Raw genomic sequence first — 248,017 nt, forward strand, 5'->3', positions numbered from 1 at the left:
CCACCTTGCGGCTCAGGTTCCTCCCCTGACAAATGTGGTGAACAGTGGCTGCCTAAGCATCAGTTGGAACCGTCTGGGCAAAGTGTCTGTCTTTCTCTTTTCACTAACTCTTAGATGAAGCTTGAGTGACCACCTGTCATTGGCCCAGACAGAGGAGTAGCTTTAACTTTCTGGTTGGTGGTCTCCTGAGAGACCTCAGTTGAATTTGGCTGCTGCTCAATCCCTTTTCCCTCTGCTCAATGCAAGACCCATCCCCCTTGTAAACTCCCAGGCCTTGAATTGTGCCACTGATGTATGTGCTGCCCTGTCATCAACAGGGAGCAGCTTATATTTGTAAAGAGTTTTGGAAGTCACAAATCTGATCTTCATCTCCACAGCACTGGTAACATCAATCACAGAAGTCTTCCATTGAACAGATGAGAAAACCAAGGTTCCCAGAACCCACAGTGTGAACTACGTGTAGACAACTACGGGTGCGCCAAGATCCTGCTTGGACTCACTAGCATTTTGACGAGAAAGTGTTAGTCACTCACGTCTGACTCTTTTGTGACCCCATGGGCTGTAGCCTGCCAGACTCCTCTGTCTATGGGATTCCCCAGGCAAGAATACTGGAGTGGGTAGCCATTCCCTTCGCCAGGGGATCTTCCCGACCCAGGGATCGAACCTGGGTCTCCTGCACTGCAGACAGATTCTTTACCGTCTGAGCCACCAGGGAAGTCCAAAGTATTCTGACCCAAAGGAAAGCCCCAAGTATTAGGTTGGCCAAAAAGTTCATTCAGGTTTTTCCATAAGACGTTACAGAAAAACCCAAACAAAACTTTTGGCTAACCCAATAAACAGAACGATTCGTTAATGGTGTGATTTGAGGCCAAGAAGGTGGGAGAGGAAATTGAGGGATAGCGAGGGGGCTTTTCCAGGCTTTTGAAACCCGATCCCACAGGTGGTCACCCCCTCTACCCACAGTTAGACCTGGAAAAGTAAACACACATCTCACCCTTGCTGCCTCCCTGGCCCTGGGAGGATGCAGAGAGAAATTTGGCCCTGGCTCTGTACCAAGCTGGCTCTCCACCCTTCGTTTTTATAAGTTCAGGCAGGAGAAGAGGCTGGGAGAAAAATCTGCTACTAATAAGGAAATCAGTTAGTTGGTGTGCGTGTCACAAAAAACTTCAATAAAGATCTGCCTTTCGGGGATTTTTTTCCTTACTCTTTTTTTCCCCCCAAAGAGACCTGGCTGAGGCCAGAATGTGTTTCCAGCACCCTCCCATCAGAGGGCGGCGACGCTGCTGCGCCTGGAGTTGATTACAGGAGGGATACACTTGCTGCCCAGCTGGCATTATGGGCGCCTATGGGGTCCCCTCCTGTGCCTGGCTGGACCACACCCATGGGCGGTCAGGGAGCAGAGGTCGTGTCCACCCTGTCTGCTGATCAACTAGGCTGAGAAGAGGCTTCATGGCCCTCCAACACACACAATGACATACACACAATCCACATAAACACATAATCTCTCACAGTAACATACAGACAGCCCAAATTGCACACAGACCCACATATCACAACACACATATAAGCACACATACAATTACACACATCCACTCACCCCCAAGCACATATCTACATATTCTCAATCACCCTTCTCCATATACGCTAGTGGTAAAGAACCCATCTGCCAATGCAGGAGGCATAAGAGACGTGGGTTCGATCCCTGGGCTGGAAAGATCCCCCAGAGAAGGAAATGACAACCCCCTCCAGTATTCTTGTCTGGAAAATGTCATGGACAGAGAAGCCTGGCAGACTATAGTCCATACGGTCACAAAGAGTCGGACACAACTGAAGCAACTTAGATGATGATACACACATATAATCACACACACACACTCTGCTCATCAACACACACACTCTGCTCATCGACACCCACACACACAATCATCCCCACATAATCCACCCACTTTCACATGTGCAGTTATTCCTACCTACTCACCATCCCCCACATCCAATCACACACTAACTACACAGTCGTTCATGTAATTACACACACACACCTAATTGCCTACAATCGTGCACAGAATCACACACATATGCTTGATGTGAGAATCCAAGAATATCTGAGCTAGGACTGAACTCGCAAGTTCTCATCTCCAACCTTCCCTCACATTACTAGTGGAGAAGCTGAGGCCCAGAGAGAAAGCATGAATTGCACAAATGGTGCTTCTCTATCCTTCCCCACCTGGTGAAAGATGTCTTGGGATGAGAAATGTTGAGTAGGGATCCAAGGCTGAGAGAAGGCAAGAGAGAGAAACTCATCAGGAGCCCAGCCCCCTAAGAAGATGAGCCAAATTTTCTAATAAGGGAAGGTAAAAATAACAATCAGGAAGCATTCTACATCATTCCCCCAATCCCTACCCACCCATGAGAAGAACACCATCTAAGTGCCAAGACTGGGCTCACTGGGGAGACAGGCCAGGGTACCTGAAACTTGGCTCTGCCGTTCATTTGCTGGGTGACCTAGAGTAAGGTAATTCACCTCCCTGAGCCTCAGTTTTCTCAGGTATAAAATGAGACTAAAAGTGACCTCGCTGAGCTGGAGGGAGGGATAACGCTCATGTCTCCAGAGCACCTAGTACTGTGCCTCGCAGGTAGCAGGCACCATCCATCCGGCCTCCTTTGCCTTCAGTCCCTCACTCAGACCGCAGTTTTGCCATGTGATCTGGTGAGTCCCTTCCCTTTTTAGGCTCCAGCTTCCCCATCGAATGCTTCCCTGGTAGCTCAGAAGGTAAAGAATCTACCTGCAATGTGGTTTGATCCCTGGGTCGGGAAGATTCCCCTGGAGAAGGGAATGGCTACCCACTCCAGTGTTCTTTTGCTGGGGAATCCCACGGACAGAGGAGCCTGGCAGGCTGCAGTCCATGAGGCTGCAAAGAGTCGGACACAACTAAGTGACTTTCACTTTCACACTTTTTCCCCATCTAAAGGGATCTCTAAGGCCAAATAGTAATGAGCTCCTCTGCTAAACAGAGTGGACCTAGGGGGTAACCAAGGCAATGGTCTGGAACTCGCCCCTGAAACCCCAGGCCTTCAGGTTAGAGGGGAGCAGGGTTACTGCCCCTCAGAGCGAAGGCTCTGAGAGGAACTCAGCCTTTGTCAGACCCTGCCTGGTGAGGCTGGTATTTGAAATATTCTTCTGAACAGTTGAGAGACACTGGGAGGTCTCAGGGCAAGCGGGGAGGAGGGACCTGGTTGCCTAGGAAACCATGTGTTTTCACTTTTCTAAGAGAGGGGGTGCCTGAAGAGGAAGGCCTGGGGTGCACCCAGTGGAGGGGAATGGGGGCAAGCTGAGGGGATAGGGAGGAAGCCAGTGAGAGGCTTGAGGGAAACAGTAAAAATAGGCCCCAAATGCCTGTGGGCAAATGGCAGACCCAGAACCACCAAAATGCTCCCCAAAAATACAGAGTCCTAGGCCCTGCCCAGGACTCACTAAGTGGGAAGGCAGGAAGTTGGACAGGGAGATGAAAGTCTGCCTTATTCACCAGCTCCTGGCCTGGGAAATTAGGGAGAGTCAAATCAGGAAGAAGGACATCGAGGCTAAGCCTGGCCCTCTAGGACTTTGGTGTTCTCATTCATAAAAATAGGGCGAGAGGAGGGAGGGACAAAGAGAAGCCAAGGCCTCCCCACAACTCCTACTCTGGAGGCTCCAGCAGGAAGGCAGCAGCCTGGGCTTCTATGACAGGATGATCTGGGCTCAAATTCCAGATCTCCCAGTTACTGATGTGGTTGTGGCCAAGTCATTTGCCCGAGCTGCAGTTTCCTTGACTATAAGATGGGTATAAACCTATTATTATCATTATTATCATCTTTTTTTTAGTGTGGTGAACTAAGAGTCGTGTAATATGAAAGCTGCTCTTCTGTTCTTGCCTTGGGGTGTAAGAACCTTCTCAATCTGGCCCCTGTGCATCCTTTCATCACCTCCTCCCCCAAAGCCCCTCCATCCTTCCATCGCTGGGCCTCCAGGCTTTGCCTGTGCTGGGCCCTCGGCCTTCTTCCTCTTTTCTTCCTTTTATCCACCCCAGACCAGTTCAAATATCCCCTCCTGAGTAATCCCTGGCTTCACTCCTACCCTAGAACACCACAATGCCTGCTCTATCCCTGCCGGAGCTCCTCATTACTGCCTCTCAGCTCTTCATTCCCCATGGCATTGGCAGTGGGCAGGGGAGGGTCTGTTGTTGGCTGTACATAATCTGTACTCAGACTCACCCTCAGCTGTCCCCTGCAGGACTGACCTCCCTTACAACCCCAGAGAGCAGGTTAGATCACTTGCCCCCATCCCAAGCGTCTTTACCTGTGACCTCCTGGATTGCTAAAAAAACAGACGCCTGCAGCAGGGAGGGGACTGAGAGGTGCCTCCTTGTCCTTCTTTCGTGTATAAGATTCCAGTCCCACCACTACCTACAGGCAAAGGTGGTCTTGGGTGGCACCTTAGAGAGAGGAGGGTTCCTGTAATCTAAGATGAAGAGGGCATTCTAAGCAGAAGGAGCAACCAGAGCAAGGGGGAGGCGTGCTGAGAACAGGGACCCACTAGGCGGGACTCAGCTGTCTCTCTCCCCACTGCTGGAGGAACCCAGCCATTTCTGCTGCTGGGGCCTGGGCCCCCACAGACCACACTGGAGGTTGGCACCCTGACGGGCTCAGCCGGCCCAGCCTCTTGCCTCGGGCACCCAGCCACTGAGAAACAATGCCTCTCTAGACCCCGGATGGGGAAGGTCCTGACAGGGGTCGGGGAGTGGCTCTGGCCCGTTGCATTCTTCCCTGGGCCCCAAGTATCTCTTCTATAAAATGGGGATGGGGCAATCTCCCAAAAAAAAAAAAAACGCCCTTGCGGCAGTTCCAAGTTGGCCAGCTCCTCCCACACCAGCAGCCAAGGCGGGTGGGGGGCGGTTTAGGGCTCCCTGCCCTCTCAGAGGCCCCTCCACCCGCCAGCAGCCCCATCTCCCACACCCTCCCCAGACCTCAGGGGGACACGCGGGGAGGGGCGGCGCTGGGAGAAGTGCAGCTCTGCTCTGCGGGACACCCCCACCCCAGCTTTGCCCTCAGGGAGCCCAGAGGGACCAGCCCGCCAGTGTGGAGCCAGGAGCCGGAGCCGGTTAGGGGGGAAGGCTGGCCAGCCCCGGGCTGGCGGCAGGAGACAGCGCGGAGACAGGGCGCGATAAGGCGGCGGCTCAGCGGGTGGCCCCTCCCCAGCCCCACCGGGTCAAGAAAACCGAACTCCAGCATCCGGTGGCGGGCAGGCGCGGGGAGGGCCGGCAGGGCGGGAGGCTGGGGCGCGAATGGTGAGCATGGGACTCCTTCCCTGGGCTTACCCCCTTAGGACCCTGCCTCTGCCTCCCAGAGGCTGGGGGTGCACCCCTACCCAGTGGGGGTCCATCCCACTGGGACAAGCCTAGGAAAGGGGTCTCAATCTTGGGGGCTCCGTGGTCCAGGAACTAGGGCAGGCAGGGGTTGCTAAGAACTTTGAATGGAGGGGCCTGAAGCCAGGACGCCCTAACACCCCACTGCCAGCTGGCTGTCCTCAACTGGGGGAAAGAGGTGTTGAGCTCGAAAGAACAGTTGCATTGGGGTGGTGGTCAGGAATAGAGGCTTCCTGCCCTGAGGGACGCCCCATCCTGAAAGGATGCTCTGTGGGGCCTCAATGGAGTGGAATAGGGGTGCAGTTTAAGACTCCAGAGGTTGGCAAAGGTCTGCTTACCGGCACTGACTGACCACACACTGTGCCCAACAATTTTTACTATTATTCTTTGAAACAGACTCAGAGACAGGCTTGAGGAAGGCCTCTGTTCCCTCCAAGGATCACACTCCGTCTTTCTACAGCTTCTTGCTCAATAGACCACCCTTGCTCCGTATACTCCTTTTCATCCTATTGTATGTGTTTTTCTTCACTAATACACATTCATGCAAATTTACTAGGCACTTACTCCATGCCAGGCACCGTGCCTGGCACTGAAGTTCATGGAGGACACAGCAGAACTGGCCCGGCCCCCCGCAGTATTTCACATTCTAAAGAGAAAGACAGATAACAAACACAATTAAAACCTTATTCGCAGCTCTGAGGAGTGCTTTGCAGCGGGGTACAGTGCATATGAAACAAGAGAACTGCCCTACTTTGGACTAGGGTGGCGGGTTCAGGGACACTTCCTTTAGAAGGTAGTTTATATATATTTGTTTATCTGGCTGGGTCAGGGCTTAGTTTCGGCACATGGGATCCTCGTTTTGTCACGAAGGATCTTTTATTGCAGGACACTTGTTGCAGGCACACAGACTCTCTAGTTGTGGCTCCATGGCATGTGCAATCTTAGTTCCCCAACCAGGGATCACCCTGTGTTCCCTGCATCGCAAGGCAGATTCTTAACCACTGGACCACCAGGAAGTCCCCTTTAGAAGGCCGTTTGCCCAGAGATCCAAAGGCTGGGCAGACTAAGGAGAAAAGAACAAGGTCCGGGCCATGAGGATATCCCGTGTGAAGATGTTGAAGCTGGGATAGGGCACCCCCAGAGGTCAGAGAAGCTTGAAACAGGCCCCATTTTCAGGACAGGGACCCTGAACAAGAATGGGGAGTGGGTAGAGTCCAAAAGGCATCAAAGACTGGTGGTCTATGGTAGGGAAGGTGATGAGATGGCACAGAACATTAGAAATCTGGGAGTGCCGTGACCTGGGTGTATTTAAGAGTCCTTTGGCCCCTGTGTGGTGAATGGACTCGAAGGGGTTGGGACAGAGTAGGGACCAGACAGGGGGCTGTTGAGGTGCCCATGAAAGAGATGCCAGGGCATCAGTTGGACCATTTGGCTTCTGCCTCATCTCTCCACTGAATTGGTTTTGACAGGTTCATAGGGGACCTCTGTGTGGCCAAACCCCACATGATCCTCTCTGCTTGCCTTTCCCTTCCTGAATGCCCACTCTGTGCCCAGCATCGTGCTGGCTTCAGGCTCACTTCCCTGCCTGCACCCCCCGCCGCCCCCCCCCCCCCCCACACACACACTGTCCAGACAGTTTCACCCATGGTCACAGACTCAACCACCCCTGTACACAAATGACTCTCAAATATTTTCACCCTCAGTCCAAATACCTTTGTCTACTGCACAGTGAACATTCCACCTGGCTTTTCTTGGTTTCCCTGAAGGCATCCTGCCCCCAGGACCTGTTTAGATCCTGCACCCTCCACCCTCAGCCAGAAACTTGTGTCTGCCTTGACCTCTCCTGCTCTCTCACAATCACCTGACTCCACCCATCCCCCACCCATCTCAAACTCATCAGCTCTTCTCCCTTCCCGTACCAACTGCTTCTCTAAAACACCGATCTGTCTTCTGCTCTCCATTCCGTGCTGGTTCTCTGATTCCTGATCAGCCTCAGAACAAGCCCAGGTTTCCTGGCACAGCTTCCATGCCTTCTGAGGTCCAGGACTTACAGTCTCATCTCCCACCAGCCCTCCCCAGCCCTCACACTGCTATTCTCTAGACACGTGTTTGCACAGGCTCTTTCTTCTGCCTAGTGATCGCCAGACTCTGCTCAGAGACCTCCTCTGGGAAGCCTCCCTTGACTCCTGGCTCTGCTTGCTCTCTGTATTTCTCCAGTTGGTGTTGGTGATAGATAGGAAAGACAGAACTTTGCCTTTCCTATATGGTCAGGACTACAGTCCACGGGGTCACAGAGAGTCAGACACGACTGGAGCGACTTCGCACTCACACAGGTACCATGTGAAAGAGGGAGTCGTGGCCACAGAAAGATGGGACAGACAGAGGGTAATAGCACAGCCCTAGGCTAGACCAGCAGGGCGACTGCAGTGGAAGCCTGTTTAAAGATGGAGACATCAGCACTGGCCAGACCCCTTCATGCCAGCCAGACTGGCTGACACAGAGGGGCTACGGGAGGCCCCAGGAAGACATCCTGCAGTGCCTGTCCCTCATTCTGAAAATCCCCTTAGATCTCCTCTACCTTCTGATAAGCATTGTCCTCTTATCTTTCCTGATCAACTGCAAATCCTCCAAGAAGGGATACATACATGAAACAGCCCTTTGCGCTAGATCCCCCTTAGAGATCAACCCCTGAGACACAGCATCCAAGCCTGATAAGCTGGTGAGCGGTCTAAGGCTGCACCACAGGAGGGTTTCATCCTCTGTGCACACAAAGCAGAACCCTGATGAACTGTGCGTTCACAGACTCACGTTAAAGGGATTACCCAGTGGGCTGTTTCCCAGAATGGGTGGCCTGCTTTACTCTGCAGATAGCTTGGCGGGTAAAATTATTTGAGACTGGGAAAACTCAAGGTGCCTAACTCTCTGTGGTTGACAGAACATTTCTCAAACAGGACTGTGAGGGCATGTAGGGTCCTCAGAGCTCATCTGGCACAACCTGTCTTTGACTAATGGAGAAACTGAGGCCCAGAGCGGGATAAGGGCTTGCTTGGGAGCAGGGTGATAGGCCAGACCTCAGGATCCTGGGTCCCCAGGCCAGTGTTTTCCCTAGAGCCTCAGCATCTGGGTGTGGAAACTTTTCAGGATTAAGTGTATTTTTAAAAGGCACCAGTGGCTTTACAGTTAGTTAAGTTGTAGGGAGGGAAGACTAAAGGCTTGAATAACTTTTGAAAGGGAGCTGCTGCTTAAAAAATAATACAGTGGGCTTGGAGGGGGTGTTCAGAGATGCCTGCAGACACTCAGAACTGCAGAGATTCCCCGATACTAGTTTAGAATCACTGAAATACACACATACGTACAACTAATGTTTTCATTTAGCTGAATACTATACAAAGATTTTATAGTCACTCAAGACAAATTAGAAAATAGAAATCAGCAAGAATCAAGTGATGTAGTTCAGCCACAAGTCCACCTTGAGCAACAGGAGCCCATATTGCCAAATGGTCAAGGGTACAAGCACATGAATCCTCCTAGATCTGAATTCAGTCCTGATTGTACGGCTCAGCCGCTCTGCGACCTTCAGCAGGTTGCTTAACTTCTCTGAGCCCCAGTGTCCTCACTTACAAAATGGGCTCTATTTTAGAAGTGGGGCACTTAGCCTCATGCCTATCGTATAACAACCACTAAAGGCAGTTATCAGAGAAGGCAATGGCACCCCACTCCAGTACTCTTGCCTGGAAAATCCCATGGACAGAGGAGCCTGGTAGGCTGCAGTCCATGGGGTCGCTAAGAGTAAGGCACGACTGAGCGACTTCACTTTCGCTTTTCACTTTCATGCACTGGAAAAGGAAATGGCAACCCACTCCAGTGTTCTTGCCTGGAGAATCCCAGAGACAGTGGGGCCCTGTCTATGGGGTCGCACAAAGTCGGACATGACTAAAGCGACTTAGCAGCAGCAGCAGCAGCAGCAGCAAAGGTAGTTATGGCGATACTCAACTGGTATGTGGTTTTCCAGACCATCCCCATTTTTTAAAGACAAATGTTGAGAAAAAGAATTCATAGAATTGGACCAAGTAAACTTTGAGATCCTGTGCCACTCGGCTTCTATGATTCCAGCCTGTTGATGGGTTCTGGGGCAGAGGCCTTCTTGACTCTATGCCTCAGTTTCCCTGTCTGTATTCTAAGCTCAGGGCTGAAGCAGTTGCTTCAGAGTCATCTCTGTCGGCTGGCGAGGTTTGATGGCTTCCAGCATCAGCCGGGCAATCTCTGTGCCTGCTGTCCCCCCACCCCCCTCCGAGATGGGCTTGATGGCCAGGAGGTCAGCTGGGCTTGCTGGTTACCCAGGCAGTTGAGTGCAGTCAGAATCTCTAGACCGGGGCAGGCCTTTCCCATCCCACTTCCCCAGGCGCCCGTGAGCTTTTCTAGACTAAGGCAGCATTGTGCGCCACGGCAGGCCAGCCAAGCCAAATAAACGGGTGCACCCAGCCCTCCCAGCTGAACCACATCAAATACCAGCTGTAGGCCAATGACACCAAGATGCCGAGAGACACAGGCAACGGGCAAGGCTCCAGGCCACAGACCCTTAAGGGGTTGAGGAAGGAGGTACGTACACATCCATCAAAGCCTACCCCCAGTGCCCCCTCCTCTCTTCATTGGACAAGTTTGCCACCATACCAGCCTGCCCACAGGCTTTGTACTTCCTTCAGTCTGGGCTATACATTGCCCTGCCATTTGCCCTGTTTGTTGAGAGCTGGAACCAGGGTCATTGCCTCCTTGCACCCTGCTCTAAGGTGTACCTTTGTGACCTCAGGCCAAGGTCAAATGGATGAATGCATGGACCAATGAATGAGTTCTCAGTGTTAAAACTTGAGCGATCCCACTGTTTATTCTCAGCAGTTTCTGAGAAAATGAGCATAACCTGGCCCCTGATGTTACTGTAAAGCCCGTGCTGGCCAGAACCAGCGAGAGAAGAGAGGGTGAGACTGAGCAGAGGCACAGACTAACTCAGCAGCAGTGCTTTCCCACCTGTCTCATTGCCAACCCCTGCCCTCTAGGCGACTCTGTAGACAGTTTTTCCCACTCTCTTCCCACTAAAAGCTCTGATACCCCAGATATACTGTACGTCTAAGCACTGTATGTATATCCATGATTCAAGATTCTTTTCATACCCTCTTCCTGAAACAGTTTTTGCCCCCTGGAGGGCAATATGGTCCCTATGGAAATGCCTGCTCTAGGGTGGGCAGTCATCTGTATTATTGCCTATAGCCTTCAAAACAGCCTGTGGGGCCCATACCACTGTCCCCATTGTATAGACTTGCCAACTGAGGCAAAGCACAGGTGTTCGTTGTGAGTGGCAGGGCTGGGATGCACAGCCAGGACTCTCAGGACACAGATCCCTTGACTTTCCTGTTGCCTAGAAGGAGAAGACAGGCAGCTGCGTGCTGGTAGGAGCCTTGAGCTAGGAGCCAGGCCCTCCAGGCACTTCGGGCTCCTGGGCCTCAGTTTTCTCTTTCCTAAAGTAAGGAGGGGGGCCATCTCTGAGTCTTCTAGTCTGAAAAGGAGGCTTTGGAAGTCAAGGACCCCCAGTGGCTTCCATGCTGGGAGAGGGGCTATCTGCCAGGCGGGTGCTGGCGGGGTCAGGTAGAGGGGGCTGATGGCTGAGCTGCCTGCCCCAGAGACGGAGCTGTCTGCTGTGCTCCCGGCTGGCGGCTTCCCAGGGTGCTCGGCTGGGAGTCTGACTGGCCCCGGCTTTCCCCAGGGCCTGATAAACCAGAAAAAAAGAAAGCACGCTGTGAAGGGAAGGAAGCACCAGCAGACAAAGGAGGGAAGGGCACGCTGATTTCCATCGGCTCCAAACCCTCAGCCACCCCGGCGGGCTGGGCAGGGCAGGACGTGCAGACAGGAGGCCTGGGGAGCTGGCGGCAGGCTGCTGGGAGCTGGCTGCCCAGTGATCACTGTGCCCGCCTGTCCGAGTGTCTGAGCTGGCTGGGGCAGGAATAGGCCCCAGCGCACGGGCCCTTCCGTCTCACTGGAGCTTCTCCACAATTATCCCAAGCTCAAGTGGTATCTTGGAGCCTCTGACAGGGCCAGAGTCCCGCCACCAGCCAGAGGAAAGCCAGGCTGGGAGCTGGTTTTCTGCTCTAAGCTCCAGGGTCTCTCCCTCCCCATTCCTCACCCAAGTCTGCCAAAACCTGATGCGGTCATCTGAGGAGGCAGGGATCCACTCAGAACACCGAAATCCAGTAGACCCGGCTCACGATGTCCCAGGCCAATTTTCTATGTTATCTGACTTAGTCTTCCCAGGCCCTCTGAGATGGGCTTGGCTATATCATTCCTCCTTTATTGATGAGGAAACGGAAACCTAGGAGGTTAAGTAACAAGTCCATGCTCCTAACAGCTGGGCCTCTGCAAGGCCCTTAGGGAGCCAGCTGTCCCTTTGTCCATGGCTCCAGGGCTGTGGGGTGGGGGTGGGAAGCCTCCTAGACCCCTGCCCCTTAGCTTTGCAGCCTTCTCTAAGGGCTCAAAGAGGAAGGGCTGAGAGATGAAGAAGGAGAGCTAGCTGCTGTTTTTTTCTAAAGTCAATAACCAGAAAAGATATTCTAAACCTGCCAACAAAAGGAGAAAAGGGGTACAGCCTGGCTCAGGTCTGGTACTTCCTCGGGGAGCCAATGGGATGCATGACACCTGGGTGGACAGGCAATCTGCCCCTTACATCCAGCTGCCCCGTCCACCTGGCAGGGCAATGCAGCCCGAGCTTGCCAGGGAGAAGAGGCGCAGAGAGAATCTGGCCAGAGGCCCTGTGCAGGACCAGGCTCCATCTTGAGACTCCAGCTCGGACAGCTGGGTTTAGTCTGAGGTTTCAGCCTGGGGTAACACTGACCACCACTCGCACACTGACTGCGATCCCTGGGGACCTTCCTCAAGGACTCTGGCCTTTCTCAGCTGCATCCCAAAGTCAGAAATGAGGTGCCAGGATGAGTGAAACGAAGGAGGAAGGAGAGTCAAGTGAAGGGGCATCAGCAAGCTAGTCAAACTGAGGGTAACTAGACTCTGCCCTGTTGGGACTCTCAGAGGGCAGAAGGCAGCTCAGGTTGGAAGGGGAATATTATCCACTTATTCTCATCACCTGGGGTCAAAGGCAAGCGAGGCCATGACTTTATAGCTGTGCAGAGCTGGTTGCCCTGGCAGGAGCTGGAATACAGAGGTAAGCCAAGCGGGTGTGAGGTGGGACTCGAGAGGTGCCTGACGCCATGTCCCCTAAGGCACCCCCTGTCTCACTCAGTGGTCCCTGGGCCAAGGGGATACAAGCACGCCTGCCCTCTAGGAATTCACAGCTCCTCACCTACACTCTCCACCAGGAGGTGATGACAACCAGACCCACCACTCACAGTCTCTCCCGTGCGCTGGGAGCCATCAGCAGCCTTACAAGAAAGACGTCATCTCCATTTGATGAAGATGTGCACCTCTGAGGCTGGGGAGGTTACAAGCCTTCCCACAGTCTCACTCCAAGCCTGAAGCCTTCCCGATGTTGCCGGTGGGGGTGGGGGCAGCGGAGTACTGGAGAGCCTTAGAGAAGGAAGTCTGCCTGGAGGAGGTGGTGCTGGGTCTGTTCCTTGGAGACCATGCACACCTCACCCCCTGACAGCTCTCTGTGCCCTGTGTCTTCCCACAATCATGCCGCATGGAGTCCCTAGGAGCATGGGATGAACCCCTAAAATATCACAGCTCATCAGGCTGGGAGGCCCACAGGGGCCGGCTGGCTCAAGTCCTCAGCCACCTTCCTGTGACAAAGCTGAGGTCCAGAGAGAAGTTGGTGTGCCCAACCTCACACAGCAGACAGTGGAAAGCCATAGTGGCAACCCAGGGCTCCCTTCCATACAGGTAGCACAGGCCGTGTTCCCCAGGCCCCTGTCTCCACTCTCAGGAGTAGAGTTCCTCAGTGCACCTCACATCCATACCCTTTTTCCTTGTTCTGTGGCTGAATCTCCTTCCCTGGGAGGTGCTGGGCTCCAAGCAGAATGTTGCAGAGACACTCGGCATGGGCTAGGGTACGGGAGGGGCCGCGGGTGAGAAGAGGGCACTGGGGCAGGAAAAACCGACCCTGCTTGTTACAGCCAGGGAACAAGTGACAGGCTCCTTCCTCCTCCCTGCCACTCCAGTGCCCCCAGCTAGGGCATCGGGCAGAGGACCCCTCACTCACTGGGGCCCTGGGGCCCTGAAAATGGGGTTGGTGACCTAAAGTGCCAGAGACAGGGGCTGAGGGAGAATCCAAAACACAAAACAAACACACAACCACCCCCAAAGGAAAAGTCCAGAGTCTGAATTTTAAACAGGAAGAACTAGGCGTCAGACTCAGAGGAAGATAACAGGGCCTGGCTGAGCAAAGAAACAACAGAGAAGGGCCGAGGAAAGCTGGGGGAGGACATTCCAGCCCCAAGCGGGGCCTTCCCAGCTCTCCCTTGTCCCCAGGGTGCAGGGGGCTGGGGTCCCCTTCCACCCAGTGACAGGGCCCGGGCCCACCCGGGGTGCTGTGGGAGGCCTTCATGGAGAAGCACTAGGGTGTGCAGCAAAGAATGTGGGGTGTGCAATAAAGACCAAGCAGGAATCCTTGGGCAGGTGCCTTTCTGAGCTTCCGTTTCTCCTTTTGAGAAATGGGACTAAGAATACCTACCTTGGAGGTCTAGACTGGCGAAGACAGAAATGGCCAGGGCTATTCTTTATCACCCCAGAGATCCCAGGGCCCATGGCCCAACAACAAAGGACTCTCTCCTCTTTTGGGAGCATCGGGGCTCCTGGTCCTCACCTTCTACAGGTCCTGGCAACCTGGTATATCAAAGACAGACAGTACTTATGGGGCTAGACAGACAACCTCTAACCCATTCATTTGCTGGAACTACCATAATAAACAACCACAGACAAGGTGTTTTAAAAAGCAGAAATTTGTTTAAGCCTCTCACACTTCTGGAGGCTAGAAGTCCAAGATCAAGGTGTCACCGGGGCTGGTCTCTTCCTCTGAGACCTCCCTCCTTGTCCTGCCTTCTCCCTCTGTCTTCTTGTGATCTTCTATGGGGGTCTGTCCTACAGAAGCTCTTCTCAGAAGGACACCAGTCACATCACATTAGGGCCCACCCTCATGGCCTTATTTTAGCCTAATTACTTCTTTGAAAAAATATTCCTTATTTTTAAATTTGGTTGTGGTGGGTCTTAGTTGTAGCACTTGGGATCTTTAGCTATGGCATGCAGGATCTGGTTCCCTGACCAGGGATGGATCCTGGGCACCTGCATTGGCAGCACAGAGTCAGCTACTGGACCACCAGGAGAGTCCCCCTAATTACCTTTTTAGAGGCCCTATCTGTAAATGCGGTCATAGTCTGAGGCAGTAGGGGTTAGGACTTCAATATATGAATGGGGGTGGGGAGCACAGTTCAGCCCACAATACTCACAACTTCCCATCTGCCAAGCCACCCCGTTCTGGGAGGCATCTCAGAACCCTCCACCTGGTCCTGGAAGGAGCTGTCACTGTCCTGAAGTCCAGCTGTTTCTCCAGAGAGGGTAAATGGTTATCCCAGGTGATATAGTGAAGAAAAGCATCCATAACACACAGGCTCCTGCAGGACACACCCAGGGAGAAGGCAATGGAGACAGGGCCATCTCCAGTCCCTCAGCCGAGGGCACCCTCTGGCGATGTCATCACACGGCTGTGTTCTGCCGGCTCAGGAAATTAGGGGAAGCAAGACTTTGGTGAGGCAGGGAGGGGGCCATACATTGGCCTACATCTTCTCCAGGGAACTGGAAAGCAAATAGCCTGTGTTGATGTGCTCTTCCTGTGTGTGTGCGCTGCTCAAAGCGCTTCACGTGGGTTGACTGGTTTAAGCCTCACGGCAGTCCTATGGAGTATGTAACAACTCTTACAAGCATGTGTAGGAAACTGAGGCCCAGAGAAGTTAAGTAACTGGCCTGCAGTCACACAGCCGACAGTGAGTGTGCCCAGGGAGTCAGTCCCAGGCAGTCTGCCTGCAGGGACCGTGATGGTGGCGGCGAGGCTCTACCGTGGGGAGATGGCGTGAAATGACCCTGGATGGTCATCTGGCCTGGCACTTCCATCACTTGCCAGAGGCCTTGGGACTCACTGTCACCAGCTATCACAGGACAGGTGAGATCGGATGCTGTGAGGCCCACGCAGACTACCGCCATCCCTCTTCCCTGCCCCTTCGAGGCCATCTGCAGGTCCCGAAGAGTAGTCTCGGACCTCGCTGCCGTGGAACAAAGTCTCCTCTCAGGGACTCGTGGTCTAGACGGCAGAGCAGGAAGTGAGGCCAGCCGTAGCTACCGGCGCTGCCCTGCACCCTCCACACTGTGTGGCCCACAGCCAGGTAGCCCCCAGCAGGAGGGCAGCACTCTGTGGGCTCTGCAAAGTGGTAAAGTCTCTGGGGCGAAAGCCATCCCCAGAGCATGGGGCAGAGGCCCCGTGAGCTGGCAGAGGAGGGCTTGGGCGCAGCTTCTCCCCTCGGCACCGTCCAAGTGCCACCCCAAGCCAGCATTGTCGCCTCACCTCCAGAAGGCCTCCTAGGCCTCTGGCTCCATCCCCAGCCTCCCAGCCAGGGAAGAAGCCTGGGGGTAGGAACCTCGGGGTGTTACACTCTCTGTCACTTAACCTGCTTAGACCTACAGTGGCTGCTTCACCAAACCACAGTGTCCCCTTCACCACAGATCTCCACGGCAGTGAAGGAAACAGGCACTGTCCAGAAACCCTTGCTGTCAAGGTGAAATGTTACTGTGTAAAGCAGTATATAAACTATTATTCTATAGCCTTCCGCATACGTCTACATGTAGATATTTTGAGAGACATGCACAGAGAAAAGGAGCTCCGCCGAAAGGTTAACTGTGGGTTTCCTCCATCCCTTCCTTCTTCCTTTCCCTTCTTTCCTCCCTCTCTTTCTTTCTTCCTTTTTTCTGCTTCTCTTTCCTTACATTTGTGGTAAGGCCTGTTAAGGGGCAATATAAAGAGAACTTTATAAGAAAATATGAACAACAATATTAAAAACATAGAGAGAGTTTGGGTACCTCCCATAATAACTTTGTTAGAGAAGGAAATGGCAACCCACTCTAGTATTCTTGCCTAGAGAATCCCATGGACAGAGGAGCCTGGCCGGCTAGAGTCCATGGGGTCACAAAGAGCTGGACACGACTGAGCGACTATCACTCTCTCATAATAACTTTTCTCCTTAGATGATTGTAACTAGCCTCCACCCCCTGGTTTTGTTTTGCTTTGTATAGTTCTCTTCATGAACCACACAAATGCTCTTTGCTTTATAATTTTCAAAAAAAAGTCACATCCTCTATGTCAGTCCTCAGGGGCCAGTGATGACCACTAATGCATTGTGAAGATGAGGAAACTAAGGCCCAGGAAGGCCTGTGATTTGGCCCAAAGCAGCCTGCAAGTGGGAGGCAGAGTGGGCTTCACCACTTGCTTTTAGATCCCTCTGGTCTGGGGGTACCCTCGGGGACTCAGGGTGCCTGCACCAGAGCTTTAGACGTCACAGGGCTGAGAGCAAAAGGCACTGGTGTGGACTCCTCTGGACCCAGTCAATCACTCACTTGCTCTGAAGCTCTCTGCCTCAGTCTCCCCACGTGCAGAAGCACAAGCCTGGCCTTCCCCCTCTCCGCCCCTCACCCTAAGGTGGATAGAGGGCCCCCTCCTGGCGTACAGTCCAGGCCTGAGCCACCTTCTAGTCTCCGTCCTGTCTCAGGCCTGGCTTTAGAGCCATCTCCTTGCTCCTATTCTGGTGCCCACTCCCTCCCCAGGGCCCCAGCTCCTTTGCGGATGTGCTCAGACAGTGCCCTGACTGGACAGAAAGGTGGGCTGGGGAGTGACCCAGCACTGGCCCGGGCTCCAGGAGAGCTGTGGCTCCCCTGTCCTGGCTCATGGGGTGACCCAGAGCTGCTAACCAGTTCCCTCCTCTGTAACACAGAGGGTGAGAGACGCACCTCCACAGTCCTGGAGAGTGAGCACTCGCTGAGCACAGAGCTGGATTCACAGAGACTCAAGCCAAGTCCAGGCAGCAGCAAGGCTGCACCATGGACACAGAGTCAAGTCTGGGCAGATCACCACCCGGGGCCTGGGAAAGAGCTCTTACTCTGCACCTGGAGGCTTGCTCCACTGAGCAGCAGGTGACGGTACCACTCCACTTCTCCGGGCCTCGGGTTTCCTACTATGTGAAATGGGAAGTCACTGAGAAGGCCCTAAATGGCCAGTTTTTATAAAACAACCACCACAAGAACAACAGTTTCTCTGGCTCTGCTTCTGGCCTGGGGGATGGAAAGCCTAGCCAAGAATAACAGTGGGCTTATGTGGGCTTGAATCGCTGCTCCCCCAAACCTTGCTAAAGGCTGGGTGCTTTTGGTGAACAAGATCCACAAAGGGCAAGCTCCAAGGAGGGAGGGGCAGGGCCATGCGGGAGCCTAGAGCACGTGGCCCCAGGCCAGTGTGGCCCCCAGGGACCTGGGGCTGCCCGCTGGCTCCACCGACTGGGCAATGTGGCCATAGAATAATAAGGGTGGCATTAATAACCACCACTTATGAATCACTCACCTTGTGCCAGGAATGTCAAGTGCTTTATTTGAATTAACTCATTTAAACTTCAGGCAGCCCTGTAAGGGAGGTTCTATTATTATCCCCTGGTTTGCTAATGAGGAAACCAAGGCACAGGGAGGTCAAGGCACACACCCAAGGTGAGACAGACAGCAAGGACAGAGCTGGGATTTGAATCAGGTGACCTGGTGCCAGCATTAACTCTTTAACCACTGTGCTGGAGAGAATGGTCCAGGATACATGGGACCCTTGATCCCTGTCCCAGCTGATAAGCCTTCCTGCTGTTCCTCTCCCTGTGCGTATGAAGCACTCCCAGCCCCTGACTGGGACACAACAGAGCAGGGGATACATTAATAATACAAGGTCAGGGGCTTCCCTGGTGGTCCAGGTGTTAGGACTCTGCACTTTCACTGCCATGGCCTGAGTTCAATCCCTGGTTAGGGAACTAAGATCTCAGAAGCTGTGTGGTATGTACTCCCCCCGCCAAAAAAAAAAACAAACAAACAAACAGAATACAAGTTCAGCATCTCAGTGTTAACCTCCACAAGAGGCCCCACAGTGTGGTGGCGCCATCTGTCTCCTCTCTACCCCTCTATGTGAAAGTGAAAAGTAAAAGGGAGAATCATATAGTCGTGTCCGACTCTTTGAGACCCATGGACTATACAGTCTATGGAATTCTCCAGGCCAGAATACTGGAGTGGGTAGACTTTCCCTTCTCCAGGGATCTTCCCAACCCAGGGATCAAACCCAGGTCTCCCACATTGCAGGCAGATTCTTTACCCAGTTGAGCCACAAGGGAAGCCCAAGGAACCTGGAGTGGGTAGCCTATCCCTTCTCCAGGGGATCTTCCTGACCCAGGAATCAAACCAGGGTCTCCTACACTGCAGGCAGATTCTTTACCAACTGAGCTATCAGGGGCTGCTGAATTAGGCAGTTGTCATGACATATGACGCAAAGAGCATAAACATCATGTGACCCTGCTCATGTGAAATCTAATAAATGCACACTGAGAACAGGAAGGACGCTCCCGGAGGATGGCCACCATGGCCTTCTCTGGGTGGTAGAGTTTGTCATTTTCTCCTTCTAAACTTATTACAATCCTTTGTACCATTTCTTCAAAAGGATTAAAAAAAATTTTTTATAAAGCATCTTAGAGCCAAAGCCAGGTTGGAATCCAGGTCTGCGGGTCAGCAAACCTTTACTTTTTCGCCCTTTTCAGTCACGTCTCACTGACATGCTTCCTGGAGGGCCTGGGCAGGGCATACCTTCAGGCTGAGGCTGGTGTGCTCCCAGGGAAGCGGCAGCTTCCAACATCACCAAAGCAAGGGTCAGCTGCCCTCCAGACTGCCTTCCTTTGTGGGAAGGCAGTAGCTTACACATTCAACCTAAGCAGAATAATGTGAGATACACTGAGATTATTAGGCCATCAGCCCCACTCTGACGCCTTAAATCTCACCACTAACACTTACTAGTAATAAATAATAACAATAATAATTGATGAAGGGACTACTGGTGGCTTATTCTCCTTATCTCTATATACTAATATTTTGACCATGATCATATGTTGCTTTACAGAAAGAAACTAGTTTTCAAAATTATAAAATTAACAGAATTCCAAGCTTTCATTCTTACCCTGGAACATAAAGAGTTTCTTTCTTTACACCTCCCATGTAAAGGCTCTATGCTAAATGCTATACACACTATGTGTGTGTTAGTCGCTCAGTCATGTCCGACTCTGCAATCCCATGGACTGTAGCCCACCAGGCTCCTCTGTCTGTGGAATTCTCCAGGCCAGAATACTGGAGTGGGTTGCCATTCCCTTCTCCAGGGGATCTTCCTGACCCAGGGATGGAACCCAAGTCTCCCACATTGCAGGCAGATTCTTTACCATCTGAGCCATCAGGGTAACCCACACACTGTAGTCTTCATGATATCCTTGCAAGAAAGAAGATGTCTCTATTTTGGAGTTGAGAAGCTAAGACTGAGAGGCAATAAGGCTAAGCGACTTGCCCAAGGTTACACAGCCGGGAGGTCACCAGCCTAGATTCACACTCAGGCTTGTCTGCCTCCCAAAGCAGGGGCTCTGTTCCTCTTTGCTTTCATATCACTTCACTCATCACTGCTTTTTGAGAAGGCCTTGCCCCTCCTCCCTGACTTCCCTTCCAACCTGTGAATCCATCTCCCCCACCTCCCAGCCCCAGCCAATCACCATAAGAGGAACTGGTTAGCAACCTTTTACTAGGATCCTGCAAAATATCTGGGTCCAGCTGCCCACATTCATGCTGTAATTAGAAACACAGTTCCATGGCTCAGTGATGCCTGCCCTGGACCTAGGGCTAGCATGACATTCCCCAGTGCCTGCCAGGAATGCCCACCATGTAATTTCTGCCCTGTTGATGAAAGTTGTTCTTTGTCCTTCCCAAAGCACACAAAAAGCCCTTCCAAGGGGGCAAGGGTCTAGAGTTCGAGGCCAGCCTCCTACAAATGGGAGGGATGGGCATCTGGAGAGGAGGCAGGGCTGGCAGCCCAGGACTGGGCTTGGCACCTGCAACGGAGTGCATATGGGAGCAGAGCTGTGCCCACACCTCTCCTCAGCTGGAAGCAGAGAGGGCAAGGGGGCCGAGGCCACACGCCCTGCAAGACCGGGGGGGGCCCAGCTCTCCTGACCCCGGGACAGGCCCTCCATCCCATCCCGCCTTGCGGGCAGGACTGGCAGGGATGGAGTCTTGAAGCCAGCTCTGCCACTCCCCTGCCCTGGGATCAAGAACAAACCTTCACCAGCTGGGCCTCGGCTTGCTCATCTGATAAATGAGCACAAGGTGCCCACCTCCCCATGGGCCACTGAGGACTGACTGAGAGTGTGTACCTCACAGATACAGCCCAGACCTGGTACCTAACACATCCATTTCCAGAGAAGGGGAATTTATATTTCATATGCTGAAGAACTATGTGATTATTTTACAAAGAGAATGCATCTGGGGAGATTGTTGTTGCTCAGTTGCCAAGTCATGCCTGACTCTTTGCAATCCCATGGACTGCAACACGCCAGGCTTCCCTGTTTTCACTATCTTCTGGAGTTTGCTCAAATTCATGTCCACTGAGTTGATGATGCCATCCCACGATCTCATTCTCTGCCCCTTCTCTCACCCTCAATATTTGTATAATTTTAAAACACTAAAAGTTTATCCTTTAATATCCCAGAGTGAGTCTGCAGCAGACCAACTCCCGGACCCCAGGCCTGGCTCTCTACACTCCCCCAGACCTCCCACCACAGGCTGACCCCTGGGAAAATGCCTCCACTGGTCCCCCACCCTGGGCCAGTGCTGTCCCTGGCAAAGGGCTGGGGGCCAGTTTTCCAGCAATGAGCCCAGCTCCACTGGGTGGGATGTAGTGGCAACAGCTGATAAGCTGGCCTGTTTAGTTCTGTCTACAGCTGGCCTGGGGGAAGGCCCAGGCAGCAGACATTTGGCTGTGCCCTCTTCTCCTTCCTGGGCCAGCTTGGTGCCCCTGGGACTGGGACAGCCCTTGTCAGATGGTCCTGCAGTCACTGTCTGCAGACCCCCAGCTGGAATGAGCTGGGCTTGGGGGAGGGGTGAGCACAGGCACGCGTGGTTGTTGGTTTAGATTATTTTATCTTTTGGTGTAGGTATTACATTCTCACAGTTCAAAATCTCCATAAGATTTCTAATCCTTTTCTCCAGCGCCCCCCCCACCCCCCCCACCAGTGCTCTCCCTAAAAGACAATCGTTGCATATAAGCAAATATATGCATGTACATCTCTGCCACACTGCCCCTCACATCCTCCCCGAGCACCCACGTAGGGGCCACATCCTCACTGCCTTCAGCTCTGCCCACATGCATTTGTCTGCTTGTGCACTCCCCTCTCCCACACCCCTCCTTCACTCAGTGCAACCTCTCTCATCCTCCAGGTCTCAGCTTAAATGCCCTCCTCCTTCGGGAAGCTCTCCCTGATCCCAAGCTTCACTCATCCCCAACTCAGAGCTTCCGTGACCCCCAAACTTCTCTGCCAGGCAACCTGGGATGGCCTCTTAATTATATGCATCCCCACTAGATAGTAGGGTGGCCCACCAGTCCAGCTCGCCACGGACTTTCCCTGTTTGGGCACTGATAAACCCACATCCTAGGAAAGGGCTCCAGCAAAAAGGACAGCTGGTCACCCTAGTAGATGCTGGGTTCCGTGAGGGCCTGGAAAAGCTCTGCCATATTCATCCCCATCTTCCCAGCACCCAGAGGCTCCATAAGTATTTGTGGCATTATAAAAACAATAGCCCAGTATGTAGCAACTGCTCTATGCTGGGCACTGTTCTGAGCGCCTGACACATATAAACTCATTTATTCTCATAACCACCCAAGGAACCCAACAAAGGTTCCAGAAGGTTAAGACACTTGCTCCAGGTCACAGGGCAAGTGAGGGGCAGAGCCAGGGATTCGAGGGTCTTTACCCAGGCCACTCTGGGTGCACGGCTATTCTTGGGTCTCTGAGCCTGACATGTACGGGCTCCTGCAGAGGAGGAGCTATGCAGAAAGAAACCCCCAGCTCTGCAGTCCTGTGGTGGGCATCACTGATGGGGACACAGGCTAGAGGGACCTGAGGAGAGGCCTCACTTGAGCCTTGCACTGTGGGAGCAGGGTCCTCCTGGGACCAACATGCCTGGCACCCGAGAGCTTTGCTGCAAAATTGAGAATTCTCTCTGCTGCAGAAGAGGGGAAGGCTTGGAAAGGGAAAGTTAGGGGAGCAATAATCATTGTTCCCATTTTGCAGGGGAGCTTACAGAGGGTTCATAACCTGGCTTCTGAAGATCTAGGAGCTCTGCATAGCTGCCTCTTCAACAAAGGACCCCCTTTTGCTTAAAAAAAAAAAAGAAAAAAAAATGCCTTTCCTACACACACAGCCTTTTCTCCAACATGGAGTCCTGGAGCCTCACTCTAGCTATGTATCTTTGGGCAGGTTCCTATGCCTCTCTGAGTCTCTTTCCTTATCTGTAAAGTGAGACTAATAGTAGTACCTACGTCAGAGAATTGTTCGTGGATTAAATGAATTAATACAGAGTACTTAGGATAGTGAGAGTCACTCAGTCGTCTCTGACTCTTTGGAGTGAGTAGCCTTTCTCTTCTCCAGGGGATCTTCCCAACCCAGGGATCGAACTCAGGTCCCCCATATTACAGGCAGATTCTTTGCGAACTGAGCCATAAGGGAAGCCCAAGAGCAGTCATAGGGACAGAGTATATACGGGCCTCCCAGGTGGCACTAGTGGTAAAGAACCAGCCCTGCAGATGCGAGAAGTGTAATAGACACAGGCTCAATACCTGGACTAGGAAGATCCCCTGGAGGAGGAAATGGCAATGCACTCCAGTACATGGGAGAATCCCATGCCTGGAGAATCCCATGGACAGAGTAACCTGGTGGGCTACAGTCCAGAGGGTCGCAAAGAGTCAGACACAACTGAAGCAACTTAGCATGCACGCACAGAGTATATGCAGAGTAAATGCTGGGTAGATGCTGACTGATGGTATTATTTCAAGCTTATGGTGTCCTATCTTCCTAGAATGCCCTTCCCCACAACTTGGTGAAACACTCTTCAAGGCTTTCCTGCACCTGTGGCTTCATACCTGCCCCTATGTGTCTGAGATCATGGGGCGCTCTGCACCTTAGAAACTGTAGCCTCATCTATCATTCTGGTAAAAGGACAAGGAGAACACAATCAACACTTAACCTAATCAATCACAATAAAATGGGCATTGGGAACACAATGCAATGATTGTGGAGATCTGGCTAAGTGGCTTCTGTCAGGAGGTTGGGGCGGGGGGCACCTGAGCAGAGTCCAGAACAGTGTGTGGTGATGAGAAGCATGGGATCAAGGGTTTGACTCAGTTTGGATCCCAGCTCCTGTGTAAACTTCCTGGGTGACTCTGGGCTCAAAGTCACCTGTTCCTCATCTGGAAAATGGGGGAAGAAGCACCATCCTCAGAATGCTGTTAGGAAGACACATTTCATGATTCAAAAAAGGCCCATGAGACAACAGCTGTGAAACGTCATGCAGGGTACCAGCCAGCTAAGCATCATTGTCCTCATATACAGATCTGCAGATAAGGAAATGGACTCAATAAACCTAGCTCGCATCATGCTTTAGAGCAAAGTACCTCGCCTGAAGCCTGGACAGTGGTAGAGGTTACAGAAATGGTACTTCCCTCTTCCCCGAGGAGAGCAACAGAAGTCAGCAGATCCAGGCCTTGGGTCACTCCTTAGTTGCTTTAGGCAAGTTGCTCAATTTAACTGGGCTAGAAAAAGGAAGGAAGGAGAAGGAAAGAAATAAGTGAGGGATAGGAAAGAAGGGAGGGAGGGAAGGGAGACAGAAGGCAAAGAAGGAAATGAAATATGAAAAAGAAAGCAACATTACCGCCCCTAGCCAACCAATGTGGGCTAGTGCAGGCTGAGCAGACCGAGAGAGAGAGTGGCAGATGGCTGGGTGGGCAAACAGTTAGTGGTCATCCACTCTGTCTATGCTTACCAGAGCTTCCCCAGGTGAGAATCCAATTCCATGTCCTCCCCTGGATCTTCCCAGCCTGCAAACCAGGGATAACAGTTCAAAATTTACTCGATGGAAATTTGCCACATTAAAATACAGGGGGAAAGAAAAACAAAGTTGGAGGCCTTATACATCTTGCTTTCAAAACATATTACAGAGTTACAGCAACCAAAACAATATGGTAATGGCATACAGACAGATGTTTACACCAACAGAACAGAATAGACAGCCCAGAAATAAACACTTGTGTATGGTCCAATGATCTTCAGCAAAGATGCCAAGGCTGCATAATGGGGAAATGATAGTTGGTGTTGGGGAAACTGGGTATCTACATGCAAAAGAATGAACTTAGATTATCTTATACTATATACAAAAATCAACTCAAGATGGGTCAAACACCTAAATGTAAGACCTGAAACTATAAAACTACTCATAGAAAACTGGGAAGGAAATTTAAAACATTGGAGTTGGCAATAATTTCTCAGATATGACACCAAAAGCACAGGCAACCTAAGCCAAAAATAGACACATGGGAAGACACCAAACCTTAAAATTTTCACACAGCAAAGAAAACAGAGTGAAAAGGCAACATACAGAATGGCAGGAAGTATTTGCAAATCACATATCTAATAAGGGGTTAATATCCATAACAAATCAATAGCAAATAAATACATAAATAACCCAATTTAAAAATGGACAAAGGACCTGAATAGACTTTTCTCCAAAGAAGATATATAGATGGTCAACGACATATGAAAAGATGCTCAATATCACAACCATCAGAGAAATGCAAATCAAAACACAACAAAATATCATCTCAGATCCATTAGGATGGTCACTATCAAAAAACAAACCGAAAATAACAAGTGCTGACAAAGATATGGAGAAACTGGAACTGTTGGTGGAATGCAAAGTGATATAGCTGCTGTGAAAAATAGTACGATCTTTCCTCAAAAAAATTAAAAAATAGAATTAGCATGTACATGTGTGTGTACTCAGTCAATTTAGTCGTGTCCAGCTCTTTGCATCCCTGTGGACCGTAGCCTGCCAGGTTCCTCTGACCATGGGACCCTCCAGGCAAGAATACTGGAGTGGATGATCCAGGAATTCTACTTCTTGGTATATGCCTTAGTCTACCTGGGCTGCTATCACAAAATATCATAGACTGGGTGGCTCATAAACCACAAAAAATTGTTCCTCATAGTGCTGGAGGCTGGGGATCAAAGATCAAGCTATCAGCATGGTCAGGTTCTGGTGAGAGCCCTCTTCTGGGTTGCAGAGTGCTGATTTCTCACTGTGTCCTCACACAGCAGCGAGCTAGGGAGCTCTCTGGCCTCTTCTTATAAGGATAAGGGCACTAATCCTATTCATGAGGGCTCCACCCTCATGGCCTAATTACCACCCAAAGGCTCCATCTCCAAACACCTTCACATTAGGATTAGAATTTCAACATAGGAGTTTGGAAGTATAGGAACATTCAGCCCATAGCAGTATATATCAAAAGAACTGAAAACAGGATCTTGAAGAGATATTTGCGTATCTGTGTTGACTGTAGCATTATTCATAAAACTGAAGAGGTGAAAGCTTAAATTTCCTTTGAAGAACTAAACAAAATGTAGCATATATATACAAAGGAATGTTATTTAGCCTTTAAGAAAAGAAAGAAATCTTGTCATAAGTTACAACATGGACGAACCCCAAGGATATTATGCTAAGTAAAGTAAGTCAGCCACAAAAAGACAAATACTACATGATTCCATTTATATGAGGTTTCTGAAGTAGTCAAATTCACAGAGAAAGAAAGTATTGATAGAATGTGGTTTCCACGGGCTGAGGGGAGTGGGAGATGGAAATATGTTCAGTTGGTATAGAGCCTCTGTTATGCAAGATGAAAAAGTCCTGGAGATCTGTTTTATGATAGTTAACATTACTGCACTGTACACTTAAAAATGGTTAAGATGATAATTTTAGGTTATGTGTTACTTACCACAATAAAAAAAAAATAAAAGGCACAAATCTTAAAAAAAAAAGAATAGTAGTGGGGTTGGGTCCCATCATCCAAACCCAAATTCTGGTGTTTGTTTACATTTTCTCCGTGCAATTGCAGTACAAAAACACAACAGTGTACTTCAGGAGAAAAGATACTCCATTGTTTTATCCTTGCAAAGGCAATAATGCACAGTGTAGAAAAAGGCAAACAAGAGACGTGCAAAAATAAAACCCCCTTTAGCATACCCCACTTCAGCAATCAGCCAGGTCCTCCCAGCACACCCCACTTCAGCAATCAGCCAGGTCCTCCCAGCACACCCCACTTCAGCAGTCAGCCAGGTCCTCCCAGCCCTTCCTCTACACACTCACAGACACAGGCTGTTCCTTCTCACAAAAACTCAACCAGGGATCATATTGCCTTGCAAACTCTCTTGTTTTGTTGTGTGTGATCAAATCTGTTTGTCATTTTCCCAGACTGCAACAACACATGCTGCTGCAACGAGCTGGAGGTTAGAGAGAGATGGGGCCCTGAGCAAACTCCCTCTCTCCTCCCAACACCAAGAAACCCAGAACAGGCTGGCAGGAGCCTCTCCACAGGCTCACCTGCAGGGAAGGAAGGGTTTCTAAATCTCACATTCAGAATTTCTACAAATGAAACAGAAAATGTCCAACTACACAAATGGGCAAACAGATTGGTGGTTCCCAGAAGCAGAGGGTGGGAGAAATGGGTGAAGGTGGTCAAATGCATAAACTTCTAGTTATGCTCTGGGAATATACAGCATGGTGACTATAGTTAACAAAGCTGTTTGGAAATATTCAAGGAGTAGGTCTTAAAAGTTCTCATCATGAGAAAAAAATGTTAGGTGATGGATGTTAACTAAATGTATTGCGGTGATCATATATATATGTATATGTGTGTGTATGTACAAATATATATAAAGTGTTATTGTTGTTGTTTCGCTAAGTTATGTCTGACTCTTTGCGATCCCACGGACTGTAGCTCGCCGGGCTCCTCTGTCTATGGGGTTTCCCAGGCAAAAATACTGGAGTGGGTGGCCATTTCCTGCTCTAGGGGATCTTTCTGACCCAGGGATTAAAACTATATCTCTTGCATCTCCTGCATTGCAAGCAGATTCTTTACCATAAGCGCCACCTGGGAAGCCCAGTATTGGGCTTCCCTGGTAGCTCAACTGGTAAAGAATCTGCCTGCAATGCAGAAGACCCCAGTTGGATCCCTGGGTTGGGAAGCTCCTCTGGAGGAGGGATAGGCTACCCACTCCAGTATTCTTGGGCTTCCCTGGTGGCTCAGCTGGTAAAGAATCCACCTGCAATGCGGGAGACCTGGGTTCAATCTCTGGGTTGGGAAGATGCCCTGGAGAAGGGAAAGGCTACCCACTCCAGTATTCTGGCCTGGAGAATTCTATGGAGTACGTAGTCCATGGGGTCACAAAGAGTCGGACACAACTGACCTACTCTCACTTTCATTCATTATAATGTACCCCTTAAATGTGTATAATATTATATCTCAATAAAACTGGAAAGAGAAAACTGGACAAAACCTCTTGCCCCTTTCAGTATATATACTCACTTTTCTTTAGGTTCAAGCAAACATAACCAACATTTATCCTAGTGAAGTCTTGGAGGCTTAATCTCTCTCTCTCTCTCATACACACCACACACACACTTTCTTTAAACACAAAATGGGATCATACTTTACACACTACTACACAATTGCCTTTTTATACCTAACAGAACAGACAACCATGCAGGTCACTGCACACAGATTCAACAATCGCCTTCTTAGAAGTCTACAGTATCCATTGGCATGGATGTAACCAAATTCATCCACCCATGCCCTAAGAGGTAGACACTGGGATTGTCACTATGAAGAGCACTAGAGTAAATATATATATATATATATATTTATGGATATTATTTTTTATGGATAGTTCTGAAAGTGGGATTGGTGGGGCAAAGGGCATGCCCGTTTCTATTTTAATAGTTAGTGCCTGGTGAAAAATGGTATTTTGTTTATGGTTTTATTTGCATTTCCTCAACAAATGGGGAGGAGGTCTGCCTTTCTCATGATAGCATTTCCTCTTCTGTGAAGTAATTTCATCCATTTTTCTATTGTTTGACTTTTCCCAATTAGTTTGTAGGAATTCTGCATGAGGGGTCTTGAAGGGTATGAGAAAAATGAAGCTTTTATCTACCTGTATGTAACAAACACTTTTCATCTACGATTGTCTCTAGACTTGTTTGCAGAGCCTCTGACCATGGAGACATTTAAATACCTGATATGTTCTAATCTGTCTTTTCCTTTATGCTCCTAATTTCCTGGCTTTCTTTGGAAGATCCTCCTTACTCTCAGTATTGTATAAGACTTTCCCTAAACTTATATTTTTACTTCTAATTTTTCATATTTTGGTCACTTATCCAGATAGAGGCAAGTCTTTTTTTCACTTATCATGTGCATCATTAGTTTATGTTGATTATCTCACTCTTTTTAAATGCTGCATCATATTCCACAAACGATATAATGACATTTAACTTGGAGTATTTTGGGGTATTGAATTTAGTCCTAAATACTACTTAATAATAATAATAGCCACCAGTTACTGAGTGCTTATTATATGCCAGGCACAGACCTAAACACATTCCACATACTACCTCATTTAACCCTCACAACAGTTACAGGGTAAATTCTATAATCATTTTTTAATAAATGAGGAAATATATCTTGTCAAGATTACACAGCTAGGAAGTAAGTGGAGCTAGGATTCTAGCCCAATCCAAGTTTGAAGGACTCAAAAATCCCAAGCTCTTAACGTACCCCGTGTACTTTCTCTAGTATTTACAAATGTGACCTGAAGTACTCCATATTTCCATTTCTGTAAGGATGAAGAAAGGAGGGAAATAAACACTTCTTACGTTCTTCCTCTGCCCCCAAACCCTGTACCAGATGCTTTCACAGGCTGTCTCCTGAAATGCCTACGAAAAAGTCCTCTGAGTGGTGAGGTTATCCACTTCCCAGAAACAAAAAGGGAACTTCAGTGAGGTTAAGACACTTATTTGAGGTTTGTTGATAGGCTCACGGTGGGACCATGGTGAGTACGAACCCAGTTCCATGCAATTTGTGTATTCCAACTTTTCGCTCAGAAAGATATGTTCACTAGCTTTACAAATAACACATGGATGGACCCATCCTTTTCTGCTTTTGTCTTTTTCTTTCACTGTTGTTGAACTATTTCCTTGGGATACATTCCCAGAGTGAGATTACTGAGTCAAAGTGTATGAATACTTTTATGGCTTTCTGTCTATACTGCCAAATTGCTATTACAAAGGGCTGCACCCACGCTTTCTGCCACCAGCACTACAGGAAGCTTTATGGCCTACAGATTCCAGTACTTAGGTGGGGAAGCTTCCCTTCCAAGGGGTGTCACACTTAGCACAGTAAGCCCTGAGAAGAAGCGGTTAGAGCCATCTGATGAATAAGCACTCTATCCCACCCCGCCCCTGCCCAGCCCTGATGTATAGTGGGTTTAGGGATTGACTGCTTTTGTTTTGTTTTGCCTCTCTTATGAAATCCTTTAAAACGTGACTAAAATGGGATTAACCGTAGTTAGGCTTGCCATTTAAGAAAAGGACAAATCTGACAAACACCCTTTTCTGATGCAGTGCCCCTTGGGGAATGCGCTCCCGCAGCTTGGCCCCGGAAGGGGCAGCTCTGAGAGGGACATCGGGGAGGGGGCCACCCTGGGAGGGGGTAGCTGGGTGGGTGGGTGGCTGTCCGGGAGGGGAGCGGCAGGGGCGAGGGTCAGACTCGGGCCCCAGCTCGCTGGCGGGGGCAGCCGATGATAAGGCGGGAGCAGCCCGTCGCCACGGCGGCCCCGGCCTGGCGGGAAGGCGGGAAGGGGCCCGGCCGGGCAAGAGCAGATAACGCCCGGCGCTCCGGCCGCCGAGACTCGGAGACGCCGTGGCCGCGGGAGATAGAGGCGCCCGAGCTCGGGCGCGGCTCCCGGCTCCCAGTTCCCAGCTCCCGGCCACCCCACACCGCTGCCCCCACCCCCCAACACACATACCAGCCGGGGCAAGTCCGGGGGCGGTGGGCGCGCCCACGCCCTGAGGGTCTCGGGACGTGCGAGGCACGGGACCGCTCTGCGACCTCCACGAGCTCATCGCACCAGGCCGCCACCCGGCCCCCATCAGCGCTGGGGCCCTGGCCCCCGTCCAGGTCGGCCCCGGTGACCCCCAGACAAAAAGTCTCCCCATTCCCTCCTCTGTTAAAGGAGGGCACTCAGGAATCATTAACGTCTCAACACAGGGCGGGCGGCAGGCTCTTTACAGTGTCCAAGGACTTCTCTCTGTTACCCAGCTTGGCTCTCCAAGAGCTCCAGAGCAGAGTGCTTGTTTATGGGGACTGCCTGCTTCTCACAGATGGGGGTCAAGGAACTGGCCCTGAGCATCCCCACAGATGGAGACACTCTTTGGGGACCCAGAGAGCCACTCTTCCTTAACCCACAAAGAGGGGCCTTTCCCCTCTGGAGGCTGACAAGGAAATCTCCAACAGTGGCATTTGCATTCTGCCTTTTCAAATTCCTCAGATTCCCCACATAAAACTCAGTTGGCTGCCAGACAGCCAGGGAGGAGGAGGGCTGGGAGAGGCTGCATAGGGGCAGCCAGGAGCCATAAATTGGCCCCGGCTCTCCAGCAGAGAAACAACCCTGGGGGTGGGTGGAAATTCACGCACACAGGGAACCTCCCTTTAATCACCCCACTGCCAAAATTAAACATCTCCTGACAGCAGCAAGCCGGTCCGGACTTCTCCGCCTGGCATTCAAGGCCCTGCCCATTCTGGCGTTGACCCTCCTGTCCCTGCTAGGCCTGCATAGCACCCCTTCCACTATATACAGTTTGCCTGTCACAGCGTCTCACCCTTTGGCTCCTTGGCCATCCTAAAGCCTTCCACTTTCTTCCCCACTCACCCCGAATAAGCATTTACCTCTTCTCGGTGACTTCCTAAAGGATTTTGAAGCATTTGGTCTTTATTTTTTGTTTTCTTTCATCCTTTGCCTTGTTGTTGTTCAGTGGCTCAGTAGTGTCTGACTCTTGGCCACCCCCTGGACTGCAGCACACCAGGCTTCCCTTGTCCTTCACCATCTTCCAGTCTTTGCATTAAATGACCTTAAGAACCATGCCCTGAAGTAAGATTGGACTCCTCTTTATTACAGCCACCATTGATTGCATGCCAACTATATGCCAGGCCATTTCGTATAGTACCAAATCCTGTCAACAATGCCGGTGGATAAGAGATATTCTCCCATTTTACAGATGAGGAAAACTGAGCTTGGCAAGGTCCAGGATCACAGAGCCAGGAATACTGGTTCGGCCTAACTTCAGATTCAGGCAGAACGTGAGTAAAAGGCAACTGACCAGGAGACCTTAGTTCTTCTAGGCATTTTGATACTAACTCAGCTCTTGGGCAAGTCCTTCTCTTTCTCTGGGCCTCAGTCTACCGGATTACAATGGAGATGACAGCTCCTGCTTCCCCCCGGGGCAGTTGAGGGGCTCTGCAGAAAGCCAGGCATGAAGCTGGGCCTGCAAGAACCCTTCCTCTGGGGGAAACTGCGGGTTAGGTACCCTGCTTTTCTCCCCTAGGAGAGACTCATGGAAATTGAGTATCTGACCCCACCCCAACCCAGGTAGGCCTCTCCTGAAAGTCAGTGGTCCATTTCCTTCTGCGCATGGGCAGTACTGTCAGTCCCGGGAGCCCTCAGCTTACATTCTTTGTTGCCTACCCCCAACTCCTGCCAGGTGCCTCCTCACCCCACTTCCAGGCTCTCAGGACCCCTCTCTCCTCCCCCATTCAAACTTGCTGAAGAAAAAGCCCCTCCATCAGTCTGTTACAATTGTGTATGAATGAGGTCAAGTGAGTAGCATGTTCTTCCCAAAATATGCTTGTTATCAGCCTGGGATTCTGGCAGTTACTAATTTGGGGTAATACGTCCCTCCCTCTCTCCAGGCAGGAAGGCTGGTTCTGTCCAGTGCATCTGGAGTTCCATATTTTTATATTTTTATTGGTTTTTCCCCTTGCCCTCCACATCCTGAGCTGGGGGAGAGGGTTTATAGGAGCCCACTAATTAACCAAGAACAGAAGCCTTGTTTCATAAATAAAAGCGTAGATACACTGTAGGAATAGAAATCCATCAAGTTCCCTGTAGAGTGTTCAAACCTCAAAAAAAAATCCCCCACCCCCACCCCAGGGTCTGGGCAGGCGAGCCCCAGGGGCATGGAAGACCTTGGTGGGGGCAGGGGCACTGGCTGTCCCTCAGGAGAAGGGAGGTTCCTTGGGTTCTAAACTGAGCTCTTTTGTAGCCTGGCCTTCAGCTCATGGTGGCCCACTCTGTGCCTATTCCTGCCCCAGTGGTACCAGCCCTTCCCAGCCCTGGGTCTCTGGGCAGAGTTAATGCAAGCTGTCCCCTGACCCAGGGTTAGTGGATGTGGCCTCCAGTGTGGCCAGATGGGGTGGTAAGACCTCGGCCAAGTCCACTGTTGGTCCCTGGACTTCCCTCGGTCTGAGGAATGGAAGGTACAGGTGAAATGAGCCCTAAGGCCCCCTACTCTGAAGTCCTGTGCTACAGTTTATAAAGGAAGCTGGAAGCTGAAGGAAGATCCCAGAGCTCACTCGTAGGTGGCTGCAGGCTTTAACCCTCCAATCTCTTCATATGTGGGCAGCTCTTCATCCTCATGATGATACACAACAACTTCTACTATTATGCCAATTTCAGATGTGGGAATGGAGGCTTGGTGTATGACCCGCCATCCAGACCCCATGAAGAAAGCCAGGCAGAAGGGACTTGCCCCTTTCTGCAAATGTGGAAACTGAGGTCTAGAGAAATCCAGCAGCTGTTACAGTCCCGGGCCTTGCTCAACCAGGTAGCAACTCCTGTGAAGCAGAGAGTGCGGGCCAAGAGACCGTGGAGACTTGCTTCCCTCCTGTTTCTCTGCAACCCGAAGCCAAAGGGAAGACAGTGTGGTTGCTCTCACTCCCAAGGGGAGTAGTCACATTAAAACCACCCCTGGGAACACCTACCTCTTCCCTGAGAGCGCAGTGGCCTGTGTGGAGCCATCTGGTGGCCAGGCCTCATCACTGCAGAAGCTACAGAGCCTGGGAGGCTAAGGGCCTTCAGGTCAGATTTTCCAGTTTCCAGAGACAATCTGCAAGAGAGGTTTAAGCCTGGATCATAAGGCGACCTGAAGAATTCAGAGAAGCTGGTTTGACTGCTGGAGCAGCTTCCATTCCACAGGAAGTATTTCTTCCAAGAAACTGGAGAGCTGGGCTGCGTGCAGAAGCATCTTGCTTTTCCTCCCCACCCAGCACCCCGGAGATACCAGTGCCCATATCACAGGGGGAAACAGAGGCCTAGGAACCCAACCCTTGATCACAATCATGCAGCAAATAAGCATGAGGACAGGCCCCAAGATTAGTTCAGTGCTTACTGTGTACGTCAAAGCCTAACCTGCTGTGTGACCTCGGACAAATTATATACAGTCTCTGAGCCTGTTTTGTCTGTGCAGGTCAAATGACATAATGTATGCAAGTTGCTTTGCACAAAATAATGAGCTGTGCCTATCTTTACTGTTCTGATAGATATTTCCACTGTTACTTCTCCTCACCCTCTCCTTGCTAAGGGGTCCCTGTAGCCCTACTGCACAGAGGACATAAGACCTGAACATCTTGCCCTGGAATACATTAGTAAGTGGTTGATCAGAATTCCAAACAATGGCTGTCTCAGGAAATGCACAGTGAAGGCATACGGGGCACAGAGGTGTGATGCTAGAAGCCTATTTTTACTATCTTTATATAAGTTTTAAAGGTTATGCTCCATTTACAAAATGCTAGCTATATTTGCCATGTGGTACAATATATCCTTGAGCCTATCTTACACACAATATAGTTTGTACCTCCTATTCCCCCACCCCTATATTGTGCCCCCAACCACTGATAACCATTGGTTTGTTTTCCATATCTGTCAGTCTTTTTTGGTATATTCATTCATTGTATTTTTTAGATTTCACATATCATATCATACAGTATTTGTCTTTCTCTGACTGACTTATTTCACTTAGCATATTACCTTCTAGGTCCAACCAGGTTGCTGCAAATATAAAACTTTCATTCTTTTTATGGCTGAGTAGTATTTCATTGTATAGATGTACCACATCTTTTTATCCATTACTCCGTTGATGGACACTTAGGTTGCTTCCATACCTTGGCTGTTGTAAACAATGCTGCTATGAACGTTGGCCCTGTTGATAAGGGCATGGCAACCCACTCCAGTATTCTTGTCTAGAGAATCCCATGGACGAAGAAGCCTATCAGGATATTGGGCTACGGTCCACAGGGGCGCAAAGAGTTGGACACGACTGAAGAGACTTAGAATGAACAAAAAAATGAATCCTGGAGTACATGTATTTTTTCAAATGAGTGCTTTTGCTTTCATCAGATATATATCCAAGAGTGAAATTGCTGGGTCATATAGTAGTTCTATTCTTAGTTTCTTTGAGAAACCTTATACTGTTTTCCATAATTGGAAGCCTATTTTTAGATAGTTCCAAAAAAGAAAATATAGGAGAAAAAGAATGATGAAGCAAAATGGGACAGAATATAAACAATTGATGAATCTGTCTACAGGTTATACAGGAGTTCTCTGTTCTATTTTTTTGCGACTTTTTCATGAATTTGAAATTATATTCCCCAAAAGGTTTTAAAGGCCAGTTATTTCAAAATTCTACCTAGTTTCATCTACCACCCTCCTGGGAAGCAGATGAAAGTTCCAGCCTCTCAGCGTTCCTTGCTTCTGACTGGTGGCCCCATGCCCGAGGCCTCGGAGGGGATATGATTGCTGGTAACACCCCTGCATCCCTCCATAGGAAGTCAGAGGTGCCCCTGCCCAGTGGCCAGCACCACCCCAGTCCCCTAAGCCTTCTCAGGGCCTCTCCTCAGCCTCCCTGTTTCCCAGCCCCCCCACCCCGCTCCCGCCCAGGTCCCAGCCAGGCTGTGGTGCGAGGTCGAGGTGGGGTTTATTTATAAGTTCCCGCTGATTATGAGTCACTGGAGGAACTGCCTGCAGACTGGAGACAAAAGTCTGGGGCCGCCTGGCCAGGAGGAAACACTCTTTACATTTGACTTTCCCCTTGGCACAGGCCACTCCGCGCCTGGCCTGGCCAGGATCTGCCAGCCCCTTCTGTTCTCAGAGGCAGAAGCGCATTTGCCGCCAAGTCTTGTCGGCCCGTCCGCCTTGCTGTGTAAACAGGACCCGGGGCTGGCGGCCCAGCCCCGCACTGGAAATGAGCGTGCCTTCCGCAGCCCGGCCACTTCCTCCTCACATCCGGAGACTCCTCAGAGTTCAGATGAGGGCTGGTGGGCAGGAGTGAGGAGAAGTTAGGGTTTTGCTCTGCTGGGGTCTTCATCAGCCTTGATGGAGGAACAGTGGACAAACGGAGGAGCAGAGGACTCTTAGGCTGCCGTCAAAGCCCAATATAAATGACCCCTCCTCTGGGAAATCACCTCACTCAGGGTCTGCCCCCCCACCCCCATCATAGTTTGTAGTTTTGTTACCTTCAGTTAACACATATTCAGCACCTACTATGGGACTTCCCAGGTGGCTCAGTGGGTAAAGAATCCACTAGCAATGCAGGGGATGCAAGAGATACAGGTTCTATCCCTGGGTTGGGAAAGCATGGCAACTTATTCCAGTGCCCTTGCCTGGAGAATCCCACGGACAGAGGAGGACTACAGCCCATGGGATTGCAAAGAGTCAGACACAGCTGAAGTGACTGAGCATGCACACACATGTACCAGGTTCTGTGCAAGGCGCCTGTTGGGGTTACATGGAGATATCCTATTCATGTCATCATTACTTCTTTTGATTCTTAAGGGCAGACAGAGTTCATGTCTGATTCATGATCCCCCTCATCCTACAGAGTGCCTTGCATGGTTCCTGAACACAGTAGAAGCTCAAAATTTTTCATTGCATTGACCTAGATTAAACTGGGGCAGGCAAACTAGAAGGAGCCCAAGTTCCAACCCACTCGCCTTTTGGGTCCTCTGTCCCCATCCTGCCTTAGTATTCTTGCCCTGGGAGCGATACTCCTTGGAGAAACTGGTTTCTCTTTATGAATATCTGAACCAGCTTTTATATCTGAGTAACTTATAATGTAAGGGATTTGATTTCAGAAAGTGCTAGAAACCCTCCTCCAAACCTCACTCAGAAACATCTCCCCCCCTCCTCTGAGATGTCACCAACTTTGAGACATTCTTCTTAGTTAAGCATACATTCTCCACCTCCAGATGAAAGAAGGGAGTTCCCTCTGTGTGGTTGACCTTATATCCCCATTTTACAGATGAGCAAACTGCAGCTCAGAGAAGTAACGTACTTGATCAGGGCTGGTACAAAGGAGAGACAGGTTTTGACTGTTTGTTTTGTTTGGCCCGGTGGCATGTGGGATCTTAGTTCCCCGATCAGGGATCAAACTGGTGCCCCCTCCACAGAATCATGGAGTCTTAACCACTGGACCACCAGGCAGTTCCCTAGAGATGGATTTGAAGCTCAGCTATCTGCAGCTAACGCCTAGGATTCTTCACAAGGACTCAAACTGCCTCCCCTTTATCTGATGCCATCTCTCAGCAGAAGAAAAAGAGAAGGGAGAAGTCCCCAGAAAGAGGGAAGCATGGAAGTCAACTTTAGAAGCTTGCTGTGCCAGCCATTCCAGGTTATGCCCACTGCAACCTTCCAGTTACAGCACTCATTAATAAACCTGTTCAACAGATGGCAAAACTGAGGCCTGGAGAGACATGATGGGCTCAAGGTCATCAAGCTAATGGTGGCAGCCAAGACCCTCGTCAGGGCCCCAGCACCTGTAGACAGCCCCAGGTTGGTGAGTTCCACAGAAAAGCCAGGTTATCAGCCCAAGTGAGGCTGTGAGAACTGCAGGCAGAGGTTTTTAGGGTTTTAGGGTAGATGGGATGAAGGCCTTTCTGGAGGGTGCAGGAGAGGGACAAACATCTGCAGGGATTTTTATTCTGGTGGCTTCTGTTTCACCTGCCTCAAGGTTTTTGCAAGAGTTCTGCACAGTTGTAAAAAGCAAGACTTTCTCCTTTTCTCTGTTGAGGACCTTCCCCCTCCCTTGCCTGGCTCTGGAAGTCTCCACAGAGGAGTCAGGGTTACTAGCAGAGACTAAAATCCCACTTGCCTACTAACTCAGGGGCCTCAAGTAAACCTGACCAAGTGTCAGATTCCTCATTTGCCCATCTGCAAAATGGGGATAATATTAGCAATTCAGAGCCTCTGTGAAATGACTGAAGACATGAAATATCGTCATGAAGGGAAATGGGAGCGGAAAAGGTCATTATGGTGGCTTGTGCTGGTCTCATTATTTCATACAGAATGGTCCTTCCTCACCCCCCAAGATCCTCAAACTCCTGAGGGAGGAGAGGAAGGGGACAGAGCCACAGCGTACTGTTCTTCATCTGTGCCTTCTCCTCTCATTCCTCCCATCTGTCCCTGCCCATACGTCGAACAAACTGGGATGTACTCGTCAATTCTGGCTGATGACTCAGAGCAATTAGACCTGGAGGCAGAGGAAGGGGTTGGGAGTTTTCCAAGTCCTCTGTGGCCAGAGAATTCTGAGAGGTGAAACCCCTGAATGATGAGGTCTCCTAAAGCCACTTGCCTCAGCCAGTGAACAAGTTTCTTTTGTTTTTGTTTGTTTGTTTGTTCACATCCACTGTCCCCATTAAACTTCACAGCCCTCCTACAAATTAATCGCCCTCAGCCCCACCTGACAAATAAGAAAACCGAGGCTCAGAGAGCCCAAGCAACTTGCCCAAAGCCCTAGGTTTCCAACTGAGGGTCCAAACTGAGATCAGGGGTTCAGGGGTACTAGTTTCAGAATCTGAGGGCTTGGTACCCAGGAAAGAACCAGATCTGAATCCTGGCTGAAACCATTAAGAACTGTGTGACCTGAAGCAAGGTCACTCACCTGAGGCTATATCTCTGTAAATGAGCATGATGGCCTATTCAGTGTTGGACAAGTAAATGAGATAATAGATGCAGACCCTGCCTCCAAGCAGTGCTTGGCTACCACTGGGGCCAAATCAACTTTAACGGGTCACCTTCCTGCTGCCTCCAAGGCTGACACACCCTCCAGGATCCTGCTCATCAAGGATAACCTCAGAGTCCCAGTCCAAAGAGCATGCAAAGAGATTGGCGCTCGTTCCAGGTACAGGGGGCCCAGCTGGAAAATGTGAGCACATTGCCCTGGCTCCCAAGTCTCTGCGTGCCGGTGTCTGGCACGGTGCCTGCCCAGAGTGGGTGCTTGGTAAACAGTGATGAATGAATGGACGTTGTTTGGATGCCGAGAGGTCGGCGCTGCCGCCCGTATGCTGTTCCAGGGGACAATGGGACAGCCTCTTTGGACTGGGGGTGCTGTCCCGGAATGTCTGAGGGGTGAGGTCACTAGGCTCGTGTGCACTGCTTACAGGAAGCATGCTAGCTCAAGCACGCCTGATGCCAGCCAGCAGACATTTCCTGGCTGGCAACAGTCCCCTCCCTCCTCCTCTTCCTCCTCCTGCCCACCTCGGGCCTGTGAGCCTGCAACCTGGACTTCTCTCCTTGCCTTGGGTCCCACCCTGGGATGGTCTGCTGGGTTCTCACTGCCTTCCTCACCTCCTAAGGACCTGGGACCACCTTGTCCAGAGCAATCAGAGAAACCAGATGATGCACAAATGCTTTAGAAGAAAAACACCCCCAGCAGTCCCTCTGTATGATTGGCACAGGGGAAACTGAGGCCCAGAGAGGTTATTGCAGTTTCCCAGGGTTGCACAGCAGTCCAGACTAGGGACTCCAACCAAGAGCCGAGGTCAATTCCTGCTTCTCCAGTCTTTGGGCAAAACCCTCCTCTAGGGTCCATTTTTCCTCTGAAAAATGAGTAACCTTCTGCCCCTTCCAGGCTCTTGACTAAAAGTACATCCCTTCTGTGTGACCTGCCAAAGCCCTTCATCCCTTCTCTCCTGAGCTTTTCTTCAGTGACAGAGACTGTTTTAGCTCAGGAATGTTAATAATCCCTCACTTGCATAAACAGTACAGTTTTAAAAATCACTTTTCACAGAAAGTACTTCAATTTTCCCTACATCCTATGTTACAGATGATGGAACTGAGGCCCAGAGGGGCTTGCCCCTGGAGCTGGCCAGTGGCAGAGCTGGAGTTCAAACCTGTGCCTGAGACAGGCTATATCTGGTGCATCCTTCTTGCTCCCTTGGCCAGCCTCAGGGCCAGGCATGAATCAGCTGCCCAGGAAACCTGTTTGTGGGGCCTCACGTACTCATTTAAATGGGGCAGGGGTGTCTCCTGGAGACCAGGCCACTCTTAAGGAATGGGCTGGACCTTCAGATCCACAGCAAACCAGGAGGCACTTCAGTCCACCCATGCAGCCTGGTGGTCACCAGAGCTGGGGAGTAATCCCCTCAGTTTCCCCATCTATAAAGTAGATACCCATGTCTTAGGGAAGGTGTGAGGACCCCTGGTGCCAAGTTGCCTCCCTCTACTGGCCCCAAGCAGGGTTCTGCCAGGCTCTGGGGAAAAGACTAGGAGCTGGCCCTGAGTCACTGAGGCAGGCTGGGATCCCCACGCCCCCATTTCCCAGCTTCAGTACAGCTCACATCAAAGCCAAGCCACTCACCCTGCCCGCCAACCCAAACCTGGCTGGCCAGAGCAGCAGCAGCCAAGAAAAAGGCCAGGCCTGACAGAGCTATTTGCTCTCCGGCACTCCGTGATCGTGGTATAGTGACCGCGGTGGCCGGCAGAGTCAAAGAGGACAGTGTTCTTTGAAGCCAGGACTCCCCCAGAGTGGGAGGAGGTGGCTACCCACAGCCTGAACTCAGGCTGGCTCCAGGCCTGGCACAGGCCTCCACGCTTTACACGTGTGACCTCATTTAATCCTTACAACAACCCTGCCAAAGTGGCTTGACTGTCTGCACTGACGAACAAGCAAACCGAAGTGCAGGGAGATGAAATGACTCATCTAAGTTCCTACAATAGTGAGGGGCAAACCAGGTCCATCTGACTCCACTAAGGGTAACGAATGACTCATCACCAAGATCCGACCATTATCTGTTTCGTGGTAAACCCCCACTGAGGGCTGGACTAGATTGACTTGAGCACCTTCTATGTGCCAGGCCAACTGCTTTTGGAGTGTCATTTGACCTAAAACTGAATAACTCAGAGAAGGAGGCATCACTAGCCCCATTATACAGATGAGGAAACTGAGGCTTACCCAAGATCCACTTTAAACCCATAGGCCCAAGATACTCTTTAGTAGTTGAGTGGGGTCCCTTCACCCCCTTCTTCTGTGTTAGAAAGAGAGCAAAAGCTGGAAATTCATTAGTGGTCCAGTGGTTAGGACTCTATAGTTTCACTGCCAAGGGCCAGGGTTCAATCCCTGGTCAGGGAACTAAGATCCCACAGGTCAAATGGCATGATAAAAAGAAAAAAAAAAAAAGCAAAAGAAAAGGGCATGGGGTGATTTGGGGTAAGGAACTAAGAGGTACAAACTATTATGTATAAAATAAGCAACAAAGATATATTGTAAAGCATGGGGCATATGGCCAACATTTTATAATAACCCAATGGTATAACCTTTAGAAATTATAAATCACTTTATTATACACCTGTAACTTACATAAGTCACTGCAGATGGTGACTGTAGCCATGAAATTAGAAGATGAATACTTCTTGGCAGGAAAGCTATGACAAACCTAGACAGTGTGTTAAAAAGCAAAGACATCATTTTGTCAACAAAGGTCCTTATAGTAAAGGCTATGGTCTTTCCAGTAGTCATGTACTGTTGTGAGAGCTGGACCATAAAGAAGGCCGAGTACCTAAGAACTGATGCTTTCAACTGTGATGCTGGAGGACTCTTGAGAGTCCCTTGGACCACAAGGAGATCAAATCAGTCAACCTTAAAGGAAAGCAACCTTAAATACTCATTGGAAGGACTGATGCTGAAGCTAAAGCTCCAATACTTTGGCCACCTGATGCGAAGAGTCGACTCACTGGAAAAGAACCTGATGCTGAGAAAGACTGAAAGCAAAAGGAGAAGGTGGTGACAGAGGTTGAGATGGTTGGGTGGCATCACCGATGCAATGGACATGAACTTGGGTAAATGCCAGGAGATGGTAAGGGACAGGGAAGCCTGGCATGCTGCAGTCCATGGGGTCACAAAGAGTCAGACACAACTTGGTGAACGAACAGCTAATTATATAATATTGTACATCAACAGTACTTGAAAAAGAAGACAAATGAGAAAGGAAAGAGAGCAAAGGCACCCAATGGCATTACCCTCTCGACTCCCAAATAATGCCCTATGTGAGCTGCCCATACTGCAGAGTGTGGCTGCATCAGGGCTCCTGGTCCTTTTTGGGGTTTAGGATGACCAACTCCTGTCCTGTCCTTTCGCCTTGGCAAGATTATAAGTGTATAGTTCAATGAATTATCAAAATGCAAATATAACAATATAACCTCCAAAACCCTGCTTTTGAGAATAAGTATATTCACACAAGCAGTGCAGAAGCACTTGGGGAAGCCAGACAAAGGGCATCAGGATGAGACTGCATTGCTAAGCAGCTTCCGGGGGGATGTTGGTGCTGCCTGCCTCCTAGTGCAAGTGTGGTTCTGAACCCAGAGCATCAGCATCACCTGGAGCTCAGTGGAAATGCAGGATCTCAGGGAAACCCCAGGCATATGGAGCATTGGTCAGCTGGGAACATTAAAACTATCAAAATCCCACCTCCAGGAGTTCCAGTTTAATTTTCCTGGGGCAGGGTGGGGCTGGGCATCCATGTTTTTGACTGCTCCTCAGGTGCCACTCAGGCACAGTGAAGGTTGGAGCTCTACAAGTGAAGGCCATGGAGTCCTCAGTGCTGGAAAGGACCTTACTCGTTACCCTGTCCTACTGCGGCCTTTCATGGAGGACCAGAAATAGATCCCAAATGGGACAGCAACCTGAGGTCAAATCATGTATGAACAGATCATCAAATATGAAACCAGGAAGTGATTTTTTTTTTTTTTTTGGCCATGCCAGGGATTGAACCTGGGCCCTTGGAAGTCAAAGCACAGAGTCCTAACCGCTGGACCACCAGGAAATTCTCAACAGGAAGTGATCTTGGGGTCCAACTGATTCAACCCTCCTTGTTTTGCATCTAGAAAAACTGAGGCTGAGGGAGGACAGGAGAGCTGGGAGGAGCACTAAGGTCCAGGCTGGCTTTCCAACACAGCAAGCTGTCTCTCCTCCAAATATCAGACCTAGCAAAGGACAAGCCCTCCTTTTTCAATTGCATATGGGAAAACCCTTTCTCCCCTCAATCTCAAAATGTGGATTCAGGATCTTCTCAGACACTGGGATTATAGTATTAAAAAGGCAGCTTGGCAAGACACCAGGACTCCATGAAAGGGATGCTGATACCTGTTACTATACAGATGTTGGACCTAAACCAATAAAACATAAACAAATTAAGGAAAAAATATTTGCCAGTAATTATAACATGTCAAAGTTTCTTTTGATGATATCCTTCATATGTATAGCACTTTTACAATCAATAAGAAACAGACAACTTAAAAATGGGCAATGGATATCAGGAAAAGTATAAAAGGCCCATAAATATGAGAGGAGATGTCCAAATTCACTTACAGTTGAGAAAAAGCAAATTTTAAACACTGGGATACAACTCTCAACAATCAAATAAAGATTGGAAAGAGGTCCTGCCCATATTGTGGGGAAACAAGCAATTACACACACATTACGTTTGTGAACGTGTAAATGTACAAAAATTTCACCTTGTATATTCTTTACTCAGTAAATTCCACTTCTAGAAAGGTACCTTGCAGATAAATTCATACACCTGCACAAAGATTAGGTACAAAGTGTCATATCAGCACTGTTTGCAATAATGGAAAACTGGAAAGGGCCCAAATGTCCATTAATGTGGTGGTGCAAACAATGACAAAGTCTCACATGCTCCTGCTTGGAAGGGTCTACGTGTTGCAGAACAGTACACAGATTATGATTTTATTTGCACAAAAAAATTCTACAAATGTTCATATGCATAGTTGACGTATGCACAGAAATGTCTGGAATGATACTCTCAGCTGCTAGGGTTAGACAGTAAGAGGGAAGAGGACAGATTTCACTTAAAAAAAAAATCTCCTATAATTCCGCGATGTTCACCCCAAAGCACCTACTTCTTTGGTTATGAGTAATTTTCAATGCAATTGGGTTGTGCTTTCTATGAATTCAGGGGTTGCTAGAGGCAGTACAGTTCTGGGGCTAGGGGGGACAACACATTGGAACTTCTCACAAGGACACAAGGAATCTCATTTTAATAGTCCACTGGCCGCCAGTACAACAAAATATGTGCTCTGTTGCTGATAAAATTCATTGTTTAAATTAGACAATAAAACACAAATTATATTCCATAGACGTGTCTGTTTTGGGTTTTTTTTTTTTGCCACACTCACATATGCAACACATGGCATCTTAGTTCCCTGGCCAGGGGATCAACACCAGTCCCCTTGCCATGGAAGGGCTGAGTCTTATCCACTGACCCACCAGGGAAGTCTGCCTAGATATGTCTTTGTATCAGGCTATAGCTAAAAGTAACCATTAGCTCACTCCCAGAAGAAATTCAGGGGAGAAGACAAAGGGGAAGTAGCAGCAGATTTAGTGTTTAATGGCTTATGATAGCACAGAGCTATGTAAAAGCTCCATGGTGTCCACCCCGTGTCTTCCCAGGGTCCAGGGGCTGTGAAGGGCTCAAGGGGTGGAGGAGGGTCCCAGCCAGAGACAGATCCAGAGCTTCCAGCAGGGCAGCAGGGAGTCTTGAGTTACAGCCACAAACTGAGAAAGAAGTGCCTGTAGCTCCTCCTTTTGCTGAGCAGAGGAAGCGTCCTGCAGCAGGAAGGGCTGGGGACAGGAGCGGAAACACTTGCTCCTGTGGGTGGCAGCAGAAAGCTGCCTGTGGCCCCCAGCTGTCGAGGCTTAGATCCAATGTCACCATAGGATGGGTACCCCCTTGTCATGACCCCAGGGCAGAGCAGCCCCTTGAGATCCCTCTGCCCTCTATCAAACCCTGCCTTCAAGACACAGCAGGTTATGCTTTCCACCAATGCACAGGGCTTCAGAGCCAGACAGAGCCTGGAGACTCCCTGGGCCAATCCCTTCATTCTATAGAGAGGAAAACAGGTCCATAGAGGAGAAGGGATTTGCTCAGGGTTACCCAGAAAGTGGGTGGCAGAGCTGAAACTGGGCCTTTGAGTGAGAAAATGTTACATACAGCCTCTCCCCACACTTTTCTGGATCATGCCTGGCTGCCCCTTCCCCATGGCCCCATCTGTCACTCAACAAATACTTACTGAATACTTACTATTTGCCAGATAATGTTCAAGACCCTGAGGAGACAGCAGTGGACAAAACAAACCAAACTCCTACTCAGGTGGAGCTGACATTCTTGTTTAATCCCAATACCCACCTGTTACATTTGAGGAGCAGACACACGCTGTCCTCCTGCAACCTAGAAGGCCTAGTTAGGAAAAACCGTTCTGCCCATATCCATGCTGTGCAGGCCACAGGTTCTTTTCCCTGGAAGAAAAGAAGCATCAGTTGAGAATGGCCCAAAAGTTTCCCCAGTGCTAGCCCCCAACCCATGAGAATCCTCTCCTTTGATTCTTGGAACCACCTTACCAACCAGATACTCATATCCCCATTCTACGAGTGAGGAACTGAGGCCAAAGAAGGTGAAGATGCTGGGCAAGTAAGCATCTGGACTGGGCTTTCTCCTCCCTCCAGATCAGGGTCTGGACACCCCATGGGCAGGGGCGGGCTGGGCAAAGCAACAGGAACAGGGTGCATCTTATGCAAGCTTCCACTTTCGGGGAAGAGAGTGGGGGGTTCCACTGGCTTTTTCTCAGGGTGCTCAGAGAAATTCACCTTGCCTGCCCTGTCTAGAGGATGCCACAGGGACCAGCCTGGTCCAGGAGTCAGCGCCCTGTCCTGGGACTCTGGTACCCAGAGCAGAGTTTCTAACTATGAGTGGGTACCAGCCTTTTTTGTGATACTTAATGGAAACCTTGAACCCTCTAAGAATGTATATATATATATCCCCTACCTATGAACCCTCAAGTTGCAAACTTTCAAAGATGCAAGCGTGTATGCCATCCCCCGTATGTCAGCTGTTGTACTGTACTACTGTATTTTTCAAGGTACTGTACTGTCATATCAAAACTTTTATTTTTTATGTTTTTTATGTACATATTATCTGTGTAAAAAGCATTATAAACCTATTACAATACTATACAATAATATATATCCAACTGTGCTAGTTGGATACCTAGGCTAATTTTGCTGGACTTAAAATTGGACTTATGAACGCACTCTCAGAACAGAACTTGTTCTATGCAGGGGACTTACTGTACTCTATTTATCCCCTCATATCATTTTGCACACAAATTCCTTAAGCCCATCTTTCACCACGCCTGGTAGTGGTAGACCCTCCCGAGGAGCCTCCCTTAATGGGGTGAGGAATCACACTTTGGAGCTGAATTCAGTGGCCCCCAAGGATTCTCTCACTCCTTAGGAGAAGCACCACTTGAGGGGCCTGCAGACCAGCCCAGGCGGTGCATGAGTGCCCCCTGGGGGCAATTCATCCAAGCGTCCCAGGAAATACTGAGCCATCACTTCCCCTGGCATTTAATTAAGATTTAGTGGAAAAGAGTTGTTTAAAAACCTGTTTTTAAATTCAAATTGTCAAAGACAGGAATTACAATGCCCTAAAATGGCTGTCACTCTGCTCTAAATTTTAGGAAAAAACCTTTCAAGCTATTTCAGTTTCCTGACAACAGGGTCTTATTTGCCCTAATGTCCGGGGAGTGACCATGTAATAGTGTTGACCCCTTTTGCCAGGTTTTCTCAGCTATAAAATGGTCATCCTTGAGTTCAATCCCTTGGCTGGGAGGATTCCACATGCCACCGAGCAACTAGGCCCGCGCTCCACAACAAGAGAAGGCACCACAATGAGAAGCTCACACACCAGACCCAAGAGGAGCCCCCACTCACCACAACTGGAGAGAGTCTGCACACAGCAACGAAGACCCAGCCCAGTCAAAAAACTGATGCTTAGAACTCTACTTCCCTCCCCACAGGACCGTTGTTCAGGTTAAACATGCCAGAAGCACTCAGAATAGAGCCCAGAAGAGTCAGCCCCCAGCAGATGAAATTCTCCCTTACTATTACTCCTGTCATTGCTATTATTATGAAAAGTCTTAGGTGTTAAAGTCTGAGAACCCCTGCAGTGCCTAGCGACCACACTAAACAAAATGCCTCGGATTCACGCCCCACACCCATCAGGAACCCAGGCTCTACACATACCCTCAAGTCCCCCAGCCACTCCCCAGCTCCCTGACTGCGGGGCACCAGGACCCACACAGTGTCTCCAGCAGTTCAGAGGTGAGCCACAGCTGATCGCTACCCCCTCCATGTTTGTGGGGCCCCACCAAGTCTGAGGGGCCAAGTGCTGCTAGTTCAGGAAGCTGAGGGGTGCTGGGTAAGAGGGGCCGGGAGGAGGAGATACTCCACATGAAGAGCACTTAGTAATATGAGGGACCCTGAGCAGGGGCAAGACACCCTGGTGAGGAGGCAGGAGACCAGGCATCTAATGCCTGCTGGGTGATCATCATTTGTTGTGTTACCTTGGACAATCTACGCTCCGTCTCTGGGCCTCAGTTTGCTTCAGGCAGCGAGGTGGGTTGGACTCATGGGTTGAGTAAGAAAGGATGGGCCCTGTTGATCCATAAGCCCCTAGGACCACCTTCCATGGAGGCCAGGCTTGGCAGGCTCCAAGCATGGGGGCAGGAGGTACCAAAAACAAACTTTACTCTTTTACTCGGGGTGGGGGAGGACTGGAGCTGGACTCACCCAGCAGTCTTATCCCCTCAAATCAACTTCCAAGGCCTGTCTGCCTGGCACCATGTCCCAAGCATAGAGCACAGAAATGGAGCGCCTTTTCACCATGTCCGCCTTACCCCAAACCTCCTGCCAGTAATACCAGGCTGAGGGGAGGGAAGGGAGGGAGAGGAAAGGAATGGGAGCGGAGGGGAAAAGGCTGACAGCTCATCTCACTTTACCCAGGACTGCCCCCGCTTTAGAACCGAGAGTCCTTCATCCCAGTGACCACCCCCTCCAGTCTGGGCAAACCAGGACCGCCCTTCCCTTTCAGGGCAGCTAGATGGCCCTTCTTCCCTGGCTTGATCAGGACTTCCAGAGCAGAGCTGGGCCACCAACCCCCAGGGTCCAGGGGACGCAGTTGACTAGTGACATCAGAGCAGTGTGTGACCTGTTCCATAAGAAAGGGAATAAAGGCCACACCAACCCTCAAGGACCCTCAGAACATGCTGCCTTACCTTGTCAGTGGAGCAGTGCATGCTGGTGGTCAATTCCCAGGAGTCCAGAGGACAACCTCCCTTGCTGCTCACCCAGGCCCCAGCCCCAGGGCCACAGGGAAGAAAAACAATGGAAACAAATGGTGAGATCCAAGATGTCCTGGGAAGCTGCTAAGCACCCAGGCACTAAGGGGAACCCCTCCAGCAAGGGGATTTCTAGGGGAGCATGTCAGACAGACAGAGCTGTGAGCACCTCACAGAAGTTTTCGGGCCCCAGCAGACTCTCAGAATCAGCAGAATGATTCAGAATGATTTCTCCAGCTCCAACAGAGGCAGTAAAGTCAGGAGACTGCTGCTTGATGGAAGTGAGACCACCCCTTGCGGAAAAAGGGAAGAACTCAAACCACCTGAGAACCAAGTTTTACCACTCGCCTCCCCTACATCCGCTCCCCCACAGATGGCTTCCAATGGAGAGTAAGTAGAATCAGAGAAAAACACATTTCTGTCTCTTGTTCACTGAATCGCTAGCCTGAGACTTACTCCAGCCACACTGCCCAACTCACACCCTGAAATCCTCCCTTTCAGTCCCCAAACTCCATCAAACAAAGCCCCGAAGGAAGGACAGAAAACCTGAGAAGGTATATTTGCATCACTGTCCAGGGATTGGAATACCCGCTCGGGCACTGATCAGCCAAGAGCCTGTGACAGGCTCAGCAAGCTTCTGAGTTACAAACGTGCTAATTCCCATAGACCGACCCTCATCCAAACCCATTTCCCCCTTCCACCAGGCCCTCGTACCTGAGCAGGCTGCACCCTGAGCAGCTGGTCACGCAGGTGCTCTCTTGCTCTCTGGTCTTTCTGTATCCCCACAGGGCTCAGGAAACAGTGACCTCTGATAGAACACAATCCCGGCTTTCAGGGGGGCCCACTCAGCCCTGATTAAATCCTGCTGAAAGCGCTGGCTGGCCCTGGCCAGGCCCCGCGCCCCCCACACACCTGTCAGGAATGAATGACCCTTTATACCAGACCTGTCCTGGAGATCCCAGCCATCCACCCTGCACCCCAGACAGTTCCCAGTGCCACCCTCAGTCTCAGAGTCCCCCTTCACACACTCACACACATTTTGAGTGTCTCTGAGTGGAAGGGGCTGGTGTTTGAAGCCGCAGAGAGGTAGGTGGGGCTGCCCACCCAGTCATAAGACATGGACAGGCAGGGATGCCCTCAGGTGAGGTCAGGCCTCCGGGTGGAGGGAATCTAACATCTGCCAGCGTTTCTCGAGGGATGTCCTCCAGAGCCAGCCAGAGCCTGGGCATTCAAGGAGAAACAGGCTTCTTCCCCCTACCCCAACTCTTTTTTTCTAACTTTTAATTTTATATTGGAATATAGCCAATTAACAACATTGTGGTAGTTTCAGGTGGACAGCAAGGGGACTCCGCGATACATATACACGTATCCACTCTCCCCCAAACTCCTCTCCCATTCAGGCTGCCACATAACATTGAGCAGAGTTCCCTGTGCTGTACAGTAGGGCTTTGTTGGTTATCCATTTTAAATAGAGCAGTGTGTGCATGTTGACCTCAGAAACAGGCTTTTTCAGTGGGGCACTCACCTTCACTCTGGAGCCAGGACAGGGAGGGGACATGAGAGAGAAGAATGGAAAGAGGTGCTGACAGGAGCAGGAAGGAGCTCAGCCGCTCTTCTAGAACCATGCCCTGTGGCCCGTCAGCCACTCTTCTAGAACAATTCCCGGCTGCCCGTCACAGGGAGTCGCTGCCCTCAGCTGGGACTCCACAGGGAGGCAGAGCTTGGTTCCAAGCTGGGTTCTGCCAAGAGCCACAGCCCTGTTCTCCGGGTCATGAATGGCCCACAGAAACCCCCTCCCCTAGTGAAGCCACTTGGCTCTCTTCTGGGGACCCACGTCATAGCTTCTCCTTTTTGACCCTCTCACACAAAGTGCTGACTCTGGTCTTGCTCTCTGGTCTTGCTGGATAAGACTCGGTTGGTCCTCCCAGGGCGCAGGACTCAGATGCACATGGAGTTTCCAACAAGCATGATTCCCCTTGGCGAAGGTGACACTTCCCTCTTCTCTGAGAAATCAATGCCCAAAAGAAGCAGCTCCGTAAGTTTAACCTCCAATAGGGCCTTCTATTACCCTTACCTTGTAGTTACTTATGCAGTTTTGTGGGTTAAGAGTCAGGAGTCAGGGTTAAGTTAGGTCTGAGCTGTCCAACATGGGGGCCACCTGCCCCGTGCGGCTACTGAGAATGTAAAATGTGACCAGTCCGAACTGAGAGGTGCTGTTAGTGTAAAATGCATATGAGATCCCAAAGATATGGTAGGGAGAAAAGAATATAAAATATCTCATTAATGGGCTAAAGAAAATACATTTTTAAAGTTAATTCTACCTGCTTCATTTTACTTTTATAATTTGGCTATAAAGCAGTTAAAATGATACTTGTGGCTTAAACTATATATTTTTATTGAACAGGGGTTGGTTCAAGTATTCCCTCTCCTAGTAGGCTGTGAACGCTCTGAGGGCGTCGAGGGCAGTTTGAGTGGGAATAAAGTCTGAGACAGATCACGGAAGGTCCTGAACTCCAGGCAGAGGGGCAGCACGGAATCTGGGAAGCAGTTCTTGTAAGATCAGGTGCATACACTTGACACCCAGGACTGTCCACTCTCAGACCAACCCTGGCCCCAGGACGGAGAGGAGGTGGGATCCGAAAGGAGAGTGTTGTTCAGGAGGGACGAGGGGAACGGGGCCTCCAGGTGGAGGGAGCTGGCTGAGCAGACTCAGGAGGAGCAGAGTCAGGCCTTGTTTGGGAGGGCACCAGGAGAAGGTCAAGAGAGGAGAGGGAGAAAAAGGGTTAAGAAAAGGAGACCAGCCCCAAAACAGAGAACAGTGAGAAAAGCAACTCTCTTCAATAGAAGTTTCTTTAGACGCAGGCGTCCTGCTCATTTGAGCCCCACTCCCCAACTCGGGGGTGAGTTTTCGGAGAAAACCTCCTGACCTTCTTCCTCCCAGAAGGAAGGCCCCCGGCGACACTGCCGGCCGCCCCCACAGCAGCCCAGTCTCCCCTGCCTCTTCCCAAATCCACAGCCCCTGACCCCACCGAGCTGCCCCATCTGCACTGCCCTAGAGGCAGGCTTGGAACTGGTGGAGGACAGGAGAGGGGCAGCCTTGGCGGTCAGACTTTGCTCCTGCTTCCTACCCCAAGACGAATCCTGGACTTGGCAGGGTCAGACCCTTGAGAAGGTGTGTTTTTCATTTAAAAAGCAGCTGGGTCTTCAAAAGGCTGGACTTGTCAGGGATCAGGACTCAGGTCCTGTCTGTTGCACCTCTATTCTGGAGACAAGCATGCAGGCAGTGAGGGAGAGTTCTTAGTATCATGGCCACTGGCCTCCAGGAGGCAAGACTCAGACCAAAGAAGGCACGGGTGCCAAGGGAGCCTTTTTTTGTTATCAGGATTTAGAGGAGTCGGGTCCAGGGAGTATCAGTAAACTACAGCTTAAGACCCACACCACCTGTTTGTACAGCCAATGAGCTAAGAATGATTTACATTTTTAAATGGTTAGGGAAAAGAAATCAAAAGATGAATAATTTTATGATGTGAAAATTCTATCAAATTCAAATATCAGTGTCCCTAAATAAAGTTTTATTGGGGCGTAGCCATGCTCATTCATTTATGTATTGTCTGTGGCTGCTTTTACGACAGAGTTAAGTTAGGACAGATGCTGTGTCGCCCGCAAAGCCTAAAATATTATTTATGGAAAATATTTGCCAACCCAAAAGTTGCTGATTTTTAAATATTTATCTATTTGTGTCTGATCTTAGTTGCAGCACACAGGCTTAGCTGCCCCAAGACATGTGGGATCTTTTCTCTCCAACCAGGGAGAGAATCCACATCCCCTGCATTAGAAGGCAGATTCTTAACTACTGGACCAATAGGAAAGCCTCAAAAGTTACTGGTTTTGCGGACTTGCTGTAAATCTGGGTCCCATGTTCTGTTCAGACAGACCTGGGTTGGAATCTAGTCCTCCATTTCCTAACTGGGTAGCTTTCGAGATAATATTACAGTCAACCTTGAAGGGTTGCTGAAGGTGAGATAATGCCTATACATGCTTGAAAAATGTTAGCATTTATCCCTACTACAGTTATTATCTCTTGTAAGTGGAAGAGCCTGGAGACCCATAGATCTCCATCACCGGCCCAGATGTTGAGCTCCATCAGATATGCCAATACTTCACCTAACCAGAACTAGCCTCATGCTCTGCACCCCTAAACCTGCTCTTCCTCTTGAGCTTCCCATCTTGGCTGGTTATGTCAGGGAGATGTGGGGACAGTTGGCAAGTGCTGCATACCGTGTCTCCCAAACACCAGCAAGTCTGGGGTGGTAGCTCGCAAGTGTAAGCAGGTGAACCAGGCAGGACTGAGCAGCTGGACAGTGATATGGGAGCATTACCCTGGTGCCAGCCAACCCTGATGATCCTTAGGCGGCCAGTGGTGTTATCGCCATTTCACAGAAGAGGAAAAGAAGGCTCAGAGAAGCCAAGTAACTTGCCTGAAGTCCAGTAGCTACAAAATGCCAGGACTGGGATAGATATAATACATTTCACATATTTTGAAATTCCAAATGTATAAAAGAGTGCAATAAAAAGTCAGCCTCCCAGCCCTGGCTCCCAGCCACCTAGTTCTCTGTCCTGGAAACCTCTGGCCTTTTGTGTGCATATTCAAAGATCTTCTGTGCATATTCAAGCAAATATGAAAAAACATATACACACATTTAGATAGATACAGGTAGCTATCCTTTCCTGTTTTTGTTCTTTACCCAAATGGTAGTCAACTGTATACATTGATCTGCATCTTGTTTTTATCACTTACAATATAGTTTAGAGATCTTACCATATTAATACATAAGAGATTAAATTCATTCTTTCCCACATAGTGTTCCATTCCATAAATATATCATGATTTATTTACCCAAGCCTATATTGATGGACATTTGAGTCTATCAAATTGGGTCCATTCCAATCTTTTACCATTACAAAAATAATACTGCAGGACTTCCCTGTGATACAGTGGTTGGGAGTCTGCCTACCAATTCAGGGCACACGGGTTTGATCCCTGGTCTGGAAGAATCCCACATGCCTCATCGCAACTAGGCCTGTGTTCTGCAGCTACTGAAGCCAGCACTCCTAGAGCCCACGCTCCGCAACGAGAAGCCACTGCAATGAGATGCCTGCACACGGCAATGAAGGGCAGCCCCACTCACCACAATTAGGAAAGCCCGCGTGCAGCAATGAAGACCCAGCACAGACACAAATAAATTACTTTTAAAAATAATAATGCTGCAATGAATAGCTGCTTATATTTGTTGCTTCACACATGGGCAAGTATATCTGTAGGATAAGTTCCTACAAGTAGAATTGCTGTGTTTGTAGTTTTGAAAGATAGTGCTAAACAGTCTATGAGAGAGACTGACCCAATTTACAGTTCAACCTGTAACACTTGATCACAGACTCAGGATGTGAACTCAAGACCCTCTGGCTCCAATGCCAGGGCTTGTTCTGCTGCACCCTGACCATCACCGCTGCCTTAGTTCTTCCTAATACCTTAGGCCGCCTCCACGCCAGGCCCTCCTGCTTACTCACCTGGAAGGCCTGCCTCCTCCTTCAGGAGAGCTCAGTCCTGCCTCAGCTTCCCCACAAGCGAAGGTGAATTCTGCTTTGCCTAAAATCCTGTCTATTCATTGTTGGTTCTACCTTGTTTCCAAGCACTAGCCTGGAAGCACCAGTTTCCAAGTTAACAGCTCTCCTTGTTTCCTGGGGGCTACCCTTTCCCAGTGTGCCTTGTAACCAGGTGGGACCACAGGACTGAGATCTGGCTTCACAGGTGTAAGCCCTTGTGATGGGCCTGGCTTTCATCTGCCCTTAACAGGGAAGGGTACATCTTCTATCCTTCCCACTGCTGAGACATGATGAACAGAAAACTTCAGCTTCGAGATGGAGGCTGGGCCCTGAGAAGAGCAGAAGCACAAACTACAAGGAGCCTCAGGTGGCCTCTGCAAAGAGCAGGGCACCTGGCAGGGACACTGGAAACAGAAGCCCTCACAGCACTGCCTACCCTGCCCCAGTACCTGAGAGCCCGGCAGCCAGCGAGTGGGAATACGGCAGGAAGTGAGACCCAGTGTCTTTGAGTTTAAAAGTTTCTTGGGAGTTGACTTGGAGCTCAGCTACTGAAATGTCATTCTCCTGGGTTCCTACAACTACACACACACAATCCACCCCCTCAACGCCCCAGTCCCACCCCCACCACACACAGACACACGTGTGCTCACTCCTGGCAGCTCTCTGCTAGGAAAAAATGCAGCCTTTTCCCTTCCATCCATAATCATGCACTTTTCAGACAGGCTGCATTCCTCCTCCCTGAAGTCAGCAGCTTCTTGCTCTGCCCAGTCACAGAGAACCTACACATACTCAATGATCCATTCTACTGGGCCAGTTCTCTACTATCTAGGCTGAAGGGAAAGCAGCAGAGAAATGGTCCTCACAAGACGATCAGCACACACACAAGGTACGCATGTGTTGATACATATTTCCCCTTCGTTTATAACCAGGAATATTCACTATGGACTGCACATTTAGCTGGGTCTTACAGGACCCACAAACAGGAAGAAGCAGCAGCCCCTGCTCTCATGACCGGAGACCAGTATTGGTGACATCATGTCATTCAGAGCTCAGATCTGTGTATCACCCATCTATGTTTCACAAGCCAAGATCCCCACCTGCCAAGGCCACCTGTCCAATCCCTCGGCAAGTTCTCCTGTGTCTTAGGTTCCCAAAGCTATATCGTATGATCTCACAGGAAAGAAAAGCTAATAAACATCAGTTTTACACCCTCTCTTTTCTTTCCTTCTGTAGCTTTATAATAAGTTTTGAAAACAGGTAGTACAAATCTTCCAGCTTTGTCCTTTTTCAAAATTGTTTCTGCTTTTCTAGTTCTTTTTTTCTGTATAAATTTTAGAACCAACGTCTTCATTTCTATGGAAAAATGTCCTGCTGGATTGTAGTTTTCAGCCTATGTGTCTGGCAACTAGTATTTCATGGTTTTTGGTGCTGTTGTAGAGAGTGCTTTATAAAATTTACTTAAATTTCCAAATGTTATTGCTAGTACACAGTATTAGAATATATTTATTTTTTTGGTACAGTGATCCTATGTCCTGTGATCTTACATATTAGTACTAGTAGCTTTTCTGTAGACTTGGTGGGAATTTTCTATATAGACAATCTTATCATATGTGAATATTGCTATTTTTCCCTTTCCAGTCCATGGGCCAGTAGTCACTTATTGATGTGAGAGTTGGACTATTAAGAAAGCTGAGTGCTGAAGAATTGATGCTTTTGAACTGTGGTGTTGGAGAAGACTCTTGAGAGTCCCTTGGACTGCAAGGAGATCAAACCAGTCATCCTAAAGGAAATCAGTCCTGAATATTCATTGGAAGGACTGATGCTGACACTGAAACTCCAGTACTTTGGTCACCTGATGCGAAAAGCTGACTCATTGGAAAAGACCCTGATGCTGGGCAAGATTGAAGGCAGGAGGAGAAGGGGACGACAGAGGATAAGATGGCTGGATGGCCTCACCAACTCTATGAACATGAGTTTGAGCAAGCTCCAGAAGTTGGTGATAGACAAAGAAGCTTGGCATGCCACAGTCCGTGGAGTAACAAAAGGTCAGACATGACTGAGTGACTAAACTGAATCCATGGGCCTTTGTTTATCTTTTCTTGCCTTATTGTGCTGCCTGAAACCATGATTATAATATTGAAGAGAACAATAAGAACGGACATTGTTGCTTTAGGTCTTCCCTTTGTGCTTCGTCTCCGAATGTCTTTCCTCCCACAATTACTGTTCACATTGGTTTTTCATTGCTTGCTAGCTTGGTGATGAGGGGTGGAGGTGCTCATGTTTCTTATTCTCAGTGATCCTGTCCCTCCCAGTACAGTAAGAAATCTGTAATGATCTGGACCCACTCCTTTTTCTGTCTTTTCTCCATGGATACAGGAATCTCTATTTCCTTCCCCCCAGCTGTACTAGACCTTCCTCTGTGCCCTGAACCCTGCCTTTTTCTCCCTAAGCAGCTTATGTTTGGTAGCAGAGAAAGGGGTGAAGCATCTGGGGCAGGGCTTTGCTCCTTTCATAAAGTGGTTACTAGACGTCTACCAGAGGCCTTCCTTTTAAAAATGGTTTTCAGGACTTCCCTAGCAGTCCAGGGGATAGGACTATGCCTTCTAAATCAGGGGTGCAGGGAGCTAAGATCCTATATGCCTCTTAGCCAAAAAAAACCCCCAAAACATGAAACAGAAGCAATGTTGTAACAAATTCATTAAAACATTAAAAAAATGGTCTACACAAAAAGCTTAAAATTTTCTACCCTTTTAAGAGGGTACCCTTCTTCCATGGCCTCTGTTGGCCAGAATTAAGAAGCCCGCTGCTCCAGTGACAACCTGAGGAATTTCGTGGTGCCCAAGTGACCCCTCCCCTCTGAGAGTCAAACTTTGTCCTGGACTATGGCCCTCAGTCCAACTCCTGTCCAGGAGCCTTCTCTACCTCTTATGCAAGCAGGCCCCAGGGTCCCCTCCACAACTCTGCGTCCCACCAGATCTGCTCTCAGAGCAGCACCAGCTCACTCTAGGGCCTGCACAGCAAGGAACGTAAACGTCCCTATTTTATCCATGAGGAAGTAGGCTCAGGGGAACTTAGTGATGGCCCCACAGTCACGCAGTCAGGCAGTGCCAAAGCCAGGATTCAGGCTAGTCCTCTCCCCACAGTGCTCATCAGCCCCCATTATTCAATCAGACATCTGTGAGGTGGCAGGGAGGCAGGATTTTTTAGGACTGAGGAAATGAAGAAGGTCTTCGAGCATGGTGACAGCATGCAGCAGAATAGGACTGAGATTGAAGATTCAGGAGAGAGGGATCCCAGGGGGTGGAGGTAGATATGGAATAGGAGCTGTTTAAATTGGATCAGCAAGGGAGAAAGGGAAGATCTTGGGGCTTCCTTGGTGGCTCAGACTGTAAAGAATCTGCCTGCAAAGGAGACCCGGGTTCATTCCCTGAGTCTGGAAGATCCCTTGAAGAAGGAAATGGCAACCCACTCCAGTATTAATGCCTGAAGAATTTAATGGACAGAGGAGCCCGGTGGCCTGCAGTTCATGGGGTTGCAAAGAGTCAGACACGACTGAGTGACTTTCACTCAGAAAGGAAGAGCTTAGGGCCTTGGAATTACAACTCCAAAGCAGAGGCCTCTATCCTGACCTCCAGTTTCCTCCGTGCTAGGAGGGGGCCAAGACTGGAAATTGTAGGGCTCAATTCAGTGGCCCTACATAAAGTGACAGATTTTATTTTCTTGGCTTCCAAAATCACTGCAGATGGTGTCTGCAGCCACAAAATGAAAAGATGCTTGCTCCTTGGAAGAAAAGCAATGACAAACCTAGACACCATATTAAAAAGCAGAGATATTACTTTGCTGACAAAAGTCTGTATAGTCAAAGCTATGGTTTTTCCAGTAGTCATGTATGGATATGAAAGTTGGACCATAAAGAAGGCTGAAAGCTGAAGAATTGATGCTTTCAATCTGTGGTACTGGAGAAGACCCTTGAGAGTCCCTTGGACTGCAAGGAGAGCAAGCCAGTCCATCCTAAAGGAAATCAGTCCTGAACATTCATTGAAAGGACTGATGCTGAAACTGAAATTCCAATACTTTGGGCACCTGATGCAAAGAACTGACTCACTGGAAAAGACCCTGATGCTGGGAAAGACTGAAGGCAGGAGGAGAAGGGGATGGCAGAGGAAGAGATGGTTGGATGGCATCACTGACTCAATGGACATGAGTTTGAGCAAGCTCTGGGAGATGGTGAAGGACAGGGAAGTTTGGCGTGCTGCAGTCCATGGGTTCATAAAGAGTCCAACACAACTGAGTAACTGAACAACAGCAAATTCGGTGGTCTCTACAGGCAACTGTCCCTAGCAGCCCTCCCAGCCAGGGAACAGGAATGGAGATGATATGGACAGCCAGTGGGGTGGGGCAGAGGGATAAAGTGCTGCCAGAGAGAAGCAGGTCAGACTGTGGTTGCCCAGAGGGACAACGCCCTGCTGCAGGCAGTCTGGGAAGACTGCCTGGAGAAAGCGGATCCAGTAGAAATCAGTCAATACATATTTTTCTTAATTGTTTTAAATGTCCCAGAAAACATCTGAGGAAGAATTCTATGAATCCCTAGCTAGGGTTAATGGTGGAGACACTGCTTCTGTTGTCACTTTGCATGCCTGAGCTCGGGGGAGGCAACTGTGTCTTCCTGGTGGCAGGGAGACGTCTGCTGCTGGGCCCGGGGGAAGGCACAGGAGGCTATCTGTGTCAGGTGGTAGGAGGAAGAGAGAAGGTGAGGGCATGGAGACCAGGGGAGAGAAATGGCCTCAGCATGAGGGCCTTGCATGTCATTGTAAAGCCAGGGACTCTGTGACGCCTGCCTGAGCACAGGTGGGGAGGTCAGACGTGCTGCTGGGGCCCTTCACACACATGCCATCTTTGCCTGTCATTAGGTGCTCAACAAATACCTGTTAAGTATATGAAAATATGTAATCCTCTAATACCTTTATATCTACTGAGAAAATTAGGATCAAAAGGCATTCAGACTCAGCCCTTGTGGGAAGCAGCATTCTAAGAATGAGCCCCAGTGACTCTGACCTTGTAGGACTCCTCTTCCCTTTGAGTATTGCTGTTATCTCTGAATATGATGAAATATCATTCCCATGAGTATGTTACATAATATGACAAAAGGAAGATCACTGGATGGGCCTACTCTTACCATTCAAGCCTTTTCAAAGCAGAGTTTTCTCCAGCTGGTGGCAGAAGGGGAAATCAGACAGATTTGAAGCAGCAGAATAATTCAATGGACTGTCACTGGCGTTGAAGATGGAAGGTCACATATAAGAAGCACTGAGTTGTCCTAGGTGCTGAGATCCTAGGTCCTCCTAGGAGCCGAGAGCTACCCCAGATGACAGACAGCAAGGCAGTGGGATCTTAGTCCTATAACCACAAGGAACTGAAAACTGCCAACAACCTGAATAAGCCTGGAAGTGGATTCTTCCCTGCGACCCCCAGATAAGGGCCCAGTCACACCTTCATTTCATGCCAAAGAGTTGATGCTTTTGAACTGTGGTGTTGGAAAAGACTCTTGAGAATCCCTTGGACTGCAAGGAGATCAAACCAGTCAATCCTAAAGGAAATTAGTCCTGAATATTCATTGGAAGGACTGATGCTGAAGCTGAAACTCCTGATGCGAAGAACTGACTCGTTGGAAAAGACTCTGATGCTGAGAAAGACTGAAGGCAGGAGGAGAAGGGGACGACAGAGGATGAGATGGTTGGATGGCATCACCTACTCAATAGACATGAGTTTGAGCAAGCTCTGGGAGTTGGTGATGGACAGGGAAGCCTGGCATGCTGCAGTCCATGGGGTTGCAAAGAGTCAGACACAACTGAGTGACTGAACTGAACTGAATACCTTCATTTGGCCTTACAAGAACCTAAGCAGAGAACTCAACCATCCCCACCTGGATTCTTGACCTACATAACTGTGAGCTAATCAAAACATGTGGATTCAGCTGCTAAGTCTGTGATCATTTACTACACAGCCATGGAAAACTAATTCAGCCCTGGTCCACAACACAGAGCCCACAAGGACCAGCCCCCAAGTGCCACATCACCCATGGAGTATACGAGGTTTACACTCCATGCAAGCCACAACCACCGAGTCCACTGTGGGTCTGTCCCATCCACAGGTGCCTCAGAGCGCCCTTAACACTCACTGTGGAAAGTGTTCTGAGAAGCCTATTGGAGACGGAGGGCACTTCCTACTGCCAGGCCCTCTCCCAGCTGGGTCAAAAGTGGCCACCTTCAACCACTCAAGCTCCCCCTCTTCAGGGCACCCCTGGGAAGTGGCTGCCTCACCCCAAACTACCTTTCCCAGCTCTGCTTCCTTTCCTCGCACCCCTACACCCAGCCAACTCCCATGTGCATCTGGGCAGATCTGAGAATCTCACTCGGAAGCCAGCAACAGCCTCACGCTTCTCCCTCTGTGCAGCCTTCAGCGGCTCCCCACTGCCTTCCAAATAAAGCCCCGGCTCCCACTCAGCCCCGGCTCCCACTCAGCCCCGGCTCCCACTCAGCCCCGGCTCCCACTCAGCCCAGGCCCCTCTTCCGTCAGAGCCCCTGGGGGCCGCGGTGGTGCCCTATGCCTCACCGTTTCCCCACAGACCTCCCCACACAGGTGAAAGGTGTAAATAAAACACCTATCACAGAGGCACATTATTCTCATCGATGATGATCGTGATCAGCTGAAACAACCTTCTCTCCCTCCTCGTCTAAGTCCTAGCTGTCCTTCTAGACAACCCATTTCCCACCTCCTCTGGGGGCCTGTGAGGGCTAACTTCATGTGTCAACGTGACACAGCTAATGGATACCCAGATTGCTCATGGAATATTATTTCAGGGCGTTTCCAGAAGAGGTTAGCTTTGGAATTGGAGACTGAGTGGAGAATATGCCTCACCAATTCAGTAAGCATCATCTAACCCATTAAGGGGCAAAATAGGAAAACAAACAAACAAACAAAAACAGTTGTGGAGGAAGGTGACTTTTCTCTCTATTTAAGCCGAAACATCCATCTCCTGCCCTTGGACATAGGCGCTCCTTGTTCTCAGGCTTCAGGGTTTGGACTGGAACGTCACTACTGGATTTCCTGGGCCTCTGACTTGCAGGTGGCAGATTGTGGGACCTCTCAGCCTCCACAATTGCATCAGCCAAGAAGGAAGTGGCACACCACTCCAGTATTCTTGCCTGGAAAATCCCATGGACAGAGGAGCCTGGTAGGCTACAGTCCATGGGGTCACAAAGAGTTGGACACAACTGAGTGACTTCACTTAATCCCTTGTAATAGATCTTTCTATGTATCTATCTGTATATTCTATTGATTCTACTTCTCTGGAGAACCCTAATATAGACCCTCCCAGATGCTCCCAGCAGACATGACCCCCCCACCCCTTTCCTCTGTTCACCTTCTAGGACTTGGGTCACACAGTTCATCAACACTGCTCATTACAGGTGTCACAGCTTGGGTTCTTAGAGAAGACTCTAAGATGGAGTTTGAGGTGTTTATTAAGGAGGACCCTGGGATCAACACCTGTGGAAGGGAGAGGAAGAAGCAAGAGTGGGTAGAGGAGAAGTTGAGCTGTGGTGCAGGGCCAACGCCATGGGCCTCTGGAGCACACGTGCCCTTGAGAGGTGTCCTGAGCAGGGCTGAGGTGGCCAGGCCTTTATATTGCTGCCTCAGTAAGTCAGGCGATGCGGGAAGGAGTATAACCTTAGTGAAGCATCTCTTGGCAGCTGGAGCTGTCCCAGAAGATCTGACAGAGTTCCCAACAGCTGGGGCAACAGGTCCTTCAGAAGGAGGGTCTGGGTGCTGCATTGCCCTGACCCCACAATTTGACACAGGGCTCTCACCTGCCCCGCCTGCTCCAGGCACAGTCCCTGGAGAGAAGGAAACCTAGAGACTGAGCCAACCCTGTATCCTTTGCTTCCCTTCTCGCACCCTCAACAACCTCCAAGCGCCACCTTCAGCACACACCCCAGGGCTAGCTGAGTTCAGAGGCTGTCTATAAACTGGGGAAGCCGGGGGTCGGGGTTCCCTGCACGACCTCCTGATGCTGGCCCTCAGGGAGCAGATACTGCTTCCAGGACAGGTTCTATAGAGTTGTGGGTATGTGTGTTTGTTGTCACACTGAAGGGGTGCGGGGCACTATTAGTGGGGCACGGGGATGGTCCTGCGACAGCAAATTGCCCCAGGTCCCCAGTCAGTGGAAAACCTGTCTCTAAATCTCCAAGTTGAGAACCTAACTCTGTTTTATGTATAAACACACAGTGTTTTGTTGTACAGCTTTAAAAGCACACACTCAGTTTTCTAGGAATACACAACTACTACATAAATCGAGGGAATATACATACTTTGTTTAGTTTGGAATTTTATCAAGAAATAATTCCTCTTTCATGAAATCATGTCAGGTATTTGACTCACCAGAACAACACCCCTCTATCCACCTGTATTTTACCTGTCACGTTCTTAAAGCTACTGTTTATAGCTAAAGCCAGGGGTAATTAAACATGCCAAGGTCTTCCTAGTGTAGTGATGCTTAAACATTACAGATTGAAACACATTTTATTTTATTCTCAATAGCTTTTAATTTCTCTTTTATTTTACAATTAGAGCAATATATATATATTTTTTTTAATTATGTGTCTGGATTGGTTGTAATATCTGTGAATTTCTTTTCAAGATAATAAAAGGGGTATCCACAGTATTTTATATCAGGAGGGTGATGGGTCTGACAAGGTAAGAACCTCAAACCTGGGTGGGTGCCCTCCTCTTGGGCTTGACCTATCTCCCAAACTCACCCCATCACCTACCACCACCACCAGCATGGAGAGGTGGGCACCGGGCCCGGTGGGAGGAGGTCGCCCTCTGCAGGCTGTCAGCCTTTCTTTCCGGAAAGCTGGGCCAAAAGAAGCCCTGGATTTGATGATTCAGTCTGGGACAGAGGATTCTTATCTCGCCATGTCTGTTTCCAAAACACCCTCCAGATTCACCACCTTTGATTCTGAGCCCTCTTACCATACTAGGGACCTGGGTGGAGGTGCAGGAGGGGATGGGGGCAGAGTGAGGTGGAGCCGGCCCCATCCCCCTTCATGGGAACTTAATGGACTTTGGAGCCCAGAGGTAGGCCTGTCCCAGCCTGGGCTCCTTGATGGGGGACCATTTCCAGGTTTCATTCTCACTCCTCAAGGCCATTTCAAGGCCACTATCTCTTGCAAGTCCTCCCTGGATACTTTGGCCAGTGACGCTGGGCCCAGGGTGGGCAGGCATCTCCCCAGGCAGAGGCAGAGAGGTCAGCCCCCCACCTAACTGAGCTTACAGCATCAGTGTGTGTCTAGGGGGGTCATGAGTAGATCTGAACAACCTGGAAGGTGCCCCACTGGAAAGGGGCTACCAGTAAAACACAGAGTGCCCCGTTCATTTCTATTTCAGATAAACAGCAAATAATACTTTTAGAATAAATATGTCCTATGCAATCCGTGGAACTTACTTACACTAAAAAAGTATACATTGCTTGTATGACATTGAAATATACCTGGGTATTCTGAGTTTTTATTTGCTAATTCTGCTAACCCTCCTTAGAACACAAGTCCATGTGTCTGTGTGTGACAAAACATTGTTAGCACAATTGAGTATGGGGACACTGAGGGTGTGTCCAGGGGCCGTGCTCAAACCCTAAAGTCACCAGGAGAAGGCACACTTGGAAAATGATACTACAGTGAAGGCCAGGCCTTAGGCGTGTGCCTGTCTGTGACAGGGGATGGGTCAGTGGATCCAGCCCTGCATCCTGGGCCTCTAACCCAGAGATTTTCAGCCCTAGTGGGGCTCCAGGGTCCTCTAGAGTTCAGATTCCCAGAGCTACCCCTCTGCGCACGCACACACACACACCCACCCACCCCCCGAGGCTGGCTCCTTCAGCTGAGGCTGGAAACTGGCTCCTGTTTCTCACACATCCTTCATGACTGAAGGGCGGTGCCAGTTTTCTCATCAGAGCCAGTTAGGGCCTGGATCTGGGCCTGGAGGAGCGGGAAATGGGCAGGGGACTTCCTCAAAAATGAGTGGTGGGCTCAATCCCCCAGTGGTTGTACTGGCTGGGGCCCGGCTTACCTGCTGAAGTCGGTAGTCCAGCCTCCTGGACAAAAGTCATGCTCCACCCTCCCGGGGCCCTCCTGCCTCCCTGTGAAGAGGAAGATGCTAGTATGAATGACTCTGTTCTGATGAAGAAACTGAGGTCACAAGACAGGGCCAGGATGGGAATCCAGCACACCCGAGTCCAAGCTGATGGAAAGACCAGGCTCCAGCCTGATGCCCGCCAGTTCCAGCCTGGGTCTCCTCATCCCCTTTCCCCCTGCCCCCCAGGTTGACCAGGTCTGACGTCAAGCAACCTGCTGCGCTGTCCCTTCTCAGCCCTTGAGTTCCGAGTCCCTGACCACCCCCTCTTGCCCCCTCCCCTCTATGCTTGGTAATGTTCTGCCTACTGGCCGTCCCTGCTCTGACCTGGCAGTACCATGTCAGGATCACTGTCCAAGGCTCCTACTTCAGCTGAGGGCTTTAAGGGTCCAGACCCAGCACCCTTCACTGCTGGGTCCCTTGGCACAGTGTTCTGAGAGTGTTTGAGGAATGAACGGCGGGAACCAGTCTCATCAAATGGCCACCAGAACGGACTTCTCCAACAGTCCTCAGGTGCCCGAATATCATGAAGCACCGGAGCTGTGCACACCCTCTTCCAAGAGCTTAGGACTATCAGCTGTGGGATGCAAATGCCTTCTGGTTAGAAACAAGCAGAAACAATCACATATCCCTAAGCGCCTACATGGGCACACAGAACAGGCATTGTGTTGCGCAAACAACTGTGTAGACAACCTCTAACTCCCATTTATCCACTGACCTCACTGTTAGTCATTCAAAAGTCCTCAGCGTTCAATAGAATGGATATTTGAATATCTTAGGATCACAAAGAATTCAGAGGCCTTAGGGTTAAGTGAAAAATTCTATTTATATAGGAAGTACCCTGCATACAAACTTTCAAATTGTGAACTTTCAAAGATCTGAACTACCCAGACATCACTGGATGTTTTTTTTTCTAGATGGTAGATAGAGTAGAATCCAGCAAGAAGTAAGAACCTGTGCCTTCAACACCAGGCATGAGTGAGATCGCAGCTCGCCCTCTGTCTCCTGTTGCTGACGATCCTTCAGCTCTCCCATCTTCCACCTCCTCTTCCTTCTCCAGTCCCTAACTCTTCTTGCCTGTTCATTTGATGCCAGCGCCTGTATGCCAGCTCTTGTACTGTACTACTACTGTACATTTCAAATAACTATACTGTCAGATGAAAAATATTTTCTTTACTTTTTGTGTTTGTTTTTGATGTATTAAGTGTGTGAAAAGGGCCTTCTCAGGTGGTGCTAATGGTAAAGAATCCACCTGCCAATGCGGGAGATGCAAGAGACACAGGTTCGATTCCTGGGTAGGGAAAATCCCCCGGAGAAGAAAATGGCAACCCACTCCAGTATTCTTGCCTGAAAAATCCCATGGACAGAGGAGCCTGGCGGGCGACAGTCCATGAAGTCGCAAAGAGTTGGACACGACTGAGCACATATATTATAAACCTGTAACAGTGCAGTACTATGCAGCTGGCTGTGCTAGTCGGGTACCTAGGCTAACTTTGTTGGACTTACAAACAAATCAGACTTATGAATGTGCTCTTGGAATGGAACTTGTTCGTATGCAGGGACTTACTTTATAATGTCACTAGTTTCCTACTGCTGCTCTAACAAAGTATCACAAACTTTGTGGCTGAAAATTACACTGATTTATTATCTTGCAGTCCTGGGTAACAGAATTCCCCAGTGGGTCTCACAGGGCTAAAATCAAGGTGTTGCAGAGCTGCATTTCTGCTGAAGCCTCGAGCAGAGAATCTGCTTCCATACCTCCTCCAGCTTCTAGACACCACTCTCATTTCTTGGCTTATGGCTCCCTGCCAGCCAGCAATCACATCACTCCAACCTCTGCTTCTGTTACCCCTACTCTATCTCTGACTTTCCTGCCTCCCTCTTTCTCTTATAAGGATCTGTGATTACACTGGAGCCACCTGGATGCTGCACACTAATCTGTATTGTGCCCACCACACCCAGTTTAAGAGTCAAAATGCAATCAGGCTATGAGCCTGAGAGGGGTGCTGCACCAGAAGAACTAGGCGGTATGTGAGAAATTTGGCACCAGGGATACGGGCCACTAGACCACAACATTGATATTTTTGTAGTAAGAAGTAATCTGGGGACTTCCCTGGTGGTCCAGTGGCTAAGACTCCATGTTCCCAATGCAGGAGGCCAGGTTCACTTCCTGGTCTGGGAAGTAGATCCTAGATCCTGCAACTAAGATTTCACATGCTAAAACTGAAGATCCCACAAGCCGCAACTAAAAATCCTGCATGCTGCAATAAAGATCTGACATAGCCAAATAAAACAATTAAAAAAAGAGTAATTTTTACATGTTTGGTATTTATAATGCTTGTAATCTATTAGATAATTTGATCTTCTAGAATGACAGCCTTTAACAAATAATTGAAAGTGTAAAATTGAGTGATTTAAACTGAGGGTTTTAGGTTGAACTCTTATCAAGTTTATATACAAAACTAGAACCCATAAAAGAACTTTAAATTCACCATAGTTTTTGAAAGTGAAAGTGTTGGTTGCTCAGTCGTGTCCGACTCTTTGCGACCCCATGGACTATAGCCCACCAGGGTCCTCTGTCCATGGGATTCTCCAGGCAAAAATACTGGAGTGGGTTGTCATTTCCTTCTCCAGGGGATCTTCACTACCCAGGGATTGAACCTGGGTCTCCTGCATTGTAGGCAGATTCTTTACCATCTCAGCCACCAGGGAAGCCATTTTTACTGTTATTTTATTTAAATTTTTTATAAGTTTAACTTAATTGGTTCTAAGGATTACCTAGTAGGAAGGAAGCTCTTCTTGGTTAAGTTAGGGATAGAGTACTGAAATAGGAAGTCTCATTTTTAGACAAAGTTTAAAATATTTTAAGATATTTGAGTTTATCAACTGGACCAAACATTATTCCAAGACCTCTCAAAGGCGGTTGTTAACATTTTCTGCATATAAAGAGAAAAACAAGGTTTGCAAGCTGAACTTAAAAGTCTAGAAGCAAACCCCTAGTTTCACTGGCCCCTTGGCCCAGAGAGGAGAGGTGCGCTGGGGCAGCCACCACTAAGGAAAGACTAGAGTGAGATCCCAACGGGCTGCAGAGACCAAGTCTCATCAGAATGTGCTGGATGGATGCCTCTGGCAGCGGTTTTTAAAGTCATATTGGTACTGTTGTTTTGAACTTTTTTGGTCAGAAAAATCAAATAAGTATATATTTTAGACATTTTTTTTTCAGTATAAAAAGGGTACAGTTATAGGATCAAAAAATTAAGTAGAAAACCTATCATGTCAGAATTGAATTAGAGAGGACATTTGCTCTCCTTAAAGGCAGATTTAGATGACTCAGACCCACCTTGCTGATAAAAACAACTTAAAAAAACTGGCCACAATATTTTCAATAATCTTAAAAGCATCGAAAAGCTAACCGTCTATGAAGAAACGGCCCAGCTAGAGAGCCCGGAGTCGGGAGGCCCTCCTGCCTGGTAGAGTTGTCTGATCAGGGAGGAAGCTGAGAAGCTGCGCGGAATCTCTTGAGAGCCTTGAGGTGGGAGTCAGGGAGCAGAGCTTAGGGCAGAGAACTGGGACTGGGAAATTAAAACGCTTCGATTTAAGAGTGAGGGTAGAGGGGCTTCCCTGGTGGTCGTAGGAAAGGATCCGCCTGCCAATGCAGGAGACATGGGTCAATCTCTGGTCAGAAAGACCCCACGTGCCGCAGAGCAACTAAGCCCCCGCGCCACAGCGATTGAGCCCGGGCTCGAGCCCGGAAGCCGCAACTCCTGAAACCCGCCGGCCCAGAGCTGTGTTCCGCAACCGGAGGAGGCACCGCAGTGAGAAGCCCGAGCGCCGCAGCCAAAGAGGGGCCCCCGCGTGCCGAAGCTAGAGAAAAGCGCACGCAGAAACGAAGGCCCAGCTCAGCCAAAACCAAAAATAAATAAAAAATGTTAAAACCAATATCAAAAATTAGTTGATTCAAAATTTGATAAACTGTAACTATTAAAAAAAAAAGAGTAATGGTGGAAATTCCCTGGCTGTCTGTCCAGTAGGCTAAAGGTCCAGGTTCAATCCCTGGTTGGAGAATTCAGATTCCACAAGCCACATGGCACAGTCAGAAAAAAAGAAGAAAAGCGTAAGGGTGAACCAGAAACAAATTGGTCTTCACAAATTCCACAGGCTGGCTTTGATATCTGGGTAAGCCATGAGGTCTTCAGCCTTGAAACTGGACTAAATCATGGGATGTCCTAGATGCCTGGCAGAAGCTAACTGAAATCCTAATTGAAGGACGATGACATCATTTTAGGCCTCAAGTAATTTTTTTTTGGGGGGGGCCCTATCTAGAGGCTTGTGGGATTTTAGTACCCTGAATAAAGACTGAATCTGGGCCCTTGGCAATGAGAATGCAGAGTCCTAACCAATGGACCGCCAGGCAATTCGCTCAGGTAATTTCTAAAGGTTACCTTTCAAACATCCATCCTACTATCGAAGAAAACTAGGCAGGAAAGGTGACAAGACAATACAACCAACAACCAAATGAAACAGTAGATACTGAGACACGGTGATTGCAGCCACGAAATTAAGAGACGCTTGCTCCTTGGGAGGAAAGTGATGACCAACCTAGATAGCATATACAAAAGCAGAGACATTACTTTGCCAACAAAGGTCCATCTAGTCAAAGCTATGGTTTTTCCAGTGGTCATGTATGGATGTGAGAGTTGGATCATAAAGAAGGCTGAGTGCTGAAGAACTGATATTTTCAAACTCTGGTGCTGGAGAACATTCTTGAGAGTCCCTTGGACAGCAACGAGATCAATCCAGTCCATCCTAAAGGAAATCAGTCCTGAATATTCATTGGAAGGATTGATGCTGAAGCTCCAATACTTTGGCCACCTGATGCGAAGAGCTGACTCATTTGAAAAGACCCTGATGCTGAGAAAGATTGAAGGCAGGAGGAGAAGGGGATGACAGAGGATGAGATGGTTGGATGGCATCACTGACTCAACGGACATGAGTCTGAGTGAACTTCGGGAGACAGTGAAGGACAGGGAAGGACTGCATTCCAGGGGACTGCAAAGCCTGAACTTAGCACCTGAACAACAACAATGACACAACATGATCAGATCACACTATCAAACAAAAGTGCTTGCTGTTTTTCATCAATGGAATCATACAGTGTGTACGTGTATGTTCATAGGAGAAGGGCTAGAAGAGACCTGCACCTTGGCCTCCTGCTTGTCACATCCCCTCCATTCACAATTCACACCCTAGGTGACCCTAGGAAGTCTTGATTACACTTTCCTTCCTCTCTTTAAGCCTTTGTTCCTGCGGTTCCCTCCATCGGGGATCCCACACCCAAATAGGATGGATGCTTGCTGTGCCCCTTCCTACAGGAAAGCTTCCCTACTCCCTCCAGCTAGAACACAGCTTTTTCTCCTCTTTCATCTTCCTCTCTTAGAACCCTTTTTATCCCCTTGCCTTGTATTTTGGGTGGTTGTGTTCCTGCCTTTTTCCTCACTGGACCAAGAGCTCTTTGGGGGCTGGGCCTGAGTTGACTGCTGTTTTCACCCTACATATCCTCTGCTCAGTACTAGACACTTTGGAGGATGACCACTGAAGGACAGGGGACAGGCTCTTGAACACATTTGTCAAGGTCCTGCTACTGTCACCTTGACCTGGGTTCCAAGGCAAGGAAACCTGCAGGTACTCCCCTTCTGCCCAAGCTCTCGCATGGGTGGCACCATATGAAGACATATTCCACCAGTGTTTGCATAGTCAGTGTGTTTGCACACACTTAGGAGTGAGTATTGCTCAGCGGCTGGGGAAAGCAGGCACATAGCCCCATTTGACAGGTGGGAGACTGAGGCTTAAGGACGTGAATAAGATAGCCCAATGCTTATCAAGCCTGGATGTGCCTAGAAATCACCTGGTAACTTGTATTTATTTCTTTATTTTAAAATATTTATTTAGCTCTGCCAGGTCTTAGTTGCAGCTCTCGGGACCTTTCGTTGTAGGCTGTGCAATCTAGTTCCCTGACCAGGGATTGAATCCAGACCCCCTGCATTGGGAGTGCAGAATCTCAGCCACTGAACCATTATGGAAGACCTGAGTTTTTTAAAAAAAATTAAGTCTGAATCTCTCTGAGTAGAGCCCAGGTGATTCTAAGATATAACCAAGTTTGAGAACCATCAGACAAGTCCATGGCCCATAACTGGTTGGAAGTAGAACCAACAATTCTACATCTTAAGGAAATACTCTTTCTTTCTTCCCAAGAACTGGGGTGGTTCTTGGACCATAGGCTCTTTGGAGTCTCACAAGCTGCAAGGAAGTGCGGGGCATGTGGGCTCCACAGACAGGCTTGGCTTCTATAAGGCCAACATGCTCCCTCCGTGTCCTGCCCTGACTCCAGAACTCGGGTCCAGACAGCCAAAGCCCAGGGGACAGTGTGTGACTCAGACACTTCCTGTTTTCTTGGCTACAATGACAAGGGGGTGGAAGCAGCCCGGGCTGGGGTTTATGGCCTAAGAGAGGGGTCTTGGAGCAAGGAGGAGGTGGGAGCTGAGCGCGCCTTTCCCTGAGATGTGGAAGGGCTGGGCTGAGCAGAGCCACATGGGGTGAAGATGAGGCAGTTCATTAGGTGGCCAGGTTAGCAAAGGGAGGGAGGGTTGGGGCCCGGCTTTCCTTAAAATGTGAGGACTTTGCGAGTCCTCGGAGGTTGAAAGAGAGCCCTGTGGTTCTGTCTGAATGTTTGGTTCAGGCAAGCTGGGAGACTGAATAGGTCAGGAGATGTCCACACAGGGAGGCCAAGGACCCGGGTTGTCCTGGCCCTGGCCTGCCATGAATTACTATGTGACCCCCAGCACAGCCCTGGGCCATTCCAAGCCCCTGCTTCCTCTTCTATGAAATGCAGAGGGGCTGAACTCTGAGAAATACTGAGATGCTAAGAAAAACCCTAAACTCTCTCAGCCATCAGAGCACTGTATATGCTCCAGGGCACTTTTTATTTGCATAATTTTGATTTCAGGTCAGACAATAACCCTGAGAAGTAGGTGGGGAAAGTATTATGATTAGCTGGTGGCTGAAGATAATCAAGGAGACCAAGGTAGATGTGGCCAAGGGTGTAGGGGACTGGGGACCTGAATGCTCCTGGTGGCCCAACTGGATCACTCGCCTCCTTAGAGGACAGGAATTTGGGGGTCCCTGGTGGCTCAAACGGTAAAGAATCTGCCTCAGTGCAGGAGACCTGGGTTCAATCTCTGCATCAGGAAGATCCCCTGGATAAGAGAATGGCTACCCACTCCAGTACTCTTGCCTAGAGAATTCCATAGACCGAGGAGTCTGGCGGACTACAGTCCATGGGATTGCAAAGAGTCAGACATGACTGAGCAACTAACATGCATGAAAATTTGGACATATCTGAATCATGGCTTCAATCATCTCCCTGCTGGGATCACTCTGAGAAAGGGGTCTTAAATTCAGAAAAAGCTTATTGGTTAGGAAGATATTCACTCAAGTGGATTTATATTAATGAGAAGTTAAACATAGCCCAGACATCCAGCAATAGAAAACCGGAGACTGTAGAAAGGGCATTAGCTACCTTTGTCTGAGTAGCAAGTTACCCTCAAACTTTGTGGCTTAACTAATGAGAATTTGTAATCTCAGAGTTTCTGTGGTTCAGGAATCCAGGAACTTGGCTGGATGTCTCTGGGTCAGGGTCTCTCAGGAGGCTGTGGTCTAGGAGTGGGCTGGGCTACAGTCATCCCAAAGCTTGACTGCGAGAGGACCACTTCCAAGTTCACTCACCTGGTTGTTCAATCTCAGGTCTTTGCTGGCTCATCAGTTCCTCTTCTTGTGGGTTCCTCCATGGCATAGCTCACAACATGGCTGCAGGCTTTCCTGAGGGCAAGTAAGTGACCTGGAAGGCACTCAGTCCTCCTGTGACTTGACCCTGGGAGTGACCTCTCCTCACTTCTGCCTTATTCTCTTCCTTAGAAGTGAGTCACTAGGTCTAGGCCAGGTTCAAGGGAAAAAGATTACACAAGCATCCTGAGAATACCCAGGAACTATAGGGAAAGGAAGAATTCTCCTGACCCTCTTAGGGTCCCTGAATGAGTCAGAAAATTAAACTGACAATAAGAGGAGAAAAGCATGCCCATAGAGTTAGACTTTTATGTGACATGAGCCTGTACAAGGAAAGGAAGACCTGAAAAAAAAAGCCATGAGTGTGTTCATGTTGGGTTCCATGAAGAGTGGGCAGTTGTATAGAGATGCTGAAACCATTTACCTCAGATTGGGACTGGGCCTGGGACTTGAACTCATGTGCTGGGACTCAAACCAGCCAAAACTCTGCTTAGGACTTGAACCCACATGGTTAGGACTCAAACCCAGCTGAAACTCTGCTTGGGACTCAAACCCACGTGACTGGGACTTAAACCCAGCCAAAACCCAGACGACAGAGGATGAGATGGTTGGATGGCATCACTAACTCAATGGACATGAGTTTGAGTAAACTCTGGGAGTTGGTGATGGACAGGGGAGCTTGGCGTGTTGCAGTCCATGGGGTTGCAAAGAGTTGGATGCGACTGAGTGACTGAACTGAACTCCCCCAAATTGTTAATAATCCTCGCACTCATTAGCATATGAAATTACCCAGCTTATAAAAACTAACTACACCACACTTTTGGCCTCAGTCACCCTCTACGATGGCCCACAGTCTGTGCAGTGTGCTTCTCGCTGAATCTGAATAAATCCACTTCTTATCTATCACTTTGTCTCTCACTGAATTCTTTCTGCCATCAGACATCAAGAACCTGAGCTTCTGTAGGTCCTGAAACCAGGTACCATTAGTACCTGGTTCAGTTCAGTTCAGTTCAGTCGCTCAGTCGTATCTGACTCTGTGACCCCATGAATCGCAGCACGCCAGGCCTCCCTGTCCATCATCAACTCCCGGACTTCACCCAAACTCATGTGCATCGAGTCAGTGATGCCATCCAACCATCTCATCCTCTGTCGTCCCCTTCTCCTCCTGCCCTCAATCCCTTCCAGCATAAGTACCTGGTTAGTTAGTGTTAATTACTCAGTTGCGTCCAACTCTTTGTGACACCATGGAGTAGCTGCTTGCTCCTTGGAAGGAAAGCTATGACTAACCTAGACAACATATAAAAAAGCAGAGACATTACTTTGCCTACAAAGTTTTGTCTAGTCAAATCTATGGTTTTTCCAGTAGTCATGTATGGATGGGAGAGTTGGACTAAGATAGTTGGCAAGAATACTGGAGTGGGTTGCCATTTCCTTCTCCAAAAGAAAGCTGAGCACCAAAGAATTGATGCTTTTGAACTGTGGTGTTAGAGAAGATTCTTGAGAGTCCCTTGGACTGCAAGGAGATCAAACTAGTCCATCCTAAAGGAAATCAGTCCTAAATATTCATTGGAAGGACTGATGCTGATGCTGAAACTCCAATAGTTTGGCCACCTGATGCGAAAAACTAACATATTTGAAAAGACCCTGATGCTGGGAAAGATTGAAGGCAGGAGGAGAAGGGGACAACAGAGGATAAGATGGCTGGATGGCATTACTGATTCTATGGACATGAGTTTGAGTAAGCTCTGGGAGTTGGGAAGCTCTAGGACAGGGAAGCCTGGTGTGCTGCAGTCCATGGGGTCGCAAAGAGTCAGACGTGACTGAGCAACTGAACTGAACTGAACCAAAACTTAAGTAACTGATTTTCTGGCCCGGGGGCTGAGAGGGTGGGTAGAAAGGAGTCCAGGCCTCACATCTGTCCTTGAGCCTGTCTGGACAGTAAGAGTTGCCTTAAAACTCAACATTCAGAAATCTAAGATCATGGCATCCGGTCCTATCACTTCATGGCAAATAGATGGGAAACAATAGAAACAGTGAGAGATTTTATTTTGGGGGGCTCCAGCCATGGTGACTGCAGCCATGAAATTAAAAGACACTGGCTCCTTGGAAGACAACCAACCTAGACAGGATATTAAAAAGCAGAGATACTACTTTGCCGACAAAGGTCTGTCTGGTCAAAGCTATGGTTTTTCCAGTGGTCATGTATGGATGTGAGAGTTGGACTATAGAGAAAGCTGAGTGAGTACCAAAGAATTGATGCTTTTGAACTGTGGTCTTGGAGAAGACTCTTGAGAGTCCCTTGGACTGTAAAGAGATCCAACCAGTTGATCCTAAAGGAAATCAGTCCTGAATATTCATTGGAAGGACTGATGTTGAAGCTGAAACTCCAATACTTTGGCCATCTGGTGCAAAGAACTGACTCACTGGAAAAGACCCTGACCCTGGGAGGAGGAGAAGGGGATGACAGAGGATGAGATGGTTGGATGGCATCACCAATTCGATGGACATGAGTTTGAATAAGCTCTGGGAGTTGGTGATAGACAGGGAAGCCTGGCGTGCTGCAGTCCATGAGGTAGCAAATAGTCGGACTCAACAGAGCGACTGAACTGAACTGAACTGAGCAGTAAGATGTTATAAATTCTCCCACCCGGATAGCCTCATAGGTATTTTAGGCCAATCTGAACCACTTCTAATCTCACTGCATATTCCTGGGTTTATTGAAGCCCTAGGCATTGGGGTTGGGGGTGACTCTGAGAGAAGCAATGTTTTGGGGAGGATTTGGTATATAGGGGGTGATACGGATTGGGGAGACAGAGGTAGTGACCCAGAGGAAAAAGAGAAGGCTGTTAACACAGTGGAAAAACACCTGAGAGTTGGAGTCTTAGACCCTGGTCATGCCAGTGATTTCAGTGTGACTCTTTCAAGCCTCAGTTTTCTCATCTATAGAATGGGATGCAAATGAGTAATGTGGCCCTTCCTCATTTAATAGGAGTGAGATAGATTATGCACAGAAATGTATTTGGTAAACTGTAAAGTTGTGGATCAGTGATGGTTTCTTCAGGGATTAATTAGAGTAACTACACCCACCTCTGTTGCCACCCAACAGGAGTCAAGTCCTTCCCCAACCACAAGCAGAAGGCAGGGTTGGGTCCCCACATACTGAGCCACGGTTTCATCTCATCTCTGACTGGTTATGTTAGTTAAATGTTGGTGTAGAGTATACTTCGGTTAAAAAGGATGAGGTTACCTCTAAAGAAAGACAACTTGGCAACATCTATTGAAGGCACAATTGACTCAGCAATTCCATGTTTAGGCATAGATATACACACACGGGTATGAAATTACATGAACAGGAATATTCATTGCAGCATTCTTTGTGAGAGCAAAGCATTGGAAAGGAAAAAAATGTCCATCCACAGGGGACTGGGAAGATCAATCATGGAACATCCATAGAATGGAATGCTGGGAAGGCATTAAAATGAATGAGGCAGGGCTGGGTGCGCTGATCCAGAAAGGTCTCCAACATACATTATAAAATTAAAAAAAAAAAAAAAGTTGCCAAATGCTTACCAGTCTAGCTCCACTAATGCAGAACATCAGACAAAGCAACTTGTATATCCCCAGTTTGCATGAAAAGAGAGAGGAAATGCAGGGAGGAACAGTGGCCAGTTGTCAGAAGTGGCCACCTAGGAGAGGGATGGTGGAAGAGAGGGACAAGGGAAAGGACCTTACCCTTTTCACTCCACATATTTCAGAGACGGTTGCCATTTCTTTGAAATGTGAATATATTCATGTGTTTTCTGTATGATTTTGTAAACTTAAAAAACATACATTTAAATAAACATATAATTATATAATATATAGATTACATATGTTTATATGTATAAACACATATATGTTTGTAGGACTTCCCTGGTGGCTCAGAGAGTAAAGAATCTGCCTGCAATGCAGGAAACCCAGGTTGGATTTCTGGGCTGGGAAGATCCTCTGGAGAAGGGAAGTGGCAACCCACTCCAGTGTTCTTGCCTGGAGAATCCTAGGGATGGGGGAGCCTGGTGGGCTGCCGTCTATGGGGTCGCACAGAGTCAGACACGACTGAAGCGACGCAGCAGCAGCAGCAGCAGCAGCCTGGGGGGCAACAGTCCCTGGGGTCACAAAAAGTCAGACACAACTCAGCTACTAACACACATGTATGTTGACAGGGGGTTCCCAAGTGGCGCTGGTGGTAAAGAATCTGCCTGTCGCTGTAGGAGACAAAAGTCAGGGCTTGGATCCCTGGGTCAGGAAGATCCCCTGGAGAATCCCACGGACAGAGGAGCCTGGTGGGCTACAGTCCGTGGGGTGGAAAAGAGCTGGACGTGACTGAAGTGACTCAGCATGCACGGATGTGTTTTTATATAAGCCTCAGAACCTTTCACTGTCTTTGACATTTTGGATCCCTGGCTGTTTCAGAAAGCTTCTGCTCCCATCTCTGGTATCCGTGGGTACTTCCTCCTTGGGAGGGAGTCGCCAGCATGGTTCAGTGAGACCGCCTGTGGAGAAGGACCCAGGCTCCCCTCTTCCAAGACAGCGCCTCATCCCAGGCGAAATTCTCTGTGTAGCGCCGAGGCCTGTCAGACCGGGACCCCAGCCCCCGCCTCAGGTCTGCTTCCTGCCCTTGGACAAACCCTCGAGCTTATTCTCACACCTTCTGTGCAAGGATGAGGGAAAACAAAGCAGCCAAGAAAACCTTCATTCCTTAAATAGTAGTCAATGCTAGATAAAAACAGACAAGATTAGAGGCTAGTAAAGAGGCAGACTCTAATCAGTCTCCTAAACAGACATGAAATGAGGTCTGCCTGTTTTGTTCAGTTTAGCGGGAGGGGGTGGGGGGGGTGGGGGGGTGGATTTTTTTTTTTTAATCTCCTTTTTTGGCCACACCGCAAGGCATGCTAGTTTTCCCCACCAGGGATGGAACTGTGCCCCCTGCATTGGAAGCACGGAGCCTTAACCACTGGACCACTGGGAAGTCCCTGTCTTGCATGGTCTGGAAGATAGACCCAAAGAATGTTCTGAGGAAAGAAAAACTGAAGAGGTTTCTCCCACGCTTTCACTCAGACATCCCTCCGCCTCTCCATCCCATATTCTCACCCACGCTGCCCTCCGTGATCTGGAAGCTGAAGTCTTGTCTGGGGTTCTTCAGCAGCGGACCAGGGGCTCCCCACATGTGAAGATGAGGGAGAAAATGCAAGGCAGGACCTGGGAAATCACCGGCAGAGGAGCCCAGAGCAAAGAGCTCCGGTGGGAAAGCGCTGGTTGGCTGGGCAGCCTGGTTCCAGATGCATCACCATCATGGTTGCTTGTTCACAGGTGCCAGCTTCCAGCCATCCAAGACCGCTATTCAGACTGCCATCCCCTCCCCAGCTTCTGCCCTGCAGGGGTCCTGGGCGGCAAGGCCATTGGTGAGGGGGCTTCTTTGGTTTGGAATTGATGGTTTCACTGCCAATGCCAGTGTCTGGACAAGAAAAGAATTCTTCCTCTGTGTGTGTGTGTGTGTGTGTGTGTGTATACACATGCATACTCTACACACAGTTTCATACTCTGTGGATAGAGTGTCAATTCATTCCAGATTTACTGGAACAGCCTCAATCTCACATATTTGGCCACCACAGACTGTTGAAATATCTTGAAAATTCCACTATGATTATTTATGCAGAAATCCTTCAGTCTCGTTCCAAAAAAAGGATTTGAGAACCAGCTTGTAGAGTTGTATATACCTCAGCAGGATTTAAAAATAACAGACAAGGAAATCGGGGAGAAGGGAGAGCAAGATGACACAGAAACGCATAACTCATGTCCTGTGTACATGCTGGAGTCAGGCCATAAATGTATCTCAGAATTTCCAAGCAGCCAGAAGTAAGAAGGAAAGAAGATGACATGGATTCCTGCTTCTGAGACCCATGGGAATTTCCCCCAAAGTCCTCAGAAAGATGCAGCGTGACTCAGAGTTAGAAAGAAACAAATTCACGTTCCATATCTTAACAGTGGTTTGGTTACACGTGACTGCATGTGTCAAAACTCACAGAATAATGCATTTAAGATTTGTGCATTTCACTGCAAATTTTACCTCAAAAAGAAAAGAACCATAACATGGTTAATGATATGCCTACTGAAGAGTTTAAGGATGAAGTGACCTGATGCTCTCAGCTTACTTTTGAAATGCATCCAAAAAGGTAAGTTGAATTGCTGGGTGGAGAGAGGAAAAGAGAAGTGGACGCGTGATAAAGCAAGGATAATCTCAGCGGTGGGCACAGGGTCTAGGCAATATAATTCTTTCCACTTTACTGTGTGTTTGCACATTTTTATTAATAAAAGGTAGGGAGGGGCTCAGAGAAATGAAGTGGGCTTTAGAAGTGACCATCAACACTCAGAATATAAAAGACTTTGGGTTTTGTTAGCCAGAGTTAGCAGCAGCCTCAGAATCCCCTGGCCCCTTAGGCAACTTGCCCTCAGGTGGTGACTGGGGTTCTGGGGTGCAGAATTTTGGTCTCAGCAGACAGAGAGGCCTGACTCCTGCAGAGCCTGCAGCCCTGAGGGATTTTGGCATCTTCCAAAGCTCTCAGATCATGGAAAGCCTTTGTCAGACCATCAGGGAGCACCTCCCCTCTGAGGCTCTGTGCCTCACCAAGAGGGCCCTTGTGAGTGGTCATGGTGGACTTCAGCCTTCATGATATGATGGCATCGATGACAGATGTGGTTTGGAGATTTTGTTTCATTTTATTTCATTTTGTGCCACACCACGCGGCTTGTGCGATCTCAGTTCCAGGACAGGGGATTGAACCTGGGCCACAGCGGTGAAAGAGCCGAATCCTAAACACTAGTGTGTGTTAGCTGCTCAGTTGTGTCTGAGTCTTCATGGTGCATGGACTGCAGCCTGCCAGGCCCCTCTGTCCATGGGATTCTCCAGACAAGAATCCTGGAGTGGGTTGCCATTCGCTTCTCCAGGCAAATCTTCCCGACCCAGGGATCGAACTCAAGTCTCTTGCACTGCAGGCAGATTCTTTACATCTGAGCCAGCAGGGAACTCCCATGGAGATGATTTTTTAAGGCTTTTACCTACACCTACACCTACATCATTTCATTTAATGCTTAAAGACCCTATGAAGCAGGTACTATTGTCCTCCCCATTTGTATATGAAAAATGGCTCTGAGAAATTCAGTAACCTGTATGGAACACTCAGCTGGCAGATGCTGAGCTGAGATTCAAAGATATGTTTTACTGTAGTGTCCCTGATCCTAACCAATACTCTCTTCTGCTCCACAGGCCACTCTTCCTCCAGGGGTTTGTCACAGAGGACTTGTCTGCTCCATCCTCAGAAGAAAGCTCAGGGGGAAAGTCTGACTTGGGTGCAGAGTGCTCCTTATAAACCAAGCACCTCACTCCTGTCCCTTTACTTCCCAGATCAACTCCGCACCCCATGATGGACTTCCTTCCCCAACGGTCCCTGCAGATAGATACACATACATATAGACAGACACACACCAACCAATCCCCTGATGAGCTCAACCAAGCCCATTCTCATCCCTGCAAATTGCCCCCTCCATCTCAGCCCAGTTCCTGCAGAGACAAGACAACCTGAAAACAGCCTGTCACCCCTTTAATGAACTTCAGAGCTGGAGAAGACTGCAGACAGCTGGTAGCCAGCCTCCAGATAGAGGGTGGATGGGACCTAGAGACCCCTTTCCTCCCCAGAGAGAGAAGCATTGACTCCTAGGGTCAGGAAAGAGAATGACTGGGCCCTGGTTGTCATCAGGGTGCACCCTTAAATACTAGCTCCTGTTCCAAGTAGGGAGCCTCAGTCACCGTTACCTGATCCCACAGCTACTTCCTGGTGGCATGGAGGCAGGAATCTGATTTCCTGAATCCCTGGTGTCCTTCCCACACCTGCCCTTTGATTCCCTCTGAAGGATCCTGAGGTATAGAGCAGGTTGAGCTGAGCCTCTCCCATCCCCACACCCACTTTGACCCTGTGCCTGGGACCCATCAGTGCTCCCCAGCATGGAAGACCAGACATTTTGCTTTTACTACATCCCTTCCTGAAAGACATGGAGCTTAGGTTGTAGCCTGGGCCCTATAGAGGCTGTTGGCAGAGGGCACCCCACCTCTGCAACCCCTTGCAGGGAAGAAGGAGGGGGAAGGTACAGAGGCCCACCCATCCCCCAACACACCTCACCTTCAGCCAGGCCTGGCCTCCAGGGCCTTCAGAATACTCCCCACCCCATCTCTACCCCCCACACACGCCTGAGGAAGGGGTTCTATCATGGTTGCTTCAAGCCTCTGGCAGGGCCTGAGCAGCCCCGGATGGGATGGGGTTGGGGGCAGAAAGGGGACAGCCCTGAGGCCCAAGTCCTTCCAGCTTGGAGCCTGTGGGGAGAATGGAGATCAGACGGTGGAGACTGGGTCTGCAGACAGACCCCAAGCAGCCCGGCCGTGCCAGGATGGCCAACCCCTCCCCCAACACAAACACGAGGCCCCTGGCTCTCAGAGAAGGGGAGCATTTTTCAGAGATGACATCAGGTCTTAAAGTTCTATGTTCCCTGCCAACCTCAGCCTGAAGAGCAGGGTCCCCAGGGCCCACAGGCCTGGAGAGGCAGGCAGTGGCACTGGTGCAAAGAGCGTGCCCCCGTTTCAGACCCCCACAGCCCTCCGCCCGCAGAAGAGACGGCCGTGGGGGTGAGGTCCAACGATCTGCTCGCCTGAGGACACAGTCCTGCCTGGCCAGTGCAGGACAGATGCGAGGGGAGAGAAGGTACCAGGCTGCCAGGTCCCCAGACACGGCTCAGAGCCTTTGCTCCTGCTGTTACCTCCGTCAGTTCCCACACCCTCCCTGCTCCACACCATCCAGCAAGTGCCTCCACATCCTTCAAGTGTCTTGTCCAATGTCCCTTCCGGTGAAGCTAGCCCCACCTCCCTGAGCCTCTACAGCTCTGTCCATCCTTCCACTAGAGCCCTGATCACTAGTACAGCTTTTCTTCTCCATCTTGCCCTCTTCCCCACAAGACCCTGAATTCCTGGGGGGCTCAGACAAAGTGCCAGTTCACTCTGGCAGAAAGAAATTAATCAACCACAAAGGCGTAGGAACTGCCCAGTTATGGAGCCACAGCGGGGATTAGCTGAAGGCACGGAGGCTAGTTGTTCAGTGATATGCAGGGAGTTGGGGTGAGGGAGTGGGTAGCGAGAGCAAACGAGGGGAATGCCTAGTGACGGAAGCATGGGGCAGGGGCTTGGCAGCCTGGGTTGGGAGGAGGAGGTGTTGAGACCCCAGGGAGGGTGGGTGATTTTTTGTTTTTTTGTTTAATAGTCATTTATTTGGCTGTGTTCCTTAGAAGGAAGTTATGACCAACCTAGACAGCATATTAAAAAGCAGAGACGTTACTTTGCCAACAAAGGTCCATCTAGTCAAGGCTATAGTTTTTCCAGTAATTGTGTATGGATGTGAGTTGGACTGTGAAGAAGGCTGAGCGCCGAAGGATTGATGCTTTTGAACTGTGGTGTTGGAGAAGGTTCTTGAGAGTCCCTTGGACTGCAAGGAGATCCAACCAGTCCATCCTAAAGATCAGTCCTGGGTGTTCACTGGAGGGACTGACGTTGAAGCTGAAACTCCAATACTTTGGCCACCTGATGCAAAGAGCTGACTCGTTAGAAAAGACCCTGATGCTGAGAAAGATTGAGGGCAGAAGGAGAAGGGGATGACAGGGGATGAGATGGTTCGATGGCATCACCAACACAATGGACATGGGTTTGGGTGGGCTCCGGGAGTTGGTGATGGACAGGGAGGCCTGATGTGCTGCGGTCCATGGGGTAGCAAAGAGTCAGACACTACTGAGCAACTGAACTGAACTGAATTTGGCTGTGTTGGGTTGCGGCATGCAACTCTTAGTTGTGATATGTGGGATCTAGTTCCCTGACCAGGAACTGAAGCTGGGCCCCCTGTACTGGGGTCATAGAGTCTTAGCCAATAGATCACCAGGGAAGTCTCACCTTTTCTTTCTTTTTTTTTGTATTTTTTATTTTTTGGCCACCCCAAGAGGCTTACAGGATCTTAGTTCCCTGACCAGGGGAACTGCCATCAACCCATAGCAGTAAAAGTCCCTAACCACGGGACTGCCAGAGAATTTCTCAGGAAGTTGTGATTGAATGAGTGAGTGAGTAGAGGAATGAATGAGGGGTCCAAAGAGAGGAAGGAGAAATGGGAAAACCAAACTTACCTTCTACAGTGAACTCTGCCTGGCTGGGGAGGGGTGGGGACAGAGACAGATGCTCTCACATCATGCTCCCTCCCCAGCCACCTGGATTTTCACAGGTTAAGGTGGGCTGGACGTGATGCATCAGGTCCAGAAGGGACCAGGGGACTGGGTGGCCTCCCCTTTACCATGGGAGGGGGCTGACTGCATGCCCTGGGCCCAGGGCCAAGCTGCCGGGTGCTGACTCAGGCCCTGCTGGCCAGCTCAGCATTCCTGCCCTCCCCACTGAATTGGGGCTATTGAAGCTCTTTGTAGGGGAGTTAGGCCACTGGTCACACCCCCAACCCAGAGCCTTCGCTGCACTGAGGGCTCTGCCATCAGGAAGCGGGGCACACAGGCACTAAGGGGGTCAGTTGGAGAGTGCCCTGGACACCAGCTGCTACTCTGGGGGTGTCTGGGACCAAGGACAATCTAGGTAAGGTGACTAGGCTGGGTCAGGGAGGGGAGTCCAGGGGAAGAGAATTGCCTTCTTAGGACTGAAGATCCTGGGATGGCGGCACTTCTCATGACCCCTGGCTCTGGGAGGGGTCTGTCTCTCTGTATAGGCCGCGTTGTGTACATGGGGTGCTGCAGGGGTTCTGTGGGTTGTTCTGCCTCCCGCATCAGACTAGAGCATCCCTAAGCCAGAGTGGTTTCCCCATTGGGTTGAAGCCATCACAGAGGATAGGTTGGGTCTCCCCCATCAGGCAGGGACACGGGGTGGTTTGAAGCCTTGCCCATCAGACCCAGAGCTTCCCAAGCACAGTCGTTATCCTCCTGAGTGTCTAACTTGAGGATTGTATCTGGAGCCCAGTCTCAGCCTGTGCTGGTGTGTCCCAGCAAAAACCACGGAGAACCTGCCCCACAAGAGCCAATGCTTCATTAGATAAAGTGCCCCCACCTAGTCCCACCTCCTCCTCTCTTGTCTTTGCCCTTAAGCCAGGATCTGCACCCCCTGCCCCGAATCCTGGCTGCTCGGGCTGACACCTGTCAGATGTGCTTTCTCAGGTATGGGGGAGGGCCGGGTGCCATGAAGCCAGTGCGGGTTGTTACTCTTTGCTGGGTGCTACTGCTGGTGTCCAGGCTGGGGGCCACCAGGAAGGAATCCCCAGAAGAGGCCTCCTTCTACTATGGAAACTTCCCACTTGGTATGTCCACTCTCCAGTTGCTCTGTCTGTCTGTCCATCTGTCTGTTGGCTTGCCCACACTGGCTGACCTGTCAAGGAGTTTCGGTGTTTCAGCTTCCTTACGGGTAGCATGGTGAAAATAACTCCATGTAGTTGTTCTGAAATAAAAGTTCCTAACAGATTTTTTAAAAATTTTATTGGCGTGTAGTTGCTTTTCAGTCTGATGTTAGTTTCTGCTGTATGGCAAAATGAATTCATTGTACGTATACATATACCCCTTCTTTTTTGGATTTCCTTCCCGTTTAGGTCACCACAGAGCACTGAGTAGAGCTCCTTGTGCTATACTGAAGTTTCTCATTAGTTATCTGTTTTTTATATAGTGTTTACAGGGCCTAACATATATTTTTTAAGTTACTATATAGATAGTAAATGCCAATCAGAGCTAAAATAGTGCAGATAATGCTTTTAATGCATTATGTCTCTCCCCTCCCCCTGCCACACATGCTCCCACCCCTACCTCTAGGGAGATAGGGCAGGCTGCCAGGGAGGGGGCTTGTCCTGTGGTCCTGGAGGCACAGCCCAGGATCCCAGTCCCGGATGGGTAGTGGGAGAGGGCTCAGGGCCCAGCTTGGGGTCTCCCCCTGCAGGCTTCTCCTGGGGTGTGGGCAGTTCTGCCTTCCAGACTGAGGGCGCCTGGGACCAGCATGGGAAAGGGCCCAGCATCTGGGACACCTTCACGCACAGCGGGAAGGGGAACGTGCTCGGGGATGAGACAGCAGATGTGGCCTGCAACAGCTACTACAAGGTCCAAGTGAGTGATGGGTGTGCTTGCGCGTGACTGAGCATCACTTAGCAAGAGCTGGGAGGTGACATACAGGGAGCCCACGTGACGATGTCAGCTAGGTGCTCCACTGAGCGCCTCAACCCTGACGCAGCTGGGCAGGGAGGGGCTGGTGGTGACCAGGGCTTGGGGAGGGGGTGCCAGGATATGGGGAAGGTATGTGGAATGGAGAAGGAAAAGAAAGCAGGCTCCACCTGAGCCAGGGCCTTAGTCCAAGGGATGGGCAGCTGAAGGGCCAAGGCCTTGGCCCAAGGGCCTACAGGCCATCGTGGCCCTTGTATGGGAGTCGGCCCCATGGAGACAGTGGGACCAGCTCATCCTCTCTCTCTCTGCCCAACACCCACCCTCCTCTTTGGATTGGGGGTCCAGAACCCTTGTGGATTTCTCAGAGCACCCCCATATCCTGCCTTTTACTCTACTCCTGGCATAGCCCCGGGAGGAGGCAGGGGGAGGTGGCCTCACCCCCGCTGTGTAGATGTGGAGCGTGGCCAGGAGGCGCCCTGGCAGGGCCCAGCTGACCCAGCCCGCACCCACCCCCGTCTGCACAGGAGGACGTCGCTCTGCTGAGGGAGCTGCATGTCAGCCACTACCGCTTCTCCCTCTCCTGGCCCCGGCTCCTGCCCACGGGCGTCCGAGGTGAGCTAAGGCCACCCTCTCCCTGCCCCAGAGCGGCCTCTTTTGGTCATGTTGGCTTGGTGGGGACACCACACATCCTGGGTGGGGAGAACAGCTCACAAGCACAGTTTCCCCAGCAGCATCACGGATTCCGAAGGTAGCTGGGCTCAGAAGTCCCCAACCTTTTTGTCACCAGGGACTGGTTTTGTGGAAGAAAAATTTTCCACAGATGGTTTTGGGGGATGGTTTTGAGATGATGCAAGCACATTACATTTACTGTGTGCTTTCTATTTTTATTACATCAGCTCCATCTCAGATCATTAGGCATTAGATCCTCAAGGTTGGGGACCCCTGGCTTGACTCCCAGGAGTAGCTCTTCAACCATCTGAGACCCAAGTGCTGGTGGACTGAGTGTGCCTTCAGGCCTGCAGAAAGCTCCAGGGTCCCGGCATAGTGCACTGCAGAAAGCCAGCATCCTTTCTCATCACATCCCTTTTTATTTCCCCCTCAGCTGACGGGGTGAACAGAAAGGGAATCCAATTCTACAGTGACTTCATCGATGCCCTTCTGAAGAGCAACATAACCCCCATCGTGACCTTGCACCACTGGGATCTCCCACAGGTGAGGCTGTGCAGGTTCAGAGGCCCAAGGGGAAGCTCAGCTCAGCAGGAGGGAGCCTGCTCTGGGCACTTGGGTTGGCCAAGGTCGGGGCAAATCCTGGAGTCTGGGCTCTGGCTCAGGATAGGAAGATGGCAGGAAGTGAAGAAGAAATCTCAACTTATCCATGGCAGGGAAGTCACACTGATTTAACTGATGTTTGTAATAAGTGGTAAGGGCAGATTCTGATGTTTCCCAAAACATTTAACCGAGAAGCAACAACTCAAACTCACAAAGAAAGAAGTCTCTTTTGAGTAAGAGTTCATGGAATTTACACGTTTGTTTAGCCTTTCTTTCCCTAGTTTGTTAGAATTAGCACTGTTTGTGCCTGTACATAAGCACCCTTGGGACTTTACTGGAGGTCCAGTGGTTAAGACTCGGTGCTCCCAATGCTGGAGGCACAGGTATGATCCCTGGTCAGGGAATTAAGATCTCACATGCCAAAAATATATATATAAATTAATAAAAAATTTTACAAAAGATGAGCACCCCCACCTTCCCAAGTGATCTCTGTAAGAACCTCACTGTTAGACATCACTATTCAAGAAGTTTTCTCGTTTGTTCAACAAGGCTCCTCAGAGCCCAGCTGGCAGAGGAGTCGTCTCTGTACCTCCCTGTGACACACGGTGGTGGGAGGTCAGAGGGCAAGACATTGGCTTCAGGGAGGTGTGAGGGAGAAGATGGAGTTCCATCGACGCTTTGGAGGGTTGGGCGTGAGGTGGGAGGAAGGCCTCTGAGCTGGGGCTGGGATTGTAGGGCAGGCTTTGGGGAGGTGAACTGGAAACCATCTTCCAACTTCTTCCCTGGTTAATCACTGTCACTGCCCCTTTAGCATTCCCTCAGACCCTCCAAGACGAGTTCAGTAGGCAATCTTGACGGAGCGATGAATCTTGGGGAAATCTCGCATGATGAGCTGATGCCCTTGGGTGGGAGAGAGCCCTCCCTTGAAGGAAGCAGCACTGCTCTCATGACAGGCTTCTGGGAGGTTTCTGAGACCTGCATGGCCCTCAAAATTCTAACCAGAGTTCTCACTCCCAGCATTGTGTCTTATTTCTTCTTATAATCAAGATTCTTTTCTCATGATCAGATCTCTTTCCTCTGGCAGTTTTTCTTAAATACTCATTCCATACAGTTCTTTTTAAGCATGAGAATCTCAAACTTTCTCTGCTTCCTTCCTCTTGTTTGTATAAGGTATAATATGTCTCCATATTTCTCTACAGTTAAACACTCCAACTATCTTCCCATCTTTTCTCTCTCTCTTTACTGGGGTGTAGGCGCTTTACAAAGTTGTGATATTGTGTATGTTTCTGCTATAAATGAAGTGGATCAGCTATATATATACACATATGTTCCCTCCCTCTTGGACATCCCTCCCGCCTGACCCATTCCACCCCACTAAATCCTCAAGTTTTAATGCCTGAGACCCTGCATCTTTGCTCCCCTTTCCTCTAAACATCCTCTGTAGCTCCAATCAGCCAAGTTTCTTCCACAAACTTGGCCCATTGACCCCAAAAGTCTTTTCTGGAGACGGACCCCTGGGGCACCTGCTTCTCTCTCCATCCCTCTGTTTGCAGCTGCTCCAGGCCAAGTACGGCGGGTGGCAGAACGTGAGCATGGCCAACTACTTCAGTGATTATGCCAACCTGTGCTTTGAGGCTTTTGGGGACCGTGTGAAACACTGGGTTACTTTCAGTGATCCTCGGGTAAGCAGACCCCTGCTCCAGGTGGGAAAACCCACTTTCCAGCCAAGAGTGCACCCTGTCACTTCTAACACGTCCTGTGGTTCTCACTTGCCATCCCTGCAGACAATGGCAGAAGAGGGCTACGAGACGGGCCACCACGCACCTGGCCTGAAGCTCCAGGGCACGGGCCTGTACAAGGCGGCACATCATGTCATTAAGGTGAGGTGGGTCCTTCTGGGAGTGAAGGCCAGGGTCAAAGTGGAGCGGTGAGCGCCAGTGACAGCTAAGCCTGCCCCAGGGGCCCGAGTCTGAGCCCAGTCCTCTGCCACCTCGCGCCTTCACACCTGTGCACCATTCCCTTCCCTTCCATCTATGAGCGTCCACGAGGGAGGGTCCCATCCAGTGCTCTGCTGGACACTGTGGCTCAGATGCCAGGACGGCTCCCTAGAGCTAGCAGTCTGGAGCACATGAGTGTGAAAACTTGTCACCTACAGGTCTAAACTGCCTTGTGGGGCATGGTGACAGGAGGAAAGGGGGATGACAGTGAGCTAGGGGAGAAAATCTGTGCAGGACCAGAAGTAAGAGGAGGTTGGTGAAGGACAGCAGTAGGAAGGCGTTAGGAATGCTTGTCTGATAGCGCGGACTTCAAAGGATCTGGAGTTTTTGGAGGAGGAAGGAGAAATCATTTGGAAGCAACAACAAAGAGCAAGGCAGACACTCTCCTAAGGTATGTGGGGTGTGAGGGAAGAACAGTGGCATCTGCTGGCAAGAGTTGCAGGGGCTGCAGGGGTCTGCAGGGGCAGCCAGGCTCAGTTAGGGCGGAAGCTGAGCAGGACACGGGGGAGATGCTGATGGTGAAACCACCAGAAAGGCCTGAGAAGTGGGGAAGGGAATGGGCCCCATTCCAGGACATATATGAGGGTCCAGGTGACGGATGCAAGGCATGAGGGGGTGGCCCCCGATGGTCTCTCAACAGAAGGTGGACACTCTGATCAAGCGGGCAGGCAAGGGACCACTGGAGACATACCAGACCCTCAAATTCATATCAGCAAGAGAACTTTCTCATTCTTTCCCTATTTAGCTTAGGATTTCTTTAACTGTGAATATTTAAAGGGCAGAGCTCTGAAGACATCAGCGGGTCCCTGGGGGAGAATGTGGAGAGAAGGCAGCTTGGCACATTTTGCATTCTATTTCTCAAGACTGTTTCAGATGCTTGGTGTTTTCCTAATTTCCTGAGTACGTATGCTGAAAGCAATGCCTAGTGACAGCACAGGACAACCAAGAACAAAACAGACACGTTAGCAAAAATCTTAGAAACAATGAATAACACAAAGTGGTGGCTTATGAGTTCATGCCAGATTTAGACCAAGTTTCTTCCGTAGTACAAAGAAAATGGAAGGCAGAGGAAGCGAGACTATGGATTGGGCTAATCACTGCTGGACTCATGAAAAGGATAAAACTTAAAATGATCTCGAGTTAGAAAGGAGAGAAGGCCCACCTTGGGTTGAAAGGGAGGAGAGAAATGGATAAGGTGGGCACCTCTGATGGACTCCTTTCTCTTTCAGGCCCACGCCCAGGTCTGGCACGCCTACAACGACACGTGGCGCAGCCAGCAGCAAGGTGAGTCCTGCCACCAAGAGCACCGAGAACAGAGTGACCCGGGGAGCAGTGTCATTCTGCCTGCCACCCCCTTCTCTTTCTTTTAAGGTCTGGTGGGGATTTCATTAAACTGCGACTGGGGGGAACCTGTGGACCTCAGTAACCCCAAGGACATAGAGGCTGCCGAGAGATACCTACAGTTCTGCCTGGGCTGGTTTGCCAACCCCATTTACACCGGAGACTACCCCCAAGTCATGAAGGACCATATCGGTGAGCCATGTCACCTTTTCAGACTCCAAATAGCACAGCAAGAGTATGGAGCTTGAGTGAAGGGACGGAAAGTCAGGGGGAGAGAAGAACACACGGGGCTGGTTTGGGTGAAGCACTCAAGGGATAACCCAGCCCCCAGAGGATTGAGAACTGGTTATTTGAACTGGAAGGGTGAGGGACATCCAAACAAGTTTCCGACCTGGAAAATGAGAATATCAGAATCCAGGGGAAAAGCAGCCAGCAATTCTCGAAGCAGCTCTCTTCTGTGCTCCATTGTCCTGTCTCCTCCTCTCCACTCCACTCCACCCAGATGCAGCGAAGTAGGGGTGAGCAGTCAAAGGCACGGCCTTGGGTGGGCTCAGTCCTATTGCTGGTTCTTTTTGTCCCTTGAGGAGTACTTTCCAAGTTCTGGTGTCCACAGCGTCAGAGAAGAGAATAAAGACAATGCTATAATTCCAATGTTTTTAATTGCCACTTCATAGAAAACTGCAAATAAAATGGATTGAAAAGTAGAGGATTTATCATCTTACCTGAAATCCAGAAAAGGGTGATCCACAAGTAGTTAACTCAGCCCTCAGGGATGTCTTTGGGAACCCAGATTCATCTTTCCGCTCTGGTACTTTTAGCTAACTCATTATCTACTTTCCAAGGCCACAAGATGGCTACAGGAGCTCCAGGCATCACATCTTTGAATATCAACACTCTGAAGCAGAAAGAAAGGGAATAGCACTATCATCTGTTTTTAAGAACAAGGAAAATCTTCCTAAGAAACAGCTTCTACTTCCAGCTGACTTCCCTTTGAGCCTCAGTTCAGTTCAGCTCAGTCACTCAATCGTGTCTGACTCTTTGCAACCCCATTGACTGCAGCACGCCAAGCCTCCCTGTCCATCACCACTCCTGGAGTCCATTCAGACTCATGTCCGTCGAGTTGGTGATGCCATCCAACCATCTCATCCTCTGTCGTCTCTTTCTCCTCCTGCTTTCAATCTTTCCCAGCATCAGGGTCTTTTCAAATGAGTCAGTTCTTTGCATCAGAACTGATGCCAAAGTATTGGAGTTTCAGCTTCAGCATTAGTCCTTCCAATGAATATTCAGGACTGATTTCCTTTAGGATGGACTGGTTGGATCTCCTTGCAATCCAAGGGACTCTCAAGAGTCTTCTCCAAGACCACAGTTCAAAAGCATCAATTCTTCGGTACTCAGCTTTCTTAATAGTTCAACTCTCATATACATACATGACTATTGGAAAAACCGTAGCCTTGACTAGATGGACCTTTGTTGGCAAAGTAATGTCTCTACTTTTTAATATGCTATCTAGGTTGGTCATAACTTTTCTTCCAAGGAGTAAGCGTCTTTTAATTTCATGGCTGCAGTCACCATCTGCAGTGATTTTGGAGCCCCCCAAAAATAAAGTCTGACACTGTTTCTACTGTTTCCCCATCTATTTCCCATGAAGTGATGAGACCAGATGCCATGATCTTCGTTTTCTGAATGTTGAGCTTTAAGCCAACTTTTTCACTCTCCTCTTTCACTTTCATCAAGAGGCTCTTTAGTTCCTCTTCACTTTCTGCCATAAGGGTGGTGTCATCTGCATATTTGAGGTTATTGATATTTCTCCCAGCAATCTTGATTCCAGCTTGTGCCTCATCCAGCCCAGCTTTTCTCATGATGTACTCTGCATATAAGTTAAATAAGCAGGATGACAATATACAGCCTTGACGTACTCCTTTCCCAATTTGGAAACAGTCTGTCCAGTTCTAACTGCTGCTTCCTGACTGCATAAAGGTTTCTCAAGTGGCAAGTCAGGTGGTCCGGTATTCCCATCTCTTTCAGAATTTTCCACAGTTTGTTGTGATCCACACAGTCAAAGGCTTTGGCATAGTCAATAAAGCAGAAATAGATGTTTTTTTCTGCAACTCTCTTGCTTTTTTGATGACCCAGCCAATGTTGGCAATTTGATCTCTGCTTCCTCTGCCTTTTCTAAAACCAGCTTGAACATCTGGAAGTTTACGGTTCATGTATTGCTGAAGCCTGGCTTGGAGAATTTTGAGCAATACTCTACTAGCGTGTGAAATGAGTGCAATTGTGCGGTAGTTTGAGCATTCTTTGGCATTGACTTTCTTTGGGATTGGAATGAAAACTGACCTTTTCCAGTCCTGTGGCCACTGCTGAGTCTTCCAAATGTGCTGGCATATTGAGTGCAGCACTTTCACAGCATCATCTTTTGGGATTTGAAATAGCTCAACTGGAATTCCACCACCTCCACTAGCTTTGTTCGTAGTGATGCTTCCTAAGGCCCACTTGACTTCACATTCCAGGATGTCTGGGTCTAGGTGAGTGATCACACCACTGTGATTATCTGGGTCGTGAAGATCTGTTTTGTACAGTTCTTTGTCCCCTTTGTGCCTCAGGGGACAGAATTGTCATTAGCCCCAAGGTACCCTCTACCACCAGGACTAGAGCCTCAGAAGCTGTGGGTGGGGGGATGGGGGACTAAGACTTACAGAAAGGATGTAGCCCTCAGAAAGAGGGTGAGAACACAGAAGCAGACCAGCATGGGACTACTGGGTAGGCAACCAGCAGCGTCCAGCCAATCTAAAACATGTAACTGTGATTTGGTTTCGCCTCCCTAGAAAAAGGCAACGAGGACAGTGAAATAGATTAAAATCTCATGCATCAACATTGTTTTAATGTTTGACTAAGAATGTTTGCATCAATGTGTCAAAAATTTCCCCTTCTAAAGGGGAAATGTATCAGACCATTTATCAGACTTCTCTAGAAGAGTTGGCAGCAAGTTCTAATTCCAACTTGGTCACTAACCAGTGAGTGATTCTGGGCAAGGTGCTTCACCTTTTCCTGTCTCAGTCTCTCATCTAAAAATGAAGGGATTAGTGTCTATAAATTGTTACTGTGGCCACATTGAGAATGCAAGTTTTGCTTCCACTGTTGTTATTCTGTTGAAGTGGTGAGTGAGACTGGTAACATTCCGCTAGGCTAATGAGTAAAAATTGGATAGAACAAGACTTTTCAATATTAGAAAAGATTAAGGAATATATAGCAATGTACTTGCTATCTTTAACTTCAAGGGTCCTAAAATAAATTGTTTGAGGAAACTGGATCTCAAAGATTACAGGTGGGGAATTTTGAAGTGTGTATCTATTCCAATGGAGATCAAAGAGGCCCAACTAAAAGAACTGTGGGCTGACTGACAAGACAGCTGTGGATTGAGCAAATCTTTCTGAAAGGGCTGTATTATCTTGGAAATTATGACTGGAGGAACTAAGGTGATTGCCAGTGGAAAGAACCAGAACATGTGGAATTCCTTTAAAATGTATTGACTTAAAATAATTGTGCCTATGTTACACATTAAAAAAAAAAAAACTTTACAGTTAAAAAAAGTGAAGGGATTAGAGAAAATAATCTCTAAAAATCTTTTGACAACAACCAGTTCTGTGACACATCTGTGCATATACACTCAAAATCTTGAGAAAATCACTCCTGAAGATGTGTAAGAAAAAAGCCCTCATATGGGACAGTGCCCACGTGGAACATTCCTACACCCCATCATTCACATGCTGTGTTTGCTCTCTCAGGACCTTCAGAAGCCACTGCAGGTGCCACAGGACTGTACTAAAGAACCAAACTGATTATTTATCCTAGAGAAGTTCTTGGGCTTAAGGTCAATAAACCTAGACCCCACCAACTCCAACTCTGATAATTCAAGTAAGAACAGGGCTCAATTTTTCCTTTATACAATGTGGAAAGAAGGATCTTCTAAGTAGTTTTTTCTTTTTCTTCCTCCAGCATTATTGACTATAGTTGACAAAACAGTTAATATTTTCTTTAGTAGTGAAAGCACTCTGCCTGAAATCTCATTCGCAAATTACTTCCAGGCATCTCTGAAGCATTCATTCACAATAAATACATAAAGAAAGGTAATTCTAGACCAGTATTGTGCAACAGAACCTTTGGTGATCATGGGAATGTTCTACATGTCCTATACCTGTGCTGTTCAATATGAGAGCCTGTAGCCAGTTGTGTCTATTTAAATTCCAATCAAACAAAATTAAAAGTTCCATCCTTCAGTGACTGAGTTGAAGATGCAGTCAACATTAGCCGTATTCCAATAGCCACATATGGTGAGTGGTTATTGTAGTAGACACTACAATAGGGGTGGCAATTCCTAGTTTTTCTCAAGTTCTTAAATATAACTGAAAATAATTTTAATATTTGAATGCATTTAATAATACAATCTTTTCATTCATTTAATCTAAGCCAGTAACCTCTTTGGAAACATTTTTATGACTGCATTTTTAGTTATCAACTCATATAAAAATGTTACTTTCCTTTATACATTGACTTAAACTTTTTTTGAGTAGTTTATACAAGGACATGTTTCAAAGTATATCTTTTAAACATCTAGTTGTAGTTCCCAAAAAACAGAACGAAACAGAATGATGTAAAAACATAGATGATGGTGAGGGTCATAACAGGGAGGATGACGGCCATTTACTAAGCTTCCTATGAATAAAGTCTTAACCTGAGCACTCAATTTATATGTTTTGGAGGCAGCAAATTTCTGACCTTAATTTATGTCTTTCCTTTAAGCCTCAAACTATGGAACTTGTCTCTAAAACATTTTTTGAACATAATGGTGAACCTACCCTTACGATGGTACAAACATCAATGTTAGTGTAGAAAACTAGAAAATTTTGGGTTAAGCTTCCTTCCCTCCCCTACCTCACTGTTCCTATCCTCCCCAGAAGGAAGTACTTTCAGAGATGGATTGTGCTGATAAGCAAAAAACACTGCTGCTTGGTATGTGTACTTACGTATATACTCATAACGCTCTGCATCTTTGTTTCACTCGAGCGTCCATCTTGGCACTCATCTATGCTGGTATATGAAACACCGCCTCATTCATTCCAATGGCTGCAGAGTGTGGCACTGATGTAACACATCCCATCACTTACTAATCAGTCTCTCCTGACAGACCTTCAGGTTGCTTCCAATCTTTTGCTAATGAAGATCCTTGTACATACATCCTTTTACATGAGTAGTGTAGGATAAGTAGATTTGAATCGGTCAGTGAAAGGACATACACTTTTACAATTTTGAAAGTGAGGACACTGCCCAACACAGAGGTGGTACCAGCTACCACCACCACAGGCCTGAACATGACTGTCTCTCCCCCACTTGCCAGAGTACCACTGGCCTCCAGTTCCCTTCCAAGAGGCAGACAAAATTACCAATTTTTGATGTAAGGAATAACCTAGTTCTACTTTTTTTCCAGATAGCTGCACAATTTCCCATACACCACTTACTGAGTAATCTGTGAAAATATAACTTTTAAGCAATATGAACTGAAAAATTTTTGGCTAGCATTCCAATGAAGAAATTCCAGTTTGAAAGGCTAAGATGGTAATTTCCATGCTGATGCATTCCAAAGCCCAGGATCTGGATATTGGCTTTCATGTCAACACACCAGTATCATCGTGGTACCTGACAACAGAATGACTGTGAGAAAATAAAACTTGGTTAAGTTCTACTTTTTTCTCTCATTAGGAAGAAAGAGTGCAGAGCAAGGCCTGGAAATGTCGAGGTTGCCAGTGTTCTCACTCCAGGAGAAGAGCTACATTAAAGGCACATCTGATTTCTTGGGCTTAGGCCATTTTACGACTCGGTACATCACGGAAAGGAACTATCCTTCTGGCCAGGGGCCCAGCTACCAGAATGATCGTGACTTAGTAGAACTGGTTGACCCAAACTGGCCTGATCTGGGATCTAAATGGCTATATTCTGTGCCATGGGGATTTCGGAGGCTTCTCAACTTTGCTCAGGTGACTACATTAAGCTGAAGGACATTTTTTACCTGAATTCATGTTTTTACAGCATAAGCTCAGGTGCCTACATTTTAAAGTTAATTAAAAAACCCAGTTACACTTCAGAAGCTACTAGATACAGACTTTAAAGAAAGACTAATGTGGACTTTCTTGGTGATCCAATGGTTAAGATTCTCAACTTCCATTGCAGAGGGCACAGGTTCAATCCTTGGTCAGAGAACTAAGATCCCACATGGTACACAGCATGACCAAAAAAAGATGAATGTTTACTAATAATCATATATAGAGATCATATACATGGTTGTTATATCTTATATAAATTCATGTAATATGCATATATATCATATATAACAATATATGATATGTGATACAGATATTATATACATTTATAAATAAATTTCAAAAATACTTATTTTTCTGCTCTTCTCACCTATAATGGAATATATGGACAAAAACAAGACCTGAAGTATATTTTCTCCAAAATGATGGCTTGTCAAGAAATGAATTCTTCTGAGACTTCCCTGGTGGTTCAGTGGCTAAGGCTCCATGCTTCCAGTCCAGGGATGCAGGGGGCACAGGTTCAATTCCTGGTCAGGGAACTAAGATCCCATTTGCTTCATGGTGCGGCCAAAAATAAATATACATGCATATATATATATATAATTTTTTCCTATATGAGCTTGCCTTCTGCCTACATTCATCTCTAAATAAACATGCTAACTGGCAGCTGCTAAACACCAATTAGAATATGGCAGGCTTCAATATGTGTTGCCATGATTCCTTTCAGACTCAGTACGGCAATCCACTCATATATGTGACAGAAAATGGAGCGTCTCAAAAATTACACTGTACCCAATTGTGTGATGAGTGGAGAATTCGATATCTTAAAGGATACACAAATGAAATGCTAAAAGGTAAGATACAAACTGTCTTCACATCTCTTTTTATTCAATTTGGGCAAAATTTGATAACAATTGATTAAAACTTTCTAAATCGCATAAATGAAAATATTTAAGGTTATCTTCACAATACTATTTTTCAAAGAAAATAAAACATATTCAAAATGGAATAAAATGTCTTTGCAGCTATCAAAGATGGTGCTAATGTAAAAGGGTATACTTCCTGGTCTCTGTTGGATAAGTTTGAATGGGAGAGAGGATACTCAGATAGATATGGATTCTACTATATTGATTTCAACAAGAAAAATAGGCCGCGCTATCCAAAGGCTTCAGTTGAATATTACAAGAGGATTATCACTGCCAATGGGTTTCCCAATACGAGAGAGGTAGGAATAATTCTCGATGTTATTCTTTCTGGATTTTAGAACTAGGTAACTGGAGTACAGAGTTTAGCAAGCACCTCACAGGGGTATCTGGGAACAGGGCCCGGTGTTTTTCCCCCTCCTTGCTTATTTGCTTGGAATGGGGGTAAGGACAATGCAATCCTAGCACACAGAGCATTAAGAGCAGACTAGGGTTATTAAATTTTTTCCTTTCTCTTCCCACCAAATGGCACAGCAATACAAGTGCACTGTTTCCAAAATGAGATTAAAATAGTAAAAAATATTCTGTAAAACCTCCCATTTTCTAAAACCTACACATTTTGCTATCAGCTCTCTATTCTCTATGCTGTTGCACCCAATGGCAGGGAATGTAAGTTGTAATTTAGAGTGTCTTAATTCTTTTGAAAAAAATCTCACTTGTTCATCAACATTCTTTTAGGCTGAGCCTAGTTGGACTATAAATAGAAGCAGTGACTGATGGTTATCAGGTATTCACTATTTTTGCATTAGTAGAAAAGATAGTAATGCATTATTAGAAAAAGATAGCTAGATTATAATAAAAACTGCTCTTTAGCTCCCTCACAATGATGCATAGGCGTTCAATAAATATTAACTGATTTAAACTATAAGCAGATTCTTGGAAAAATTTTTACCCCACAGTATTCCAAAAATGATTTCAAACAGTGCAAACATAGTCTAAGACAACTTTACTTACCAAGTGGGTTTTTATTAGGTGGAAAGTTGGTACTTCAAAGCCTTGGAAATTTGCTCTATCAACAACCAGATGCTTGCTGCAGGTGAGTTTAATTCTTTGATAATTAAACCATGTAATTAACATATGTAGTGGTATTACCAAAACTCAAAATGTGGACACACCTTAAGTCAATCTTCCAAAACCACATGATTAGAAATGGACTTTTTTCCTTTACTTTGTAGCAATGTCAAATTTCTATCAGCATTTAAAATATTTTCTAAAATGTTCTTTTCATGAAAAAGAAATATTTTATCTACTCTAGTTTGATTCTGAATGATAGTGTAAATTTATAAATCTACTATTGTTATAGTGGGCTGTTGGAAGGAGGCAGAAATTCAACCATTCTACCAAATGGAATGAAGAAAAATCCACAAATACTCTAGACATTATATTCACTCACTCAGCAAGTCATTATTAAAGTCACTATTGGCTCAAGGGTGTTTTAACCCCAGGGACATAGCAATAAACAAAACAAGGTCCTTGCTCTCACAGAAGGCATTTCTAATGCAATAGGATCTAAAAGGGTCAGAGATGTTGCATAAGCAGGATAGTAAACAAGCATCAAGAAATGCCAAGCATATCATGTTTCTCTGTAGTCTGTCTTTACGTATCAGGGGCTTCCTTTGTAGCTCAGTCTGCCTGCCTGCAATCAAGGAGACCCGGGTTTGATTCCTGGATCGGGAAGATCCCCTGGAGAAGGAAATGGCACCCCACTCCAGTACTATGGCCTGCGAATCCCATGGACAGAGGAGCCTGGCAGGCTACAATCCATGGGGTCACAAGAGTCAGAGATGACTTAGCAACTAAACCACCAAATATAAGGGCAACGAGAGAAATACACTTCCTGTTTTAACAAATTTTTTTTTACTGCTATGCACATTTAAAAAATTCATCTTTAATGTGGTATCAGAGGTGGAAAATGCTAGCTCAAATCCTACCAACTCAGCTATTTTTACAGGCCAATATACCACTGTCCCTTCCCCCTCTCATCTAAATAATCAAGCAACAATAAAGATGTATATTTTATTAAATTAAAATAATAAAGAAACATGATGTAGAATTTACTACTGAGCCCATGAGCTCCATGAGAATAGGGTCTGGGCCTTACTTATCTCAGCAACCAAGGGTACCTGGCACAAAACCTAAAAGCAGGCATTTCGTAAATGTCTACTACAATATTAGTGCACATGAAATAATGTTTATCATTTAACTCTTAAAATTATTTAGCTATGGTAAGAATTACCATAAGCATTTTCAATATAGAAATTCCTATACCTCTGAACTGATACCTATTAAGATATACAATCACACCTTTCAGTTCAGGTCAGTTGCTCAGTCGTGTCCCACTCTTTGCGACCCCATGAATTACAGCATGCCAGGCCTCCCTGTCCATCACCAACTCCTGGAGTTCACTCAAACTCACATCACACCTTTGAAAGGCTGCAAATATTTCTCAAGAAATTTTTTTTTCTCCTAAATCCCTCCAATGAGTCCACGGCCATACCACCCTGAACGTACCCAATATCATCTAAATCACCCCAGTGAGAATTACAGAAGCTGAGGAATATGGCTGCTAATATTCTGAGTAAGCACAAGCATTAACATACATATAGACTTTATTATAGTACTGAAGAACCAAAAGTCAGCATTCTTTACCCATATTTTCTAAAGTATCTCACGAAGCCCTTACACAATTTTTTATACATTTAATATACCAGGTTCTCTTTTTTATAGCAAATGAGAATTAGCAAGTGTGATGATGCCATGTTCCAAGTTTTTCCGGACAGCTGAAGCTTTTCAGGATGAAGCTGCATTCGCCTTCTAATCTGCCGTGTTGGTCTCTCCCCTCCACTGCAGAGCCTTTGCTAAGTTACATGCAGATTGTGACGGAGATCGTGGTACCGACAGTCTGCACCCTCTGTATACTAATCGCTGCAGTTCTCCTGATGCTTCTCCTGCGGAGTCTGAGCTGAGACGCGGTCACCTGTTTTGCAGCCACGTCTTTCAGAGAGAACCATCAGGATCTTCCTCAGCTTCTTTCCCCTTTTTCTCCTTTAAAGGCTCAGGCACATCTCTGTTTTCAGGTTTTGTGATAATTACCTTCCATTACCTCTGTCCATTTTTTGGGGGGAGGGGGGAGTTAGAGCTAGGATTTAAGAATTAGAAAATTAAGTGTAAATGAAATAAAAATCACCTGTAATCTCACCCTTCTCAAAGTCAATGTTAGTATTTTGCTGTATATCATGCACTGATTTTTATTTTGCAGAAAGGGATCATACTGCACAAATGGTTTTATGATTTATCTCATTTTAAAATCTGTCCTGGGGACTTCCCTGGTGGTCCAGTGGTTAACACTTCCACTTTCCACTGCAGGGGGTGCAAGTTTGATCTCTGGGGGGAAGCTATCCCACATGCCTTGTGGCCAAAAAAACTCAAAAACATAAAAAATAAAAATGAAAAATAAAATCTGTCTGGAAATATTATTTTAATGTAGAAATGATTACCACATTAGGACTGTGCTACATATGACAAAGTCAGTCCTTTAGATAACAACGCTTTCAGGCCATCATGCGAAAGCACTAGACGTGGACTCAGTAAATGAGGATGTGGGCTTCTCTAGAGAAACTTTCTTATGCTAAATGAGCATCCTTTACTCACTGAAATAAGAAATGCTATATACTTAATTCGTGTATCTTCTCTGTAACTGGATAGTTTTTTAAAAGTCCATTTTATTCTTAACTATGCTAAAATGCTAAAATTAATATCCATTTATTGGGTATAAAACACAGCTTAAGGAAAACTCATTCACTATCTGATTCTATTTAGCACTGGTGAAACACAAAAACAGTTAGATCATAGAAAGGGTTATTCCATTCATTCTTTTGGTTAATACTATCTCAAGTTAAACCTTTTAAAAAGGAACTTACATCTGGGGGTTAGTCCTACATTTGGGATGAGTTACAACTCATCCCAAAGTTTCACAAAACTTTGCTTTCAATGTCAAGTCAACATGCCTGTTCAAGGTTTTTCTGTTCCATCAACGGTTTTGAAACCAAACTCTCTACTATATATACAGATTTCAGATGCAAAGACATTATCACTCAAAAAATTGTTTTTTTTCATTTCTCTGGTTTTAGGATTAAACTGTCAGTTGACTATGACAGCTTCTTTCAACTACAGAAGGTAGAAAGGAAATTAGACTTGCACAGCTAACACCTGGTAAGCCTTTTATGTGATTACTAATAATTCATATTTCAAATGTATTAAGTCAGCATTTATGTCATAGAAAGGAAAAAAGAAAAAGCATAAGGTACTTAGGACATTATCAAGTATTTTCAGAGAATAAAGAATGAACATACTACCTTACAGAGGGCCCCAGCAGCACACCTCACTTGAAATGCACCTGGCTGCAGGTAACCATGCTAGTAAAGGATAGCCTTTCTTCCAAGCTACCGTTTAATGTTAATTCAGAAAAGTCTATAACCAGAGAGAGAGAGAGATCAAAATCAATTACCAGCCAGCTTTTCTACTAAGTTACTGCTGAATTTTACAATAATCAAGAGGTGGTCTGAATGATGTGTCTTCTACCTGAACAGAACCTGCTAGACAAAAATCAGCAAAGACAATTTCTTTAAATGGTTAACCTTCTTGATGCACTGAAAACAATGACTAAACAAACTAAGAGGGCTTCCCTGGTGGCTTAGTGGTAAAGAATCCACCTGCCAATGCAGGAGACATGGGTTCAATCCCTGGTCCAGGAAGATGTCACGTGCTGTGGAGTAACTAAGTCTCTGCGACACAAGTACTGAGCCTGTGTTCTAGAGCCCGGGAGCCACAAGAGAAGCCATGACAATGAGAAACCCACCCACCACAACCAGAGGAAGGCCCCCTCTCACTGCATTTAGAGGAAAAAAGCCTGAGAGGCAATGAAGACCCAGTATAGCCAAAAATAAAAACTAAACACTAATAAAAAAAACCTAAGAGATTTTTAATTATATATTTTGGGGACTTTCCTGGCAGTCCAGTGGTTATGACTCCGTGCTTCCACTGCAGGCTGCCCAGGTATGATCCTTGGAAAGGGACTAAAATCCCACAAAATGTGTGGGGTAGTATAAAAAAAAAAAAGATGTGTTTTAAATATGACAACCTACTGCTTTAGTTTTTGTGCCTCTTTTGCTACAGTTAAACAATTTTCTTTTTCTAATCATAATATATATTTCAGAAAACATTTTCTACTTAGGATTTATAGTCTTAGAGCTAGAAACACATCCATTTTTTTTTCTCCTGAAGACTGTTGTATTTCAAAAATAAATGATACAATTAACATTTAGACAAGACCATGTCCACTTCCTTGTGGGTCAACATTTTGGTTTTTAGATTCCCACCATTACCAGCAACCATCTGCCGAGCACCCACCAGGTGGGTAGCACTCTACTGGACACTTTTTCTCCCCCATTAACTCCAAGTCATTATTCTCTCTTCCCAGGGCAGCTAAAAGTATACTTCTCTCTCTTCAGTCTTTCTGCTTTTGATGTAAATTGTCTTATTCAAGAGCACCATACCATTAGGTATCTTGAAAAGCTAGTATTTGACCTAAGTGCTCAGTCCAGTGAAACAGAAAGTCTAATTTTGTAAATGCCTATAATCTTTGGCCAAAAATAAATGATTTACTGGGCTTTAATATTTACAGCTGAAGCTTTGTGTGAATAATCTATGACTTTTACAAATGAGGTCCTCCTTCAACAGTGGGTCTTCCTTTGCGCCAAAGGTCACTGAATAATTTCTAGACAAACACATCAATAACACATGATGGGTAGAAGAAGTAATAAGGTTCAAGTCAAATGGAGTTTGAGTGTGTTTCCAATCACACAAATATATGATTTCATAAAAATTCCGTATTTTCATAAAAGAAGTCACTGGACCAATACATTAGCAAATAGATTTAACTCTCCCGTTCAAAATATCTTGCATTCTTTTTTGAAGTATCAAAGACTCTAGAAGATAGGTTCTGTATACTTCACTTACTCAGCATCATTGGAAAAGGTGTTTAATCTTGTTTAAAAGGTGTTTAATCTTATATTAATCTCCTAACAGAGGTTTAATCTTCAGGTAATAAATTTTAAAATGGCATTTTTGAAAAATATATCACATTTATTCAAGTATTTTAAACTTTTAAAATCATAAATAAAATTATAAATAAAATAATAAATCACCTTTAAGTAAAAAAAAAACAAAACTGAAACAAATGTAGATAAAATGTTTAAACTGATGATCTTTAACCTTTGTTGGCACAATGAAATCACCTGGAGAACTTTAAAAAATCTGATGTCCAACGATTGATTCACTTGGTTATTAGGGCTTTAAAGGCTCCCCCTCCAGTGTTCTTGCCTAGAGAATCCCAGGGATGGGGGAGCCTGGTGGGCTGCCGTATCTATGGGGTCACACAGAGTCGGACATGACTGAAGCGACTTCAGCAGCAGCAGCAGCAGATGATTCTAATGATCAAAGCTGAGACCCACCCCTGACCTCATCATTCCACACCTCAGGGTCAAGTTTAATCGTCTTTTCAGAGGTTCTTCTATGCTCCGGGTTTATATTTTGCTACTGTAAACAATACCACAATTAGTAATCTGGTCAAAATTTTATTTTGGTGGATACCACCCTCCACAGAAGCCATACAACTCGACATTCCAGCCAGCAGTGTGTAAGATCTCCCCAAATCCTGGCCAGCATGGTGACACCAAACCTGCTGATCTTTGCTAATCTGACAGGTGAGAGTATCTACATAATATAAATTTGCATTTCTCTTATTATATGTGAGGTTGAGCATCTTTTATTCTTAAGATTACACTTGAATTTCCTTTTTGGTAGTGGTGGTGGTTTTAGTCACTAAGTCAAGTCTGACTCTTGAGACCCCATAGCCTGTTAGCCTTGAGACCCTTGTTAGCCTGCCAGGCTCCTCCTTCCACAGGATTTTCCAAGCAAGAACACTGGAGTGGGTTGCCACAGTACATATTACTTGCTCATTTTTCTTCTTCCTGATTTGAAAGTTCTTTATATACTGGGAAATGTCACCCCTTTTCTGAAAATGAGCTACAAATTTGTTTTCCTAGTTTATCATCTGTCTGTTGTTTAACCTCTGGCATTTTTTGCCAGGCAGAAATTTACTTTTATATAGTTCATTTTTAATCTTTTATAGGCTCCAGCTTTTATATCACACTTAGAAAAGAAAAGATAGCACAATTTTAACTGATGGTTCTTAGGAAATTTCAGTTTCTTTAGGACTTTTACAGTTCAGCCATGTGAATCAAAATGTTTCTATTCTACTTTAGAGAAGTTTCCATTACATCTGAATCAAAACATATTGGGTGTGTAGGAGGGGAGAGTAAACAATTTCTGGAAATAATTTTGCAACTTATCAATCACTGTAATACAACTATTTGTGTTCCCAGCCTTTCAAATTCTTCTTGAATTCTACCGTAAAACTATCAGATTTTATTTTGGATATCTCTGTAATATTTCAATCAGCCATTTAAGACATACAAATAAGACATGACAGCCTCACACAATCCATGTGCACAGAGACAATAGTTTTTACAGGTGCTTATTGAAGGAGGAAGACTCAGTGGGGTAGCTAATTATACTAGGCACAAAGAGACATCCTTTCATGGACACACACCACCTTGGATATACAATACTAGAAATCTCAACCCTTATTTAAGATACAGAGACGGTATTAGGGCAGAAATGTCACCACTGTTTTAAACAGTACACACAAGGGTGAAGTATGAGCTAGCATTTCATTTTTTTTTCCTCAAGGTATTTCCATTTCATAACCTATTTTCACACCTATGTCCCTATTGCTTGGCCTCTTTTAATAAAATTTCCTCTAGGCAGGAAAATGAGAAAAAGCACTCTTTCATGATTTTTTTTTTTTTCCAAATAAAGAGGTTTATATCTAGAGTTCAAGAAAATTATTTAAAACTAGGCACAAGGGCTCTAATAATAATCTCTATTAGTAAAATTTAGTTTATTTTCTACTCGAATAATTTACATGAATAGACTACAAACCACTTTACCAGGTCTATGAAAATTCAGATGGTCTACAGGTGGGCTATCACTCAGTTGCCAAACTGTTTTCACCGTCTTTTGACCACTATTTATTTCGACTCTCCATTTCTGTGGCTTCTCACTAAGGAAAGAAAAAAATATCAAAGAAAAAACAATCCAATTCCTTCTTGGTATAGTTGAAGTCCTTTTGCAATAAACACTGAGGAAGAAGAGGTGGAGAGGTCACAATTTCCACCCTTAAGAAGCACAGTCAAAAGAGGTAGAGAAACAAGAATATAAACAATAACAATTTGGTGCAGCCATTACTGAAAACAGTATGGCGATTCCTTAAAAAATACTAAAAATAGTTACTAGATGACCCAGCAATCCCACTCCTGGGCATATACCCAGAAAAGACAAAACCTCTAATTTGAAAGGATACGTGCACCCCAATGTGCAGGGCAGCACTATTTACAATAGCAAGCAACCTAAGTGTCCCTCAGCAGATAACGGATAAAGAAGATGTGGTGCACACGCGCACACACACGGGCTGCTACTCAGCCACAGAAAAGAATGGAACACCATCGCAGCATTATGGACGGACCTCGAGATCATCACACTGAGTGGGGTAAGTCAGACAAAGACAAAGGTATGATATCACTTACTTGTGGAATCTAAATAACAACACAAATGAACTTATTTACCAAACAGAAATAAACACACAGACATAGAAACAAACTTGGTTACCAAAGGAGAAAGGCGTGTGGGAGGGATAAATTGGGAGTACAGAATTAACAGATACTATATATAAAAGAAATATAGGCCACTATATCTAAAAGAAATAAATAGCAAGGATCTACTATATAGCACAGGGAACTATATTCAATATCATATAATAACCTATAATGAAAAAGAATCTGAAAAAAATACGTATGTATAACTGAATTACTCTGCTAATATACCTGCAACTAATACAATACAGTTTTTATCAACTATATTCAATAAAAATAAATAATAATAATTCTGAAAAATGTTGTAATAGAGAAATATCAGATACAAGAGGGGGCCATGAACGAGAGGTAATTTGACTTAGATTGGGACTGCAGAGTTGAAAAAGAATCCTCAGAGATGGTGGCCTTTGAGCTGAGCCTGTAATGAAATTAGGAGCAGTTAGTTAGACAGAAAAGATCCAGGATGAAGAACAGACATGGGTGGAGGCACAAAACACTCTCAGGTAAGCACATGTGGTGCCTGAGGAAATGCAAGAACACAGGGCCTCTGACTCGAAGAGACATGGCACATGGAAGGTGTGGTGGCACATGGGCCGGAAAGGCCGAGGACAGGCACAGTCCACACTGAGAGATGAAACTCTATCCTGAAGGTAAGGGAGCCATTTAAACAGAAGGAAGTCATGGTGGGATCTGAATTTCAGGAAGATCACTTTGGTGGTGACACAGAGAAGGAAGTTAATGGAGGCAAACACAGCAGCTAGGAAAAAGAATTGTACTGTACTTAGTCCAGGGATGAAATGAGCAGATGTGAAATATTCAACACATGCAAAGGTGCAGAGAAAGGAACAGATTTAAGAGCTTCCAAGGAGGTCAGGACTTGGGAATCATTTCAAGGAGGGAGAAAGTGACAGCAATGAGTGGAAGATACGGCCAAGGTTTATGCTTTGGGCATTGGATGAAGACTAATGATGGCTACTTGAGAGGAAACACAGGAGGAGGAAAAGTGTTGGGAAGGGGAGTGAACAGGTGGGATTTAGAGTCTGAACCACCTACAGGACATTGAAGCTGGAGACAAAGGTTATGAATTACCATTAGCCCAGAGGAACTGAAGATTGGGATGTAAACACCATCACCTAGTGAAGACAGAAAGTAAGAAAAGAGGGCAGATGGTGGAGTTCTGGTGGACACTCACATATGAATAAAGCAAAGGACGGAGAATTTGAAAAGAGAACCACTCTCAGCCTTGGGGGTGGGCCAGAGAGGTACAGTTAAAATTAAGACAGGTGCTGCAGAGCAGCTAAGCCCATGCACCACAGCTACCGAAGCCTGAGCGACCTAGAGCCTGTGTTCCGCAACAAGGGTAGCCACAGCAATGAGAAGCCTGGATATCACAGCAAAGAGTGGCCCCCTGCTCACTGCAACAAGAGAAAGCCCGAGCACAGTGACAAGGACCCAGGGCAACCAAAAATAAAGAAATTTTAAAAATTAAGACAGAATGTGATGTCAAGAAAACAAAGGAAGGGGATGGGTTCAAGAAAGCAGTAGTGTCAAATGCCACGGAGCACTACAAACGCTTACAGGAGAAAGAACTGGTGGGCTAGCTAGTTACCTAAGGGGACAAAAACACTCTTCTCCTGGAAAGCATTGTCTGGATTTGCCAATTAGAAGGCCACTGGCAACTTCTGATTAACGATTTCAGGCAAGGGATGAGGTTTGGCTAAGAGGGAACTATACAGAGGAAGGGTATAAAGAGAGCAGTTTTAGTATGAAAGAAATTTCAAGTCTACTGTGTGCTGAGAGAAGAGTCAGGAAGACCACGATTTGAGGCAACCTCAGTGTCTGCATGGATGGCCAGTCTTAGCCTCAGTTCCATCCCTCTGAAATCCCAAATACCAAATCCTTCCCTCACTCCCACAGCCACGTCTTTGACTTGTCGTCAGTTCAGTTCAGTCGCTCAGTCGTGTCCAACTCTTTGAGACCCCATGGACTGCAGCATGCCGGGCTTCCCTGTCCATCACCAACTCTTGGAGTTTACTCAAACTCATGTCCATCAAGTCAGAGATGCCATCCAACCATCTCATCCTCTGTCATCCCCTTCCCCCACCTTCAATCTTTCTCAGCATCAGGGTCTTTTCCAATGAATCAGTTCTTCACATCAAGTGGCCAAAGTATTAGAGTTTCAGCTTCAGCATCAGTCCTTCCAATGAATATTCAGGACTGATTTCTTTTAGGATGGACTGGTTGGCTCTCCTTGCAGTCCAAGGGACTCTCAAGAATCTTCGCCAATACCACAGTTCAAAAGCATCAGTTCTTCGGTGCTCAGCTTTCTTTACGGTCCAACTCTCACATCCATATGACTACTGGAAAAACAATAGCTTTGACTAGATGGACCTTTGTCGGCAAAGTAGTCTCTGCTATTTAATATGCTGTCTAGGTTGGTCATAGCTTTTCTTCCAAGGAGCAAGTGTCTTTTAAATTCATGGCTGTAGTCACCATCTTCAGTGATTTTGGAGCCCCCCCCGCCAAAGTCTCTATTTCCATTGTTTCCTCATCTATTTGCCATGAAGTGATGATGGGAGCAGATGCCATGATCTTAGTTTTTTGAATGTTGAGTTTTAAGCCAACTTTTTCATTCTCTTTCACTTTAATCAAGAGGCTCTCTAGTTCTTCACTTCCTGCCATAAGGGTGGTGTCATCTGCATATCTGAGGTTACTGATATTTCTCCTGGCAATCTCACCCCGGCATTTCTCATGATGTACTCTGCATATGTTAAATAAGCAGGGTGACAATATACAGCCTTGACGTCTTCCTTTTCCTATTTGGAACCAGTCTGTTGTTCCATGTCCACTTCTAACTAATGCTTCTTGACCTGCATACAGATTTCTCAGGAGGCAAGTCAGCTGGTCTGGTATTCTCATCTCTTTTCAGAATTTTCCAGTTTGTTGTGATCCACACAAAGGCTTTGATGTAGTCAATAAAGCAGATGTAGATGTTTTTCTGGAACTCTCTTGCTTTTTTGATGATCCAATGGATGTTGGCAATTTGACCTCTGGTTCCTCTGCCTTTTCTAAAACTTGTCGTCACCTGATCCCTTTTTTCCCAATCTGTCACTTCCCTTCTGGCTAAAGTTTCTGCCCTGTTCTGTGAAGAAATTACAAATTCAGAGAAAAATGAACATAGCAGACCAAAAGTCTACAGAGAGCGGATCAAAGGCCTGGGAGAAGGGAGAGGTAGGAAGGACTCTATCAGACTATGTTCAGAGAATGGGAATCAGATGATTCTGGTTTCAGAGAAGAAGCAGGCCTGGGTCATGAGGTGCCATGGAACAGACAAGGAAATTGGAATCATGGCTGGTGAGGTATGATTTAATGGTTAAATTGCTTACTTTTGATATAAGTCTTTAACAGCAGTTGGTCTGACTGGCAGCTGAAAAATGTGCTGCTCATCAAGAGGATTTTGTTCATAATATTTTATGCAGGATCTAAAGAGAAAAAAAAATTCACTTTAAAAAAATGAATAGTGGACATACTGCTCATAAATATGAAATACATTTTAGTTGAGCCCAAGTAAAGGTGTAAGTGGGGAGAAAGGTATCAGAAAGATAAAGTCAGGCAAAAGAGAGACAAAGATACAGCCTCCACTGTTTTCCAAGTATGGGGAATTAAAGAGTTAACTCACCCATACTACTGATCTTTAATGGGAAGAAACACCCCCCAAACAAACAAAAAAACCTAGTAACAATTTCAAACTTTTCCCTTTACAACTAAAGCAAATTCTAATTCTGGAAAAGGCAATGGTACATTTTCTTTCACAGGGAAAAAGAATCCCAGTTCTTCCGCTCAATGGTATACTTATTTCTGGTTTGAAGCCTCAAAAAATACAAATAAGACATACAAGATCCATGTGTGAAGATTATTCCAAACTATTTTTAGCCAAACTGACAGACCCTCTAAAATTTCAGCAACACTATTGACATAGGTCTGATAAAATCTGATTCCATTCGGTCATCATATAGATGGCTGGCTAGGATTAGCTTGACTCAAATTTATAGAGATATGAAGAAAATAGAAGGAACTAGTATTTATTAAGCACCTGAGTGTCAAGTACTTTATATATATTACACTGTTTTTATAGATGAAAAACAAGATGCAGTGAAAGGAAACTTCCTTAGAGAGAAGAGCCAGATCCAAGTGTCCAGCTCGATTCCTCCTGAATCCAAAGTCTTCCCTTATGGCAGTGACTTAGAACCTTTCTGTTACTATGAAGACAAGGTGCACAGATTCTATCCTAACTGATAATAAAAAGGGCACTTATTTTGGCTGCAACTATTTCAGAAGAGAGTATATTTTTATGAAGTAAACAACAGAAATACTTACTGTGTTAGAGAAAAGAGGAGTTCATGTTGAGGTTTAATGAAAAGCATGCAACTGACTACTATTTCAAGAATATGGTGGAGTTTTTGAACACGATGAACCTGCTCCTGTGTATCTACTGATGGAGAAATGAAATATTCCTGGAATAAAAGAAAATGGACATGGGAAATAAGGAGTTAAAGAACAAGCAGCATCTCTGGAAAGAATTAACTATGCCTACTACACCTGAGTGGGGATGTTTGATTAACAGGTGGGGGCTTGGGGTTAGAGAGAAGAAGCCACTAGGTAGCTTTCCTCCTCTCAATACTATTCTTTAAACTAAACTCTTAAGTAAGTCTTCACTGAGAATGTTCTAAGCAAACCATTATGCATATTCTCTGGTAAAGGCAAATCACAGAATTGCTTCATCGAGGAGGTCCAACTAGGTAACTAGTACCATCCACCAAACTCTCCAGATGGAAAGAATGGCAAACCCACAAGATAATTCTTAACTTCAATAAGCTTGCCAGGTTGATGGGCATATTCACTTCTAAAAATAGATAGTAAACCTGAAGTACCAAGAAATAAAGTAAGTGCATTGGTAAGCTTCTACTAATATATTACTGGTAAATTGGTATGACCTTTTGGAAAAGAAAGTTGGCAAGGTTATGTCAAGCATCATAAAATGCTCAGACCTATTTCTGAGAATCAATCCTAAGGAAATAATCCATGGTAAGTGGAATTCTACAATTCTAAGATTCTCACCCCCTGGAATATACATCTTAATAATCCCTTCTCCTCAAATGAGGCCAGGATATGTAAATATGGTAGGCTGTTACTCCCATGATTAGGTTACTGACTGACTTTGAATTAATCAAAAGGGAGCTAATCTCCTGGTCATTACTTGTGACCTCGTCAGTGAGCTCTAAGCATCAGAGATGCTCTCCTGCTGGCTTTGAAGAAACAGACTGTGGCACCGTGGAGACGGCCACATGGAAGAACCCCCAAGTAACCTCATGGGGGTCCTGGGCCAACAGCTAGCAAGAAAATGGGAACCTTCATCAAAGGGTCACAAGTCAACGAATTCTGTCAACAATGTGAGGAAATCTGAAAGTGGATCTTTCCCTAATCAAGTCTCCAAATGATACCTTGATTTCAGCCTTGTGAAACCAGAGCAGAGGACCCAGCTAAAATGCTGACCCAGGATATTCCAAAATGTGAAAATAACACAAGTAGGAAAACAGTCATGGTCCCAGGAAGGGAGGACCCAAAACAGTCCCATTCACCACTGGCTACAAATTATGACATTCCTTGCAGCTGCCACCTACATTCCCAGGGGTCCCCTGACCACTCTGGGAAGTGGACCACCTAGGTCTTTTTTTTTTTCCTTTAAACAAAGAACAGATCCAGACTGTCCTTCCCCTTCGATTCTCTCTGCTCATGCTACAACCCAGGCTGGTCTACCTCTTCCCTGTCCCCAAGACCCCACACAGAGGTGATAAAGCCTGAAGTTCCTGATTACTTGGGAGGCAGTACAGCCTCAGGTCTATAATCACAAGGAATTGAATTCTGCTATCAATAATAACTCATATGAGCAGGAAATGATCTTCCCCTACAGGCAGGCTCCAGACAGGAACACAGCCTGCCAACACTGTGATTTTAGCCTAGTGAGACCCAGACTAGACTCCTGAACTATAGAACTATAAAGTAATGCATTTGTGTGTGTGTTGCTTTAAGACACTAAGTGTGTGGGGGTAATTTATTATGGCAGCAATAGAAAACTAATATTGCTGCAAACCACTGGCATCTGAATCATCTGGAGATGAGATGGTTTGTTTAAAAAAATATATTCCAGGGACTTCCCTGGTGGCCTAGTGGTTAGGATTCTGGGCTTTCATTGCCACGGCCAGGGTTCAGTTCCTGGTCAAGGAAATGAGCCACAAGCCATGTGGTACAGCCAAAAACAACAACAACACATATTCCAGAGCCCTCGACCTACTGAGTCAAGGGTCTAGAAATCAGCATTTTAACAAGTCTTCTAGAAGATTCTCAAAGTCTAAGAACTATTGTGTCAAAACTCTGAAGTCAACCCATATTTGAAAAAACAGGCATATTAAATGACTCGAGGGGAATTCATAAAAATAAGGGTACTCACATTTGAGTGATGAGATTAAGGGTATTATTGCATTATATTTTTATTTTCAAAAAGCTATTACTTTCCTAAGCTTAAGAAAATGTATTAAAAAGTTTCCACTAAAAATGTACACCTTTAATAAAATGTTTAAACTTGGAATATCAAAAATTAACCTCAATAGAATCCAGTTGAGTGTTACATTGCATAATAGATGAAGCTGGAGTTATCCTATCTTGTATTTTTATGAGACCAGATATCATTTGAAGATCTATTTTCTAAAAGAATCTTCCAACATATGTCAAAGGTCATTATGGATATTCTTTAATCTCCTTAAGTTTCTCATTCAAGATACTAGGGAAATACAAAAGCTCATAATCATGACCCTGAAACACAGAAATATTTTGTGAATCAATATGTTAAAGAGCATAGCAAATTCTTTGGAAAGTAATCTTATGTGTAAAAGAAATGGGTCAAGATACTTCTCTGTTGGTCCAGTGGCTAAGACTCCACACTTCCAATGCAGGGGGCCTGGGTTCTATCCCTGCTCAGTGAACTAGATCCCACGTGCCACAACTAAGACCAGGCCCAACCAAATAAATAAATAAAAATAAAGAAAGAAATAAAGAAATGGGTCAAAAGAATATAAAGCAAATATTCCTCTGTAGGGCTTATCAAACATAGAAAGGCATTCTCTAACCATTTTAGAAAAACGAAGAATTGTGGAAGTACACTGGGTTAAGCAGGATACAACCCTATGTCAGTATCATATGTTTACAGACAATGAGAGGTGACATTAAATGAGCTACTCTTTTGTTTATTTTACTAGACAGTGTAATTAACTGCCTGTCTTAATTTATCTGTTTCCTAGGACATAAGCTGGCACAGAATAGGCACTTAATAACTGTATGGCAGAATGACCAAATCAAAGAAAAGCCAACTTGAGAATAAAAACTCACCAAATGATTCAAAGATGCAAGCTCCTGACCTATCAAGAAAAAACAAAGAGATGCCTATAACCTTTATGTTTTATCTACTAGAAATCAAACAAGCTAAGAAAAACATTTCATAGTTCATATATAAAAGAAATGCTCAAGCTAAACAGTTTCTCACAAAATGCCAAATTTTCTTGTACATCATAAATATAAATTAATACTTATTCTAAAAATGATCAGTTTGCCCCTAATAAAAACAAGGTGATGAGTATTAAAACATCATGTCATTTTAAAAAAGGGTTTTATTTACTACATTAACCCTAAAGACTCTCAAAACATTTGAAATAAAGACAAAACCTGTAGTTATCTTTAATCTAGTATATTTATCAAACAAAAAAAATAAGGCTCAGAAAACGAAAGTGCCTGTTACATAGTGAACCAGAGGCAAAGCCAGGACTACAAATAATTAGGGACAAGTACAAAGATAAAATCTGAGCATACCTATGGCTGGCAACTATGATGTTGTTTTTAATTTTCTGAGTTGGGAAAGGGACTTACCTATGAAAAAACAGATATAATCTTTCTTCAGTTTATCCAAACCAATTTCCAAAAGCATCTGAACTGGAACAGTCCCACTGAGAGAAACCGTGTCCATGGTTCCATAGTAAGATTGATGAATGAGCTTACTCAGTAAACTGTTACTCCCACTATGAAGCTAGAAATTGGGAAAAGTTTATAAAGCCACAATTAAAACTATAAAAAGTCTAGTAAGTGAAAGAGAAGCAAACTGTATTAACTAAAAACTAAAAAATTATGAACTTACATTTTTCATCTCCTGACATTATAAATTATTTGAATGAAAGCCTCTAAGTTACAAACCTATCAGTTTCTAAAATGCCATTCCCAAAACCTCCTTATTGGCTATAATAGCCAACAGACTAACTCAATCATTTGGAAAATAAAAAGACCTATGAACTTACTAAATCTAACATGTGTTCCAAATGCTAAACAATTAAATTTAAACATACCTAAAATATTTGACATTTTCTCATTTACTGTCCTTCTGTTAACTCAAATTTCCAACACAATCCTTTGCATTTTTCTTTTTTAATACTATTTTCACTTTGCACTTGTTGCACATGGTAGGATATACTTATAAGTATCCCACAAACAGAAACTCTTGAGAAAAATTCAATGGGCAAGACTAAAATGCACAGAATGATCAAATAGAGGGAGGGTTTGCAAGCTTCTGCTCTAGAGGGTATCTCTGTTCACACCTAGGAAGTTTCTATCTTGTTATAAATTGGCAGTTGCATTATTTAAAATAATTCTACTAAATGAGGAATATTTTTGTTTCTAGCTTTTAACTTAGATTTTTTCTTCATTATAAAACTATAAATTCATTATGGAAAATCCATAAAATACAGGAATGTATAATGCAGTTGGAGAAACTTATTTGTAACCCTACCACCAGAAGGGATTGGCATATTTTAGTGTATTCGTTCACAGGTTTTCCTCTCCAAGATTTCTATCTTTCATACAGTAGTGTGTAAAGTCTTTTTACTGAACATTGTAAGCATTTCTCCACACACCACTGTAAGCATTTCTGCACATCATCTGTATCCACTATTAACATGTTCCATTATGTGGTTGTTTCATGATTTACTTAGATATCCATTAATAGTCAGGTCATTTACAATTTTTGCTACTGTCAATGAGGCCATAATGAGCATCCCAATACAATCTTTTTTTAAAAAGGTTTACTTCATTTGGCCATGGTGAGTCTTCACTGGCGCACATGGGCTCTCTAGCCGCAGCAAGTGGGGGCTGCTCTTCATCGCGGGGCCACGGTGTGGCTTCCCTTGCTGCCGAGTACAGGCTCTAGGCTTGTGGGCTTCAGCAGTTGCAGCTCTCAGGCTTAGTTGGCTCTTCTGCATATGGCCTTAGCATGGATTCACTTTGAGGATCTCAGGACATTATCATAATTGCTTTATAGTGTTCCAGTCTGTACAGTTCCAATCTCATCAGTAGTATATGAGAAGGACTGTTCACAGCAACAGTAATGACAATAGAGGTAGCTTACAAATGCTGTGCACTTAACTATGAATTAGGTCCTAAGTGCTTCACATGAACTAAGGAACCTGGCCAAGTTTATACAGGTAGAGAGTTGCAAAACGAGAATTCAAACTCAGGCAGTCTGCTCCAGAGCTTGTGCCCGTCATCAGCCTGCTCTGCTGCTGAAAAGGAGCACACACACACTGCTGAACCTACCCATGGCTGTAGAGCACCACGCTGCAGACTCTGGATGACCGATGAGAAACACTTCACCAAGTCTTGATAAGAAATCACACCTCGGAAAGCAAGTTAGTCTAACATTATTCTCATAGTTATTTCTGCAGATCAAACACGTCATTCATTTTAAGGATACACAAATGAAGAGGAAGACAAGTATCTGAACTTTATGGATGGTGAAAAGGGAGAGAAATTAAAGCCCCCCCCCCCGCAAGGGAGCATTTTTAAAGAAAGAAATTAAACTCATTGCCATAAAATAATATATTCAGTCAAATATTATGGAATATCTTTTCCTTTTCCTAATAATTATAATTTCACTAAGGTATGTTTTGGTTAATACAAATATAGCATAGAACCCATCTAAATCTTCAGGCAGGAGAAAAGAACAGGTTCTATGAATTGCCTGGCCTTAGTACAATTCTTGAGCAAAATATGCCAATGCGTTATTAGAATTGAGTTTGATAAAACAGAAACCGGATGTCCATACAAGGCTAGCAATACACATTATTATTTTCAAAAGACTTAAAATTAAACCTAAGAAATAACAGGAAAAATTTTATTGCACAATGCTGATGGATACCTACTACTGCTCATTTTGCACCACAGCTGCTCAGCAAAATCGAGATCAGCCCGTACTGTGAGAAGACACTCAACAGACCCATCAACTGCAGCAGCGTCATGCTTCACTGTCTGGAAAAGAAGTGAGTGCCAGAAAATACTCAGTTTATTTTTTAAAAAGCGCAATAGTTTAAGACCAGTAAACTTTCAAATGCTACTAAAGGTGGGATCATGAACACATATAAAAAAAAGGCATGAATGTATCTTCTACAACTTCATCCATTAATGAGGAGATACAAGTAAATAGACAGTAAAAAACAGAACTCTTAAAACTGCTTTCAAACTCTGATGCCTAAAAGCAAGCATTTGACTCTCCTCCCCTGGAAAAATATTTAATTACCTCGGTCTCCATTTTCCTACTTGTCAAATGACAACAGGTTTAGCACAATTTAATAATGCCACCGACGGCACAGTAACGTACTATCTCATAGCCTATTAACATGCTATAATAATATCACCTCATAGTATATTAACATAGTCATTTCCATTTTTCTTCAGCTAAACAATTAATAATAAATACGTCCTAGTTCTCTTTAAACATATCGATCAGTTTTTAAGGAAAGTAATCACTAGTGCTGACATCAAAGACCAACAAATAACTACCCTCAAAATGCTACCTTGGGATCTACTCAGCAATTTTCCAATTAAAAATCCATGGCAACTAGCTAAAACAAAAAAAAATGAAACAAAGGATATAATGTATACCAAGATAAATACAATTAGCCTGCTCTATGTTATTTGAAAACTGTTGAGAGTAAATCCTAGGAGTTCTCCTAACAAAAAATTTTTTCTTTTTTCTATTTAATTTTGTACCTATATGAGATGATAGATGTTCATTAAATATACTGTGATCATCATTTCATGATATATGTTAGTCAAATCATTATACCTTAAACATTAAAAAAAAAAAAATGCTACCTTGGCTGTAGCAGACCCATTTGAGATTGTATGACGTGAAAGACAACAGTACTACCCCATTTTACAAGCTCTTTCAGTGTACTTTTCTGATAACGGTCACTTACCTCGGTGTCTTTTTTTGTAGAATCACCAAATTCATTCAGCTTATTTAACTCTAGAAAGTGGCAAAAGCTTATTAAACTCTGGATTTTATTCTCCTTCTTTCCAATTATTTCCACTCTAATCCTGTTTTCAAATGGCAAATGAGGAGAGTAGAATGGTAACCAGGTATTTTAGCAATTATTTAACACTCCCATGGAGGCTGAATAGATGCCCACTAGGCAGAGGTGTGAGGATGGACTGAGATACAATGAAAGCTCCTGGCACACATGTCAAGCACATGGTAGGCGCTCTAAGGTCACTGTTCCATCCCTCCTCTTCCGCAATCTCAAATATGATGGTAGTATATAAAATGTAAACTAAATACATATTATTAATTCTTAACATCACTGAGATTTTTATCATTAGCAATTCAGAATGAAAGCTGTCCCTCTCAGCATGACAGACCTACAGCTTTAGGTATATCTACCCCCGCCCCCCCAAAAATACTAAGCCTAAAAAAACAATTTACATTTAAATATAACAAGCATAAATTCCCAATTAAGAAAAATAAACAAAAGCCAAGTGTGAGTCAGGAAAACAAACACCATTCAGAAATTCCTGCACAAGTTCAACAGCAGATTTTGCTTCCAGAGGCTCAGGCCATTCAGTTACACCAGTCCTCAAACCATCAGCCAAAACCTGTAAGAGATTTAAAAACAAACAAAAAAACCCCCCAAAACTTGTTAGCAAAATACAAAGTTATCAGTAAGATGTATTTATCAATAGTAATAACATTAGTATCTTTTTTCTTGGCTGCACCACCCATCTTGTGGGATTTTAGTTCCTGCACCAAGAATCAAACCCAGGCCTTCAGCAGTGAGCATGGAGTCCTAACCACTGGACCTCCAGGGCATTCCTAACACCTATTTTTCTTGAATGTTTAATGAGACGTCAGGAACTATTCTAAATGTTTCATATGCAGTATATTATTTAATCCTCACAAAAATCCAATGAGGCAGATACTACTACTACTACTGTCACTCACATTTTATTGAAACCAAAAGAGGTTAATTAACTTGCTTAAGGTCACACAGTTGCTAACTGACAATGCCAGGACATACATCCATCAGTTTGATGCTAAAGATGGTATTCTGAACTTTAATTATGTGTGCTACAGAGACTGAACAGAAGTTTACATAAAAATAACATGAATATGTATGCCTATATGTAGAGTATCTAAACTGAAGTAAGGAAAGAGGTCGAGGTCAAGATAGGCTGGAATAGCCAGAGGAATGATGAGAAACACTGGCTTGACTCATATGGGGGAACCATCCCAGGCAAAGAGCAGGGGCTAACATGAAGAGGGTGAGCTGTTTCCACCAGGGTGGAGTAAACACCCAGGCAACAGCAGGAAATAACATGACTAGGAGTAGGGATTAAACAGGAAGAGTGATCTTAAAGAATTTTAAAATTTCATTTGGAAGACAACAGCCACTGTTGATTTTTTGGCAGGAAAATGACATGATCAAGCAGCTGAGAATTCCCCCATCACAAATACTCAGGATAGAGTCTAAGGAAAAAAAGAAGTATGATGTTTCTCAATAGAAGTAAGATCATCCTCCACCCCCAGGGAGTCTTTGGAAAAATGTGAAGATAAATTCTGGTGTAACAGTGACTGTGGGCATTTAGTTTGGTAGGGGCCAAAGATGCTACAGATGGCGCTAGTGGTTAAAAACCCGCCTGCTAAAACAGGAGACAAAGGAGACTCCTGTTTGATTCCTGGGTTAGGAAGATCTCCTGGAGGATGGCATGGCAACCCACTCCTGCATTCTTGCCCAGAGAATCCTCTGGACAGAGGAGCCTGGCAGGCTATGTTCTGTAGGGTCACAAAGAGACACGACTAAAGCAACCTGGCATGCATGCAAGGAGACTACACATCTTCCAGTGTGTAGAATGGTCCTAAACCACAAAGCATGATTCCGCCCAAGATGCCAAGAGTGTGTGTCCCTGTGGAGAAGCAGTGAAAGATCATTAGAGTGGTCCAGAAGGGAAGTGATAGGGGCTTTATCTAAGATGGGCACAGTGAAAGAAACCTCAAAGAGGGGGAAAAAAAAGTATACTCCAGAGAAAGAGACAGATAGATGGGCAGAAATATATGAGAAATAGAAGAAAAGAAAAAAAAATCCTACCCATTTATAAAAATACAGGGGATTGAACTCGGAGAAACAATGGCAATGTGCACATCGAAGAGTCTGTGAATTTCTAAGGGAGATTACATTAATGACGTAGCTTGGACTTTCAAGTCAGATAGACATATATTTGAATGAGTTTTAAACCAGCTCTTCCATTTACCAGTTGCTGACACCCCAGCCAACATTACAGAACCATCTAGCACCACATACTGGGCACATAGTAGAATGGCAGCTTCTAGCTGTGCCAGTAACTAGATCTTACTGAACCAAAAGATAAGGTTTCTAGCCTGTGAACGGAAGGAATGGTGAAATTGCAGACAAATCAGGGGCTTATTAAAGTGATCCAGTCTGGAGATTTGATTCAAGTTTCATTTTGGACAAACTGAATTGGAGGGAAGAATGTTCCTATTAGAGTGGGAACTGAACTGATGAAAGTAGGAAAGATGGGAAGTGGAAGCAGCTTACAGACAGGAGTCTGGAGTTCCCTTATAAAGGCATTCATCAAATCACAAAATGGATAAGCCCTCTGCTGGGGTGGAGAGAGGAGGGCAGAGATAGGAGGTTAGAAGTATGACAGAAGCCCACGGGAAGGGTCCTGAAAGAGGAGCTCTCAAGGAAGAAGAAAGATGAGAAAGGTAGAAAAGGTATCAAGTTTTTCACAAACAGGGAAATCATGAGAGGAGGTAAAAGTATGAAAAATGCCTGGTACTGTGGTAGAAGTTGAAGGCACCAGGAGGTACCTGGCACTCAAGTCTAGTAGGGGAGTCAGAGGAGTAAAGAAATTACTGTTTGAGGAGTGAGTATAAAGTTCTACCGCAGCACAACCTATTCTTTGGTAAATTGTCTCAGGTGAAGATGTCACAGATAACCCAGCAAAGAGGTGGGAAAAGGGCACACTAGGCAGATCAAGACACACACACACACACACACACCAGAAAGCGATGGCGTGATGGGGCTGGAGCTATCTTCAGCAGGGAGCTCAATGCAGCAGAGGAGGATGTGAGATCAAGCTCAAGAGATAAGTGGGGGCCAATCAGAACACGAACGAAACAGGTGCGATGTCATTAGCCATCAGAGAAACGCAAATCACAACTATAATGTGGGACTTCCCTGGCGGTCCAGTGGTTAAGACTGCACTTCCACTGCAAAGGGTGTGGGTTTGACCCCTGGTCAGAGAACTAAGCTCCCAAATGCCTCACAAAGCAGCCAAAAAACACCAAGAAACAACACCATAATGAGGTATCACTTCATCCCCACTAGGATGGCTGTAATATCAATAAAAAAGATAGTATCAAGCATATGGAGGCAAGGATATGGAGAAACTGGAACCCTCATACACTGCTATGGGAATGTAAAATGATGCAGCCACTCAGTTTGGCAGTTCCTCAAAAAGTTAAACACAAAAAGGTAAAAGTTAAAAGGTAGTTAAAGAGCTACCATATGACCCAGCAACTCCACCTAAGAGTTTATATTTCACATAAAAACTTATATACTATTTTATGACAAAACCGATACAGTATTGTAAAGTTAAAAAACAAACTTATATACTATTCATGGCAGCATTATTCATGAATAGCCAAAAAGTAAGAACAACTGAAATACCCATTAACTGACAAATGGATAAACAAAAACGTACTATACCTATACACTGGTGTTACTCAGTAATAAAAGGGAAAGAAGTACTATAGAAGGTAAATTAGTGGCTGGCAGGTTTCTGCTAATGGGTATGGGATTTCTTTTTAGGGTGATGAAAATATCCTAAAATTAAATATGGTCATGGCTGTACAAACTCTGTCAGTACACTAAAAACTACTGAATTACTTAAAACAAATGTATTTTATGGGATATAATTTGTATCAATAAAGCTCTTAAAAAAAGAAAAGAAAAAAGTAACTAAGTAGTCAGTGACTGGATATAACTGTCTTTGTGTGCCAACTTAAGACATACGGAATTTCTTCTGCATTAAAATGAGCCCCCCTTGTCCGCCCCTTTGGGATTGAATTTGTAGAGAGAAGCTAAAATTACTGAAACACAAAATTTTTTAAACACGTGCTCATTGATCTTCAGGATCAAATTCCAGTTATTAACAAGCAGATTATATATGCATTTGGAATAAACTGGCAGCTGAGTCACCTGGAAAGTAGGGAATCCATATGAATAAAATCCAAATACTTCAGTAGAAAAGGCGAAAGAATTGTTATTAACTACTAAAGTGAAAGTGAAAGTGAAGTCGCTCAGTCATGTCAGACTCTTTGCGACCCCATGGACTGTAGCCTACTAGGCTCCCCCATCTATGGGATTTTCCAGGCAAGAATACTGGAGTGGGGTGCCATTTCCTTCTCCAGGAGATCTTCCCAACCCAGAGATTGAACCCAGGTCTCCCGCATTGTAGGCAGATGCTTTACCCTCTGAGCCATCAGGGCAGTCTATGTTCCCTTTAACTGCAAGGACAACTGCCTCAACTGCCAAGCATGTAACATTTGGAACAAATTTTGAAGAACACAAAATTAAATAACAATGACACTAGCAAAGATTATTATGGAAATATGAGATCTAATGCAGGTAACAAATTCCAGAAGGATACTCACAAGGAGAAATTTCAGTTCTCTGTGAAGCTGACTCAGAGGACCTCTGGGCTCTCCCGATTCCACCTTGATATTCTAAAAAATTCCCAGAGTCAGTTTTCACTGGTAATCCCATCTTTTCTCCATCAGGGTCACAGTTACTTGCATTTCAAACTACCCACACATTTAAAAATATTTCATAAAACACTAGTGAATTGAAAAAGTAGGTCAACACTTCCATTTGGTATACCTTCCCCAGAAATATAGACTCTGCCCATCTCAATACAGAAACCTCAATTCAGGCCACCACAACCCCTCTCAATACAACTGTAGCTACACAGAACACACACTCTCCTGCTTTGTGTCACTAAATTTCCAAAAGGACAAGAAGTAAAATATAAACACACTTCAAGACTCGATGACAGGGTAGGAGGTGAGAGGGAGGTTTAGGAGCTGGGGGACATATATATCCCTGTGGCTGATTCATGTTGACATATGGCAGAAACCAATACAATATTGTAAAGCAATTATCTTCCAATTAAAAATAGATTTAATTAAAAAAAAATTTAAATGACAAACTTAGCATTACCACCCACCAAAAATAACACTCTCCCTCCCCTCAATAAAACAAACAAACAAAAAAGGGTGAAGGGGGGTGAGGAGGTTTGAAAGAAAATAGTAAATGCCGTTGTATGTCAGTACCTACTGCAGGAAAAGAAAAGTGTGAAGAATATAATTGTATAATTATTTACCAGCCCACCACCCTGGGAAAAACCACTCTTAACTCTACCCAGGACTTTGTGTACATATTTTTTAAAACCATAGTTGAGATCCTACTGTACATAAATTTTGTACTTTTGGAGCTTTTTTTTTTTGCTTAATAATAAGCATTTTCTTTCATTATTAAAGATATTTTAAATCATAATTTTTAAATATGTATATAATATTTCATCAGGAAATCTATTTATTTTTCTACCGATCATTCAGGTTTTGTTTTTAATATTTTCAAAACAACAGCTGCATGACTGCACTAAATATCTTTGCCCATGTATTTTTGTTACCAATTCTGATTAATTTCTTAAGACAGAGCCTAGAAATGTAAATATAGGGTAAAAGGGATTGTTGATGTGTTCTCAATATCTGCATTCTTTTAAGAACAGCAGGGATTATAAGTCACTGTGATGATTCCATTTGGGTCTCCACTGAAAAGTCTTAAGTTACATAATTACAGCACTGTAGATAACTGATGGATCAGACCACCTGGCAAAACCTTCACTGGCTGTGCTGGTGAGACTTCAGGCTGAACCTTTCAGAGCTGTCCAGGAACTAGCAACTTCAAAGTAAACCTACACTGAGTAAACTCAACAGAAAGAAGGGCTGGCTCCTACCAGAGTTGCAGTTGAAGAGAGTGGAGGGGTCTGAAGGATCTCATCCACAGGACTCCAGGAAATATCCAAAGTGATCGTGGTTTGTGAGGTAGCAACTATATCATCCAAGGCAGTGGACTTAAAGAGCTCGTACTGGGCAAAGCCGCCAGCTGTTAACTGTAATTCAGCAGACCATCAGCAGCACTTTCACAAGGCCAAAGGCCCATTATCAAAACGACTGATTCTTTTCTCCAAAGAAGAAAAAGTGCCGTGCCAAATGGAAAAACGAGACAATTCTTTTTCATCACAAAGATTAGCTAAAAGGCATATATTTTCAGACATTAGTTGATATGAAAATAAACATTTTGATATTATAGAAAAATATCTAGTCCTATTAGGAATGAAAAAAATCCTTTACACTAGGAAGGCAGATTGACAGCAGTTAGAAGAAAATAATATGAAAGAGAAATACTTACAGTAGACAAGTGATGTCTTTTCTTGTGTGACTTTTTTAGGTCTTCAAGATTTACAGAATAATTTTTATCCACTGTAGGACATGATAAAAACAACTTTATAGGTACAGTTCAAAATTACATCATTAGAGCTAGAAAATTACAATTTAATTCACAATACTAATAACTATCAAAAGTAAATTTTAAACTACAGATGAAATGTTCTTAAAACAAGTAAAGTGTAACAAAGGTCAGTACTACTACCAAAAGTATAATTAAATGCCTATTATGACACTGGAATTATATTATCATTCTATTCAACTTTTTCATTTTCCAATGAAAATTTCAAAAAATACACACATGTAAATGAAATGAAACCCAAATAAAACAGCCATAAACTCCTATTTAGACTTTTGGAAATCTGTCTCTGAAATGTCTCCCACATGCTGCAGGTTACACACTAGAGCAGACTCGTGGTGGCTTACACAAGCTTCATTGTGTGCACTTCGCTCTTGATATATATCAAGTTTTAGTAAAAACTACGAAACAGTGATTACACAAATAAATAAATACATACACCTCCACAAAAGAGGAGTGAGCTCTCACCTTTACAGGTGACCATGTACAAGACAATTCCTGTGATGTTGCTACTGGTTGAGATAAGCTCAGCTCCCAGCCAACTGATACCTTCAGGATCTGAACCATCACACCTTACCCATAGAGGAGGAAGGGCAGTAACTGGCCGATTAATCTTCAAATGGGTCATATTAGGATTGTGAGCCATGGCATAAAATCCAATTAACTGCCTTGGAAACAAGAGAAGGAAGAATAAATTAGAGGTAGAGATCGTTGATCAGTCAGAAGCTTTCTTTTCCAAAGATATCATGAACAGTAGCTACGATGCTGACTCTGATCCCACTTCTGATCACCATCTAATATCCTGTACCAATACCAAAGTGGGGTTTTTCCCTTACACTAAGCAATTCTCTGACACTAGCTGGTACCCTACAATTCAACTCAGTTCTGACACTATTTACCCAAAGACAGCATCAGCAACCATAGGTTAAAGGCTCAGTCCTACAAGACTGCCTCACCTCCAACCTGCATTGCCAGTTCCAAGTCCAAGTTGTCATCTATGTGTCTACAGATCACAGGTTCTGACAACCCGCTCCCTAAGTTCAATTAATTTGCTCCCAGAACTCAGAGAAATAGTTTACTTGCTAGATTACTAGTTTATTACACAAGGGAAGAACTCAGGAACAGCCAGATGGAAGGGAAGCAAAGGAAAAGGTATGGGGGAAAGGGCACAGAGCTTCCATGCCCTCTCCCAGCAAGCTGCTCTCCCCGTACCTCCACGTGTTCACCAACCTAGGGCTTCTCCAAGCCGTCTCCTTTTGGGTTTTAATGGAGGTTTCATTACATAGTCACAATGGTGACTAACTGAACTTAGGGAGGGGTTGAGTCCCAACCCCTCACCAGGTGACTAAACTTAACAAACTCTGGCCCCTCTCCCTTCCAGAGGTTGGGTAGGACTCAAACTTCTAACCCCCTACTCACAGGCTTGGTTCCCCAGGCAACCAGCCCCCATCCATAATTTACTCGGGGTGGGGAGGTCCAAAAACCACTTCATTAGCATTAAAAAAGACACCTTTATTCTTCTCAACCCTTAGGAAATTCCAAAGGGTTTTAGGAGCTGGGTTCCAGGAACAGTGGACCAAGACCAAATATGCGTCTTCTTATACATCACACTATCACTGTGTCCCAGAAACAAAAATCTGGAAATTAAGTGGCAAAATACATAAGTGTTTCACCGGAGAAGAAGTGAGAGCCGGGCACACCAGACAGATCAAGATCCACACACCAAAAACTGACAAAGTATAGCTACCACAAGCAGAGAGCTCAGTATGGTGGGGCTACAGGGTCAATGGGAGTGGAAGCAGGCTCTGAGATTAAGCAAAAGAAATAACAGAATATGTCAATTACTTCTGAATAAAGCCAGGGGTGGGAGAAGGAAGAAAGAAGTCAATAAATACATAGAGAGATGCTTGAGGTCATTAGTCACGGAACACAAAAACATGAATATAGTCTGCGAATTAGATAGTATTATTTTAACAATGTTAAATTCCCAGATTTTGATAACTGTTGTGTGGTTATACTAGAGAAGGTACTAGGTTTTAGGAAATACATAGTGAGGTATTCAAGGGTAAAAGAGCACAGTGTCTCCAACATACTGTCAATATTTCATTACAAAAATGTGTGTGTGTGGTTATATAGATGGGGTGTGGACAGGAATAAGAGGAGGAGAAGAGGGGAGGAGGAATAAGCCATAGAATCACAAAGCAGAGGCAGCAAAATGTAAATTTTGGTGAAACCTGGTTAAGAGTACACAGAAGTTCTTGTACTGTTCTTCTACACTTCTCTGTAAATTTGAGAGTGCATCAGAATTAAAAGTTACCCAAAAATACTGCTTAAAATTTTTCAGAGATGAAAAATAAATTTATTACCAACATATGTTCAGAAAAGGCATTTCTAAGGGACTGTACTTCAGAAAAGAAATATAATAATCCCAGAAGGAAGGTCTGAAATGCAAGAAGAAATGGAGAGCAAAGAAATGATAAGCATATGGATGAATCCAAACAATCACTGGCTGGAGAAAACAACGTGAATAAAAAAATTCTCAAGTTGTGGGAGAGGAAAGAAAAAAAGGCCAAATATGACTTAAAATCAAGAAGCCATTAAAGAGTGATTGACTACAAAAGATTTTAAAAGTTTCTACACAGCAAAACAAAACAAAAAAACCCACTCTGAAGGAAAGTCACTTTGAATACTACTACAGTCCTTATTCTCCAGTATTTTCTTTTTTAAAGATTGTTTAGACCATTTTTAAAGTCCTTACTGAATTTGTTACAACATTGCTTCTGCTTTATGCTTTGTCTTTTCGGCCAGGAGGGACGTGGGGTCTTAGCTCCCTGACCAGGAATCAAACCCACACCCCTGCTGCGTTGGAAGGCAAAGTCCTAACCTCTGGACCACCAGGGAAGACCCCTTATTCTCTAATATATATATGACCAGATCCTAAAGGACTCCTTGATAGCAAATACTTTTGGTTTTAGAGTTGAGGGAGACCAGTCATATGGTAGGAGGTGGGAGGGTAGTGAAGCTGGCTAAGCAGACAGAGGCAGTAGGGATTCCAACAGGGGTACTTCTGGCATGTGGGTGGGATAATTCCTCACTGGACAGGACAGCCCCAGGCATTGCATAACATTTACCATCCATGGCTCAGGCCAACAGCTCCCCTGAGTCATCCTGACAATCAAAAAGTACCCTTGCATATTTCCAAATCCCTGCTGGGCACTGGACTGGAGGCTGAAGGTTCCTTTGTGTCCTATGTGTCACTCAGGAGGAATCTGGATTTTATCACGAGGCAAAAGGACCACAGAAGGCTTTTTAAACATGGAAGCAACATAATCAGGCTTTCATACAATCACTCTGGCAGGAGTGAGGAAAAAAGACTGGCAAGGAACCAGATTAGAAGTAAGGAAAACAATTATGAAGCAACAACATGAAACAGTAGAAGGAAATGGAGAACAGGCAGATCACCAAGTCATCTTGGTCACACTTGAGTTACCCATGGGACAGTCAAGTATTCAGAACTATCCTTAGAGCATTAAGTACATACATCAAGGGGGTGGGGGAAGGAGAAAGAGAGGGATCTGGGCTAAATACCTATGCTTTCCCCAATGTTTATAAGAATTTCTTGTTGTTTAGTTGCTAAACTGTGTTCAACTCTTTTGCGACTCAATGGACTGTAGCCTGCCAGGGGAATTTAAATCCTACCCTCCACCTCTACGGTAAGAAAAACTTACCTGGCTCTCCCAATTGGTAAAGCAAGCAGCCCAACATTTTCACCAGTAGAGAGATCAGAAATAGCAGTGTCTTCAGACTGTAGCTCTTCAATATGACTTGGTTCTTCCTTTTCTAAAGGCTTTAAAAACATTTAATTATTTAACCAGGTAAGAGAACACTATGGTAAAGTCAACTCTTCACTATGCTAGAACAATGTACTGATTTCCAGACCCTGAAGCGCAAAATGACTGGGTTATGACAAGAATCATAGCTAGAAACCAATGGGGTAACAATACATCTCACCACTCATCAGAAGTATTTCCACTGTCCTATAAGAAGATATTGATCTATGTTGCTACTGATAAAGGAAGTATATGACGCCATCAGAAAAGGAAGTGCTCTATCATGTACAAAATTATATACAAAACATCAAGGGAAACCCATGGGAGACTCCGATTTTGTCATTCCCCGAACTTAAAGGTTCATAGCCGTTTCTACTCATTTTCTAAGTCTCCAGGATTTGTTACAGCAGCTGACATTAGTTACCTCATTATTATAGAAATATAGGGTATATGGTTCCAGACTATATTGATTTGCTATATTATACTAATCCTATGCTATATTATATTATACTATACTATAATACTGGTACTAATAATATATTATAATCCTAATATTGTTCCCAATTTCACTATATTATAATATTAATTGCATACTATAACACTAGTACTAATACTATACTATACTAGTAATTCAGTTCAGTTGCTCAGTCGTGTCTGACTCTGCGACCCCATGGACTGCAGCACACCAGGCCTCCCTGTCCTGGTAGTATATACTAAACTACACTATACCAATACAGTTGTCTCTTGAACAACACAAGTTTGGACTAGGCAGGTGCATTTACATGTGGATTTTTTCAATGGTAAATATTAATCCTGCAGTACTACACAGCCCATGATTGGTTGAATCTGTGGATATAGAACCACAGATACAGAGGGCCAACTGTAAAGGTACACTAGGATTTTCAGCAACACAGATGGTGGGGCACCCCAAGCCCTGTGTTGTTCAGGAGTCAATGGTATATTAAGGAAGAAACCTATCTTTTAGAAAGATATTCAAATAGAATTCTTAAAATTAAAACAGCAGCAACAACTTTGGTTAGTTTTCAGGAAGACACATATCCTAAGGGTTTCCAGCAGCCAGCAGAGCCCTGCAGCCTGTGGAAGCCAAGTCAGTGCCTCGGACTCAGTATGACAGTCTCTAGGTCCAGCTATGTTGCTGCAAATGGCATTATTTCATTCTTTTTAATGCACAGCCCTTACTTCTTAAGTCTATTCCTCTTAGGACTCTCAGCTCTCATTTGTGTTTCTCATATCCACATGTTTAAGTAGTGAAATAGCTCAGTACTGCCAATAATAACAGAAATTAAACGAAATAATATTTCCTGAGCATGTACTATGTACAAGCTACTGTTCCAAGCTTTTATTCTTCATAAAAACCCTAAGAAAGATCCTATTAATAACCCTATTTTATGGACTGAAAACTGAGCTAGTGGCTGGCTGAATAGCTTATATAGAATAAGCAGCTGAGCGGCAAAACCCACATTTGAATCTAGGTAAAGTGAAAGTTGCTCAGTTGAGTCCAACTCTTTGCGACCCCATGGACTACTATACAGTCCATGGAATTCTCCAGGCCAGAATACTGGAGTGGGTAGCCTTTCCCTTCTCCAGGGGATCTTCCTAAGCTAGGGATCGAACCCAGGTGTCCCACATTGCAGGCGAATTTTTTACCAGCTGAGCCACAAGGGAAGTCTAAGAATATTGGAGTGGGTAGCCTATCCCTTCTCCAGAAGATCTCCCTGACCCAGGAATCGAACCAGGGTCTCCTACGTTACAGGTGGATTCTTTCCCACGGAGCCATCGAGGAAGCCCCTGAATCTAGGTAGTCTGACTTAAAAACTCAAGTTCCTGTCCACTAAGGTCTTCTAGCAGTGAATACTTACTAGTTATCTGACCTAGATGTATCCTCAACTTTGAATTTCTTCTGCCAGATTCCAGATTTTATTCCCTTCTAGGCCTGGGTTTCCAAATAGTTCCTAGAAGTATCCAAGAAATGTCATTTTCCCTTCCATCCTACTTTTCAGTATTATCCACCTAACTAAAACTCATGCTGTAAGCTCTATTGACCTTTGCAGAAATGAAGGCCATTTTAGTTGTTTCCCATCCAAAAATGCCAGGACCTCACTGAACTCCAGTCCTCACAACTCCAAGCTGTTTTCTCACTAGTATCTCAACCAATTTCCACAAATTCCTCTGCTCCTCTTTACCTTTCCCTAGAAACTCATTTTCATCTTTCAGCTTTTGCTCTACACACATTTTCTCTCTCCTCATAACAAAAGTCTAAATTCAGTCACATAATTCACTTATAATTATTTTCCAAGCATCTGTTCACCATAAATAAGCACCACTAATACAGAAAACAAATAAAGTAGTCCCCTCCTCAGAAAGGAGTTTTTGTGTAGTAAGTAAAACAGAGTGCTCTCTGTTCATGCATCCCAATCCCCATCCAGACAGCATGCAGGTCCTAAAGCAAACAGAGGCATTCCTTCTAAAGGAAAGTCCACTTTCCCCTGTTATATCCTGTTTCTATCTACTTCAAGAAACGATAAACCCAAAAAACGGGTCCTGGCCCCAAAGTAACTGTGTAAAATGACAGCATTATCAGCACTCAACTAAACCACTGCTACTGCTCGGCCAGAATGGTTTCCCTATTTAAAACACAAAGGTGTAAGGATGTAATTATAAAGTGATGAAAAAAATAAGAAGGTCCCGAATACACGGAAGAACTGTACAAAAAAGATCTTCACGACCCAGATAATCATGATGATGTGATCACTAATCTAGAGCCAGACATCTTGGAATGTGAAGTCAAGTGGGCCTTAGAAAGCATCACTATGAACAAAGCTAGTGGAGGTGATGGAATTCCAGTTGAGCTATTTCAAATCCTGAAAGATGATGCTGTGAAAGTGCTGCACTCAATATGCCAGCAAATTTGGAAAACTCAGCAGTGGCCACAGGACTGGAAAAGGTCAGTTTTCATTCCAATCCCAAAGAAAGGCAATGCAAAAGAATGCTCAAACTACCGCACAATTGCATTCATCTCACATGCTAGTAAAGTAATGCTCAAAATTCTCCAAGCCAGGCTTCAGCAATATGTGAACCATGAACTCCCTGATGTTCAAGCTGGTTTTAGAAAAGGCAAAGGAACCAGAGATCAAATTGCCAACATCTGCTGGATCATGGAAAAACCAAGAGAGTTCCAGAAAACATCTATTTCTGCTTTATTGACTATGCCAAAGCCTTTGACTGTGTGGATCACAATAAACTGTGGAAAATTCTGAAAGAGATGGGAATACCAGACCACCTAACCTGCCTCTTGAGAAATCTGTATGCAGGTCAGGAAGCAACAGTTAGAACTGGACATGGAACAACAGACTGGTTCCAAATAGGAAAAGGAGTACATCAAGGCTGTATATTGTCACCCTGCTTATTTAACTTATATGCAGAGTACATCATGAGAAACGCTGGACTGGAAGAAACACAAGCTGGAATCAAGATTGCCAGGAGAAATATCAATAACCTCAAATATGCAGATGACACCACCCTTACGGCAGAAAGTGAAGAGGAGCTAAAAAGCCTCTTGATGAAAGTGAAAGAGGAAAGCGAAAAAGTTGGCTTAAAGCTCAACATTCAGAAAATGAAGATCATGGCATCCAGTCCCATCACTTCATGGGAAATAGATGGGGAAACAGTGGAAACAGTGTCAGACTTTATTTTGGGGGGCTCCAAAATCACTGCAGATGGTGACTGCAGCCATGAAATTAAAAGACGCTTACTCCTTGGAAGAAAAGTTATGACCAACCTAGATAGCATATTCAAAAGCAGAGACGTTACTTTGCCGACTAAGGTCCATCTAGTCAAGGCTATGGTTTTTCCTGTGGTCATGTATGGATGTGAGAGTTGGACTGTGAAGAAGGCTGAGCGCCGAAGAATTGATGCCTTTGAACTGTGGTGTTGGAGAAGACTCTTGAGAGTCCCTTGGACTGCAAGGAGATCCAACCAGTCCATTCTGAACGAAACCAACTCTGGGATTTCTTTGGAAGGAATGATGCTAAAGCTGAAGCTCCAGTACTTTGGTCACCTCATGCGAAGAGTTGACTCATTGGAAAAGACTCTGATGCTGGGAAGGATTGGGGGCAGAAGAAGGGGACAACTGAGGATGAGATGGCTGGATGGCATCATGGACTCGATGGACGTGAGTCTGAGTGAACTCCGGGAGTTGGTGACGGACAGGGAGGCCTGGTGTGCTGCGATTCATGGGGTCGCAAAGAGTCCGACACGACTGAGAGACTGAACTGAACTCTTGTTAGATTTAACAAGAGAAAATTAAAGTAGAAATTCATGAGTCATAGTGACTTATGCTGTGTGTAACAATAGCCATCCACCAGTCACATGTGGCTTTTGAACACCTGAAATGTGGCCAGGTCAAATTGAGATTTAAGTGTAAAATCCATACCAAATTTTGAAGATGCAGTATGGGAAAAAAGAGCTTAAAATCTCGTTTTGATTTTTATATTAATTATTGAAATGATTAACATTAGATTTTAAAAAAACATTATAAACATAATTTCAGACCCAGCAATCCTATTCCTAGCTATTTACAGAAAAGAAAACTCGTGCTCACATAGGGCTTTGTACAAAAATGATATTACTTGTTTATTTAGCTCTCTGGATCAGGGATGGATCAGCAACTAAAAGAACGACTAAACACATACAACTTGAATGAATCTCAAAGGCATTATTATACTGAAAGATGCCAGACTCAAAAGTTTATACACTTTCGTATGATTCCATTCATGATACTCTTCAAAAGACCACGCTACAGTGAGGGAGAAGGAGGAATGATTTTAAAGGAATAGCACCAGGGAGTTTTCAGGGTGATGGAGCCGTTTTGTGTTCTGATTATGGTGATGACTACCAGACTGTATAAAGTGTGTTAAAATTCACACAACTAAACAAAAGAAAAAGTAAATTTTACAGTATGAAATTTAATTTCACCTTTTTGTTTTATGAGGCTACTAGAAAGTTTTTAATTACATATGTGGTTCACATTATCTATTGGACAGCACTCTACTTATTACTAAAAGATGTTAGAATCCACACTATACGCTGACGTGAAAATGTGTACATTTGAGATTATCCCTCAGAAACCAAACTTGGCTGTTAAGAATTAGCCACAAAGCCCAAGCACTACTTACCACTTTTTCCACAATAAATATGGTTTCATTTTCATGTAGAATATTTTTCAAAGGGTTTGGTTGGCCTTTGCTGATCAACTGCACTTGAATATCAGCCTATTAAAAACAGATTAAGGTTTTATGTTATATGTTATAGAGACACATATATATATGTACAAATATTTAAACACATAAAGACCAGTTCTATGCAAGTAACTGAACAAGACTTAATGTTTTAAAAATACAATTTCATTTATTCTTTGCCCATGTTGTTTTTCATGTTGAAAAAGTCTAGCTGGGGAATTCCCTAGAAGTCCAGTGGTTATGACTCCAAGCTTTCACTGCAGAGGGCAAAGGTTCAATCCCAGGTTGGAGAACTAAGATCCTTGCAAGCCTAGAGTGGTCAAAACAACAACAAAACCAAGCTATTATATTTTGTATCTGTATGCTTCAAGGCCCACCTAGAGAGCACCCTGCCTTGTAAGGCCTTTTGATTAGGACCACACTGACATCCTCTTCCCCTAATCATCCTGGATTTACTGTTAGGAACCATAAAATTAGCTCTTTACTAAACATTATTTTTTCTGACTGTTCCATGAAATTTAGAACTTTATCACTTTATAGGTACTGTGTATTTCTTCATTCCAATTACAATAAACATTTATTGTAGAAAAGTTTGAAAACAGATAGCTAACAGATAAAGCTCATCTATATTCTACTAACCAGTCGTCGTTCAGTTCCTGAGTTGTGTCCAACTCTTTGCCACCACCCCACGAAATGCAGCACACCAGGCTCCTCTGTCCTCCATGATCTCCCAGAGTTTGCTCAAATTCATGTCCACTAGGTCGATGATGCTATCCGACTATCTCATCCTCTGCTGCTCCCTTCTCCTTTTGCCTTCAATCTTTCCCAGCATTAGAGTCTTTTCCAGTGAGTCAGCTCTTCACATCAGGTGGCCAAAGTACTGGAACTTTAGCTTCAGCAACAGTCCTTCCAATGAATATTCAGGGTTGAAGTCCTTTTTCTTGGTTTGAACTCCTCACAGTCCAAGTCTTCTTCAGCACAGTTCGGAAGCATTAATTTTTTGGCCCAGTCTTCTTTCTGGTCCAGCTCTCACATCCATACATGACTACTGGAAAATCTGTAACTTTGACTATGTGGACCTTTGTCAGTGACGTGTCTGCTTTTTAATACACTGTCTAGGTTTGTCGTAGCTTTCCTTCCAAGGAGCAAACATCTTTTAATTTCATGGCTACAGTCACAGTCCTCAGTGATTTTGTAACCCCCAAAAATAAAATCTCTCACTGCTTCCACTATTTCCCCTTCTACTTAACATGAAGTGATGGGACCAGATGACATGATCTCAGACTTTTTTTTTTGTGGCTGTGCCAGGTCTTAGTTGTGGCATGCAGGATCTTCGATCTTTAGTTATGGCATGTGGAACCTAGCTCCCTGACCAGGGGTTGAACCCAGGTCCCATGCATTGGGAGCGGGGAGTTTTAGCCACTGACCACCAGGGAAGTCCCTTAGATTTTTGAATGTTGAGCTTCAAGCCAGCTTTTCCACTCTCCTCTTCACTCTCATCAAGAGGTTCTTTAGTTCCTCTTTGTTTTCAGGCATTAGAGTGATATCATCTGCATGTCTGAGGTTGCTGATATCTCTCTCAGCAATCTTGATTCCAGCTTGTGATTTCATCCAGCCTGTCATCTCACATGATGTACTCTGCATAGAAGTTAAACAAGCAGGGTGACAGTATACAGTCTTGATGTACCCCTTTCCCAATTCTGAACCAGTTAGTTGTTTCATGTCTTGTTCTAACTATGGTTTCTTGACCCACATAGCCAGAGTAGTCACTACTATTATTAGTCTTATCGGTGTATATTTTGCCTAATCTTTTCCCAGACATATAAATAAACCTACTTAAATAGAAATAGATTATTTTGATAATGCAATAGATTTTTGCTTAATAAATAAATAGAATATTCTAAGTTTTATATCATGAACTTCTTTCCATGCCATTAAACTTTTTTAGGCTGTCTAGTGCCATGGAGCTACCATCACGTAATTAATTCCGTATTATTCAACATCTGTACATTTTCAAATTATATGCTATAATAACTGATAAGGAATATTTTTTAATTACTACCTCCTCTGCACCCCACAACATGTGGAGCTCCTCCAACCAGGGATGAACCCATGCCCTCTGCAGTGGAAGCTCGGAGTCTTAACCACTGGACCAACAGGGAAGTTCCCTTTTAATTACTTTCTTAAGATGAGTATCTAAAATCACATTGATACATTTGAAAGGTCAAATTGCCTTTCAAACGTCATATTCACATATTCGCATTCTCATTTTATGTCAACACACTATTTACATTCTTTTTACCATCTCACCTAGCAAAAAATAGTATCTTGTTATTTTATAAACTTCATTTATTCGATCACTAATGACGGTCAACAGCCACTAATATGCTTATTACTGACAATCATCTCTCATTACTTGAACCTATTTAATTTCTTAGTTTGGAAACTGAAGCATTTAGATACCAAGTACAGAGGGCAAAGGATGCTTTGTTACTCTAATCTACTAAACCCTGAGTTTGATAATTTTTGGCTGCACTAGGCCTTCAGTGCTGTGCGTGGGCTTCTCACTGCAGTGGCTTCTCTCAGTGCAGAGCACAGGCTCCAGGAGGCTCAGGCTCAGTAGTTGTCCCCTCAGGTTTAACTGCTGCAGGGCATGTATGATCTTCCCAGGTCAGGAATCAAACCCGTGACTCCTACACTGGCAGGTGGATTTCCAACCACTGAACGAGCAGGGGAGCCTCGTATCTACTTCGTTTTTGATCAAATACTGTTGTGGATTGAATTATTGTTGTTCAGTCACTAAGTTGTGTCCAACTGACTCTTTGCAACCCCATGGACTGCAGCACGCCAGGCTTCCCTGTCCTTCACTATCTCCTGGAGTTTGTTCAAACTCATGTCCATTGAGTCAGGGATGCCATCCAACCTTCTCCTCCTGCCCTCAGTCTTTCCCAGCATCAGGGTTTTTTCCAATGAGACGGCTCTTCGCATTACATGGCCAAAGTACTGGAGTTTCAGCTTCAACATCAATCCTTCCAATGAATATTTAGGACTGATTTCCTTTAGGATTAACTGGTTTGATCTCCTTGCAGTCCAAGGGACTCTCAACAGTATTCTCCAACACTTATTTTTATCCTCTACCTATTCATCTATTATGATTATCTTCATTCCTTATTGGTTTTAAGAGCTTTTCATATATTTCATATACATGGATATTAACACTTATCATTTATGACACTGATGTCATAAATGATATTCTCAGCTAGTCTTTTAGACATAATTTATTTTAGTTTGTTAATTGTTTTAGAGGATTAAGTTCTATGGGAAGTTTTACCTATGGAACACTTGGCATGTTAGATGCTTAATAAATTCACGAATGTTTATAGCAGCTTTATGCAAAATTATTAAAAACTAGAAACAATCCAGTCTGAATGCTGAACGGATAACCAAACTGCATTCATACAATGGACTACTACTCAACAATAAAAAGGGATGAACTACTGATACACACAACAACACAGTCAAACCACAAATGCATTATACTCAGGACTTGAGCAGTTAAAAGTCTGTACTTCCAATGCAAGGGGTGAAGGTTCAGCTCCTGGTTGGGGAACTAAGATCCCACATGCCATGTGGCATGGCCATTAAAAAAAAAAAGAAAATAAAACAAATGCATTCTACTTATTGAGAAAAGCCAGACAGAAAAGGTATAAACCATATGGCTTTATTTATATGACATTCAGAAAAGGCCACACAAAAAAACAGATGTAAAACATCAGTAGTTGCCAGGAAACAGGGGAAAGGGTTAAGTATAAAGGGACATGAGATTTTTTGGAGATCATAGGAATGTTCTTGATTATGGAGGTGGTAATACAACTAAATGCATTTGTAAAAATTCATAGAACTGTACTCTAAAAGGGTGACATTTAATGTATGTAAATCAACTTCGATATACTCAACTTTTAAAAACAATTTTAGGATGACTGAGTTGTTTAAAAACCAAATAAATTGTTCATACCTCATAGATAAATGGATCTTTACAGATTCTTTTCTTTTTTTCATCAAATTCCCTGAAATGCAGAAACACAAGTGAAAAATAAAGCTACAGTATTTTGTCATTTAAACTCTGGAGTTATTGAGAGAAATTAAAAATTCAGAGTAGTCCTGACAGCACTAAGGCACAGTTGGGAAAAGAGAAGCAGAAAAGGAAAGAAAAAACAGAGATGTGGTAAAGATTAATAGACAGCTGCCCCTTGGGACTTCCCTGGTGGTCCAGCGGTTAAAACTATGTCCTTTCAATGCAGGGGGCACAGGTTCGATCCCTAGTTGAAAAACTAAGATCCCACATGTCCTGAAGTACAGCCAGAGAAAAAAGATAGACAGCTGCCCCAAACTGGGTACAACTGCTTCTCAGAGGCAGCAGGAAATTAGGTCACCTACCTCTATTCTTATAACTTTTAAAACACAGTACCAATTACTATTAAAATGTAATTTACAACATGACTTTTGGGAAGCAAAAATAACTGAAATCAGTGGGTAATTATGGAGAAGTTATTTAAGGGTCCCAGGCCTTGAGTTTCTATTGCTATCCTCCCTGTTTCCATGAGTTGACACCAAAAAAATTAGTGAACTGGATAACGCTAAAACATTTTTAAAATGGAAGCACAAAATGTTAAGATACATCGTAATTATCATTTTACTGAAGAAAGTTGATCCCAGGGCTTCCCTGGTGGCCCAGTGGTAAAGAATCCACCTGCAAATGCAGGGGACATGGATTCAATCTCCGATCTGGGAAGATCACACATGCCTCGGGACAACTAAGCCCATGTGCTATAGACCTTGAGCCTGGGCTCTAGAGCCCAGGAACTGACACTACTGAAGTGCCCTACAGCCTGTGCTCTGCAGCAACAGAAGTCACCACAGTGAGAAGCCTTCGCACTGCAACCAGAGTAGCCCTGCTCACCGTATCTAGAGAAAAGCCCCAGCAGCAACCAAGACCCAGCACAGCCAAAAATAAATAAGTAAAATTATATATATTTAAAAAGCTGATCCCAAAGCCTGTAAACTATAAACTATTAAGATACCAAAAATGCACATCAGCTTGATCTACACTCTAAAAGAGAAAAGAATTGTTAGAGTCCTAAAGGAACCCAACAGAACAGTTTCAGGATACCATTATTTGATCCATTCTGTAACTCACTGAAATAAAAACTAGGCCTGTGACTGATTCACTTTGGCCATTTTGGACAAGGCTGTGACTTTTCCCCCTATATTTATTTGGCTGTATCAGGTCTTAGTTGCAGCACACAGGATCTTTGTTGAGTCACATGAGATTTTTCACTGGGTCATGTGAGCTCTCTAGTTGTGACTCTCTGCGTCTGGAGTGCGTGGGCTCAGTAGGTGCGTGGCTCGAGAGACATGTGGGATCCCCCACCAGGGATCGAATCTATGTCCCCTGCATTGCAAGGTGGAATCTTAACCACTGGACCACCATGGTAAGTCCTTGAGAAAAGAAGTTTATCTCTATGCATGCGTAACTCAAGGATCATTCAATCATTCAACAATCATTTCACCAGTATGTATTTTATGGGCAGGCACTCTGTGAACAAAAAAGTGTTGCCTGTCTTTCTGATACACCACCAATACTGCCTGCCATCAGCCATCAGCCACTGCAGCTACCTTGGTGCACCCTGAGGAGAATTCAGAACTAGACAGTTAAGATACACACCAAAGGAATAATTTCAATGAGCCCAGACTCCCGCATCTTCCCCAAAGTGGAAAAGCACTATAATCATTAACTTGAGATGTCTGTTCTTGGGATTAGTAGTAAACTTTTGATGTTCAACTACATTTTTGTTTGTTATTTCCCTCAGCAAAACTGCTATATATTCTGGCTCCTCCCTTACCTTTTAGGAACAGTTCTTTAGAGCTATCTGAAGCTGACTGCCAGGCTATACTACTCAGTAAGGCCCCTGAGTAACAGTAATTTTAGGTTGTGCATTTTTTAAGTCAACAATTCTTACTAAATGTCTAAGATATAAAACAAATGCATAGTTCCTGGCTCACAGTCTTGACTGCAGCCAACAACTGCAATACAGGGTGATGAGCCTCAAAGAGGGGCGTGCAGGGTGCTGCAGTGGTGCACAGGAAGAGACTTTGCTGGAGGGCTTCAACTTTATCCTGAAAGCTAAGAGGAGCTCACTACAGGATTTTAAATGAGAAAATCTCTCTGACTTCCTGATGTGGAGAGATAAACTAGGAGGCCAGAAAATAACTAAATAATTTGCAGTACTTAAAAAAGTGATGATGGTAAACAAAGCAGTCAGGATGCAGGGAAAACAAAAGTAGCTGGTGACTAACTAGATGGGATGGAGGTGGCGGAAAATAGAACCAAGTGACAGTCTTGGACTTGGAACTCTTAACTCAGAGACAGAATCCAGGGAACTGTCACACTGCAGGGAACAGATGGACTCAGCTTCGCAGATAATGAGTTTGAGGTCTCACTTGGACATTTCCGGTAGGCAGGTGGCTACACAGGTGATATGGGGGCTTAAAGAGAAGACAGACAACTGATGCTTCAAAAGTGGAGAGAAATACTAACACTTATGAAAGAATCAGGAAAGAGTCTAAGTAAAATTTATCAACAAGGGACTGGTTAAATAGACATAAACTAGCCAAACAATGAAATATTATATAGCCACTAAAAACAGATCTATAGGCTGTCATACTGAAAGCTATCATATTGCTAATTAAAAGAAAAAGCTAGTGAGGGACTTCCCTGGTGATCCAGTGGCTAAGACTTCCGGCTCCCACTGCAGGGGGTGCCTGGTTTCAAACCTGTCAGGGAACTAGATCCCACAAGCCGCAACTAAAGATCCCACACGCCGCAACTAAAGATCCCACACGCCGCAACTAAAGATCCCACACGTGGCAATGAAGATCTCAGGGGCTGCAACTAAGATTTGGTGCAGCCAAATAAACAAATACAAATAAATGCTAAAAAAAAGCTAGTGATCTTTCTACAATGTTGAAAAAATTGACAAGCAGTACCACTTTTATAAGCAGGATAAAAAGCAATGAAGACAAATAATGAAAAAGTATGATATTTAGAAAAAGGGGTTAGATTACAGCAGTTGGTCATCAAAGTGTGGTGTCAGGCCAGCAGCATCTGCTTCACCTGAAATTGACTAGAAAGGGAAACTCTTTAGCTCGACCCAGAACCTGCTGTTGTTCAGTCCCTCAGTCTTGTCTGACTCTTTGTGACACCATGGAGTAAAGTACGCAGGCTTCCCTGTCCTTCACATCTCCCAGAGTTTGCTCAGATTCATGTCCATTGAGTCAGAGATGCTCTCTAAGCATCTCATCCCACTCCACCCAGGCCTACTAAATCAACAATTCTGGAGGTGGGCCCGGCTATCTGTTTTGGCAACTTGCCAGGTGATTCTGATTCACGCTCAAGTTTGAGAACTACTGGATTGGAGTTTTGTGTCGGTTACAGAACTGGATGGAATCCACTTTATTACTAGTACTTCACTATGTGAGGATTCCCTTGTTGGCTCAGATGGTAGAGTCTGCCTGCAACTCGGAAGACCCGGGTTGGATCCCTGGGTCGGGAAGATGCCCTAGAGAAGGAAACGACAACCGACTCCAATATTTTTGCCCAGAAAATGCCATGGATGGGGGAGCCTGGTGGGTTACAGTCCATAGGGTCGCAAAGACTCGGGCACGACCGAGCGACTTCACTTTCACTATACGAATAAAACGAAGTCCTGCTGCTGCTAAGTCACTTCAGTCGTGTCCGACTCTGTGCGACCCCATAGACGGCAGCCCACCAGGCTCCTCCGTCCCTGGGATTCGCCAGGCAAGAACACTGGAGTGGGTTGCCATTTCCTTCTAGGGCACTGTAAAACAAGTGTTTTGAAGAGCAGACACACCATCACGTTATCACTGACTGCTGCTCAAAAAACCATCTTGAATAAACTATAAAACACGTTTCACACCATCAAGGCTTTAAACAGGTGAACTATATCAACATCTAGTTTTCTGTATCCTGTTCGATGCCTCTAACATATCACAAGTTGTGTGTGCATTATCGGATTGAATAATACATCTCTCGTAAAATTCGTCACCTTCCACCGCCGGCGACAAAGTACACGTTTTCTTCTAAACGAGACTAAAAGCAACAGGGCCCACCGGGCTAACCTCACAATGGAGCAGAAAACCGGCCTCTCTGCCGCTCCCAGATCCCCGGAAAGCGAACTCAATTTACAAATTCGCGCCGGTGGAAACTGGGAAGGCGCTAATCCCCAGGTATGCGGCAAGCTTGGGGCGAAGATCGAGATACCCCCAGGAAGAAGTGCTGTCGCCAAAGTCAAGCCAAAACTAGGGACTACAACTCACTGCAGGAGACCAGCGTAAAATTCCTCAGCAGCTCGATTAGCTCCCGACCACATTGCGCCCCAGTTTGACTGAAGACCCGAAACCGCCAAGCTGAAATGCGCGCCGGACGCTGACGTACGGGGTCGTGACCTCCTTGCCGGGACTACTTTTACCCCCTCCAACAGGCTCCATTCTACAGTTAAACTACTGTTTTATAGCGCAGAGCGGTGTCTCCTGTCTCAATAGTTTCCCCTTCCCGTAAGAAAAAGTTAAAATAAATTATACTGGTTGAGGGGAAACGACACTCGTCTCGCGAGAGTTGGCCACGGCCTCTCATGGATTACTCCGCGAAAATGAGTCCCTGGGTTCTAAGAGCTCTTTTTAGCTATGGAAGTCAATAAATACCGTAATTTGACATATATGAAGAAGTAACATGCTATTTTTATTGTTTTAGCGTGGTGGAGAGATATTTTATATCCCTGAATTGATTCTGAGGCGGGGCAGGCTGGGGGACGAGCTGAAGGTTACATATGGAGTGGGAGTACTAGGCACTTCCTTTTCCTGTGGGAGCCGCCGGGGTGAGAGGAGCGTGGCCTTCTCCTCTCCCGGCCATGGTAAGCAGAACTCTTCTCCTCTGGATCTGCTTCTTTTTTCGGGGCTTGGCAGGAATGGGCTCGGGTGTTCAGAGCATGAAGTCTTCAGTAGGGGAAGCGAGGAGAAGGAGATGGGGACCAGAGGCGTGTGTTTGTGGCTAGGACGTGGGTAGTAATGCTCTACGGCAGCCATCTTGAGGCAACGTGTGCGGGCCGGCGCCGGGCGCGTCTTGAATAACACGGAGGAACCCCAGATAGTTCTTGGAGCCAGAGGGACCTTTGGGATTCTAGCTTCTCTTGGATCTTAGAAAGTATGGGTTCCGCTGAAGACTTGGAAGTTCTCAGAGCGTTAGTCTATGGCTAGGTGAGTCAATTTGGGATTTTGTGTCTGTACTCTTATTCAGTGAGGAATACTTAAGAGAGACTTCGTTAAACAAAAAACTTTTATTTCACTTATTTTTTATTATTGTGTGCTTATCTTAGCGATTGCCTCTGAAAGCGTTCTGGTCTTGCATTAAATTTTACTTGTTTTGTAGCTACTGCATAAATAGCGTTTGTAAAAGCACCATGTGCCTTGGGTAGTTCAGTGAACACAATATGCAGAAAGCACTAGTATGCTACTTTGATCGTAATTGGGTTGGTCAAGATGCATTGAAATGTTCAATGGTAGTGTTGTAGACAGGGAATTGGAGAGGAGGTGGTAATTGGACTTTATAAGCCGTGATCAGAGACACCTGAAGGAGGCTAGGTGAGGAAGGGTATGTTTAGGTAGAATACTTGTTAAATCTGAGGAAGGAGAGGGATGGCCCTGAGTGTAGGCCTGAGAATCTGGAAGAGAGTGTGGGCTGTGGGCAGCCAGGTTGAGCAGGTTCTGTAGGTCATGCTTAGGACCTTTTACTTTCAGGGGGTAAGTTTCTGGAGAAAATTGAGCAAGAAGTAACAAGGCTGTTTTTTAGTAGTAAGTTTTGGAAGATGTGTTTGGAATGGGATGACCGGAAAGGATGGATGTTTGAAGTAGAGCCCTGGTAGATAAGATTTGGTCACATTTGGGGTGAGAGTTTGGATGATGACATTAAAATGCATTTTCAGACCTTACACTATGGTTTTTGGTTTTTTTTTTTTTACTTTATTTTACTTTACTGTATTGGTTTTGCCATACATCGACATTATTTTGCTCTTTAAGGCCCGATTTGAAAGTTTAATAATAAAGCAATCTCTTTGAAAATGATGGAAATCCTGTGGCAGAACTTGAGAAATTTAGATATCTTTCAAGTACTTCTTGATGTTGATAGACCTGATGGCGTGTTGATAACTTAGTCTTTGTTTTTGGCTTAAGCGATATCTACCTCATCAAATTCTAGACCTTTCTGTAAATGGGCCTTTAATGCTTTTGTTGGTGCTTGAGAAGAGTGCTTTTGATGATGTTTCTCAATATAAATATTTTTTATTTTTTTCAGGCGTGTGCTCGTCCACTGATATCAGTGTACTCCGAAAAGGGGGAGTCATCTGGCAAAAATGTCACTTTGCCTGCTGTGTTCAAGGCTCCCATTCGACCTGATATTGTTAACTTTGTTCACACCAACTTACGCAAAAACAACAGACAGCCCTATGCTGTCAGTGAATTAGCAGGTATGGATTTAGCTGTTTCCTGGGTTGACTTTTTAAGGGGTACTTCACAGCAGTGATGAAATTCCACTCCGTTGGTCCGTGTTTCTGAACAGCATGATCTCCCTGGATGTTCTGATGCTGTTTGCTGCTGTACACAGTAGTCACAGAATGGTGTGGTAAGAAGCTAAAGCTTGTGTTTCTCAACAATTTCAGGTCATCAAACCAGTGCTGAGTCTTGGGGTACCGGCAGAGCTGTGGCTCGAATTCCCAGGGTTCGAGGTGGCGGGACTCACCGTTCTGGTCAGGGTGCTTTTGGAAATGTATCCTTTGTTGCACCGCCTAGACTGGTCAGCTGTGGCATTTGGCAGACTGAACCTGGTTTGTTTATTTTAGTAATTTGAAAATATCTGTGCTCAAGACACTGATGTCCGGGTTAAAACACTTCTCACACAGATTTGCTGTTTGGAAGCCGGCTTGGCAGCACAAGGTTTTGCTTGCAATGATGTCGTAATTTGCGTCTGACTCTGTCCTCAGCGACAGTTGCCTGCTGTCAGTGGCTGGTTCAGAAGGGTGACGAAAATTCTTACTGAGCAAGGCATAACCTGATTGTAATTGCTAAACTTGGAGAAATGTGATTCTTAACTGGGAAAATAGATGTGTCGTGGGGGCCGCATGTTTGCACCAACCAAGACCTGGCGACGTTGGCACCGCAGAGTGAATACAACGCAGAAGCGATACGCCATCTGCTCTGCACTGGCTGCCTCAGCCTTACCGGCGCTGGTCATGTCTAAAGGTTTGTGATACTTTATTTTCTAGGGGTCCTGTAAACCTTTCTTAAATCTGAACCTGATAGCATGTGTGAATTCTCTTCATCCTAGAGTGTCTGACTACATTTCCCTCTACTAAATGCTAGTTATAGCCACTTCAGTCTAACAACTCAGTGACTACTGTGTAATGAGGTAATTTTTACATCGTTTGTCGAAATGATGAGATTCCACTCAATTGGTCCGTGTTTCTGAAACACATGATCTTTGTGGTAGTTCTGATTTGGCAAATGTGCCACTTTGATTTTGTGGATTTGATTAAATTTTTCAAAGGGTTCAGAGTAACCAGGTCAGTGTTAATTGGCTTTGTCAGGTCATCGTATAGAGGAAGTTCCTGAACTTCCTTTGGTGGTGGAAGATAAAGTTGAAGGCTACAAGAAGACCAAGGAGGCTGTTTTGCTTCTGAAGAAACTTAAGGCCTGGAATGATATCAAAAAGGTAGGTTTTGTGGTTCTTCATACAAGTTCGTTGCCAAACTTTTTTACATTTCAAAAGGTTACTGAAAGACAGTATAAGTAAACCTTAGTGGATATGAGAGCAAAGACTCTGGAACCATATTCCCTGAGTTTGAAAGCTCATTGCTATGTTAAATTTAGGCAAGTCATTTGTGCCTCCAATTTCCTCATCTGTAAAACTAAAGTTTTTTTAAACTATGAAGATTTAATACAGGGATCAAATCTCAATCAGAATACCAAACTGTACTTTGTTAGGTCTATGCCTCTCAGCGAATGAGAGCCGGCAAAGGCAAAATGAGAAACCGGCGCCGCATCCAGCGCAGGGGACCCTGCATCATCTATAATGAGGACAATGGGATCATCAAGGCCTTCAGAAACATCCCTGGTAATAATCGTACTGCTTACATGTTTTAATTACTTGTGTTATGCAAGCTTACCCAGCTTTTATTATGATGAGATTCCACTTTATGGTCCGTGTTTCTGAAACACATGATTTTGTGGAACTTCTGATTCGTGGCTGAATAAGTATACGTTTGATGTTTACATTCGTGCTTAAAATATTTCTTAGGTGCTATAAACATGATCTGCATTTCACTTCCTGAAATACAGGATCCCTAATTCTCCTTTTCCCTTTACAAAGGAATTACTCTGCTTAATGTAAGCAAGCTGAACATTTTGAAACTTGCTCCTGGTGGTCATGTGGGACGTTTCTGCATTTGGACTGAAAGTGCTTTCCGAAAGTTAGATGAGCTGTATGGCACTTGGCGTAAAGCAGCCTCCCTCAAGAGTAACTACAAGTGAGTATAATTTGTATGCTGGACATAGATGTTTATGCTGTTGTTCAGTCACGAAGTCGTGTCTTACTCTTGGCACTTGAGACAGCAAGGACTTCACCACATATATGCTGTGGATATTGTTCAAAATGGATTTGCATGTTTTTTAAATAATGCATTATGTTGTCATTTCCTCGTATACACATGCAATATGTGGAAATAGTATAGTGGAAATTCTGATTAGATTCTGTAGAGCTTAAATGATTAATCTTTTGTTAAGAAATAGGAATTAAGCCTCTGTTAAATGTTTTTTCTTTCAGCCTCCCCATGCACAAGATGCTCAATACAGACCTTAGCAGAATCTTGAAAAGCCCAGAAATCCAAAGAGCACTCCGAGCACCACGGTAAAGTTTTGATATTCACAGTAATTCTTGTTCAGCTTCACACATGTATAAACTGTTTAATAATAAGTATCTGCTTTTTTATAGCAAGAAGATTCATCGCAGAGTCCTGAAGAAGAATCCACTGAAAAACCTGAGAATCATGTTGAAGCTTAACCCCTACGCAAAGACCATGCGCCGGAACACCATTCTTCGGCAGGCCAAGAATGTAAGCAGTAACTTGGGTTTTGCTGGACCTGTTGAGTTTTAGAAAGATTTGATTCTTAGATTTTCTTCCTAATTTGTTGCAGCACAAAATCCGCATGGATAAGGCAGCAGCAGCACTAGAAGCCAAATCAGATCAGAAAGGGGTTCAGGGCAAGAAGCCTGTGGTGGGAAACAAAGAAAAGAAGGCTGTTGGTGATAAGAAGCTGAAGAAGCCTGTGGTGGGAAAAAAGGCTGCAGGGACCAAGAAACCAGCAGCTGAAAAGAAGCCCACAGAAAAGAAACCCACCTCAGAGGAGAAGAAGGCTGCTGCATAAACTTAAATTTGTTTATTCCATAAACACCAAATCATTTTGGACAGCTAATTTTGAATAAAGACCTGAACAAAGAGGCAATGAGAAACATGATTGGATGTGTTGTGTGAGTTGTGGTTTTAAAGTAACTTGTCTTGAGAAACAGATGGTTTAAAGACTTATAACAGAAATACACAGAAACTCATTATTTAGCTTCCCCCCAAAACCACTTTGGAAAATGGGCCATGTTCCATAAAGATTTGACATTTGATAACCATAAGAGGGCAGATTCAGAGAACGTTTTTTAAAGGATAGCAGTAAAAAACTGATTTTCCCTTCAGAAGTGTTAGTCTTCTGTGATACAATTGGTGGAAGAGATGCTTGCCAACGTTTTAATATTTGGACCCTTTGGTATAAAAAGGGATTCCCTGGTGGCTCAGACAGTAAAGCTCAGACGCCTGCAATGGAGGAGACCTGGGTTGGGAAGATCCCCTGGAGAAGGAAATGGCAACCCACTCCAGTACTCTTGCCTAGAAAATTCCATGGATGAAGGAGCCTGGTGGGCTATACAGTCCTTGGAATCGCAGAGTTGGACACGACTGAGCGATTTCACTTTTGGTATAAAAAGTGCCAGGTGTTTTTTTCCACAGTCACTGGTGTATTTCAGGTTTAATATGCTTGTGCAGAGTATGGATGTACCCAAACGTTTTTCCAAAGCTTTTAACTCGGGTCGCTGTCTGAACACCTTGGAAGTGACCTGTGCTTCCCTGCTGTCTGAACACCTTGGAAGTGACCTGTGCTTCCCTACTCAGGGTCTTGTTTTGCCCCGCTGGCAGTCTATCCTCCCATTTATAGATCTCTGTTCCTTAGTATAAAAACACTATCCAGCTTAAAATACTTTCCTGTCCACTAATTTGCACAGTCCTGTTTGGAAACTCCTTTGCTGTAACCAGGAATCTGCGCCTGCCTGAACCTTCAACTCAATAGGGCTCTTGTACTGATGTCCCGTTTGCTGGTGACTGCATCTGCAAGTTTGGAGGAGCTAAAGTAGCCTCCACCGATGAAAGAACAGCACTGCTCAGCTGAATTAATTGACACGGTATCTGACCGTTTTTATCTCCAGGTCCCTTACATCGCCAACACCCTTTGCTTTAGGGAGTTAGCATTCCCGGAGTTTTGCGGTATTCGGTTTACAACCAGCTTTGGGTGTCCATGAGTTCACGAAGGGGACGCGCGCAGGCGCCGCTAGGGAGAGGCTGCACCGCCCCACAGTGCCGCCGGCCCCTCCCAGTCCGGTTTTCAGCTTCCGGTAGCGCGGAGGTGGCGTCATCATCGAGCGACCCGACGGGCCGCCGGCGTGACTGGTCGAGATGTTGAGCCGGCTGCAGGAGCTGCGCAAGGAGGAGGAGACGCTGCTCCGCTTAAAAGCGGCTCTTCACGACCAGCTGAATCGGCTCAAGGTGACCCCGCGCCCCCCATTTCTCCACTCAGTTGTTCCCGCGCCCCAGGCCGCCGGGCTCTACGCGGAGCCCAGGCGTCTGCGGCCGATTAGTTTCTCCTCACCTGGCCGTCGCCCCCGGACTTGAGGGCGTAGACAGGCACCAAGGGGGAATGGATTTGAGACTCTGGGTCCACCCCTCTAAGAATATTGATCTTGTAGGTTTAGGCTGAGGCTCATTCATCTGAGTTTGTCGAATACACTACTACCCCCACCGCACCACTACAGCCCCGTAAACGTGGGCGGCCCGCACCACGCGCTGAGGAAGGGCGACCTCCCGAAGCTCGCCTAGACGGCCCCTGCCTCCCCTCCCGAGCCCCTGCAGCATTTACTAGTCTCTCTTCACTACCTCGTATGGTCGCTTGATACAGCTCTGGCTCACAAAGGCAGCCCACTCGCGGATGTTCCACTGTGCAAAAGGAGACAGCAAGGCCCTGCCAGAAGAGACCCTGCCACAGTACTGGGTTTGCCAAAAAGTTCGTTCGGGTCTTCTGTAAGATGCTACAGATGAACGATGAACTTAAGATGTAAGATGAACGAACTTTTTGACCAAGCCAAATAGTTCCCGGTAGCGTTTCTGCCCGGATCTGTTACCGACTCAGCTGCTTTGTTGAGGAGTTTAGATTGAAACCCACTAGAGCCATTTCCCAGACCTGTGCGGAGGAAACCCCCTTTAGTGAGATGTTCCTCCTAATCCCTGCTGGGCACTTCGGGTTATGAAGGCCCTTTGTAAACTGAGACCTATGAAAATAGTGTGCTTTCCCTCAGGACACAGGCAGTGCCTGCACACGCCTAATGTGTGCGTGCCAGCAATGGCTAGGAAACGCTGCCATTTTCCATTCTTCTTGCCTTTGCTATCTCATTACCGGGTAGACAGACTGGGTCGTGTGAAATCAGAAGACACTTGGCTTTTTTAAGGGCATGCTTGTGTTTTCCTCCCCTGAGCTGCTAGGTCTGGGCGAGTGGAACCCTCGCCCCAGCTGGAACACCTGTTCACCCTAGGAGAAAAGGGCAGGAAGCTTTCTATGCTGTTTCCTTTAGAGGCCCAGAAGGCTTGAGGAGCCCCATCCCTTCCCTCTAGAGCTTCACAGAGGTTACATTTTTTTCAGTTCTGATGCCAGACTCTCCGAGCGTGCTCAATACATTTCACCCACATCAGTAGCCCGGTGACATCGTAAAGAAAGTGTCCTCCACTCTTTCTAGGTTGAAGAGCTGGCCCTCCAGTCGATGATTAGTTCTAGAAGAGGAGAGATGCTGCCTTCTCAGCCTGCACCTGAACCATCACATGATGTAAGCTTAATCAGTGTGGGCTTGGGGGGGGGGATGCAGCCCACTCTGCTGAGGGATCAGAAATTGTAGATAACCTTATCAAATCCAAAGAATTCTGGGGAGTGCTAATAAGAACCTTCTGGTTTAATTAACTGGCTAGTGTATATTACTCTTTTAAACAGGGAACATCTGCCAGCTGGGTACACTTCGGTTGGCCCTTCCACCTTCCTACTCTTCCATTCTCTCTAGTCACGCCAATGAACTGGGGAGAGAGTGAAGATCTTTGCAGGAATATGTCAAAATTCCTGCTGCTCTGTGAATAAGTAAGTTTAGGATTTGATAATAGACTGTAGCTTCAACCACAAAGCCTAGAACTAGAGTTCTAGTCCTCCTCATATCCTCTGACCAAGTGCCCTCAGGAAAATCATCTTCTATATAAACCACATTTGAATGTTCTCCTAGCTGTGTGTTAAGCATTTAAAACCATTTGAAAGCAGCACATCTAAGCCAGTATATAATTCTTATGTAAGAACCATGTGTGTAAATCAGGTAATCTATCAAACCTAGTGCATTTACTGAGCTCTCATTGTGGCAGTGGGGGTTGGGGGAGGGGGTCAGGGTAGAATTTGGAGAAACAGGAAAGTGGCCACACTTCTTAGTGATAGTATTGGGATTGAATATACAATTGAGATTTTATTATAAAACATTAAGAATTTCTTTTCAGGCTAATGTTCTTCCTGCTAATCCATAATGTCCTTGACTAAAGCAGATGCTGGTGCATGTAGACAATGAAGCATCAATCAACCAAACTGCACTGGAGCTGAGCACAAGGAGCCATGTGCCAGAAGAAGAGGAGGAGGAGGAAGAGGAGGAGGAAGATTCCTGAAGGGGAGAAGGGCCCGGGTTAGTCATGCAAGTTAATTTCTAAGTCTCAGAGACTTTCTCTCTTCAAAGAATTCTCATGGGCCCTATAGCCTGCTTTAAAAGGAAGCAAGAACTTAGGAGACTGTGTAGTTGTAAACATGGTTCCATCAATAACTCAGGTTTCAGAGTGCTTTAACAAAAGTTGGTGACATACAGAAAAGCAGAGATGCAGTGTTTCAGTATTGAGCAGTATGGGTGGTGCTGTTTATAGGCTGGTCAGATTGAATAATTGTATTCTAAGCAAAAAACTTCCTCTGAAATGCTATTGAGAAGGTCTGGCATCTGCAAAAAGGGCAGAGTTTAAATACAAGGCAGCCTTGCAGCCAACAATGCCTCTATTAAGAAAACCAATTAAACACTGTTTGCATGCCACTGAACCCTTGTGAGCAGAGTGAGGCTACAGTCTGGGAGAGAGGTGACAAAGAGGAGGGCAGAGGGCCCCTTGAGAGCACAGCTGCTGCCACCTCTGAGTGATGTCATAAACTGACTGCTAACATGCTGTGTGTGGCTGCCATCACACCTCGGTCCATGTGTGGCTGCCATCACACCTCGGTTGAGACATCATTATGGTAAAAATGTGCTTAGAAATAAGTCACAGATAAATAGCTGTTACGCGGCTTGCCGCTTTCCAGACAACAGACCAAAGGATCAGTTCCTCTGGGGTGAACGATACAGTAGCATGGTTTAAACCCATTTCTAGACTTCGGCATTGTGCCACTGAAGAAGGATCACGAGGCTCGGGAGATTGGATTCTGTAATAAAGAACTGACAGCAGAATAAGAGACACTTCATGTTTGAAGTTGACGCTCATTTTTGCATATTGTTCCTTTTCCAGTGAATACACAAATATGTAGTTGCTTGATTTTACAAAAGTGATTTGCCCTGCCCAGAAATAGAAAAGCCAAACAAAACACAACCTCCTCAAGCACAGCTTCTTACATAACTGTTCTAGGAGAGAGCATAGACATATTTGTTAATTGATGTTTCATTAAAGTTATGTTGAGCTACTCTTACATGAAGTAGCCAGAAGCTTAAATGAGCATATTTCTTGGAAAACACAATGTGAATATCATTTTGCAACAAAAAGCATCAAGGTATACATTTTGGAGTCTAATGTAAGATACAAGCATGGGTTTTTAAGAGCTGGAAAATTTGGGTATGAATTCTAGCTTGACGACCAGTTGGTTGCTTGCTTTTCACCTTTTTCGGAGTTCTTGCTCTTGTGTCTATAAAATGAGAGTATTCATATCTGCTCTAGCAGTTTCCGGTGTCCTCGTGAGATGCTAATGAGGTATCACTTAAAAATCTAACTATTGGTAATTCCCTAGCGGTCCAATGATGAGGATTCCCATGCTTTCACTGCTGAGGGCCCAGGTTCAGTCCCTGGCTAGGGAAGATTGTGAAAGCCATAGCCCCAAAATTAAAATATCCAAGTATTATATCTCAGTAAGGAAGTGTGAAAAAGGAGTTTGGCCTGGGGAGCTCTAAAAATATAGCATGAGCGATGTAGGAAACATCATTCTTGAGAATGAGATCATTCTTAGTGAAAATTACTAGGAAGAAATCTTTTGACTCTTAAAGTGAAGTTCCTTTGAATGTGAAGAGAGATTTAAAACACCACTCAAAAGACACTGAGCTTGAAAGTGTTCACATCCAGGTTTTAAACACCAGGTCACACCACTCCTTAGTTTATACACTTCAGTGAGACATTCTCAGAGGTGGTGACATCCTCTCTGTTAGGAAAAGACCCTGGGTGTGAGGAGGGTGTGGTTCTTAAACCTCATCTGAATGTTTGTATGTTGAAAACATGTGAGTTAGACTGTTGACTTATAGGACAGATGTTAGCCTCTCAGGGGGAAAAATGATTGGCTGAGGCAGCCTTGTATATATAGTATTGACCAGTATTTAAAATCCTGGCTGTATCTCAGGCTCTCATAGATCTGCAATGCACTACCTACTTAGGAGATTTACTGGTTTTAATTTGAAAATGAAATAAGCGTTTAAACATATATTTATTTTGGTTTTCTATCACCTGCTCTCTCAAGAAAATGAGGGAAGAGGTGCTGACTAGGCAGCCTCATATATGATCTAAATCTCAAAAGTTACTTTTCAAAGAAAGAAAGGTGGCCAGTTAGGACATGGCTTTGTGGGGTTTTTTTGCAATTTCACGGCCAGCCCACAGGCACGGAAGTCAGTGCCAAGCACCTTGCTCCTCTGCAGGGACGTGCGTCGGGTGTAACTGGTGAGCGGGGCGCCATCGCTCAGTGGAGTAAGCAGCGCGGTGCAGCCCCGGGTAGAGGCCCCAGTGCCAGCTGCCCCAGTCCAGCCCCCGCTCCTGCTTTCCTCTCGTATGAGAAGAGATGGGAGAAATCGATGGGATCTGTTCACAGGCCCACAGGAAAGGTGGCTGGAAGATTACGATGCTTGCTGAGAAGAACTGGACAAAGTCCAAAGATTAGAATTCCAGGAAGCCACACTGGTCCAAAGCACTGAACCTGTCCTTAGTGTGGTATTTCCGCCTTCCAGGCTCCTTCCTGTCTTTGCGTTTCCCCCCTCCATTAATGCCTGGCTGCTAAATCATTTGATGATTTATCCACTACAGACACTGAAAATGCCACCACAAAAGCAGAAATTGTTTTCATCCTTTGAATTTGATAGTATATTTATTGGAGTAAGAGATTAGGTTTGTTAAACATCTGCATTAAAATGGTAAAAGGATTTTCATACAGTTGTTAGGCACTATACACACTGTTGTTTACAATAGCATCAGTACTTAGGTTTGGTGAAAGGTAGATCTCATTTATTTTAATGCCTTGATCCATTTGTAACATTCAGAATAACTCCACCATTTTAGAAACACTAATCCAAACTTAAAGAGACATAGCACTAAATATCCACACGGTATATTTAAAAATAAATATAGAAATACAACCAGAAGTCTACAAACCATCACAGTAGACAGACTGGTGAAGCCCCAGCTATCATGGCAGTGAAGGGCTCTGGCTAGATTTTGATGAAAATTTGCTGAATTCTACACCAAAAGCAAGAACATGATAAAATAACATGATACACACTTTCTGATGCTCATTTTTATAGCAGCAAAGCATGCTTCACATGCACTGCCTGTGAAGGATCTTACAAGGCTCCTTCCTACTCAGTTAGAAGGTATGCCTGGCAAGAATGAAGTACCACCAAGTGTCAAAGAATCCCGAAAATAGAGGCGACCAGCCAGTTCACGGTGTGGGAAAGCAGTGCAGTTTTCAGTAAGAATGACTACCCACAGTCACCAGTTTCACTGTAATTCAACATTGCACATGTTTTCATCATCAATATACACAAAAATAGCCCCAAGCACAAAGCCAATCCACTTAGGGGAATAACAATAGTAATAAGAGTAAAGATAATATTGAAAATGACACGAATAGAATTTTGGCACATGCTGTGTTCTTCATCCTTTTGTCATAGGTGAAATGCACATCTGAACAAAGACAGGCATGGAAAGGCCGCCCAGAAGCAACATGGCATGCCCCTGGGCAGGGACTGCTGCCTCCCAACCACTTAGACGCCAGCTGCATGGGTAGGTGTGCTGGGCTGGTTAAGGCCAATGGTGGAGCAGAGCCAACCTGCAAAATCCACTTCCTCAGCATCAGATCTCTTGATAAAAGCATGAACCTGTGTGTGAGGAAATAGAAAGTGTGCTTAAAAGCCAAGAAAGAAAATTCAAGAGTCCTGGGTCTGGAGGCTGTGCTGTTCTTGGAAGGAGCTCCGGGAGCCTGCCCTTGTCCAAGTGCCTGCCTAGAGCCCTGGCTCCGCTGGTCTTACCCCTTCCCTGAGCCTGCTCTCCATGAAATGGAGACAGCAGCTCTGCCTTGCAGCTGTTGAAGGAACAAGAGAATTGATGGACTCGAAAGTGCATGTTACACTGACCAGGCGCTACATAGCATGTAAGTGCACCTAAGAGGATTCCCACTCCTCTGCTACCACACAGGAGACAGTTACTTGGTGAGGATGCTGAATACAAAATAAGCCAGTCAATACTGCAGAAAGGCCTTGTCCTCCTGTGGGGCGAGCTGGCCCTTTCTTTCCCTGGATCCCCTCTGGCTGCAGGGTTATCCCTGCTCTTCCATTAAACTGATGGGAAGACCAAGGAGACGTGTTTGGGGGTCCTGCAGGCCCCGGATCGGCTGGGCCACAGCAGTCAAGGCAGAGTCGGGTATGGGCTCAGCAAGCACTGGATGGGTGACTGACAGGAGAACAAATGAAATGCAGCAAATGACAGTGTAAGGATTTGACATAAATCACTTACCATAAGTTGCTTCAAATCTGCTCTCTCTGCGGGGTTTTTTATTAAGCTTAAAGGAAGAAAGACAGTGTGAGCTCTTGCCTGCTGCTGGTTCTAACTCAGATTACTTCATGTGTGCATGCCTGTCCTCCCCACACCCCATGGGCTCTGAGGAAGAGTACCTGAGCCTTACCCACCTTCCTGTTCTTAGCAGAGTGTCATGCCCACAGTAGGTTAATAAACACTTGTTGAATTAAATTAAGGCCCAAAGGCAATAGGGCAGTCCCTTTACAGCAGGTGCTGAGCGCAGCAGCTGTTCTGCCCCCTGCTATAGTCAGACACGTCACCTGAGTCCTAGTGTTCTGGAAGAACGGCAGCAGCTAAAGGGTGAAAGGCAAAGCTGTGCTCCCCAAGAGGGATGGGGAGCCTGACAAAACCAAAGTACTTACAGAGAACAAGGAGGTGACTTACCATTTATTCACAAAATCTTGAAATTCCAGACTGAATACTCCACTGGGCAGTTTTGGAGGAGGCTGCAAGTACACACAGAGACCTAAGAAGTGTCCTGCTCTACCCACCTCCCTTCTCCACTCCCACTTGTAGGCAGTGCCGCCCTTACCCAGTCCAGGAAAGGCAGGGCTGAGGCCAGTGGCTGCTACCGCTTACCCTGTTGGAGCGGTCAGTCTCAACCAGTCAGAACTGGGGCCAAGTCAGTGTTCTGACTACTCACCAGTCTCAATCTGACTAAAAGTGAATGGCTGAATAAATCACTTCCTTTCTGAGCCTCAGCTGACCCTTTTTAGCTGTGAGGCTCCACCACCATACATCTGGGAGTGTGGTAGGGAAACAGCCAGCAACTACTAGGAGCCGGAGTGAGGAGGATGTGCAAACCACCAGGCATAGTCCAGCCCTGACAGCACCTGTGGGTATCACAGAAGGCTGACCGATAAAATGTTTACCCCTTCTGAGCGCGGAAGGAGTGCAGAAAGGTTAGTAAAACATTAACTGGCAGAGAGCTGGGTCTGGAAGAATGTTGGGTCCCAGCAGGAAAGGATGACTTTCCTGATATAAATACAACACAGTCTAGCTTCCTTGCATCCTTACGCAGCTTAGATCAGACCTTCCACTTCCCTTCTCTGTCCCACAGTGCTTAGCACAAAGCTGAGCAGTCAGGCAGTGAAGAGCTGAAATGAGCCCAGGAACCTGTGAACCAGTGGCAGTGATTTTTTTTAAACTGCTGTGGTGAGCCAGGATTTTCCCTGTTGAATTTGTAATAACCAAAGGGACCTTTTGACCCTTTGGGGGTCTAGTTTTAGAGAGAAATGAGAAAGCATGAAAAGTTATTCCACTAGTCTCGAAGAGAATGGGGCAATGCCTGTTACCATGCTCCTCAGTGGAGTGGGGGCCTCCAGCTGCCTCCCAAACAGGCCAGAGCTCGTCCCTCTTCCTCTACCCATGCTGCTCCTGATGCCAGTAGTGCCGGCCTTACCATCTGAAATTCTGTCCTGCCCTCCAGCTCCTCTAGCCCTGCCCCACCCTCTGAGCAACCACGGTGCTAGTCCAGAGCTTCTAATTCCCCCAGGCCCATAATGATGGGTACTTGTCAGTCTCGTCCTTCCTCAATCACTTTTACATTTAAATGTACTGGCATATATATTTCACAGATAATATATCTTCTTTGTATTAAAGGGACGAGGGAGCCTGGTGGGCTGCCATCTATGGGGTTGCACAGAGTCGGACACGACTAAAGCGACTTAGCAGCAGCAGCAATTTAATCACCTGTAATTTCATCACTATGAGATAACCACTGTCATATTACTTTCCAGACTTTATGTGCACATAATATGCATACACAGACTTTTTTAAAGGATCAATCATAGTATACATACTCTTCTACAATCTACTTTTTCCATACAATTTATAATGAATATTTCCCATATCTTTCTACACTGTCACCTGTTATGCTCATTGCTTTATATAGAGAAAATGCATGTGTCTGCCTTGCTTTCCCTACCCAATCTAAGACCTGAGACTTGTTTTTCCATCTCTGCCTGGATCCCCACCTTGTTCCTACCACCACCCCAAGGTGCTTATTAGCACATAGTAACTGCATAATGCTTGGTGGAAAAAAAGAAATGCCTGGTGAATGAAGGATGAGAATGCATTCAATGGGCAGGTGGAGGCTCCTGAATCAGAGAGGATGAGGGACTCAGAGCTATGTGAAGATGCTCCTGGGGAAGGACAGCCCATGCTGTGGGAACAATTGAGAGGTTTCCCAGACAGATCAATTATGAGTGTTTTCCTTAAAAGCAAATAAATTCCAAGGTCACAGAAGCCAAGCAGTACCTTACCTCATTGACTATGTAATCCAACAACTCAAAAATTGCCATTGGAGGTCGGCTGTCCATTCCATAAGCTGTAAATTTTATGAAAAGAAAAAAGAAAACTTCTCAGAAACAGAAGATTAACTGCCAGTTCGAGGCTAGGGGTGGGCATGGATCTTAGGGACTAGAACAAAGTCGTGGAGGATAGAGACAGAAGAGCCACAGGTAAGGCCTTAACAAGAGGGGGCCAGCCACAGCCACAGCCACAGCTGGCCAGGGTCTGAGTCTGGGTTCTGCCACACCTAAGACTTGTGACCAGCCCCCTCTGGCGACCCACCACCGGCTACTCTTGCCCGCTCTGTTTCTCCCCCATACACGCCCTCGTGTGGGCCTCAGACAGCAGTGTCCTGGCAGGGACAGCGTCCAAAGATAATGGCAGGGCCAGGATCTTACTTTAGTCCAGAGAGGCGGGCAGTGCTTCACAATGCTAACCTCAGAGTCAGACTTGGCCACTTAAGTGTACATGGCGAGTCAAGCACCCTGTGCCTCAATTTCCTCATAGCTAAAATGGAAATTATAACAGTGCTCACACACAACTGCTATTAAAATTAGACAATGCTAGGCAAATCTATGGAGACAGAATAGCCTGGTGACGGCTAGGGTGTCAGGTAAGGGGGCTGTGACTGACTCCTAATGGAAATGGCTTCTTGTGGAGATGATGGAAACGTTCTTGAATTACAGAGTGGTGATGACTGCATGATATGGAGAAGTATACTAAAAACCACTGGACCGTACACTTTTAAAATGTGCATTTTATGTTATGTGAATTTTACCTCAATTAAAAAAAATCTACCTAAAGTCATGATTTTTTAAATTAGATAATACATATAAAATACTATGTGCAGTGCCAGGAACACAGTGGGCACTTAACAAATGGTAGGAAGGAAGATGTTTCAATGATAATAATCTCCTACACTGGACCCCATGCTCTGCTTCCCCCTTGCCCCAGCCTGGCAGCCAGAGACAGGAATCAGCCTTCCAGAAACCCCTGATGGAAAGGACCACCCACAGTCCAAGCTGGGGCCACAATGGGCCACTCACAGCTGAGGGGCCTCCCGGGGGTCCTTGGCCTGGGCGGGGTCTCAGCCGCATCTCCCTCCACCTGGCAACCAAACATCAGCTCCAGCTCCTTGGCATCTGGAGGAGGGATGGGATACCTCCCGACCGCCATCTCAACCAGAGAGAGCCCCATGCTCCAGATGTCCGACTGCACGGAGTAATGGGTCCCCTGGAGTCGCTCTGGCTGCAGGAGAGACAGACACAGTTATCACCCGTGAGCTAGCCTGGCCCACGCAGAGAGGGATGGGTGAGTCCTCATGAATGCCTGGGACTTCCTGCCCTGTGGAGGCCTGTCTACAGTGCAGGAGTGCTGGGCTACCCTGCCTGGTCCCAGCCTTGGCTCTACTGATGCATTTTATCTTCTGCCCCTTAGCAGAGCTCACATCCTGTTTCAGGACCTCCATTAACCTCTTTAATTTGGCTCCCCTTCTGCCCCCAAATAATCTATTTACCAAATCCTAGCTGGCCTTCATAGCTCTGACCCCTAACTGATGTCTCCCCCCAACCTACCCTGAACTAACAGCATCCAACCCAGCTGGACCCTGGCTGAGCCTCAGCTGTGGTTCCAGCTCTGCCCATCCTGGTCTTGCATGTGCAGGATAGCCTATCCAAAGCCCAGCATGAGAGACTCATCTTGAGTCCTGAATCCAAAATATGAAGTTTCTGGAACATGGGTCACAAATGAGGTATCAGTGGGTAGAAAGAACACTGGCCTTGCAAGTAAGAAGAGCTGAGTTCTAAGACCAGCTCTGCCACTATCTCTGTTCTGGACAACATGGAAAACTAGAAAAGGCAAAGGATCTGGGGTCAGGAGATCTAGGTTCAAGTCCCAAGCTGGGACTTAAAAGCTAGGTGAGCCTGTTTCCTCAGCTGTAAAATGGGGCTAATGATGCCAGTAACAACAAAACAAAATACCTACTCTGCTACCTAGGGCACTGAGAAGGTCAAACCAGATGAAAATGTATGTTAGATGCTGCAAAATGTTATGCAAATATGAGTTGTTATTGGTGGAAATAGTGGGAGAGAAGTACATAGTGCTTATTTTTATTGAGCATTAATGACATAAAACATGTATTTCAAGAACCCTATCAAAAAATCTTTATTCTGACCATCATACACTTAGGTGGTTAGTCACTCAATCATGTCCAACTCCTGGCTCCTCTGTCCATGGGGATTCTCCAGGCAAGAATACTGGAGTGGGTTGCCATGCCCTCCTCTAGGGGATCTTCCTGACCCAGGGATAGAACCCAGGTCTCCCATATTACAGGTGGATTCTTTACCCTCTGAGCCACCAGGGACGCCCTCATACACTTATACAGGCATCAAATTCATTTCTCCCATAGGGTTCTGTACCAACTCCAACACTGAACTATTTTGGAACTGACCATGTAACCACAAAAACCCAAACCACTAAACCCAGGATCAATATAATTTCCAGGGCCTATTAAATGATTTTAAACCCAAAGAGTTAGCAGTTGAGTAGCCCAGGGTGCTAGCTGCTCAGTTTTTAGACATTCAGGGAAGAAGCTGAAGGGCCCACGGGTTTCATGTCTTTTAGCCACTGGAATGGGGGGGATGCAGATGTGGGTCAGCGCCTGGTGAGTCATGTTGCCAGTGGCTGGAATCACTTGTGGGCAGGGGACAGGCAAGCAGGAAAAGGACGGGAGCAGGACCTGCCACATGGGGGCCAGGAGCAGCTGCCAAACTGTACCGAAGAGCAAGTGAGGGCCTGCAGTGCAAGGGTCACCTCACCTCCCTGAGTCTAGATTTCCTCATCTCTAAAACGGAACAACCATACGGTTCAAATGGGATCGTCACTGCAGGATGTGAAAGTGCTTGAAAGACTGCACACAAATCACAACGTGCTAAGACACCCTGAGCCCCTGTGCCAACCCCTCTTTTCACCTCCGAAGACCCCCACTCACTTCAAGTAAGGCTCCTCTACTGGGGCCCAGTCAGCCCTCACCCAAAGCCACGTTTCCCCTTTCTGAATCGTTCTTAGGAGCGTTAGCCATGTTCCCGCCCATTTGTCAACCACACGTTCACCCACTTGGCCAAGCACCTGAGCACCGACCATGGCCCAGGCCCCAAACTGGACCCTCAGGACAACAGAGGCACCCGCAGGCTTATCCCTGCCCCTCAGGGAGCTGGCTGTGTGGGGGAAGCAAGGGAACACAGCCATGCTGCTGAGGGCGCAGGTGGGGGTGGGTGGGGGGAGCCAGAGTAGCTGGAAGCAGGTGGGGGGACTCGGGGACCTCAGGCTGGCGGCTGAACCAGATGCCAGGGGACCAGGAAGTTGTACTGTGGTGGGAGAGGGGCAGGTAACTGGGAGACATGCAGCAAGGCGGGAGAGAAGAGACTGCACAGGGAAAGACAATTCTGAAGAGACTCACAGGACAGGAATCGGGGTCACTAGGTGCTGGAAGGACGGGGAGATGGGCAGAGAGGCTGAAGGCTGATGCTCAGATTTCTACCCTGGGAGACTAAGGAGACAGTGATGCCATTTACTGCTAATGGGAAAAGCGGGGCCATCTGGGGTGGGAGCATTTCTGGGCATGTCATTCTGAGGGTCTAAAGACAGCAGGCAGAGGTCCTGAGGGTGGAGCTCCATGTCTGCACAATGAAAGCCACGCTCTGGAAACATCCAAGCGCCGGTTTGAGCTGAAGCTGTGATCCACTGTCTCTTCCAGTGAATCAAGGTCCCAGTGCCCCGACTATGCTCCAAGGCCTGTGAAAGGCCAAGCCCGTCTCCCCTGAGACTGTGATCTCCTCAGGGAGGGACCACAAGGCGCAGCCCTTGTTTCTTTTTCCCCCACCCCCATCACCCAAGCACAAGGGTCTGGCTCCACATGGGAAGACACCCACTTGGCTCCTATTCCTGATCAGACAAGAACCTCGAGAAATGGAACGAGGTGCTCATACCGACATGTAGGACCTGGTGCCCACGAAAGAGTTGGCCATGGAGTCGATGAGCTGCCCGCTGACCCCAAAGTCACAGAGCTTGATCTCCCCACGGCTGTTCACTAGGATGTTGGACGGCTTGACATCTGTAGGGGAAAGAAAACAGGAAAGTAGAGAACTGACAGTAGACTGGGAAGCGCTGCCCAGCCAGACTAGCCCTGACCATGGATGCCCCCCTCACAGAGCCAGCCCTTGGCTCATGGACACAGGACATCACGGCCCCTATGCCCCCTGGCTCAGGGCTCGGGGAAGACCTGTCGGCAGAGGAGTGACAAGCTGCTACAGAAGCAAGACAGAAAGCCAGTGTTTTCCACTCAGAATCCAGTCTTGGCCAAATGACCTACAGGAAGGAATCAGTTACCATGAGTAATCAAGGCTGAAAGGTCTGTTGCTTCAGCCGCCTCTGTTGGCAAGACACAGTGCCTATCACCGGATCACAGGGAGGAAGGAATAGTAAGGCCTGTATGCTTGCTGAGGCTACAGACCAAAGACTAAAGGAGGGTGGGACAGAGGCGGGTACTGCTATTCTTGACCCGACAAGCACAGAAGATGGGGGTTTCAAAAATGTGTGTGCCAGGGGATGGGAGCCAACTTCCGATTCTTTTTCACTGAAGTCACTTCTCTAAGAGCCTGCACAGTTGCGTCTACCTGTTAGTTAAGGAGAGTCTCTCGTTGTCGGGGCCCGAGAACTAGGGAGGCCTGAAAGCTGCTTCTTGGGGTCAGGAGTGTCCCCAGCACTGGCCCCATTTCCCTTCGCTGCACTCGAGCCAGCCCCACGGCCACCCTGGTGCCCACCACCAGTATTAGTCCGCTGGCCCTTCCCTTTGCCAAGAGGTGGATTTCTCAACATTTTCCTTTTACCATCTCCTCTGATTCAAACAACTGTCCCATGAAGCAGGCAGAGCAGAGGCCGGGACTTGGTAAAGGGGCCCCAGGCACCAGGTTTGTGGACAGACATTGGCAAACAAGCAGACCCACTCGAGAGCAGGCCAAACCCCAAAGCAAAATCATAAACCCTGACAGGGAATCTCTGACGGGTGTAATACAAACACAGGGCATCTGGAGAACCAGAGGCAAGAGTGAAACCCTCATAATCCCAACCTACCAGAGCTACTATTAAGATTTTATTATGCTCCCCTTCAGTACCCACGAGAATGCATTTATTAATTCTTACACAGATTCTAACAGATCCATTGAAGTATCTTTCCAAGGGTAAACAAACAAACAAAAAAATCCCTCTCTCATATCCCAGGAAGTCCTCGCCTGCCCACCTCCACCTAGCCCCTCCTCATCCCCAGCCTGGGTCAGGTCCTAACCACAGCCACGCCAGCTCCAGCCTCTCTCCACCCACCACCGGCTCCACCAGGGCAGGGACGCTGGCAGTTTGCCTCACTCCTTTAACTGCAGATACAGAACAATACCTGGCAGGACAATACAGGAAGTACTCCTCAAGGCCTGTGCATGAATGGGGCTCAACTCACCGGGGACACACACACACTTCGCACCATGGGTACTGTCTTTCTAAGACCCAGCCATCTACGTGTCACAGGACACAGCAGCACAGAATTCGAGACCTTTCCAAACCCACTGGCATGCCCCCATGTCTCCCATATAGACACAGGTGTCAGAAGTAGCCTGAGAAGGCATCTGGCTCCTCCCCTTCATGGTGGAGATGAAAAGCCTAAGGCCCAAAGGGGTCCAGGGACTTGACTGAGGTCACACAGCAAAAACTGATAAAGTGGGAACCAGAATTCAGACCTTGTGATGCCTGGACCTGTTTTCTCCCCACTCACCCTGTTCATACATCACTCATACCGAGTGACTGACCACAAAGCCCCGAGCGCCCTCACCTTCCAATGTTCCCATGGCCTGTTCAGAAATGACCTATTAGGTCTTCTTATAAAAGCAAAAGAGCGGCACTAGCTACAGAGACAGGAGACCTGTATTCGCCTCCTGGCCCTGCCACATGTTCCACAGGCAGCCTTGAGCGAGCCCTTGGCTTCTGTAGTCTGTGGTCTGCGGATCGGTAAAGTGGTGATAACCACCACAGCTCTCGTAGCCTCACCAGATGGAGACCAGGATCTGCCGGATGAACTGTGGGCATTTAAAGAGCACACACGTGACAGGATCACAAAGAAGGATTCTTTCACGGTTGCACTCCAAGACCGGCAGCTCACGGCTCCAGACACCCGCTCCCTCACTTGCCCCTGCTGCTCAGACACCACTCCCCAGGCCACAGCCGCTGCTCGGGAGAGGCTGCACTGCCTCTGTGGCTCTCCTTGTATCTGATTTCTGTTCACATGGCAAGCCAGCCTCCTTTTTTTGCAAACTTATATAATGCCACTTTCCTCCCTCTCTGGCTGTCAGCTCCCACTTCCCCCACTCGCCCCAGGAACACTGCCTGGGAGGCTGAAACACCCATGCAGATGGAGCGGGGACGGGGTGTTTCCCGTTGTGGTCCCCCGCTTGGACCACATTCATCCTGGAAGCCAAATGCACACACAGGGCCCCTCAAGGTGACCCTGAAGGCCTGACAAGAAGCTGTTTGGAGACATCCTAACTTCTTCCACTCCAGGACATGTGGCTGGAGCTGTCAGGACAGGACATGCTCCACCCCGGCACCCTAGTGAAGTCGGGCTCTTTTCTGGGGACAGAAAAGAGGTCAGATAAGGCCTGAGAGGCTGTTTCCTCCCACTAGCAGCTTCCTGGATTTGCTTCCCACAGTCCCCGCCCCTCCTTCCTCTGCTCCCGTCCCCAGCAGCTTCCTCTTCCAGCCGGTCTTACGCAGTGACCTGTGCGCCTCCAGGGGGACCGCCCCTGCACAGAGCCTGCAGCGGCTCCCATCTGCCTCTCAGCACAGGCCAGGCCCCTCGGCCTGCCTTTCCAAGCCTACCGTCCTGCTCACTTCTCCAACTTCTTGCTGCAGCATGTCTCCATGTCCGGCTCGCCTGCCTAACTGACCCCTGCACCTAAAACATCCTCCTCTCCCACCTGCCTTCTCACTTCTTCATCTGGTAGAAGCCTGGTTCTTTTGAGGGCTTTTCCCAACATGGAATACTGCCCTGCTCTGGAGCTCTGGGAGGTTTAGTCAGGCTTCTTCCCTCATCTTCCCTTGCAGCCGCCTCAAACACTGTTCGCGTTACAGGCCCAGGTGGTCCCTCTCTACTTCCCGAGGCCTCTCCAGGCCTTGGGTTCTCTTTCCAACCCTCCAATATCAGGACAGTGAAGCTGGAAGGAGCCCCAGCAAGTGATGGGCCATGCTGCATTTCACAGGAAGTATCCACTAGCCTCTAAGCTCCCAAGCTTCCTTAGGAAACCTATTAAAGATGCTAAAGTCTGAAACCCAGATCCTGCCCAGCCTCTGCAACAATGAAAAAGAAGAGGGGTTTATCCCCTCTTCTTCATAAACGAATAAGAAGGTGTTATGAAAAAACTAAGTGGAAGACAGAATTTTCTTTTCTGCTATTTTCTGCACCAGAAATAACCACTGTTCAAAGCTTCTTGATTTCCCCCCCGCCATGAGCACATGACTTCAACTTGATTTCTGAGCATTTTCTACCCCTCTGTGGATTAAAGAATTCACTTGTTTATTCTTTATAACCACTAATAAAGTGCCTGCACTGAGCTGTGAGTAGAAAGGACCAGTTCCTGTCCAGGCTGCCGCCACCACAGGAGACGGAACTCAACAAATAAGAACGAGCCAACGGAGGAAGACATCACAACAGCTCTGGTTCACTGAACACCTACTATGCCAGGCCTTTTAAATACACTGTCATCTTTAACCCTCACAACCGTGCTGTGAAGTAAGCATTATTAACCCCTGTGCACACTGCAGCCATGAAATTAAAAGACGCCTACTCCTTGGAAGGAAAGTTATGACCAACCTAGACAGCATATTGAAAAGCCGAGACATTACTTTGCTAACAAAGGTCCATCTAGTCAAGGCTATGGTTTTTCCAATGGTCATGTATGGATGTGAGAGTTGGACTGTAAAGAAAGCTGAGCACTGCAGAATTGATGCTTTTGAACTGTGGTGTTGGAGAAGACTCTTGAGAGTCCCTTGGACTGCAAGGAGACCCAAGCAGTCTATCCCTAAAGGAGATCAGTCCTGGGTATTCATTGGAAGGACTGATGTTGAAGCTGAAACTCCAAATACTTTGGCTACCTGATGCAAAGAGCTGACTCATTTGAAAAGACTCTGATGCTGGGAGGGATTGGGGGCAGGAAGAGAAGGGGACGACAGAGGATGAGATGGTTGGATGGCATCACCGACTCAATGGACATGGGTTTGGGTGAATTCCGGGAGTTGGTGATAGACAGGGAGGCATAGTGTGCTGCAGTTCATGGGGTCACAAAGATTTGGACACGACTGAGCAACTCAACTGAACAGACAAGAAACACCGAGGCCCAGAGTCTGGGAGTTACCTGTCAAGGGGGTAACCAATAAAACAAGCTTTATCTGGGAATAGGAGCTGACTTGGGGTAGGCTGAAATCCTTAAAGTTTGGCTGTGAGAGATTATAATTCTGTGCTCTGGGTTAGTGAGCAAGCACTTCCTTCTCAGCTTCAGCTCATTACCCTCCTGGGCAAGTTTAACTCCAGGAGACGTGCTGACAGTGGGAACTAGAGCCTCCTGATTAACAAGTGAGTTCACACAGTTAGCCTTTGGAGCATGTGTGCCAAGTCCTAACCAGCGGCTATTTTTATCTCTCTGCTTTCAAGAGTTTTGCAACCAAGTCCAGCAACTGCATTTTAATTTTTACTTCCCTCTCATGATTCATTAGTTCTGAATTGCTTTCATTCTTTACCTTTGTGTGCCCCTCTCTGCAAATGCAGTGCTCATCCCTGACCCAAAAGGCACGCAAATGCTGACAACACAAGATGATGTTGCATTAAGCCATGACTTGGTTTTCATCAGCACACGCCATTCCAAGAAATGGTCAGAATCTGAAATCAGGTAGTTATAACAGCCTCAGCAGAAGGTAAAGGGGTTAAACCAGAGAGAGAGGGAGAGAAGCGAGAGAGAGAGAAAGAAAAAGGGGGAAAGGGAGTAGTCAAGGCATGAGTTTATGGGTCCTGGACTCCCTGATCCCTCATTCCAAATGACCTCATAATAACATACGGCAGAGCAGCCCCATATTATAGATATGAAAATTAAGGTTCAAGTAGAAGCCCCTTGCTAAAGACCACAGAGTAACCTGCCCATTAAGAGAACCTGCCTTAGGGACTTCGCTGGGAGTCTAGTGGTTAAGACTCCATCATGCTTCCAATGCAGGATGGCACAGGTTTGACCCCTGGTTGGGAAATTAAGATGCCACATGCCACATGGCATGGCCAAAACAAACCCAAGAAGAACCTGCCTTAGAGCAGTATACTTCACCTTCCAGACTAAGTGACTTCCGAAGACAAGCAGATATGCAATCTATCACAAAGCAAATCAACCACCGGTGGACAGGAAAACAACGCTGGCTACTTGGACATTATTATCTGTACTTCAAGAAAGAGAAATCAGCTAAAAACCTGGTTTGATCTGCTGAAAGTGAATTTAGCTCAGCAGGAGGAAAGAGGGGGAAAAAAAGATGCCAAAAGGAAAGGCAGAGTTAGACTGGAAATCTGTTTGGTTTTAAATGGGAAGTGGGATAGAATTTCTAATAATATCACCATAGCTATGGGGACCTAAGCTGCACCCAAGTAAGGCATTACCCTTGATGCCTGGGTCACAGTCAGCATGATTCACTCGTGAAGTCAAGTTCACTCATCAGTCATTCCTAGCTTAGCCTGAGACAGGTCCTGAAGAAAAACACCGAGGACAGTCTGTCAGGTAAGGACAAACCTAAGCTAAACGGAGCTGGCATTCCGTGCGTCATCTACTGAGAAGAGAAGGACCCTCCCCCCGCACATACACTAACTTTGGGAAAGGTGTGCCTCCCTGACTCCAGCCAGCTGCTTTGGATGGAGACTGACCATCAGACCTCTGTCCCCAGGCCACAGGGCAGGCCCCTGATGCAGGATGGGCCACCAACCTCCTGGTGACCCGGTGGGTTCTGGGTACAAGACCAGTATTAGTTCAATTAGAGCGTTCTTCGGGATTTTCTGTCAGAGGCTGGGAAAAGCTCTTGCCTCTCTCATAATGAGACTAAAGCCAGAGGCAATGGTTCCCATGTGATAGAGACAGCTGGCCTGAGAGAAAAAAGCCAACTTCAGAAGAGAAACAAATGAGCGAGAATTAACAGGTTCCAGGACACCACCCCACCCCACCCCCAACCCCCACCTCCATGGATACCAAAATCTGCAGATGCTCAAGACCCTTATATAAAATGATGGAGTATTTGCACATAACCTACACACATCCTCTTGTATACTTTAAATCACTTCCAGATTACTTATAATACTTAATACAATGTAAATAGTTATAAACACAATGAAAATGCAATGTAAATCAAATTTTGCTTTTTGGAACTTTTTCCCAAATATTTTCCATCTGTAGGTTGGCTGAATCCAAGGATGCAGGTATAGAGAACCGACCGCACATCTTAACTGAAGTATAACAGCTAATGGTATTTGAGTCCCTAGACACAATCTTCCCAAAGGCCGGGCTACATTCTTACTCTTCTTGGGGTTTGGTTAGTTAAGCCAAACAAACAACCTCTTTTACTGCTTGAACTAATTTGTGTTCACTAACAACCAAGAATCCTAACATCCACTGACTCTTACTATTAACTGGCATCAAAAATTACCGTAAGTAGGCATGTACTGTGGTGTGGAAATGGGAGCACCAGCTTTGGAGTCAGGCAGATCTGGATTTGAATCCTAGCTCTACCAGCATAGGCTGTGTGAGCCTAGCCAAAATCACGAGCCTCCTGTAGCCGGATTCCTTGGCTGGCAGGTGAGAGCAGTAATTCCTACTTGATGGCAGGTACTAAGGGCTCAATAAGTAAGAGGAACTACATATGAGAAACAGAATTTAGATTTCAACGGCTCTAGCTTGTTATTTGTCGTCTAAGTCTGAAGCTTGGGGGCGGGGAGTAAAAGCTAACATTTGAGCTCCTACCTATGTCCCCACCCACCCCACCTCCCCAACCACAGTCAGTGCCAAGAGGATCCATGCTGTTCCCCAGGAGTCCCTGCATGTTTCTGTCTGAATCATTTGCTCTGGCTGGTCTCTAATCCAGATACTCTCTGTATTTATATGACCTACCATGCTTCTAGTCTTTTTTGTTTCTTGGAGGGGAGGAAGGAGAAGGTGGCCCGAAAGTGTCCTCTTGATTACCTCCCTTCCCTATAGGAGGCAGCGCCACAGACTATCTGCACCAGGTGAGCTCTGCTAGGATACGCAGGGACTTGGCAGTGGGGCTAAGAGGGTTGGGTTGGGCCTGCACCGTGTCTGAACAGATTAGATGCTTACTGGGGTGGAGGTGGGAGGAGCTGGGGTGGGAGGCCCCTCCTCCTGCCCCTGGACAAAGCAGCAGAGAAAGCCAAGCTGCAGAGCACTCAGGACAAGGCAGCCAAAGGCGGACAGAAGCTGCCCGGGATCCCACTTGTCTTCCACCCCTGTCCTGACCCTTCCTGAGCACAGGCAACATCTGGGCTGTTGCCAATGCTCAGGAAAGCCCCCCAGATCCTTATAAGGAAGTCCTCTCTTCTGTTTACACTGACTCACGTTGGTTTCTGTTACCTGTTTGTTTTAGGCTGGCTGACTGGCTGTGCTGGGTCTTCGCTGCCGTGCACGGGCTTTCTCTAGCTGTGGCAAGCAGGGGCTACTCTCCAGGTGCACGGCATCAGCTTCGCACTGTGGTGGCTTCTCCTGTTGCAGAGCACACGCTCTAGAGTGCATGGCCTTCAGAGCTGTGGCGCCCAGGCTCTAGAGCACAGGCCCAGCTGCTCCACAGCACATGGGATCCTCCTGGATCAGGGACTGAACCCATGTCCCATACACTGGCAGGCAGATTCTCAACCACTGGATCACCAGGACAGCCCAGTTTCTGTTACATGTAAAAAAAAAAATCCTCCCTGAGAGGCTCCCACCTCCCCTGGGAGGACTCACCTGACCACTGCACACCCACAAGGCTGCCTTCTCCCTGAAGCTCTTACCATGTATGTCACTTGTCACATTAGTACTTTTGCATCCTTCTATTTTTTCCCTCTTAAAAATCCAAACATTCACAAAAGTAGAGTATAAACATGTACCAACATCAACTTCAACAATTATCTACTCACTGCCAGCCTTGCTCAACCAAGACTTTCTCTTCGTGGAAAAAGAAAATACCACTCTGTTTCTAATTAATTTGGTGCCATTAAGCCTAATGTTGGTTCCCACCCTCTACTGAGATTGTCCACTTCTCCACTGTCACTGCAGCATTGGGCATGGTGAGCAAGGTGGGTTCCACCTTGCTAAGGTACTGGTTAATAAAAGCTACCCCTCCTTTGGTCACCAAACTTGCAAGACACACCAGCTCTCCTGGGCCCACAGAGCTCAGGAAGTCATCTGCGCCTGAGGACAGCGGCAGTGCCCCGGCTCTGGCACCCCTAGAAACGAGGCTTATGACATGAGACGGAGCAGGACACAGCTCTGCCGGGATCACCTCTCGGCCTGGTCTTTCCTAAAGGGAACAGGCCTAGCCTCGGGGTCCCCTCCACCCCCTGCCTTAGGGAGGGCCTAGGGCAAAGCTAGGGGCTTTCTTCCTGTGCTCACCCCACCCCCCTCCACCCACACCCGCACCCGGCCTCTGCTCTCAGAGGCTTTCCAGGGTCGTCTCTCCCAGCCTGTGTCCTCCTCGCGATTCATTCAATGACTACTGTGACTCAGACCCACCTTCTTTCTTCTAGAACCATGGTGGCAGCCTCCTCGCTGATCTCGCTCCCCTCCCCGTCACCTGAGCTGCAGCAGCCAGAGGCCTCCTCCTCCGAGGACAGCTTGCCTCCCTTCTCTGTGCAGGAGCACCCCTCAGCTCCCCACTGCCCAGGATAAAAATCCAGACCCTGCACAGGGCAGGGAAGACCCTCCTCAACTGCTTCAACTAATTCTCACTTAACTCCCACCACTTAGCACCAGGAATCCTTCGTTCTAAATATTCTAAACAACTTGCTGTTTCCTGCAAGGACATTATCTGTGTTTCCCGGCCGCTGTGTCATCGTGATTCATGTGTTTCCCTACCTAGAATCCCTTGTGCTAACACTGCCACCTGCGTAACTTCTCCCCATGTTTCCAAGCTCAGCCCAAATACCACCTCCTCCACGACGCTTCCCTAAAGGGATCTGAGGAAGCACTTTCCTCCTCCAACGGCCCATCTGCCTCACTTGAGATGCTAAGAAACAAACTCATCTGGAGACATAATCCATCGCTGTGGGTCTAGCACTGAGGTAATTCTAGAGAACATGACTCACGTTTCGAACCAGAGACCACACGCTGGATTCCAGCTACTAATCAGCCACTGTTTCTTTCCATCTACAAGGTGTGGGGGGGTCCAGACACAGTCCAAAGGGATCGGCTCTCCCTGTAAACTAACTGCCCCCTTGAGGCTGTCGCCACCAGGCGGGAGATGAGCCTGGCGGGCAAAGGAAGCTGAGGTGCAGCCAGGGTGTCCCCCGGACACCATGGGCCACCCACTGGTTGAGGCTCTGATGGCATCCCCCTGCACACAGGGGCGGGGACTGTGCTCAGGACACAGCGCTGTGCGCAGCCGCAGGGCCACCCTCACGGGCCTCAGGGAAGCCTGGCAAGACTCCAGGAAAACTGGCAGGGAGGACAGCGCCTTGCAGGGGTCACAGAATCAGCCACTCAGAAACCCGTTATATGTGAATCTGCCACCAACAGCTTGTAAAACAACAAACTTGGGCCACTTAAAATCTTGATTGTCAGTGCCAACAGCAAGTCTGACTGAAGTGAGAGGAGGACTTCAGAGGTTGAAATCCTAATGGCTGTGAGAACCCTGTTCCTCCAGAGGCTGCTGCTGGGGTCCCTTGAGATAACTTAAAGACTCTCCACTATCCCCAGGACTAGGATCCAAAAACACTCTCAGTCTCTGTAGAATGCTGAAATCTCATCCTGACTCGAGAGCTCCCTGTTTTCACAGAATGCTTTATCCTGGGCAATAAGGAACTCTCTGGGAGGGTACTCTGAGCAGGAGGGCCCCAAAGTATAAGCGACTCTAATGCCCTGCAGAGAACCTCACAGCTGACTCCAATCACAGTCTGGCTGGGCGTTCCCTCAAAAATCTAAGCCCCAGCTACTGGGTATAAAGATCAGGCAGGTTACATGCTGCTCCATCTGACAGAGGAAAAGAAAACCCAGCTGAGGCTTAATTTAACTCTGTTATCAGCATCTATTGATCTTCATCGGCCAGCAACTCCAAAGCAGACATTATTCATGGGCTCCGCTGTATGAACTCTGCATTGGTCTAAATCCTATAATCTTTCTTCAGGGTCTTAATCAGAACAAGATCTTAACAATGAGAGGGGGCTAAGCAGCTTGATGGGCTGGTGATGCAAGTCACTGCTTTCAATGGCATGAAGCTGTATCTGAGCCCCCCACCCCCGCCACACACCCCTTAACTCAAGGCTAACCACCTGGTTCAGCTTTGGATGAACTGGACCTCTGACTTCCTGCCACCGTAACTAGAAAGGCTGCATAGAAACCAGTGGAATTAACTAACCCCTCTCAGAGCGCTAAGGTCTCCTCCCCACGTCACACACCCTGTTTTCAGTGAAGGACTTAATCATCTTACAGCTGACTTCCGGGCTTCAATTCTAAAGCTTCCTCGGCTCGGGGGTTCCTCTTCCCCTTAACTCAGTGGTCAGGAAGCTTTTACTGTCAAAGGACCAGAGAGCAAATATTTTAAGGCTTTGAGGGCCACACAATCTCTTTCACAAGCAACTATTCAGCTCTGCCATTACAGTACAAAAGCAGCCACAGACAACACTTAAGCCGGGCTGTGTTCCAGTAAAATGTCTTCATGGACATTGAAATTTGAATTTCACACAATGAGCACATGTCACAAAATTCTGAAAAACAAATCTTAGTTTGCAGGCCATACAAAAACAGGCAGCAGGCTGTGCGCTGCCAATCTGCCCACCCCTGCCTTCAATGCTTAATTATTGTTTTGATCCTGTGTTAGCAGTTTTCTGTCTTGCTGACCCAATGCTTAATATTATTTACAGTGGAACAACTCTCTTCACCCTTTTTTTTGCTTTCAGAATCTGTTCCTCCCATCTTCTAGTTACAGAACTCCTCTTTTTCATTTGGGATATGTTCCCCCACAACAGTGTGTGTTCCTGCTGGGGTGCCAATGAAGAGGCCCCATCTATCCTGCCCCAAGACATGTTCGTAAGCTAGCCTCCTGGACACAAGAAGTGGCCCAGGACTCGAGGGGCTCTCCAGGCAGAGCCAACCAGCGGTTCAAGCACTGACCTAGAGGCTGAGGAGATGAGGCAGAGCTTTCTCAGGGACCTGGGGCGCTAAGGACTGGAAGTGTTGAGCTAGTGAGGTCCCTGCTGCCCCCAGGGGTGAGAGCCTGACTGAAAAGGAAGCCCAACCGCAGAAGGAGAAGTAAAGCCACGCAGCAACCAAAGTCCTGAGACTATCATTTCAGCTCCACACTCACCCCTGCCTTCGGACCTCCTGGCTACTCCAGCCAGTAAGTTCCCTCTTTTGATCAAATAATCTTGAGTTAGGTTTCTAATACAGTCAAAGGATCCCGACTAATTACATCACATCAGACTCTCTTTGACAGTTGGTGGTGGGGTGACTCACGCACAAAACAATGGTGCCGGCTGTGTTCCGCCACCCATTGGAAGCTCTTCCCCGTTAGACACCAAGCTCCCAGAGGACACAAGTCATGTACAAGCCATTTTCTGCCCTCCTCAGCGATTCACCCAGTCCCTTGCATTTGGTAGGTGTTCAATGACTATTTTACAATACACATTACTCTTCTTGGATGGGGAAAGGGCCCACGGGGGCAAGTACACGTGGAGGGATATGGGCACACACCTGCGCAAGACTGTCCCCCGAAGAGTTCAGGGACAAGGTGCACTCCCAGAGGAGCCACAGCTCTAATCCCCACCTCCTGATCAGGCACCCGTAAACCACCACACCAGGCTGGACCGCACAGACTGCTACTCCCTCTGAACACTCAGGGAGACAGAATACGATGTCTGCCCAACACCCAGACAAATCACAGTGAGCCACATCACTGTGGATGGAATCCAGATAGCTGGCCAGGACTTCAGACTTGGGGAGTATCGGTTGTACTTGTTCTACCTAAGAAGTCCCGTTCCACAATGGCAGAGACCAAGCACTTCAGGAATGAGGGTGAGTATCTGCTGATCTCTAGGTTCCCATCCAGAAACACAGGAAAGCCAGCCCCAGGCACACCCAGAGCAGTGCAGCTCACTAGGTCCAGGACACACACCCACTCCGAGAAAGAAAACTGAAACTTTCAAGAGGACACGACCTAGCTGCAAAAACAGGACCTAAACAGTAGGTGAAAACAGTTGTTCACCCAAACACCATTACTATACTTCTTCTTCTCACCTAAAAAGTAATTTGGAAGTTTGTATCTCCAGCATATTCCCACCCCCTAAAAAAAAAAGTCTGAATCAAAGTGATAAAATTTTTGCTTGCCTTTCTGAAGATTCTGTGAGAAATTATATTTGAAAAATCTTTGAGTCAATGTTTTAAAAAGCAAAAGTGCCCCCAGAACAACTTGTGCTTTAAGTTACTTTTGTACCTTAGTTTTTACTTAGAGTAAGGCACACCTAGAAATCACTTTCACCTAACAATTTAAAATCCTGTTGGGGCCTTCCCTGGCTGTCCAGGGCTTAATGCTCTCTCTGTGCTTTCACTGCCCAGGGAGAGGGTTCAATCCCTGGTCATGGAACTAAGATCCCACAAGCTGTGTGGCGTGGCAAAAAAAAAAAAAATCCTGCACACGGATGTGCCAACCCGTACCCCACATTCAGTAGGAAGGGAAGGCCGCTTGATGCCTGCATGACTGTTGTGGCGGCAGTGACAGTGGACCCCTCTGGGGGGTGACTGAGCCGGCAGCCCACCCCCGGTGAGGCTAACAAGGGCCAACTGGCCCACAGCAACAGCCACCCTGTGGGAGCCATGGACTCAGGCTGCTGCTTTTCTGTCTGCATGACCCAGCCTCCTAAACCAGAGCAGTCCTTCCTGGTCCCTGCCCCAACACAGTCTGGGGATTCAGTTTTTTGAAGGCCTATCTACACTTTTCTGGGGCCTCCCAGGTACACTAGTGGTAAAGCCAAAATTTTTCTTAAGAAGAAAAAAAATTACACCAGAGATTAAAAAAAAGAAAATAATTTTTTTAAATGTGAGGCAAACAAAAAGCCTTTTTAATCTTCCCCATTTTTCCTCAAGGACAGAATAAGAAGAAACAGAGTTTAAATTTCAGTGCAAAAGAATATATGTAAAGCAGAAGAGGAACTTGCTGAACTTACTAGCAGTGAGAAAGCATAAAGACAGAGGCAGAGAGACTCTCTCATTCTCACTCTAATTCAGCTTCCAGGAACTGTCCACCCATCGTGCCTCTTGATAAGGAATCAAGTTGTGCAAGAGGAGGACCATTTCCAGGCGAGGTCTTACAGTGAATTCTTTCTGGACAAGACCCTCAAACAGCACGAGTCTGAAATGCAGAGCAGCCAGGCCCAGCTGCCCGCATACACACTCTGCTCACCAGAGCAGAAGTCCTTCTAGTGACTCCTTGTCGGCTGGGCAAGGAGTGAGCTCTCCATGAAGACATCTGTCCGGAATCCCGCCTGGCTCACAAAGCAGCTCTTTATGCCAAAAAGCAATAAATGGTGGAGCCAGAAAAGAAATTGCTGGGTAAGTGAGGGCAGCACCAGGAGGAAGGGGAAAAGCAAGCTGGTTATTCCAGGAACAAGCTGAAACCTTCCTCTCTTCGGAAGGGAAATAAAGTGAGTACTCCTCCAACAACGCAGAGCATGGCACATAGAAGCCACACGGCAGAGAACACCAGGACTAGACTTAGGACTGTATTAAAAACAGAAGATATGGGTTCCTGGCCCAGCTTCACTGTCTGTCATGCCCCTTTGAAGTTTACCCTCACTCTAGGCCCTTAGACCCTCAGGCAACCTGTGTTATGAAGGACTAATTCTGACTGTTCTAGTAGAACCATGCAGTATGGACTCTTCTATAAGGCTCCTTTCACTCATCATGATGTTTTTGAGATTTGTCCAAGTTGTGTGTATCAACAATTTGCTCGCTTTTATTGTTGAGCTGTGTTCCATTGTTTGAATATATCAGAATTTGTTTACTTGCTCATTTGGTGATAAATATTTTGATTGTTTAGTTTGGTACTATCATTAATAAAGATGCTTATGAACGTGTGTGCCCAAGTCTCTGTGCAAACAAATGTTTTCATTTTTCTTAGGTCAATACTGAGAAATGGAGTAAATTTTTTTAAAAAAAACTAGCAAAGTGTTTCCAAAGTAATTGTCCCTTTCCCTGGCTGCATTTAAGAATCTCTCTTTATATCTCTCTTGATAAAGAGATAGTTTACAGCAACTTGACTTTTTTTTTTTTTTTTTTGCTTTTTTAAAGCTTTACTGATATGTAATTTTACCCTTTTTTAAAACAAAAATTACTTATTTATTTAGTTGTGGCACGTGGGATCTAGTTCCCTGACTTGGGATCAAACCTGGGCCCCCTGCATTGGGAACATGAAGTTTTAGGCAGTGGACCAAAAGGGAAATCCCAATTGGCATATAATTTTCATATAATAACTTGATGAGTATGTATACAACCATGGCTACAATCATGATTATAAACACGTCTATTACCCTCCCCCTGATTTCCTCACACTCCTTTGTAATTCTTCCCTTCCACCCCTTCATTCTCCAGGCAAGCACTGATGCGTATTTTGTCGCTACGGATTAGCCTGCAATTTCTAGAATTATGAAATAGATTCACATAGCATGTAACAAAGCTCTTTTTTTGTCTAACTCTTTCACTTAGCATCATTCTTTTAAGATTCTTCCATACTGCTAAACTTTTCTATGGTTTATTCTTCTTATTGTTAAGCAGTATATACTATTGTATGGATATACCACAATCTGTTTATGCATTCAACTGCTGATGGACATTTGGGTTGTCTCTACTTTTGGCTATTACAAATAAAACTACTATGAACATCCAGGTACAAGGGCCTTATTGAACCTATGCTTTCTTTTTTTCTTTAGGGAAAATCCTAGGAATGAAATGGTTAAATGTATCATAGATAAACATGCTTAACATTTTAAAACACTGATAAACTGCACCATTTCAGATTCCTATCAGCAGTGACTGAGAGTTCCAATTGCTCCACACCCTGAATAACCTAGTCTCTAAAGACATTCTAGTCAGTGTGTAGCAGTAACTCATTGTGGCTGTAACTTACATTTCCTTCATGACTAATGATGTTGAATATCTTCTCATTTGCTTATTTGCCATTCACATATCTTCTTTTGTAAAGTGACTCTTCAAATATTTTACCCATTTTTAAAATACTTGTTTTATTTGCTTATTTGGCTGTGCCAGGTCTTAGATGTGACTTGTGGGATCTAGTTTCCTGATGAGGGATCGAACCTGGGAGTTTGCATTCAGAGTGCAGAGTCTTAGCCGCTGGAACACCAGGGAAGACCCTACCCATTTTTTTGAAATTGCATTGTTTATCTTTTTATTAAGTTTTAAGAGGTCTTTAAATATTCTCAATAAAGTCCTTTGATGGATATGTATTTTGCCCATATTTTCTCTTAGTCTGTGGCTTGCCTTTTCATTTTTGAAAATCAAATGTTATTAATTTAGATGAAGTGCAATTTATTGATTTTTGCTTTACAGTTGGTGCTTTCTGTGTCCCATTTTCTCTTTTAAAATTTATTTATTCGTTCATCCATTTTTGGCTGCCCTGGGTTTTTGTTGCTGTGTATGGGCTTTCTCTAATTTCGATGAGCACAGGCTACTTTTTGTTGGGGTTCTCGGGCTTCTCATTGTGGTGGCTTCTCCTGTTCTGGAGCACAGGCCCTGGGTGCACAGGCTTCAGTACTTGCAGCACAAAGGCTCAGTAGTTGTGGGGCATGGCTCAGTTTCCCAGGGGCATGTGGGCTCTTCCCACACCAGGGATTGAACTTGTGTCCCCTGCACTGGTAGACGGACTCTTAACCACTGGACAACCAGGAAAGCCCCTGTGTCCCATTTTAAAACTCTGCTAAAACAGAGAGTCACTAAAATAGTCTTCTGTGTCTTCTTTTGTAGGTTTTAGACTTTTAACCCATACAATTAGACCTGTGATCCACTGAGAGCTAATTACTGTATATGGTGTAAGGAAATGATAGACTTTCATTTTTGTGCATATGGATATCCAACTGTTCAGCATCATATGTTGAAAAAATTCTTCTTCCTCTATTGAACTACTCTGGAATCTTTGTCAAAACTCAACTGACTATATATGTGTGCATCTGTTTCTGAACTCTTCATTCTGTTCTATTTGATCTATTCTGCTTAGCTTCACACCAATACAAACACTCTACTGATTACTATAGCTTTACAATAAACCTTAAAGTCCAGTAGTCTTAGTCTCCCAACTATGTTTTACCTTTTTAAGGTTGTTTTGGCTATTCTAGGTCCTTTGCATTTACACTTAAATTTTAGATACAATTTATCAACTCTGCAAAGGCTACTGGGATTTTTAATGGGATGTCTTTGAAACTACAGATCCATTAAAGCAAATCTGACATCTTAAGAATACTGACGGTGGTGGTTGCATAACAATGTGAATGTACTTAACATCACTGAACTGTACATTTTTTAAAAATTCTACTTGAACTGTACATTTTGAGATGGTAAAATGATCAATTTTATGTTATAAATATTTTACAATTTAAAATTTTAATTTTAAAAAAACACCTATTCTAAAATTTAGAATGTATTATAGTACATAGAGCTTCCCTAGTGGCTCAGATGGTAAAGAATCTGCCTGCAATGCAGGAGACCCAGGTTCAATCCCTGGGTCAGGAAGATCCCCTCAGGAAGGAAATGGCAACCCACTCCAGTATTCTTGCCTGGAGAATTCCAAGGTCAGAGAAGCCTGGCAGGCTACAGTCCATGGGGTCACTAAGAGGTACGACTTAAGTGACTAACACTGGGAATACAGAATGATTCGTAAGCTGGGCAGTAAATCCCACCAGTCCACTACGCTCTTCCTCTGCCATCCCTTCCTAGACCTGTGCTAAGGCACACTGTAGCTAAAGGGACATGACCAGAGAACTATGTTTTCCATTTGTCTTTCCTCTGGCTTCTTCATCTTTTTTTTTTTTTTTTAAAATAAACTTCATTAAGATATAAAAGGCTTTATATACTATTAAGTGTTTCCCAGGTAGCGCTAGTGGTAAGGAGCTCACTCCTGGGTTAGGAAGATCCCCTGGAGGAGGAAATGGCAACCACTCTAGTATTCTTGCCTGGGGAATCCCATGGACAAAGAAACCAGGCAAGCTACAGTCCACAGGATCGCAGTGTCAGACACAACTGAATCGACTTAGCACACACACATACACTATAAAATGCAACCACTTCATCAGAAAGTTTAACTTTTGATAAATGCATATATCCACATATCTACCACCACAATCTAGATATAACACTTCATCACCCCTAGAGAGTTTCCTCAGGCCTCACTGATGTTAATCTCTCAGTAAGCCCTCAGGCAACCACCAATCTACTTTCGGTCCCTAAAGACCTGTGTTTTTTCCTCTATGATTTTACATACATGGAGATAGTCTATACTATTTCGTGTCAGGCTTCTTACATCTAACATTAAGTGTTTTTGATAGTCATCAAAACTACATGTGTCAGATTTCTCTGGTGGTACAGTGAAATAAGAATAAGATAAGATACAAGGTAAGAATCTGCCTGCCAGTGCAGGGGACATGCATTTGACCCCTGGTCCACATTCCTCAGGGCTGCTGAGCCTGTGTGCCACAACTCCTGCGCCCACATGCCTAGAGCCTGTGCTCCTCTGCAAGAGAGGCCACCACAGTGAGAGGCCATGCACAGCAATGAAGAGTTGCCCCTGCTCCCCATAACTAAAGAAAGTCCCCAACAGCAATGAAGACCTAGAGCAGCCATAAATAAATTAATTTTAAAAAACTATGTGTGTCAAGAGTCTGTTCTTTTTATTGCTGAGTAACATTCTATTGTATGGATATACTGTAATTTGCTTATCTCTTGGCCTGCTGAAGAATATTTTAGTTATTTCTACTATGAATATAGCTGCTTTAAATATCTGCATATGAGTCTATCTACACATATGTTTTCATTTATGTTGAATATCTAAGAATGGTACGGTTATATGATAACTGTATGTATACTTTTATAAAACCCAGAGTTTCTTTAGAGTCAAACTCATATCCAGTCAGTCATGGCTTTGGGCCTATTCACAGTCTAGTCCAGTGGGCAGCCAAGGACACCGAGGGCTGGGTAACTAAGTTCCAGCTGGGGATCTGGTCTGTGTGTACTGGGTGACTATGTCTTTCACAGTCTCAGGTAACAGGCATCAGTTCAGTTCAGTTCAGTTCAGTCACTCAGTCATGTCTGACTCTTTGCGACCCCATGGACTGCAGCACACCAGGCCTCCCTGTCCATCACCAACACCCGGAGCCTACTCAAACTCATGTCCCTCGAGTCAGTGATGCCGTCCAACCATCTCATCCTCTGTTGTCCCCTTCTCCCACCTTCAATCTTTCCCAACAACAGGGTCTTTTCAAATGAGTCAGTTCTTAACATCAGGTGTCCAAAGTATTAGAGTTTCAGCTTCAGCATCAGTCCTTCCAATGAATATTCAGGACTGATTTCCTTTAGGATTGACTGGCTGGATCTCCTTGCAGTCCAAGAGACTCTCAAGAGTCTTCTCCAACACCACGGTTCAAAAGCATCAATTCTTCGGCACTCAGCTTTCTTTATAGTTCAACTCTCATATCCACACATGACTACTGGAAAAACCATAGCTTTGACTAGATGGACTTTTTGTTGGCAAAGTAATGTCTCTGCTTTTTAATACACTGGCATATGTATACTGGCATAATATTCAGGCACACCACATAGCAAAAAGAGGGTGGTTCTTACTGCTCCAGACATCAAACTAAACAAAGAGTCGTAGTAAAAATAAAAAATACCAGCAAATGACTTTTATACCAAAGCAAAACATAAAAGAGGATGCAACAATTTTTAGATTTCAGCTAAAATCCAAAACATCACAACTAGCAAATAATTTCTTACCTCTGTGCATAATCTTGTGCTTCTCCCTCAGGTATGTCAGGCCTTTTATTACCTAGGTGAGAGGAAATGTAAAAAGAGGGAAACTGAAATCGTGGTGTTTAGAAAATATCCAACCTTTCTATTTTAAAATTATCTAGAAAATACTTCATGTAACATCACAAATTTGCCTTCTTCCCTTATTTTTCTTCTCTCTGTTTGATTTTTTTCATCGTCTTATTAAGAAACCATCTTTTACATGGTATCTAGCATATGATTTTTAAGCAAAATTGGTAATTGCAAGTTTAGATAATTTACATTTTAAAAAACACTTTGCCTGAATTCATTTTTTAATCTGCATTCTAAAAAGAGGCTTTCTGATGCCAAAAATGAGAATTCTTTTGGATACCCTGTCCTATTTTTCAAGATAGATTTTAACATACAGAAAGTTACTTTGCTAGTTTTAGTGAAAGGGAGAGGATATTGTATCTAGAATCCAGATAAGAGAAAATTCTAGTGAGAAACCTAACTTTTCTTAGAAAACTTCCCTTTGTCAACTTCCCACCTTCCTCCTTGTCCCTTTCCTATTTATCAATGAGAGAACTTGGAAGAAAAACTTCTCAATATACTCACAGCAATGCTAACTTTTCCTAAAATTTGTTCAGGAATTCTTCCAGCTTTCTTCAGAACTTGATCCAAGGAACCCCCATCCTAAGAACAAGAATACCAGAGCCCATTTAGTGACAGTGTTTCTCACTATTCTTTCAAGTGTTAAACTTCAGCGGCAAAATAAATCTCACACATGACAAACCTTCCTAGAAGGAAGGTGTGCTCCAGATATCAAATAAGATATGAATGTGAGACACTGTGGGAGCTAGCAAATGATTAATAACTCAAACCCTATGAATAACCTTCCCATAAGTTACTAATTCAGCGGTTCACTCTGCTGAACTGACAGAGTGGTGGCTAGGCGTGCCCTAGAGGCACACTATCTGAATCTGCATTCCCAACTCGCACTTACCATCTAGTGGACACTAAGTTACTCAACTTGTACAATGGGAATGATAATAATTATATAAGGCTACTGTAATACTCACAGAGCTACTGTAAGTATTAAACAAGCTCATACATCCAAAGCCCTTGGAACAATATTTAGCCCATGGTAAGTTCTCAATAAATGTTTGCCATTCTGCCACCATTATGTAAGTCACAACTTGCATTTGGTATCATCCTAACAAATTATACTTCAAAAAATCCAAAGAAAAATACCATAGAAAGTAATTATTCATTCCACAAATCCTACAAAGCACCATGCACTGTTTGAGGTTCTGTGGAGGATAAAGATACAAAAAAGACCTAGCTCTTATCCTCAATAAATTTATAAACTAGTAGGAGAAATATACTACTCCACAAAACACAACGAAACAGAATAAATGTATATAGTAAAAGTGCTACACACACCCAAAGAAGAAGGGAGAATTCTGACTTCACTCAGAAGATAACATTTGAGCTGAAATCTTACTCAAAGAATGAGTATGATTTCCATACCTGCAAAAGGAGAGGAGCAAGGGGAGAAAAGAATAGGGTGGAAGAGTGGAATCCTAACCACTGGATCACCAGGGGACTCCCAAGTTGGGGCATTTCAACGACATCATAAGCAGAGAAACATTAAATTGCTTAGTACTCCTGGGATGCAGCCGATTATCAGTCACAATATAAAATTACCCCAGAAGCAGAGATGATCCCTACAACTTCAGACTGATTTTCTAAGTATCCGGTCTACCCTGAGCAGCTACCATCATCAACTATCATCTATTAATCAGCTCTGTGTAAGGCAGAGGGATATGTGAGGAACTACATATGAAAAAAATGATAAAGACAGGAAATAATACCCTCTGGTTGGGAAGACAGAACACATTCATAAAGTGGCAAGGCACCGTAAATCCTCCTCTGAAATAGGCCAGGGAACAAACAGTTAAATGAAGAGAAAAGACATCACTACAGGTATCCAGAGGAAGCGATCCCTAGACAAAGTGGCCAACAGAAGAGTTCACAACAAGAGTGATATGGAACCTGAGCCTTTGAGGAGGGTGAGATCTGGGTAGGATAAGTAGAGAGACATTTCCACAGAGATCCCGCTTCCAAAACCACCCAGCCAAGAAACAGAAGCCTGGAGAGCAATGATGTAATAAACAAAAGAAGGACACAGCATAATCTCATTTTTATAAAACTAAAGTGTGCATATACTCACACAAAACCAGAATATCAAAACTATTACCAAAATGCTCCAGTCTATGTAGTAAGATTATTAGGGACTTCTGTTGTGCAATAGTTTCTTCTCTGTGCTTTTCTATGATTTACAAATTTTCTACAATAAATAAATGTTTTACCTTTTTAAAGGTAAAAAATAAAAAAATTGACCTCATTTATGAAAGTGGAGAATTAAACCTATAAATCAATTAACAGATACTGAGCATCCAGTTGGTGCAAAATCTGTTAGGAAGCTAGAACACTGCTTTCTTTCTAAAGGAAGTGAGAAAATAAGTAAGACTCGTTCAGGGATACAGAGCTCTTGAAAAATGTTACCTAGGGACTTCCCTGGTGGTCTAGTGGTTAAGAATCTGCCTGCCAATGCAGGGGACATGGGTTCGATCCCTAGTCAGGGAACTAAGACACCACATGCTACAGGGCAACTGAGCCTGAACACCAACGACTAAAGCCCACATGCCCTATAGCCTATGTTCTGCAATAAGAGAAGCCACTGCAATGAGATGCCCATACACCATAACTAGAATGAGCCCATGCTTAGCAATGAAGACCCAGTGCAGCCAAAAATTAAAACTAAGTAAATAAAAATCATTTTTAAAAGTTACCTAAACTAATGCTAAACACAGATTATCAACTTAAAATTCTATGCTTACAGAAAGGACAGTTTGGACCAATGACTTTCTATGATAGATCAACTATGGATCATGGATGTTAATGAAAAAAGAAGATAGTACAGGTCTGTACTCATATGCATACTAACAGCCCTGAATACGTTAGACTTTTCATCACAACAAACTCCCAAGCACAACTACCTAATGATGGGTCAGACAACCAAGGAGCACGGGGGAAGATTTCAAAATTCAACCTAAAATTCAAATGTGCTATGAGATGGGAATTATTGATCTACAGCCAAAGAGAACTTCTCCGTAAACACACATTTTCCAAGAGCCCTTGGGAGAGTCCTACCCTGGCTGTGACCCAGGCGGGTGCCTGAGTCATCCTTTGAGCCTGGCTCAAAGGCTTTGAGGCTGCCTTCACAATGCCACAGGCCCCTGATGGCCAAATCAGGCCAGCACCACAGCCCAGGTCAACAGACCCCAGTCAGCAGGCCCCAAGAAAGGCCACAGCACCTCTCAATTTCCCTTACTGACAGGCACGAGGGACTCCAGTGCAGAAAGTTTCCGGCTATTTCTATTTTGCTTTCAACTGAATGTGATTTCAGACCCTTTGTTTGAATGACTCTGCCTAATTATTAGGGAAGACTGTATACTTAAAGCTAGGGAACAGAGCAACTCTGCCCAAATTTGTGATACAAACAAGGCAGAAAACGCTCTCAGGTTCCACTGCCAGGTCAGAGGGCAGCCCAGCGAAATACCTTGGTATAGTAAACATTTCTGTTAAGAAGGAAGAAATGCTGGCTCTCCTCCCTTTAGCCTCCTTCTATACTACAAGCAGAGTTACAGTATGAGCAATGGGAGGAGCAGGATTTAAGAGGCACGAACCACAGTCAGGCTCACCCAGTGCTGCCTGCGACTCACCTCCCAACCTTTCAATTCTACTGCAGTTGCCAAGGACCTGCCTTCGCTGACTAAAGCTGCTGAAAACTGGGCTTATTTTTAGAAGCCGATTATTAACTAAGTCAGTGGTGCTTTTGTGAAGGTTTTCTATAGAAGAGACAAATGCTTTATGGGGGGGGGGGGGGAGCTTAAAACATCAACCCTGAGTTCCCAGCTCTCTAGTTGCTCAGCTACCTCTGAGCAGGAGTCTACTTCCCCAAAGACAAGAACATTCCTGTTCTGATCAGGCATCATCCAGGTAACCCTTGGGTCTCAAAATCCAGACTGGGCAGTACAAACATTGCTTTTTTCTAGAAAAGGTCAGCCCTAGCCAAGTGCATCAAGAAGATAGGGCTCAGTGCATGCTGATGACAAATTTAAAGTGCATCCCAATAAACTATCTGAGCAATACATAAATGGACAGGTGTGACAAAAGCAAACAGGGGAAGATGTTAATGGTAGAACTGAAGTGGTGGGTTTAGTGTGTACATTACACAATTCCTGCAACTTTCTGTACGTCTGAAATTTTTTATAGTAAAGCGTTGGGGGAAAATGCCAGTGACAAAGGACATCATGCAAAGACTGTGATACAGAGAGGGCCAGAGAGCCTGGGAAGGTGGGGTATGGCTAACGAACAGAGCTCTCCATGACAGCGCCTTTCAAATGGGGAAGCTGAGACAAAGCGAAATCCCCAAAGAGAAGCGGCAGGCAGCCATTAGAAAACTGTCCTGGCAAAGCAGCCAGTGTAGGAGCTCTCCTGCAGGAGGCCTGCGCAGGGACCACGGAAGCGGTGAGGGTGCCCAGCTGAGAGCAGAAAGCTGCCCTGGGGCATGGCCACTTAGACTTCAGGCCACAGCTGCTTCCTTCCAGGGTCCCGTCCCTGGTAGCTCTAAGCCTCTCCACTAGTACTGAAGCAGTTTCAGCCGGGCCTAGGTATCCCCAGAAACAGGAGGCCCTAACTCTCTCTTGAGCCCCAGGCCTGACCACGCCCTCCCCATCCTGGCCTCCCTCATCAGTCAGTCAACACATATTACCTGATAGGTGTCCTACACTGCTTGGCCCCAGAAAGCATCTGACAGCCAGTTTCCCAGGCAATTACCTCAAGTAATTCCAGAGACACCTTCTGTTTTGAGGACTTAAGTGAGAGGATCTCATTCTCCCCAGAGAGCCAAATTCATGGAGGAAAGCAACTGACCTGCAGCTACTAGAAATGGGCTATGAGAATGGGTACCAACCCTTGTGACACCCTGTGTCATCTCCTCCTCTGGGAAGGAAAGGCTGAACATGAGCAAGGAGCACGAGGCTGTGATCAGTATCTCTGAATCCAGACTGAAGAAAGAAGGGTTCCAGTATGAGGAAGTCTCAACACAGGTCAATTTAAGACAAACAGAAAGACTGAACACCACGTGGCAAGATGCCACATATGGCCAATTGAAAAAGGTTCCAGCAGGATCTGGATAAATGAAGAGGCCACTGACTATCAATGTTTAGGGCCTGATCCTAACCTCTGAAGCAAGCACCCTGGAGGTCAACCATGCTCAAACCTACAAACCACCTCCTGGCTCCTCTATTAAAGGAAGAATAACCTCCAGTTCTGTGCTACCCTCTAATAAAAGGGTTGGAGGTTACTCAGGAAAGAACCTCTAATGGTTCAGAAGACAGTAGGCACGAGGTGACACGTATCTGGTGCTCAAAGAGCCCCCGTGTCCAGTGACATCCTCACCGTGACACTGATCTCAATGTCCCCATCCCTGCCGCAGCTCATGTGGCACTTTGCACTAAGGCAATAAAATAAGTGCATGTGACGCTGATTCCATAATGATTAACTAATGTAGTGAACTGACTGGCTATGAGGGCCAAAAACCACAGAAACACAAAAGGTTAGCAGGGAGAGGGGTCCCTAGAAAAGATCCAGTCCAGACATTTTTCTGCAGAGATGAGAAAATCCTGAGAGAGTACATGACTTACATGGCGTAATGGAGGCAATATGAAATTTAAAGAAGGTGGATCTGGTTAGTGACATCAGTTAAGAGTTCAGCTCTGACATTTACTGGTTATAATACTTAGACTAATTACTAAACCTCTCAAGGCTTTACTCTCCCCATCTACCAGCTTGGGGTAGGGGTGGGGATCAACCCATGTCATATGATGGGGCTGATATGATTAATAAGTCACATAACATGGAAAGGACTCAAGTGGCAGAAGATGTGAAAGCTGGTTACCACTGTGCCAAGCCATGCCACCACCCATTCTCTGTTATTTTAGCAAGACCCAAGAGGGAGAGAGGTTGCTCAGGCCTTTCCTGTTTTAGCACTGGTTGATCACCATCACCTCCACCCTCTCACCCTTCTAGTTTTCAAGGACCTCCATTGCCATTTACATATTTTCATCCAACTCTTGGGCTAAAGCTGGAAAACCAACCATCATCAGCAGAAAGAGCACAAGAAACGCCAGGGACAAGCAGCAGCCCTGCCCCTCTGCCCTTCCCCACCCTGCCAGGCTGAGAATAATCGGCACCCCAGGCCTGAGTTGAGACCAAGCCAGAAAGGCTCACATGCTTCCCACAGAGGCTGCTTCACTCTCGCGGAAGCAAAAAGGAACGAGAGCTTTCTCAGGGACCTTGAGGTGCACCAAAGACATATTTCAGAACCTACGTTCCATATGGTACTGCAAAGAGAGTCAGCACATGCCTGAAACCTGGTGTATGGCATTTCTTAATAATTAAAATGAAAAGATGTTCACGATAACAGGGGCATCGGCAAGGGACAAACATCCTGGGAGGGTTCTCCTAGAGCTTATTAAGACCAGGCCTTGGGGCTCTCATTACAGAGCTGAGGGCAGGGCTAGAGAGTCAGGAAGGAAGCAGAGAAGTTGCTGAGGGACACAAGGCAGGGACCGAAAGCAGAACACCCATGGAGCAGGGAGACTCGGTCATATTAGCCTCGGTCTTTGAACTGTCAGCTCCAGTGAGGATAAAGCAAAAGTTAAAGTCTGCAAAAGGTGTACTCTGAGTCAGAGAGTATGGCAGAAGACTTGATACATCTTTTATTTTAATTAATCCTCACCACAACAAGGCAGGTATAATAATGCCCATTTTACAGATGAGGAAACGGAGAATCAGAAAGATAAAAAACTTTCCAAGATGTCATGAGAAAGTGACATCTATAAACAAATAATTATTGAGCACCTGCTGTGGCTTTGGAGACACAATGGCAAACAAAACAAAGTGTCTGCTTGGATTTTTGTGAAGAAGGGAATTATGAATCAACATCTCAGATACCAAAGTGCCCTGTGCCATGCTGCCTATTGGGGACAGAAAAGATTAGCAACCTTGAAGCCAGCCTCTCTCTCTTTGAAATTCTGGCCGTCAAGGATGGAAAGAGATCCCCAATCCCTATCCAGTAGACTCAACAAAGTACACTGGGGTGAGACAGCCTTGGTTCAAATTTTACTAATTCTACTTACCAGTTGCCTGACCTTGATTAGGTTATTCCATTTCCCTGTGCCTCAGTTTCCTCACTTGTAAAATGCAGATAATGTACCCAGCTCAATAAGGTGTTTGTAGAAATATAATATTAATTTGCTTAGGGTGGTGCTTAATATGATATATACCCAATAACTATTAGTTCATCAGTATTAATTTTGCTAACCCTGCTCTTATAGCAAGTGATAAACTCTCTGAAAGCAGGGCCTCACCCACTCTCACTCATCTTCATAACCCCTGAACCGTGTACCTAGTACACAGCATGGCATGTAATATATGGGTTTAAACCACATTAACCAGGCTCTACCCACATCAAAATCTTGGGATCAAGAAAACTGAGAGATGTGCTCCAGGGACACCTGGTTGCTGCCACCTCTCTGAAGAGACAGGGACTTAGGAAGGAGGCCTGTCATTTTCTTGGTTAATCCAACTTCTACAGTCAGGTTTCCTAAATGCCCCAGACAGTGATCTGGATTCAGGGAGGAACAAGGGAGCAATTGGTCAGGTCACATCTCAGAGCAAAGGTCAGGCCGGAGCCCCCAGCTCCCCAGGCCGCTCTTCAGGGGCTGCCAGGCTGCCACACACCATGTGCTCCATGCAGATGCTGATCTCGCCGTCGCTGTAGAACGCCCCGTAGAAGCCCACGATGTAAGGCGAGTTGCACTCGTGCAGGACCTGCAGCTCCCTTATGATCTGGTTCCGGATGGCAGGCTTGATCTCCAGGTGAATTAGCTGGGGAAAGAAAGGTGCAAGGAAGAGAAGCTTTGAACATATATGGATGGAGGGAGGGGTGAGTGGGTGGACAGAGAGAAGTTTTCTTAAATGCTTAAGCTCTTAGAGGTAGGAAGAGAGGAAGCAGGCAAGTTTCAGCAAACAGGTTACTGGCCAGCTAGAGTACTGAGTGCCAACATACCAAGGCAGGTGTTGGCACTGGAGGGGCTGTACCCAGGGGAGGGACAGCTGTGCCTCCACTCCCAGGAGCCAAGACTGAAGAAGAGGGGCCCTTTCGCTCCCAAGAACAAAAGGACCTGGGAAGCTGAGAGATGAGGGGAAGTGGCCTTAGAGACTTGGTTGATACCCAAGGGTTGCAGGACCAGAAAGGTATGAGGAACTGGGTCTGCCAATCCAAGCTGCCCAGGAGACTTCCCCTTGACCTTAGGAGCCTAATGTGGTTGGGATTTAGCGAAGGCCTGGGGGGCCTCCTTATCTCCGCCCCGCCATGCTGTCCCTTGTTTCAGCTGAGGAGACAGGTGACAAAAACATGAAATGATTACTGAATAAGGCTGAGCTTCTAAAAAGAGCCATGGACAATGAGTGTCCAGAAGACACGGAAGCAGCGGTTATCAGCGTGGGCGCTAGTGAAAGCTAGACAGGAGGTGGGCCTTGAAGATGGGAAGTGTTTGAAAAGATGGAAGGAACAGTATGAGCAAAAATATGTGGACAGAAATGAACATGGTGTGCTGCAAAACATGGAAGAGTCCAAATCTGCTGTCTGGAAAGAGGAGGACTCAGGCTCACCAGGGCAGGAAGTCCAGCTCAAGGGCTGCAGGCCAGGGTGGGGAGCCAAGATGCCGTACTGCAGGGAGATGAAGGGGAAGCATGGGCAGGGTGGAGCTCGGAGAAACAACACGAAGCCAACGTTCGGTGTGTCCCTGGGGCTGGGTAAATGGAACCAGCCCCTGTTCTTGAAAAATGGCAAATGAGCATCTCAGCTTTCTTTCCAGAGCACCCAGAAAGCTAGCAAAGGGTCCCTTGCTATTATTTTCCAGTCTGGGGAGTGGGATAAATACACTAACACATCATGAGTGTGTTTATCTGTAATCTAACAGATAACACGAATTCAAACTTCAAACAGCACAAAAGGGTACTGAACGAAAAGTCAATTTTCTTTCCATCCTTGTCTCCAGGCCCCCAGGTCTTCTAAGAGATAATCCAATTACCTGTCTACCCAGGCAAGCTTGATGCAGTCCTTTTTTTAAAAAAAGTGCCCTCACCTTTCTGGCCATCACGAGTCCGGACGGCTTGTGGGAGACCTTGAACACCACACCTCCATTGCCGGCACCCAGCTCACTGATCTTCTCAAAGTCATCATCCTTCAGTTCCCCCACCTTCTGCTTCTGGGTCAGAAAGGCCTCGAGGCGCTTCCGCTGTTGTTCGTCGAGCTCCAGCTCCTCCAGCTTCTTCTGCAAGGCCTCCAGGTTGGTCCTGTCCCAAAGCGGGGAGCACAGGTCAACACTGGCATCAGGGAAGCCCACCGGGAGGTGCGCCCCTGCTGTGGAGAGCTCCAGCGCTGGGGCCAGAGGGAGAGCTGGCGGAGGCGGCTCGGGGAGGGTCTCGCCGGCTGTGGCTCTGCCCCCTGCACTCCACCACCCCTCACGGCTCACCACACACACACTTCCCCTCTCAAGGCCTGGTCTCCTCATTTGTAAAATAAGGGAATGAGTTCTCTCTCAATAGGCTCTGCACCTACGAGAGGAACCACAGAATATACTAAAATCCAGAGTGAGCCACCTTGCTCTGCCTTAAAACCCCAGTGTCAAAAAGTCCCACGAGGGGTGGCTTTACAACACCATAAACAAAATACAATCTATTTCCTAAAATCACTAAATCGAAACCAAAGCACATCATCGAAACAGGCTCTAACCTGAATCACAACAGAAACCCTCCTTCTCCATGTGATCAGATCAGGAACAAGGTGAATCAAAACAGAGCAAGTGGGATAGACCTAAAATTTTTATTTTTGCAACAAACATAGAAGTGCATTCATTCACCACCTTCTCTGAGTAGGAGCTCCACATCACCTTTCTTACATGAACCAGAAGAGAGCACAGTGCCCATCATTCCCAAATTCTTTAAAGTGGAGTAAAAATGCCAACAGAATACTCTTAATAAAACTTTAAGAGTTGGATGACTTTCTCCCATTTTAATGCTCACCTAATTTGACAGTAATTTTTTTTTTTTTACTGACTTGGACTTACTGAGTCTTTCCACAGCTCATAACCAGTATTCACAGAGGGAGAAAAAAGAAAACCACTTCGTTTGCAGTCATATTTCATCAGTTTATCTTATATTTAAATACATACATTAATTACAATTCCAGCTATAACTGTACAAATGACTTTGGGAACAAATCTCTTGGTAAGCACATAATTCAACCAGTGGGTGCCAGAGTGAGTGGGTATGGCAGAGAGCAGCCTGCTAGTGTGTTTTACATAAAGAACTAAAAAGTGCTCATTACCTCCTGGGAGCTTGTGAAGAGAAGGGTGGTAAGGAGCGCTTCTACTGTGTTTCATTTTTGTCCTTAGTCTAAACAAACAACATGGGTGATAAGACAGGCAGTCATTACGCATCAGAAAGTTGGTGACTCCCTCCCCTCAATAGGCACACCATTTCTGAGCTTGAAGGGTAAGAGCAAGCATCATCTTCCACTCTTCGTTCACATTATATTCCAAACCTTAAGAAGGAGAGGGAGACCCTATGCCTCCCCAGCGTATGGGAGGATGCAGTACTGCCTTACAAATAACACAGTACACGGGGCCAAAGAGGACACGGGGCTGACTTTCCCAGTCTTCCTCACTGGGTAACTCTGCAGGGAAAGAAGGCTGGTGCCATGAACTGAACTATGTCCCCTAAAACTTCGTTAAGTTGAAACCTTAACCCCCAGTGTTTAGAGAGAGGATTTTTAGGAACTAATCAAGGTTAAGTAAGGTCATATATTGCTGCTGCTGCTGCTAAGTCACTTCAGTCGGGTCTGACTCTGTGCGACCCCATAGACGGCAGCCCACCAGGCTCCCCCGTCCCTGGGATTCTCCAGGCAAAAACACTGGAGTGGGTTGCTATTTCCTTCTCCAGTGCATGAAAGTGAAGTCGCTCAGTCATGTCCGACTCTTTGTGACCCCATGGACTGCAGCCTACCAGGCTCCTCTGTCCATGGGATTTTCCAGGCAAGAGTACTGGCCTGGGGTGCCATTGCCTTCTCCAAGGTCATATGGGTAGAGCCCTATTCAGATAGGACTGATAGTCTTGTAAAAGAGGTGGCCTTCCCCCTACACACTCCAAGGAAAGGCTGTGTGAAGATATAGCAAGATGACAGTGTCTACAAGCCAGAAAGAGAGGTCTCACCAAAACCCAACCATGCTGGCAAGTCAACCAGTCCTCATCTTGGACTTCAAGCCTCTAGAACTAGGAGAAAAGTAATTTCTGTTACATAAGCCGCCCAGTCTACGGTATTTTGTGATGTAGCCCAAGCAGACTGAGACAGGTGGTCAATATCCTCATCCTAAAGGGCTCAGCTCAGCTTCATGCTGCCCTCAGGCCCTCAGGCAGGGGCACTGGAACCATGGCTGCTGGGAATGCACAGCTCACACCCTCTGGTTTCCTTTCTCTAAGGTCTCTCCACAAAGGAGCCCATTGATGACAACATTTAGAAACACACACCAAATGCAGACAGACTTCACAGCTAAAACCTGGATGAGGTTACAGCTGCCTGGAGGGTACGCAGTCTGACTGGAAATGCAGACTCAAAAAGCTCTCTAGAACACAACACACAGAGACGTTCCTGGTGGTCCAGTGGTTGACTCTCTGTGCCTCCAGTGCATGGGGGCACAGGTTCAACCCCTGGTTAGGGAACTAAGATCCCATATGCCATACGGTGCGGCCAGAAAAAAAGAACATACACACACATACACACCCCCACACTGAGCATGTACGAGGGAGAGAAGAAAGGGGGGCTAGATGAAAAGATCACTCTCCTTAACAACACCGCATTCTCTTTTGAGTGTTTTACACATATTAATCCACACCCCTACAATTACAACAGAGAGTGAACTCAAGCACAGACAGGGGAAGTAACTCTTCCACGGTTGTAAGCTAGTAAGTGGCAGAGCCAGGATTCAAACCTGGTAAGAGAGAATCTCTAACCTTAATCATGATGGTGTATTACCTCTTCAAAAAGTTCCATACTTTCAAGGGTGATGACTTGCAAACATGGGTGAGATCCTAGGGTGGCGCCCTTAACACACCAGGGCTCAATCAGACCAAAAAATGGCATAAATGGTGTCCCTGCATGAAGAGGACTTTGCCTCGGATGCCATCCTGTCTCCCTTGTATGTCAATCTGAACAATTGCCTTGTGAGAAACACTCGCCACAAGAAACCACACCCATTTGGGGGTTGAGGAGGGGAGGGGGGGAAGGTGGGAGGGATGCTGACTCTGCTCATTTTCTGACTCTGCAGAAATAAGGAATTCTCCCACTTTGAGGAAGAAAAACTAAATCTGGGCTTTATGCCACCTTCCTCCCTGCCCTCCCTCCTGTGCTTCACGGTCCTTCCGCCTACTCCATCAGCTAAGGACCCAGCTTCTGATTTGTGCTTTCAGAGAGTGGAGCCACGGAGCGAGGAGACATGGCAAAAACTACAAGCTACGGTGGCAAGACTTTCCTGAAGACTGGGGGTGGACCAGTGTCACCAAATTAATGAGTCACCATAATCAGAAATCCTGGATGCTTATCCTGAACTGGGCATCAACTAGCTGGGTGGCCATGAACAAGTCGTTCAACTTGACAGTCTGTTTTCTCTCCTATCAAAGAGAGTAAGAAGATGCTTACTTCACCAGGACAGGATCAAAACAGAAAACTAATGGGACAAAATACAGGCATTTTGATACATTCTACACAAATGTTGGGGCAGGTGGGAGTGGGTTGGAGGACAAGGAGAAGCCACAGCATCAACAGCAGGCTCCAAATACTGTCTTTTGTCCTTCCTGTAATTTAAAAATTATTAAAAAGCCTCTGAAAGTGTTTTAAAACCTATTTCAGAGAATGAAAGGCAAAAGATTTTATCTGAAGGTGAAAGGAAAGTCCTGGCCACAAAACGACTTTCACGACTCATTGAAGAGAAATCAATCAATAAGATATCAGCATTCAGTACTGCTTCCTCTCACACAGGGAACAGATAATGTTCAACAGGGCACATCTGTGCCCTCCCAAGGTGAAATGCTTCACACAAAGGAAATAGGAAGAGAGGGGCCCCTCACCTCCAACCACACTACAAATCTCCAACACTCAGAGGATGAGAACCAGCTCTCTCACAATCTTCGGTTTTAACTGAAATCAGCAATATCAGGACTAGGGATTAAGAAAGGCACCTGGAGTCTAGCACAATACATCTCTAACACACCTAGCCCTCTTCAGGGAGCAGCTGCGATAGCTCCGACCCCCAGCACACACACTGCCTACAGGAGAAAGGGGACCACACACGGCAACGTGAATTCTGCACCAGGGCTGTCAGTAAACACGAGTTCATCCAGACACAAGAGCACAGGCTTGCAATGGGAACACCGAAGAAAAACAAGGGACTTGGAGGAAAACATGGGTTGTCATTCATGTTCTGAAAACACCAGGAAGGCACAATGAAGTGGGCGGGGGAAAGGACGAGCCTACAGAACGTCTCCTTCCCTCTCAACTCACCCATCCGCTAAGCCTGATTACACTGCCGCAGCTGGAATCTTCCACTCCTGGCTCAACGTTCACATCAAGAGGCAGTATACAAGGCAGCACAGGGAGAGACCGGAAAGACCACCTTATCCAACCCATTTCACAAGTGGGGAGATGGAGGTCCAAAGAGGACAAAGTCCCACGGCTTATGGGTGGCAGGTCTCCCAACTCCTAAAACAGAGTTCCTGTCAAGGCCCCACACTGCCACCTTCAACTTTGAGGTCACTGCAATGGGAAGCTGACCTGAAAGGTGGAGGGAGGCAATGTCCAGACTAAGGAATGGGGTCATCAGACTGACCCACACCAAACAGAAATGAGCCATGGATGCACGCCAAACACCAGCCCGCTGTCTGTCACCAACCTGAGCACTGCAGCGGCAGGTGGCAGGCCCCACCCCCACCAGGAGGAAGCACAGAGGGAAGAGCAGGGGGTGACCCCCTCACTGTGCTGGGACAGGGGGAGCCCTGGTGCAGGTGGGTCTTCTCACCAGAGAGCCCAAGGAGTGGTGAACTTCTCCTCCTCCTGGGGAATTCAGCCAGTAGGGCCAGAAAGCAAGAGGGACAGAAAGGCAGAAAGGGAACAGCCCCCAGAGACTAAGGGCGCACCCCTGACCTACATCCTATGCACTCCCCCTCCGAGAGGTCTTGGGAGCTGCCTCCTTTTCTGGTATCCTTGGTTTCCACACCCATTAAAAAAAAAAAAGGATATGGGGAGTAGGTTGGAGAGAGTGGTCTAGATGTCTCAAAGGAAGTCTATCGACGTGACAGCCAGCTGAGGAGGGGCAGAATAAGGGGGAGGGCATATTTGGATTGAGGGGCTGAGGAGCTTCAACCGGGGAGGTGAGGGGAAAGGGGGAATGTGAGGGAAAAAGAGAAGAACTGGCATCAAGGGTCTCTACATGGCCAAACCACGGGCAGCAGGAGACGCAGGGGCTACAAAGGCAAAAAGAGAGGAAAAGGGGCCTGGCTGAGGAAGGCCAAGGGGCCAAAGGCACAGCTCACAACCTCCAGACTCCAACCTGGACTAGCCCACCTGTGTTAGCGCAGCCCACCCGTGTGTGCCAACCACAGCGAGCCCCAGACAACATCGTGGGGAGAAGCTTACGGCCCCCCACCTCCATCCTGCAGGAACTGGGAAGGGCTGGTTATCTAATGAGGGAACAAAATTCTAGGAGTAAGTATACAGGCTCTGTCAAAGAGACCGGGTACAAAAGAATACATACTATGTCATTCTATCAATATAGAATTCAAAACTAAACTATGCTATTATAAAGTTAAACAGTGATGCAAACTATAATACAGAATGGATAAACAGCAAGGTCCTACTGTGTAGCACAGGGAACTATATTCAATGTCTTGTGATAAACCACAGTTGAAAAGAATATGAAAAAGAAGATATATATAATTGAATCACTTTGCTGTAGAGAAGAAATTAACATAACACTGTAAATCAACTATACTTCAATTTCTTAAAAACCCAAAAACAAAAACAAATAAAGTTAAAAAGTGTTACCCTTTGGTGGGGGAGGGTAGTGACTAGGAAAGGACATATGATGGTTGATTCCATGTGTCAGCACTGCTGGGTCTCAGTGCCAATGTATTTCCTCAAACATTATTCTAGATGTTTCTGGGTTTTTTGGGGGGGTAGGAGGGGAAATGAGATGAACATTTAAATTGGTAGACTTTTAGTAAAGCAGATTACCTTCCATAATGTGAATGGGCCTCACCAGCAGTAGAAGAATTCTTCCAGCAGACTGCCTTTGGACTCAAAGTACAACTCTTTCATGGGTCTCCAGCCGGCCAGCCTACCCTGAAGCTTTTGGCCTTAACAGGCTTCCACAATCACACAAGCGAATTCCTTTAAAAGTTCCAGTCAGTTCTATCCCCTCTCTCTTTCTCAATCTCAGTACCTCTTGATAATCAGATCAATCTGTCTTGAAAGCTCTGTTCTGATTTCCTTTTTTTCCTCTTTGTGTTTCAGCTTGGATAGTTTTTATGAACGCTTCTTTTAGGTCACTGATTCTTTCCTCAGTTCTGTCCAGTTTGCCAATAAGCCTGTTGACCTTTGATGTCATACTATAGGACTGTTTCATCTCCCCAGGTCTTTGGTAAGAATGCATGCCATTTGACACTACAAGGCCCTCAGTGAATAGTGAAAGGAATACAGACAAAGACGGGCAAATTAAGACAATGATGTGATGGTAGATAAAAGGTGATTTCAGAGATTAAGTGAAAGTGCAATATATAAAAAAAAAAAGTACTGGAATCACCAAAAGTGGTAAATAAATATTTAATATTGCTATGGTATTGTCAGTAATTGTTGGTTAATAAGAATAACATGTGATTTGATAGTACCTACTACTGATTTATTGCATACCTGCTGTATGCCAGGTATTCTGCTAAATATGGATAAACACCTAAATTCTTACCACCACCATGGCACAACTGCCACTGCTAGCCCCATTTTACTGATGAAATCCCTGCGTTTTCATGTTTTCATGCAATAAATAAGCAATAGGGTAAAAAATGCACAATGTTGTTAAACACTACCTTTATTGCCCTTACTGGTTTCACCACCACTCCCAAAAAAGACTTTCGAGCAAAGACTATCCTTCAGGTTCCCTAATCCTCACAAAGAGCCAAGGACACAGATGGCTCTGTAGTTCAGAATATGCTGAGTAATCAGGGTAATTTTTGTAGGAATCTAGAAGAACATATAAAATTTAGATAGCGAAAAAGGAGAAAGGGCATTCCAGTAGGGTCTACAATATAGACTATGGTATAGAACTGGGAGTAAGAATATTAAGAGCAAAGAACACTGGGAGAATAGTTTAAAAGTAAAAAAAAAAAATCAGAAAATGAGAGTCAGGACAGATGTTTATTACAGTTTCACTTTAAATCAAATAGCTTCCAAGCCAATAGACAAACATTTTTAAAAGTCAAGAGAATGAGTTTGACTAAAAGAAATAAATAATAATCACATATTCCTATCCTTCAAGAAAAACAACCCAACTTCATCCTTGGAATCAAACTGTCTTCTGAAATCATATAAAGAACCTTCCCATGGCATGTTTCTGCAGACAGGCATGCTGAAACACACACAAACACACACACACACAGGAACCTCTGGAGTGACAGGATCACCCACTCACACACACTTCTTAAACACTGAACAACATCCTGAATCAGACAGGGAGTGTCAAATCGCTGCTTGAAAGAACTGACAGCCTATGGTTCTTCCTGCCCCAGTGGACAAAATGTGTTTCATATTAGGCACACGTGAGTTAATTTCCGAAGGACCAGTCTTCTTTAGTGGTTGGAAAAGGAAAGAAAACAGTGATCGAGTTTGGAGGGAGAGAAAAAAAGAGCAGAAGACAGAGGACAAAAAGGTATGCATCCCCTTTACTTAATAGGGACAAAAGAGGGATATAACAGTCTGACAAAGAATGAACATTTAGAGGCAGTTAAGAGATGAGCTCCTAAATGCTAGTCATGGTATACTCATTAACTCACCTAATCCTCACAACATTTAAAAATGGGTATGTTGTTCCTGTTTTACAGACATGGAAATGGAGGCCTTGGAATTCCAAAGTTTGATCTTTCCCCCACACCAGCTAAAGAGCTCATGTCCTTCAAACAAATCTCTAACTTAGCTCATCCCTCACACCAGGTATTTATCCATTAGTGACTCTGAAGTAGGAAGTGTGTTCAGCTAAGAGGTAAAATCCCTGAGAGGACAGCAAATTAAATCTACCCAAAAAGAAACTTCTTTCAGAAGAACATCCAAGGCTGACACACAATTTGCTTGGGGAGGGAAGGGAAGAGATAGGACACTGACCAGGTGTCCACATGGGATGAGCAGTAAACATTCTGGTGGCCCTAACAGAGCCAGCAGGGAAGGGGCAGAAAGTGACGAAAGAAAGCACCAAGGATAACCTAGGCAGAAAATCCAATAAACCGGGGTCACCATCAGAAAAACAAAGGCAGCGCTTGGTCTGGTGGTAGCCACCGAATGGGACTTGCTGACGGTTCCTGAAAGGACAGACTGGTGAGAGTGGCCTTAATACAAGGCTGCACGTGATCCCACCCACTGACGAGCCTGATGGACTACAGTCCACGAGGTCGCCAAGGAGTCAGACATGGCTTAGCGACTAAACAACAATGCCCTGTTCTAGAGAAAGACATTTTAGCAACTCCCTGAATAATAATGGCCCACGTTGTTCTGTGAATGACAGGTGCAGGTTGCTCTTCAAGGAGAAAGGATCCAACATGACCACAATCTTAGACCTCATAGCCCAAAATGGTGAGGACAGCTGAGTCCCCAGGGCAAAAAAAAAAATCAATAGCTAGTGCCCAGAAGCAGGAAGATGTAGTCAAAAAAAAACACACAGCTCCAATTCTAGTTCATGTTGAGAAATTTTCATTTCTCCAGACCCATTTCTCCCCTTATATGCACAAACAACATGTTTGTTACAGCAACATCCTTCTCCTTGCTCAAAGTACAGACAAGAGAGGTCAGCAAACCCCACCTATGAGCACATACCACCTCTGGGGGAAATCTCACTGTCTAGGTCCCTCTAGCAATCTCAGGGAAGCCTGCTCTCAGGACCAGGGCTAGAAGTCCATACACATGTTCACAGATGCACTCAACTTCTAAACTACTAGTCAGGCTCTCCACTTAAGAATAGCTGGTCTGGCAGAGTCAAAACCTCGCTGGGAGAAGTAACATCACAGACCAGAGAGAATGAAATTTAATGAAAACCCAAACTGACAGTGTTCGTTTCTGTCTTCTGAAAGAAGGTGAAGGGTGGGGAAATAAGTGTGCTCATAACAAATTCCCTCAGAGTGGAGGATACCTGAGGACTGGAAGGCTGGCCCATAGTTGAGAAGGGCCTGCTCCTGAGCTCTGGTATAGGCAGAAGCAGGCCTGAGCAGCACACAGGGATGGAGCTGGAGAGATGGGTTATATTGCAGAATAAAATGGGAGAGACTTCTATGGGGAGCGGCTGTGAAGCGGCAAAAGGGGAAGAAAAGGATGCACCAAGGCAGAGTGGCCGAGGCCGTTTAAACCTCAGACCACCAAAGTTTATGTTGTCTTTACTGCTACAATACATTCTCCCCGCCCCAGGCCTTCAGTCTACTCTGCCATGGACACAAACAGCCCTGTGTATATTTTGTTCTTACTGTTGTTTGATGGAAACCAAAGAAAGAGGGCCAAATTCCAAGGTGGTTCAACACAGAGCAAAAAGAAGAGGAAAAACCATAGAAAGGGAAATGTGAGTCCCAAAGAAACAGAAGTGACCTCGAGAATCTAAAGCTCCAGGACTGCCCCACTCTAGAGGAGGGCAGGGTGTCAGGAATGGGAGTAGATACCTAGGTTACAGCTGTGCTGTCTACAGCCGTGAAAATGCAACACAGACTCATTATGGAGCATCCATGGTGTGACAGGCGCTACCTATGCTAGAGGTTAGGGAGGTACAGATGTGGAAGACAATGTCCTGCCCTCTCCAGAGTGGGTGTGGGGGTGTGGGTGTGGGTGTGTGGGTGGGTGGGTGGGAGGGAGTGTGTGGGTGTGGGTGTAAGACAATGTCCTGCCCCACCAGGCTGTGTGTGTGTGCTGTGGAAGACAATGTCCTGCCCTCTCCAGGGGGTGGGTGGGTGGGTGTGTGTGTGTGTAGACAGGGAGACAGAGATATAGAGATGGCAGAGAGAGACAGATATCACAGTGCAAGCCAAACACTGGGAAGGGTACTAACAAGCACAGCAACGACTGCAGGGTAAAGGAGACCATAATGCTGAAACAGGTGGGCACAGTAGGGCATGGGAACAGAAAAAAAGACAACTCCATCAAAGACGAGGAAGGGAAAGCAAAAGTCAGAAAGTGTAATGCCCCCTGAAGACAGAACTGAAGGATATCAGTTTCTGCAGCAGAGGGAAAAGCACTTCATGGAGGCTCGGGCACCAGCGTGAACAAAAGAGCGCTGAAAGTTACAAGCCGTCCCAAGTGATCAGAGAGCAGGTGCACCCAGGAGAGAGCCCAGACGAGGCTGGAGGCTGAGCTGGGGCGAGACTGTGAGGCACACAGCACATCACGCTAAGGGACTGGGTTTGGGAGGAAATGGGGAGATGCCGGCCAAAGGCTGAAGACTTGCGGTTAGAGGACGAACAGGTTCTGCATATCTAATGCACAGTAAAGTGATTCTAGTCAACAATACTATATTATATATTTCAAAGTTGCTAAGAGACTAGGTCTTAAATGTTCTCACCACACATACACACAAAGAAATGACAATTATGTGACGTGACAGAGGCGTTCACTAACGCTATGGTGGTAATCATACTGCAGTATATAACGTATCAAATCCATACAATGCATGCCTTCAACTTAACGCAATGTTATAAGTCAATTATATCTCGACAAAACATAAAAACTCTCAAGTCAAAAAATTTTTAAGAAGTGGCCCTAACACACCAGCCTAAAATGCCTGAGGATGTTGTTTATGGTTTAGCAATAAACTGCAGCCTAGCATCTTAGTTTCTAAAAATGCCATCAGAATACTTGTTTTACTATTTAAACATTTAAAATACATTCAAGATATCACAGTTTAACCAGAATGCAATTTAAGTGTGCAACTTTTGGGGTCAAATTCACCAATAATCCGCTCATGCAAAGCAGACATTTAGAGAAGTAAAGAATTCTAGTTTGATGAAACGATCGACAAGGGGTTAATATATAAAATATACAAACATCTCATATGACTCAACATCAAAAAAACAAACAACCCAATCAAAAAACGGGCAAAAGACCTAAGCAGACATTTCCTGAAAGAAGACACAGAAATAGCTAAAAGGCACATGAAGAGACGCTCAGTGTCGCTGATAGTTGAAGAAATACAGATCAAAACCACAATGAGACATCACCTCACGCTGGTCGGAACAGCTACGCACAGAAGTCTATAAATAATAAACGCTGGAGAGGCTGTGGAGAAAAGGGAACCCTACTGCACCACTGCTGGGAACAGGAACCGAGGCAGCCACTGTGGAAAACAGTATGGAGGTGCCTTAAAAACAAAAAATAAAGCTACCTTATGAGGCAGCAATTCCACTTCTGGGTATACATCTGGGAAAAAGAAAACTCTAATTTGAAAACATACATCCACTTCAATGTTCACAGCAGCACTATTCATAATAGCCAAGACAAGGAAGCAACCCCAGCGCCCACCAACAGGCGACTGGCTTAATTAAGAACATGTGGTGCCCGTATACAGTGGAAGATTACTCAGCCACAGAACGGAATGAAACGCGGCTGCGTGCAGCAACACGGATGGTCCTAGAGAATATCATGCTTAGCGGAACAGATCAGACCAGAGGAAGACAAATATCATATGACATCACTTATATGTGGAATCTAAAAAATTATACAAATGAATCTAATACAAAACAGAAATTGATTCACAGATATAGAGCAAGGGGGACAAATTAGGAGAGACGAACAGAAATACATAAAATAGAAAAGCAACAGGACTTACTACCTATAGCACAGGAAATTATACCCAATATTTGTAAAAACTTATGATGGAATATAATTGTCAAAAAACCAAATCACCGCACTGTATACTTGAAACTAACACAATATTGTAAGTCAACTATACATCAACCTAAAAGAAATTTTAGTTTGCAATCATAACAGAAATAGAGTCAAGAACTGCACAACTCAGAAGATACTGGTTTCCTTGAGAGGATGTAGAAACCTGAAGTCTAAAAACCACTGAGTTCAACTTTCCAACTCCTTGGAAGCCCACTGGGGAATTCTCTTTTAGATAATTAACTCTTGTTATCTGTTTCAAAGACTGGCTCAAAGAAGCCTTTGATAGTACAGTCAAATTGAGTCCATCTTGCATACCAGCTCATTTTAAGGACAGAAGCGTTTCTCTCCTGTTAAACCGCAGTCCTGCAGCCAATTCCTAAACCCAACACTGACTCATATTATTGCTATCTATGCAATACATTAATAAATGAGAGTTGCTTTTCCAGCTATGCTTGAAGTTCACCAAATTCAGTTTGGCTATCTCATTTCATATATACATTACTGAATCCCTGAGGGCTTTTTTATTTGCAGAATTGCACCCTCTGTCAATAATTTACCTCCAATGTATAACCACAGTCTTAACAAAAGACACCAAGATTGTGGAAATAACCCTGAACTTGAAATCAAGAGGTCTAGAGCCTCCATCAACTCTGCTGGTAACTGATCATCTAACCTTGAATAAGCACTCTCACATGCATTAAATGGAAACATACTCTTGTCCTGTGTTACAAAAGACTGTTATGAACACAGTGAGAATGTGTTCTGAGACAAACAGCTGGCCACATTAACGAGATGCTTTTCTAAAATAAACAAAATTACGTTTCCTCTAACTTATTCTTGGTTACAAAAAAAGTGTGATTGTGGATGACACCTCACATTAATTGTGAATCCTCAAAGAGCATTAAAGAATACATGAATGACCAAAATTAGAAACAAAATCTACTAAGACAGTACTCCACGGCACATGCAGTCAGTTCAGTCGCTAGTCGTGTCCGACTCTTTGCAACCCCATGGACTGCAGCACTCCAGGCCTCCCTGTCCTTCACCATCTCCCGGAGCTTGCTCAAACTCATGTCCATCAAGACAGTGATCCCATCCAACCATCTCATCCTCTGTTGTCCCCTTCTCCTCCTGCCTTCAATCTTTCCCAGCATCAGGGTCTTTTCTAATGAATCAGTTCTCCACATCAAGTGGCCAAAGTATTGGGAGTTTCAGCTTCAGCATCAGTCCTTCCGATGAATATTCAGGACCGATCTGCTTTAGGATTGACTGGTTTGATCTCCTTGCAGTCCAAGGGACTCTCAAGAGTCCTCTCCAACACCACAGTTCAAAAGCATCAATTCTTCGGTACTCAGCTTTCTTTATGGTCCAACTTTCACAACCAATACATGACCACTGGAAAAACCATAGCTTTGACTAAACAGACCTTTTTTGGCAAAGTAATGTCTCTGCTTTTGAATATGCTGTCTAGGTTTGTCATAGCTTTTCTCCCAAGGAACAAACATCTTTTAATTTCATGGCTGCAGTCACCATCTGCAGTGATTTCAGAGCCCAAGAAAATAAAGTCTGTCACTATTTTCATTGCTTCCCCATCTATTTGCCATTTAGTGATGGGACCTGATGCCATGATCTTAGTTTTCTGAATGTTGAGCTTTAAGCCAGCTTTTTCACTCTCCTCTTTCATGTTTATCAAGAGGCTCTTTAGCTCCTCTTTGCTTTCTGCCATAAGGGTGGTGTCACCTGCATATCTGAGGTTACTGATATTTCTCCCAACAATCTTGATTCCAGCTTGTGTTTCATCCAGCCTGGAGTTTCATATGATGTACTCTGCATATATGTTAAATAAGCAGGGAGACATTATACAACCTTGATGTACTCCCTTCCCAATTTGGAACCAGTCTATTGTTCCATGTCTGGTTCTAACTGTTCCTTCTTGACCTGCATACAGATTTCTCAGGAGGCAGGTAAGGTGGTCTGGTTTTCCCATCTCTTTAAGAATTTTCCACAGTTTGTCGTGATCCACACAGTCAAAGGCTTTGGCATAGTCAATAAAGCAGAAGTAGATGTTTTTCTGGAACTCTGTTGCTTTCTCGATTATCCAACAGATATTTGATCTCTGGTTCCTCTGCCTTTTCTAAAACCAGCTTGAACATCTGGAAGTTCTTGGTTCATGTACTGTTGAAGCCTCCCTTGGAGAATTTTGAGAATGAATGACCAAGATTACAAAACAAAATCTACCAAGACAGTACTCCACTGCACATTAAACTTGAGTTATTAGATGTAGAGAAAAACAAGACAGCAAAACCAGCCTTACGAAGCATTCTTTGGACCTTGGTCGCTTTGGGTTAAAATTCTGCAGTTTCTGCCTGGCATTCAAAAGAAAAGCATGCTCTTACTGCAGCAGATAAAAAAGATTTGTCCACCAGGTTCTTCCTCTTCACTTCTCCCCACCCACTTCCTTTTCTTCCAAAGGAGAAAGGCTCTCATTTACTCACTGGTTTGCCACATCCTGCCTCAGAAGCTACTTCCTAGGAGCTGCCTGGGCTATTCTGAGAGGAGTTTTAACTCCTCAGGCCCTAAGATATTTATGGCATCCCTGCCCACTATCTATCATTTACAGTCTAGTAACTAGACTCTACTTGATCAGATAATTAATATTCCCAACTTTTCTTCATACTGGTTTGGACTAAGCACTTTACCTACCACAGAGTCAGGCAGGGGCCATATCTCTTGGCCCTATCTGGGGTTCCAACTAGCCCAGCTTTGTTTAATAGTAAAAAAAGAACACAGTAGAAATGATTCAAGCATTAAGTATCAAGAAACTCAATGCACATAACAGTGCATTTGGTATCAGAGAAAACCCACTGGAGCCAACCTCCTGTCCCACATGACCTTGGTAAGCTAGCACTGACATTCATGCACACATTTCATGTTTAGAGACTGCCTACTATACGTTGGACCTGGGCTAAAATGGGGCATCAAGACTGAAGTCCTGATCTCCAGAAGCTCACAGGGCAGGCAGTGAAACACAACACGTGCGTGTGAAGATCACCACACACCTCACTGCCCTGCCCCAAGAGGTCTGTCTCCTGAGTAGTTCATGGACAGTTCCACTGGAGCTTTTCCGAGGAAGACCACGCAAAGGTTCACGGTCAAGATAATTTCTGACATCAAGCTTCCAGGAGAGGTAGGCTCCCAAACACTGGCAACAAACTTGGATGAGAGAGGTTAAGCAACGAGCCCAATCGACACAGGGGTGCAGGAGTGGAGCCAGGACTGCAAACTCAGCTGTTACACCACCAAACAAGAGCACCCACTAGGAGTCAGAGCAGAGTTTGTATCTGTTGGGGGAGCTAGTCATGGTGTTGAAAGAGGAGCAGGGCATCATTAGCTCCTTTTTCCCCCTTAATTAAAGAGACTTGAGCTCCTCTTAGTAAAGAAAGAACAGAAAAATATAGACATATTTTTAATTAAGAAATGAATAAACACTGACCACCTACTACCTGTGAAACCTATGCAGCGAACTATCATTTGTTGTTACAGTGGGACTTCCTGCTACACACATCACCCAGTGCAGTTCGACGGGCCCCTTCGGCTGGCCAGGCATGGGTGTCCCTCCCAACAGTTCCCACTCAGACAAGGAACAGGCCCACCCCTAACGAGGGAGGACCAGAGACCAGTGGACAACATACTAACTGCTGAGCTCCCAAGCATCCTCAAGTCCCCTAGCAGGAGAACGTAGAACATGGAAGCTTCTACCACAAATGAAAAGCATTTTTTTTTTACATGCCAGATTTGCACCTACTTTACATTTCACTAATCTTTAGCAGTCTAAACACCTGACCTGGATTCTGTATCTGTCTGCCATATTTGAAACATCAAAGCTGGATGACTTCTAGAGCCAAAGAGCCAAATTAACAATAGTTTTTTCACATTTCACTAATCTTTAGCAGTCTAAACACCTGACCTGGATTCTGTATCTGTCTGCCATATTTGAAACATCAAAGTTGGTTGACTTCTAGAGCCAAAGAGCCAAATTAACAATAGTTTTTTCTCTCCCTCCACATATACTTCCCTCTTTTTCTTTTTTCCCAGAAAGTTGAATCCTATTAGTCAAAGCCACTCAGGGTTACCTTTAGACTGCAGCTTACTCTACAGAAATCTGTCAAGACTTCAGCAGCCGTTATCAAAGAAATGTGAAGAGCGACTGTGAGGGTTCACAGGAAATGAACTCACTCTGCACTGGGGGTCCTTTAACAACGAGCAACTGGTCATTTTCCCTCATTTTAAACTGAACATATAGACTCTGACCTACTTGTAAGACAGATCGAAGGGCAGGCATTGGGACAGGGCAGAACCCAGCCCCACTCTAAAGAGCAGAGGCCTTCGATCTCGATTCAGGTCTTCACCAGCTGACCCACACCAAGTACGCTTCCTAGCCTCTCTGGACCTCAGTCTGTTCATGATACATCAGGAGACTGAATTCTCAAAATCTTTTCCACATCTAATATATAAGGACAGACAGGTGGCTGTGCTTGGAGGAGAAGGAATGAGACGTGCTAGTGGTGAAAAGGATGATTAATATAACATGATGCTATCCTGGGTCCAGAAATAGCCTGGCTTAGTGCTGCCTTCACCTTATCAGCCTAGATTTATTAGGGGGTGGGAGGGCTGGTAGGTGGGAATCACAGTCACCTACAGTGAAATTAAACCCTTTTCCCAAATTCTGCTGAAGTTATGATTTATCCAGAATGTTAGAGAACTTACCAACAGTATGAAACCATGTTACTGAAATTATATTACTGCACAAACTTAACTTTTCCCCAAATGCGATCTGCAGAGAGGATGCAAAGCTGACAATCCTATGTCTGTGGCCATCTGTCCTAGCCCAGTCCCTGGAGAGGCGTGGGGGGAGAGTGTGAAAAGCCACAGGTGCCACCAATGTCACATATCCATCAAAGAGCCCAGCATTTGCTGGGGATAAGTGTTCAGCTCAGCATGCAAAAGAGGCTTGCCAATCCATCCAGCCCCAAACACTCCCTGCGCCTTCCTCTGTGCCAGGCATGCGACTCAGGACCACCTCAGAATGCCACTGCCAGTTTCTTCACTGGGCTCTGTAGTGACTAAAAAGGCACTTAGCTGCCTGCGAGACTCACAAATGGCCCTTAACCAGGACCAGTTTCCTCATCTACCTGGTAGAGATAACACACACTGCACCTGCCTCATGTGGTTGAATGAAGAAATAAACAGATGTAAAAACAATAAGGAGCACACAGAGCCTTGCAGAACAAATGCTATGATTACCACCAACACTGCGACCCTCTTGCACCAAGATATTATGAACTGAAAATAGTCAATCACGAATTTGGGTCAAAGTCAGACTTCACAAGGATTAGCCAAGTCTTGACCTTGGGAAAGGAGTGTCTTCTGCCCTCTGCTATCTCAAGGCTTAAGTCATTCAACAGAACTGTACCAAACTAGATGCTAGGAAACAGGATGTGCACTGGAAATAATGATGAATAAGATCCAGTTCCAGACTTCAAGTCCAGTCCAACTGGACAGAGTTACCCAAACAACTGACATGTGATGGGATATGTAGTGCATGCTTTGGATGATGACCACTACCTGGAGTGGGTGGAAGACAAGTCTGTGATGGATTTACGGAAGAGCTAACCTATAAATTGAGCAAGATTAGGATGTCAAGCCTTCCTCAGTGATCAATGCAAAGAAACAGAGGAAAACAATAGAATGGGAAAGACTAGAGATCTCTTCAAGAAAATTAGAGATACAAAGAGAACATTTCATGCAAAGATGAGCTCAATAAAGGACAGAAACGGTATGGACCTAACAGAAGCAGAAGATATTGTGGCAAGAATACATGGAAGAACTATACAAAAAAGATCTTCATGACTCAGATAACCATGATGGTGTGATCACTTACCTAGAGCCAGACATCCTGGAGTGCAAAGTCAAGTGGGCCTTAGGAAGCATCACTACGAACAAAGCTAGTGTAAATGATGGAATTCCAGGTGAGCTATTTCAAATCCTGAAAGATGATGCTGTGAAAGTGCTGCACTCAATATGCCAGCAAGTTTAGAAAACTCAGCAGTGACCACAGGACTGGAAAAGGCCAGTTTTCATTCCAGTCCCAAAGAAAAGGAGTTCCAAACAATGTTCAAACTACCGCACAACTGCACGCATCTCACATGCTAGTAAAGTAATGCTCAAAATTCTCCAAGCTAGGCTTCAAGTGTACATGAACTGAGAATTGCCAGATGCTCAAGCTGGATTTAGAAAAGGCAGAGGAACCAGAGATCAAATTGCCAACATCCGTTAGATCACAGAAAAAACAAGAGAGTTCCAGAATAACATCTACTTCTGCTTCACTGACTACACTAAAGTCTTTGACTATGTGGATCACAACAAACTGTGGAAAATTCTTCAAGAGATGGCAATACCAGACCACCTGACCTGCCTCCTGAGAAACCTGTATGCAGGTCAGGAAGCAATAGTTAGAACTGGACATGGAACAACAGACTTCCAAATTGGAAAGGAGTACGTCAAGGCTGTATATTGTTACCCTGCTAATTTAACTTACATGCAGAGTACACCATGCAAAACGCCGGGCTGGATGAAGCACAAGCTGGAATCAAGATTGTTGGGAGAAATATCAATAGCCTCAGATATGCAGATGACACCATCCTTATGGCAGAAAGCAAAGAGAAACTAAAGAGCCTTTTGATGAAAGTGAAAGAGGAGAGTCAAAAAGCTGGCTTAAAACTCAATATTCAAAAAACTAAGATCATGGTATCAGGTCCCATCACTTCATGGCAGATAGGGAAACAGTGACAGACTTTATTTTCTTGGGCTCTGAAATCATTGCAGATGGTGACTGCAGCCACAAAATTAAAAGACGCTTGCTCCTTTGAAGAAAAGCTATGACAAACCTAGACAGCATATTAAAAAGCAGAGACATCACTTTGCCAACAAAGGTCCATATAGTCAAAGCTATGGTTTTTTCCAATAGTCATGTATGGATGTGAGAGTTGGACCATAAAGAAAGCTGAGTACCGAAGAATTGATGCTTTCGTTCTGTGATGTTGGAGAGGCCTCTTGAGCGTCCCTTGGACTGCAAGGAGATCCAACCAGTCAATCCCAAAGGAAATCAGTCCTGAATATTCATTGGAAGGACTGATGCTGAAACTCCAATCCTTTGGCCACCTGATACAAAAAGCTGACTCGTTAGAAAAGACCCTGATGCTGGGAAAGATTGAAGGCAAGATGAGAAGGGGACGACAGAGGATAACTAGGTTGGATGACATCACCAACTTGATGGGCATGAATTTGAGCAGGCTCTGGGAGATGGTGAAGGACAGGGTGGCCTGGAATGCTGCAGTCCATGGGATTCACAAAGAGTCGGACACGACTGAGAGACTTAACGACCACAAGGATTTCAACATGTACTGAAGGTGGAGAAGGGAATCCCAATAGAAGACATAATATGAGCAGAGGCCAGGGCCCATTGAGGAAGACCTCTGGAAGAAACACGAAGGAGAAGCTGAACCCAAGACCTACCTGGAACTGACCCTCAACATCTGGTTTGAGCCACAGGAAGAAAGGGAAGCCATACCTTTCCTGTATGACAGTGACTACCCCTCCCTATTCCTACACAAACGTGCACACATACACACACACCCTCCCCAGGAAATCCTCTTTAAACTCTTGGAGATGAAAGCTGAGCTTCCTGGGTGGTGCCTGCCAGGCAGATGGCCGCCTCGAGACGCTGGGAGGAGTCTATATTAGGATGTACTGTGACAGTTGTTTCCCAGGCACCTTTTGCAGCCTCCTGTTTCACTGAAAATAATTCTTTTCCTTCCTGCACATCCCCAGATATTGCAAGCATGCCCGGTGTTGTCTCTATTCTAAGTCTGTGTGGATAAAGAACAGCTGAAGAGTCTCATCATTGGAAGTTCTTTGGGAGGTGAGAATTTTCTCTCCTTCTCACCTGATAGAAAATAAGGCACCCTGGGACAGGAATCTAGTCCTGGTCCTTTTCATGAGTCCAGTTAATCATCAAAGAGCAGTTTACACACACCAAGTATCTATGAATCCTTTCTGCTGGGTAGGGATTACTGTGCCCATTTTACAGATGTGGAGACACACTCAAGGATATGAAAAAACTTGCACAAGATCACTGAAAATAGAGGCAGAGTCAAGATTCAAACTCAACTGTGCTGGTTCCAAGGCCTCTCCCCTGAGCCTCACTGTCTCCAGGCTATGTTCACTCAGAAGTCACACTCGTAATTCAAAGCAAAACCTGCTGTGTGACAAGGTCAACTTCTATTAAGGTTTTCTTCTAGTCCTAGATTCTTTATCTACCCCAAAATTAGGACTGCAACAAAGATCTCCAAGATTCTTTTCAACAATAAAATTTAACCTACTTATGATCTACTTAGAACTTGAAAATGGGCCCAGGGGTGACCTATATGGTCATGTGGAGCTCATTACCTAAACCCTGAAAGGTAAGAAGGCATTACCACCAACCACACCTTGCAGGAAAGCAGGCACAGCATGGTCATGTAAATTCAGATCTCACACTTTTGCTCTACACAAGGTACTATTATTCAAAAGTACTGCAGCCTGAAAATTCTGAAGACTTTCAAATCTCTCCGAAAAGGGGGTTGGTCTCTAGATTCAAATGAAACACCTGGGATGGGGGAGCAGAAACATTTGTTCAAAAATCTGATCAGGAAGCTGCGTTCTTCACTGCAGTAACACCAAAGACAAGTACCACTCAGAGGTGAATGTCTTCCTAAGACCATCCTGCTTTTGGGTCTATTGCCTCCAAAACTCTTATAATCCCATCCCCAACTTTCTAGAAATTAGACCCTACTCTAAACAACACAGTTAAGACCTCTGGATGCTCTGCATCCTCCGCCCTCCCCCCGCCCCGCCAATCCCCTGCTCTCAGACAGAAAGACCAGATGTCAGAGCCCCCCAAGATTCCTGCCTCCTGTCTCCACCGCCTTTCAGGTGCTCTCTTGCCCTGCCTCTGTGCTCTCAGGGAAGACGGGCACTCTCCAAGACACCTTGCTATCAGTCAAGTCTGCTTTCTTTGCTGTTTTTTTTTAAATTTTGGCTGTTCTGGGTCGTCTCTGCTGTAGGGGCTTTCCTCTAGCTGTGGTGAGCAGGGGCTACTCTTCATGTCCTTTGTGGGTTTCCCACTGTGGCGGCTCCTCTTGTTGGGGAGCACAGGCTTCAGCAGTTGTGGCGCGAAGGCTCTGTCGTCATGGCTCCCAGGCTCTGGAGCACGGGCTCCATACTGTAGTGCGCAGGCTTAGCTGTTCCACAGCACGTGGGATCCTCCCAGGCCAGGGATCGACCTGGTACCTCCTGCACTGGCGGCAGATTCTCTACCACTGAGTCACCACAGAAGCACCTCAAATTTGCTTTTGATCTCTCTGAGCATACTCATTTATGTGATTTTAACATTTCCTTTGGAAAAAGCCCCAAACTTTAATTTCTCTGTTTCTGAAAGACAATTTTCTAAGCTATGAGTCTGTTAAACTGAAATCAAACATCACATTTAGGCTTCGTAAAAATACTACCCCAGTACAACGCCTTGGTTTTTCTCACAGGTTCATCCCCCAAGCACACACACACACTTTAGACTGTCATTTGAACACTGGAGTATATAATTTAAACGTCTTTAATAGCATCTACTAAAAGAACATTTGCACGTGATTCTTCACTTTATTTCAAAGCTATGCTCCAAACTGAAGCTTTTATTGCATTTAGGACTAAATAGATATATATATATGGATGGCAAATACTGACAATAAAAATCATAAAATTTAAAACACATTCAACACTGATCTTTTCCAATTTTCAGCAAACCTTTTTGTCCATCTCTCAGCCCAGTACCTGATACATATTAGGTATACTAAATATCACTTAAATGAATGTTAATACATCTTAATCTTCTAAACACACAAGTTAGAAATCTATTGTTGTAATTCTGGGCATAATCTAAATCTACTTGACCCTAACACAAATGCCATTGGAATAAACAGCAAATAACAAGCAGCTGCTGGCATTCAAAGTATATATACCTCTGTCATTTGAACTGTTTTGAAGTTGGCCTTATTTGGAAGACAAATGGTTGGCAGCTGCAAGTTCAATTACGAAGTGCTTAGTAGGAAAGCAGAGAAAGAACCAGAAGGAATCAAAGTGCTATTTCATACATTTAGCATGGAATTCCTTTCCAAAAAACATCTTTCATTTCCCTGGGGGAAATTAACCACGAAATGTTCTTTGAACTCGTGAAAACTCAGGACTGTACTTTGGGAGGAAGAATCTAGTTTGAAGCCCAGGCAAAGCTGAGAGAGTAGGAGTCACTGCTTTTGCACATCTCTATTCTGCTAATTTTTTTTTAAGGAAGCGGGTGGAACATAGGAAAAGCTACCAAGCAACCAGCCCAACGGCCTGGAGACACTGAACAAATTAGTTCCTTTGTCCTTCATTTTCTCCTTTGCAAAATAAAGGGGCAAAAATAAATAAGAGTTAAATTGGATAACCGCTGGATACTAACAGATTCTCTGCAATGATGAAAATGTAATCTGTGCTGCCCAGTACAGTAACCACTAGCCACATGTGGCTACTGAGTCCTCCGTGTGGCTAGTATAAATTAGGAACCAATTCTTAACTTTAATTTTAATTCATTAACATTTAAATAGTTACATATGGCTAGTGGATACAGTTCTGGCAAGAGTAGCTCGAAGATGACCTCTAGTATTTTATGCGATCTTTGGAGGGCTATGTGGGAAGAGCTTGAGTGTTAGAGCAAGACAGACCTGGGTTCCAAACTTAGCTCCACCATTTACTATTAGGCAAACATGCAAATTCCTGAACCTCATTTTCCTTATCTGTGTAACAATATTATGACCCTTCTTGCCAAATTTTAGTGCAAGTTTAAGATAATGGATGAAACAGATCAGCAAGTTCCTCCCTCAGTGGTAGTTTTTTTTCAGTTACGATGTCCTTCAGGGATAAAGTTTTATGTCTTTTGCCTTTATCCTATCTTTTGCCTTTCCTAATCTAGGACCCATACTTGATTGCTCCGTACCTGGGCCCTACAGATGCAGCTCTTGTTTTTCAAGAAAGCCACTTGCTCAGGAATTGTTACAGATCTTCAGCAAGGGGTGAGCCTCCAGTAACCCAAGTCTTCTGTGTCTCCGGAACCGCTAATTTCCGCTTATCCTGTGTCCCCTCCACCTCGCATGCCACCTCACATTTCAGGAATTCACAAAACCCTTCCCCCTGATTGCCTATCAAGCTGAAACTTTGTTCAGTGCAACCAAAACACCTGTTGGTGGTTTTTTGGTACTTTCCTCGCTAACTCTCCCCTTGACTTCCCCTAATAAATATTTTATAACTACTTTTTTATTTGTAAATGCTTCAGGACTGCCTTTTTACAAGCTGCATGTATGGCTAACCCTGCACTAATTTAGTAACCAAAATAAAATAAGGCAAAAAGACGACTATGTTTTGGAAGTGTTCCAGTAAAATAATATAAGTGTTGCACTCTCTATCTAATATAATGTGTTATGAGCCTTGTCCAACATTCTGCTGGTCCTTCTTTTGGTGAACAGAACTCTTATGTGGCTCCAATGTCCAAGTTTTATCAGTGGACACAAAGGGATGCCTACGATAAGCAGGATGTATTTTCTACTGTTAATAATTACTGGAATGGTAAACTACCCTCCTCTTGTTTTTCTAGCATTCCACAGACTCAGAAAGAGGGAAAGAGACAGAGGAGGTGAAATACAGGCTAGCATTTTGGTAGGATTTCAATCTGGATTTGAGTGAGCCATTAGACAAAAGGTTTATAGTTAGCTTAGAAATCCTGCTAACTTCTGAGGCCTCCCCAACAAGGACATCCTTGAAGGATTATTTACTGAAGGAAGATATGAAATCAAATAGGGCAAATAATTTCAACTCGGAACTCTCAAATGTGGTGAGGGTCTAATCTAATTAAAAAAAAATAATAACCTGGAAATTTAAGTTCTAACTCAATAAAGAAACGTAATGAACCTGGATCCAGTCAACATGTCAGTACAAAATTGTGATTGATTAGTCATGTCTTCTCCTTACAACTCCCCAAGTTTCAAGATTTAACCAGAATCTGGAACCTATGCAGATCATTCACTCAACTCAGTTGTTCTCCTTTGTCTGAAAAGTAAATGTGCTTAAGAGCATCTGAAATTCTGAACCTTTCTTGGGTAACAGTGTGAACTCAAAATAGGTCAATTCTAGAAAGGCATTCATTTCACAGGACTTCTGTCTGTGGTTATTCTGAAAACCACTGCTTTAAAAACTGACATTATGAAGCTTAAAAATAGGCCCTCCTACTAAGGATCCTGAACAAAAATAAAATATCCTTTCCTCCCTCCATTTCCTCACTCCCTTTTTCCTCAAACACCTTAGTTGAGTGGTGATATAGAGAGATATCCTTTTCCAGAGTTTCAGATTATTACCTGAAAAGAGGTTTATAAAAATTTTTTAAGAAGACTGGGTAAAATTACCAAAATTCAGTTTGGGGTAAACTTAGAAATTTTTCAGACCAAGTAAGCATACCAAATTAAAATATGTCTGAGTTGGGATAAAATTTCAGGTACCTTCTTTAACTCCAGCTGTGTGAGCTCCCAGCAAGCTCCTTCCCCTCTCCGGGTCTGGTTTCCTTATACTGCAAAAGGAGCACAGGGCTAGGGGATCTGTAAAAACCCTGCCAGCCCTAACAAGCGCTGCTTCTAGAAAGCTGGACAGCTGCTTCCTATTTTCACAACTCTTTGGAAAGAGCAGAAAAGCCCCTAGCCCCGAAGGTTCCTGGGAAGCCTCATTAGTTTCAAATGTTCCCCTGGGACACAGGAACCGCTGTTGAGGGCAAAGCAAGTTGAGATGGCTATAAAATAGAAATGGTGTTGAGAGGGAAAAACTGAGTTACGTTTTGCAGATGACACTAATAAATCTAGAAATACTGATATTCAGTCAGAAGTCACTAGATACAATAAATGAATTTAACAAAGCTTCAGGATATAAACAATTCATAAAAATCAAATCACAGTCAAGATGGAATACACAAATTAGAAAATGTCCAATCACAACAGCATCAAAATGTTAGGTATTTGAAATATTAACTCAGGACACAAGAGGATTATTCAAAAGAAACTATAACACCATAATAGAAAAAGAGGGGGAGACATTATACACCATGACAATTTTGAAAGTTTTCTTTAACCCTACCCAATTTAAGGAAAAAAGAAAAAAAAAGGACTCAAAAGTATGTAAGAGTTAAAAATAAATTTTAGAAATAGATTTTAAAAATACCATAAAGACCACATAAAATAAACCTGAAAATACAAGAGACAAAAATCCTATTTAATAAACTCCATGAAGATATTAGACCTCATTGTGTAGAAAAATTAACATAGACCCATACTTCACCCCAAACACATTAATTCCAGATGGGACCATATAAGGGAGAGAAAAGGCTAGAAGAAAATGAAGCCACATACTCCTGCTAGTTATGAAATAATGCAACATGTATGAATACTAAAGAAAAGTAGGTTGTACCATACAAAAGACATGCTTTGGAAAATAAAGAATATATGTGTTTTTTCCTAAGTAATACAATATAAAAAGGAAACATCACAATGGGGTGATGTAGTAGCCACATAATTTATAAAACTGAAAAAATACGAAGCACACTGACTTACTGCTTCAACAAACCAAAAGACAAGTAATTGTCTACTGGCTAATAAAAGAGACTAACAAATAAAACACAAAGCACATCAAAGCTATTTAGACGTATCTTTAAAAAATGGTCTGAGAAGAGAAAAGCTTGCATGAAACTTTTCAAAGTGTTTGGTTGGTACCACAAAACCTTCCCACCTACCTCTCCAGCTTCATCTCCTGCGACCTGCAGCTATGCATCCCAGCACACTGAACTAGCTGCCGCTCCTCTACACATCCCAAGCTTTCCCACTTATGTGAAGCTGCTCATCCTGAGCTCTCTTCCTGCCAGGCCCCCTCCCTCCCCCCTTTCCCTTGGAAATCCTAGCCATCCTTCAAGACCCAGCTCAAATGTCATCTCCTCTGTGAAGGCCTTCCTAATCTTCCCCACTGGATGTGTTCTTCCTCCTCTCAATGAGCATTAACAGTACTTTCTTTGTACCTTTCTCCTGGAGCACTTTTCTTACTCTACCCATCTGTTTCCTCCTTCTCATGAACCTGCAACCTCTCCATACATGAGACTTTAAGATCCTTGGAGGAAAAAACAATCTTACTCACCTATCTACACCATCCAGCAGAGCAAATTACATTCAAAATGCATTCATTAAATATTAGTTTAGACTGAAAATAATCCCATTTCAAAAATACAGCCTGGCAAACAAAGCAAAGCAGACTGAGAAGGAGCCCTATTAAACTATTTTTTTTTAAAAAATCATTAAATTTCAAAAAAAAAAGAAAAAAAAACCCCAACTTCCTAAAGCTTGAGGAACTAGTTGAAATATACATTGTAAATTGGTTCTGTCTTTTTATGGAACATATTCAGTAATACATAAAAAATGGGTAACATGGTTCATTGCCTCTGATTTGGTGTATGAGTTAATTTAAAAGAACAACACAAATTAGTTCAAAATACTCATAAGAGTATCAGTAAATAATAAAATTTTTATTTTAAATATAATCTAAATAATCAACAAAGCCATCTAAATAATCAACAAAGTGTCATTTGTGAAGCCAGGTCCTATCAAATTCTACTCTTTAGCCAAAAATAAATGACAAGCATGAGAATTATGTCTGTGAGTAAAAATGGGGTAGGAGGGGAGCCCATCAACTGATTACAGTTATCAATATATGTATATAATAGAATAACCAAAAGTTAAACTGGAAAATTTAATGTCTGCAGGTTCTTCCCTTAAAAGGGTACTGATATATTCAATTTTCTTTTTTTTTTTTAATTTATTTATTTATTTTTAATTTTTACTTTACAATTCTGTATTGGTTTTGGTACTTGAGCAAGCAAATATTCAAAAGAGTTGGGTTCGGGGGGAAGAAATCCCTCTATTTGATTTTTCTTCAACCCCCATGCAACGTCTTCTTATCTGACTCCCTTGCTGACATCAAAGCAGGATACCCCTGGGAGCTTCACCAAGAAATCAGAGGCAGGATCAGCATTTTTAGCAGTAGGCCCTGCACCAGGATTCAGAGAACACCTGCTCTTTTAAAAACAAAAATGCAATTCATTCTGGAAGGTGTTAGTTTTAGCAAACAGGTATGTGAGCCTTCAAACAGCTTTCTTGGGTTTTCAGACAAAAGAGACAGGATACAGGACACAAAGTAAAAACATACTCAAGTGGCAGAAAGAGACTAGGATGATTTTTCAAAACTGGCAGCTTCTAGAAGAGCCTAAGAGAAACAAAACTGAGACTCTAAGCTTTCTTCTCAAATTCACATCATCATCTTCCCAGTCTGGGGGTTCTCCAGGTTTTCTCAATATGTTGGAAAGATTCTCCGTTGCTTGACCTGTGCTTCCTATGGGTGTGGTAGAAACAATTACCAATTGATACCAATGAAAGCTTGCAAGGAAGAGTTTTTTGTTGGTGGTGGTTAGCTTGTTTAAACGTTATTTTGGTTTTGTCCAATTTACCAATAATGATTTACTATACTAAGCGAATGGAGTGATGTGGACCCAGGGGTTCAAAAAGGCATGGTCCCAAGTAATCAAATTAATGGAGAGAAAAAAAGACACAAGGAACATTTAGTGAAAAAGAAAGCATATGACTTCAAAATGATACAGAATTTACTGTGATGTTTATTATACAATATAAGCCAGATGGTACAATGGTAAAGAATTCATCTGCAATGCAGCAGATGCAGGAGACTCAGGTTTGATCCCTGGGTCAGGGAAGACCCCCCTGGAGGAGAAAATAGCAACCCACTTCACTGTTCTTGCCTGGAAAAAACAATCCACGAGGCCTAAAAGAGTAGGACACGACTGAGTGATGAAGCACGCACACAAACACACCGGCCAGAGTACAAAGGGGGAGAGAGGAAACGTGAAAACCAATACAATATTGTAAAGTAAAAAAAATAATAATAAAATATGAAAAAAAGAGAAAATGTGAGTTAATCTTTAAAAGGACATAAGATTTAGGATGAATTTTAATCTCTGGGTACTTTTAAAAAACTTATTATTAATTTTTTCAAACATAAGAAATATGGAAAGAAGGGAACAGTCAAACTCATACACTAACCAACTAAACAACTGTGAACAATTTTGCCCCACTTGCTTTATGTGAGTGTAATTTTTTTTCCTGAACCACTTCAAAGTTTCACTCATCAACTATGAACAACAACAGTCTGCTACATAATCATACCATTATTACATCTAAAAAATTAACCATAATTCTCTATTTAAATTTCCCTAGTTGTTCCAAGAGATCATTGTTACAGCTATTATTTTTGATTCAGTGCCCAACCGAGGCTCACGCATTACATTTGACTGCCAGTCTCCTTAGTCTGTTGTTCTCAAACAGCACCCTCCCTTACTTTTCCCGCATGACACTGACTGTTTAAAGGGACGGGGTCGGTTGTCTTAGAGAATATTCCACATCCTAAATTTGTCTGTTTCCTCCTGGTGTCATTTCACTTGTTTCTCTGTCCCCGTATTTGCTGTAAACAAGAAGTCAGATCTCAAGGCTTGATTAGATGCAGGTTTGGGTAAGACTTCGAAGAACAGGCAGCATATAAAATGTATAAATTAACATGATTTATCAACATTTGCAATTTGGTATTAAGAAAAAAAAGGTAACAGTCAGCTGAGAAGAAACCAAAGCTGGGGCACCTCTAATTACACTTCCCATGTAGACAGCTTCCGACAATCATAAAGTACTTTTATAACGTTATTTTGGATGATGCTCACTTGCCCTCCTTCCCTCACAGGTTTGTTATATTATCATCCTTACTTTACTAATGAGGGAAACTAAGACTCAGTGAAGTTAAATAACATACAAAAAAATTTTTTTTAGTAAATAAATGACCTGCCAAACATCAGCAATATAGAAGTAGCATAACTAAGTCTCAAACTCGGGTCCTAGAATAGCATGGAGTTACTCAGAAAAGGCTACATGGGAGATGAACTCTATTCTAGGTCTTGAAAGATGGGAGCATTCTTTCATTCCAGGCCCTGGAGTAGATGTGGGGGAAACATCAGTACACAAGATGGTCATGGTTCCTTTCCGCATAGTTATAGGTCCTCCCCTCACCTAAAGTGTGGTGGCAAATACAAGACAAAAATAAAATCACACAGGAAAGTGGAGGAGGGCATTCCAGACAAAGGAAACCATGTGAGCAAGACCAGACAGAGGTAAAAAGCAGGGGCAATGGGAGGACAATAAAGGAATCAGCCAGAGAAAAATCAAGCTGGAGATGGGAAGCTCTGCTGAAGTATTCTCTCCCTGTTTTCAAAAGATGCATAAATCAGTGAGAGTAGAATGCTGTCCGGGTTTATGTTCAAACAAGTGCCTTACACATCTCCTTGCCCCAGGCTAAGTCATCTTTATGAACCTTTTGCTCTTTCTGTATCTGCTGCAACAACAGCAGAGACATTCTTCCCAAGGACTCAAGATTCAGCTGGCCCTACTTTTTACCTGAAGCTGTTCTCAAAAGACTGCACCAGTATTAGTTATTGCAGGAACAAACCAGTAGAAGCACCTAAATTCAGACTACAAAGTCAGTTAAAACCACTTCAAAAGCTTCTAGTTATCATAATGTACATCCCAGGTAAGGTTGTAAGTGAAAGACGCTCAGTCGTGTCCAACTCTTTGCGACCCCATGGAATTCTCCAGGCCAGAATACTGGAGAGGGCAGCCTTTCCCTTCTCCAGGGGATCTTCCCAACCACGGATCAAATCCAGGTATCCCGCACTGAAGGCGGATTCTTTATCAGCTGAGCCACAAGGGAAGCCCACACTGGAGTGGGTAGCCATTCCCTTCTCCATGGGATCTTCCCAACCCAGGGATCAAACCCAGATCTCCCGCATTGCAGGTGGATTCTTTACCAGCTGAGCAACAAAGGAAGCCCAAGAATACTGGAGTGGGTAGCCTATCCCTTCTCCAGCGGATCTTCCTGACCCAGGAATCCAACCAGGATTTCCTGCATTGCAGGCGGATTCTTTATCAACTGAGCCATCAGGGAAGTGCCTAAGGCCGTAAGAGATCCCCCCAAAGCACAGCAACCTGTTTCAACCTCTCTACCCGCTTCCTTAAGGGCCTTCACACTAACAGATGTGTGTTCCCACAAACCTGCAGAAAGTGCTGATGCAAATCAAAAAGCTGTGGATGCCACCAAGCAACGCGCCTTGTTTATTCAGCACCTTGTGGCCTTCAAAGCACTTCCGTATGTGTTATCTCGTTTAATCTTCATGATACTCCTTCAAGGTAGGAACAGTTCAATCATTCAGTCAACAGATATCTACTGAGTATCTGCTATGGGCCAGACACTGATCTACTCACTGAGCAAGGAACAGACCAACCCCCCGCCTTCATTAAGCATACATTTTAGGACAGGGGGAGGTGGAAATAAATATTTATAGACAATGCAACAGTAATTAGTGGTAAGTGCTGCGAAGAAAAACGGCAAATAAGGGAGCCAAGCATGATAGGGAGTGCTACAAATAGAGTGATCAAAGATGGCCTGTGTGAAGAAACATTTGAGCAAAGTTCCAAAGGAAGTGAGGGAGCAAGTCATGGGGGTATTTGGCAGAAGAGAATTCCAGGCAGAGAGAACAGCAGAAGTTCTGAGATTGGAATGCACCCAACCAACTGTGGAACAGCAAAGGGAACAGCACGGCTGGAGCCAAGAGTGAAGGGGACGATGCGGAAAACTAAGAACCTGATCATGCAGAGCCTTGTAGGCCACTAAGACAAATACTTTACAAACCACTCTCATCCTCACTCTGTGGATAAGGAAATGAAAAGTCAGAAAGTACAAAAGACCTGCCTAAGGTAAAAGAAAAAGTGAGGTCTTGGGAGCACCCTGCATTGCAACTTCGAACTCTGCTTGGGCGCCAGCTTCTCCTTGGGAGGGTTACAAGTGCTCTTTAAAACACAAAGAAAGAACAGACTGTATGATTTCAATTCCCCTACACCATGAAATTTTTGCACCTTGTTTTATGTCCCTGGATATGTTTCAATGTCTCCTAGTTTACAGTCTATGGGAACTTGAATAGATTTTGTATCCTACTGATATGTGAACTTTATGAATTTTAATTATGCTGAATTGCTTCATGGCGCCTTCCAGATCCACTATATCCTTCTACTTTTCTGTATATTCATTCTATTAATTTTTGAGAGTTTGATATTGAAACTCCAACTAAAAATCTTAATTTACCTACTTAAAAAAATAACTGTAATATATAGTGGAACTATATATAACTTGTTCTGTGTTTTCCAAGTCTCCTGTGTGTTTTCGTACTTTCACAATTTCAAAAATAAAAAGGAAACAGAAAAAAAAAAAGGGGGGGCACAAAGAAAGATTAACTGAGTGCCTTACCATGGAAGGAGAGGCAAAGTACCCTCAAACTCAGCAACCCCATTTCTGAGTACATTCCACAGGGAACTCTTATAAGAGTCCAAAAGGAGGTACAGATTTAAGGACAGTGATGGCTTCACTGTTTGAAGCAGCAAGGGGTTAGAAACGACAAAACTGTCTTATTCTAGGGGAATGATAAGTAGAATGTGGTACCCGCACACGGTAGACTGCTCTGCAACCAAGAGAGATGATCAACTAGACACACGTATAACACTATGAACAGAGCTCAGAAATACGGTACTTGTTTCAAAAAGAAAAAACCTGAAATAAAAGTTAAGGGTGGTCATTGCTTCCATTCAAATATTGATGATTCTTTTCCTTCCAAGAAGGCCCCTGTCCCCTTTTAAGGTCACTATCGCCATGTGATTTGCTTTACAAAAATGGGAGCAAAAGTGACCCTTCTGGGCAGAAACTTTAAAAGCCAGCATGTGGTTCTCAAGATTCCTTTCTCACTAAGCGTATTTCAGACATGGTGCCTCCATCAGCCTGAGTCCCTGATTGGAATCCAATCAAAAGAGCCTCCCATTAATCTGAAAGCATGGTAAACTACTGAGATTTTCTAGTCTATCCCAACTGATGCAGATTTATAGCACAATAGGATTTTTAATTTAAAAAAATGAAAATATTTAAAGTGCACAACATGATGATTCACTATATACACACAGTGAAATGATTATTTCAGTCACGCTAATTAACATACACATCTCCTCACACATTTACCATGTGGAGTGTGTGTGACAAGAGCACCTGAAATCAACTCTCCCAGCAAATGTCCAGTATTCAACACAGTATTATTAACTATAGTCATCACGCTAAGCATTAGATCTCTAGACTTATTCACTCTATTAACTACAACTTTGTATCCTTTGACAAATATCCTCCCATTTCCGCCACCTCCCCACCCCAGGTAACCACCTATCTACTCTATGCTTTCATGTACCCCCTTTTTTTAGATTCCACATAAAATCTGAGATCATGCAGTATTTTTCTTTCTGTGTCTAGCTTATTTCATTTAGCATACTGTCCTCCAGGTCCATCCATGGTGTTGCAAATGGCAGGATTTCCTCCTCTTTCAAGGTTGAATAATAGCACAATAGTATACAGCACCCTAAGCACACAAAACAACACTATCTCCCTCCCAAAAGCACACATATACCCAACGAATAGGTAGAATTATAAGACCATATATTAAATATCTAGAGTAGGTGAGATGGTGTCCTGGAGAGAGAAGAAAGTGGGGAGGAGGGAATAAAAATATAGGGAGAAATAACAAAAAAAAAAAAAAATGAAAAGCTATTAAAAGACTTGATAAACAGACTGCGCAAATATTAGTAATTTCACTAATTTTCTCCACAAACATTTGTGCACTTATTACTTTCTAGGTACTATTCCAGGCACTACTTATTGAACAGTAAATCAGAAAAGGACAGTCCAATCTTATAGGTTATAAGGTGTACAGAAGACAGAAATATTTAAATATCCCAGTAAAAGACTATGGACAGTGAAGGAGTGCCATTAAAAAAGTCAGGTGACATGAGAAAGAGGGACCCAGTTTAGATTAGGTGGTCTGTGAACATCTCTGAGGAAATGACATTTACTCAGAGGTGAAGACTGCTTCCTTCGCAGCTTGGGAAGAGAAAGGGAGGACTCATGTCAGGCAAATGGAACAGCATGTGCAAGGGCCTGGAGGGAGTCTGGACCATCCCATGGAGGAAGTGAAAGAAGGCCAGAGTAACGGAAGAAAGGAGCAGCAGGAAATGTGGTTAAAGAGATGTGGCAGGGAACGGGGGATACAGCAGACTCAGCCCAATATAAAGAATTTTGATTTTCTTTTATTCTAACTGCAATGAAACTATGAAAACTTTTTGGGGGGTGGGGGAGGGGCAGTGCTGAGTTGTGAAGTCTGTGGGATCTTAGTTCCCTGAGGAGGGATTGAACCCAGGCCCTCAGGAGTGGAAACAGGAAGTCCTAATCCTTGGACCACTAGGGAATTCCCAGTGAAAACATTTTAAACAGGGAAACGACATGATCTTGTTTCCAACTTATTTCACTCTAACATTTAGCACCCTTGCAATATGCTCATATATTTTTGCAAACTTGCAAAAGAAATATTTTTGCAGTCTTCTTCTTCAAGGACCCCCAGAAGCTGCATAGAATCCAGGTCCCATATAACATAACTTTGTCTGAATGGGGTAAGTGCTCCATTAGAGAGCAGTCCCAAGTGCCAGGGAGTCACAGAGAAACAACCTTGCCAATTTAGTACCAAGAGTTCTTTAATGTCAATGGACATTTTTCTTTTTACACTTTATGAAAATGTGCCAAATCATTCCCTGATCTACTGAGAGAAACATGAGTACATCAGCTTTGCTTGAAAAATGGGAAAGATGTATTAACAGATGTGTAAAACTTTCCCCCATGAGAGGCAGGGAGCAGGGGAACAGTCCCTGTTTGTCTCAGGCAGCCTAAACAGGGATGCCGCCTACTGTAACACAGCAATGAGTCATAGAGGTAGATACGAATGGCACAGAAAACTGAGTAAGGGGGTCGGTTATCCAGAAGCTACGGCACCTCATCTACCACAATGACTGCAAATTACCTTCAGGCTTCCCTCAGCATTCTCTACCCAGTAACAAAGGTACCAGCAGCTAACACTGACGGAAGAGTTACTACTGTTAGCTCATTTAGTCGTCACAACTCTAAATAGATCTATCATTAGACCCATTTTCACAGACAAAAAAACTAAACCTAAGCCCTAGAGAGACCTGACCCAGATCACAAAACCACAAACTTAGCCTGACTCCAGAGTCCAACCTTGTACCCACTGTTTAGAATCTCCCACTCCCACCAAATATATCTGCCACCAACTTCAGCATAGTTTTTTCCTTTTTTTCTTCCCTCTCCCCTTTGTAAGAACACAGCCACAATTGTAAGAACTTTGTAAGTTCTTTGTGAGTTCTTACAGTCACTTTGTAAGAACACTGGGGTCACAATTAACAACAGAATGACTACAGGTACTTCCACTCACTGCTGCGGCTTAGTCGCTTCAGTCGTGTCCAACTCTTTGAGACCCTATGGACTGTAGCCCACCAGGCTCCTCTGTCCATGGGATTCCCAGGCAAGAGTACTGGAGTAAGCTGCCTTGCCCTTCTCCAGAGGATCTTCCCGACCCAAGGGATCAAGCCTGCATTGGCAGGTGGGTTCTTTACCATTAGTGCCACTTGGGAAGCCCCACTTTCACTACCTTCTTCCAAAATGAATGGGAGCACGATGGTCAGGACACAACATTCAGTCAGAATCCACTGTGGTCAAAATTTGTCCTGTCCTGCCCTGCTCTGGTGCTGGTGGTGGAGGTGGGGGTGATTTCAGAACCATATTAAGGGGATAAAATTCTGCACACTAAACGTGCATCGATGTATGCAGTTATCCACTAACCTGGACACGTTAATATCATGCAAAACAGATACTTCAGAAAGGAGTTTGTCTGAGGAATGTGGTTGAGCTCACATCACGGGTCTGTTCACCACTGGCCTTGTGATCATTATAGGGGTGGACAGAGCCACCAAGCCAGGTCCCCAGGCTATTAAAATTGAGAGACAAACAAAGGTTACAGAAATCACCAAAGGGCAGAAGGTCAAGGCCTAATCTGTTCTTTTCATCAGCTGGTTTCCGAAAGTTTCCAGGGGTGCAGGTAAGAGATTAAGAACTCTTATTAATCTTTTCTGTTTATTTCTCCAGCTCATCAGATCTTTCTCCTTCACACAGTCCTGTTCCTTACCTAGGATACAAAAGAGTTATGGGAACTCAGAAACATCCATGAAACAGACTCATCACTGTTTAAAGAAGTAAACTGCTGGTTTGTGATGAACACTGGAAGTTGCAGAGACGGAGCACCTCGTGTGGGATTTCCAAGAACATGGTGTCATGTCTCAGGTCCAAAATTGGGCTCATGGTCAATTAAAGCAGCCCAGGAGAGACACCGATGAGAAAAGATCTGGTGAATGAATGAAAAGTCAGATGAAGAAAAGAAAAGCAGCTCCCTTCAAAACAAGAGTCTCCAGGAAGAAGGCCAAGGAATGGGAGCCCCCAAAGTCGACAAGTAAAAAGCCTCGGGCGTGTCGGTGTACAAACATCCTCGCTGGCCTGGCAGCGGTCGCGACTAGCCACTCCCAGCCCACAGGTGTCCAGCACGAAGGTGAGGACTGCTCGCCGGTCCCGACTCCACATTCTACACCCTGAGTTGAACTCAAGACGCAGATGCGATCTTAATTTTTCCAAAACATCGGCTCCCTTCTCCCCGTTACACACCAGAATCCCAGTGAATCTAGGAGAAAGAGCTGGGGAGAGGCGGGCGATGAACCAGTTTTTATTTTTTAGGGAGAGGGAAAATGACCAGAGGTCAGGGATGACTGAAAGGGTCGGTAGAGGGGTGGGGATGGGCATCGCTACTCGTTGGGTGCACGGACTGGTCTGAGTCAGGAGCACAATCAGTGCTTAGTCACCGATACCTCGGCGGCCGGAGTTCCTCGCGCCCGGCGGCCCGAGACGTACGTGATGACCCGGGCAGAGCCCCGCGCGAGGCGCACACCCGACTCGGCTTCTGCACCCCGGCCCGGGCCTCCCCAGCCCGCCCCCCACCCCAAGACTTACTCCGCCGAGCTGGTCCCGTTAACCGCGGAGCCGTCCGGGGCCGGGTTCAGCTGGATGGGCGTCGGCTTCTTCTTGGGCATTTTGGAGCCAGGAAAGGCGCTCCCAACTCTGAGGGCGGCCCCTCTAGCTTCCTCCCTCTGAGCTGCCCCGCGCCGGCCTCGCGGGGCCAAGTCAGGGCCGCAAGCCCGAAGGCTGCCTTCGGGGGGCGCGCCCTGCGCGGTCCCGTCAGGGCCAAAGGGCCCGTGGCGGTCTGGGGGAAACCCCGGCCCACTTGCTCCGTGCACAGGGAACCGAAGGGCTTCCCCGCCCGCGCAGCTCGGCAGCCCGGGATTCCCTGCCGCTCTCCCTCAGTCAACCGGTCTCCGGGCGCGCGCACCACAACGCTGATCCAGCCACAGCCCGGGAAAGTGCGCCGCCGCCACTGCCGCGTTCCAAGCGGCACAGCGCAGCAGTCCCAGAGACGGACTGGAGGGCGGGGGAGAGCTGGGGGAGGGCTGGGGACAGGGGAAGCCTCGCCCCCCCAATGCCAGGAGGCTGCGTTTCCACACGCCCACCTGGCTCCGCCCCAATTGCCTCTCTGACAGCCAATGAGAGCACGCCTCGGCGGCAGATGACGCGGAAATACGTCACGGGGCGCGGCGCGCGGCCCTGGGGGCGGGGTCCGGCCCTGGCTCCACAGCGCCCTCTGCCGCCTAGAGACTCCCAGGTGGACCTACCGGGAAAGGAGGCTGTGCATCCTGGCTCCCATAGCGAGTCGAGGTGAGCTTGATCTGGTAGGTCGCCACGCGGTCTCCTCCCGTACGGTGCCTGTAGCCCCAGAGCCGAGTCACACTGATGGAGCTAAAGTAATAACATGAATAAAGAAAAAGACCCCTTCCTGTTTCTGGAGGCAGCGTTGGGGAATAGACAACTTGTCAGGAGACTGCTTGTGTGTAGCAAATTGTCAAGTAGAAAGTTACGTGTAAAGCGGTAATACTATTAGTCTGCTGACAAAGGTACAGGGAAATGAGTATTCAGTGCGGATGAGACTTTAAATTGGGGCATTTCTGAGAGCAGATTGGGAATATATCTTAAAAACCTTTTGAAAAAAGTCCTTTCAACCAATAATTCCCGTTCTATAAAACTTGAAGAAAAAAGATGTGAATAAAGAGCTTAATAAGATGAAGATGACTTGTATGATTCAAAATACACATTCAGTTCACCTCTTCCTCTTTCCCTCTCTATTCAGTCCCAAAGGCATTAGGTGTGCAAAACAAGGTAAGCATCTACACCTCGTGATCCAGAGCAGCCTGTCAGCCACCTAGCCATTTGCAATATGTAGAGGGTAAAGTTTGCTTTTCACTTTTTAGCCATTTATGCTGTTTGAATTTTTTATTATGTATATAATTTATTCAATGTAAAACATTTTATAAATTGTTTACAGATTAACATGAGAATGTAAACTTGTGAAGATATTTTGGGAAACAGTCTGCCAGTTCCTCAGTTAAATATAGTTACCATATGACCCAGCAATTCCACTCCTATATGCTCAAGAGAAGTGAAAATATAATATCCATACAAACTTGTACACAAATTTTTATGCAAATGTATGGCAGCATTATTCATAATAGCCAAAAAATGGAGACAACCCAAATGTCCATCAACAGATAAACAAAATGTGGCACATCCGTGCAATGGAATATAACTTGACCATAAAAAGGAATGAAGGCTGATCTGTGCTATAGCATTCATGAACTTTGGAAACATCATGCTAAGTGAAAGAAGCCAACCACAAGATCCCACATATTTTGTTATTTCATTTACGTGAAATGTCCAGAATAAGCAACTATATAGAGACAGAGAGTAGATTAATGATTCTTTAGGATTTGGTGGGAAAGCTGAGCAAGAAACAGTAGAATGACTGCTACAGGGTAAAAGGTCTCCAAAAACTAAGATCTTGGCATCCAATCCCATCACTTCATGGCAAATAGATGAGCAAGAAGTAGAAACAGTGACAGGTTTTATTTTAGCCTCCAAAATCACTGTGGATGGGGACTGTAGCCATAAAATTAAAGGATACTAGCTCCTTGGAAGAAAAGCTATGACAAACCTGGATAGCATATTAAAAAGCAGAGACATCATTCTGTCAATATAGGTTCATATAGTCAAAGCTTTGGTTTTTCCAGCAGTCAGGTACTAATGTGAGATTCGGACCATAAGGAAGGCTGAATTCCAAAGACTCGATGCTTTTGAACTGTGGTGTTGGAGAAGACTCTTGATAGAGTCCCTTGGACAGCAAGGAGATCAAACCAGTCAGTCCTAAAGGAAATCAGTCCCGAATATTCATCAGAAGGACTGATGCTGGAGCTCCAATACTTTGGTCACCTGATACAAAGAGCCAACTCATTGGAAAACATCCTGATGTTGGGAAAGATTGAGGGCAGGAGGAGAAGGGGGCAGCAGAGGATGAGATGGTTAGATAGCATCATTGACTCAATGGACTTGAATTTGAGCAAACTCTGGGAGATAGTAAAGGACAGAAGAGCCTGGCATGCTGCATTCCATGGGGTCACAGAGTCAGACGACTTTGCAACTGAACAACACCAATACCATGCGATGATATGAATGAATCTCATTAACATCCTGTTGGGTAAAATAAACTAGACACAAGAAATACATATGTATTTATGTATATACCATATATATATTATACATATATTTACTCAAAACTGACAGATCTAGTCTGTGGAGGTGGAAGCTGGGATAGAGGTTATCCTTGAGGAGGAGAGGAATTGAAAGGTGAGTTGAAGGAGGCTTTTAAGGTGCTAGTAATGTTTACTTTCTTGCTCTGGGTAGAGATCACAGGAAAGTGTGTTCCACTTACGATTTTTATTATCTTTCAATAAAACAATGTGTGTTCTGGACCTATGTTACCCCTCAATAAAACAATTACTTGAGAGAAAAAAAAGAAATTTACCCAACATCACTAATTATCAAGGAAATGGAAATCAAAACCACAGTGAGGTATCACCTAATACCTGTTAGAATGGCTATCATAAAAAAAAAACAGAGATAAGTATTGGCTGCTGCTAAGTCACTTCAGTCGTGTCCGACTCTGTGCGACCCCATAGACGGCAGCCCACCAGGCTCCCCGTCCCTGCGATTCTCCAGGCAAGAACACTGGAGTGGGTTGCCATTTCCTTCTCCAACGCATGAAAGTGAAAAGTGAAAGTGAAGTTGCTCAGTTGTGTCCGACTTTTAGCAACCCCATGGACTGCAGCCTACCAGGCCCCTCCATCCATGGGATTTTCCAGGCAAGTACTGGCAAGGTGTGGAAAAAAAGGGAACCCCTGGGCTTTTTGGTGGGAATGCAAATTGATACATCAAAAACCCCCATAAAATTAGTGGAGTGTCTAAAAAAATGAAATTAAAAATAGATCTACCAAATGATCCAACAATTCCACTCTTGGGTATGTATCCAAAGGAATTGAGATCAGGATTTCATAGAGATCTCTACACTCCACGTTCAACACAGCCTTATTCACAGTAGTCAAGATACGGAAACAGCCTAAGTGTCCGTCAACAGATGAACAGAGGAAGAAGACCTGGAATGGAATATGACTCAGCCATGAGATACAAGGAAATCCCGCTATTTACAGTGATGTGGATGGACCTTACTCTAAATGAGATAAGTCAGGCAGAGAAAAACAAATACTGTATGATCTCACTTATATGTGAAATCTATAAAACCAAACTCAGGGAAACAGTAGAGTAGAGGTTACAAGAAACTTTGGGAGAAGAAATGAGATATTGGCCAAAGGGTACAAACTTCCAGTTATAAAATTCACGAGTTCGGAGAGCCTGATATACAGTATTTATAGCTAATAATACTATAGTGTATAATTGAATGTTGCTCAGAGTAAATTTTAAATGTTCTCACACAAAACAGAAATGGTCATTATGGGACAGCAAGGAAGACTTAGTTAATGCTATGGTAGAATCATTTTACTATATATGGCTTTGTCAAATCAACATTTTGTATGCAAATTTATACAATGTTATATGTCAATTCAGTTCAGTTGCTCAGTTGTGTCCAACCGACTCTGTGACCCCATGGATTGCAGCACATGAGGCTTCCCTGTCCATCGCCAACACCCAGAGTTTGCTCAAACTTATGTCCATCGAGTCAGTGATGACATCCAACCATCTCATCCTCTGTCGTCCCCTTCTCCTCCTGTCTTAGGTCAGTTACATCTCCATAAAACATGGGAGAAAAAGAAATCACAAGAAGACTTTTTTTCCCTGTCAGAAAATAGGTCAGACCAGCTGAAATGTATTTTTATTTTTTCTATTTCGGTTTTTAAATTGAAAGAAAATATAGGCTTTTCTCACATTAAAACATATAGGTCTTTTGAATATTTTGTGGGTTTAAAAAAAACTTATGTAACTAATGCCAGCTTAATATCGGGGAAAAAACTAGAATAGTATGAAAAGATAAGAACCATTCATAAAACACTGCCATTTACATTATGGAGTCCTGTGTTCATATTAGCCATGCTCACACAGTTAATATTTTAGGATCAGTGAACTTTATGATATTATCAGCCTATGAGTTTTATTTTAGCAGCAAGTCCATATTTGCTTCTTACAAATTAAGACCTTTTATTCTCTTATTATGACAAATTCAACTGGGAAATTCAAAATAAAAAAATGTCAAGTTATGGTAAACAAAAGTTAATCCATATGAGGAAATTCCACCTTACATTTCCCCTCTTTTTTTTGCCATACCCCAAGTAGCATGTGGGATCTTAGCTCCCCCACCAGAGATCAGACCCACACCCCCTGCAGTGGAAGCTTGGCGTCTTAACCGCTGTACCGCCAGGGAATTTCCTTTTTCATTTTTATACCACATTTTTTTCCTACTCTCTAGTCATGAGAGAACTCTGACTCTTTATTAAAGGCTTTTACCATCATTAAAACTCCCTTTGCCTATAATCATTCTGCAAGGTGGGGCTGACTTTTGTAATGTTTAAATAAACAGCTAAGGAATATAATCCATTGTCTAGATTTTTAAGCTCCTGTGAGTTTGGCAGCTGTTCCTAGTGAGTAACTGAGTGAAGGGTCACAGTGGACAGGGTAACACCACCCTCCCCTCCCCTTTCAGAGGCAGTACATCCACTTCCTCAGTTCTAGATGTCAGACATTCCAAATGCAATGAAACCACTGGGTTATTTTGGGAGCCACATTTAATGGTCACTTGCCCTTAGTTTAAAGGAAAAGGTACCCCAGCAAGGTAAGGGCTGATGCAATTTCAATTGCTCTCTAAGGATGTGGCTTCAACCAGACAGGATGTCAGATCTGGCACCTTTTTTTGGAGGGGAGTGGTGGAAGGGACCTCACCCTGGCTTGGCATCCGTGAGAGATGTGCTACTTTGCTTTTCCCCCTTGGGGAGCACAATGAAAGAAGATATGCTTGGGACATACCAGCTTCCTCGAGGGCAGCTGTGGGGAAGGAAGTCTTGACTTCCTTTGCAATCACAGTCCAGGATCCCGGATATTCTTAATCTCTAATCTGGTCTGAGATGAAACAAATCTTTCCCAGAACATTTATTTGAATGCTTGTCATCACTGGTCAGTTTTTTTTTTTTTTTTTTCCATTCTCACTTCTACTCAATGGAAAACCCCAGCATCATCCTTTTCCTGTCAAGTGCTTTGCAAAGATTACAGGCAGGAAATTTAAAATGAGAGTGACCATTTAATCTACAGATTTGAGAGCTATGATAAAAGAATACAGGGCCTACACAGGTAGTCATTGTAACATCTATCAATCTTTTTATAATTCATACTCTTGCTCAGAGGCCAGGTCATCTTGTAGAGAGCTTAGAATTTGTCTAAGGAGAGTTTCATCCCCACAAATGAACAGTGGGTGACACATAGTCTCGGGTTTATGTGTGTTTTAAGATATTTTAAATTATACTGATTAGTACATCAATGTGTTTTAGCTCAGTTGGGAAAGAATCCACCTGCAACGCAGGAGACCCTGGTTTGATTCCTGGATCGGGAAGATCGTCTGGAGAAGGGATAGTCTACTCACTCCAGTATTCTTGGGTTTCCCTTGTGGTTCAGCTGGTAAAGAATCCACCTGCAATGTGAGAGACCTGGGTTCAATCCCTGGGTTGGGAAGATCCCCTGGAGAAGGGAAAGGCTACCCACTCCAGTATTCTGGCCTAGAGAATTCTGTGGATTGTATAGTCCATGGGGTCGCAAAGAGTCAGACACCATTGAGTGACTTTCACTTTCACTTTTCACTTCATACTCCCAGGGAGCAAGGAGTCTCTTCTCTGTGATGTTCCAGATTGTTATCATTATACTGTCTCATAAAATATAAAATATTGTTATTGTCATTATACTGATAGCAATTTGGTGTCATTATAATTACTACTGAGCCATACTGCTATTTATTCTTGCTCTTGTGTGTGCTTTCTTTGAATAGATAGACCTTTATAACTAGATCCTTGTCTGGTACTTGATATGGGGTTTCTGTGTAAAGAGAATGGGAGACAGTTCATTTTAGAATTTTAGAACTTGAATTAAATAGTAAAACTGAGCCTTGGAGGGTTTAGTGGTATCCTCTGTGGTCACATAGCTAGCTAGGGTAGAACAGGAACACATCTAATTCCCAGGTTAATGATCTTCTAGAACCTCTTGGTACCTTACCAAGTAATAGATAGGTACAATTTGTTTTATTTGATAGTCATCAGGTAAGTTTGGCTGTGACATTTTCAAGTATCTCCAATGATAATGACACTAAAGATCTTGATCATGCCATAAATAAGGATAATATGATTGTTCCTTTATCTAGCACCTCTTTCTCTAATTTTCATACTTACCTTCAATTTCAAGTGGCTTCAAACCATATTTGGCATAAGTTTAAAGGTTTGAGTAGATCATAATCCACGTTTTTGAGTTCTATGAATCTGGAGCCAAACTTAGAAACTGACAAAACTCAATGTCATTCATACTTAGTTTAAAACCTGTTGGGGGAAAAAAGCAATTTCATACAATGTCCATAATGCATACAGTTCAAATTTATTTTAGGGAAATAATCAGAGATGTGCACAAAGATTTATATAAAACAGAGATGTATATTTCAGCATTACTCATAATAACAAGCTGTAAACACAAATTAATTTTTCTTTTATACTAACTTTGTTTGCTCTCTTTCTTTGAATTCAGTGTTTTTTCCCCCATTCCCCCCTCCCCATCTTAGAAGAAAAAATCAAGAATCTGTTAACAGTAATTACCTTTAGAAAGAAAGACTTACCGAGTGGGAAGAAAAGCTTTCACTTTTCATTTTGTACTTTTTTTATTTTGTTAGATATTTCTGTCCATATAAATGAACTGCTTAATTTTTTTTTTTCTGTGAAAATGTCAACAGGTATTTCCTAGGCAGGAAGATAATGGCAATTTTTGTTTCCCTTCTTTGAATTTCTCTGTGCTAAAAAAGTAATAAATTATGTTATCTTAAGAAATTAATGTCCCAAAATAGAGGATTTTATGATCCATCTACATGATGAAACTTAGTGCATCAGTTTAAAAATCTCTCTTTAAAAGAGTAATATAACAGCAAGGGAAAATGCTGCAAAAGTAGTGACAAAAACACTTAAAAAAATTATATACATATGAGCACCATTTTATTATTAAAATACAGTGTAAATATATATGATGGATAGAGAGAGGGAGAGATTGAGAGAGAGAGAAGACAAAGAAAATATTTCAAGATGCTAACAGTGTTTATTTCTAGGAGGTAAAATTATGGAGAAGGAAATGGCAACCAACTCCAGTTTTCTTGCCTGGAAAATTCCATGGATAGAGGAGCCTGGTAGGCTGCAGTCCATGGGGTCGCGAAGAGTCGGTCGCGAAGAGTCGAACACAACTGAGCGACTTCACTTTGACTTTTCACTTTCATGCATTGGAGAAGGAAATGGCAACCCACTCCAGTGTTCTTGCCTGGAGAATCCCAGGGATGGGGGAGCCTGGTGGGCTGCCGTCTATGGCGTCGCACAGAGTCGGACACGACTGAAGTGACTTAGCAGCAGCAGCAGCAGTGCCTCAGAGGGCTTCCCTGGTAGCTCAGATGGTAAAGATTCTGCCCTCAATGCAGGAGACCCCAGTTTGATTCCTCTGGGTCGGGAGGATCCCCTGGAGAAGGGATATGCTACCCACTCTAGTACTCATTGGCTTCCCTGGTGGCTCAGACAGTAAAGAATCTGCGTGCAATGCAGGAGACCTGGCTTCAACCCCGGGATTGGGAAGATCCCCTGGAGAAGGGAAAGACTACCCACTATAGTATTCTGGCCTGGAGAATCCCCATGGACAAAGTAGCCTGGCAGGCTACAGTCCACCGGGCCACAAAGAGTTGGACATGACTAAGCACAGGCACGGTGCCTCAGACTCTGTCCCTTTTTTGTCTACATTCTCTGCTATGTGCTCCAACATCTTTATGCTGATGAGTTCCCAATTTTATTACTGCTGGTCTAGACCTCTCCTCCTGGGTTTCAAACATGAATGCGTGCTAAGTCACTTTAATTGTGTCCGACTCGTTGTGAGCTCATGAACTGTAGCCCACAAGATTCCTCTCTCCATAGGATTTTCCAAGCAAGAATACTGCAATGGGTCACCATGCCCTCCTCCAGGGGATCTTCTGGACCCAGGAATTGAACCCACATCTCTTATGCCTCCTGCACTGGCAAGCAGGTTCTTTACCGCTAGTGACATCTGGGAAGCCCCTTGAGTTTCAGACATATACAGCCAACTGCTGTATATGAAAACATTTCAACTGGAGCACTTGATTCCACTCCCTCACCCCTAACCATCTTGTTTCCTCTCTTTGAAGCACCACCCACATCCAAACTGTCAAAAAAACTGAGGAGTCCTTCCTGGCCTTGGGCTCCAGAGCCTCCACTATGGCCCCTGTCTGACTGTACCGCCTACCACACTGGGAGGAGTCCTCAGAACCAAAGGGTCATGCCTGCACAGAGTCTATGTCCCCTACTTCTAGATGATTCTCTGGTTCCCCAAGACTCCAGAATTTCCTGCCCAAACAGTGCAGGGCCTCTTTCCCTGGTCCACCTTCCTGAGAACAGAGTGACATACTGCACCCAGGTATAGACTCCCCCAGGCCCAAGAGGGGCCAAGGAACTATTTGAGGAGGTGTGGACAGAGCTTGGCTCATGGTCTGGATGTCCACGCACCTGGGGTGAAGGCCCTTGCAGCATATGATGGAGTTGGAGGGGAGAAGAGAAGGGGCAGCGGCAAGAAGAAAGCTAGGGGCCAGCTCTCCCCATGGTGCATTCTAGCACTTTACGGAATTTGAGAAATCTCAATTCCAACCTGGACTTCCATATTGTTGTGAAAGTATATTTCTCAAGATAGGAGCACAGAACATATTTTAATTGATGACCTGAAGCTTAATGTATCATTTTTGCATAAGTAAGCATTTGGTATTGGGTGTCCACGTGGCCTCTTGCCCTGGGTCCTGCAAACATCAGGGGCGGAGCTGCCTATAAGTTCTGTCTCCCAAACATGAGAATCCTAACTGGCCCTCTGCTTTCCCTCTGGTCTCCTGAAAGTCCATTCTCCATAGAGCAGCTCAAGGATCTTTACAAACACACATTTAGTCTCCGTTCAAGGCCCACCGGTGGCTCCAGTTCAAAACCCTTCTCAGACTTTTCAGCTCTGCCTCCATCAGACCTCACCGCATTCTACTTTCCCACTTAGTCACCACACTCTGGCCACCGTGAGCTTCTTTCCTCCTTCTGAACACAGATGTTGTTCCTGTTTACCCAGTGTGGAGGCCCTACGCTTGGCCGCCTGCTTCTTGCTACATACGCTATGCCCAAGTGTCACTTCCCTATGCTCACTACATTGTCCCTGAAGGCACTCTCTGTCACAATACCACTTTGTTTTCTCCTTTCATTATCTTCTTTGTTTATTTACTGGCTTATTTTTTGGTTCCCTATTGGTTTACCTCATCTGTTGTATTGGCCATTTTGTCACTGGCTCTAGGCATACAGACCTGGCATATAGACAATCAGTAAATATTTGTTAAATGGATAAATCTGTCCCTTCTCTTTTTTAACAGATCCAGTAAACAATGTCTGCTGCTGCTAAGTCGCTTCAGTCGTGTCCGACCCTGTGCAACCCTATAGACGGCAGCCCACCAGGCTCCCCCATCCCTGGGATTCTCCAGGCAAGAACACTGGAGTGGGTTGCCATTTCCTTCTCCAATGCATGAAAGTGAAAAGTGAAAGTGAAGTCGCTCAGTCGTGTCTGACTTTTAGCGACCCATGGACTGCAGCCCACCAGGCTCCTCCATCCATGGGATTTTCCAGGCAAGAGTGCTGGAGTGGGGTGCCATTGCCTTCTCCATGTCTAAGGGCATATAAATTAAGTACCACGATCCAGTGTGATCTCTGCTTTATGGAAAAGCTTGGGTCACAGTACAGATCAACGGTGAATAATAAACCATAGCCAGGGCTTGTGTCTCACCTGCCCAGGCTCTTTCCATAGCAATGAGTTACCTGCCTGAGGGTTCACTGAAACCGAAGAATCTGGCCTCCTTATGTATTTTTCTATAGTCTTTGTAAAACTATCTATTGAATCGCCCTGTTATAGAGAAGGAAAAATCCTTCTCGAGTTTCTGAAAAGCTCCATCTGTGATGTACTACAATGCCTTCTTTTTTTATCGTTTTCTTTTTGGCTGCACCTCATGGCATGCAGAACTTCCCCAACCAGGAATTGAACCCAGGCCCCTGTGTTGTAAGCACAGAGTATTAATCACTGGACCACCAGGAAAGCCCCCAGGTAAAACCTTCTTTAAAAAAGAACTATTTCCAGGCTTTCACTCAAAACTTCCTTTCATAACTTTTCTGTCTTCATAGGCAATAAAAAAATATGTACTTTTTTTCACATGAAATCAGTTTGTTTTACTTCAAGCCTTTTAGTCATTTGCAATGTAAACATAAAAAGAAGCATTCTTATTTTGAAGGATTAAGTCTACTGATTATAAAATGAAATAATCAGTTAATTCACATGGTCCTTCTTATTCCTCTTATTCTAACAATTGTGGTACTTCCTTTTTTTGTTTGGTTTTGGTTTGGTTTTATTTGTGTTAAAATACCCAAAAAATGAAGAAAAAAACTGATTACCCCTTCACTCTCTGTAAAGTGCTAGGCCAGGCTTAGTTGCTCGTTGTGTCCGACTCTTCATGACCCCATGGACTGTAGTCTACCATGCTTCACTGTCCATGGGGATTCTTCAGGCAAGAATACTAGAGTGGGTTGCCATGCCCTCCTCCAGGGATCTTCCCTGCCCAGGGATTCGAACCCAGGTCTCCCACATTGCAAGACATTCTTTACCGTCTGAGCCACCAGGGAAGCCCTTCTCTAAGGTAACAGGTCCCAAATTCAGTGCTATATACCCTTTAGAACTGGGAACTCAATAAATACATTCAAATTAGTTTAAATTCTATTGAGGGAATTTTCTTCTATATTTTTAAAACATTTTTTATACTTTAAGATTTTTTTTTTACAGATCTATTGAGACATAATCATGTGATAGGTGGCATACATGGAAAGGATAACATTTGAACAATTTTGACATATGTGGACAAACCATCACCACAATCATGATAATAAACACATCCATTACCTCCCAACAGTTTCCTTGTGCCCCTTCAGAATCCTGCCCCTCTGCATCTGCCCATTGCCCCTACTATAATTTTCATCTTTTAAAATTTTATTTATTTTACATTTTATTGAAGGGGCTTCCCTGGTGGCTCAGACAGTAAAGAATCTGCTTGCAGTGCAGGAGACCCAGGTTCGATCCCTGGATCAAGAAGATCCACTGGAGATCCCATGGACAGAGGAGCCTGGCAGGCTACGGTCCCTGGAGTCGCAAAGAGTCGGACACCACTGAGCAACTAACTCTTCACTTTCGTAGTTGAATTACTAGGCTGTGTTTAATTTCTACTGTTCAACAGTGACTCAATTACGTATATTTTTTTCATTATGACTTATCCCGGGATACTGAATATAATTCCCTGTGCTATACAGTAGGACCTTTTTTTATCTATCCTGTATATAACTAGAATTTTGTATTAATGGAATTGTATGGTATGTACTCCTTAATGTGCTTTTTATTGAGGAGGGATTGTCTGGCTTCTTTCACTGAGCATACTTGCTGAGGTTTACCCATGTAGTTGTTCATGTCAGTAGTTCATTGATTGCTAAGTAGTAAGTCATTTTATTAATACATCACAATTAGTTTATTCACCTTTTGATGGATATTACAAATAAAGCTTCTATAAACATCGTTATATGTATATGTTCTCATTTCTCTCTAGATACCCAAGAGTACAATGGCTGGGTCACATGGTAGGTGTATGTTGAACTTTTAAAGAAATTTCAAAACTATTTTCCAAAGTGTTTAAACTATTTTAGGGAATTCCCTAGTGGTCCAGTGGATGGAAATCTGTGCTTTCACTGCTGAGGGCCCTAGTTCAATCTCTGGTTGGGGAACTAAGATCCCACAAGCTGTAAGGCACAGATTTAAAAATTTTTTTAATAAATAAAAATACAATACAGTGAATTTTTTTTAAAGCTATTTTACATTCCATCAGCAACGTAGGGGAGTTCCAGGTATTCTACATCTTTGCCAGAATCTGGTATGATTAGTCCTTTAAAGTCTGTGTCATTCTAATGGATGCATACTAGTACTTCATTGTGGTTTTAATTGATACGTTTCAACTGACTAATGTGGGCTTCCCAGGTGGCTCAGTGGTGAAGAATCCACCTGCCAATGCAGTGAGATGCAGGGGATGCAGGTATGATTCCTAGGTTGGGAAGATCCCCTGGAGAAGGAAATGGCAACCCACTAGCAGAGTCGACTGAGCGACTGGGCATACACACACTGACTAATGATTTTGAGCATTTTTTTATACGCTTATTTGATATCCATATATATTTGTTGGTAATATGAATATTTAAATATTTTGCCCATTTTTAAATGGGTTGTCTTATTATTGAGGTTTGCTTTTTAAAAAGTTCTGTATGTACTTTAGATAAAAATCCTTTGTCAAATATGTGATTTGCAGCTCCCTGGTGGCTCAGGTGGTAAAGAATCTGCCTGCAATTCAGGAGACGTAGGTGCGATCCCTGAGTAGGGAAGATCCCCTGGAGAAGAGAATGGGAACCCACTCCAGTATTCTTGCCTGGAGAATTCCATGGACAGAGGAGCCTAGTGGCCTACATTCCATGGGGTTGCAAAGAGTTGGACATGATTGAACAACTAACATTTTCACACTTTCATATTCTCCTTGCCTGAGGTTTGTCTTTTCATTTTTTTTTTTTTTTAAGAGCGAAAGTTTTTCATTTTGATGAAGTTGAGGTTTTTTTTTGGTATTCTATCTTGGAAACTTTTACCATTCAAATGCCATCAGGAAAATTTTCTTTCATATTTTGAATAACATCTCTTAAGCCTGAGTCTTCAAAATATACTCCTGGGCCATGAAAACACTTAAGGAAGAGCTCCCTCACCTGGTGAAAGTGCTTTTTAAAGCATTTGAACCTAAAACATTTTAAAATTATGAGTGTCAAAAGTAATCTAAAACATTTTTCTTTTTTGAAATATTTTTTCAGAAGTGCAAAATACCTTACTATTGAGAACACAGAAGAAATAATTTTTAAAATATGAGATGTGAAAGTCAAATATTGCTGGTCTCAGTCTGTAAGATAACTTGCTTCTAGTCCACCACACCTGGAGTATACTTTCTTATCACTCTTCTTTTCCATGAAATTTTGTTTGAATGGAGGTGAAGAACATTTTACTACCTTAATCGAAAGCACTAAAGTCCTCTTAGGGAAAGAAGAATTCTTGCTGGGAAGAATATTGTATTTTAATAAGTGCTTGAAATTGGTGAACACCCACAGACGATGCCTCCTATCCCTATCCTGAGGGTGTTGACTGGCGCCAAGCTTAAGAAAATGGAAGCATGTTCTCCGTAACAGAGGAGATGGGAAGGAGAGAGAAAAGTGGAGAAAGGGGCACGGAGATAAAAGCTTTGCCAGATAACGATGTAACCCTTTTCTAAGAATCCCACAAAGTGGGGCATATCTATTGAATGAATGACTTTTACTGTTATAACTGTAGAAAGAGCTTAAACTGAAACAATTCAGAACAGAAATAAACATGTGAGATTCAGGAGTTCAGAGTCCTAGATGACCCTGGGGATCTTGGTCTCACTGGGATTTACAAAAATCTTGGGAAGGGCCTCAACTTCCACAGAAAGTGAAGTGATGGGTAGTTGAATTCATCGTACTTGACCTTTGAGGAGTAAGGAGACCTCAGTTGATATCCTGGACCTTTGCATGGTACAACCTCCAATATCACAAATTTAAAACAAATGGTCAGTGACATGAAGAGATCTTAAATCCCTGTCCAGGAATCGAACCTGGGTAGCCTGGATGAAAGCTGGGAATCCTAGCCATCAGATCAGCAAAGGAGAGAGACAAGGGGATTTTTGTCCCCAGTGAAAAATGCATTTCTCAAGGAGGCAAAAACTGAAAATGCAGGTGCAAAGTTTATCATTAGAGATATACCACAACAACAAGTGGGAAACACACAGGGAAACAATTTATCTAGTTAAGACAGAAGCAAGACAGACATGTACACCCAGAGAGAAAGGCTGTGGGCATCCCCCCAAGTAAGGAGGAGTGCAGTAAAGAGGCAATTAAGTCATTTATATAAGGCAGTTCTTCTGAGTCTTTATCTTCCCTTTGGCCAATTGTCTGGTTTCTTTTTCCACACCAGACCTGTCCTAGGACCCTCCCTGACATGTGTGGGCAACATTTTCCCAAGGTGGATTTCAGCCCAGAGGCCTATGGTATCGCAATATAGCATCACATATTGTGGAGCGGTGCCCTCCCCTTTTGACCCTCAAGGAGCCTTTCTGCACATATGAAATGTCTCCCTTGCCTCAAGGGTGGAAAATATATGCCCTCCTGATCCTTTACTCAAACAAGGTTTAGCCTCTCTCTGTTACTACCATGACTGTTATCTTAAGGAGTCCACAGGAGACAAAGCCTGGCTATTTACCCTGTTTCAGTTGTTAATTCCATTTCAGAGAGCAAACAGGAGGCTGGTTGTAAATATCTAACCTGGAACACACCTATTACCCATTTCAATAAACGCACACAGGAGGCCAGTTTTAAGTGTCCAGCCTGAAGGCCCTCTTTTCCTTATCCTGAGAAATGTAAACAGAAACCCAGTTGCAAATGCCTAGCCTGGGGCCTCTCTGTCTCTGTCTCAGCCTTACTTGCTCGAGTGCTCTCCTGGAAACAAACCATAGGCCCCACCCAGAGCGCAACTTCATTCAAGTCCCCACCTCCACTCAGTCTCCTTTGGTATTACTCCATCCAGTTCAGACTTTAAGGTTCATCACTTCCTGCAAATACTTCAAATCTCTTGTCCCTTTTTCCTTCCGTTGCACTTACCTACGAAAACTTCAGCCATGCAGTGACTTAATCATCTTCTCTGATTCTTAACTTCCTATTAAAAACCTAATAACACACCTATATCTAAATCCTCCATCCTGCATATTAGAGTGGAGAGAAGTGTTGCCATCAAAGGCTATCTCCTTCTGAGACTTTCCTGATGATCCAGTGATTAAGAGTCCATGCTTCCAATGCAAGGGGCATGTGTTCAGTCCCTGGTGGGGGAACTAAGATCCTGCATGCTGTGCAGTGGGGCAAAAAAAAAAAGAAAAAAAATTAAAATCTCAAAAGCTAGCCCTTCCACCTGTCTGCTCAAGGTCTTTGTTCATTTGATACATATAAAAATACACATGTAACAATACATATCTACAAATACATATATAAGAATCTAAATAGCACTGTTCTGTTCAGAGTTGCAAAAAACCTCACACCATTTCAAATGTTTACCAATAAGAGAATAGTTAAGTAAATTGTTATACATTCAGTAAAGAATCATATAGAGCAGTAAAAATTTTCTAAACTACAGCTGTGTGAAACAACCCAGAAGAATCACCGGACAAAATATGAAATAAGGATAGTAAGCCCAAGCAGACTGCCTACAGTTTGATATACTTTTTTATAAAACTCAAAACAGGCAATATTGGACAACATATTGCTTATATTGTTCAGGCCTATAACTAAATACAAAACTATTTTTAAAAGGAATGACAAATACAAAATTCAGGATAATGGTGATCTCAGGAGGAAGGAGGATCAGAGAAGGGATAAAAAGATATAAGATGTTGGTATGCATGGCAAACAGAAGGGGAAAAAGTGGAGGTAGTGACAGATTTCCTCTTCTTGGGCTCCAAAATCACTGTGGACAGTGACTAGCAGCCATGAAATCAGAAGACAACTGCTTCTTGGCAGGAAAGCGATGACAAACCTAGATAGTGTGTTGAAAAGCAGAGACATTACTCTGCCAAAAAAGATCCGGATGGTCAAGGCTACAGTCGCCCCAGTGGTCACGATGGTTGTGAGAGGTGGACGGTAAAGAAGGCAGACTGCCAAAGAATTGATGCCTTCGAACTGTGGTGCTGGAGAAGACTCCTGAAAGTCCCTTGGACAGCAAGATCAAACCAGTCAATCTTAGGGGAGATCAGCCCTGAATATTCACTGGAGGGACTGATGCTGATACTTAAGCTCGAGTATCTTGGTCATCTGATGTGAACGTTTTACTCACTGGAAAAGTCCTTGATGCTGGGAAAGATGGAGGGGAGAAGGAGAAGAGGGCATCAGAGGCTGAGGTGGCTGGACAGCATCACTAATGCAATCAACATGAACTTGGGCAAACTCCGGGAGAAGGTGAGGGACAGGAAGGCCTGGTGTGCTGCAGTCCTTGGGGTCACAGAGAATCAGACATGACTAGATGACTGAATAACAACAAGAATAAGATGTTGGCTAGTTCTTAGATTGGAAGGTATGGTCACAGATTTGTATATTATTGTGCTTTGTAATATACATAAACATTATATATTATTCTGTCAAGTCAAGTGTCAAGTGAAGTCGCTCAGTCGTGTCCGACTCTTTGCGACACCATGGACTGTTGCCCTCCAGGCTCCTCTGTCCATGGGATTTTCCAGGCAAGAATACTGGAGTGGGTTGCCATTTCCTTCTCCAGGGGATCTTCCCAACCCAGGGATTGAAGCCAGGTCTCCCCTATTGTAGTTATTCTGTAGGCATCAAATATTATGTAAAAAAATATTTAAAACCTTCCAGGAGCTATGAAAAAAATTATGATGCGATCTCTCAATTTAATATAGCTATCCCACCTTTATTTCCCCAATATTTTTTTTTTTTTGCGGGAGTGGGGGTGAGTGGCGGGGGCTTCCCTTATGGCTCAGATGGTAAAGAATCTGCCTGCAATGTGGGAGACCATGGGTTCAATCCCTGGGTCGGGAAGATATCCTGGAGATGGGAATGGCAATCCACTCCAGTATTCTTGCCTCTGAGAAGGTGATGGCACCCCACTCCAGTACTCTTGCCTGGAAAATCCCATGGATGGAGGACCATGGTAGGCTGCAGTCCATGGAGTCGAGAAGAGTCAGACACGACTGAGCGACTTCCCTTTCACTTTTCACTTTCATGCAGTGGAGAAGGAAATGGCAACCCACTCCAGTCTTCTTGCCTGGAGAATCCCAGGGACGGGGGAGCCTGGTGGGCTGCCGTCTATGGGGTCACACAGAGTTGGACACAACTGAAATGACTTAGCAGCATTCTTGCCTGGAGAATTCCATGGACAGTGGAGCCTGGGGGGCTATAGTCCACGGGGTCACAAAGAGTCAGACAACACTGAGTGACTAACACTTTCTTTTCAACATTTTTTATGCGTGTGCTATTTCTCCTATTTTAGGGCACTTTCACATACTTCTATCCAAATCCTACCTAATTCCAAGACTCTAGTCAAGTTCCAGATCTTTCCAGAAGTCTTCATCAACTTCTCCAGCTCTTGTTCATCTTTATTTAGCACTTAACGTTTGGATTAAGCAAATCAGCATTTAATGACATTTTGTCTTCTGTCACTTAAAATCGGTCCATGTATGTTAGGATTCTTCACTGCAAATAACAGAATCTGGTCTCAGTTCAGTTCAGTAGCTCAGTCGTGTCCGACTCTTTGCGATCCCATGGACTGCAGGACGCTCGGCTTCCCTGTCCATCACCAATACCTGGAGCTTACTCAAACTCATGTCCATCGAGTCAGTGATGCCATCCAACGATCTCATCCTCTGTCGTCCCCTTCTCCTCCTACCTTCAATCTTTCCCAGCATCAGGGTCTTTTCCAATGAGTCAGTTCTTCTCATCAGGTGGCCAAAGTATTGGAGTTTCAGCTTCAGCATCAGTCTTTCCAATAAATATTCAGGACTGATTTCCTTTAGGATGGACTAGTTGGATCTTCTTGCTGTCCAAGAGACTCTCAAGAGTCTTCTCCAACACCACAGTTCAAAAGCATCAATTCTTTGGCACTCAGCTTTCTTTATGGTCCAACTCTCATATCCATACCTGACTACTGGGAAAACCATAGCTTTGACTAGATGGACTTTGTTGGCAAAGTAATGTCTCTGCTTTTTAATAAGCTGTCTAAGTTGGTCATAACTTTTCTTTCAAGGAGCAAGTGTCTTTTAATTTCATGGCTGCAGTCACCATCTGCAGTGATTTTGGAGCCCCCCAAAATGAAATCTGTCACTGTTTCCATTGTTTCCCCATCTATTTGCCATGAAGTGATGGGACTGGATGCCATGATCTTAGTTTTCTGAATGTTGAGTTTTAAGCCAGCTTTTTCACTCTCCTCTTTCACTTTCATCAAAAGGCTCTTCAGTTCTTCTTCAGTTTCTGCCATAAGGGTGGTATCATTTGCGTATCTGAGGTTATTTATATTTCTCCCAGCAATCTTGATTCTAGCTTGTGCTTCATCCAGCCCAGTGTTTCTCATGATGTATTCTGCATATAGGTTAAATAAGCAGGGTGACAATGTACAGGCTTGACCTACTCCTTTCCCAACTTGGAACCAGTCTGTTGTTCCATGTCCAGTTCTAACTGTTGCTTCTTGACCTGCATACAGATTCCTCAGGAGGCAGATCAGATGGTCTGGTATTCCCATCTCTTAAAGAATTTTCCACAGTTTGTTGTGATCCACACAGTCAAAGGCTTTGGCGTAGTCAATAAAGCAGAAGTAGATGTTTTTCTGGAACTCTCTTGCTTTTTTGAAGATCCAATGGATGTTGGCAACTTGATCTCTGGTTCCTCTGCCTTTTCTAAATCCAACTGGAACATCTGGAAGTTTATGGTTTACATACTGTTGAAGTCTGACTCATTATTAGTAGTTTAAACAGAAAAGAAATTTATTAAAGGATGTGATGGCTCCTAGAGCCTCTGAGTGGTCAGGAAATGAGGTTTGGCAGCTGACAGGCTGGTGTCAGAACTGTGCTGGTCCCCTACTCTAGTGCAGACCCTACTGGTGCCACCACTGGGCAAAAGCGGACTTGTCCTCTCGCCACTGACACTGGGCACGTGACTACTAGCACCTCTAGCCTCGCTGCCCTTGGAAGCTGGTTTGTTTTTTTTTTCCCGAATGGACTGCAAGCAGGCCTCCATCTTCACTTCACCCTCTTCTGACCTGAAGCCTATTTAGTTGCGGAGCTGGGGTACAAGATATATCTAATTGTGTGGGACCCTGAGAAGATGAGTTTTTCACTGCCAAACATAGAGAGTATGTTTTGAAGGTTATCTTACCAATTTGGCTTATTACCTAAAACACATAACACTCAATAAATACCTGTTGATTTATTACTCTTCAGTATCTTGCATTAAAACAATACCTTTGGAATCAGCTAATCTATACATTTTGTCTTACAAAGGAGCAAACAAAGCAATAAAGTGATTTGATGGTGGTCAGACTTTTAGCTCGTGGTGGAGCTGATGTGAATGAATGTGTTAGTCGTTCCTGTGTCCATGGAATTCTCCAGGCAAGAATACTGGAGTAGGTAGCCATTCCCTTCTCCAGGGGATCTTCCTGACCCAGGGATAAAATACAAGTCTCCCACATTGCAGGCAGATTCTTTGCCACCAGGGAAGCCATAAAGTCCAGCAGAAATTCCCAAAGGTCTAATACAGCAATGTCATAGGTTTCTTGTGCTGAAATTGCTTACATGCCTTATTGTGAAAGTACTAGCTATTTATATTCTTAATATTTTGGGGAACACTCTAATTTTCCAGATTTGAAAAATGAAAGCACTAGCTTATTTTTTTCTATTTTATTATTTGTGGCAGTCTACTAATTTCCCCCCAACATCTTTTCACCCCTTCTTCCACAGTAATAGAAGCCCTGAGTTTTTACTGGGCCACGGTAACCAAGAATAAAGACTATATTCCCAGTTTCTTTTGCAGCTGTGTGTGGCCATGGGTTTACGTTCTGGATGTAACCACAATTGTTGTATGCAACTTCTGGGAAATGTTCTTAGAAATGTTGAGTCATGCCCTTTTCTCTTTCCTCCTCCCCGCTGATTGGAATGCAGTTGGAGCTATAGAAGCCATTTCAGATGATGTGAACTTGAGAATGGAATGCTCTTGTGGTAAAGCAAGAAGATAGGATACCAGTTTCCTGACACCATGGAGCATCACACCGACAACGAACTTACTACCTCCCAACTTCTTGTACATGAGAGACAAACTTTCTACCTTGTTTATTGTTATTTTAGTTTATTTCATTTATTTTAGCTTTTTCCCCCTGTTATTTGTAGCTGGCCAAATCCTAATTAATAATCCCTGGGCTGGGGAAACAGTGGAAACAGTGGCTGACTTTATTTTTCTGGGCTCCAAAATCACTGTGGATGGTGATTGCAGCCATGAAATTAAAAGACGCTTGCTCCTTGGAAGGAAAGTTATGATCAACCTAGATAGCATATTCGGAGAAGGCAATGGCAACCCACTCCAGTACTCTTGCCTGGAGAATCCCATGGACGGAGGAGCCTGGTGGGCTGCCGTCTATGGGGTCACAAAGAATCGGACATGACTGAAGCAACTTAGCAGCAGCAGCAGCAGCAGACAGCATATTAAAAAGCAGAGACATTACTTTGCCAACAAAGCTCCATCTAGTCAAGGCTATGGTTTTTCCAGTAGTCATGTATGGATGTGAGAATTGGACTATAAAGAAAGCTGAGTGTGGAAGAATTGATGCTTTTGAACCGTGGTGTTGGAGAAGACTCTTGAGAGTCCCTTGGACTGCAAGGAGACCCAAGCAGTCCATCTTAAAGGAGATCAGTCCTGAGTATTCATTGGAGGGACTGATGCTGAAGCTGAAACTCCAATACTTTGGCCACCTGATGCAGAGAGCTGACTTATTTGAAAAGACCTTGATGCTGGGAGGGATTGGGGGCAGGAGGAGAAGGGGACGACAGAGGGTGAGATGGCTGGATGGCATCACTGACTCAATGGACATGGGTTTGGGTGGACTCTGGGAGTTGGTGATGGACAGAGAGGTCTGGCGTGCTGGTTCATGGGGTCTCAAAGAGTCGGACATGACTGAGCGACTGAACTGGAACTGGGCTGGTCACCTTGATTATTCATGCTGATGCAGACCTGACTAGGTGAAACGATTCCAACTTGGGCATGTTATGTACATGACAGGGGCAATTCGATGCCACAGTCTTGAACTGGAGTCCTCAAGTACACAGCAGACCACTGCTACCAGCCACTCTAGTACATACCTAAGTGATAAGCCCAAATAACACCAGCTGATTGGTAAGACACAGAGACCTGGCTTTTAAAATGTGATTTAGAAATAGTTCATGGTCTTTCAGTTTTAAAATATTTTTCTCATTTCTTTTCTTTCAAACCTCACCTCTGGACTGGGTTCCCAGCTTGCCAGAAAAGCTTTTACACCCTATACTCAGTCTTTGTTCTTTAATAGTCTACTTTTTCTTTAACACTTCATTTTTTCCCTAGCTCTTTCAAATCATTTTAATAACCTGGGAATGATTCAAAGTATGAAAAGAAGATTCAAACATCTTCCCTTTAAAGGGGATGCTACCATGATGGCCTCACAATAAGCATGATGAGACTGCAAGGGTCATAGAAAGGCCTCAGGGCTCACAGATTGGAGAGTTTAGTTTCAGAAAGTCTCTTGAAGGCTAGCAGGCAGCTGAAGAGACATAAAATTTTAATAGATCCTCAGAGGATGGGACCGGAGAAGGCAATGGCACCCCACTCCAGTACTCTTGCCTGGAAAATCCCATGGACGGAGGAGCCTGGTAGGCTGCAGTCCATGGGGTAGCTAAGAGTCGGACACGACTGAGCGACTTCCCTTTCACTTTTCACTTTCATGCGTTGGAGAAGGAAATGGCAACCCACTCCAGTGTTCTTGCCTGGAGAATCCCAGGGATGGCGGAGCCTGATGGGCTGCCGTCTATGGGGTTGCAGAGAGTTGGACACAACTGAAGCGACTTAGCAGCAGCAGCAGCAGCAGAGGATGGGACATGGTTGCTGGGTCCTGAGGACCTTGAAGCATTTCTTTTCTATGTATTTATTTGGCTGCACTGGGTCTTAGTTGTGGCATGTGGGATCTTTTGTTGTGGAGCAAAGACTCTCTTGTTGTGATGTTAGGCTTCATTAGTTGCGGCGCTCAGGCTTACTTCCATGTGGGATCTTAGTTCCCCTACCAGGGATCAAATCCAAGTCCCCTGCATTGCAGGGCGGATTCTTAACACTGAACCACCAGTGAAGTCCGATGAATGTTTCTTTCCTTACCTCTTTTTATTTTTTTGACTGCGCCAAGTCTTAGTTGCAGCACGTGGGATCTAGTTCCCCAACCAGGGATTGAACCCTGGACCCTCTGCCATGGAACCATGGAGTCCTAGACACTGGACCACCAGGGAAGTCCTGAAGGGTTCCTTGATCATGATGCGGTGTCAAAGTATTTGTCTGGGGAGAACCGAGCAGGATGGGTTGAGCGGGTGTGTTGTTCCACAAGGTCAAGCTTCTTCAGCATGTAGACAAGGTCTCCCTGCTCATTGAGGTAATACTGGAGAAACTCAACCACACTGAAGCCAGAGTTTCCAATTCCATGTGCAGCTGCCTCTAACTGATGGCCTCATGTGTTTTCAACACTATTCACTTTTAAAAACACCAAACAATTTTAAAAGTTTTAGTGACATGGCCTATGTGAAAGCTATATATATTTTACATGTCTGGTGCAATTGCTAAGGAAAATGTATTTCTAGTATTTCTCCCACGTGAAAAAGGACAGTCAGACATTAATATGTCAGTGCCTTACAACTGTGGTAGTTACATTCACATGGTGCATGCTCAGTGGCTCAGTGGTGTTCCACTCTTTGCCATCCTATAGACTGTAGCCAGCCTGGCTCCTCTGTCCATGGGATTTTCCAGGCAAGAATAGGGGAGTGGGTTGTTATTTCCTCCTCCAAGGGCTCCCGTGGTAGGCGGCTTCCTTACCACTGAGCCACCTGAGAATTCATGTTGAAGGATTTCTGTTAGTAAATCTGAAGAATCGGTGAAAAAGTGAAA

The 248,017-nt window shown here is 45.2% G+C and overlaps 5 protein-coding genes and 4 non-coding genes across 15 annotated transcripts; 7 read left to right on the plus strand and 2 right to left on the minus strand.

The window, feature by feature from the left end:
* The first annotated feature begins 82,946 nt into the window (after positions 1-82,946).
* Positions 82,947-98,668, plus strand: LOC120860903 (lactase-like protein). The gene is made up of 13 exons (XM_040236619.1): positions 82,947-83,139; positions 83,766-83,929; positions 84,508-84,595; positions 85,086-85,195; positions 86,806-86,934; positions 87,037-87,132; positions 88,479-88,533; positions 88,621-88,782; positions 94,348-94,622; positions 95,413-95,539; positions 95,711-95,910; positions 96,641-96,704; positions 98,519-98,668. Exons 1-13 carry the CDS (start codon positions 82,986-82,988, stop codon positions 98,632-98,634), a joined length of 1,740 nt encoding a protein of 579 aa, XP_040092553.1. The 5' UTR covers positions 82,947-82,985; the 3' UTR covers positions 98,635-98,668.
* LOC120860902 (protein zwilch homolog) lies at positions 97,509-140,220 on the minus strand. 4 transcript variants are annotated; one of them, XM_040236617.1, is made up of 19 exons: positions 139,969-140,220; positions 135,587-135,638; positions 131,509-131,604; positions 126,212-126,330; positions 122,952-123,151; positions 122,370-122,440; positions 121,915-122,070; positions 120,551-120,622; positions 116,376-116,469; positions 115,794-115,843; positions 114,738-114,843; positions 114,133-114,212; positions 112,420-112,576; positions 111,886-111,914; positions 108,820-108,956; positions 107,829-107,924; positions 103,741-103,853; positions 100,024-100,138; positions 97,509-98,773 (listed from the first exon to the last, which is right to left on the minus strand). In XM_040236617.1, exons 1-18 carry the CDS (start codon positions 140,019-140,021, stop codon positions 100,050-100,052), a joined length of 1,770 nt encoding a protein of 589 aa, XP_040092551.1. In that variant the 5' UTR covers positions 140,022-140,220; the 3' UTR covers positions 97,509-98,773; positions 100,024-100,049. The 4 variants fall into 4 exon arrangements, 3 of the variants coding, with proteins under 3 accessions (XP_040092551.1, XP_040092552.1, XP_040092550.1); XM_040236618.1 differs by having other exon boundaries at positions 98,260-98,807; positions 122,952-123,147; XM_040236616.1 differs by having other exon boundaries at positions 98,260-98,807.
* Positions 140,221-140,279: 59 nt separating this feature from the next.
* Positions 140,280-145,438, plus strand: LOC120860905 (60S ribosomal protein L4). The gene is made up of 10 exons (XM_040236620.1): positions 140,280-140,561; positions 141,998-142,169; positions 142,362-142,468; positions 142,803-142,941; positions 143,286-143,410; positions 143,683-143,812; positions 144,068-144,224; positions 144,521-144,604; positions 144,689-144,809; positions 144,892-145,438. The coding sequence occupies exons 1-10, from the start codon at positions 140,559-140,561 to the stop codon at positions 145,120-145,122; spliced, it is 1,269 nt and encodes a 422-aa protein (XP_040092554.1). The 5' UTR covers positions 140,280-140,558; the 3' UTR covers positions 145,123-145,438.
* Positions 142,218-142,288, plus strand: LOC120860923. The gene has a single exon (XR_005720463.1). It is a non-coding gene; the product is annotated as a small nucleolar RNA SNORD18 (small nucleolar RNA).
* On the plus strand, positions 142,644-142,741 carry LOC120860924. Its single transcript, XR_005720464.1, has one exon. It is a non-coding gene; the product is annotated as a small nucleolar RNA SNORD16 (small nucleolar RNA).
* LOC120860922 lies at positions 143,127-143,198 on the plus strand. Its single transcript, XR_005720462.1, has one exon. It is a non-coding gene; the product is annotated as a small nucleolar RNA SNORD18 (small nucleolar RNA).
* On the plus strand, positions 143,872-143,941 carry LOC120860919. The gene has a single exon (XR_005720461.1). It is a non-coding gene; the product is annotated as a small nucleolar RNA SNORD18 (small nucleolar RNA).
* Positions 145,439-146,322: 884 nt separating the features above from the next.
* LOC120860907 (snRNA-activating protein complex subunit 5) lies at positions 146,323-153,111 on the plus strand. 3 transcript variants are annotated; one of them, XM_040236623.1, is made up of 4 exons: positions 146,335-146,558; positions 147,800-147,886; positions 148,632-148,768; positions 152,255-153,111. In XM_040236623.1, exons 1-3 carry the CDS (start codon positions 146,469-146,471, stop codon positions 148,749-148,751), a joined length of 297 nt encoding a protein of 98 aa, XP_040092557.1. In that variant the 5' UTR covers positions 146,335-146,468; the 3' UTR covers positions 148,752-148,768; positions 152,255-153,111. The 3 variants fall into 3 exon arrangements, with proteins under 3 accessions (XP_040092559.1, XP_040092557.1, XP_040092558.1); XM_040236624.1 differs by having other exon boundaries at positions 146,354-146,558; positions 148,635-148,768; XM_040236625.1 differs by lacking the exon at positions 147,800-147,886 and having other exon boundaries at positions 146,323-146,558; positions 148,635-148,768.
* LOC120860906 (dual specificity mitogen-activated protein kinase kinase 1) lies at positions 151,434-225,023 on the minus strand. 2 transcript variants are annotated; one of them, XM_040236621.1, is made up of 11 exons: positions 224,427-225,023; positions 188,038-188,248; positions 186,629-186,775; positions 179,369-179,446; positions 178,760-178,811; positions 159,437-159,561; positions 156,497-156,698; positions 155,423-155,487; positions 153,543-153,604; positions 153,096-153,141; positions 151,434-152,461 (listed from the first exon to the last, which is right to left on the minus strand). In XM_040236621.1, exons 1-11 carry the CDS (start codon positions 224,504-224,506, stop codon positions 152,348-152,350), a joined length of 1,182 nt encoding a protein of 393 aa, XP_040092555.1. In that variant the 5' UTR covers positions 224,507-225,023; the 3' UTR covers positions 151,434-152,347. The 2 variants fall into 2 exon arrangements, with proteins under 2 accessions (XP_040092555.1, XP_040092556.1); XM_040236622.1 differs by lacking the exon at positions 224,427-225,023 and adding an exon at positions 214,078-214,391.
* Between the last annotated feature and the right edge of the window lie 22,994 nt (positions 225,024-248,017).

This window comes from Oryx dammah, unplaced genomic scaffold, assembly GCF_014754425.2.
Source record: "Oryx dammah isolate SB20612 unplaced genomic scaffold, SCBI_Odam_1.1 HiC_scaffold_11209, whole genome shotgun sequence".
In the NCBI taxonomy this organism is placed as follows: Eukaryota; Metazoa; Chordata; class Mammalia; order Artiodactyla; family Bovidae; genus Oryx; species Oryx dammah.

What these genes read in the sequence shown, in the direction of transcription:
- LOC120860906 (XM_040236621.1), bottom strand. Translation starts at nt 224,506, where the DNA reads ATGCCCAAGAAGAAGCCGACGCCCATCCAGCTGAACCCGGCCCCGGAC. An exon ending in GCATCTGCATGGAGCACATG is followed by an intron (nt 179,447 to 186,628) that starts GTGTGTGGCAGC and finishes TCTTGTTCTTAG; the next exon opens with GATGGGGGTTCCTTGGATCA. An exon ending in TAGGAAAAGTTAGCATTGCT is followed by an intron (nt 178,812 to 179,368) that starts GTGAGTATATTG and finishes CCTCTCACCTAG; the next exon opens with GTAATAAAAGGCCTGACATA.
- LOC120860902 (XM_040236617.1), bottom strand. Translation starts at nt 140,021, where the DNA reads ATGTGGTCGGGAGCTAATCGAGCTGCTGAGGAATTTTACGCTGGTCTC. An exon ending in GAGAACTGAAATTTCTCCTT is followed by an intron (nt 116,470 to 120,550) that starts GTGAGTATCCTT and finishes AATCTCTTACAG; the next exon opens with GTTTTGGCTGATGGTTTGAG. An exon ending in CTCCTCTTTTCTCTAACACA is followed by an intron (nt 107,925 to 108,819) that starts GTAAGTATTTCT and finishes TTTTCTCTTTAG; the next exon opens with ATCCTGCATAAAATATTATG.
- LOC120860907 (XM_040236623.1), top strand. Translation starts at nt 146,469, where the DNA reads ATGTTGAGCCGGCTGCAGGAGCTGCGCAAGGAGGAGGAGACGCTGCTC. An exon ending in ACCAGCTGAATCGGCTCAAG is followed by an intron (nt 146,559 to 147,799) that starts GTGACCCCGCGC and finishes CACTCTTTCTAG; the next exon opens with GTTGAAGAGCTGGCCCTCCA. An exon ending in CACCTGAACCATCACATGAT is followed by an intron (nt 147,887 to 148,631) that starts GTAAGCTTAATC and finishes CCTTGACTAAAG; the next exon opens with CAGATGCTGGTGCATGTAGA.
- LOC120860903 (XM_040236619.1), top strand. Translation starts at nt 82,986, where the DNA reads ATGTGCTTTCTCAGGTATGGGGGAGGGCCGGGTGCCATGAAGCCAGTG. An exon ending in CGGCACATCATGTCATTAAG is followed by an intron (nt 87,133 to 88,478) that starts GTGAGGTGGGTC and finishes TTTCTCTTTCAG; the next exon opens with GCCCACGCCCAGGTCTGGCA. An exon ending in GGTTTCCCAATACGAGAGAG is followed by an intron (nt 95,911 to 96,640) that starts GTAGGAATAATT and finishes GGTTTTTATTAG; the next exon opens with GTGGAAAGTTGGTACTTCAA.
- LOC120860905 (XM_040236620.1), top strand. An exon ending in CCTGGAATGATATCAAAAAG is followed by an intron (nt 143,411 to 143,682) that starts GTAGGTTTTGTG and finishes GTACTTTGTTAG; the next exon opens with GTCTATGCCTCTCAGCGAAT. An exon ending in TTCTTCGGCAGGCCAAGAAT is followed by an intron (nt 144,810 to 144,891) that starts GTAAGCAGTAAC and finishes AATTTGTTGCAG; the next exon opens with CACAAAATCCGCATGGATAA.